Source organism: Neopsephotus bourkii, unplaced genomic scaffold (assembly GCF_033783945.1).
Source record: "Neopsephotus bourkii isolate Nb327-2 ecotype Australia unplaced genomic scaffold, CSIRO-AGI_Nbou_v1 NB_1154, whole genome shotgun sequence".
Classification (NCBI taxonomy): domain Eukaryota; kingdom Metazoa; phylum Chordata; class Aves; order Psittaciformes; family Psittacidae; genus Neopsephotus; species Neopsephotus bourkii.
In genome coordinates this window covers 3,259,635-3,510,433 of record NW_026901640.1, presented here as the reverse complement: position 1 = coordinate 3,510,433, position 250,799 = coordinate 3,259,635, and the positions used below count along the sequence as shown (strand labels likewise).

Genomic DNA, 250,799 nt, shown 5'->3' with positions numbered 1-250,799 from the left:
CAGAAAGAAGGCTTTTTTTCAGAGGAAACCACAGAAGCAGCTTTCAGAAGCTTTTATATTCAACACTGGTAATGTCTCACCCCCAGTGTCAGCAATCACAGCCAGGACACCTTAGACATTTCACTTGCCTCCATCACTGCTTCAAAAGAGTGGGAAGGTATGTGTGTGCAGGGAAGGAAGATTCATTTAAAATAGAGGCTTTTACACCAGAAATAACTAGAATCAGTCCTGAGTTACTTCTCCTGAGCTGTCCCAACCCAATGGGCTTTTTGTTTGACTCCGTCCAGACAAGGGGCTGTTCACACTCCAGGGTCTCTGGCCCAAGACACTCAGGCTGTGGCTACAAATCGGGAATTCTCTCTCAAACCCCAGAGAAGGATCCTTTCCCAGCAGTGTGAACCTCATATATAAGCAGTGTTAATGCTACAATAATAACCTCATAATAGAGAGAGAGGGAAGATCCACAATATCAGCCTAAAGAGTTGCTGCATCTGAACAGTTCAACCTTACCACACCCCCTGGAACTCCTTACTCCAAGGTGCCAAAGGGTCTTAGAGGAAACTCATGTTATGCCAAGAGTAAATTTACATTTCAGTTCAGTGTTGGCATCACTACGGTTATTAAGACACAGGCTGAGTCCAAGCTGAATCCCTTCTAAAGGTTTTATATTTGGGATCCAGCTTCCTCGGGATGTTCTTCAGAGTGAGGAACTCCTGCCTTCAGATCTTAACACATCAGAACGAGAAAAAGACCACATGACTGTTATGTGGTAATGGTCTAAGCTTGGCGAGTCTCAAGTGTACATTAGCCATTCTGTGATTTTAAACAACTCGCATTTGGAGGGTTTGAGATTATTCACAGCTCAGAGAAGGTGGAATTACTTTGTCATTCATACTAACAAAGTTCTTGTAGATGCTGTGATCTACAGGCACTGTGTTTTTCCTGCCTGAGGAAGTGACACTACATTCAGTGCTGCATGCACAGGCAGTGAGGTCACTTGGGTACCCAGCAGAGGGACTGCAAGTCACTCCCTCTGCTTTGATTATGGACCATCTTCAAAGCCTGAAAAATACGGACCTGGAAGCAAATCACTGCAGGTCCCTGGACCCTGAACTCAAATGAGAGGGACCATCAGTTGCAAGGCACCTTGCTGAAAAGTTTCTTTGCCCAAAGAAAACACACACACACTTTCTGGACTGAACGACCCTGTCCCTTTGCCATTGCTGGTGGGGCTCAGTGGGAGAACAGCATTGTCAGCTCAATAGTTTTTCTTTCCCTCAGCCAAAAGAAAGAATGAACTGAAATGGAGTAGGGAGGGAAGATGAGCTACTACATTTCATTCACAAAGATATTTTAGCTTTGATAAATATAACTTGTCCAAAACCTAAAAATGAAAATGCTTGGACATAAGGAGACAGTCACAGCATTTACATGCTTCAGCTTTGGTAAACAGGCTGGAATAGTGGCATTCAATTTCCCCAAACCCAGCAAGACCAGACAGTACATTTGTTTATTTAGAGGTTTTCTGGGAGCACTTATTACTATAATTATATGATCTCTTTACTTAGACCAAAGAATTAATCAGCACAAAACCTTCTGAATTGAAAAATTGTCTGTTTAATGAACAAAGAGCCCAGAAACAGAGAGCTAAAAATGAGTTGGCCAGGCTCAAAGCAAGCCTGTGGCCTGTCCAGGGCTTTAACCATAACTACTTTCACACAGCCAGGATGAGAAAACAATTTCAAGTAGAGATATAAACTTATCTAAAGAATGTGCCAGGTTCTCACCCAGCTGGTAAGTTCGGTTGACAGACAGAATAACAGTGAGCATATTGCTTGCATGCTGCTCAATCCACCAGCTCCCACAGCTCTGCAACAAGGTATAAGAGAAAGAGAGCAAACCCCACTAATCAATACACCTTTAAAATACAGCATTTGAGGGATTTAAAGGCTTTATGTTGCAACCTACATTGCTCCTGCAATTTTACAAGAACAAATACAGATGAGACGCAACATAATGGCACAGGCAAAGAGCAGAATTTCCAGCTGCATAGCTCATTTGAGAGGCAAATGCACAGAGAGTGGGGAAAAAGGCTCACACAAGGAACAAGGTTTGAAATATCTTTGCATTTACAGATATTTATGCTATATTTAACTGCTTTTGTGCATGCAACAACCTTAATTACAGAGGAGAGAAATTCCATAAACAAGACTATTATGTCAATAACAACGTCTTCTTAAAGCAAGTCTCTAATTCAGTTACAAGGCTCAGAACATTACTGTCTGGAGTTATAAAACCAAAAGTAATTACAAAGGAAAGCCTGCCTCAGACAGTGGGTATTAGTGGAGTCAGGCCATGGCTTTGGGACATCGTTTACTCTGTGCTTTCTTCCTTTTTATACATAACTGCTACAAACTTCTTTACTTTCTCAGTCCCACTACAGATGTCAGGAAGTTGAAGCAGTGAGCGGACATTTGCAGAATGAATCATGGGGCACCACTTTCCATCTTGACAAAAACAACTGCTGTTCAGTTCACAAGATGATGCTGACCGAATGGGTGGATATAAAGAGTGAACTCAAACTATTGCCAAAAAGGCTCCACCAGGGAGACTTGGAGAACTCAGGTCTTTTCTCTCCTGTTCTTAAGGGGCTATTACACAGTATCCTGTTCCCACCCATATATACCTGAGGAGCTCAGTCTGTAGCTGCCAGCTTTGACCTTCAACTAGAGAAAATATTTGTTGCTAAAGAGACTAGAAGAATTCCATTTAGAAAGAGACAAATATGTTTTATGGAACATGGAGTGCTATAAGAGACCAGAAAAACAGCTTCCTCTGGTGCCTATTGCCAAATTTTCAGAAGACCAGACAACAACTTGAAAATTTCCAAGGGAACAGCCACTAAGTCAAAAATAGAATTAGGAAACTGCATGTTTCAAAAGTAAAAATCTGGAAGAGGTGCCAGCATTTCTCAGGATTTCTGTTATTCCCGAGTAGAACACTGAAGAGTTAAGAGATATCTAGCTACCAAAACAAAATACAACAACCAAACAGCCCACAGAAACAGGCAAAATGAGGAAGGAAATCTGTGGTGAAGGAATAGTCATTGTATTTCATGCAGTTAGAATAAAAGTCTCTGATCACTTTTGCACACTTTTATCCAAAGTTTATTTTCCTCTGCTGTTTTTGAATGTCTGCACTTTGGCATCAGAAACAGCAACAAAGCAAGGGCAGCTTTGTTGTAGTCACCCTTCAATTAAAAAATGCAGAGATCTGAATATGTAGAAAAGGCAATACTCAGTGCTCTTCTCTAAAAGGAAGAGATAAGACTTGCAGTGTTCTTAACTGAAAGCTTTTATTTCAATGACTAAATGAAAGACTTAAGCAAAAGGGAGTATCTTCATTCTTTATTATCCCCCCCTGTTATTTTTGGTTATATAGGTTATAATGTGGCACCATTAACAATTCATAGAGAATTACCATATTGAAGCAGAACAGCAAATTTTTACTACCTACACAGGCAAAATACTGGACAACCCTACTCAATCCTTTTGCTCATTGTCCAGGGGGATTGCATGCTGGAAAAGCCTGCATTTTATCCCCTAACGGGAAAGAAATTGCACCAGGCATCCATCACACACTAAGGAGCCCTGAACAGAAAGCCATTTCATTAAATTTTTGCTGATCACTGACAATGGAATGCTGTGCTGGAAAATTAAGGACTGGAGAAGATAAGTGGTGAAGGCTGCCTTAGAATCAAGAAGTCCCAGTAGGATGGTGGTGGAATGCCCCACTGCTTTGAACTTTCTGGTATGTTTCAGGGTGATGCAAATGAAAGACCTGAGTTGTCGGCTTTGTTTCAGAGGGACGTGCACTGGAACTGCTGACAGCCCCTGAATGGAAGCAGAACTGCAGGGTATGCCTAGATGCACACAGAGCAACATGGGGAGCCCAGCAGCAACAAGAACTAGAACAAATTAACAGAGACAGCTGATAGCACAAGGAGTTCACGTCCCAGGAGATGAACTAGCCCTCTAATGTAGATCAGGTTTTCAGAATAGGCTTGCTTCCTCACATAGAAATATCTCAGAGTTGTTAACCCCTGCATCTTTTACAGGTTTCTTGAACAGTATCACCTAATCATCGCAGTAACTTAACAGTTCATATAGTTTACAGGTAGGGAAACTAAGGCACCTAAATTACTGACAAAGTAGCTCAAGCTAGTACGGATCTACAATGTCCATCAGGTTTAGCTCCCATTTAGTAAGTCAGCAGTTTCGCAAGAGACATAGGCACCCAGAATCAGAGCATAAAAGTTTGCCTTTGGTAACATAAACCCAGAAAAAAGGGAGAATCTAAATTAAAGTTCAGCAATCCCTTGCTTCCAGACAGCTCGTATGAACAAACATGTTTGCTGCTGCTTAAACTTCTGAATCAATATAGCATACTTAAGAAATTTAACCATGCAGCTGGAATCTGAAGTACCCAGATCTTCCCAGTATTAACCACAGCGTTACAGAAACTACTAAGTTTCTGTAGTTACTATTAAGAAACATGCAGTGGTATAATGCAAGCAAATTCTAGTCTGAGATCTAGGTTCTGCTTTCAAGATTTCTTATGAGAATTATTTCCTTGGATTTCTTGGTTAGTAATTATAATTACTTCAGACTTTAAACCCTAGTCCAGATTTGGCACATAATAAAGATTACAACTAAAAATCAATTATGAGCCTTTTCAAGCTTAGTAAAGAGATCTTAGTATGTAAATCATGTTGCCTGTGAGGCAGGTGAGGACAAATATCAGCATTCATCAGCATGAACTCGTCCTCCAGACAGGCAGAACTCTTTCCATCACAGAGGAACACAGCACTTCTGGCTCTGTCCTGTTTGCTGTCCTCACACACAAAGCAAATGCAAATTGTATGCCTCCTCAAGGTCCATAAGCTCAGCCTCCCATTTTCTTGTACTAAACAGATACACTGAACAGCTGTTTACATGAACAGAAGCCTCCTTTGTGGAAACGTAGAAAGTCTAAATGCCACAAGCAGCAGGAGCAACTAATGAAATGGGAAAGAAAAAAAAAATAGGTGCTCAGCTTTCCAAGTTTCTGTAAAGGCAAGTGACAACTTAAAATCTCCAGCAGATATTAAAATGGGAGGGTAATGAAGCAAAAGAACAGATTGCATGAAAAGGAAATATCCTATGGAGTCTGTGACCTGTTTACCATAAATAAAGAAATGAAAGCAAAACAACACCCTGAGTTAGCACAAGGGACATTGATGAATGTGTCTTGCAGAGAAGCCTATAGATACACTGGTCATTACAGGCAAAAGAGGATGGATTGGCCAAGCAACAGTAACCTGGGAAAGAAAGCACATGTCACAGAAAGGGAAGATTAGGAAATCCAGGACAGCAGGAAAAGTCACTCTGGATATTGCCCTGCTAACACAGCGGCTGAAGGCCGAAAGCAAGAAAACTAGCAGTTTGGAAATACAGAGGAATGAGGAGAGAATACACAGGCCAGCTCAATGCTTTCTAGCCCGCAGTGAATCACCAGCAGCTCTGCCAGCTCATGTGGCAAGTGGAACATCACTATTTTTCATCCTTCATTAGAATTAATAAGTTCATTTGCTGACAGTATCAAAAGAAAGGCCAACTGTTGGCTCTGTCACAGAGAACAACATCCTTCTATTCCTGCAGGAACTTGCAGGTGAAAGCATAATCTCCAGGGAAAGCTTGGGGTGTCCCTGCTCATGTACCTGCCCTCTGCTCCAAGGACAGACTCCAGAACAAGCTATACTCCTTTCATTGTTATTAAAGATGAGAAATATGCTATTTTTTCCTCTTTGATTGCATGTGATCTCATTCAAACCTCATTGAATCTCATTGAGAACAACAACTTAAGCATTTTGCCCTGTTGTATCTTGGGGAGCTGGAAACCTTCTACCAGCAGGAAACTCTTACAGCAGTTACCATGGTAACACCGGTAATAGATATTTAAAGGCAGCTCACTCATAATCACATCTATCAGGTATCAGGAAGCTTTAGTAAGAAAAACACAAAGAGCTTGAAACCAGGGAACCAACCAGGCTTAGTGATGGTCTAAGTGGACAAGAAATGCATGGAGAGGGATCTGCTTATACAGCCATTTAGCTGGACACAAAGGACTCCTGTTCATATCTGAATGGCACTGAAGCCTGCAGAATAAACTATTTTTAGTCATTTTAAAATGAGTTCCAGAAGCCTTATTTCAGTAGCAGGAGGTCTATAAATCCTTTTAGAGCTGCCATTCGTATGGCTCATCCCACACTAGAAGCAGGCTGCTGGAAAATCCCCAGCCTACCGATGTCACCTGGAAGGGATTCCTTCCAACAGGTAAACAATGGTGGTAGCTGTAGAAAGCACTGCTCTCAGCACCCACCCCAATGGCCTGACATCAGGAAACTGATGTGGCTGCATTGCAGGAATGGGACTCCAACTCAGCTCCAAAGGGACTTTACCTCCCCATGTGGAGGGCTGGGTAGCCTAAAGAATAGTGTCATGCTACTGTTTAGAAGTTATTATGAAGTGAGGAAACCTGAATATGAATAAACATGAAGCTCACAGAGTTGAAGAAGTACCTTTGGTTATGTAAGTGTTGAATAATTTATCTCTTTAGGTTTTAGCCTGTAGCATTCCAGCCCATTGGAATCTAATGAAGAGAATCTGCAGAATTAGAGCCCTTAGATAAAAAGCTACATCACCAAGATGGCTAAGCCTATGTAAGAGTCATCACATTGAGATTTCCTTTCTCTTTTTGCTGCATATTTCCATGACAACTTTCCTCCAGTATCAACTTCTTTATATTGGAAAGGTCTCCCAAAAGAGAATTTAGGCTTCTATAGCAACAGCTAAAATCCCTGGGAGATGATGATGTCTGAACACTTCTACAGACTTCTTTTTTTTTTTTTTTTTAGCCCATGACTTACAAGTGCATTTCAAATTTCACAGGTGAAAACAGAAGTGTGTGTAATATTAAGGAAATTGTGAATAGCATAAGGAGCATGCTGAAGTGGCACAAGTACAAAGAAACCACCCTACATTCAAAACAGAATCGCACTTCGAGATATCAAACGTTAAAGAGAGCAGACAGGATCAAACACTCATCTTGAAAACCCCCATCCTGCTCCTTCTGAGGCACAAGGAATACGTCTGCTGATCCTAAAAGGAGACCTTATTGAAATGTCTCTCTGCAGTCTACCTTATATTGACTTAAAGAAAAAACATCTTGACAGTTAAGTCAGGATGCCTTTTCAATTTTAACTCCTACGTACCTGCCAGGTAGCTATAATCTGACCTTTTTTCAGTACTTCAGCTCTTTGCCATGACAGTGCCAGTATTCTCCAAAATGGAAAGCCTCACAACCTCAGCAAAAACACAGCTGCATTCTCAAACATATATTGGTTAAATTCATATAAGCTAAGGGAACTATAGAAGCAAGGTTTCTTCACTGAATTTAGGTGTATTTCACGAAGAACTTCTCCAATGCCCTAAAATATTTTAAATAAGAACAAACAAAACTAACATTACATTCACAATCTGGATGAGAAGTCAGAAGGCATCAAACATTATATAGATGAGAAGGCTACAGAATGGAAATACTAAGTGCTGCTGCCAGAATTGGAGTCCAGCAGGCCCCAGCACACTTCCTTTCCTACGCAAGAGAAAAGGCAACTGCGTAGCAGCCAGACTTTCTTCTGCTTGTGGTACAACTGAAAGCTTTCCCTTTGTTCATTAAAATACCTGTTGCTTTATGCTCTCTTCCTCTCATTCCCCAAGATCATCACAGTTCTGATAAGGGGGAAAAGGTGCAGATAGGTAGACATGAATGAAAAAAAAAAATGGATTGAATCTAATTACTGTTGACTTCCACCTTCACACACTTAAGAGCCTCTGGAACTGGCAGTTCTACAAAATAAAGTTAAGGACTATGAAAACTTTTTAATAGCAATGCCAAAAAATGACAGCCAAAGCCTATGCAAATCCTGGGAACTCTACAAGTAAGACATATGCAAAAACAGGATTTCAGACAAAACCCCCATTATTTCCAAGGTTTATCCTGTCTGCAGAATATTGAAGTGTGGGAGGAAGACTGAGTCACTGTAAAGTTCAAGTGAAACACAGTTATTTCACATCCCCATGTGCTGCCCTCTGCTGAAACAGACACAGCACACTGGAACATTGTGTATTGCAGGCAGAAGAAAAACTGATGATTATGTGCACTTAATGCTGTCATCACACAGGGAAGAGGCACATTCAAATGAAACAAAAATGTTTCATCTGGGACTAGGCAAAGTTAAAAATAACCTAAAGCTCTTACACTGGACTTAAACAGCTCCAAGAACAAAGCGGGATTTCAGGGACAGAGTTCAGACAGCAGGAGCCTGGTGAAGGAAGAGAATCAAATGTGTTGGCTACGCACATGCACAACAATGAAGGTTCACAGGTTTGTAAAGAAACAGCTGAAAGTTTCATTTGAATAACTTATTTATCAAATGATGTGTTGAACACTCCGATCCTCTCTCCAAGTCTTAATCCTCTGATTTCACTCACATGAAAAGTCTGCTTAGGTATGAGGTTATTCAAATACTCAAGCACATGTATTTATTCGTATGTAGAACACAGAACAGCAGAAATAAGAAAAGGATATAAAATACTTGAGGGGAGGAATATAACATATACATGTGTTTATAGATACGGATATTTATAAGTATTTTATGTAATTGTAGCTACACAATATTTCTTTATATCATCTTTACAAATTAATAGTAACCCAGCGTTTCCTCCAAAACCCAGGAATGCAGAAAAGAAAGTAAAAACAATATTCCAGCTATACTTGTAAACTCTTAGTGCTCAGACTCCAAATCCAACATATTTTTGTTTCCCTTTATGCCTTTGGAAAATAGGTTTTGCAGTGTGACTTCAAAATCAGCCCAACGAGGTTATTTTGGATCAAGGAGAAGATTGAAATCTGAAGTTCAGGGCTCCTTAGGGAGATCATCCTGCCAGCAACCCTCTGTGCTTTGTATAGAGACCGTTTCAGTAGATTTTAACTGAATGCTTTTCAATGGTTTCGACCTTAAAAAAATAGAAACCGAACGAACAAACAAAAATAGGAGTTAAAAGCAAGTGGAAAGGGAAGCGCAGTGGGCAGGTGGAGTCTGCTGGTCCTGCCAGTAGAGGGCAGTGGAATTCAAGAGGAAAGTTACTGGCAATGAACTTTGTGTAATGAAATTATTGGAAGTGGTAAAATCCATGGTTTTAAATTGTTGTTTGAACCTACCTGTCCAGTCCTGAACTAAGATACAAACAAGACAAAGCACGAAGGATAAAAACAAAGAAAAAGGATAACTTAGGGACCTCTAAAGGGTTGCGTTTCAGGAAGGTTTCAGGGTGTCTGGAAGAATTCATGGTTAAGGCATGGTTCGAAATATAATTATTAAATCTTTTAAGCAACTTTTAATTATTAAAACACTCTACTCCAAAGCATCCCATTGAAACCATCACAGCTGTTTCTCAGGAGTTTAAAAACCTACGGTAACTTTTAAGATTTAAATAGAAAAATAGCCAAAAAAGAAGTCAAGAAAGCAGGTTTTGAGTCATATCTATCTTAACTTGTGCCGAGCCAAACAGAAAATTGGTTTTAGTCTACAAGAACAAGAAAGTAAAACAGGCTGAGCAAAATGCTGCCCAAGCAAAGCACACCAAAGGTACTTTAATGCTCATGGCACCTGGTTTACCGAGGGTGAAAAAGCAACATTCCCCATCTCATTACCAAACAGAACCAACTTCCAAGAGCCAAGCTTTCCATATGATTTGACACAAGTTAAGTTTGCATTTGTGACAGAGAGACAGATGCTGGTTTTCTCTAAGCCCTTTTGAGATACACAAGTCCTAAAGTAAAATTGCGGCTTTACATCGGAGGCAGCTAGGGTTTCCTTAGAAAGGCACCGGCGGTGGCCTGATGCTCCAGCGTTTTCACCAAGCCTGGGTGAAACATATCCGAGCCCGGGCTATGGGCTGAGGTACCATGAGGCTCTTCAGCTCTCACCTCAGACGACGCCCGAAGGCTGTCCGGGCAAACCACGGGCTCCAGCCGCCCCACACCTACAGCCAGCAGCGCCTCAGGTGCCCTCATCCCGTCTGCTCAACGGACGTGGCTACAACCGACCTTCCCACCACGGACCTGTTGCCCCCCCAGACACCAGCGCAGCCGAAGTCTGTCAGGGGAGGACGGTGGGAGGACAGCACCGACACCGCGACAAACCACAGCTTCCCATCCCTCCCGGCACCTCAGCAGGGCAGAGGGACTCAGCCCAGCACTGAGGCAACTCAGCGTCCCCCAGCATAGGGCTGCCCTGGGAGAGGCCGCCGGCCTACCCCAGCGGGAACCGGAGCCCGAGCCGCGCTCACCTGCCGCTGCCGCCGCAGCTCTCGAAGATGCTCCGACAACCGGAGCCCTCACCTCACCTGCAGCGGCTGCATCGGCCGCCAGGGGGATGGCGCACGGCACGCCGGGTAATGTAGTCCTCCCAGCACCAAGGGACCAATCCCGTGAGAAGCCGCGCGACACGCCCATACCCGCCCGGTGCGTCGCGGCGCCTTTCGGGAGTTGTAGTTCTCCAGATGCTGTGCTGCCGGGGCCTCCCCGTAGAGGAACTACAACTCCCGTGAGCCTCCGCGCGCCGCCGCGGCTGCCGGGAACCGCGTTACCGGCGCCTGGAGTGGGCCGGGACACGGTGCCCAGCCGGTGGCGGGCGTCTGAGGTCGGTCATGGCCGCAGCGCCGCCGCCCTCCGCTCCGGGCGGCCCGGAGCCTCCCGCCGGGCCGCCGCTGCAGTACAGCATGCTGCTGCAGCACCTGGTGGGCGAGCAGCGGCGGCCCCGCGCCTGGGACCCCGCCACGTTCGGCGGAATCCCCAGCCCGCCCAAGAGCGAGGAGCAGAAGATGGTGGAGCGCGCCATGGAGAGCTGCGCCTTCAAGGCGGCGCTGGCCTGTGTGGGAGGTGCGGTGCGGCGGCTGAGGGAGGCAAGGATAGAATGGAGGGACGGGGAGGCCGACTGCGGAGCGCTTGGGGGGTCCCCCTCCATATGGTCGGGAAAGGGGGGGTAGAGATGAAATCGCAGCACAGGGACCCCCATGTTTTAATTCTCCTTCATCTAAGCCTCCAGTGTATGTGACAGGCTCCAGGGAGGGATCTTTGTCTGCTTTCCTTGTAAAGGAAGAGTTGCTCACAGCCTTTCCTCGGCACAGGCTGTCAGCAACTGCTTCCAGAGTATGAAGAGACAGGACATTTGTGCTCTTAAACTTCCCCTTTCACAATGCAGCATTGACAGCAGGAGCAGAGGTTCTCTGGTGCCTGCAGAGAATGTGCTGCTTGAATCCAGCCCAGGTTCGTTTCATACTGGTTGTCTTTTACAGGGTTTGTTCTGGGAGGCGCCTTTGGTGTCTTCACAGCCGGCATCGACACCAATGTTGGGTTTGATCCCAAGGATCCGTATCGCACGCCAACAGCAAAAGAGGTCCTCAAAGATATGGGGCAGCGGGGCATATCCTATGCAAAGAACTTTGCCATTGTGGGTGCCATGTTCTCCTGCACTGAATGTATCGTTGAATCTGTGAGTAAGAACTTCTTAAGCAGTAAGAAACATTTTATCGTACACTAATAATCTCTTCTACTACATCCAAGTCAGTATGTATATCTCCTTTGTAACAGGGCAAGGGAGTAGGCTAGCGTATTCTGTTTCTCGACCGTAAGAGCTTTTCAGGTTTGAGACCTGTCTTCAGAACTGCTGTTCTCTGATAGAACAAGCAGAACAGCATACCTGAGCAAAGTACTTTTCAGTTCAAGTCCTGAACGTGTTGGCAAGTATAGGTGTTATTTTGAAAAGTAATTTAAAGTTTTAAATTCCTAGCTACGAGTGCTTGTTGTTTTTGTAAAATATCAAACTATGAGTTGCCACGTGGTAATTTGGGCTTCTGAAAACATATGGAGAAAAGGATCCTCTGATCAAAGCTCTTAAGTAATAGGCCTATTTTCATCTTGCCCCTACAGCAAGAAGTGACCTTGTGCAGCTCAGTGGTGAATCTATAATTCATTTTCTTAAACAGGAAAACAGGCCTGTTATGAATTTGAGTCCTGCCTTTTAATTGAAAGACACAATGATTTCATAAGTCATGTAGAAGAAAAGTCTGTCTGCTTGCACAGTGGAGCAGAACAAAGAGATCTTCACTCTGGCTGTGGAAATAGTCCATCTTTGTCGACAAAGCAGGGTACTGTGGCTGTCACCTGTGCTGAGAACCAGGCTGCGTGGCCAGGCTCAGTGTTGCACTCATGTAGTTATAGTGCTGTTATAGTTTCTGAGCTGGTTGTAGTGCACAGTGTTGTACCCCGGGGGCTGGATCAGCTCACCTGAGAGTCTTTGCTGTAGCACTGCATTGCACCATATGGATTTGTCTTACCTCTCCGGGTGTCCTGTTCTTTCTTTTCCTGGCCCTGCTAGTCTTCTGTTTGAGAGTGCAGGGGGCCATCTGCTGAGAATAGAGGGAAAAACATCCTCAGCTGAAAAGGGGCTGGAAGGTCATTCCATCTTTCTTGGTGCTAGTTGACACCGAGTGTTCAGTCCATATTTACTTGTTGACTCTCATTTTTAATTCCACAGTATCGTGGGAAGTCAGACTGGAAGAACAGTGTTATCAGTGGCTGCATCACCGGAGGAGCAATCGGCTTCAGAGGTTGGTAGTGCCTGTTTCTGTGATAGAACTAATTTGGTTATGCAGCAGGTGATATTTTTAAACACGACATAGACTGAAAATCTCTTTGCATTGGGTTATGGTGATGTCAATATGAGAGTGTACTCCAGACTGGCAGAACTGCTCTATCACTTTCCTGTCAGCTTGAAAGATGTGTGGGTAGGGGAGGTTTGGTCATACAGGACAGTGAGATTGGAGGAAAATCAACGGAATTTACTTGAAAGAAAAAGCAGGAAGTAGTGTTAGCTATCTACACTCTTCTGTGTGGATGGGAAGGAGGGGAGGGAGCCAAAAATACACACTGAGCAACTCTCTGAAGCTACAGCTCTTGTGTTAACAAAGTTCTGCTTGTATATATATTTCACTGACATTAACTGTGTTAATTTGCAGAGAGGAAAATGCTTTCCTCCTTTCTCATGCATCAATTCAAACAGACAACTCTGCTTAGCTATGGAAGAGCAGGAGCACTGGGAATTTAGTCTGGCAGGCACTAATGGGGACTTTGGGAACCTCTGAGTGCTAACGACATCTGTAAAAAGCTCCACGTAGGAAGAGAGCTGCTCTGCTCATCGGAAAGATCAAACTTCTCTCACCTCTCCTTAAGAAAAAACTGTCCAGAGAGCAGAAATGAAAGTGCTCTTGAAAGTGCTTCTAATTGATCTTGTTAAGTTGTGTCTGTCCTGGATCTAATCCTTTCAAAGCAATACTGACTCTTCTTATCCCTCCCTAGTCCAACAGCAAACCACTCACAGTGCTCACATCAGAGTGCATTGAAATCAGCAACGGCCACTGATGTTTTCTGTCCCTTGAGGGCAAACATAGCAACAAAGGGCTCAGCCATTGTGCTGTGCTAGTTTTAGGTCCAGTGTGTGCCAGGTTCCTCCCATCCCTTTGGGCAGTGGGAGTGCCATTGTTCCATGGTAGCAGACTGCTGGGTTCCTGCAGGTGTAAGCTCTTCAAGCCAGCACAGTGTAAGCTAGTTACTGACGGAGAAGAAAAAGATCTTTCCTATTTTGCCTCATTCTTTCCCACCCTTTTTGCATTGCAGCTGGTTTGAAGGCGGGAGTCATTGGCTGTGGTGGATTTGCTGCTTTCTCTGCTGCAATTGATTACTATCTACGGTAACAGTGGGATCTCTTGGGAGGAAGTTTCCACTTTTGTTCCAGTGCTGCTGCTAAGAGCCTGCATCACGGCACAAGAACCATCAGGCTTACCTTTCCACTGCCTTCAGAGTCCTGATCAGTGCAAGCTGGATGGTGCTGGCCACTTTTCCTGAATGACTAACAATAATCTGGCTCTGAGCCCTGGCGTGCTGCTTCAGGCAGACTTGCAGGAGTATGTGAGGATGGAGCCAGGCGCAGCGAGCAGTATCTCCAGGATGGATCAGCTGACTGTCAGTTTCCAGGAAACAAGCCTGGACTCTGAGCTTTTCCAGTCCTTTGGGTCTGATTTTGATTAAGTTTGTTGCTAGCATCAAAAGAGGCAGGAGGACAAGCATCAAAAAGAATTGCAGTAATTTAGCTTACTGTGTATTTGAACGTGCTGCAAGTGTTGAATGATTATCAGTTTGCAGCTTGCTACTCTGTTGGGGAGAGGTAAGATCCTTTGGAGGTATAAGTTGTTTCAGGCTTTTCTTAAAATACCAGCTGAAGACAAACTACCATCTGTACAACTTGCCTTATTTCATGTATAGAGATGAGAGCCAGATTTCTTTACCATGTCTTAAAGGGAAAAGCAATATCCTTAGCCTTAGAACTGTGTGGTTACTGGCAGATGAACAAAACAGTTTAAGAGGGGGAAAAAAAAGGTTGTTGCAGAAGTATAATTCTCTGTAGCCACTTGGCTAGCCTGATTTAACCTCGCTGTGGGAGTAAAATCATCTTGCTACTGCTTTAACTGCCACGGGCTCACACTATTAGTTCCAGCAGTTTGATAGCAAGACTGGAACACAGAGTTGTGAGAATAAACCACTGTTAGAGAGATAACTGGGCATTCACTTAGCACACAGTCTGTTTCCCATCACGTCCCTGTACCACCTCTGAGTATTACACTGGTGGAAGTGAAGTGGTATTTCTGCAGAACATTGGTACTGAAGTCAAAACGTGTTCATTAGCTCAAGGAGCAGCTCCCTTTTTGATTTGCATTCGTGTTAGCACTCTTGTTTTTCTAACCAAGCTCTGTTCTCAGACCTCAGGGGGTAATTTATATACTCAAGGTAATTTAGGCTGATTTTAAACTTCAGTAGAGCCATTCTGCAAGGGCAAACACCCACCCTCATCTTTCTGAGGCAGTGGGATTTCAGATTCAGTGCACACACTTCACAGGTTCTCCCACCCACTTCCCCTCCTTTGCATCCACAGTTTGAGATCCCAGAATGGTGACAGCACTTGCTTACCTGGAAGAGCAATACTGGCAAGGTGGTTTGGTTGATACGATGGTCGGTGGTCAGTTTGAAGGCATATTGTCTCCCATTCCCACATGGAATGAAGTGGGGAGGCAGCACCATGTGATCTATCAGATGAGGTTTCCAGATCGCCTGATGTCCCTTGCTGTGCCTGTTCAGTATCCTCAGGCCAGAAGCTGTGCAAGTCAGCTGAATTTTAAGCTTGAGTAATTCTGGGCTGATTAAACAAGCTGGCTCCAGACAGTCCAGGATTTTTTTCCTCCAGAATGTACTGAAATGCAAGGATCTAGCCCAAACCATAAGATTTCTCTTAAAAGATTGCCTGGCACGATGCCTGTGCATATACCACTGGCTTGAAGTGCAACTAGCAGGATTTCCACGACAGAGAAGAAGCTGTGATGCCAAGGTGATCAGTTAGCACAAACAGCAACACCACAAGGCTCCCTTTGTGCAAATGTTGGGGCTTTGCATTTTTATTAACCTTTTTTTGTTCTCCTCACATGGTTTACAGCCATTTAAAGTTTATAATCTACAGAAATTGAAACAAAACACAAACAAAAATATATCCTTAACAACTTTTGAAAGTCAAATATTAATTAACAGTTCTATTCTACCTGTAGCTGCAAGAGTCCACCCCCCTCTCTTCTTTCCTGCAGGGACAAGCAAAAAGCCAGTCATAGGGATGGCCGCAGCCTGTTGTGCCGGGGCTGTGTGGACCGGGCCTCCAGCCACTGTCGCGCAGGGGGGATTTGGCTGTACAGAGTCTCCATCTGGAATGACAGTATCGTGGACAGAGACTTGGACACATGTAACAAATCAGACACACACAGGGATCCGTTGTGCAGTCAGATTTAAAACTCGGCCTCCTTACTGGGTCCAGGGCCAAGACAGACGCCTGGTTATTTTCTGCAATGCTGTTTCCCTTCTGTTTAGCTGGTAGTCAAGAGGAACAGGGTCTGGAGTGTGAGCCCTTTGGAGGGGGACTGAAAAACCTCCCCTCCTTTCGTTGCTTTGCTGGTGCAGAGCAGGCAGGTGCTGCCTTCCCTGGGAAGGTGGGCTTAGGACATACCTGGTGCATCGGTGGCAGGCGGCCGGGCTCTACCTGGAACAGTCTGTTAGTCAGGAGGGTAAAAATGCCACTGTTAGCAGGGATACGCTTGGTCACTTCTCATCCATCTCCATTTGGCACAGGAGAGCACAGGGCCAACGCAATCGGGGAAGGGGGGGCTTTTCCCATGAGAACACGGACTCAGCTCACAGAGCGAAAGGTTTCGTGTCCCAACAGGTCCCAGCACCTACCTGGGAATGTGGGAGGGTGGGGGACATACTGGGAGCCAGGCACTGGGGCAGCCAGAGCACAGCCTGGCAGTGAGCACAGGCATGTGGCCATCCTGCCTTGGGACATGGCGTGACAACTCCAGCCATCAGCCTGGGGGTGAAGAACTGGAGCCACTAACTAAAACAGACCTGAGTTGGCCGGGCACAGCTAACCCAGCAGCAACTGCTTTGTGAGAAAGAGAACAAAGCACTTCTGCCTTCAGTAGTGAGGGCTATGAAGGCTTTCCTCCTCCCACCCCTCTGCGCTAGATTCCAGGCTGGGTGACTGTCCAGCTGCTGCAGAGCACAAACATCTGGCAGTGGGGCTGGCACCGAGGCAGGGCCATGTGCTGCCACTTGCCCTGGGCAGCAGGGAAAGCCAAGGAGGGAAACAAAAAGCCTCTCCTTTCTCATGGCCATGGCAGGAATGCTTGGTGCCCAGCGGGCTCTGCCACAAGGTGCAGCCAATGTTGGCAATGCTGGGCTGCAGAGGTGCATATGCTTTACTACAGCAGAAATATGGGCGTATGGATACGGCAGGGACCCCATTCCCCACCCCAGCAGGGTTTCTTGGGGAAACTGGGATCCACATGCCCTTATGGGGCCTATTGGTGCCAGAGCGTAGACCTGGGGTCAGCCCATGTTGGAGGAAGCAGACCTGCCTGGCTGGCTGTCTCTCAAGCCTACTGTGGATGGAGACCAGCACAACCCCTCTCACTCCAGCCTTGTGTGATGGGTTACCCCAAAATGCTACTTGGAGGCGAGGTACAGCGAAGGAAGTAGCTGCCATGCTACACCCGCACAGGCAAAGCACAGGGTAAGGGCTGTAGAGGGGACTGGCCTGGAAGCACCCAGAAGAGACGTGGTGAGGAGGAAGCAGCACCCTGCTCCTCTGCTCTCGTGGTCGCAGGTTTGCTTGGGCCAGAGCAGGATCCAGGCACAGGGTCCAACGTTTGCGCAGGCAGCAAGCCAAAGCAGAGCTGGTCACTGTCACGGTGGAGGGAAGCCTATGAGCTCCCAGCCTCTGAAGTCGATGCTGCACATGCAGGCGTGGGGCAGGGGAGCTGGGCAGTGAAACAGGCACTCGTGGGATGCTGCAGGCTTCGAGCTGGGCGAGACGAAGGGTGCCTGGTAGGAACGAGCGGCAGAGAGGAGTCCAGGAGAAAACTAGCGAAGGGGGAAGCCTGCGTCCACAGCCCTTGTCAGTCACTACCTCTTCCGTTGAACAAATATACATAAAACCAATTCCTGAACACAAGGAGGAACATAAGACACAACTACTTTACAGAGGGGCACGGCGCCTGGGGTGGGACCGGGCCTCTGGTACGCGATTGTACAGGAGCTGCAGGCGGCACTGTCCCGGGTCCGGGTCAGTCTCCCTGGGGGGCTGCGATCCAGTCCGTGTCCCCCAGCAGGGAGCTGGGAGTGTTTGCAGCTGGTGCCTTCTCCCTGCAGGCTACACGTCCGTGGAGAAGTAAAGTGTGTTGCGTTTTAGCTCAGTGAAGGAGATGGGAGGATGCTGCAGGTAGTAGAGAAGGACCTGGACCTGTAGCAGGCAAACAGGGGGTATTAGGGCAAACAAGGGCAGAGCTGCCACCTCCCAGCTTGTCCTTGTGCAGACACATCCAGCAAAGTGACAACTGAACCCAGACAAAGCAATCCCCTCTGCTACCCACACATGGGTGCTGGCGCAGGCTGCAGCCCCATGCCACCAGCACGGCTCTTACCTGGGCCATCACATCATGGGACCAGATGTCAGAGGCCAGGGTGAGGTGTCCCTTGCTCTCCCCCTCTGAGGGTCTCAGCAGTGTTGGCCCAAAGACCGTGGCCAGATTGTGGAGAGACATTTTGTTGATGGGCTCCTTTTCAGCTACCCTGCAGTGCATGGGGAAGACAGCGAACATGAGCTCCTAATGCTGTTCTCCTGCAATGGGGCAACCACAGGGCGATGCGGGGGGCGAGTGGGGCACCTCCAGCTTGCCACTGCCCTTCACAGCCCCCCCAAACCCAGGTGCAGGGCAGGGAGCTCTGCCCCCTTCACGGCCTCCTCCAGAGCCGCTGGGGCTGGCCGGGAGCCCCGGCTGTGATGTGGCAGCGACCAAGCCCTCGCTGGCTGCTGTGCTGCGAAGCCTCCACCCTTCCCAAGCCCCGGCAGGGTACGGGGAGCCCCGCACCAGCCCGCACCTCCCTGCATGGCTCCCTGCCCCTGCGACCCCCTGGGGCCCCGGCCAGCCTGCAGCGAGGGAACCAGGGCCACAACATTGCCATGTTAGGAGGCAGCTGTGCTCCCCGGCACAGGCTGCTCGGTTGAGCCCCGGCCAGGAGAGCAGATGTGGGAACTGGCTGTGCCCAGTTCTCAGGATGGAAATGGATTTTTCCTTCCCCAGCCCCCAGCTCAATCACTTTTTCTGTTTGGCTTTAGCCAAACCAGAAGGGGGAAAAAAACCCTTCATGCTGCAAGTAACACGAGCTGCGAGCACCGGTCCCAAACTCATGGCAGCTCTGGGCAGGCTCTGCATGTGCATTGCTGTCCTGTGCTCTCTATGGGTTTTGGGGCCCCAGTGAGCCCCAGAATTGTCCATCTCCAAATTTGGATGGGCTTCATCTGGGCCGAGATAGAGCCCATCAAACCACACAGTGCTGCACTTGCCCTGGGATGAGTGATACCTGCAGCTCTGGGACATGCCTGCAGTTTGACCATCCTGGGGTCCTGGCCACCCGCTGCACACAAGTTGCAGGGATTACTGCACCTCATTTTGCAGGGGCTGTTGCTGGACTGGTGGGAGAGGACACAGCACTCAGTTTTCCTAAAGCCAACACTGACAGCAACCACAGGGGTTCATGGTGTGCTGGGGCAGGTGGGACAGGCCTAGGGCTGCACCCTCTTGGAGGGGCTGGGAGATGGAAGAACCACTGCTGCCTGCCCAATACTGAGAAACTGCTGCTGGCCCTGCTCCACAGCACCATCCTCCTCCACTTCAGGATCAGCCCACGGCCAAACAGGCACCGCAGGAATTAGTGGCTCTAACTCCATTCACATCCAATCCCTACGGCAAAGCAGTGAGGCAAACCCATCCTGCACCTCCCGCCTGCACCGGGCATCCCTGTGGGAACCACAAGGCAATCCATTACCTTTTCAAGTGCTCCAGCAGGAAGAGGAAGGTGATGAGGTTGGGGTCGGGCAGTGAGCGGAGAAGGTGCATCATGCAGTTCTCCTTGGCAGCAGGATCTGAGAGGGCTGGAAACAAGGAGGGAGAGGGCTCAGGAGAGGATTTGGGAACACACTGTGCAGCAGTGGCACCCACCATGGCCGGATCCTTCCCGGCATCCAGTGGTGCCTGCTCCCTGGGGAGCAGCGCCATGATCCCTGAGCTGACCTGGAGCCAGCAAAGGCAGCCAGAACTGAGTGGGCCAAGCTGGGAAGGACCCTCAGGAGTCTCCCATCCCACAGCAGGCAATGCCAAACAGGGCCACGCTTGGGCACCAAGCCCTTCCCCATCCCCTTACCAATCCCCTCCATGAAGGCAGGGTAGAGTCTGTCAGTGAGGAGGGGCTCGGGCAGCTCACGGAAGTACAGCTTCAGCGTGCCGGCAATGGCATTGATGTCCATGTCACTCAGCATGACCAGGATGTCCTTGTTATCTGTCCAGAGAGCACCCACGCGTTACACCTCCTTCCCCTCTGGGTCTCAACCCCCTCTGTCACCCCAGCTACCCAGGCAGGCTGCTGGCTGGAGGGCAGGGACAGCATCACCGGGTCCGCAGCTCCACTGAGCCAGGCTGGGGCTGGGAAAGCCGAGCACTTCCCGCCCGGCTGGGCAAGGGATGCGGAATAATCTGCAAATCCATTTGCAATGCTGCCCTGAGTCAGTGTCCCTCCGGAGCCAGCCAGGCGCAGCGGCGGCTCAGACACCAAGGCACAAACAAGGCTGGGGCCTCCGGGCTTTTGCTCTATGCTCCTTTCTCCTCCTCCTCCTCCTCCCCCCCAGCCCCTTCCTGGGCGCACCAGCACATTTTCCACACATGCAGTGCAATAATCAGACCCTGGACTTGCAAAGCAGGGGGGCTTGGTGCCTGCAAACCCTCCCAAGGGAACATGACATGGAGGGAAACCATCTCCCAGGGCACTCACTTGCATCAAAGACAGCTTTTAATGCCTGGATGTCAGTGGCTACGCCAGAGATCCTGTAGATGCCAACCTCTTCGATGCCCCTCTTCTCCACCTCCTCGATGCACTGGCGCACGATGTAAGGCACCTTGGAGCGCTCACGCCTGGTTCACAAAGCAGAGCCATAAGCAAACATTCCCAGGGAATCCCATGGTGGCCAACCCTGGGACAGGGGCAGGATGGGTGGGAAGGATGGGGCTGGTGATGGAATGGGCAAGTCCCCAGCAGAGAGCAAAAGCCACGCTCTCTGATGTGGATGGGGGCAAGGGGACGTGGTGCAACCCCACACCCACAGGGAATGGAGCAAATCAGCCCCCCAGCCCCACATGTACTTTGTCACGACGCTGATTTTGACGCCGAAGACACCGGTCTGCTTTTTGGAAGGGGTCCTCTTCAGGCTCATATCTCTGCTTGTGAACTTCATGGAGAACTCCACCTTGATCTGTGGGAGACAGGGGTGAGTCCCTGCAGCCTGGCCCTGGCCCATCACCTTCACTGCCACATGAAGCAGCCCTGCAGACGGAGCTGCAATTGAAGTGAGGGGCTTACCCCATTCATCTCGATCACATCCATGTGCCAGTTCTTTGTCTGCACGGCCTGTGGGTCCAGCTGTGGAGAGAGATGCTGTGTCAGCGTTGTGGGGACACAGCCCCCAAACCACACACAATGTGGGGTGTGGGACATTCTCTCCCCTGGCAACCTGCTGCCCACGGCAGGAGGATGGAGAGGGGAAGGTCTGGGTTCCTCTGGCTGTGCCCTGAAGCCAGGTGGGCTCAGCCTTCCCTGCCCTGCCCTACCCCGAGCCCCTCAAGGCATTTTTAACCCACACCCAAGAGGCAAGAAACTTCCAAGAAAATAGGACTATTTCTGGCTGCAGATTGATGGATCAGAACTAGGGCAGCGTTTTCCATGCAGAAAAACAACATCTCCCCATAGCCAAGGCTATTTATAACCCCTGGGAATGACAGGCCCCGCTATTTCTGGCTTTGGGGCTAGCAGGGGACTCGGTGATGCTGCCCCAGTGCCTGGCCACCGCGGCGAGGTGCTGGTGTTCCCAAGGCCTTGGCACGTGCCGCGGTGGGTGCCAGGCCCCAGGGCTGAGCAGAGATGGGTGCAGATGCCTTTTGGTTCCCAGCTGGTGGTATCGATCCAGCTCCATCGATCCCTGTAATGCACAGGGCAGGCAGTGGGGCAGAGCCCGGCACTAATGCTCCCTCCGGGAAGGGGATGGGATGTGGGAGCTGGCAGGAGTGGGAAGGGGATGGCGCAGGCTCTCAGGACTGTGTGCATGCAGCTGCCCAGTGAGGCTTGTGCCAAGCACATGGGTCACTCATCAAGGACACAAGGGAGTTTCCTACAGCTGCTGGGTTCAGAGATGCTCTGGGCGAGCACAAACATGTCCAGAGCTGCTGTTCTGGCCACGAAGCCGCTGTTCCCCTGCCTCTGGCTGCCCGTGAAGCCACCACATGCCATGACAGGGGTGGACCCTGCGGTCCCTCATGTCCCTTCTTGCATACCAAGAGCTCACACTCCTGAGGAGAGGCTTGAGCTGCCCTGGCTCTCAGCACAGACCCAGTCCTGTGGCGTTTCCCTATGCCGAAGCGTGCCACATCGAACCCAAGCAGCTCTTCAGTGAGCACGGTGCCACGAGGAGCGCTGCGGTCTCCAGCGTGACCTGGGAATGGCTCCTGACGTGGAGCCCTCTCGCTGGCTCCAGCCCAGCAAGCACCACACCACGTCCTCCCGCCAGCCCTGCGGCTGCTGGGAACGGCAGCGGGGGGAGCAGGAGGAGGAGGAGGAGGAGGAGGAGGAAGGCTGCAGCTGCCCTGTGCTCCCATGGGGCCCTGCAGCAGGTTTGGACACCAGGATCATGAGACTGCAGCCGGACCACAGTCAACCCAAGCCTGATGCTCCAGCAACCCTCACCAGCACCACATCCCCATACACACACAAAGCCAACACCAACCCAACGCTTGTCCTTTGGGGCTTCCATCCCTTTTCCCCACACAGCCCAGTGCTTCTTGTAGCAGCATCCGACCCTGTGAGCCCCAGGCAGCAGCAGCAAAGCTCTTCACCCCCAGCCAGGTCGGGAGCTGTGTGCCTCCTGCAGCACAAGTTTAACTGCAACCATCACACACGCCTTCCCCATCCCCATCCCCATCCCCTGGGTCTTCCCGGCTCCTGGCGGCTCACATCTGGAAGGGCTTTAGCAAGGCTTTGAAGCAAGCTTTAATAAAAGCCAGGTTGGCTGCCGCCAGCGCCACACATCTTACCCCAAGCACAGCACCTCCCTGCAGCCACTTGTCCCTGGCCAATGAATGGAACCCATCCAGCTCCTCGCAGCAGCCCTGAATGTAGGCTAGTTCAGTCAGTGCCACCAGCCCGAGCTTACAGGTCCCTGTGCACCCACAAGGCACCAGCTGTGGCCTGGCCCTCCAGCCCTGCCCGCTGTCACCACACGCAGCAGGCAGCACTGCCACACTGCCCACTCCCTGCAGGAAGCAGAGCTGCCCATGCTCCGTCTCCAGGGGTGGGAGGATGGAGAGGAGCATCCACCCACAGAGCCACAGGCAGCTCCTGCCCACACAGCGCTGGCAAACGCCCCATCTCCGCTACCAACACCACCTCCTTCTCCTCCAAAGGGAGCTGCCTTGCTCCAGTGCAATGCAGGGACATCCTCTGGCAGCCCCGGAGGCCAGCGCTGTGCAGGATGGCACAAGTGACATGCTGCTGTCCCACATGGCAGCTCCTCTTCAGCACACCAGCCGGCTTCAGACAGCCTGTGTCTGGGAAACTGCTCAGCCACGTCACCAGCATCTCTCCCGGCTGCTCCCTCCTGCATCTCAGGGGTCTCTTGGTAGCGATGACATCCATGCCCAGGCCAGCATTTGCAGCAGTGCTCCTCTTATCCACAGGGAGCTGAAACACCTCCTGCTCTCAACCAAAGGGCTGTGCCATCATCCTGTTTGCCCAGATTGTGCAAAGGTGTTTGCTTGTAGGTCAAAGCCCCTCATTGCTGCAGCATGGCAGGTGATGAGCATCCCAGCAGGGCTTTGTGTGTCCTGGGGAGGTTCCAGTGCCAGAAAGACTCGCAATCCTGCTGGAATTTATCCCAGAGCCCCTGCCTGCTGCTTGTCTCGTGCATGGGGTGACTCTGGACTCAAGGGAACGAGGTCACATCCCAGGATTTTGTCCTCAAGACACCTGCAGGTTGTGCACCATGGATGCAGCTCCTGCGCCAGCAGCAGCAGCCAAGACAGATCCAGGCAGCACTGGGTCCCTGGGGCTCCCAGGTGAGGAGCTGGGACAGCTCCAAACCCTCAGAGCAGCTCTCCAGGACCCTGAGCACTGGGATGCTGCAGCAGGGCAGGGGCTGCCAGGCTGGGCATGTCCCTCCCTCACACCTCACACCCATGAGGTCACCCATCAGCCTGGGGTGAAGCCATCGGGAGCAAGCTGGTGACCCAGCCAGCGAGCATCCCCACCATGGCTATCGGGAGCGGGATCCTGGGGGATCTACTACATCCAGAGTTGCTTCAGATCAGTACAGCACTCACAAACACCCCAGCCTGGCCTCCGGGAAGCAGATGCCCCCATCAGAACTCCATGGCAGCAGCTCCCTCTCCAGGGAATAGGCGCTTCCCGTGTCCCTGCGCTGCTCCATGCCGTGGGAAGCAGAGCAGCCCCCACAACAGGAGATGCTGCCGGAGGCAAAGCACAGCCCCAAAAAAAGCAACCATTCACAGCCCTGTCTGCGAGCGACCCGAGAAGCAGCAGGTACCCGCAGCACCACGGGGCCACATCCTGCCCTGCAGCCCCCGGCTGGCAGCAGCAGGGGAGCGGGGAGGACCCGTGCGGCTGGGACACAAACCCCATCTTTTGACCCAGCAACAGCCCCTGGCGAGCGGCCCCACGCAGCCCTCGCTGCTCCTTAATCCCCTCGGCGGGAGCGGCGGCAGCGGCGGCTCGGAATCGAGGTTAATGCCGCTGCGTCACGGGCGGCCCCGCGGCCGCCGAACCCAGCCCCCGCGGGGCTCCTGCCCGCAGCCACCGCTGCGCAGGGGGACCCCATGGAGGGAAGCCCCTGGAGCCCCCCACGGGATCGCAGGGGCTCTGGGACAGCCCCTGATGGTGCCGTGCCCTGCTCAACACCGCTGCTGCCCACCCCTGCCCTCCATCATGATGCAGCCCCCCAGCTAGGAGGAGCCTGGAGGGACCCGCGATTGAGGGGTTGCAAAGCAAGCAAGAGGGGGGTTACACAGGCACCAGCACCCCAAGAGCATGGCCCCAGTCATCCCCCCAAGCATTTCTGCCTCCTGGGTGCACCCCGGGGCAGGGCAGGGGGGCTCCACACCCTCCCTCTGCCAGACCCCACAGTGCACATGGCTCAGCCCCCCCCAGTCCTCCCAGCACGCAGAGAGAGACAGAAGGAGGGCAACGAGGACCCCACAAGCTGCTGACTGCTTCTAAGAGCTCCCAAAGCACCCACCAGCCTCCCTGCTCCATGCATGGACCCCACTATATCAGAACCCTCCATATATCAGAACCCTCCATATCAGAGCCCCCCTTACCCCACAAAGCCACCAGCCAAAAAGCCACGACCACCACGCACGGCAAAGCCATCCCAAAGCCCCTTTGGTGCCCACCCCAACCACCCCCAAAACGTCCCCCCCCCCTGCACCCCGAGAGGCACCTTCTGCCGGAGCAGTTTGCTGCGCACCCTGCCCCAGAGGCGGGCGCCCGTGTTGGGGGGACGCTTCCCCTCGGGCTCCTCCACGCCGTGCTCCGGCTGCTCGCCCATGGGGCCAGGGCTGCCCTCCGGCTGCACCAGCACCTCCGTCATCCCGATGTCCGCTTCGGCGCAGGGAGGTGAGATGAGGGTGGCCGGGGCTGGGTTAGGGCAGCACCCGCATCCCTCCTGCGCTGGGGTCAGCAAGGGGAGCCCGGCCGGGGCGGCGGGGAGGCGAGCGGCCAGGGCTCATCCTCAGGGTGTGAGCCAGGCTGTGGAGCGGCAGCTCGGCAGCCCCAAAACCTCCCTCCCCCTGCGAGGAAGTGACTCAAAGGCAGCCCCCCCCCCCGGCGGCCCCCACGCGTTTAACTCTCGCCCTGCCACCAGCAGCCGCTTGGGAGGGCTGGAGGGGTACCCGGCCCCTCCACCACCGTTACCCACCCTCATCCACCGCTATCCACCCTCATCCACCGTTATCCATTATCTGCTTTTCAGCGCCAGCAGCGGCCGCAGCCCCGGAAGCCATCGGCGCTGTTGGCTGCAGCATTCCCGGCTCCATGAAGAGCCAGGCTGGCTCTCCCGGTCTCAGCACAGGGATAGGACTTTAGGGGTCTCCTGTCAGCCCTAGGGATAAGCAGGGACCCGCTCACCGTGCCCTGGCCCCTGTCAGCCCCACTGCCAAGAGGTGATGTGCTGGGGCGGCAGGGCAGGGATGGGGTGCAGGCAGGGCTCTGCCCTGTGCCCCAGCCTTGGAAGGGTCCCTGCCTGCTGCTTCTCCTGACAAGCATGGATGTGGTGCGGTCCAGGGTTGGGAGGGACTTGCACTGCCCCCAGTCCAGAGCTCAGCAGCCCCCTGAGTGCACATGGGTCACCCTGGGGATCCCTGCAGGTCTGGGGAGCCCTGACACCAAAATCACCCCTCCAGGGCCTCCCCCAGCCCATCGAGGGGGCAGCTATCCCCTGCGGGTATGGCAGGCACCGTGCCCATGACAACACAAACTCTACTCAGTGCATCAAACAGGGACTGAGGATGGGGCTGCTCCATTCTGCCCCACCATCATGAGACCTTTGTGCACCCACTGCCTGTCTCCTTGCCCGTCCTAGGCCATAGCAAACAGATCCAGCCTTTCCCCTCTGCAGTATGGACACAAGTGCTTGCAGCCTGCTCTGCATCCATCTGCCAACCCAACATAGCACCGGGCACCCCTGCCAGCACCCACTGGGCACAGCCAGGCCGCTGGGAGTGACTGGGACAGCTTAGAGCAGGGCCAAGCCCTCCAGTGCCAGGGACACAAGCCTTCCTCCATGGCACCTCTACCCTGACCACGCCACGTCCCAGCCTTGGAAACCACATGCAAAACAGGGTTAACAACAACAAACCAGCATTAATGCCAACCAGGAGTCACAGCAGAGCCATTCCATTCCCAGTCCCAACTCAGACACACCTTCCCATAGAGCAACCAGTGGCTGCACCCACATGGCACAGGGTGCTCACCCTCTGCCAGCCACAGGGATGGAGCTCAGGGTGGGATCGGACACTCACCACACAGCAGACCCCTTAGGGCTCACTGCCAGGATGCTCTAGAGGCTGGTGCCAGCCTTAGCCCCTCCATGGACCCATCCACATCCCCTGTGCCAGCAGGATGTGACTCCCACCCATGGCACCGCTGCAGCCTCAGGAGGCTCCCGCTGCCCCCCGCAGAGGGGCTGCACCATTCCCTTGATCCCACCAGCCCCTGATGCCTCTAAGCTGCTTTCCTGGCTGACCCACGTGCCTGGGCCATCAGATTAGAGCTGGGCACTAAGCACAGCACTGGTGGGGAGGGGGGGGTGGGTGTCAGCCATCCTGGCAGCCCCAAATACACCATGGGCCTTTGCTGAGCTGCCGATGCTAGTGCTCCATGTCTCCCACTCCTGCTGCTAACTGGAACCAGCAGCAGGTCACAATGAGCCCAGGGACCAGCCAGGGCAGCATCTCTGCCTGAACAGCTCAGGGTAAAGGGGTTTGGTCACAGCCCACAGCCCCACGTGCAGCACTGCTCATCCTGCCCATAGCCATGCTGCCCATCCCAGCCCTGCTACCTCCCAGGCAGGGGCCAAGCTGTGGTGACAGAAGGACAGCCCCAACCTGACCCTGCTCCAACCAGCCCCAGGAAAAACAGCCCCAGCGCCTCCTCTCTCTTCCTTTCTTCCCCACGACTTGTACACAGCGGGGACGAGCTGTGCTGTCCCTGTCCCAACCCCTGTGTCTCTCAGCATGACTCATGTTTGTTGACCCAGGCTATTTCCGAGCGTGCAGCTGGACTGATCCCCAGGGGCATCAAGCCCCATCCCTGCTCTAACCCTCCCCTTGGCCCAATGCCACCCTCACACCACTGCTTCCCTGTGGAGCGGGCAATAGACAAGTGATTTTGGGTATGAACAACCCACTGGTGAAGCCAAGCCCCCACCTCCCATCCCAGTGCAGAGCCATCCCCCTGTAGTATCCCCTTCCCCATGGCATTTCCATGCTGCTCCCTGCTCCCCCAGGACCTGCCCTCAGCTGCTTTCCCATGGAGCCAGTAGCTGCACTGGGCCCTTTGAAGTGGCCTTGGCTGGAGTTCCTGTGTTCCAGGCGTGACGCTGTCCCCCAGGGAATGCAGCTGGACCTTGTGTCCCCCCCAGGAGCACACAGAGGTGCCCCCATCCCAAACCATCCCCACTGCCCTTGGCCTCCCTGCAGCCTGGCCAAGGTGAGTCTGGGAGCTGCCACCTTCCCGGTCCAGCTCACCTGGAGCATCCCGGGGCAGCCCAGGCCTCCATCCTCCTGCCTGGCAACCGCCAGTCAGAGGCAGATCAGCCGTTGTCCTGGAAACCCCTGTTGCCATAACAGCAGCTGATGGAGAGGCAGGGGAGGCAGATGGTGGCAGAGGGGACAGCCACAGTTGGTGGGGAGGGATGGGGGACTGCACACCCAGAGACCCCCCGGAGGCAGGGGCCAGACCCCTCCCTGCAGACCCACAGGCTGCAGCAGAACAGAAACATCACTGGCTTTGTCACCTCCACAGGACCCCCTCTTGCTTTGTCCCACATTCTCCTGCAGCCACTGTGCACTGGGACCACCACTCATACCCCTGATGCCTACCCACCTCACTGCCTTCAACCCCAAGCCACAGTCCCTGTCCTCCATTTCTCATGCTGCCAGGCATCTCCCATTCCAGGCATCACACCTAAACAACCCTCCCAGCCCAGGCACCCTGAGGGTCCATCGCTGGGTGAGAAGATGCTCAAAAACCCCAGTGCATACCTGGATCTGCCCCTTGCCCATGATCTTGTCCACAATTTCGTTGTTGTCCTTGTTGAGCTTGGTCTTGTCATAGCACTTCTCATAGCAGAGGATGCGCAGGGACTGGGAGCCCTCCAGCTCAATCTCAAACTCCTGGGATGCAGAGGGAGAATGGCTCAGCCCCAGCATCCCAAAACACCTTCAAAACTGGGGCTGGAAGGGAAAGGGGGGATACAGTCCCCTCCTTGCATCCCACCCTCCTCTCACCTCGTTCCACTGTGGCTCAGTGGTGTCCCGGAAAACCCTGGTCTTGGCTTTGCTGACGAAGTAGCCAAAGGAGTCCACCTCCAGCGTGCAGTAAAGGTCTGGGGGAGCAGACACCACTCAGCACGCCAGGAACATCCCCATCAGCTCCCAGGGGACCACTGTGGGCAGAGCGGGGCCACATGCTGGACCCCAGCTCTTCTGACCACACCAGCCCCCCCAAGCTAAAGGGTGGGCACCCTCACTTACTAGCAGACTGCTTGAAGCCCTTGGCGGAGTGGACGATGACGTGCAGGAACCCATAGAGCCCAGGGGACTCATCATCTGTGGTGGGCAGAGCAGAGGCCGTGTCAGGACTCAGCAGCCACCTCCCATGCCCAATGGCCCAATGGTGTGTGGGCTGGCTATCCCCCACGCAGCTTTTGCCATAGCAAGCACTGGGTATCTGTGGTGACACCCCACTGTCCATCCCTAAGGCCTGGAAGAGGATGTGCATCCCCCCCTGCTGACAGACACCCCAAGGTCTCCTGCTGTTGGACAGCCTTGAAGGAGGTTCCCAGTGGGTCTCACCTCGGGAACACCCTGGTCCTGCACAGCCCATGGGGATGCTGGGACGCATCCCAAAGCATTCCCACGTTCCAGCGCTGCCTGGGAGCCAGACCCTGCTCCAGCAGTGCCATCTGGTGGGTGGCTGTCCCCTGCACAGGCACGGTCCCCAAGCAGGGACCCAGCTCCAGACAAGGGACCCCACAGCTCCTCCCCAGCATCATCTGGAGGCAAAGAAGGAGCCACCAGCACAGCAACACTCACCATCCTTGTTACTGGTGACCGGGATGTTGTGGACAGTGCGTAGCTTGAAGCAGGATCCCGTGAGCACCTGCAGCTCCACCGAGCTCAGGACAAAGGCCTGGAGGTCTGGGAGAGGACAAGAGATGAGCTTCAGAGGGATGCAGCCAGTGCTGGCCATGGGCACCAGAGACTGTGATCCTATGGGGCCTCCTTGTGAGGTCCAAGAGGACCTCAACAGCCCCAAACTTACCCTTTTTCTGCAGTCTCTGAATGGCCTCCCTCCACTCAGACCTCTCGTAGTCGGATGACAGCAGGAAGAGGTAGCTCTGCAAGACAGAGGACGATGCAGCAGGCTGTGCACAGGCAACACCGAGCCCGGCCCGCAGCCCACCCTCCTCACCTTCCCGTTGCGGTTGTGGATGCGGAAGGGGATGGCGGGTGAGTTGAGGAGCAGCCAGAATTCATTCTCAAACATCTTCTTCTTGAGGCGCTCAATGGCCCGGCTCTGCCCCTTGTTGGCTTTCTATAGGCAAGGGAGCAAAGAGGAGCTTTCACAGGCACCCCCATGTCCTGTCCCTGTTCCAGAGCAAGGCACCCACACTTCCCCAGGGACCCCATCCTCCTCTCACCTCCTTCTGCACCTCGCTCTTGATGGCCGAGATCTTCATCTTCATGTCCTCCAGCTCGTGGTCGGGGATGACGTGGACCTGCGGGCAGTGCTCCGACTCCTCCGGCGAAGGGAACACCAGGTCAGCCAGGGGCACGTACCACTTGCAGTCATACTGCTGGTGTTTCCTGCAGCCGGGAAGGGGGTGCTCAGTGATGCCTGACACCCTCCCGGCCCGTCCCTCTGCCCACTGGAGGACAGGGGGCTGGAGCATCCCCCCCGGTGCCCAGTGCCCTCCTTACCCCACCGCTGTCTTCTTCAGCTTGGCGCAGAGCAGCACGTCGGTGAAGAGGAAGACGTGCCGCAGCTTCCTCGAGCCCTCCGACAGCTCCACCAAGAAGCCATCCTTGACAAGCTGCCGGGTCTGTGGGGCGGCAGGGCTGGGGTGAGAGCGGGCAGGGAGCAAAGGCCAACAAGCTGCAGGGGACGGATGCCTCTGTCCCCCTCCATTGGGAGCATGGGAAGGTCTCTGTCCTCTGGCTGCTATTTTAAGTCCCACATGCTCAGCAGGGTGCCAGCAAGCAGCAAGGACCAGGTAGAACCCTAACCTTGCACCCTAACTGCATCTAGAGGAAACCCTCCATCTCCTGGCCAAGCACCGTGGAGCTCCCCAGGGTGGAGACACCAGCCATGGGCTGGCAGAGGGCTCAGCCCTCACCCTGTGCCCATCACTGCCCACCCCACTGGCTTACCTCCCCCTTGGGGGTGGTGACCGCTGTCCTCCGGGGATCTATGTCCTCATTGATGCTGGAGAGGAAGTTCTGTGAGATGCGGAGAGCATCCTGGAGCAGCGGGTAGTCGGGGTGGTCGGCTGGGGTGTGCTTGAGGAGGTCCTGGAAGGGCACAGGCACAGGTGAGTGGCCAAGAGCACTGCCCTGCCTGCAGCACCCACCCCGGAGACCCCTCAGCAGCACTCCCCGTGGCTGTGGGTCCCCAGGAGCAATGGGGCAGAGTCCCCCGCCCCAGGACTGGTGTCACACTCACATGCAGGACAAGGGTGCTCCGTGTCACCCGGTCAATGGGTTTGTACAGCAACGCTGAAGGGAGAGAGAAGGTGTCAGCAGCCACCCACCAACAGGGCCCCAGCCCCTCTCCCACCCATAAGAGCCAGGACCACATCCTGCAGGGGCAAGGATGCACATGATGCACAAAGCCCGGGATGAATGTCTGGGGTCCATTCTGCACCATGTGTGGACCAGCAGTGCAGGTGTCTGTTGGGTCCCCACTGGGGTGCCTGCAGCACGGTGCTTGCCAAATAGTGCTACACACAGGTTGCTCTGCTCCAGCCATGGCCCTGCATCGGTAAGGTCTGTCCCAGCCCTGGGACAGGGCACAGTGGGGACACCATGGCCTCCTCCCCTCTGCTGCCACACATCACGGGTGTCAAAGCCAGAGGAGCTGTGTGAACACACAGCTTTCTGCAGGGCATCCCCCCCATGACTGTGCCAGCACAGCCTCCCTGCGGGGCGAGGGCCTCCCTCTCCCTCCCCGCTGTGGTGTGCACACCGGCACCGCCAGCTTTGCCTGCGGTGGCTGTGGGGCGGAAGCTGCTCATCACCACCAGCAGCCTTTTCAGTTTCCCTTTTGGCTCAGCAGCAGGTCTCATCCCTGACCTGCCCCTGCTGGGCTGGGACACCCCATATCCCCCCACGCCGGTCAGTCCTGGGCACAAGGGGAACCCAGGCTGCTCCAGCAGCAGCAGAACCCCCACCTACAGAGAACACAGGAGGATCAGGCACCCTCCCAATGCCAAGTTCCCTCCCTGCAGCCCCCCATGACTACATGAGGCTCCATCCATGGCAGGGGCTCAGAGCTGCCCCGCACACAGGGCACAGACACCCCTCCTCCTGCCATGCACATTCCCAGCAGGAAACCAGCCCCGGGGGCTCTTCAGAGGCACGTTTCACCCCAAGCAGCCAGACCCTCCTCCTCCTGCCCAGCTCTTTGGGCAGGCGAAGGCACAGGGCACACTGACAGTGCTGCTCCCCATACCCAACCACTCACATGTCCCCCTGACTGCTTACAGCCAGGCCGATGCCTCTGGGTTTTCCCTTTGCTTCTGAGCACTTCCCCAAACTGCCAGGGCCAAGCAGGGCCTGGCTTTGGGCTGGGGAAGAGGGAAAGGTGCTGCCTGCATCCACCCTGTCCTGTGAGCTGCAGGGGGTTCCCATCCACTTTCCCCACAGCATGCTGCCTCATGATGCCCAGTCCCAAGAGTGGAACCCCTGTCCTGGTACAGGGAGGTGAGGATGAAGGGCTGGACCATGAACTGAAGGCTGCATCCCCCACAACTGCGCCAGCAGGCAAAAACTGGAGCCCAGCTTCTTGCAGCAGCCATCCTCTGGGATGGAGGGGGGCAGGCAGGGTATCCCCTCCTCATTCCCCCACCCTAGATCCAGAGGGAGGATGCTGCCATCGCTACAGGCACATGCAAAACACCATGGAGCCAGGGAGGGACTGTCCCAGTACAAGATGAGCACCAGGCTCTCACCAGCACAGTTCCACCAGCCTGGGACCCACACGCAGGCAGCAGGGGCCCAGCCTCAGCAGGCAGGGATGCTCAGTGCCTCTCCTGCCCAGCCATGCAGAGATGAGCATTCCGGTCCCACCATGCTCGCCGCCTCCAGCAAGCAAGCAGGGAATCCTCCCCATCACCATGCCCCCAGACCAGCACAGTCAGAGGGATCCCCAGCTCCTCGCTGTCCCACCACTGGCACAGCCCCTGTCCGCAGGGAAGGCGAACGCGTGGCCGCGTGTGCCAGAGCCAAGATGATTCCATAGAGCCTGGAACAAAGCCGTTCCCAACTTCAGGCTGCAGAACACGGCACAGCCTCCACCCCCCCCCCCCCCCCCAGCAAGGACAAGCGAGCCCCAGGGCCAGTGACCCCACAGCACCTGAACGCGGAGCCCTCCCCCTCGCCTCACCGTAGGTGCAGTTACAGCAGAGCCGGACCACGACGAGGATTTCCATGGCAGCCCCGTCTGCACGCAGCCATCTCTGCCGCCCCGCAGCAGCTCAGCCCGGCTGCGGCACGGCATCGGCCCCTCAGCACGGCGCTGGGCGCAGCGGGATGGGGTGGGCAGCGGGTGGGGGGCTCCCGTGCGCCCCCAGCATCCTCCGGAGCCGTGGCCCCCCGCTCCCTGCCGGCTCCGCGCTCGGGAACACAAAGGGCTCCGCTCGCGGGAGCTGCTGTCATTCACCCGCGCACACACAAAGGCTGCGTCCCCCTCCCCGCGCCCGCCGTACCCTCCATGGTGACGGACGTGTGGCTCTCCTTCGAGTCCTTGGGGCCCTTCACCTTCAGCTCCTAGGGAGGGAAAGGGGCATCAGAGCAGCCCTCGGGGGCAAGGTCACTGCTCAAGGTCATGGCATCCCCCCCTCACCCTTCCTGCACCCTGATACCTCCTCCCAGCCCCAGCCAGGCCATTCTGGAGGGGGCTCCGGTGGAGGTGTGCGCTGTATGGGATGCCAGGAGCAGCTCTGGCTGTGCCCAGCAGAAGGGACACGATGGACCCATGTAGCACCCTGGAGCAGCACTCTCAGACCCACAGCAGCACGGGGAGGCTGCGGGTCCCACTGAGCTGCTGTGGATGGGGCTGGAGGGAACAGGGAACAAGCCTGCAGCCACAGAGGGTCCCGTTGCTATAGGGGAGCCAGGCATGGAGATGCAGCCAGCAGGAGATGAGCCACAGGTGCCCAGTACCCAGCATCCACGCTCAGTGGATGGGGCGAGCAGGAGAAGACTACCCTGGCACCCCAGAAATCACAGCAACGAGGGCTGAGCCCAACCTGAGCTTGCACAGGGTGAGGGGAATCCCACAATATACAAAGACCACAACCCTCCCTCACAGCCACTGATGCTCCTGCTCTAGGACAGTCCCTGAGGGTCCCCAGGGCAGGGACAGCATCCCCATGGGGCAGATGCGGTTATCTCAACCACGGGACAGCACTCTCTACCCTGTGCCAGGACAGCCTGGTCACAGCAGCCCTGTCCCCCTGGCCCAGCTTACCTCTGAGATCTTCTGGAACTGGTTGTTGCTCTGGCTGCACTTCTCTGCTGTCTCCAGTGCGATTTTGTAGTTATCCACAAAGGCTTTGTAGACCCCCAGCTGGCTGGCCTGCGGGGAGCAGGGATTAGCCAGGCATCCAGGGGGATGCTGAAGCCACCCACAGTGCGAGGGGCCAGGCAGCCAGCGAGGGGACACTGCTCAGAGCTGTTCACTCCAGGCAGGACACGGCCGGGCCATACCCAGCTGGGCCACACACTTGGATCCACAGGGAGAGTCCTCTCCCACAGCAGGATGCTGGGGCTCCTGCCCAGCCCCGTGCCCCCACAAACCCCCAAAGTCCAACAGAGAGGTAATGAGAGCCTGGACACTGGAGGCTGAAGCTACAGCCACTTCCTGGCACCCTTCAACCTGCCCTCTCCTCTTCCCCTCCCCAGCATGGCCGCAGCACCATGGGCACAACCTCTGCTCCCACTGCAAGTCTGAAGCAGCGGCAGGACTCAGAGCATGGCCCTGGAGAGCAAAGAGGCAGCAGCCTGGGCGCCTGCCAGCCCCATGGGAAAGCCACAGCGTCCACCTCCAGCCAAAACCCTGCCATGGCTGCTCCTGGAACCCACTAACTGTGAGCAGCAGTGCAGGCAGGCAGCAGGGACTGCTGCAAGGAGGGATGCAACAAGTCCCATGGCCAGCGGTGAACAGATGGCAGGGCATGAGCTGAGCCCCACAGCTTGGTGCTCTATCTCCCTGGCCCTCCTCCTCTTCCAAGTGGAGCAAGACCTGGGGAAGGCCATACCAGCTTCTGGAAGAGGTGGCCCATGGTGACGTTGCTGTCCCACTGCTGCACCTTCGGGCACAGGCTGTCATAGAACTCCTTATGGATCTCGTAGATGTCCTGGATCTTGTAGAAAATGGTCTCAATCTGCTGGAGGGTGAGGACAGGCTGCGATGTTGTGGCTGTGGCCTTCAGTGGCTTCATAGGCTGCCAAGGGAGGAGAAGGGAGAGTGCTTGAGACTGGAACTGAGAGGGGAACATTGAGGTGAGGGGGCTGTGAGCTGGCAGCAAGGATGGGTCTGGGCCAGCAGCTGGACCAAGGGGCTGCTCCCAGTCATGCATCCCCCCAGAGTTCCCCGTGGCAGCGGTGAGCCCACGTTGTGCAACAGCATCCCCGCCACGAGGGCCAGTGAGCCCGCAAGAGGAAGCGGGGCTATAAATACTTCCCCCCCAGGCACACAAGCAGGAGGGGAGGGAGGCGAGACGGGGCGGCTGGGCCAGAGCAAGGCTGGATCCAGCATCACTCCTGCAGCTTTGCTCCTGCACAGGTAGCATCTGGGCCAGGCCTGCTTGGGGGAGGCTGTCCAGGAAGAGATGATTCACTCCCATCCATCCATCCATCCATCCATCCATCCATCCATCCCTTAGGGAACATCCCTGGAGGGGCTGTGCTCACCAACAAGAGGGCCTCCAACTGGTTGATGTAGATCTCCTCGCTGGCCAGGAAACCAGAGAGCACCAGCTTCCGCATCTCCAGGCCTTTTCCAGCATCTCGCTCGCCCTGTGCAATGCAGCAAGGAGCCTGGCTGAGCCAGCAGGCAGCACAAGAGGACACCCCTCATCCCACCCTGCCTGGGTATCCCCATCAGCGACAGGGAAGCTCCACAGCAAGGGCTGGGCACGTGCCTGCCGGGCAGCACAGCCAGGCTGGAGCCAGCTGGGAAACCAAGGGCTGCACCAGCTTCGCTCCCCTCCCTGCTCCGGGCTGGCCGGGAGCCCAGCGCTGCAGGCAGCATTCCAGGGTGGTGCACAGCACTGCAGGACAATCCCAGGGCAGAGTCCAGAAGCGCCCAGTGAAATCATGCCCGGCGGTGGAGAGGAAATGGCCTCGAGTTGCGCATGGGGAGGTTTAGGTTGGATATTAGGAAAAAAATCCTCACCGAAAGGGCTGTCAAGCACGGGAACAGGCTGCCCAGGGAAGGGGCTGAGTCACCAGCCCTGGAGGTGTATAAAAACCGTGTAGATGTGGCACTGGTTTAGTGTTGGAGTTGGCAGCGCTGGGTTAAAGCGGGACTCAGTGCTCTTCAAGCTCTTGTCTAACCTAAACAATCCTGTGATTCTGTGGGGCTCCCACGTGAGCCAGCACCACCCTTTCCCCAGCTGAGGCACTGGGGCAGGTCCTGGGCTGTATGGGGACCCGCTGCTGGCAGCTTAGTGACCAGGTCTGCTGCAGCACTGACGCTCCATGACCCTCACGGAGCAGGGAGATGGGCGATGCATGGATGGGCTGGGGGGGGCTCTGGGATCCTCAGCCAGGCTCCCAAGCATCCCAGTCCCTGGACCGCCTTGAATGCCCAGCATGCCTTGGATCTCCACTTAAAAACCACATTCAGGAGCCAGGCTTTGCCACCCAAAGAGCCATGGGTGGGCATGCCCATAGATCAGCATCTCACTGGGAGCTGCAGTGCCAACCAGGGTGCCCACCCTGCAGCTCCCTGCCAGCCTGCACTGTTAATGCCAGGACACAGTGACTGGTGCAGCACAGGGGTGCACGGGGGGAGCAGGTTTATGCACTGGGAGCTTGTGGGCTCTTTGCCACCAATTAGTCACAGGCTCTTCCTGCTTCCCTCAGCCTGGGCCCTGCGCAGGAGGTGGGGAGATAAGGGGCCCATCCACACCCCGGCCCTTCGGCACCCCATAGGGATGATGCCAGCTGGACCCCCGCAACCCAGAGGAACAACCATAAGGTGGGGCACAGCAGCCACAAGCAGGAGACCCCAGGGAGAACCCCAGCCCTGTGCCAGCACCCTGAGGGCACACAGGCAGGGCGGGCAAGAGAAGGGTGCCGGGCTCCACATGTGCCAGCACATGGGGCCCCCCGGGGCCACCTCCCAGCACTGGGGTTTGGGGTGGTTTAGGGGTTTCTGGTGGCCATGCAGTGGGGCAGTGACAGAGTGCGGGGTCCAGCCCCTTCCTGAGCATCCGGCACCACCTCTGCCGACCCACACAGCCCCCCGTGAGCAGCACGCATAGCCCCACTCCCCATGGGAACAAGGCTGGGGGCTCACCCCACTCTGCAAGCACCCGCTGAACCCTTTGTACCCGCTACCCTGTGCAGCCCCGGCCCGTGCCCTGCCTGCAGGCAGTCCCGGAGGAACAGCAGTGATGCTCCTTCTCCCCCCAGCACCCACCACATGGACCCAGGAGCTGCCCCAAGTCCTGGCCATCACCAGCACCAGCAAGATGCCCTTGTCCCCCAACCCCACCACCAGCACAGGAGTGGGGAGCCCCCGCTGCCCACCTTCTCGCCGGCCGAGAACGGAGACACGGGGCTGGTGGGGGTTCCCGGCTCAGAGTCATCTTCATCCTCCAGCACTTTATCCAAGTACCCTATGGCCTCCTCTTCCTCCTCCATGGCCGGCTGGGCAGCGGGGACCCCGCGAGGCTCCGAGCGAGGGGCTCACACGGCTGAGCCAGCTTGGCCTGACTCAGCCCTGGCCACCGGCCACCGCCGCGGGATGAAAGGAGCCATTATGGGATCCCCGGTGCTCCCGCCTGCCACAGCTCCGGCCTTCAGCCCGGGAACCCCGGGGCGGGGGCAGCACCACCGGCCCCAAGAGGAGGTGGCAGCGGCCGCCCTGGGGTCAGCAGCGGTGGCACAGGAGGGCCGGGCTCGCCCTGCGCTCACCCCCGGAGGGGCTGCGGGTGCCGGAGGGCCGCTGCCCCAGCCAGCCCTGCCGCTCCGCCCTGCACGCTCGCTACAGGAAATGCATCTCTTGGCGCTGGAGGTGGAGCTGCCTCGCCGGCCGCGTGTGGTCAAGGCTGGGGCGCGCAGCAGCCGCCTGCCCCGAGCCGGTTCTCCCAGCGCTCGGCGTGCGCAGTGGGAAACCACGGGGAGGGTCCCCTGCATCCTCACCCTGCAGAGCGGGCAGCGGCAGGACAGTGCCCATCCCGGCCGACAGGGACCCTTGGTCCCACCGTGTCCCGTGGGGGGGGCAGGCAGACAGACCACCGGCAAAAGTGACCTTAGAGGGCACCAGCGTCACCGGGTACCATAAGGAGACCTGGCTCCACCATCCCAGAAGGGACCTCTCTGCACCCCAGTGGGGACTAAGGGCAGGATAACGCAGCGGAGACACGTGCCTCCCCACAGCATCCCACACGGATCAGCGCTAGCGCTTCATTGCTGCCCCAGCCTGACCACAACAGAGGGGCAGCCAGGGAACAGAGACATGAGCAGAGTTGTGGCACCTGCGAAGGACAACATGGGCCCTGGAAACGGGGCAAGAACAGGCTGGAGGAGGGGACACTAACGCAAGAGCTGTTTCAGCAGTTTCCCCCTGCTCCTCAACAGCAAAAAGGGAAGCAGCAACCACATCTGTTCTGCCTCCTGCGCCTGTCCAAGCCTGGAACCAACTCCTGCTATGAGAAGTGGGCAGAGACAGAGACACGGGGACTTCCAGAGTCTGCGTCCAGCCCTGTGTCCACACCGCAGCTCAGGGGGTAAGAGGGGTCTATGCCAGGGCACTGGGCCCTGTCTCCAGAGGGCACAACAGTCCCTGCCCAGGGGAAAGCATCCACAGTGCCAAACCCAGAAACCCCTCTCCAAGCAGGGGCTGGGCCATCACCTCACACCAGGTGGGAGGAGAGACAGGCTGTGTCTGCACCCAGCATCTGGTTGCCCCAGATGTGGTCACAGCTGCCCCAGGGGCTTGCAAGAAAAGATGCCCCACCAGAAACCTCCTCCAGCACTCCAAAAGGCAGTGACACCAGTCCCACCCCACCAGAGGAGAGTGATGGGGTGAGCCTGGCACCCATGACACAGCAGAACCCACACACAAGCTTGTGCCCATCGCAGGGCTGGACACACCGATTAAACATGCCCTAAACAGACGGTGCCCCACTAAGCCCTGACACAAGCAGCTCTAGATAAAGAGATGGAGGCAAAGCCAGCGCTGAGCTCCGACACTTCCCAATCCTGTTAGAGCCAACCAAGCCAGCACTGCCTGCATCCAGCTCCACCAGCCTCCAACAGCACCGCTTTGCCAGTGACCCCTAGGGTCTTCGCCAACCCTGCTTTCCCAGGGATACTCTCCCCTATCCCAACCGGCTCCAGGGATGGAGCCCACCGCCAAATCCCGGCGTCAATGCTCGCAGGGCTGTGCCCAGCATCCTGGTGGGGTGGGACAAGGGGTGCTGAGCCCGGGTGGTCTGAGCCGGCCCCGAGGCAGGGTCCTTCCCGCAGCAGGGTGGCTGCGGTCCCCAGGGAGCGCGGTGGGGGTGCGCTGGGTGCCGGGAGGAGGATGCTGCGCAGCGGCGGGCCCCGGGGAGGAAGCCACACCTCTCGCCTCTTCTGCCTCAGCATCCGGGTCAAGGCTTAACTCTTTCCACGACAGGAACCTGCACGTTTCCCAGCCTGGCTTCCTGCCCCGGCCGAGCCCCAGCCCTCTGCGGGACCCCAGCGGCACCCAGTCCACGAGCCTTGTGCCGAGGGGCCAGGGGCATCCGATGCCCTGCCAAGAGCCCACCGGTCCGGGCACACAGCCCCGATGTCCCCGGGATTTACATGATCTTTTATCCTGGAAAAATACAGCTTTCCCTTCTGTTTCCCGCCCCGCAGACCTCCGAGCATCCCTCCTGTGAAACCCCGAGGATGCTCTCGGGAGAGCAGAGGGAGAGGAGGGGTTAAATCCGAGTTCCCCAGAAGGGGGGACACATCCAAGGGGTCCCTCCCCAGCCGGCGGTTCACCTCCAAGTGCCGCTAGATGGAGCCGGCAGCGCGGCGCAGCGGCTGCCTGCGGGCTTGCTGCGAACCCCACACTTCTCACCCAGCCGGGCTGCGCTACGGCACCCGGTCCCCTCTCCCCGACCAGCCCGTGCCGTCCTGGCTCTGCCGCCGGGGCAGGGACACGCAGTGTCCCACCGACATGGCACCACCAGCAGCAGAACAGGGTGCTGGCTGTACCCCGGCGTTTGGGACGCCAGAGGACAGTCCCGCAGGTCACAGCAGCATCAGACCATCAACGACACCACTGCTGACACAACCGAGCGGGTACCCACAGCCCCGCCTTCAACCGCACCCGGCATAGAGCTCTGCACCCCGAACACCTACCCCTGTGCTGAGGCTGTCGGTGGGTGTAGGGGAGACACCGTCCCCGCTGTCCTGGCCGCGGGCGCTGAGCTGGGGGGACATGGTGGGCGATTCATCGATGTAGGGCATGGTTTCCGAGCCCTCTGGCAGCGCCTTGGGCTCCTCGTTGCCCTCGGCGTCGTACTCGTCCGCACCATAGTTGAAGTCTGCCAGGGGAAGAGGATGGTGGTGAGCATCCATGCAACGGCATAGCCGGGGGTCACCACACAGCACACCACAAACACCTAGTTGTGGGTCACCTGCAGGCAACAGACCCTGTGTCCAACACCCGGGACCATGCACAGACACACATTCCGGCACCTGCAGCCCACCCTGGCCCCACCAGCCTCGGCTGCCTGCTTTCTGCCTGCTCCAGCAGGCAGAGCATCACACAGAGAGCATCCTCAGCCCCACAGGGCATCCTCTGCTTGACACACTTCCCTATATTTGCATAATTAACGGCACAGAGAGGCCTCGGGCCTCCTCTGTGCAGGGACAGCTGCTCTGCCAGACGCCCTGGCCCCACACTAGTGGCTCTGCCCTGCCTGCCCATCATCCGCCATCCCCGTGCCATCCCTGGGGAGGGAAGGAGCTGGGCTGGCATCCATAGCCACCATCCTCCCTGCTTTCCCATGCCCATCCTCCTTGGAGAGTGGGAATGGGTGCCAGGGCGGATGCCTGGGTCTGCAGCATGGAGGACATTGCCACTCCCCTGGTAGAAGGCGGATGGTTGACAGCTCCATGGCGGGTGGGCAGCTTGGTGGAGCAGAAAGAGTCTGCTTTCCACCAATGCCGGATGAAGCCACCACCACGCCAGGCCAGCACCCATTTCTGGATGCCCCACACTGTCCCTGTTGCCCATGTGTTGCCCTGTTGGCCATGGGAAACCATTTTGGGGAGCTGGAGCCCTAAGTAGGAGCTAGGGGGTCCCGGGGTCTGTGGCAGGTCCCAGGGGCGCAGAGGGGGACCAGGGTACATCCTAACCCGTTACCATGGAAACGGCATCAGCTCGGTGGCGGCGGGAAGAGGTGACTGCAGCAGCCCCGAGATGCTGACAAAGGGGAGGGGGAAGGGAGCACGGCTGCGGCAGGGGTGGCCACGGGGTGCAGCCAGCACCCCCCACCCAGGGACCTGTGGCTACGACCCCCCTGGCAGCTCCCAAAGAGGCGGTGGGCACGGCCTGCCCAACTCCATGGAGCCCCTCACTCCCCTTCACGCAGCAGCTCCATGGCTGTCCCCATAGACTCCCTATGTGCAGACAGCAGGGAGACCCAGACAAGACCCTGGCTGATACCCTGGCCAAAAAGGGGGGCACAGGGGCTGGATCAGTCATTCCAGACCAAACGCTGCACCACTGACACTGTCCCCCCACAGCTCTGCCATCCTGGCCCTGACTGCCACTGGCACTGCTCAGCACATGAATATTGCATTTGGCTTCCTACTGGAAGTGGATAAATCTTTAAATCAGAGTATTGCAAAGCCCGCTCAGGCTGAGAGCCCTGCTGGTGACACTGGGGAGGGGTGGCAGTCCCATCCTGGATCTGTGGGTGGGATGGAGGAGAGCACTGACATGGGCCAGATGCACCCAAGCTCTTGCCAGGATACCCCAGGACACAGTTGCTTAGGTGTGAGCAATTAGTAGCTAATAACCACACTGCAGAGGCTGGGGAGCCACCTTCACTTGGCCACTGCAGCCCAGTTCAAACCAGGAACTGACTGGGAATGAACAAACTGGATGGGCATCAATATGGGAGCTCCCCCTTGGTCCTCAGCTTCCAGGGAAAGGGGATCCCTGGTTTTAACCTCCTCGTGGTGGGATGTCCCTCGTCCCTCCTGCTTTTGAGGGGTCCCAGCTCGAATACCTCCAGGAAGAAGACAGCATGAGGAGCATTATCACTGGTGTCCCTCCATGATGGACACCCCCCAGAACACCCACCCCACACAGCACCTCTGAGCTCAACCAGGCACTGTCCCTGAGCTGGGGGTGGCCCAGAGAGACCCAAACCTCTCAAAGCTCCTTTCGCCATCAGGTGGGGTCTAAGGAGAGCCAAGCTACAGAAGGGACATCAACTTGGAGGCTCCACTGCCTCCCTCCACCAAGGCCAAGAGCTGCAGCTCCAGACTTAACAGCAGGGTGGGAAATAGGGCACCCGGAGTGGCACCAGCATTGTGGGAGACCTGGTAACCAGGCTGGGTTGACTTGGCAGCAAGATAATGAGGAGCACAGTGCTAATGAGGCGGCTGGGGACCCTGGGAGGTGACACCCGCACCACTGCAGGGAAGAAGGTGGCATCAATGGCATAGACAGGGAAGGGACTGGCCTGTGGGATGCAGGAACGACCTGGCTCTCAGGCAGCCATTGCTCCCAGCTGGAGCAGATCTACATCCCAGTCCCAGCATGGAGCTGGGGATGAGATGCACAGGCAGTGCCCCAACAGGCACCCAAGGAGAAGGCGCCTGCAATGCTCCCAGGAGCGAGGATGGAGCTCTGTCCCTACAGCTCCAGCTGTGCCACCAGGGCTGTATGGTGTTTATGGGGAAGGCCAGGATTCCTCCAGCACCCACTGCAGGGAGGGAACCAAGCACCATCGAGCAATCAGGAGAGGCAAGGCGAGCACTGCTGGGCGAGGGGACATGGAGGGTCCGGCCTCTGCATCTCCCTGCCTGTGGGGTGCTCCTGCCACCCAGCCAGCCCAAGCCAAGCGCCTGCCTCCTCCTCCCGCAGCTGCACTGCCCCTGCAGCCTGTTCCTGTGCCCGTGCCAAAACCCAGTGCTATTTTTGCTCCCATTTTTTAGCAGCAGTGGAAATGCTCCTGCTCCACCCCAAGGAGTGGGGACCGATGGGAGGGAGGTGGCCTGGACCAGGGGAGCCACTCCAGGAGGGTGAGGACACCCTGATCTGAAACAGGCTTGTAACCCCAGCTCCAGCACAGCCCCTTGACCCTGAGCTGGATCCAGCCCCACAACGCAGCAAGGGTTGGTGCCCATGAGATGCTGACACTGTCAGGACAGGGGTCCTGTGAGCTGGCATGTGGACCAAGGAAAGTGACAGGGCCAGAAACACATCCCCACAGGGGATTGCTTTCCCCAGGAAAAGGATGTTTCTGCTCTGCCACGTCTTCCCAGCTAATGCTAGCACTATGGTCCCCAAAAGGAAGCACATCCAAGGGCAGTGGTTGGCTCCTGCCCAGTCCAGGCAGAGGCAGCACAGTCACAGCAGCTCAGGATGGCATTTCCTTCCCTTTCCACACAGATATGTGCTGTTCCCCAGCACCGCAGCAGTGCATCAGCACACCCTAACGCTTGCCCATCCTATCCCAGTGCCAGGAAAAGCTCAACATCCGCATGGAGCCTGCGAGGTTTTGGGGAAACGCCACAATTTCCCTGTGCCTGGGTGAAAATTCACCATGACAACAGGGATGCGTGAGCTGGCCTCGGACCTGCCTCCGCGGGCCTCCTCCAAAGGGTGGCTCAACACAAACAGCATCTCCTCCACACCATCACCACCTTCCCCGCTGTGACGAAGGCCAGACCCTGTCCCACATCCCCCAAAACACGGACATGCCAAACAGCTTCCTCCGCACCTTGGCAAGAGTGGCTGGAGCAGGATTCAGGATGGCAGAGCCACTGCTCTGCAGAGATGCCTGCGGCTGGGAAGGAGGGTGCGGATGGGCTGGATGCGGCCTCCAGGCTCCATCCCAAACGCCTGCACAAGCTGCACCAGACCCTGGGACTGCTGCTGCTGGATGTGGCCCTCTGGCTGCGGGTGTTTGGGCTGGAAAACTTGGGGTAGCTCAGCCCTATGCAACGTGCCCCCCCAGCAGCCCCTGTCTCCCTCCAGGGAACAGCAGATGCCAGATCCATGAAGGAGGCATCATTTCCCCTTCTCTGGATCATCCCACCTTCCCACACTGCCATGCCAAGCCTCACTGCCCCACAGACACCAGGCTCTGAGCTCAACACTGCACTCCACAACCCAACTCCAGGGTTGAGCCCACGCAGCTCAATGCTTCCCCAGAATGAACAACAGGGACCCTGTGACCGAGTCCCCACATCCCCTAGCCATGTCCCTGGCTCCCTCGGCTGCTGCTGAGAGAGCTGCCATGGGATCAGGACCAGTGCAGCTCCAGAGTTCGTTCCTCCCTGCTGCCCGTCTGTGGGATGGAGGGATTCGCACCCCTGGGATGCTGCAGGACGCCCCCAGCCCCTGGGTACCGACACTGTATTGCCACAGCATCCTCTGCTCGCTGCCTTGGAGCTCACTGCAAAAATCACTGCTGGGGGAGAGCTACCTTCTCACCGCCACAGAGGGATAGGGATGGGGATGGGACACGGAGCATTAAACATCCACATCCCCAAGGACCCCCACGGGCTGTCAGGCTGCTCCAGCCCCAGCGAGACCCACCACACCGAGTCCACCATCACCCATCTTGCCCATGCAGAACACGGTGAGGATGCTGGACCAACTCCAGTCAGGACTGCCCTGCCACCGGGATGCTCAGGGAGGGGAGCACAGCATCAGCTCAGCCGGGGAGCCCCCCGCACAGCATCCCCAGCACGCACAGCATCCCTCCCCGGCGCGACGCAGCATTACACAACAGGTAGTGGGGACCCAGCACCCCGGCCCCCCCCCTTCCCCAGCACCCCTCCAGCCCAGGCCACGTACTGCTGTAGAGGGTGTCGATCCAGGAGAGCCGCGGCAGGCCGCGGTGGCTCAGCGGCTCCATGCTCAGTGGGCTGTGCCGGCTCAGCCCCGCCAGCCGGCTCTCATCGCACAACAAAGGCAGCGGGCGAGGGCGGGAGGCGGGGGGCTGCGGGCCCCGGCGGGGTTGGACGGGAGAACCGGGCACACGGCGGCTCTGCTGCCAGGGGTGCCCAGGGAAGGAGGTGCTGCCTGGCAATGGCAGCGCGTCCCGCCTCCCGCCCCTGACTGCCGCGGGGAGCCGAGCTCAGCGGCACCCCCCCCGCATGCAGCCACGCAGCCCCTCCGCAGGGGTCTGGGGAGCAGGAGGAGGAGGGGATGGTGGTGGTTAAGGGGCATAGGGCCGGCCCCCAGGCGACCCCAAGGAGAGTGAGGAGGAAAGGGGAGTCCAGCATCATCACCCCTCCACCATGGGTTTATCTCCTTCCTATCACCCTGTGCCCCCTCCCCATCAAAACCTCACCAGCCCCTCGAACCGGGATGGCTGAAGGATACAGGCTCCTCTTGGCTCTGGTAGCCACGGGAGGAACCAGGACCTCCAGGAGCCGGCTTGCCCCACACAGCCAGGGTCGGCAGAGCAGGGCACAGACAAGCAAGGGTTAAACCACCCTCCCCAGCTCGATGTAGCCAAAGGAAATATAAAGTGCCAGAGTCATCAACCCCAATATGTCAGGGTGCCAGCCAAGCGTTCAAGTGCAGAGACTGCCCTGGTTCAGCCTGTGCTGGCACCGCTGCCCCTGTCCCGGCATTGTGGGCAGTATTCCCTGCCAGTGCCCTCGGCTGCATCTTGCCTGGATGGGCCTGGACCAGATGGGAACAGGGCAGGAGGGATAATGCTCCACCAGGCACAAGGGGAAGGTAGAGCCACTGGAGCATGAAGTGCCAGGACACGGGTGGCACCGGCAATTGCTCTGTCTGGGAAACCTGAGAGGATGCTCAGGCACTGCCACCATCCGATCCCTGCTCCCAGGAATGCCCACGCTGCCTGGACATGCAGCCAATACATTTTGGGGAGCGCAGGAATGCCAAGGCTGTGGTACATGGAGCCACCGGCATCCAGGGTGAGGAGCCACTGCTGCCCCTGGCACATTCCTGCCTGCCGGGGGCTGTATCCAGCCCAAGCACGGCAAGGACCCATGCCACAGCCACCACCCTACGCTCTGTGAGTCACTGGGTGCTGAGTCAGAGGGTGCAGCCACATGGCTGCCATTTCCCACCCCTTGCCTGCCCCAATCCCAGGTATTTCGGGGAGCCCAGGGCGCCGCACAGCCACCCCAAGGGGTGCTGGGCACCATCACCCCTGCACTGCCTGGTGCCAACACTTCCCTTGTCCCCAGGCCATCAGCACAGTGCTGTGCCCAAGGGTGGCCACGATGTGACAGTGTCTGCTGCTCTCCATCTCTTACCAACTTGCCCATTTGCTCCTGCCTAGACTCCAGGTACCACGGCCTGTCCTTGCTCTATCCATTAAGGATTCCAACAGGGAGTCCCCTCCATCTTTCACAGCCAAACCCTGCAGCCCCCGCAGTCCCTCTCAGCACAAGGCCCTGCCACCCAGCACAGCAACGGTGACAGTGGTTTGGCTGAGCACATTAACCCTGTTCACAGCAGGAAACCACGCTCTGGGGACACCACAGTAGCGCCAGTGGTAGCAGCATCAGCAATAGCAGCATCAGCACCAGCAGCACAAGATGCAGCTGCTCCCCCTCCATCCCAGTGGCTGCAGTGTGGGGTGGTTGGTTTTCCATGCACAGCTCATTGCATGCACTACAGAGGTTTTTCCACATTCTTTCCCCCGCCAGGTACACTTCCTGGCCACTCCTGCCCATTCACTGGCTGGTCACCCCCAGTGTAACACCATGCAGCCCAGGAGGACCCAGCTGGCATGTGCCCCATAGCCTGCTCGGGTGGGTGTCCCAGGAAGCCTCCCCGTGCACTGGGATGCCCAAATCGTGCTGCAGCCGATGGGCCTTACCTGGCTGCACACACCAATGCTTGCACAAAACAGCCCCACCAAACCACTGAGCTTTGTTTCTCACTTTGGTTTCCGTGCTATTTTCATGTTTGCCAACACAACAACAACAGCCAACCCCCCAGACTAGCAAAATAGCTTCACCTCCTTCCTCCCCGCAGGGCTGGGGGCAGCACCCACAGCCCTGCACTGACACAGCACAGCCCTGGCTGGTTGGAGATGCTGCCACCCATGTTCTCCGCCTCCAGCTCCAACCACAGCACAGCTCCAGCTGGGAGCATCGCTGCAGCAAGAGCCAAATCCCGAGGCCCACAGCTCCTCCCTGCGATGGGCCAGCCCCATGCTGCCCGCCTGGCGCCTGTCTAGCCCCTGCCCACCAGCCCACACGTTGCTATTTAGGGACTCTTGTGCAAGAAGCTCTTCCAGCCACGGCCACATGAACCTTGGTGCTTGTCTAGGGCCAGGCTGGGGCTGGTGGTGGAAGATCATAGAAACACAGAATGGTTTGTGTTGGACCTTAAGATCATCAGCTCCAACCCCTGCCACAGGCAGGGACACCTTCCACTAGAGCAGCTTGCTCCAAGTCCCATCCAACCTGGCCTTGAGCACTGCCAGGGATGGGGCATTCACAACTTGCTTGGGCAGCCTGTTCCCATGTGTCACCACTCTCACAGGGAAGAATGTATTGCTTATCTCCAACCTAAATCTCCTCTGTTTAAGTTAGAATCCAAGCCAGACAGCAGCCAAGAGTCCACGTTTCCGAGCTCCTTCAGCACCCGCTCTGCTGGGCTCTTTGGGAGGTCTGGGCTGTCCCCACTGGAGCACAGCCACAGTTCTCCCTTTGCCAGAGACTGCAGAGAGGGAAAAGAGGAATGAACTTAGGTGTTTCCACCTTCTCCACCAAGGAGGGCAGCAGATCCTTCCTGCTGGGTGTCCTGAATGTGCTGCTCCTCAGTTGAACTCAGCATTAAACTGCTCCCCCAGCATCACTTCTCTGCCAGATGGAAACCCTGAGGTCTGTGCTGCATCAGCTCTAAACTCCACTCACAGCCCCAGGGCATGGTCCTGCAGCTCCCCACTCCGCAGGGAGCCAAGCAGGAGGCCTAAACGGAGCAGGTTCCCCTCCCCAGCACACATGGGGAAGAGGGCAGAGACCCAGCGCAGCAGCAGTGCCCTTGGCTTCTCAAGATACCAGACGAAGAAGAAAGGTGGTGGCTGCTTGCAGGAAAATGCCTCTAAGATTGATGAAGATGAAGGTCTGAGCTGGCTATCACATCACATCTCTCTTCTGAGAGGGAGGAGATTGTGGCCATGTCTGCCAGTGCTACAGCCCCAGGCTGCTCCTCTCCCACCCAGCCCCAGTGCCAGCACTGCCAAGACAGCTGGGCCAGGTTTGCTTCCCAACACAGGACCTGCAAAGGATCAGGAAGAGGTGTTGGTTCAGTGTCAGAACAAAACCCACCCGTGGCAGAAAGCCCTGGTCCAAGCACAAAGCTCTCCCTGTGTGCCAGAGCTTCAAACAATCCCTGAACTGGGATTTATCTCGGGGCAGATCTGCAGGACATCCTCTGTGATTCTGCTCAGGCTACAGCCAAGAAGTGCTGCTGCTGATCTACTGATCTACATATGCAAATTATCTCGCTTAGCAAACACTGATAAAGTAACAAGGGCTGGGAAAGCCAAGTCAATCTGAAGATGTCTCTCGAGGATGCAGCAAGATCTGCGTGCTCCCTCCTGCTGCTCAGCCCTGGCCAACCTCCCAGTGCCTGCTCAGTGGGACAAACACAGCCGTGCCATGAACCAGGACACAGGCACCGCTTTCCTGGGATGGATGCACACTTCAGTGAGCTGCCTTGGCTAAAGCAGGCTTCCTTCTCTCTAACCCAAGGGAAGCACAGGGAAAGCATCTCCCACTGTTCACTGTTGCAGGGCTGGCCACAGCAGACCAGCATCCAGCATCAGAGAGCAGAGCCATCCACTGGGATCCCAACTGCCAGCATCACTGGCCATGCAGGGCAGGAGGGGAGGAGGAATCAGCCAAACAAAGAGCCCCACTGCACAGAAGTGTCTTTCCAGGGGAAGAGAAAAACCAAACCAGATTTCAATAGACTTATAATGCAAATGTATTCAGGCCCCGCAGGGCACTTCTGGCTGGAGCCAGCCACCTAATGAGGGCTTCTTCTGTTCCCTCCTGCTGCTGCTGCTCCTACCTGGGGACTGCCAATTGCCCCACAAGTGACCACCACTGCACCGAGCCTGGGGGGCCGCGGCCACCTCCAAGCCAAAGAGCTTGCCCCATGGCACTGCTGGAACCCAAAGATGAACTGTGTCCCCTCCTTCCCTTCTGCAGAGCACCAGGGCTGACAGAGTCCAGCACTGCTGCCCACCACCTGAATGCTGCTGAGCTGGGGGAGCTCAGCGTCGTCTCTGCCCCAGTTGCTGGGGGCCAAATACCCAGCCAGTGAGACCGTGCAAAGCCAGTGGCACACAGGGATGCACAGGGATGCTGGAGCTAGATCTATCTGAGAGATGTCAGCATGTCTGGGCTGATGAGAGCAAGTACCACAGCCAGGCGAGGGAGAAGAGGAAGCCACCCTGGGATTGCTCACACTGATGTTGAGGATCTGGTTTAGAGGAGATGCAGGCTCATGATGCTGGGCAGCAGCCAGATTCCCACTGCAACCACGTTCAGCTGATGCAAGGGCTATGGCAGAGGGGAGCAGCACAGGGGAAAGCCTGACCCAGCCATAGGGACAGGAGCACCAGGGCCTACTCACCCACTATCCCGCTGACAGGGATCCCGGTCCCACCACGCATCCATCCTGCTCAGCATTCCCAGGGTGCTGGCTCCTGGAAGCACTGTTCCTCCACCCAGCAGATGCTGCGTCCGCTGCCCTAGACCTTCCCCTTTGCTCTTCCAGCTCCTTCACAAGCCCTCCACTATTTGCCCATCACAAGGAAGTTACTCCAGCAACCAGCACTTACTGCTCTCATTTAAAAGCGCTGCTTTTAAACTGTTCTACTCAAAAGCTTTTTAGCCCCATGAACTTCTGCATTCATTTATGATTTTCTTCAGCAGTGCCAACCTGCCCCAGCGTTAACCCTGCAGACCCCATCTCAGGCACCAGTGCTCTCTGGGGAGGCAGCCCCCCATCACACAGGGGTTCTTGTCAATGCTGCCATCATTTTCCGTGGAGAAAAGGCACCTCCTGAAACGCTGCCGGGCCCCAGAGCAGATGGAGATGATTCAAAGGTCCCCAGCAGGCAAACACACACACACACACTGCGGTTTTGTCCTCGCCTAAGCAGTTAAACACTGAGGCTCGGCCTGGCCTTCCCCAGCCAGAAGAGGAACTTTCCACATCTTCAGAGCCTAAAAAGCACTTCCCAGCAGTGGGGAAATACAATGAAGCATAAAACAATCACTATAAGGACACAGAGGAGGTAGATGGGCTCCTGGGGAGGGACAACCCCCATGCATGCACCTCCCTGCTCCAGCACAGACCCCCGGGTCCCCTTCTGGTGCTGAAATAAATGGACAGACAATGCAATGCAGCACCTTCCCAGGCAATGAGGGATCACTGCTCCTTCACCTCTTGGACACAGCAACCGGCTCCAGACGTACAAGATGCACTGGGGTAAGCTCTGGACTTTGCTCGCTATTTTCTGTTCTCCTTTTCCTGGGGTTTTAGTGGGTTTTCCAAGAAAGAGACAAGGAACTAGCAAGGCTCAAGAGTGCTCAGTCCAGCAGGACACAGCCCTACCTGCAGTGCTGCCCCATCGTCCCCGCTGCAGAGGAGTTTCTCCAGGCCAGAGATGCCACTTTTGCAGTATCATGTATTTGCCAGCAGCAGCATGAGCTTAAAGCAGGGATGGAGCAGCAAGAACAAGCCCTGCCTCCACCAAAACCATCCCAGGAGCCCCCTGCATGACACCCATGGCAATCCAGCCCCAGCCAGGTGCGCAGGGATGAGGTATGGGGGGGGGGGGGGAATCCCTGGGGACTCAGATGCCCCAGGTCCCCTTCCCCATCTCAGCCCTTTGGTTCACACCGATGCTGCCACACTTCTGTGCTCACTGTTGTTTGAGGCAGGGACCCGCAGCCTCCCTTCCCATTTCCCAAGGGAAGTCAGTATGGCAGGGTGAACGGAACAGCCCATGTGACTCCAGGATCTTTCCATGGCAGAAAGTGTAATTCCAGCTAAAGAGAGGGCTGGGGATGTCATTTACAGCACAGCTCGCAGGCGCAGCTGTAACCAGATCCACTAGCCAGCCCCACCGTGGACTATTCCAGCTATGTCAGCGCTTCCCACCCCAGAGCTCGCGTTTCTGGGGTGCGGGGTGCTGCAAAGGGCAGTCTGGGGAGCTCCCAAACCCAGCAACCTACAGAGGAGCTTTAGGAGCTCCCACAGCATCCCAGCTCCATGGCAAAGCCAGCCTCTTCCTCCACTTCCCAAGGGCAAAGCAGGGACACCCGTCACTTGGGCTTATTCCACCTCTGTGCACGCTACCCAGCTGCTGGACACAAAGCACCTCCTGATGAGCATCACTATGTCCCTCCTCTTGGTCACCACCAAGTCACCTCCTGCCCACCCATCTCACCCTTTCCTTGTGGGTACCAACCCACAGCACCAGACCCTTCACCCCAGACTCATGCTGTGGCAAAAGGGAGGGGATGTGATGGAGGCAGCATCCAGCACACCCTGACCACCACCGGCATGGCCACGCAAAGTGCTGTGCATGCTCAGCTGTGAGGCCAGCTGCGTGTTTGACCACAGAGAGGTGATGCCTGAGATAAAGGGAATTTTAGTCCTTTCCACACTTTGTTTTTAGCCATCTGGTCGCTGATGCTCAGATTTTGTTGGTCCCGGGTGAGCTGGCACAGGCGTTATCTCAGACGCCAGGATCGTGTATCTGGCTGTCACACGCGCTGCTCTCATGCAATACCCGCGAACAGGCATCTTGCAGATTTCCTCACTTTAAATCAGATTAATCACAAGCTACTTAAAGGAAACCACTGTCTTTCCCCAGTAATCCCCATGAAGACAATATTCAATACTCCTTTGCTTGCTGTCCAGACAGTGCTGCTATAGGTTACAGTGAAACAACCACGTTCAGACACAGCCATGGCACCATTAAGCTCCCAAATTCACACTGAAACACTGAGGGACCCAGGCAGAGCAACGCTAACCAAGTTACACACCACCTGGAGAAGCAAACAGCACTGCCATCACGAGGTTGTACTTATGTCTGAAAACTAAAGAGAAGTGAGAAGAAAACAAGCAGAGCACAAAGTGAACCAAGTGTCCAGAGAAAGGAGGATCTGAGCAATGACCACATGGTCTAACAGGACTCTCCAATTCTGCTTTTAAATGTCAGCGCCATCAGCACACACAAGCGCCCTTATTCACGTACAACAAAGGAAAGTGCTGATTCTTGGGAAAGGCCTGGGACAAGGCTGGGGAAAGCTCATCGTAGCAGCCACGAGCCAACAGAGCCTGGCTGTGCTATGGAGCAAGGAGCGGGGTGCTTGGTGCAGGGGATGAGACTGTGATGGAGACCCATTTTGGGGAAGAAGATGAGGAAGAGGCCACTTTTAACCACAGCAGATGCAAACTTGGATTTCAAGGTCTTGCCCAAAAGACTCGCCCCAACCAGCTGCAAAGGTCTTGGTCCAGCCATGGCGTGGGGCTGGAGGACACCTCTGGCTCATGAAGCCAGGACCCTCAGAGGCTTACACTGTACTCCAAGGAAGCCCCTTTAACAAGGGTCCCTTGCACAGTCCTGGGTGTTTGGAGCATTCAGGAGCATTGCCCTGAATACACAAAATACAAGATCTGAGCGTAAATCAGAAGGATTTGTGCTTGGTCGCTCCGATGCCCTTGATTCCCCTTGGCTGCTGAGCAGCTCTCCAGAAACTACAACCAGTGCCCATTGATGGGGTGATGGAGAGGGACTTGGGTGGCCATTTAAGATCAGCACATCAAGTGTCTTTTGTCTTCACCATGGGTCTGGGAGCAGGATGCCACGGCTGGTCCCCACCAATTGGGGAGAGGCACAAATACACGTGTGAGTGAGCCTGGAGCAGCACAGAGACACACCAAGAGCAGCCACGTACTTTGGACACTCAGCTCAGGAAGGTAAAATGGAAACTGAGCTCTTCTCCAGCCCTGCAGTCTAATGCAATAAATACAAATTACACTAAATATTAAGCTCGGTTTGAGATCACAGCACTTGCTACCCAGGCAATCTTAACCAAGCACGTATAGCCTTGAGGAAAAACCAGTACCCTAAACCACTGAGCAAGAGCAAAAGTAACCCCAGTGAACTGCAGAATTAGCAATGTAAGAAGTGACATTCTCTAGCTGTCAGCACAGCACCTGAACCTGGTTTAAAGCTGATGCAATAACAACTTGCAGGCCGCTGGAAGTAGGACAGTGTGATGGGTGACAGCGCTCACCGGCTGCGCCTTCAGTGCCACAAAACAGCCAGTCACTTGCCAAACAACATCGTCCTCAATCCGCCCAGTGGAACGCCCCGGGACACCTCATCACCCCGGCATGCTGCTGCTTCAGCTGCTCCAGGACTTCCCCATGGGAGGTCACAGGGTGACACCTGAGCAGAGCTGTCCCCATGAGCCAGGTCACACCTTAAGAAAGTGACTCTCCCAGTGTCCCAGCCCCAGAGATGGCTCCTGGGCCAGTAGCACATCATCAAAAGCCTGCTACAGAGGACAGACACGCTCCGTCCTCGCATGCCCAAGGATGAGGCCTTGGCACAGGATGTCCTTGGAAGTGGGACAGGGATGACACAGGAGCTTTGGGGGTGACCTTAGTGGTGGGATGGGGACAGCACAAGGGCTGCAGGCGGCATTAGATGTTTGATGGGGATGGCACAAGGGGTTGGGGTGACCTCAACCATGCAATGACAAGGGATCCCCCTGGCTGTGTAATGGACACAGCCTGGAGAGACCGTCAGATCCTCTGCCATGCCGCAGCATGGGGTGCAGTGGTTGTGTGACAGGGACAACACAGGGCCTTGGGATGACCTCAGCAGCTGCGTGGCATGGTATGGGGAAATGGGGATGGAGCGGCACGCTGTGCCCTTGTCTGCGCCTTGGGCACGGCACGGGAGCTCCGGGTGGGCAGCAGCAGGGCTGGGGATGCCCCTGCCCATGAGCTGGGGCTGGCACCGGGGCCGGGGACACCCCAGTCCGCGTCGGGGGATGCCCCGGACGCAGGGCGGGCACGGCCCCCGCGGCACCCACCTGCCGAGGAGGCGTCCTCCGCGTCCGAGCTGCCGCCGCTGCCTCCCTCCGGGGAGCTGCCCGCGGCCGCGCCGCCGGGGCCGGGCGTTGTGCGGGGGGCGTCGGGCAGGGGCGGCGGCGGCGGTGGCGGTGGGGGGGGAGCCCGGGCCAGCGCCGCCTCCAGGTACCCCACCTTGAACCGCTCCTCGGCCAGCGCCCGCTGCAGGCGGCGCAGGTGGCGGCGGCACCGCTCCAGCTCCCGCTCCATGGCCCGCACCGAGCCCAGCTCCATGCGGGGCGCGGGCTCCCCGGGGAACTCCGCCTGCCAGTGCCGAGCGAAGTCCGCCCGGGCCGCCTCGCCCGCCGCCATCCCCGCCCCGGACCGAAGTTTCCCCCCCCCCCACCGCCTACCCCGCACCGCTGCCGCCGCCTTCCGCCCCCCGCCGCCGCCGCGGGGCCTGACGTCGGGGCCCGCCCCCGGCCCGCCCCGCCTCGGCCCGGCCCTGCCGGGGCGGGGAGCAGCGCGGACACCGCCCCCGGCTCGGCTCCGGCCGCCGGCGGTGGAGGGAGCGGGCGGTCACCGGTCAGCGGTCACCGGTTACCGGTTACCTGCGCCGCTCTGTCCCTGGAGCATCCCAAGCCGGCTTCATACGGGACGGAGCTGGGGAGCCCGAGCCGGGGCAGTGCTGCATTCCCGGCTGTTCGGATGGTCGGTTCCTCCATCCGCACCTCCCGCAGGAGCCGGGAGGATGCTGCGCGCTGTGCGGCAGCGGCAGAGCAGCCAACAGAGCGACAGCGAATGGCACAAATAATCCCACACGCTGCGAGAAAACCGCTCCCCGAGCCAGCAGCAACTGAGCCTTGAAGGCACGGGGTAGCTGCTGAGCCACTGAGCTGCCCTTCCCCAGCCACCGTGTGCGCATCTGCTGGCCATCCTTATCCTATGACCAGTGATGCACTACCTGCCCTGTTGGCCTCAGGATGGACACAAACTCCTGTGGCGAGTGATGAAGGCCCACGTGAGGCTTTTTGCCCACTCTCTGTCACGCTGTGTGTGCCTGCTGCATTTCAGCTGCCAGGACAACACGTGTGTCCGGCTCAATGCCACCCCACAGGATGAAGCTTTCCAACCCATGGTGGTTTCCTCCTGCCATGCAACTGGGGCACAGACCTCGAAGGGTGCCAGGGGCAGAGGCAGGAGCCTTCAGGCAGTGCAGCCTTTCTCTGCCTCCTCCCATGCACTGCACGATGTCTGGCTGTGGCTGACTCACAAGTCTGTGTCCTTTGTGCCACCTAGCCCGCCCCAGCACGAACAAAGCACCCTATTTATTCACCCACAGGGTGCAGGCAGTGTCACAACTGCCTCTTCCTTCTTCTCCATCACCACCCAGGAGTAGCGGCCAGCACAAAGGGTGGGCATCTCCCTGCAACACAATTCCTGTCTCTCATGCCTCAGCACTACCAGCTCCCTCTCCATGTTGCCCTCCAGCACAGCTGTGTCTCCCTTCCCGAGGTGCAGCCTTCCCGAGGAGGATGGATGGTGTTGGGACACTGCCAGGAGCCAGGCAGTCCCCAGTCCATATTGGCTGCCTTCTCACCACCCCATCAGGGTTTCACCTCCAGTGAGCGCTGTTCATCTCCCAATGGTCCCATAAGCTGTCATTGGGAAGCCGTAGCAATTTGGGGGTGCTGGATGGATGTGGGTCGGAAGCAGCCAGTCCAGGGCTCTTTGCAGGGGCTGCAGCCCCCCCTCCCTCAGCAGTAGTGTTGGGGGGGTGAAGACACCCAAAACAGGCCTTTGGTCTGTGGGACCCATGAGCATGTGAAGATGCTGCCCAGGATGGGCAGGTGCCCATCAGTCAGCAGTGCCCCAGTGACACGTGCTGGGGAGGTGGGGTATCCCCGGGGGTGAAACCCCAATGTGGAGGCTGGGGAGGAGGCAGGGGGGGTGCCGTTAGTGGCCTGATTTATGTATGGCGACGGATAATTACAGCTCTTTCATCATCTGTCAGGCAGAAGGGCCCGGCAGAGCCTTTACAGCACATTTCTGGCTCCCCATCTCAGCCCATAAATCTCTCCAGTGCATGGCAATAAATCAGTGGGGGCCGACGGAGCAGGGCCTGGATGGGCGTTCCTGCTGGCCTCCCACCCTCTAATGGGCACCTGGGTAGGAAGCATCCAGGATGAGGTGGGGACGCCCCAGCGGGATGCACTAATTACAGGCAGCGGGTGGCATCCCATGGCCCATGATTTATGGTCTGCCCTTGCCCACTTCCGAGAGCTGGGGCTGAATCCCAAAAGCCAAGATGCTGGGAATCCCCAGCAATGTTTCATAAGGGCTTTGGGCAGGATGGGGCAATCCCAGCACCGTTGCCAGCACTCTATGCCTGCCTCTGCCCAAGCACAGACTGGATTTGTGCCCAGCTCAATCTCCTCCATGTCTGCTCTGTACCACATCTCCTGACTTCATCAAAACCACCCCCATGGCAGGGATACATCTTGCTTAGCTGGGTTTTGGACAGGTATGTCCCTAAGTGGGACTGGCATGCACATCCTACCCGCATTCAAGCATCCCAAAGAGCTCCTTGCTCCTGACCTGAGCTCAGTGGGTAAGTCAGTGGCTGGAGGAGCATCCACTCCTGGGCAGAGCAAGACTGGGCAGCCAGAGGGCTGCTGGGGAGAACAAGGGAGCCATAGTGAGCACAGGTGAGTGCTCAGAAATATGTGCAAGCTTCACTTCCCTTTGAAGTCCTGCTGCCTGGTCCTCCCCTATCCCCGAGGCCCTGGCTCCTGATTTATTGGGTTCCTGGAGCAGAGGCACCTAAATTAACTCCAACTTCAAAGAGCCAAGAGAGGAGAAGGGCAATAGACAAATAGCCCCCCGCTAATTGTGGCTATTGATCAAATGTGAACAGGGACAATAGGATAGGAAGGGATGAATCAAGGGGGGCACGTTCTCCCAGGGCTCTGGTTTGGCACCAGTCACTCCAACAATTTGTCAGACCCACTCCTGGGCCATTTTTCATAGCATTACCCCTTGCACAGGAAAGCATTTAGCAACTGCTTGCTAATGAAATGATGGGCACACACACATGATGGTCAGGGCGACAGGGACCCGGCCCTCCCCATGGCCTCCAGACCTGTTGCACCTGGCAAGTCCTTGTGTCCCACTGGCCTGGAGATGGATGCAGGGAACAAGGAGCTGCTTTCAGCATCCTCTTCCCCAAAGTGCGGGGCAGGCGCAGCAGCACCAGCCCAGACAGCTCTGCCCCCAGGCTCCTTCTCTCTGCTGGGAAAGGACAGGAAGGCTCTGGAGGCAGGTAGCACTTTAGCTCTTTTATCACCTGCCCCAATCCCCCCTGCCACATTCCTGCTTCCTGCTCTGAGGGCAGAGGCGTGCCAAGTCCTCCACATTCCTCACAGAGGCTGCTCCTACCCAGGCACCCACCTACCTCTGTGCCTGCCCACCATGGATGCTCCCTGGGGTGCAGCTGCATGGAACAGCTCAAAGGCACTGTCTCAAAAGCAGCTCAGTGCTCCAGCCCTGCTCCTGGAGCAGGAGTTATTTTGTCTTCTCCTCAGCAACTTCATCACTTTGTGCCTCGGTTTTCCCTAGCTGGGAAATAAGAGATGCTGAAGCAGCAGTGAGTGTGGGGGAGCACAGCCCAAACCCCAGGCTGGTTCTGTCCTACAGCACCGTATAAACCCCAGGAATTACCTGTCCCAGGCTCACCCAGCAGAGGAGAGGCCAGAGAGGCAAAGGAACCCCTGCATTGCCCAGACTCTTAGCAGGGATTAAGCAACCACTGCAATGTGTGCTTGGTAGAGTGCTTCCCCCTGTGAGCATCCCACTGCAGCCTCTGGGCACCCCAGAACTGGTGCCCCATGCTCCATCCCAGCACCGTGCTCAGGAGCATCCCTGCAGGCAGAGGCCAGGCCGGACTCGCCCTGTGCCCCTGGGCCAGGGAGCACACCTGCAGGCAGGTGAGGTGAGGAGGGTCGGGATACAGCCACGTGATGAGCCCATGGTGGGGTTTTTAGAGGCTGCTGTGTGTCACTGGGAGTGCCTCCCACATCCCACAGGAGGCAGGACCACAGCAGCACCTCTCCTGCTCCCCCTCCCCACAGCCATGTCCGGAGCAGCCATGGGGAAAGGCACAGAGCCAAAGCCTGACAGCTCGGAAGAGGAGCTGGAAGCAGGGAGCACACCCCAGGCATCCTACAGGCAGGGCCTGTGGGTCTCCCAAGGCAGGGAAGTAGCCACCTGCCTGGGCGATGCCGAAGGGATGAAGGTGAGGAAGAGGAGCAGGCCAGTGCGCTCCAAAGCCAGGAGGATGGCTGCCAACGTCAGAGAGCGCAAGAGGATCCTGGACTACAACCAAGCCTTCAACGCCCTGCGGCTGGCTCTCAAACACGACCTCGGGGGCAAAAGGCTTTCTAAAATCGCTACCCTGCGGCGAGCCATCAACAGGATCACGGCTCTGTCCCTGTCCCTGCATGGTGCCGGGTGCTGCTGGAGCTCTGAGCGCCGCAGTCGGGCAGGGGTCCCTGTGCAGGAGCCAGGGGTGAAGCCCGGCTGTCCCCAGCTCCCATGGGAGCCTGGTTCCACAGCCGCTTTGCAGCATTGCCCTCCATCCCCTCTCTACACTGCGTTTTCCCCTGAGAGGCAGCTCCATCACTACGAGAGCCTGAAGGAGGATTGCTCCATGCCCATCCCTGCCTATTGCTCCAGCGGGACCCACCACCCTGGGCTGCGAGGTGCCTGCCAGCAGAGATACACGGGCAGCCTGCAAGACCCCCTGTCCGCGGCCATCCCCTGGCAGCTGGGCTATGGCCAGAGCTGGGGACACCAGCAGTGCCTCCCCATCCACTGACCCGCGGGGCTGGGGTGGAGAGATGGTGCCAGGAAGGTAATGGATCCACGGGACACATTTGGGTGGAGCGGGAAGGGGCTGTTGTGTGCGAGGAAAGCACTGCAGGATGCAGAGCTCAGCTGTGCTGCTCCTAAGAGCTGTGAGCCCCCCACATCCCATATGGGACCCTGCTGTGGGTCTCTGCTCTGTGATAACGCTGGAGAATGTGTAAAGTCCTCTGGAAGCGCCAGCTCCGTGTTTCCTGTTGCGAGGTCTCACCATTGCTGGTTGTCACTGTTATTTATTCTCTCTTGCTTGCTCTGTGAGAAAACATGGCTTATAAACCCAGCACTGCAGCACTGATGTCAATGTGTGTGGGGTGGACAGATGGGCTGCGGGGATCACACTAAAGCCTCTGGCTGGCGGGTTGCTCTGGCTCCCGCCGGGGAAGGAGGGGAGCAGAACCAGGGGAAGGTTGGTGCCCTGGGACTTTGGCTGTTAAGCTCATTGGTGCCGATGTGCCCGGCAGATTTGTGAGGCTGGGAGGGGAGACAGATGCTGGCTTCCATAAAACCCACCCATCTGTCTGCAGTTTCTCTCTGATTGTGGTGATGTGGCTCTGGTGGGACAGGCTGATAGAGAGCGGAATTTCACTAAAAAGGCCCCTTCCTTTTGGCTTAGGAAGCTCGGAGTGGCCGGGGTGCTGAGGAGGCTCCCTTCATCCTGAGGCTCAGCAAACTGGAACTGCTGCAGGAATCAGGCTGGGTTTTACAGCCACACACATCACAGCCGGCAGATTCTTGGGCAGGGCAAATCACGCTGCTTGCGTTCCCGCAGTGCTGAGCCCCCACAGAGCTCCTCCAGCCCTGCTGCTCCCTTCCCAGTGCTCCCAGCCGAGCTCCAGCGCTGCCTGCCAACACACTGAGGGCAGTCTGCGCTCTTTCCCTGTGGGGGGCCATTTCGGCCATGGAATATGAGAGAGAACAACCACCTCAACCCTCCGCTCCCCTGTGCCAGGCCCTCTCCAGGGTCTCCTCCTCCTCCCTTAATCCCCAGGCGGGACAAGGGAGCTGGGCACTGAGCAGAGGAAAGCTTGCAGCAGCCAGGAGAGAGAGCTCTTTGCTCAGCAAAGGAGCCTCTTTAAAGTGCTGACGGTGTCAGGCATCTTGGCTTTAGTATCCAACAGATGTTCCCGTTGCCAAGAGAAGGCCTGCTGCGATGTCCTCTGAAGGAATCCTGCTTCTCCCAACAGCATCCCTGCATCCCAGGTGGCTTTCCCTGCTCTGGCTCCCCCCCGGAGTAGCGCATACCCCTGCTCTGTCAGCCCCCATCACGTGGGGAGGGAGAGCACAGCAGTACCATCATTCAAAGAAGGTTTAAATGAAACCCAGCAGTAACCGACACAATGAACCACGCTCCCCACCCAAACTCGCATCTGAGTGTTTTACCCCCATCTCTGGTGGTTACCCCACTGCTCTTGAGGCACCTTTTGCAGAGGCAGAAGGTGCTGGGTGTGCCCCGTAGATGGCATTTACTGCCAGGGAAATTCCTGACAAATCTGGGACTGACGCATAATACACAAAGGGTGGATGGAAAACATCCATCTTTGCCAGCCATCCACCCATGTGGGGTATTTATACCTCCATCCTGCCCCTCACAGCACCCCCTGCTCCCAAGGATGCTATTATTTGCTTTACAGGATGTAACCCACCCCTGCACCAGCACCCTTTCTCCTTTGCAGGTCAGGACCACACAGATTTGGTGTCAGTGTCTGCAGCCGCTGTGTCTCTCGCTTTCTCACCCACACAAAGCGAGGGCAGGGTGAGCTCCTCACAGAGTGTCCAGGACCTCCTCTCGCCCTGAGATGCTTTCTTTCCCAGAGCGAATGGAACCAGGGGTACCACCGGGCACCCACCGACTGCCCTGACACCGTCACACCCGGGGCAGCTCCTGCCTGCAAAGGGCACAGGGCAGCTCCAGGCGCTCTCCGCAGCGATGACGGGTGTGTGGCTCTGGTCTTTGCCGCATGTCCCCCACCCACCTCAGGAAAGGCTTGCGGCAGGTAGAGCCCCAGGGGCCGCAGGGATGTGTGCACCGGCACCCGGCACGGAGCTGCCCTCGGCATCCCCCTGCGCCCCGCTTAGGGCTGGGCTCTCACGTTCCGCTGCAGAGGAGCCGAGCCCGTGGGAGCCCCCGATCAGAGCGGGGGATCGGTGGGGCGGGGCAGAGCCTCGGTTGGAGGCGACAGGGGACACCCCGGCTTCCCCACCCACCGCATCCCCGGGGGCAGCGAGGCGGGCGGAGGCTGAGCGCAGCCCAGGGGCGGGGGGGATCGGGGACACCCCGGGGGCGGTCCGCGGCCCCAATCCTGCCCCGGGGGCTGAACCGGGCTGGCCCCTCCTCCGGCACGGCCTCCCGCGGGGCGGCGGGCCCCGGGCGCAGAGCGGCGGCTGCGGGGCGCTCCCGGAGCCCGCTCCGCCGGGCCATGGCGAGCAGCGGCTCCGCGCCCGGCGGCTCGGGCTCGGGCTCCGGCTCGGGCTCGGGCACGGCGCTGCCCACCCGCTTCCAGGAGACCGAGAAGCTCCTGGCGGCGACTGAGGGTCGGGAGGAAAAGGGCCTCCGCGGCTCCAAATCCTTCACGGCCGCGCTGCCCGGCGAGCAGGAGCGCAACGGGCACGGGCTCTCCTACAAGTCGGTGTCGGTCGGGCACCTGGAAGCGCCTCCGCTCTCGCCGTCCCGGCTCAGCCTGGGCAGAGCCTCCTCCATCGCCACCAGCACGGCGGCACCGGAGCAGAGCCGCCCGCGGGACTACCTGGTGCTCGCCATCTTCTCCTGCTTCTGCCCCGTCTGGCCCATCAACATCGTGGGCCTCGTCTTCTCCATCATGGTGAGTGCGGGACCCGCCCGGAGCCTCTCCCGCTGCCGCCTCCTCGACGGGGCCGGGGCCGGGGCCGGGGCCGGGGCTGGGGCTGCGCCGGAGCTGTCCGCGGTGCTGCACCGGCGGGGACCGGGACGCGGCGGGGACCGGGGCGAGAGGAGCCCGCGCACCTCCCGCAGCCCAACCGGGACCGCGGGGGGCTCTGCCGCGCAGTGCCGCTGCTCGGCGCTTCCATTGCTCTGGCCAAGGGAGGCGGGCGGGGACCGGCTTCCGAACCGGGGACAGCTCCCGGGGAGGTGACGGGATGGAGATGGATGGCGGGGATTTGAGGATGGGATCCGGGCGCACCCAGGAAAGCGCGGTCCCTGCCGCCCGGCAGCGGTCCAGAGCGGCTCGCTGGGCTTCCCCGGGCAGGAGCTGCGAGGCGAAGCGAGGACAAGGGATCTCCCTCCCTCCCTCCCTCCCTCCGCACCACCCAGCAGCCGAGCCCAGCCCTGCAGCACTGGGGAGACCCTGGCTGGAGGCTGGCTCCTCGGACACCTCAAAGCGACAGGCTGCACCTGCAGCTCTGGTAGGTGCCCTGAAGAAGCTATTTTCTCCATTCAATACCCCCCACACCTCAGCAAATACACCAACATCAAAGCAGGCGAGAATAAAGCCAGCCAGCCTCTCGCCCATCTCAAGTAGAGGGTGGCTCAGTCAGCACAGCCCTGCAAGTATAGTCACCCCCTTACACTGCTGTTCAGCCTCTGGGCACCTTTTATACCTCTGATTTACAATGGAGACGAATCTATTTGAAAATCGTGTCAGGGAAAGTAATTACCTGCTTACCACCCAAATACACTGAAGGGTACCTACAGCCAGCGTTTCCCCCAAACCCACCAACAACAACTTGAAGACAGACACTGGCAATCGCCACAGAAAGCCCTCTAGAGAGACCAGTTTCCATTTTGAGGAGGAATCATCATTTCTGCCAATGCCAGCTGTCATCTGCGTAGTACAGTTGTGTGGTGGAGCCTGTTTAGGCAGCATACGGGGAAGCCAGCCAGCCTTGTTTGGCTTTGCACTGCAACGAGAGGGAAAGCAGCTGGGTATTGCATATCCATGGTAATAAACAAGGTCTCTCACGGGGATTTTCCAACCACATTAGCCTTCATGCAAAATAGATTCTCACACTCTCTCTTGCAGGCGTTACAGCCTCCAGCGCGGTGGGGATGTGCTGTGGGCCACATAAACCCCATGGAGTAGAATAATAAACAGTGATGAAAGAGCAGAAGTTAGTTAATACAGCTAGACAGAGAGGTACTGGTGTGTATTTACTGTGTTAAACCCAAAGGCAGGCAGGACCAACAAGGCAGTTAAGACCACTTGGCAGCCTTCTGCTTCCAAAGCAAGTAACAGCATTGACCAGAGGCAACAGGAATAGGTCTTGGGGCATCAGCTGATGCTTACACGGGGGAGAAATGTAGTTCCCAGTGACTCCCAAGGCTCCCACAGGCTTAGGTCTCCCAACAGAATAAAACCAACCCCCAGATCTGAGCAGGAGCAGTTTCATGATTCCCAGTGCCTGGTGCAGCAGGGGGAACTTTCCACAATGTGCTGATGTTCCTTTAGCTTTGCCATTGTGTTTTTCTTTCCCAAGTCAATGCTTTTTGCACATGAAAGCTGATTTTTCCTGAGTAATGAGCAGTAACAAGAGAGGAAAGCAAATGAGTGCTTTTGGGTTGTCTCATAAATCAGTTTTCAAAAGCTGCTCTCAGATCCCAGCAGGGCCTATGGCCAGAGGTGGAAAAAGAAAATCAGCTCTGGCCCTCAGCCTGCTCCTGATAATGCTGGTCTGGTGTAAATGAGTTACCTGGAGGCTCCTCCACTGATACTTGGATGTGTTTTCTTGACCAAGCAAGGACCTGGCTGCACTGAGGGGTTTGGGTCCTTCCCCAAGCCAGAGAGTGGGGCTGATGGACACAAGGGCAGTGCAGCTTGGGACCTTGTCTTGGAGGAGTGCAGGGCAGGGCTGGGTACCACACATGCTGTAGGGCTGTTATCAGATCCCTTCCCCTTCCAACCAAAGTGCAGCCACATCAGGGAAGAAGAGACCGGTCACTTATCAGTGTACAAAAGTCCAAACAAATTAAATGAACTGAAAAAATTAATGTAAATCCACCCAGAACCAGCACACAGCAACACCAAGGGCAATTCTGCACTGTGCTTCATATCCAAAATCAGTACTGTCATGCCCCAGAGATGTGGGAGAAGTCAAATTATCATTAATTCATGTTAAATGGCACAGGCCTCTAGGTCTGATGTTGATTTATATCTCTCTCAGAATGTTTCTTTCAATGCAATGTTGAGGGTTATTATTCTGAGTAACTGGTGGAAGGCAGCAGAGTGCAACTGAAGCCAGTTCATAAATTGGAAACAATTGCGAGGAAGAGGAGGTGACGATCCATCTTCTCCATCCCTGTAACTAGCATGGAAAAGTAATTGCATTCTTTTGCAACAAGGCAAGTTAGGCAATCTATCAGGCAAAATAACCTCCTGAGCAGTAGCATGAACAGGGAACAGTCTGAACACACTTAAGGTTAATAGCTCTTTTGAGTCGCCCAGCCTTACCCGGCCCCATGGGTGCTGTGGTGCAGCCTGTCCTTCTAGCCCCACTTCTAGTGCCCTAGTGATTTTCTGCTGCTGCACTGCCACAGGGAGTCCCTTGGCACACACACAGCGCCTCACTCCCCCATAGCCCTCAAGCCTTTCTGGGATATTCCGCCTTGGCAAGTCTCGATTAATAAACAAGATGTTAATGTTTTTATGTGGAAAGCAAAACACAGGATTAGTGATACTAGAGAGCTAAAATCCAACTGTTCCACCCCAATGAATAATATATGGACAGTAACAATAGCTTGCTAAACAGCCCGTGCCAGGGCTGATCTATGTTTCAGAATCGTTCAGGATAAATGAACAATAACCACTTCCAGAGGCTTTAGTGATAAATACATCCAATTCCTTAGCTTATGTGTTTCCCCTAGAAGACAGCTGAAGCTGCGTATTTCATGGCAATCTAGCCCACACCCTGTAAAAATATTACACATCTTACAAAAAACCGAAGCCCAAAAAAGCATCCCAACCATTGGAAGCTGTCAGGGAGCAGGGCAGGGATCCTGTCAATCCCTGGGTACCGCGTCCTCCCCGGCTCTCACCACCAGCCCATGATGCTTCATTTTGTCACCTCCTGTTCTGTAATGAGAATTGGCTCTTGGCTGCATCCCGCTGGTTTTGGGTATGGTCTGTCAAACGGGTTGCTGAGACCAGAAGGAACAAAGTCTTGAGCTATCTTGGTGCCAGCAGTGGGGATGGTGTTAGAGAGGGTGTCAAGAGAGCGGAGCAGGATGGCTGCAGGGATGCAGTGGAAGCAGCTGCCTCTTCGAGGCTCTGCTATGTTATTTACATGGTGATACAAACTAAAACGAGAACATGGAGACCTTTAAAGCTGCACTTCACCTATGGAGCACTGCGGAGCAGCAGCCAGCACACAGCCTGGGCTGGAGACCATTTGGTCACGGTGCTGCCAAAAGGGAGCAAGATGAAGAGGAAATGGTGCAATAGCGTCAAGTATTTGCTCATTTGAATCCTCAGTGATGTTTCACAGTCAGTGCTGGAGCTGTGCTGGGCCTCCTATTTCATTTCAAAACATTTGAGAAGGGACCATTTCCAGTGCAGTTGTTACTTCTGAGACAGACTTCTTTAGAAAGGAAAGTGGGATTGTTCTAATAGAATCATAGAACAGTTAGGGTTGGAAAGGACCTCAAGATCATCCAGTCCCACCCCCCCTGCCATGGGCAAGGACAATACACTTCCATCTTTAACTCTTTTTAGGTAGCATATTTCTTTTCTTAGCTGTTTCCCCAGTTGTAGCAGCCGCACTCCAAAGAGAGGAGCTGGTACATGGGGGACATGCAGGCAGCCCTGCAGCCTGCTCCTGATCTCCCTCTTTTCCTAATCCCTGGCCCAGCCAAGGCAGCATGGTTGGAGGCGGATGGAGCAGGGGAAGATGTAACCCTGTTAAATACTTAAAACCAGCTCTAAAGAACGAGTAACTGCTCCGAGGCAGTTAAAGTATCCACAAAAGCCTGTCCCCAGTGAAGTCGAGGGGAGTTTAGCCCAACTCCTCCACTGGATCAAGATGGAAAACGTTGCCTGTATAGACCTTAAACCCCCTTATCGGATTCCCCTCCCTCCAAAACCCTTTCCCAATGGATTTCATGGGAGGCAGAAGGGCACTCTGTGACTTCGGGAAGGCTTCTCTGCCTGGAGAGCCGCGCTGCTCAGAGTCCGCCTGCCTCTTCCCGAGCAGGGAGCTCCGGTTCTGCTGATGGAGGGGCTCCAGCCTCGCTACCACACACAGCAAATGCTGACGCACGGTGAGTAATTTCACCACAATAACCTCGCCGTGGTGCTGCTCAGAGCCCTTCTGCTAAGTGCTAGGGCCTCCCTTAGCCAAGTGCAGGAAGCCCCAGCATGCTCGCTCCAAGCAACACAAGGAGCACTGCGGGCTCCTCTCTCAGCAGTGATGCTGTTTCCTCACAAGGAATTCTTACTTCCAGTATTTTTCACTTACGAACCAAGTGATTGCCAATTACAAGTGCAAGAAGCAAGATCAGTCCTTATTTAATCACTTACCCTGAAAGTTTACCATGCAGCTGTGTATTGTGCTTCATCTGGTGAGCTCTGCTCTGTCTTCAGGCTGCTGTGTGTGGTTGGCATAGGTGGAGGCTTCTCCAGGTCAGCAGCACTGCTGAACACAGGGCAATAAAGAGCTGGCATCAAAGCATGAAGGAGTCAGGCCACAGCATCACCCTCTCTGCATCATCAGGCACCAGGCAAGGTTTGGGTGAGGCCATGCTCAATCCAATCTAAGTCTTTTCCCTTTGGGTATGAGCCCAGATCTGCTCAACCCATCCATTCCCTAGGGCAGTACTGCTTCACTAACCTCTCTGGAGCTGCCCCCAGAGTCTAGATCTCTGCCAAGCCCATGGGTGGCCAGCCCTGATGGAGCAGTGAAAAGCAGTTTCCAAGCTGTGTGTTCCATCCACCCTGGGTTGCCACTGCTGCAATTTATCCCACTGAGGGCTGGCTACAACACCAGTGCCCACCAACATCAGCACCAGGCAAGTCCTGTTTTAGCTCCAACTGTTGGGGATCTCTCTTAATCCTTTAATGAATCTACACACAATAATTTCCAGGCACCCTCCAGTGCTTTCCCCATCCAATTCCTCATTTCTGCCACAGCCAGGGAGCCATTTATTTTAGTTAGGAAAGCTTTTACTGAGCTGCCTGAAGAAATCAGGCAGGGAAATCACAATGGAACTGAAGAGCAGCAGGGGAAATCACAATGGAACTAGAAGCAGAATAGAGAAGCTTCATGGCCTATTCCTTCCCTCCCTACAGCACACATAAGAGCAGGAGCTCACTGTAGGAGGACTGCATTTAGTAACAGAGCTGGTGAACACAACCCATCTATGCTGATGCAGGAATCCGGGGTAACCAGAGGCACCAAAACACATCCCATCACAAGATGAAAGCCAGCAGTTAGTGTCCACTTTATGAAAGCCCCTTCCTCTCACACACACCTTCAGTTCAGTGGCCAGCAAAGAGGCCACATGCTGCTTAGGAAATGTCACTGCTTTTGCTTTTGCAGCTTGTCAAGTGGTTGTTAAACTTGGAATATACATTGCTTCTCAATTATGGATTTGCAGATGATGGTGGCAGGATGCTTTCCCTGCACAGAAAGGCAGTGGTGCCCCTGGGGGATGCAGTCCCATAGAGTTGAGCTGCTCTGGGAACGGAACTCAATAATTCCAGGGTTTTCTATGGAAGAGAAAGGGGCTGGGGCGGTGCTGTTCCTCCTGTCCCATGCTGGGGTTCGCTCTTAGTCACCCTACCAAAAGACAGACTCAAGCCAGCCCAGCTCCTATCCAGGACAAGCAGAACAGCATCTCAAGGTGGGGCTTCTCCAAGCCATGTAAGTTCAGCAAGACCATGGGCTGTCAAAGCCATGGGCTCGCAGGGGGAATCACGTCACCTCACACTGTGGGGACTACAGCCAAGGCTACCCTTAAGAGCCTTTCTTTGTGTTTCCGCAGTCGAGGAACAGCGGGCAGCAAGGGGACCTGGATGGAGCACGGCGACTCGGGCGCATGGCCAGGCTGCTCAGCATCGTCTCCATCGTCCTGGGGACCGTCATCATCGTGCTCTACATTTCACTCAGCGTCAGAGGTAACAGCTCCTTCTCTTTTCCCCACCCCAGCTAGAGCAGGACCCTCACTAGTCTATAACCCACACCAGTGCCCACCATCACCAACCACCAGCCCAAGGCAGGTGGTGCTCAATTCTCAGCCCAACTGCGGTGGTAGCGCACTAATCATGACCATCATGAACTGCACACACACATGCAGAACACCTTGGAGAACAGGGCTCTTGCAGTAGCAACACACCCTATTCACAGGACCAGAACAGAAAGTCTTCCCATTGCACGATGGTGACCATACAAGGTCCCCCTGGTGACACATCTTGCCCTGGGAAAGCCTGTCATGGGTTTACAAGGGTATAGTGGGGTAAAAACTGAAGGGTTTCAGCACACAAATCAACCCACCCAGCAACCCAACCCTCAAATGTTTGAGGAGCCTCCCAGACGCAAATCCATTTGCCAAACCATCATGACCAGCATGCAGCACAGGCAAACAGGAACCTCAGAACAAAGCCCAACCCAAGTGCGTAAGGGAAGCGCCAGTGACTACTGGAAGGTGCCCTAAGACTCTCTTTATTTTGCAGTTTCCTAGAAGATGTCTAAAGCATGCAAATGCCTCGAAGAGGAGGAAGACAACTTTCCTTTTGGGGGTTTTACTTTCAGCCTTGCAACAAAAAATTGTCACAGTGTAGGTGGGCAGCCCTGGACAGCCTGCTCTGGAGCGCCGTCGGAAGGAACGCATGCTTCTACTTCATCGCCCCTTGGACATGAGTTTGTACAAGTGATGGGATAACAAACATCGCCGGAAGGAATGGGAAAGGACATGGGATGCCACGCAGAGAGGAGAAGGGGGAAATCCACTACCTCATTCCCCTCCAGCAAAACTCACGGAGTGGGGAGACAACTAAAGCACGAGAGAAAGGAGTTCCAAGAAGGAAGCTTCATTTAAAAGGCGAGAACAGGACATTCTGAGGAATCCTCCTGAGGATTTTGGCACAAGTCACTGAATCCATGGGGAGCTGTTGGTTTTTAAATCATCAGATTCTGTCTCTACAATAAAAAAGAACAAACCCAAAGCTCAAACTGCCATTGGGAGCTGAGAGCTGCTCCATGGAGGAGGAGGGAAGAGCAGAGCTGCAGCAGGACCACGGCTCTGCTCCGCACGGAACTGCAGCAAAAGCTGGAGGATGTGGTGGGTGCTTTTGTATTTTTGATGAAAAAAACAAACCAAACAAAAAAGAGACAATGACCATTTGCATGCCTTTGGGAATGTTCTCCATGTCTGTTCCTACGAGCTCTTTTATCGCTTAGGGCCGATCTCAGAGCTGGCAGAGCAGGATGTTGCTGCATGAGAACCCCAGGCTCCTCCTCACCCTGACCCAGCGGTGGGGTTTTTAATGGAATGAAAAATAATGCTTTCTCTGTGAACCCACCCATTTCCCTCTCTGTGCACCCAAAGTGAGGTTAATACTCATGGCGCTGAGAAAAGAGCCTGGTTTATCTGTAGCAGCAGTGTCATGGCACGGAGAGCCCGTTCTACCCACTTACATATTTATGTCACATCATGTCCATCACACAGAAGCTTCAGCATGATCCAGCCCTCACTTTCCAACCCTTTTGGGCTTCAGTTTAGGGCTTTCCAGGAGATTTTCAGAGGCAAAGAGGAGTTTTAAAGCCCTGCTCCTGTCCTTCCATCTCTAATATGCTCTTCTGCACCTCTGGAAGTCTCCAGCATCCCCGGAGCTGGCTGGGGTCAGTTCCACAAGTAGTGTTATTTTTTAATGTTTTATATTTAACATAACAAGAAAACAGACTTTGCTCCTCCTAATCTGCCTGTAGGTACTGTGCACTCTGCCATGTCTTCCACACCATGCTTTTTCCAATGGGATCCGATCCCAACATGCTCCCTCGAGCCTCCATTCAGCCCCATCCCTTCTTCTTCCCCCTCGCCCTGTCTGTGCTGTGGGTTGTTACTGAGGTTGGTCTCTACCTGACCACCTGGACTATGCAAAGTTTTATTGCCTGTGATTTATTCAGGCTTTGTAGGTGATTTCTGACCATATCCATGGGCTCTGCATTAGCTGAGCTTCTCTTCTATCTGAACTTTGCGGGCACAAGAGCTGCACTCCCTGGCCCTTCTGTTGGCTCTAGCTGGCAACCCGGCACCAAGAAATATGGACTGCACCAAGGTATAAGGTGCTTCAAGGCACTTCTGCTCCCAACCATCAGTGTCCTGGGGAGAAAAAACCCAAACAACCCAAACCTTAGACCAAATTGAAGGTTTCCGAGGGCTTGTCTACATGGAGAATCTACTGCACACCATAAGGAACTCCACACATGGTAACTACTTGGCACTAGCTTCTCTGGACTATGCGAGTGCACGTGTGGGGTGCACTGTAAATCCATGCTGTAGTTACCCCTGAGCTCAAGTAAAGCCCAGGGAAAGGAAACACTTTAAAGAGGAGCAACCAAACAGGTGACAAGAACGCCCATGGCTCTGCATGGTAGTTACTGCAGAAAGCCACGTCCCCTAGACACGCTGTTACCATTCTTCCCGGTGTTAAATGGGATTCACAGCAATAGCACATCCCTACAGCACTTTTCCTGGGGCTCCATACCCATCTGCCCCTTTGCCAGTGCTCTATTACAAACCATCAGCTTCTAAAATGGGCCAAATTCTCAACCTTTCTTTTGCAGCTCATTTTTTGTGATCTTCAGCAACCAGGGGCCCTGAGCACTGCTGGGTGCGAGCTTCCACTCACAGCCCTGCCAGGGTGCCCCTTGGCACCAGACCTCTTCAGAAACCCTCCTTAGAGACTCAGCATCTCCCCTTATGGTTGATGAAATCCCATCAAACCCCCCAAACATTCCCTTCTTTAACACTCGAATCCAAAAGCTGCTTGCTGGGAAGCACACATTATTTCCCCCTAGATCTATAAGGGCAGCGCTGCCTGTCTGTGCATCTTCTACCCTTTGGGCTGCCAAAATTCAGCTTATGGTAAGAGCTGAGCAAGCTCCTCCTTGGGCAGGAAGAGCTGACATTCAGGGGAAGCTGCCACAATGAGTTATAGTACTTGAGAGCACCCAACATTTATTAAGGAAGAATTTAAATGCTCTTTTATCATTATATAAAGCCTTTCATCTAAAGAGCTTTCCCCCATTTAAAGGATTAAACCCTGCCACCCCCCACGAGGTGGGTTAGCATTGCACTGCTCTAATTGCACCGATGGAGAAGTTGCTCAGTCACACGAGCTCCATAAAGAAACGTGTGTTTCTGTTTCCTCCTCATTAAAACCACGTGTGAATACAGATTTCCTTCACACTGGGGTTTTCCACGAGGATCTCTGCAAACACACAGCAAACTTCAGAACGCATTGGGGTACCTCCAGGTGTAAGATACAAGGGGCTTTGCGAGGCAGCTGCAATGGTACTTGCCAGAAGTCCCAGGCTGGGGAAGCACAGAGTTCATCTGAATGCAGGAGAAGGCAGAAGCTTTCCCAAAAGACCCCATGGTGATGATCCCAATTGGTGATTGTACCCAATGTGGTTTGTGCCTCCTGTCTTCACCTGGATCATGGGGCTGCTGAGCTGACTGCTTCTCACCTCGCTATTAGCTATAATAAAATAGGAATAAAAAGAGACATTTAAATGCCTTTCACTTTAAAAGCTTCTTTCTGATTAGATACAGTGATCCTGCCCTCTTGGGTGCAGCTTTGTGTTCCTGCCCTGCATTCAAATCCAGGGCAAAGCCTCTACGCTACTCCTGACACAACACATCCTGGCTTTCCAGAGCTGGAGAAACAACTTCCCCAGGATTATCTGGGAAGTCTCCTCTCCCTGTTCTCCCCCATACATTTTGCAGCCTGGTATTTTGCCACTAGATCCTTGCTCTCCACATCCCACTGTTTTATCCTAACCCAGCTGCCTCTTTGGCTCTTTTTTTAGGTGCATCAGCTTGCATTCATGAAGAAAAAGTTGCTGAGCCCCCAACCCTTGACACCCAGCTCACTTACTATTGTGTAATGAGAGGTAAATCACAGCACTTCAAACTGGGGACAGCAGCAGGCAGGGGTCCTCTTTTGGTCTATGGGGAGCAACAGCATCCCTCGTGATTCTGCCACATCCAGGCACAACCACTCCACTCCTTAACTGTGCTTTTAGTATGCAGGAGGGCGATCACAGCTATGTCTTGGAGAGACTTTCCCTCTCCATCCCCACAAACAAGCCCTGGTACTTGTGACAGCTCTTTGCTGCCTGCTGCAGCCTCCTCTCTGCACACACACACACACACGTCAGAATGGAGGTTTCCAGGGCTGCGACTAAACCAGTCATGAAATCCTCCGGGTCTGGCCAATCTCTATCCCCTAGTGACAGAGAGGTGAGAGATGCAAGCGATGCAATGGCATTCCAGCCTTACCTGCGGTGGAGCTGGTAGGAGGATAGCTCCATGAAGAGCTGGAGAAGGTGGGAAACGTCTCTAAATGTAAGCTGAAGTAGGAGTTACGATCGACAAGTGTGAGGTCCCGGTGGGATATAAATACACAGTTTGCATGGCTTGGGAAGGAGTCTCTGAGCAGAGCACGTGGCTGGTGGCACCTCTCTATCGCTGGTGTCCTCTGCCAAGGGTTTGGGAGAGCTGGGCTCTGCAGGGTGACACAGTACAGCAGTGCTAGGTGGCAGACAGACAAGGTAGCTTGGTTTCATACCAGCTTCTTATGGATGCAGTGACCGATGGTCAGGAAAGGTCTAGCAGGAATCAGTCGGTCACAGCAACACGGTGATGGGTGCTGACAGAGGAGGCAAAAGGGAGGAGAGAAAGCAATGAAAGATTTGATTTCAGACTTTGCTTGCTAATGAGGGTTTGATATTTCTGGTGGGTTTTTCACTCCATTCCCATTTACCACCTATTTATACTTAACGTACTTCCCCCCTAGGGCAATGCATGAGCCTCGCAGGCTCTTCTCTCCCATCCTCTGCCTTTTCCTCACTCCAGGATGGGTCTGGTTGGCAATGAGGTGTCACTGCTGGGCTTCACTGACAGGGGTTATCCAGGAGGAGGGAAACTGCTCCTGCAAGGCTCTGCCCCGCACTCCAGCACATTCCGCTGCAGTAGCTGCCCTTCCAAGCACAGACTTCTCCATGTAGACAAGGGGAGCAGATCCTGCCTTTTATATAAAATTAAACCCCTGTTTCCTTTCAGACCCCAGGGGGAGGCTGCAGCAATGCACCCGCTGGGCTGCTCCCATGGCTTATTCCTTTTGTATCCCCAGTGCGCCCAGCCTCACCCCATCACTTTGTCCCTTGTCACAGGACCACGGCCAGGGCTGCGCAGTGAAGCTGAAACAGTCACAGATTTAAGGTCGTTCTTCTTTTGATATAAACCCTTTAATTTAGGCAAAGACTGCTCGGTTTGAACTGAAAACTCCCGAGCTTGGGCACAAGCCAAGGGGGTGCTGGGGAAAAGCAGCCTCTTCAGAGGGGGGATGTTTGTAAAGCATTCGCTGACACCAGTAGGTAGCAAAATTCAAACCTATAAATACCCATCTGGGATAAGAAACATCAGAAAGGGAACGTGTGCAGGATTCACCAAGGCAACCCCGATGCCACTTGTTAGATGGTGCCCAGGACACGATCCTTTGCATGGAAGCGCAGGGTCTATCCCTCCACTGCCACAACCACCGTCCATGCACCAGCTCCTCCTGTTTCGAAGCCAAACTGGAAGAGCCCAGTTCCACACACAGCATGAACACACCAGGAACCGCAGCTGGGTGCTTCTCTTTGCTGATGGGTGTTTCTTTCCCTGCAGGATGATGTGGTATATCCTATACTCTTTCTTTGTATTTCTTGGCATGAGATAAATTAAAATGTAACATGCATGGTCAAAGCTGAACTTGTTTCTTCTGTCTAAATGAGAGAGAACATCCAAACATTTATCTGTTGCTTCACACTCCCAGAGCAAGTGTAGGGTGAAGCTGGTATTTTGGGTGCAGTGGGTGGAAGATCACACAGATAAGCAAAAGGCAGAAGAAAACAGCACAGGGCAGAGCAGAGAAAGGTCCAGACAGGTCAGCTGGAGTCAAGCAGCACTGAGCTCCTTGGATCTGCTCTAGTGGAAGATGTCCCTGCTCATTGCAGGAGCTTGGAACTGGATGAGCTTTGAAGGTCCTCCCAGCCTGAACTATTCCATGGTCCTATTGCGGGATGCCTGCTGCCAGACCAGGGAGGGAGGAGGAATCCTCCCTGCTTGCAGCACGCAGAGATGGGATGGGGAATAGCCACTAGGAACCGCTGCTCATTGCTGGCCATGCTGCTGCAGTTCAACAGTGTGGTGCCCAATCGGGTGCAGGAGAACACATTCCAAATCTGCCCAAACCCCCAAATTATTGATCCAACCATAGATTTCAAGGGTGACAGCAATGTCTGCCTCCATTCAAAAAGCCTAAATGCAAGGAGCTTCAGGAACCAAGTCCCTTTATCAATCCCTTAGACCAAGGCTTGAAACCCCAGCCATTACCAAACCCAGTGGCTCCAGGCTGGAAGGCTGTTGGCTGTGGATGATGCGCTCCTTGGGTCACTACCAGGGTTTGTTTCTGTGTAACAGCACCCTGCTCAGCCAAGGCCACTGATCCCTATTGAAGCTGAAGTGCACAGCTGAATCCTGCCACCCTCCTCTCGCTACACAGCATCCTCTGGGAATGAATGGTGCTGCTGCTTCCAACCCAGCTCAGCTTGGAGACACCAATGGCCAAGTGTGAGACGAACTGCTTGTCCTCCACAGCTCTGTGTCTGTACAGCTCACTCGAGCAGCCCAGGGCAGGACCTGCTGGGGGAACAGCCTCGAAGATGCCTCCTTCCGTCTCCCAACAAAGCAGCGTGCACATGGGAGGCAGCAGGGATCACAAATGAGCCCTTACGGCCCCAGAGCTGGTACCAGGCACAGCACTTCCATTCCCATCCGTGTCTATGATGGAAAAAGACAAGAGGCAAACTGCAATGCTGGCAGCCCGCAGCGTGATTCAGCAGCAAACCCACTTAATGGCCCTGCCTGGAGCCAAGAGGTTCCTCAGGGCAGAGGCAGGTGAAACTGGGGGCACTGAGGAGCACTGAGCCACCAGCACTGCCCAGGGCTCTGCTCCCTCGATGGAGCCCATGGGTTATAACTCAGCAAACACTGCAGTGAAACAGATTGAGCTCTTTGACTTGCTGTGGTTGCCTTCGGAGATGGTTATACCCATGCTGGTGAGGCAGCAGGGTGAACAGACCATCCAAGGCAATCCCTGCAGTCCAAAGTGAAATCCCTCTGATGTGACACAGCAAAACTTTGGAGTACTTGTGATTTTCAATCAGTAGTGTTACGATAAACTCCTTTTTCCTTTCATAAGGCTACAAACTGGAGGGGGTTTTGGGTGGCAAAAGACAAATCAATAGGAAAAAACCCCAGGAGCTCAAGGCCAGAGAGGATGGAGATCAAATGCTTGTGAACTCATGAAAACCAGACCTGTTCTCATGTGCATCTCAGACAGCAGCCAAAGGGACAGGAGTTAGTTCTAGCTCTGCCTCTGCCCACAACACAAAGCCCAGCCCCTGTAAGCCAGCGTTTGTTGCAGTGTTGGACTGTCCCTGAGGTTCCCTATGGTTCAGGCAGCACAGCCCTGGTGCAGCACTGCCCCAACACCTCCCAGTGAGGCAGAGCTGCTCCACAGCCTCCAGCACACTGGCGATGAGCTCAGCTTGCTTTATCCCATTGCCCTTCCCTTACACTGCGTACCCACCCCGACCTGGCTGCGTGCATTTTCAGCACATCAAGTGTATTCCTTTGGCGCATCCATTCCCCACTGCTTTGAAAGCTGCAGGGCTGGGTGGATCTGCTGGTTCTCCCCTTAGTAACGCTACCTAAATCAGCACCCTTGGTGTTCCATTTCACATACCAGAGCTTGCTGCTCAGACCTTTAACAGCCACCAGCCACAAATCCTCGCAGCCACACAGGTCCAAGCTTACACCACGCTACAGCTGCTCCTGGACCTTGCCTGTGTTATCCAGCATCATCCGCCTGCTGCCTCTGCTCACCTTGAAGTGCGGGAGGCACAAAGGCTCTGGGCAATGAGTGCGGGTACAGGGGATGTCCAAAGAGCCCCTTTATCTGCCCTGAAGGAGAAACAAGCCAGAGGGAGTGAGGAAATTCAGCATAACTCACACCCCCCTAGGCAGCAAAGCAAAGGGACTTGTGGTTGTGGTTGGTGGTACCCGTGCATAGCAAAACACGGGTGGTGGGGAGAGCTTTCGAGGAACAGATGTGATTTGCATCAGCATGTGATGCCGGAGGCTGCTTTAAGCCATCTCTGGCCTTTTGTGTGCATTGCTTAAAGAATCCAGCAGGCGAGAAGGCTGAGAGGAGGGAACAATGGCGCTGTCCTGGACCTCCCTCACATCAAACCCCAGCCCTATGGAGATCCCCCTTCGGTGGCGAGATTCCCCTCGGAGCATCCTGACCATGTCACCGAAGCAGGCGGGCAGATGCAGGCTCCAGGCTTCAAAGCAGGAAGCTGACAGCCTCGCCTCTGATGTCTCACTGAGGAGAGGGGAGTGCCGAGCGCTTTAGCCTCCTGTTTTATTAATACACTGCTCTGATGGGCTCATGTATAATAGATTGGCAAAGGAACAGCGAGAGGTTTACATCCCATTTCCATGTTGCGTGTTTCCTACTAAACACCACAGGCTCACCTCCTACTTGCCTTTGCTAATGAATTGGCATGAGCTTTGGGGTTCAAGCAAAGGACAGAAAGTTGGTCCCCAGCTCCTCAACTGGTTTCTGTGACTGTGGAGGTTCCAGATGACATCAGGGTGCTTCAAGGTTTGCAGTTCAATGAAACACACTCCTGGTGGGCTCCATAGCAGAGAAAAGCTGAGCTTGGCTTTGTAAGGGTGCCTCCATCTTCCCATTTCCCCACCAGAACCAGCCTCCCCCTTTAGGGATCCAGACTTCCTCGCAGCGTGACTCTGCTATCTCCAGTGCAAAGCTGTCACCACTCCCCTGCCCACGCAGAGCCACAGCTCCCACATCTACCCAGCGGCTCATCAGGACCCAGCTGATCCCACATGGCACAAGGCAGATGTTTCTATCACATCTCAAACCAGGTCTGGTGTCAGACAAGACATAACTGGTAAACTCCATAGGACCAGTGGTTAGGACTGCACAATGGGAAGGAGGGGAGCGCGGCTCACCCAGCTAAGTGGGAATTGCTCCAGTGGATCAAGGCACTGCTCTAAATGAGGATCTTTCCTTTATGGTGGTTACTGCTGCATCCTTCAGAAGATGAAAACTCCCATCCAGTACCTCCAACAGAGCAATGGGGATTTCTCCATGAGCTCAGCTAACACTTTATGTGCTAAGGAAAAAGACAACTGATGGCGCCCATTGTTTTCCAGCTTAGCTGTAATGTCAGCTGCTATTCTTGGTCAGGAGCTACTGAACGCTTCTGAGGCTTGTGGGGTTGTTTGCTTTAATAGCACACAGCATGGAACAAAGCAAAGCTGGAAGTTTTCCTGGTGAAAGGCTCCTTCTGCTGAGCTCGCTGCCTCTTGGAAACATTTCGTTATCAGCTGCAGGTTCTGAAGCAGTTATTTGGTCTCGGGTCCAGTGGAATCAAACCTGGTTTATACTCCTTGATGCAACCAGATCGCTTCTCCAACTCCAGTTGGGCAGGAAAACGAACCAGCACGTCACCCACTGCACTGTAATTCATTACTGCTCTGAAACAGATGGCCCAGGTACACAGCAGAATGTAATACAATTAAAGGAATGGTGATAAGACCTACAGCTCTGAAGTGATGCTCTATTGTTACCTTGATTTTTGACTGCAAAACATACAGTGGGGATAAGCTGAAGTGTCCCCAAAACCAGGTCAACAGCACCCACCTCTGAAGGGCATCAGTGGTACCATGCTTGCAGAAGGAACTGGGCTGTTAAGGAACAGCTTTCCCTGAGGAAGCAGAGGTTCACTCCCCATGGATATGCCTGTGCTTAGAGAGGTTGGTGGTGGTGCAGGATGGCCACCACGTCCCCATCCGACACAGTGAAGCACACAGGGATGCTCTGTTAGCAAAGACACAGCTGCCTCCAGGAGCCTTTTCAAAGGCCAAACACATGGACCGGAGTGAATGGAAGAGATCTGGATACTGGAATCCCATGGCAGCACCCCTGGCATCCCTTTTCTCCCCTCCCAGAGGCACCATGGCACAGCTGGAGCTGAACTGTCCCTGAAGCATGACCAGAACTGATCATCCCCACATGTTTCGGGTTCTTCCTCATTCCCAAGGTTATTTACACAGGAATCATTTACATTTCCTGAAGCATATGGGAGCACAGGAAGAGCTGGCCAGCAGAGCCCTGAAGGCACAGCTGCTACCTGAGCACAAGGACCTATTTCTGTGGAGAGGGCAGAACCATGCCAGGAATGGTCCCTGCTGCAGGCTGAGCCTCTTCCCAAGCTGTATTCCTTTACATAAGCAGCGCAGGCTTTTATAGACCTGACTCACAAACCTCCCCACCTCAGTAATATTTTAGGGTAAATTTAGCACTGGTGATACACGCCTGACCCAGAGGGAACTCCATTTATAGCACAGCAGGGAAATATCCACATCTACCCCTTCTGCACCCGGCCTTGCTACTTGGGTGTCTCAGTTCCCCTATGCTGGAAGGGGGGGGAGCACACACGGGTGTTCCCACCTGGACACAGGCACCCAAACATCTTTGGTCCCAGATGAAAGGTGAGGAATACTGGCCTCACTTCCAAGAACCTTGCATCAGGCAGATGGGAATGGGTAAGGAAGAGAAGACCCAAACCAACATTGGAAGGGATGACAGCCTTCCTGCTCCCAGTGCTTGGGGAGAAGCACATTGTGCTCCCACATCAGAGGCTATCAGTGGATTTCCAGCCCTTGGTGTAGCTTTGGTTGCTGAGCTTCGAGCCACCCTGGGACACCCTTTGTGGACTTCAAAGCCAGGAGAGGCATTTTCTGTTAAAGAAACCAAAATGAGACCAAAAGGAAATGCCTGGGTTTGGAAAGTCCACCTGGAGCCAAACACGGGTGAAGGGAGAGGAGAATCTGATGGGGAGACAAAGGTAAAGCAGCACAGGACGCAAGGCCTAAATGGGCACGATCGCAGAAGACCTCAACCACAGCACAGGCTGACCGTGTTACCTGCTGGCCAGAGATGCTAACCTATTCACGGGGTGCAAAGTGAAGACAATGAGAAAATAACCCACAATGAGAACGGCAAATGCTGCTTCAAAGGCTTTAAAGAGGGACTTTAATCATGGCCAGACTTCTGCTTTACCCGCAGCGCTCTCAAAACTGGGTTAGCAAAGCCTCAGGGTCCCATTAGCACAGAGAGCAGAGGAGGGCTGCCACGGCACAGAGACGAAGCGAGGGATGAGCAGCAGCACACGTGGTGGTAACGGGCTGAGCCGGCTTGCAGGGGAACATGCAGGCAAGAGGAGGCTCTGAGTGTTTAATGAGATGCTGAAGCACGAGTCCTGGCAGCACTTGGGTACCTGCAGACCCCCGTTCTGGCATGCAGCAGATGTAAACACCTCCTGCAAACACTGGGGCTTCTCTTCAAAGAGTCAGGACTCAAGTCCCCGCAGCAGCACATCTCCCACGTTCAGGCAAGGGGAAAACAAAGGCACTCCTGTCTCTGCCTGTGAATTTCTAATGGAGCGCTCGGCTCCCTTTCAGCAGGAAATCTGCTCATGGAATTGCACCAGTACTAAAGGAGCAGAGCGTGGCTCATCCATAATGCAGGAACACCCACTGCGCCCGAGCTTGTCAGGAAGGACAGCGGATTTCAATATGAACAACAGTATTCTGGGAGGCGGATGGTTAAAAATATGTCTCTTACGCCTGTGCCACTATAAATTATTGACTGCACAAGGAGCTGGAAGAAGGGATTCAGCTCCATTAACAATTTAGTTTCTAATCCAAACGAAGATGGAATTTTATGCACCACTTATTGCCAGCGCTGCAACTGGAAAGACCCAACTGCACTTCCCACCAGCTGAAACCAGCACGGCCTTTCCATTTCCACAAGGTTTTGGAGTTTCTCTCTCTAGCTTGAAGCATTCAAAGCTTTCCCTTGAGAAAGCATATGGTCATTCCTGAATATTTAGTAGGCACATTAAGGATATGGAAAACTACCTTGCTTAAAGCAGCGCTGCAGGTACAGCACAACAGCCGAGAGCTCCCTCCCTCCATCCCAGCCTCATGCAGATGGACAGGAATGATGCTGCCAGGCAGATTCTGTTATTTGAGAATCCCAGACTGGTTTGGGTTGAAGGGACCTTAAAGCTCATCCAGCTCCAACCCCTGCCACGGGCAGGGACCCCTTCCACTGGAGCAGCTTGCTCCAAGCCCCTGTGTCCAACCTGGCCTTGAACACTGCCAGGGATGGGGCAGCCACAGCTTCTCTGGGCACCCTGTGCCAGCGCCTCAGCACCCTCACAGGGAAGAGCTTCTGCCTAAGAGCTCAGCTCAGTCTCCCCTTGGGCAGGTTCAAGCCATTCCCCTTGGCCTGTCCCTACAGGCCCTTGTCCCAAGCCCCTCTCCAGCTTCCTTCCCTTTACCCACTGGGAGCTGCCCTAAGGCTTCCCAGGAGCATCTCTTCTCCAGGCTGAACCAGCCCAGCTCTCTCAGCCTGGCTCCATAGGAGTAAGAGTGAGCACCAACAGCAACCCCACCAGGTACAGATGGGTCCTTCAGGCATGATGCTGCCTGAACACCCAGGGATGGAGGGGGTGCAGACTGCAGAGGTGCTACAAAACTACAGGACACAACAGAACATGGGGAGTTTTTACAATTGCCCCTACCATGCTGCTCAAAGAACCTACTTACTTTTGGTGTTTGTGTTGTGAATGGAGGAGCAGGGGAAAAATAAGCTATTAAACTACCAAATCTCTTCAAACCAACAACAGTCACTGCAGCAGTTTTGGGGTGCAGTTGGGAACTGGATGTTTCTGCTAAGGATACATAGAAAATTTGGTAAAGCTTACCTCTACAGAGCACCATCCTTGTTCCATCTGAAAGTCTTGACTACATTCAGGCCTTTCCAATGCAGATGCTTGAAACGGAAGCAGAGGTGTCCAGGTCTGCACATACAGGCAGGAGGAAACGCATCCCATCACAGCAAGGACTTGGGGCCAGGAAATGCTCCATCACATCTGATATTTGGTACCCAAACAGAGAAACACACTATTTCATATGTCCAGTGTCAACCCTAAGCTGGAGAGATGAATATTGTCTGCATCTTCCCTGAGGTTTAGGTAAGCAAAGATTGTCAGGGGGAAAGAACCAAACACCTTGCTTAGAATTCTAATTTATTATTAAATTACATATCAAAGCCTTTTGTTTAATACATACAGAGAATGCACAATAGGTGAGAACAAAAATAATTACAGTTACAATAAAATAAGTTTCAAGAAGCTGTATGGAAAGCAAAATATCAGAAAGTGCAATCAGTTACAGGGGTCTGGACTGGGATACTTTGTGAGAAAGGGTTTTGGTTTCTGTCTTGGGTGTTGACTCAAGCTGCTGCCTCCACTCAGTAGGAGAGAGACCAACAGCCACTTCGGTATTCGCAACTGGGAGCATCACCACTGGTGTCACATATCCAGCTGACAGAAGAGACACAGGGCACCAACAGGACTTGTAACCTAGGATATGGCTCAGTTTTGGCTCGGAATGTCTTTCACTGGAGCCTCCTGTGCTCACGGTGATCCACAGGTCCAGTGCTCTGAAGGATTTCATAATCCAGCACTGCTCTAAGGGGATTTGGAATTACTTCTTTCAGAGCAATACAGCTTTTACCTCTCCTCCTGTGTCAAGTGAAAGCTTTTGGGGAGAAAAAAATGTAAAAGTAGGAAAAGGCTCTGCATTAAGTGACCTTGGGACACAAACTGCTATGCTCAGGTGGCTACAAGAGCTGTGACTACACACATTACACAGTCAGAAGTGGTGGCCCAGGTTCCAGTCCCTGTGCAGCAGCTTTGGGGGGAGCTTCAGGAATGCAGCTCCGCAGGGGCCAAGCTCTTGCCAAGCTATCTGAAGCTTTCACATCACCCAGAACTCTACTGCTGCTCTTTTGTTTGCAACATCAGGGTGGAACTGACTCTCTCTTCTCACAACAACCTTAAGAATGCTGAAAGGAAGGACTTCTAAAACTACACATGAGAAATTCTAGCTGATTATTCCATGTAATGAATCCAGCAGGGATTTACACACAGGCAAAAGCTCCTGGAATCAGTATCATGCCTTCCCAGGAAGGACATGCTCTTGTATTACCAGAAGCTCCCACTGCTTGGTCCCAAAGCCTCCCCCCTTGCTCAGGCTTGCTCCCACGCAGGGCTGGGGGTAAGTCATGGCTGAGATTGAAAGAGGGTGTGTGGGAAATGAGCCCTGTAGAAATACTCTGGATTTCCTCACTTCATTTCAATGCCTTAGCAATAATTTTCTTAGCACAATTCTATTTGGTTGAGATACAGAACTGCAACTTTGCCAGGAATTGCAGAAATGAGACTCGAACCACGTTTTTTCCCCTTAGAGCAAGAGGAACCACACAGAAGGAAAAGCTCAGAGAACATATTTAGTAACAGGAGACATACAAACCTATATTTTGAGATTTGAGATGAAAAACTACAATCCACTGTTTTCATTTTACAGCCCATTGCTCCAACTACAGCCTCATGTATTAGAGATGTCCAGGAGAATTAGTGAGTCTTTCCGCTCTGCTCTATGTGAGCACAGCAGAGAGCAAACCCGCCTGCTCACACTGCTAGGGCACTACCAGGAGATGATAAAGGGGGAACTACAAGGTTAATTAAATGTATTATTCAACACAAACCTTGTCTCAAAACCAACACAAATAAAAACCATGGAGGGGCTGCCAACACTGAAACCATTTCCAGTAAATCTTTATCAGAGGGAGTTCAGTACATTTTGGTTATTTTATACTAAAATATATCAGTTCCTCCATTACATTTTCATAACATGAAAAATCAGTTGTTTACATATTATAATCTACATTTTCTCCATAGCAGCTTTTTCACACAGTAAGATTAAATATATGCACCAAATCATCAATGAAGTCCAGCAAAAAGGTTGTTATAAGATTAAATAAATGAATTTATTTACGGTACTGCAGATCTCGTATTGCCAACTATAGAGCACCCACGTCCTACACATCCTAAACAGAAGCATGACTGCTGATGAGGGTCCCTCAGGGTGGTGAAGAAATCAAAGAGAAAGCACTGGGAGAAGAGGTTTGATCTCCCAATGCAGAGATTCATTAATAAACCTCCTTTATCCATGCAGGTTTTTCATAAACCCCTTTCATGAACACTTCAAACGAGGAGCATTCCCAACTCAACCAGATAATCACCCTTTATTTAAAATACAGCCCCACAGGTTTACATGGATCAGTCCAAATGCTTTCCAACCCCAATGAGGATCGATTAGAAAGTCTTTGTGGACTTTTTAGCACAAGGTATTAGGCTGCAAATAATCCTTCCAATGCACACAAACAGTTTAGGTGCAACAGTGTAGGTTTTTCACACTACATAGGCAGAAGCCTTTACTCCCTCCAAAAGAAACTGCACAGACACTATAAAAAGCAGTAGAAAACTGTGTCTGTCCCACCAGACTCTGTTCCAGAAGAGAACTCAGAGACTATTTGACATTTGTGTGCAATGTTATACATGAAATCTGTTAGGAGCACTGTAAATTGATTGTGAAAAGAGTTAAAAGTTCTTGGAAAGCTATTTCAGTGCCTCGGTTTGAATTTATTGAGTTATGGTATGACAGATGGAAAAGAGCTGTTGAAAGAACAGGAAAATCTGTAATTCGTGAATGTGCAATATCAAAGCCATTCCTGACGTCAGCTCTGTTCAGGGATGGAAACACAACAGGATTCATGGTGCATGTCTGGATGAAAAAAGACTTTTTTTCTCCCCAGATACTGGTAAATAATACTTGTTTCACTGTTCATACATTCAAATTTTTACTATGAGGTGTTATGTCCCTAAGTTTCACACACAGATCCATCTGCCTCAGGTAGAACCATCATAGTTCTCATTTCCAATTGGCATTTAGGTTATATCCTACTTACAGTGTAAAAATAATAATGCTATTAGAATAACTTTATCTAAATTACAATATAGACTTTTCAAACTGCTTAGCATGTCTTCATAAAGACCTTTACAATGCCAGCCAAAATCGAAGTATTTACCCCCAAAAGACTACTTTTAGGTGGAACTCATGTTTGGTCACTTCTCAGATGACTGAACACTACAGTAAACAGCTGCTAGGACACTGTGCTCCCTTTTTACAAAGGGGGACTTGTTAGTCCCTTTAAAGCCACAAGAAACCTTACAACTCTTCCTCAGAGGGTAATTTATTCATATCCTGTGCAAAAAGTGAACTCAAGAACCCTTTCTGTTTGTTTTACTTTGAGGAATTTGTGTGAAGCACAGTGTTCACAGCACAAATGATGCAGACATAACTATCTCAACCATGAGTTTAAAAAAGGATTACGGAACATGTATTTAGTAGTAAAGCAACCTGATGGCTTAAAGCTGCAATATTCTTCTCACAGGGCAAAAGCGTTCAGTATTGTGCTTGGCCTATGGGGGAAAACAGGTTTCTTGCTGAGTTTCCACCCAAGGCAAGCATAATGATGATCTTTTACTTACAAGCCAACAACAGACCTCCCCAGCACTGCTGAGCACAGTTTTTCCACCTGTTCTGGGAAGCATCCCATATTTACTTACCTTGCAGTGAAAAGGGGAATTAAAGACAAACAAATCCCACCAAATTTAAACCAAAGGAAGATGTATGGCAGGGAAGGAGGAACACCGCAGCTTCAACCCAAACCCAGTGTCGCAGTCTACCATCATAAGCTCTAGACATCATGCTGATGCTCCCAGCAGTGATGAGCAGGCTGTTGGAAGTCTGTCGCTTCCCCCACTCACTTTTCATTGACTGAGGGGGGAAAAGGGTTGGTGGTGATGAGTTTAGCAAAGTCCATCGAGGAACATCCATCAATGGAAAGCGTACAGCAGCAGTAGGATGGTACAGATGCCAATAACGCCACCCAAGATGAGGGAATCCCGTCGTTTCCGAAGGTTGATCCTTTGAATCAGGCTGTTCACTGCTGGAAATCGATCTTTAAGGAGTCTGAGTCAAGGTCATATCGGCAAACACTTGACTTCTTAACTAAGAAGCCCCAAAGTCTGTACGTAGAAACCCCAACACTACACTACACAGAAATGCAGAACTACTCCCCAGCTGGAAAAGGCAGACACAGTAATAAATCTCCACTAATAATCAAAGAAATGGGAGAACAGAACAGCTTAGAGCTCACATGAACACAGAATTCATCACCTAAATTTGATGTAATTTAATCTCCAGTAGGTGAGGCTTAGTTACTTTCAATAACTGTGTTTAAGTAAGTATGAAAAAAATATGGGGCAGTTACATAAAACATCTGTGGAATGTATTTAATGGAATTCTGTTACTGGCAAAGGGAACAACCAAAGGCATTTGACTGAGAAAATCATGCACGTTGCATGACTATGCACTGCTCAAGTATAGCACATAAGGAAGAACTCCTACTGTAAAATCATAAAGATGTAAATCTGTCTTTTAATGTACAAAATACAACCACCAACAAGATAATAGATTTGAGAGCTTCAAGTCTTTGGAACCAAGAACCTTTAAGGCCAAAGATCACTGAATCTTTTTTGTCCTTGCCAGTTGCTAAAAACTGTAATGAAATTTACAGGTTACCAAGATCCATCTCTTCAGGATGTAATCTGTCTAATCAAATGATGCTAATGCTGTTCTTTGGGCCCTTATGACAAGAAGGAATAAGTGGGAAAAGGACAAACATGTATGACTTGACAATCTGGCAGATTCTTTAGCCATAAGCACAGAATATGAAGAGAAACCAAGGAGCCAAAATTGTAACATCTCCAAGACTGTGACAAGGCAAGAGGTCATGAATACTCAGCTGTAAACCATAACAAGAAGCAATGTATGCCAAGCTTCAGCTCTGGACAGTCTTAAAAGCAAAAAGCAAGAAGTGAAATTACACTTTTACAAAACCACACAGCAGGGAAGGCCATAAAATGCTGCTGCACATCTCCACCTGAAAATTAAGCTACATTGATTTATATGCAGTATTCAAATTTGAGTAAAACCAACTTACTCACCACATCCCTCTTTAAGACGCTTCAGTCATCATCCAGCCACTGACATCGCAAAGCATTTTGATTCCCAAATGACAAGAGTGAAAAATTGTACTATACCTCTTCTGCACTGGCAGCACAGCATTTTAGGGAAGGATACTAGCCAAGGTATTCATCTTGCTTTGTATTGACTTCAACATCCCTCTCTGCGAAGTCATATTTTCTTTAGTTGCCATGGCAATGCTGGAGAAAGAAGAAGAGTGGATCAAGTTGTTGGTGCTAAGAATAATCCAGAGCTAAAACAAGAGGAAAGCAAGAAGGCAACACTTCTTTAGAGAACAATGAATGAGGCGAAGCCATATGAATGAAAGCACATTTTTTCCATTAAACTCTGTCTTTTACACTTATACAATTTCTCTTTTTAGATAACCTATTAACAACTGAAAACAGTAAGATTTCTTGAAATAGGCTGGGGTTTGACATATCTCTGCCAGCTCAAAAAAACAGCACTACATTACAACCAAACCTAAAGGTACTCTTCTGGCATAAGCTTTACACTTAGAAGTTTGTTTAATCACAGAAGCCCCATACTTACTCTGTCATATGAAAGTTCTTGTCTGCCTTCAGATATGATGGCTACAGAAGTATTAAGCAAATAAGAGCTGACTCACAGTTACAAATCAATTTGCAAAGTGAACGTGCTGGTTGAGAGGAGACATTAAGTGCAGTTTGAGACCTGACACAGCTCATACAGCTTCACACAGAAGGTTTCTGGACAACCAAGCTGGGCCATACAGTCACCAGGTCTTTGGAGACATTTAAGCAAACAGAATGTTGGGATCTACTTGCTTCGACTCAAGAATAATACTGTCCCCTGACTCCAGGAAGGTGGTGAAGGTTGGATACTCCTGTGTTAGCATCTCTTCACGGCAAGCCCAACCTGTTTTCATTAAGCTGGAGATGAGGGAGCTGGTGTATAATGAAATCATATCAAATGATGCTTCCAGCAAAGCATAGATGAGAGAAATTTCTGGTCCTAATTAAAAAAGTTATCCATGCATATGTAAGTTTTATACTCTATTTCTTTACTAATACATGGTCTAGCTGCATGTACTGGTAGGAAAAGTCACACAGACAAATTGTACTTGTACACTAAGCACAGAACGGGTGTTCCCAATGCTTTTATAGCAAAGACTGATTGCTAAAACTTATTTCAAGTTTCTCTGCGGGCAGAACACTTGCAATGAGCAGCTCTGGATCTGGTGTTCCATTGCCTTTTCTACTAGGACACTGCAGCCAGTTTTACAGGAACAGCAGGCAAAATCCAGCAGAGCCAAGCCTAACAACTGCCCTTCAGGTCTTACAGCAAAAGGTCACGATCACAGTTCACAAACATCTTAATGAAGAAAACAGCCTGGATCAATGATCCCTAAAGTGTTTCTGGAGCAATGAGTTCCTTTGGGCTCTCTTCCATTATATCTGCCTACTCCATCTCAAGTAGCCCTTGATAAAGGATCTTTAGCCTTCCCATAACGTGCCAGGCAAACTTTCAGGGGGGGGAAAAAAGAAAGACGATGAAAAGGGCCACCACCTCTTCAGGTGGAAGCTGCCTTTTCCAATTGGTTTTGTCCATAAAAACTAACAGATCACCAAGCCAAAGACTGAGTGTTATAATAGGTATGATTTTGGTTTCAGCAGTAGAAAAATACCTTGGCAAGGAAGACAAGTTCATCACACAACCCTATGTAAGAGCGAGGGGCCAGCTGATGTCTCTGGTAGCTTTCAGGTCACAGAAAATACTCTTCCAAGAGCTCTATATAGGGAATTCTTTTAAATAGAACAACATGCATTGACAGGGCAGGTCAATACACTATTTTAAGCTTATTTTAGCATTCTGGTAAATTTGGATATACATTTAGGAAACTGAAGATTCATCAGTCATAGAGAGACTACGAACAGTTTGACAACATGTAGGCAAAGCCCTGGCATTTTCTATAAGATTTAACTTTTTAATACAATTTTGATGTATTAGCTTTAAAAAAATAAATATAAAAGGGAAGTTTTAGGGCAGAAGTAGGAAAAACTTTCAAGCTTTTCTTATTTACAGCTGGCTACTTAGTATTTTCTTCTTCTATGTTTTTGAAGTGCCACGTAAGCAGAAAGTGAAAATGAAACTGATGGTTAACTGGAAGTGACAGGACTTGCAGTCACCTCCTTGATGTTTATAAAGGGGTTGCCAGTATCTGCAAAAACAACAGAAGAAAGTCTGTAAAGCTTCTTCTCTTAGACTGTGTGTGCTTGTTCCTGTGGATACAGTAACTCATCTACTGTAACTGATTTTCACTACATGGGACAGCCTTTTCAGGACTAAAAGTAGTAGAAATGAAAGTGAAAATTAGATTAGAGAAGAAAAGAAGGATCAAAACATTGCCTACCTATGAGTATACAAAGAAAAGCAGCTAAGAGAAGGTGCTAACAGATATCATGAACAGAGAATAAACAGCTGTATATCAGTATAGAAAAAGCAGTTAGCATCAAAGGCTGAAAAGGGCTACAAGATTAGCAAGTACATCAAATCATATCACCTGTGAGAAGATACAGCATTTGACAGATTATATACATTTACAACTCAGCATACAGGTATTTTAGTCCTCTAAAAAGCATCAAACTCACAAAACCATTACATTTGCTATTGAGCACTTGGGATACTTCAGTAGGAACCAAGCTGGAAAACAAAACACTTTCCTAGCTGCACACAGGAAACCTTACTCAGTAACTCAGAACTTACCTTATAGCACCACACTGACTTGATACTTGTCCAGATGAAGTTTTAATACAGCATTGCCCAAAGCACTCCTGAATTAAGCCACATGTTTTCCTAAGATGCATCCAATGACTCATTAAGGTATCCATTAATTTACAGAAGTGAAAATACAAGATGAGTGCCAGGATATAAAGTGTTCCTGAGACACCTCCAAAATGCCCTTAGAAATTGTTATTACAGATTATCACAGAACACAAGGTTCCTGCTTTAACATCAGAGGAGTGAGGCTGCTCACTTCATATAAAGAGGCAGGAACTGTTTAAGTTTACATATTACAAGATTGGAACCTTCACTTCTTTTATCCATCACTTAGAAAAATGGGCTAAGTTTTACTGAAGGGCTCAGAGGAAAAAAAGCCTGCAGTGATTATAATTTTTAATATGATACGGTCTAGTAATGAAATGTAATTGTGATCTCCATGAACAAGAGCTTAACTGGATTCTAGCTACCATGAACAAGTCAAAATTGAAGCAAAAAGCACTGTTCTTCACGTGTAATTTGATGATTTAAAACACGAGCTGGTTTGCCTAAGCCTTTATATCTGTAAATGAAACTATTAAGCTTAACAGCTATCAGAAAACACACAGCTTCTAGGGAGCAGTGCTCTGACTGGTTTTGTACAGCCTTAAGTACTGCAGCTTCCTCATATCCTTCATTAGCCAGTTTTGGGTTCATTCCCATCCCTAACATATGCTCATTGACTTACTGTTGCCGTTTGTTCACTGACAAATGCATTTTAAAGAAAATTAATCATATTCTTTCCATTCACAACATTGGCCCCACTTACTTTACTCAACACCACGATCTCCCCACATTAAGAATACGTTCTTCTCACTCTATGAAACTTCTACACCACGTTTAGGATAAAAGATTAAATGATTTTTACTGGAATCGAGATGACCCCGATTTAACGTTTCAGTTGGAAACCAGCAGGAACTCTTCTCAGTGCTGCACTGGCCTCAACTACTAGAGTTGGGTGTAAACCAAGTTTCTAAAACCAGATGGTATCCTGCTCTCTATATTTAACACTAAACCACGGCTGAAGTACAATATTAAAGATTGCTGCATTACTGGAGAGATCTCTTCTAGGTAAGCCCCAGGTCACAGCCACAAAGAGCTCACTCATCTCTACCGCACATCAGCAGGAGCATCTCAAATTCCTGTGCTTGCAGCTGTGTTTCCTCAGAATTTCACTTACATTTCAAGTTTATCCTGGAATGTTCAGTAGCGCTGGGGGTATGTGAGCAACTTCAAAAGTAAAACAACTGCTATTTGTGTGTAGTTTGCAGTTTTCACTGGCATGGAAAAGTACAGAGTGCTAAATACTTCCAGCCATCACCACAGTCAAATTAGTCTAACAGGCAGAGATACACCTTTAATGCTCCTTGACTTGGAAGCAAAGTGTTTTTACCTAGACAAATGTCCGAGCTGTTAGGTATTTACACCCCATGTAGCAGCCACACACATACAGGACATTACACCAAGTGAAACATATCTAAAAGTCAGCTCTTTGCTGCATCCATTGAGTAAGCTCAGCCAAATCCACATTGATGAGGAACTAGAAGAAAGCTCCAAAGGAACAAGGCCTGTTTTTTAAAATCAAATAATTCATGTATTACTGGAACTTGGGCTTCAGTTTGTACTCCATGAATCATACTTGCTCATTTAAATTCATGACAACATTTATGATTAAGGGAATGGACTCTGTGACTCTGCATAGAAATGGAAGCTCTGGTTTTAAATTGCTACAAATTCTGATTCTATCACTTCTTTGTGTATACATACTTGTATCTATAAATACCAGTGTATACAGGCATATATAAACACACCATCTTTCAAATTACATTAAAGACTGTTGTGTCTTTTGATGAAGCTCAAGATGAAAACAAAGGGAATATTTCCTCAGACACTGTGGCAAGGCTCTAGTGAAAAGAGCCGGCACTCAAAATCTAACTCTTGCCTCTCCATTCTGTAAAGTCAAGGATCAGTGCAAGTGATTTTCCTCCTTTTATTAAATCCTAGTTGTAACCTAAAGAAATATCCCAAATGCATAAGGAGGTTTTTTAATCAAGTCTATGGGATTAGTCTGGGAGCTGTGCAATCTGTTAATATCCAAATACTGACACATCAGCCTGAATTAGGCCTCAGAAACAGTATGACAATAAAACCTTCACAACTTGCCACACTGTGCCTGCAAAATGATACAAAAACCTCAAACTGGGCCAGCCTAAAAATGTGAATTGTTGGAAAAGAAGAAATAAATTGTTTTTTATTTTGGAAAAGTGATAATGTTTGAAAATGAAACCCCAAAACCACAAAACGTATTAAGCAAAATCTATGCTTCTATCTATATCTGGCCAAGAGAAGTGAGCACTGTTCCAGAAGAACTGCAGTACAAAGTATCACATCCCACTCGTTTCTGGAAAGAAATCTGCTGCAGTAAGAACCCAAATAACATAATCCATTTAAAAATGGATTAAAAGTTCAGCACTATCAAAACATCTGGAAGGACAGCCCTACTCATCACTTGAGTTACTGAATCATCTCAGCTTAGGTACCCGTATATTATCTCACACATATGTTTGTTCCCATGGTGGAACCAGACAGAGGAAGAGTCAATTTTGGCATCTCTTCAGTCCTGTACAGAGAGTCAGAGGAAGGGTTTCACCATCAGTGCTAACTGCAGTGGCTGGCAGTGGGGTCACTGGTATGCAGCTTGGCAAAAGAAGCCTCTGCCCACAGGAAAATGCTTTCCAGTGTTTGGAATCGCTGCTTAATAACAACCCCTAAAAAAATACAAAGTGATTTCTTGACTTCCTGAATTGCACCCAAATAATGAGTAATGAAGCAGATGTAAGCCTTGAAGACAGAGCAGTATTAGTAGCCAGAACAAGCTAATTACATCTCACTTCACCCGAGGAATCCGCATTCAAACAGCTTCCCCCGCATAATTCCCTCTTTTATTTGGTTTACAATAGATAAACCAATTGATGGTCCCAAGTTGGGTAAATGTCTATCTGAAAATTCACTTCGAATGCAGCAGGGTTTACCCCCAGTTAATATCATACCTGAATACTTGCAATCATTGGGATGACAAGAAAAAGAGTAAAACAAAAGAATTCACCTGGTTTCAATAGTTGGAATTGGATTAAGATGTTATAAATGAAATTACTTCTCCTGCTCAATGTAGTCACTAAATGACATCTTTGCCTACAAAAAGACATGTAGAATTTTTGGCAACTACAGCAAGTATTTAATTTACTCTAGATAATAAACAGTGCAACAAGGAGGGCTGAAATCCAGCCTCTTAAACATTAGGGTTCCTTTATTACCAGAAGGAATGCTTTCAGTAAACAGCACCAAGGAGCTCTGACCCAAGCGACGTGAGTTGGGATTACTACTTGAGAAGCAGCCACTTGAAGTCAACCACAGGACTGCAGCTCATACAAATGAAACTCAAAGCAGTTTGAAACCAGCCTGGATACCTGATGACACCACAGAGCTTCTGAGTAGACTCAAAACTGATGGAGGAACCAAGGCGAGCATTCAGGCAAGTGCCCTGCTTTGCGCTCCCGTCTGCCACAGCTACATTCCCTTGCACAGGTAAATCAACACAGAGCTTCACTCATCACACATAGTCTCAGCTTCTCTGATGACATTTAATCAGCAAGCTAAGTGCTCAAATTATAAAATGCAAGTAATTTTGCAGGATATTAAGCTTAATAAATCACCATATGCTGTTTAATGCTCTAGTTAGTAGAGTGGTAGCACGTAAGAGATTCAACAAATGTTGAGCATTTTTACAAGAAGGAGATGCAGGACTACAAATATGACAAAAAGGGAGAGGAACTTTGATCAGGGAAGGCCTAGAACCCAAAGTAAAACAAATAGTGACAATAACTGTGCTTAATTTGGCAAATACCTTTATGATGCTGAGGTGAGATTATACCCACATTTCAGACACTATTGGTCTCACCACTTCTGGTTCATCACATAAATGTAGCTTAACACATTCTTCCATCCATGCTAATTAGACTGAGCCTACTGTGTGTACTTAAGCTAGCCAGCCCTTAATGGACACAGAGCCTTGCTGCATTTCTAATTACCCTCCTTGATCACTTATGCCAGTACATGCATTATCTGAAAGCTTCTCTTGTTTTCTTTCTTCCTTTTTTTTTTTTTTGGAAAAGCAATAATCTAGAATTTAGAACCATTAACTTGGGCACTCTGAAATACTGGTCTGCAAAATCCCAGAGTTCAGCGGAAGCTTGGGAAGGGCACAGATGAGACAACTCATTTGTGATACTATGGTTTAAACTTCTTAGAGCAGGTAGAGAAGGTATCACTTAAGTATTCAAACCATGTAAAAAAAGCACCCAAAGATAAATAACTATACAACAGAAAAAACCTCTTAAGCCCTTGTGGTAAGAGCCCTTATCTGTATCAGCTGCACAGCAGCACGCTGAATACATTGATGGATTACAGAAAATCCCATTGTTGAAGAGTGCCAATGAGAAGAAACATCTTGACAACAGCAACAGCCCTGAACAGCTCAACCTGACATTCATTCTGCTCAGTCACTCTCTTTGTTTTTGTAGGGGGTATTCACCCTTGAATAGAAATGTAGATTTTCTAAACTAAGATGAATAAAATTATTTGAGCAACATCATTATTTCAACATTGAACAATACTGAAAACCCCAAACAAAAATAATCCCACCACGTCACTGTAGTATTACCCAGGAGCTGCGAACAATACAGGTATTGTACAAATGAAATGACTGATAGCTTTAGACACAATTCAGTGCAAATGCCAATTGTGCATAAAATAATGAAAATTACTACGTTCATTCCTACCTTATTGTTTCTTCTATCAGTCGATCTGAGCTGAAAGCCAAAAGAAAAAAGAAGTAAGGTTAAAAAACGGAACAAACATTAAGTATTATTTTAGATTATTAAATCAAGGGTCACCGTAACACAAACCTTAACAGATTCACCCTTAGAATGGCTTATTTCACTTTCTGCTACTACACAGATTTCATATAGTTAATAGGAGCCTTTAGGGAAGACAGGCAGTGTTCCTCAGGAGCAGCATTTCCTACCTGTATGCAAGAGCAGATGCTCCATGATTCATGGCTAATGAACGTTAACTTAGCCTGATGTGTACCAAATGCCCACGAGAGTTTGGAAATGAGTACTGGGAAAGAAAGAATCTGATTTTATTGCTTTTTAATCCTGGCCATACCTGCTTACCCCTTCAAAAACCCTAATTACCAACAGAAGCTGAGACTTGGTTCCAGGTAATAGCATCTCAGAACACTGCTGCAGAGCTGGTTTACCAAACACTGTTTTATGGTGGTTAGAGGCAAGTTCTTTCTATAGTAATAGCAGTTGGATGAGAATAAAGCGATGCTTATGGGAAACAGAATACACACCATCTGTAAGAACAAGACCCTGATAACACGCATCCCCCTTCCCTCTCATTGCCTCACATCAATTGAGTTCTATGAGCATTGCTGGGAAAAGGACAGCCTAAAATACAGCACTAGAGAGAACATGTCACTTAAACACGGATGTGTGAGATTGGAATGGCAAACAAGATCCTCAGAAGACTGGAGCAACTCCTCTTTTTCTCTACTCAAGTTCTTATAGACAGGTTTTTAATCACAGTTTAAAATATATCTTGTTACAGCAATCAGTATCGCAAATGTAACACTGACACAGAATAGGTGAGTGCATCCCTGCTTCCCATGCTGTGGAAACAATGATACATCCCTACAATTGCTCAGTTTACCACAGACTTAGGCAAACCTGCATAGAATAACTGAAAAAAATATGAGTTTGCAGTTTTAAGAAGGCAATCAATTTGACAAAAAGGAGTTCTATGTTGCACTGCATTTTGCTTCCAGTATGAAAGCAGAATTTACTGCTGCCAAACTAAAAGGATTAAAAGACACTGAAAGAGTATGACAGTCTTCATCGTCCATCCTCCCTGTTCCAAGTGTTCTGCCACCTCAGGAAGGGAAGGTACCAACAGCCTCTGACTCAGCTGGAGCTGCCTAATTTGGAACTTTTCTTCTACCCACAGAAATTCTGGAGATCCCTCCACACCTCCAGCTGGAGGCACAGTGAAGGAGCACGTTGTGCGGTTGTGTGCATGCGTGTGTAAGCTGCATGGTGGGGGGGAGATGCTACCAGCGTGTCCTTATTTGTCTGTGAAAAGCAGTGAAAACAAAGGTTGCTATTTCAGTCTAGTCCAGGGCTTGAAATATGGAGACAGCACACAGAGCACTAAAAATATTTTGCCTGATTTTAAGTTGAGAGGAGCTCAACTGGGGCAGCAAATGCTGAACACACTGGAACACTCTGAGCTCCCAAAACAAAGCCACACTCCAAAGATTCACAGCAGTCGCAAGCACATCAGTTGAATCAAATAAAAGCATTTTCATTCACTGTGTGGTATTTACGACTGGCAGAGAGAAGTAAAACACCATGGTTCTGTACACAAAATAGTAGAAGGAGATTCAAGTCTCACAGCATCCGATGATGTCCCAAGGCAGCAGCAAAGTGATGCATTAAAATTGCCATAATCACTGCTTCTCAAAGATACAAAATTCAACTGAGCATGTGCCTTTCAAACATAGGCAGCCTCTAACAGACAAGTGTATCATGTGGGAAGTGCATAAAAATAAACTGCAAAAGCATCAGAAAACAGCCTGAAAAGCAAGAACAGCACACAAGAAGGCACCCTTTTTAAAATGAATAACAAAAAAGGTATCAAGAGCCTTGTTGGAAATGAGTTACTAATATTCTGTGGAACAGAACATTGTTAGAACAGTCCTACCCTGCCACCACCAGCATCACCAGCTCCTTGTCCATTTAACTGATGAAATCATAGTATGTTCATGTTGATGAGCTGAAGATGACAGGGATGTTGAACACATTCGGAGACCTCAAGTGAACTAGGATGTTCTCCAAGGTTTTCAGAGCACAAAACTTAGGCTTACCAGTTTGCAGCAGACACTCACTGCTTTTTATGTTAGAGAAAGCTGTAGTTAGGCAGTTTTATTAGAGACATAACCACAAAAAGTAGTTAAAAGCTTCATATTTAACTATACTATACCACGTTATTTTTTATATACGTATGGATGGATGTAAATATATAAAAATAAATCTTGGAAATGTGGCTACCTGTAAAATGATGACAGGTAGAATACAAATGCAGTAATAAACAGTTCTCAACAGCAACAAATGCAGACAGATGCAAATGCCAATACAAGGCATTAAAAGGGAACCTGAAGTCACAAGATCAATGCTTCCCGAGTGACGTGGCGGTCACACCAACTGTTTCAAAGGATGAGATGCATATGAATTCTCTTCAGAATGACTGATGTGCAGTAAGGGCAGACTGAACTAAGTTCTGAAGTTGAATACTTCCTGTCCAAGGTTCAGTTTGAGCAGATGCTTGAGGCTTTTCTAAAGGCAATAACATGCACTCACGCAGCATCTCAAAGTCCTTCCAACTTCCTGGCAAATACAGACTGTAGCTTTCACTTAGAGCAACACCCAGACAGAAGCAGTTTGTTTCATCATTGTGTATTTCATAACCATAGAAATTAACAGTCAGATTGAAGGGAGATGAGGAACACAAAGTACAACAGAGAGCCAAGGGAAGTTTGCAGATCGCTGACTAATAATAACCTGTTTTACACAAATAGAAGATGCTCTCACAGCTATGAATAATGAACATTTCAAACTGTTTGACAGAATAAAAAATATCATTGAAAGAGGCAATTTTTCTTAACTCACATTCAAAACACTACAAAAAGAGGCTCTTTAAAAAGAAAAACAAACCAAATCTCTTGACTGTGTTGTTCTGCTTTCCAAGCAAAGACAACCAATCCAGTGGACATCACCTTATGCACACCCAAGTAAGCAAGCAATGGCTCTGGGCAGTATTAATCTGATCTGCCATCTGTTTCAATACGTTATGCACTTTCACCTGTCGAGACAGATGGCACGTTGACAAAGCCATTGCAAAATACTATCTGAAAAGAATGCTGAAGGATGCTGAGGCAATCACCTCTTGTAATAAATGACACAAGTCCACAGCCGCAGTCATGCATGTTATCATCAGGCCTCTGTGCAACTGCTCTTTTCAGAAGATTGTGTAGTTTGCCATTGAAATATGCAGACAGGTTAATTAATCCAAAGGAGAAACGCAGTGAAATAGGCCTCTAGGACAGAAAATGAGCCTGTCCATCACATCGAGCTTTTACAACTAAAGGAGGCATTTTCTGATTTGTTTTTCTTAAGCCATTTTCTATGCCAGTAATTAGAATTTAGTCATACATATGATTACTCAGGTAAGCACTGTGCTTCTCCCACATCCATAGATTTTGCTGCTGACTTAACTAGTTAAGATACCCAGTACAAGCACCTGTCAGAGAAATAAAGTAGAGCAGTAACACTCATCCGCACACAACTCATTTCTCAATGCATTTTAAACCCTTCAGATGAAATAAGGAGCAACATTATCATAAAGAATAATTTTAAAGGATTAGGGAAAACCCCTGTAGAATAAACTCATCTTAGCACTTGATAACTCTTTTCTTACTTTTATTAGGAATAATTACAGAAATAATAATTTTACTTTGTTCTACCTGCAAAAATCAATCACTAGCACCAGGGAACATGGGGCTTCCAGCAGTGCAAATACTGAAACACATACTTGATACTCTAATGCAAATAAAGAGATTATGATGAAGCAAATCAGACTTCTACAGTCAGTTATTTCCACCATAGTAGTAATTCCTAACCCACAAGTGAAAGAAACACTGTGCAGACACACCAAAAACCCACACACCAACTCATTTTTTCTGCTTGCCATTGACGTATCTCATCATCTAAAAAATCTGAAGATTTAAAAACTGAAGCAGAATGTAAAGCATTCTGTGATGGCAGACAAGATATTCCAGATTTTGCTAGACTTGTCTTAAGCTTGATTCAATTTAGTGTCAAAGAGTGAATTCTACTGGAGCTCCTCAGCTACTCTGAACAGTCTTCTACAGCTGCTAATGAGGACAAGAATTGGTATAGAAGCCTATTACTGACTGGGAATCAGCACAAGAATGTGGTGAGCCAAACATGCCATGGGACTACAACACTCAAAACCAAAGACATGAGGCAAGATGGGTATTTTCAGGGATGAACAGTTTGCCTACAGAAATCATTCTGAAAGCAGAGAAAGATTCAAATACTGACAAAAACTGATGTCTTTTGTGGGTTCCCTTTGTATGTCAATTAAAGCATAAACCTAAATGCTAAGGAGGTGTAATGTTGGTTGCAGTACGTGAGGTGAAATGAGAGCTTACAACAAACACACATACCAATCCAGCACAAACATAAGCCTTAAGTCAATGTATAGATTTGCCCCAAAGGAACAATACATTATTAACAACATCACACCTACAAACTCTCAACACATAAATAAACTTATTTCAGCACATCACTGTACTGGGGAGTCTGACACTAAGGAATCACTTTTAATAAGAATGAGGAATAGCTGCAAAATTGGAAAAGAAACAAAAAAAGCACAATGGCACAACATCCCATGGCTTTTAATCAATGCAAGTAATTTGTTACATCTAGAATGAAAGGCACTGGAACACAACCCATTGCTCTAGGCAGGAGTTAACTAACATTATTTGGTGTTGAATTTCTTTCCAGATGGTTCATGTGTACCTTGTATATGAGGAAAGAACACATCCAAGAGACATGCTTTTCACTGTAGGGAACAATCTGCCAAAAGATTTCCAGTAAAATGAACTGGTGAAACCTACTTCCTCCAACATACAATCCTATGACACAAAATTCACTAAGAATTGGACTCTTAGCTCCAGCACTAAGTAAATGCCTTGACAGCTTCTCAATTCCAACAATCTGGGTTTAAGATAAACTAACGTAAGTACTTTCCTTACAGCTGTCTAACCTCTGTAAACATGTCTACAGATGCCCCATAACCACTGAAAAGATGAGTTGTTCTAACTCAGTTTAAAGACCAACTTAACGGATGTGAGCAAGCACCAAGCAATGCTCTCCCTTTGCAGGGGGATCCCTAAACACAGGGATCCTCCCTCACAGCTCCAGGAACACCAACATGTTGTTCCTCCTGGATTTCCAAAGGGTACATTCTGCACCTCCACTGAACTCCATTGACTTGTCTGGGAATTATTAACAAGAGTGAAAGAAATGTTTCTGTAAAAACAGGAGGTAGCCAAGAAAGCTCTTTGGCACATTTAAAGACTACTGGGGAGAGTGCCTGATGCCTGAGAGTCCCAAGAGGGTGAGCAACAGCAATACTTCTTCCTTTCAAGCAAATCTATAAGGAAATAAGAGCCTTCTCCATAATCTGCAGCATACAGTTTACCCAAAGAATGCAGTTAAGAACTTAAAATGAAAACAGTTCCTATCATCTAAATGAAGTGCAGGAGCTGGTTGCCTATTAGTAAGCACACGACCAAGGCCAGGATGGCACCAACTGCCACATAATGAGGTTTCTAGAGGCTCTCTATTCATGGTTGTGAAAGTTCCTGGAGAGATTGACCCTCCCATATAATTGCTCCATATTACCCATAGGAACAAAGTTAAATGAACTGAGAAGGGCAGGCCTTACTGTAAGTCATTATCAGTAACCACAACTGTCAGAATAATTCCAGTAACTTACTAATGGACTATATCGGCATTTCCTCAAATTTTACATGCTGCATGGAGAACCAGCCTTCAGTGGGAGCGCTGTTTTCATTATTCCCTCCCGTTTAAAACACAGAATTTAGACTATACCTTTTACTAAAAGGAAAACCCCTCAACACAAAGCAACACAGCTTTCAATACCCAACACCGGTCTGTTGAAAAATGAGCTTTACCAAGACAATCAGCCATTACTCATTTGTTGAGCACACACAGACAAGTTAGATGCACAACTTGCAAGAAACACAAGCTGTTTATCATCTGCACGGTAACAAAAAGGTTGTGTTGCTTTTTCAGTTTATGCTTTTTTATCAAAGCTAGGCAAAGCTAAAAAGCCTTACACACTAAGTAACCAAGAGAAAAGAACACGAGGGGGAAATGTCTTCTAGAAGAGCCCCGTCATATAAACAGCTTTGTAATGAATCTCATCTTAATTTCCAGTGAAGCTAACACAGAAATGAGTTATCCCTAGGATGACAACCCCGAAATACCCACTGATAGAAATTTATTCCACTTCCTGACTGCATCTTCACCTGCTGTGGTTTTGAGGGTTTCTTTGGTACGTGTAGGAAGCTATATGGCTTTCATCCAGGACTTGGCTGAAGTATCTCATGTTACAACTATCTACCTGCCCATTTACGAGTTTCAGAAACTGATGCTTCAAACTGCAAATTTAACTGTACAACATAACAAACACCAGTGGTTCAGAATTTAAAGTGCACACTACTTTTAAACCATCCTCAATCCAAATTAAGGATGCAATTCATTAACGGGTAAAGTTCTCCACATTCTTCTTCTGACCCAATTTTGTTCCAAGGCTTGCCTTCTTACCTAAGTCTGATGCCAAGATGCATTCTTCCAGAAGTGTGACTCTATGCAATACAAACCAGTCTCTCAAGTGAGAGGAAAGCACTCTGCATCTTTCACTTGACAACAAAACTAAGGTCCTTGAAAGGTTTTAAGCAAAATTTCATTACCAGGCTAAACCAGGCGTGCTTTAGTGGGAATTTGGCCCTACTCCTGCTTACCACCATGGATTATGTACCTCAGCAGATGGGAGTCAATGTTTTCTATCAAACCACTGGTAAAGCAACACACTATGTGCAGAGCCTACCATTCAGCAGCCAAGGATGATGAGGATCTCCTCCTGATGCATTAGCACAGAGATGCAAAATAAACAGACTCAAGCATGACATTTATACAGCAATGTGGTAACTTTCCAGCTGTACACTCTGTATTTGAGAAAAATGGAAATAATCACTATTTAACATACCCATACACATCAAACAAAATTCAACAGCTTGTTTTCACTGGCGTTCCAATAGCAAATAATAAGCAAGCACTTCAGTCCTGACAGAATAAAGAAGTACACAGCCACACTGGCAGAAAAATGACATGCTGCATTGGAATCAGAAGTGATTCTCAGATTCCACCAAAGAAGTTCTGAAAACTCCACAATCATTGATTCTGTTCAAAAGGTACAGCTACTTTTCAGAACCAACCCATGTAAGAAGGACTTCAGTTCTTGTCAAAGTCCTAATTTCAATACAGACCTTGGGAGGGGGAAGCTGTCCTAGTTAAGAAACAGTGTTGAAAGGAAAGCTAAAAACAAATAAAACACGCATCACTGATCTGTTTATTTCTGAAACCAGCAGGAAACTTCAGAAGCAGACACAGAGCTCTGAAGTTTGAAGTGTGGTTTTGTATGTCTCCCTCTCCCCCCATCAAGGGTATAGTGTTGTTTCCAAGGCAAAGCTCAGAACTGAGAACCAGAGCCAAGTTTTAGTCCCAACCACCCTTCTTTCCATGGTATATTCAGGTAATCCTTTCACACTGTGTTGTGAGGGTTTGTTCTGTAGTTTCTGTAGGGACCAGGCAGAGTTTCCTAGGGGTACATTTAGACATAGTGAGGTATAAAAATATCACAACAGTCATAAATGGCAGGGAAATTCCTGATTACAGCATTTTTTAAAGCAATCCAACTCTAAAGGAAAGCATGCAAATAAACCTTGTGAGACGAATTGACTCTTTGGTCTAGTGTTTTGGGGTAGGTTTGTTTCTTAAAGCCCTAAACACAGCACAGAAAGATGAAAAGCACTCCTTGATTTTACCCTAATGAAGCTTCACCTATTTTTAGAAAGTTATGAAGTGCTTGGCTGATTTTCACATTCTTATATTAAGTTATTTATAAATAATAACAACACTCAGGAGAGCATCTTCCTTCAGTGCCTTCAGGCTTTGAACCTCCTCAAATTCTCATTAAACTACTTCAATAACTTGCTCACAGAGTTGTCTAATTACAGCCACATAACAAGCAGTGAAGCTCCTGGGTTTTTCTTCCAGAAGATGGGAACTGTCTCCCTCACTGAGCATTATTTACTATTAGAATAAGAAAACAGACAAGGTGTTCTCAGTCTGGTGTTGTGGTTAAATATATGATATGCCCAAATCTCGCATTCAGCATGGGATTGTACCAGGGAAGCCAATCCTGCTATTTAGGGAAGTGGCTTTGTGTCATTCTGCCATGAATCTTCAAGAGACAGAGGTTCTGCCAGCAGGTTTGGAGATAAAACCCATTCAATCCCATTCAGAGATAAGGCAAAAGCAAGGAATCACTGATGCACAACTGCAATACAGAGAACTGCTCAGCAATAGGAGACGGAGCAGAATGAGAAAATAGAATTGTATTTCCAAACAGGATTACAGGACAAGTTGTGCATCTTAAGTGAGCTTTTCCAATACCAAAAATCCTCCTTGTTCAAATCCCTTCCTTGAAAACCACTTTATTTGTGCTGCTGCCTGGACAGAGTGTACAGTCCTTCCTAAAAAGCCCATGTTATGGATAACAGTCCTGGCTTTCCTGGGGTGCTGAGAGACAGATTAAACATGAGGGGTCAAGAAAATCTGCGCCCCTTTCATGTGATACTCCCCCTGCAATTGGAAGTGAAGATGGGGATGGAAGGGGAGGCAACAGCAGTTCTCTGGCTCTAATTCAATACTGAAGGTCCACTGAAATCCACAGGAACCTGAGCAGCAACAGCATGGTGAATGGAAATCAAGAGTGTGAAAAGCAGGGATAACAAAAGGAAATTAAGGTAGAAAACTGGTTGCTTTTCCCCAGAACATCAACACACCTCTAATCAAAACTCCTGTAAAGTGTCTCCATACCTCATTAAGCTAACTTCTCTGCACAAAGCAGTACTGTAGTGAGGATCTGTAAGCAACATCAGTATTTAGAGGAAAAATGGTCAACAAGTCACCCCCTCTATTAAGATCTAGACTGTATTACAAAGTTGAAAAGCAGTTTCCCGGTGATTATTCTCTACTGATGGTGACAGTTTCTGCCCAAACAACAACAGGAAATCTGAAACAGTTCTGCTGAAACATGAAATGCAATAATAATAATAGTGATGATAATATTTAGCACTCCAGAGTACTTCACATATATGAAGTACTGCAAAAACATCAGTTTATCCTAATCATCTCCATGAATCAGGTATATATTATTAATAGCACCATTACACGAGTGCTGCAGATTCCCGTTATTTCTTTTGCTCACTTCTCTTATTCCTCTTTCCCATACAGAACACATTCCTCTGTTTGCTCTCCTCCTTTTCTCCTTCAAAGTTTCTCATCCTTCTCTTCTGGTCTCCCTACCCTCTGATCCAGTGCTATAAATTTTAAGCCACACAGGGGTGTTTTATGTCCTTAGCTAAGGAGCACTTGAGCAGGTTCATCTCATCTACCTGCATCACACCCCAATTCTAAGCTGAAATCTTTTTTACCAGGTAGACTGATATCCTGCACAGGGACACCCACCAGAAACAAGTAGTCATCTGTCAGCAATTAGAACCACAGCTCATGATCCAGTCACCTCTTCTTTTGGAGGAGGACAGATGTCTAGTTTTTGAGTGTGGACCTGAGTAATAAAGCAATAGTTGTACAGTGGCCCTACAATGATAGAACAAACGTACTCCAGCAAATGCTGCTGACCACTAAAGTGGTCTCATTTTCATCTAGTTTTGCAATGAATTCATCACAGGGAATAAAATCTGTAATTTCTATCTAAACCTTTGAAGCCCTCATCAATTTTTACAAATTCATCACTATCACCTCATAGGGTATCATTCACCTACAGTAAAAGTACCAACACAAGGGCAATTTTCCTTTGCATACACACAATAATGCTGATTTAATCAAACACATCAGTCCTTTTTCTACTGTCACTCATCGACAACTGCAGACTTCCTCAGGGCAACACTAAGCTGACTCTCTCCTTTGAGGCAGCACTTATCAGGGCAGTTTTTCAAGTGCTAAGCTAGATCCCTTAATCAAAATTGTTTTCTTTAGGTAGAAAACAGTATTACAAGAAAATGGATGACTTGTTTATCTCCCTGGCCAAAAGCATGCAAACAGAAAAGATGAGACAAACACCTTCACTGAATGGCACAGACCCAAGAAAACAAGCATTCAAACAGCAACTGCAAACATGACCATGCTAGACTTGGTATTTATTACCTGACACAACAAAAGGTTGGAGGTATTAGGTAAAAATATTATCAGGGCATCAATATTTGGTGAAATCTGTATTCCAGCCTCATTTCAATTTAGTTTATTACAAAATGTGAGCATTACTGGTTTTATCTCCAGAGACAGCTAAAACTATTCTTGAGCTCTCTGTATAGAAGTGGGAAACTGAGCAACTCAGAAACTACTCATCCACAGCCAACTATATCTCTAGATAAATCTCCTTTTCCAACAAAACTCACACTCAGCTGATTTATAAAGTGAACTGAGGCATCAGCAAAGCTTTCCACTGAAGAGAGAACACCACACCACGTTTTCCTTAGCACTTCCAGAACTGGGAGCCCTGCATGCCCCCAGCCCAAGGGCTATCCCAGCAGCACCATGATCCTAACCTGAAAGTGCACACCAGACTTGTGCCAGCAGCACTGACACAGCAGCCAGCCCCACCCAGAAGAGTGCATCCAAATGGATGCACCATCCTCACAGCTTAATGGAGAGCAGGTTTATGTATTACAGGCATAGCAAGGGTTTGTGAAGTGCTTCCACTGCTATGATTCTATTGGTGCTTAATATATGCTGGATCCTTTTATTCACAAGAATTTTGTACTCTCAGATTTATATCTCCTCCTTTTTCACTATTACCTACATAGGGAAAATTAAAACCCATAGATTCTCCTTCATTCTTCTTCCAGAAGAGATTACATTCAGAATGGAACAGAAAAACAAGGAGATGGATTTAGGCAAAAAGCAGAGGTTCAGGCCAGGCTGGATGGGGCTTGGAGCAATCTGCTCTACTGGAAGGTGTCCCTGCCCATGGCAGAGGGGTGGAACTGGAGGAGCTTTAAGGTCCCTTCCAACCCAAACTATTCCATGATTATGCCCTAAGAGAGAAGAGCTTTATGGATCTCCTCATCCTATTCCCAAGTGAGATATCACCACAAAGAACATGCTCCTGGGCTGCCAGCAGGCTTTTTAGAGAGCAGTCATAGAAAAGCTGCCAAGAGTGAAGTCAAGTTTCTGCTTACCCTGTCTCACATGGTAGTGCATAAAGCACAAGGCTGACGGATGAGCCTGGTTCTCTGCAGTGGGTAATAGCCCATACATCCTCCATTATCAGATCATGGAAAAGTATGTAATAAAGGACTTCATATAATAAATTAAGCAGTGCCAAGACCACGTGAATGCTCCAATATCTGATACAAATATATCATTCCTGCAGTGTTATTTCATTCCTTTGAGCATATAACAATACACTTGCAAAGTTCCCATCCCCATTCTTCAAACTCTTTTCACAGGTTTCAGAAGTCTTGACATTTGCAAGTTATCACTTAGAAGACGGTTTCACTGTTTCCAAAACTGCCTTATTTAATTCTATTTTTCAGGCAGTTTTACCCCAAAATCATAGTGGAGAGCTCAGCATGTTTAAAGAGATCAAAGCAATCAATGCTCAGTGAATGCTGGGCTCCAGTTCTGAAGACATCTGCAGATAACATTTACAAAATGAAGTTTTCCTCTCCATTGTTTCAACCTTTTCAAAACAGTGCCTTCAGGGAAATGTCACTTTCTTAGAAGTGGGTTTTACGACTTCAGGAACACCTTATTTGTAGCCTTCTTTAACAAAATGACAAATGTATGAATGCATTTATCACCCCTCCAAAAACAGAGAAAACCAAAACACAACATCTAGAAAGAATCAGGTTTACTCAGGTTAACTGGCATTAATTCTTCAAAGTACAACATCTCAGGTAACACTCACCTACAAAGTATTAAGAGTGTGGGGTTTTTTTCCTGGCAACTTTACATTTCCTCATCACATAGCTTTAACAACAAATACAACCTAACAGAAGTCATAATTTGAGCTTTAAATCAACTAACTTCTAAGATTTAAAGATACTAAAGAAACTTGAGGATGAAATGGTGCTAAGCCACAATCAGATTTTGGGTTTAATCTCCTGTAAAAGCTTTTCGTGCAGTTCTGGCTGGAAGTCGGAGCTCTGTTTAAGACGGCACATTGGAGAAAGCCACAGGTCACTTTATAGTTAGTTATTTCAAGTGAAAGGCTGCCCTCTTGTGCAAGCCTGAGGTTTAGCGCAAGGACAATCAAGAACAGGCATGAAGATCAGTGCTACTTCTTGACTACCTAGAAAACGTGAACCACCCCGTGCTGCTCTATCAAAACATGCTGCTTTTGCTGAATGGCGATCACACAAAGCAGCTACTCATAATCTAATGCCCTCGTTGCAACAAGAATGAAAAGAAAGTCCTGTTTTGTTTGTTATCTTGGCCAATAAACTAGAGTCAATTTGCAGGTATTTAAGTGCATGGGTAACACTGGAATTAGTCTCTTTCATCGCCATTTGTACACATTCAGTGGAGACAAAAGGAAAAAGGTTCTTTGTCTGACTGACAAATGAAGAAGAAAGGGAAAACCAGCTAAATCATTGGGACTTTGGTTTAATTTTTTAACCTTTATCCCAGTGATCATGCCATAAAGGCAAAGGCCAAGGGCAAGGTCTGACTCAGAAGTGATTTCTAAAAGCCTGCTGAAGACAACATGGTATCACTTAGTGCTGACAAGATCCTAAAAGTCAGAAATCACTGGGAACAGTCATGACCACTACCTACTATACACATTTCAGTCAGCACAAGCAATAAAAGTTTATCCAGCTACACAAGTAGCAGCACTGTCACACAATTCCAAGTGCAAGGTTTTCATTGTGGACATACGTATTGACAAATGGACAAAGCTTTCACACATGCTTGAAAGTGAGAATGATTCATCCCTCCAAAGAGTAAATCACAAATTACACCTACTTTCGAAGGTGCTCGTGTTCCTTAAGGAATAGTTCTGTTCTTCTGTTATTCACGCCAGACCCGCTTTTATATGATCTAAAATCCAACAACAAAACAAATCAGAATCTTAACATGACCTTAATAAGAGCTGTGAATTCAAGTAACTATTTTTGCTATATTCAGATTACAGAGGAATAAATGACGCCACAGATTCTCCTACAAGAGAGTTTCCAGCTTTCCCCCCCCCCCCCCCACGAACAGTCCCATACCATTGCTATAGCAAACAACTTACTCGATATCTTTCCTTACTGATCCCAACAGATTCTCCCTTTCTCGTATTGCCAAGAAGTTTGCTTTGGTTTTGTGGAATTCGTGTGTATAATCCTGTAATAAAACAAAACGAGGAACCTGAGCCCAGTTTAACAACACAATACACTCAATCAGGATCCAACCATCCTTTAAAATGTGAACTGTTCTTTAACACAAAGTGCAAGACCAACTTCTGAAACTAACATCAAAAATGCTAGGTGTCTTTGAAACTCACTGCTCTGACTGTAGTTGCTAACTTTTAAGGTTATAGAGGGAAATCCATGGTCATTCCTTCTCCCAGTTTCATTGCACTTCACCTTTCTGATGAATTACCTTTGTATTAGAATTCCCCCTTACTGGTTGAATTACTAAGGTCTACTCGGTGTGGTGAAGGTGCTCATGGGTTTATTTTGTTAAGTTACATCAGATGAAAAAAAGAGCCTTTTCTGAACAGGGAAGGCAACTCTTTTTTAATGTTCAAGCTGCAATTCAACATCTGAAAACACTTCAGGCAGCTACTGCTGCTGGAAAACCAATTAAACTGGCAACTGGTGTCCTCCAAACCCACTGTACGTATTCAGCACTGCTTTCCACGTAAATGTCACGGTTTTTACTAATAAAATGCTTTTTACATTGTGTATTAGAGATACGAAACAGAAACCAAACTGTACGTGACCAGCCACATAAAACATGCCTTATTAACACTACCATGCCATGAAAACATCACCAGTTTGAAACATGGTTGATTTCTAACATAAATTAGTAGCTTTAGCCATCACATTTCCTTCGACCTTTTTTAGCAGTTTAGATGGTTTTACCATCGTACTTTAAGTTCACACATAGCTGTGTGACAGGCCACACAGACAAGATAATCCATCACCTTTCCCCTTTTGCTATATAAGACACCTACACAAGATGGCATGTTCTACTGTTCTTAGTTAGGTACCACCAATATAACATAGAAAATGCAATTTTCAACTCAAGTTCATTGACTGGGGTGTCTGAACAGTGAGCTGGGACTGTTGCCATTTAAATCTTCTGATCAGACACTGAAGCATGCTGCGATACCAGCACTGTTAACTATGATTCCAAACAAAGGAACAAAACACAAGCAAGAAGGCCACGGGTCTGTTACCTGCAATATGTCTCTGTGACGCTGTAACGTGTGCATCAGGGCAGCATTCAGGGAGGGGACTCCTGCACTATTTGTGTATTCTGCCATTTTGTCATTTATTCCAGTAAGCTGGAGAAAGAAAAACAAAACCAACCCATGAAATGGCTTGTTCCTGGAAGAAACTCACAGTGCATATGTTGAAGGAGCCAGCTCTAACAACAGACGTGTACCTCCAGAAACACTTGTCTAACACCCACATTAGTATCTCCCAATATGCATCACAGGAACCTGCACTGCAATGTTTCCTAGAAGCTGAAGTAAACCCACAGTTACCTTTCCCAGAAGTTGCTCAATCTCCACAGCCATGGTCTCAAACATTCTGTCCTGGCTGGATCCATTTAAGAGGGGAGTTGTGTCAGAGCTAAGGGAAAAGAGGAGCAGTTACTGCAAAGGACATCATATTTTTATGGATCTCAGGAATCTTTTCATGAAGTTCAACAAGGCCAAGTGCAAGGCACCTTAATTAAACACGGTGTAAGGACAACCCACTAACCTATGAAGCAATCAGTGCTCTACAGAGCAACACAAGCCACACAATTTATCACAGTTACAGTTTCACACCTTCCCTAGAAGCTTTCTAAGATAAATTAAAGCCACAACAAAGTCACATCTAAGCAACAGAACAGAAGCACAACACAGGGTATGCTAATGTATAAACATGACAACTAATACCTTGCAAAGACTACTCATTGCTTTGGTAATCCACCATAACTACTGTAAGAGAAGTACAGCAAAGATAACTAAAACAATTAGATTACACAGCAAGTAACAGAGCCAGAAACAAGAGAGACCAAGACTCTGATTCAAGAGTAACATGATCATTGTTGAGGATCTCTCAGGTTTCCAGAACCAGAAGTTCATGGAAAGGTTGAAAATGGATTCAATTATCAACTTCAATAAACAAAAACATCATTCTACATCTGCAGAGCTGTCACACAACTGATACACAGCCAGGACCCAAAGTTAATAAGGAAGCAATGGCAGTTTTTAATGGTTGCATACAGGGCCATAGAAGTTGACAGTTAACATTGTAGAAGACCTCAACTCTGGCCCATAAGCAAGAAAGACCTGAAAAGTTTTATCAAAGTAATTCTTCAGTCAAACATAAGTCTGACTAAAGTAAACAGAAACTACTCATGTAAATACACCCATGCCTATTTACCTGGTTCATATATATATGAATGAACCATATATATATGGTTCAAATATATATGAACAAACCATATATATATGAACCATATATATGTATAAAAAAGCAAATATATAGCTCTCATTATTACTACTCACCTTAGGAGAAAGCCAGAAAGCAGCAGCTACCCTTCCTAAATGGAGTACTAGTCCCTTGATTAACCTTGGACTAACCACAGCTGCTCAGTGCTCCCATTCCCTTATCATTAAAGCAAAGATTACAAGTACCACCCCAGCCCACCTGGAAGTGGGAATTCCCCTCGTACTCACTTCTCTGAAGCCCTCCTGCTACTTTAATACAAGAAAAACTGGAGAATAAGCCAACGTAAGCATTAAAAAACCCTGTCATCAGTTCAACATGCAAACCCCACCGTTACCAGTACAGTTTCCTCAGTGACATGACTCTCACAAGGCACCTCTGCAACCCACACGCCTTTCTGACTCATCCCCCAATATCACTCAATATTGCATCAAGCCCAACACCAGCAATGAGAAGTGCTGAAACGAGCTGCTTAAGAAGCTGAGCACAACAGCCACAGGTGGAACTAACATGAAGCAGAGTATAAGAATGAAGCAAGTAGCACAAGCAGCGTTTAAAACGTAAAGAAACGGGCTAGTACCTATACCTGTCGCGCCTTCCATCTCGGGAGCTGCTGTAGCTGGTGCAGAGCTTGCTGAAGGAGACCAGCTTCAGGTCCAGCTCGTTCTCCAGCTGCCTCGCCTGCTTCCGGAGATCTGCACAGGGCGCCCGAGAGCGGGGACAAGTTACAAACGCGCCCGGGGACCGCACGCGTTCAGGGGGACGAGGCGGAGCTGGCGGATGGCGGGGAAAGCCCGCAGAGAAAGGGGGACCCTCGCAGGAGGGGGCACGGCTGAACACTGCCGGGCCCTGTCCCACAGGACAGCGAGGGTCGGGCTCAGGGTGCGCCCCCTCCCCACGGGCCCTCAGCCGGGCACAGCCGCCTCATGGCTGAGGGGACGACGGGGCCACCCCTTCCTCCAGCCGCGCCGGCCCCCCACCCGGGGGCAAGCAGAGAGGACCCGTCCGCGGCTCCGGCCTGCCCGGGCGGGATCCCGCTGCCCCGTCCCCGCCGCGCCCAGGCCCCACTCGCCTTCCCAGTAGTTGCTGCTCGCCGCCGCCATCTTTGTTGTCCAACGTCAGCCGCGGCCCGGCGAGACCGCGCCAGGGAGAAGGGCGAGCTAGAGCGTCGCTCTGGAGGCGCGGCCGGCGGCGGGATGGGCGGCCCTCCCGCTGCAGCGCCACCTAGCGGCTGGGAGGCGATTTCATCGAGTAAACCACGCTGGAAAAGAGCTCCAAGATCTGATCCAACCTTTTCCGCCAAGGCCAGCACCCACCCGTGAGGACTCGGCTGTGACCTCAGCCCTGCCCTCGGCAGCCTTTCCAATGCCTGAATTGTTCCCCAGCTCCATCTAAACCTCCCCTGGTGCAGCTTGAGGCCGTTTCCTCTTGTCCTGGCACTTGGAGAAGACACCAATGACCCTGCACACCTCACCCCATCCTCCTGTCAGGGAGCGACAAGGTCACCCCTGAGCCTCCTCTGCTCCAGCCTAAACCCTCCCCTCTGCTATCCCCCATCACACTTGTGCTCCTGCCCCTGCCCCAGCACTTCAGTATCCTTTAGCAAGGGGCACAGAACTGAACCCCTCAAAGAGGAGCTGCAATACAACTGCACCGGCTTTGCCGCAGCATCCTCCCTGCAGCCCCAAGCCCACGCTGAAGGAAGAAGGAGACAACCCAAGCGGACATCAAAATAGTTTTATACGGATTATTGGATCTCGGTATACAGGTAAAAAACAGAGGCTGAGGGCAGAGCCAGGCCTCGCTCCCGCTGCCAGGAAAAGGCGAGTCAAGTCCCTTAAAAAACGGACATCTGAAGGCACAGTGCATGGACACGCTGCAGGGACAAGCGCCTGCGGGGGACCGGCTCGGGCGGCTGGATGGATGGATGGATGGATGGATGGACAGTGAGGGGAGGCTGCTCCTGCCTTCCCCAACCGGTGACAAACAGCCCCAGGCGTTCCTGCTGCAGCCCCGAGCACAGAGCGAGAGCCAGGTCCTGCTGTGTAGAAAAGTCTCACGGGTTGGCAAAACATCTCAAACCCACTCAAACCCACACACCTACTGCAAGCTACTGCCAAACACCACTCACGGAGGGAAAGGGCCAGCTCTAAAGAGGGTTATTGCTAGTGGGACAAAGCAAGGCCAGCTCAGCCCCCAGCACCTGCGGCCAGAGCAAATGAAACCCAAACAGAGCCCTAAGGACCATTTGCAAACTTAACTTTAACACAAACCCCAGCTGTCTCTTGTTAAAGCCCTCAGAAGCAGGGGAGGTTCAGAGGTTAGGCAGGGTTAGCACTACTGAGTGCTGGTGTGCTGCAGCTCACCATCCATGGGAAAGAGTCATGGCCCGCATCCACAGCATGATGAGCTGGGAGCAGGCACAGAGATGCTCATGGCTCAAGAGCAGCTTTCACACCACAGCAATGCAGGACAGGAGCAGAAGCAATGCTCAGCCTCATCTCCCTGCACCCAAGCCTGATCTTAACACACATTTCTTGCAATAGAATTCCCTGTGGAACAGAGAAGGTGTATGGTGGATAAGGGTTATCTTTGTTCCTCCAGCTGGCTGCACAGTATCAGTTGGGACTATGAGTACAGCAACACGGGCATGTGGTTCTGGATGGGCACCTACCACATGCTGGGGTGAGAAACTGCTCCCTCCCCAGGTGACAGGGGCCCAGCAGCCTTCAAGAGGGAACCCATTGCACTGTTTCCACAGAGAGGACCAAGTAAGAACCCTGCACAACAGACCTCATCATGCATTTGGGTGCAAACACCCCCCAACAGACACCATGTGTAGGATTCACTAGTGAACCTCCCCAGGTTGCTGGAGAACAGATCAGCTCAGGGCAAAGTCTATGCCTGTGCCAGGCTCCTGCACCCTGGAGTTCAAGTCAGTAGGGCAAGGATTAAAAAAAAGAACATGAGCAGCAAGAAAATAAGTGCCTATTCTAAGCCCAAGCTTCCACCCAGAAAGCACAGGAACATCAGAGATGCATCAAGGCTTTGGAAATCAACCGTTTCAGCCATTCTTCCCTTCTGGCCATCACTTCTATCCCTCCCAAATCCCACATGCCTTGGGGATGCACACTGCAGCTCCCCTTTCCTGCCAAGTGCTACGAAACAGGATGTGGCTGCTTTTTCCTTCTCCTTAAGCACGGCCATTGAGCCCTTCCTGACACCTTGCACCCAAGCCCCGCAGCAGCAGACATACAAGCAGGTGGAGCTCTTGCTACATACTTAGGGCAGAACAGAGCCAAGCCAGCAGCTAAGGTGATGCCCATCATCACCAGAGCCTGATGAGGGTGTTTCCAAAGTGCTCTGATCACTAAATGGTATTAGGTACAGCTTTGCTTCAAAATTTAAGACCGAAGTTGGGCCATGGATACTCCCATGACCTCTCCCTGCTGCTCCAATAGGAGTGCAATACAAAGCAGTGGTCACATTTCACTCTTTTCTCCTGAACAGTGGCACACTTGAGCAAGACTGATCAGGTGAAGTCAGTAACTGATTGCTTTTCTAGCAGTATCCAACACCATCAGTTTATCCATTTGCTCAGAACAACCTCCAGTTGCTCTTTCAGGCACTGTGCCGTTGCAACGCCAACATGAAACCCCAAAGGCCAAGTCTACTACACAAATGAAAAGCAATCAGGGGTGATGGGTATAAAGCTTCTTTCTTCCCCAGAAGTCAGGCACAGCAGTACCACAGAGCTGGCAAGCAACCGAACTTCGTCAGCGTCCACTGAAGCTCTGACATCTGCTCCTTCCTCCAGCTCACATCAAGAGTGGATGTCATCTCCCCCAGCTCTCACTGCTGATCATAGCAGGCCACAGCATCTCCTGGTGGGAAGAAGCTCCAAGGAAGTAGCTGAGAACCAAGGGATGGGGTTTTTTGGGGGGGGGTTGTCTTTTTCCAAGGGCTGCGCTGCAGAACATGGAGTCAAGTGAAGGATGTGGCTTCCCCCCAAGTACAGAGTGGAAAACATGAAATCAAAACAGGAAGAGAAACTGCTCTGGAGTGTTGGAACTATGACTCCCTGCAGGTCTTGGGGCACTTCCCCACCATCTGCTTGCTGTGTTGAGGTGCTGGGGAAGTGCTAGGAACTCTGCTGGCCACCCTGTTAAGTTGCCTTTCAAACAACCTCACGTGAACCTCCAGGTCTTGATCCAAAACCATAACAACCAGTGTCTGTCCTTAGCCTGAAACCAGCCCCCAACACCCACTAATTTGCATGTACATAGGAACTGAGCAAATAGAGGGGAGCTGGGAGCAGCCACCCGCACCTCTGGAGGACACATCCTGCAAGCTAATGTTTCAAAACTGAACCACAGGGATTGGCCCCCACCACTGGGTCTGGTCCATGGGAACCTCCCTTCCTGCCCGAGAAGTGTCAGTGTTTGCTGGAGTACAGTGTTTCTTCTTCAGTGTCTGTTTCATCCTGGAATTCATGGCTCAGGAGTGATTTCTTTGAACCTGTGGACATCATGCGGATTTCATCCTCGTAGTCATCGTGGTGCTGCCGGAGGCGGTGGAAGCCATCCTTGTGTCTGTTGGACTTGATGGAGCAGACACACCAGATGATACAGGCAGTGAGGACCAGAGCAGACATACTTGCAGCTGCCAGAGACAAGACATCAAAGTTTATGGGAGGCTCCTGAGCTTGCCACCATCTCTCTTCCCTTCCTCAATCACAGCTATTTGCCTAGCTTCACTATGACCCTGCTCCTTCCTCCTAGGCCAGGGCAGAGACGCCACGCATGACAGCTGCTTCCAGAGCAGGACTGCACTAGCTTTATTTTCTGTGCTCACTATCTGGAACAGCACCACCGAGCTCCTCTGCAGACTGGGTACAAGCTCTTGCCTTCCAGCAGCTGCCACCTTGACAAAATAAGTACTAATGCTTACTTGGTGCCACAGTACCCTGAAGAAGAAGCAAGATCTAGCTCCCAGCTCCATGCACAACAAGCCTTCCCCCATTCCAGGCATGTCAAAGTTCATTCTAAACCCTTCAGACCTCTGCAACATCCTCTACTTCCTCTTCCCTCCCCTCTGCTAGTCCAGCATCACCAGATCCAAAGGTTGTTGGACCAGTTTGCAAGGACAAGCACACATTCAGAAGGGAAAGCAGGAGACAGCTTATGTCTTCAGGCTACTTTTCCAGTTCAGTGAAGGGTCATTGCCAGCATGAACTAGTACAGAAAGTGAAGCTCAAAGCTTTGATCAATTGTGTCACTTTACCTGCAACAGTCACAACCAGCTCCCTTGGCAGTCCAAATATCCTGTTTTCTGTGTCAAATACAATGAACACGGAGCTGGGTGCATCATGACGGACAAAGACCTGCAGAAAGATACAAGAGCTCAGAGTGTCCCTAAGCTTTCAACTCTCTCAGGTGTCAAGATGAAAGAGATACTTGGCATCCACCCAGTCCTGCCCTGGTCAGCAAAGACAAGTGCAATGGAAAGAAAAGCCACTGCCTGAAACAACCCTGCTCTGCTAGGACATTCTTCTTCATTCATTATATTGAGGCAGAAAACAGCTACCTGGGCAGATAACCAGCAGCTAAACACAGCCAAGGCAGAGACCGGACAGGGATGCCTTCATAAGACAGGGAGCAGAGGGAAAATCTCCAATAGACGTTCACCTACCTTGACATGTTTCTGCTGGTACCCTTCAGCTACTGCAGTGATGGTGTGTAAACCTGGAGCCAACAGCACATGGAAATAGCCACCTTCTTTAGTAAAGACACTCAAACCTTCATTAAGAACAATGATAGCTTTAGAAATTGCCTTGCCACTCTTGTCTTGGACAAAGCCATGGACTCCCTTTTGGACCTGGAAGAAAGCATTTCAAACACATCACATTCAGATCCACATGTGTGGCACATTCGTAACTAAAATATATAACTGATCTTCCCCTCAAAACACAGCCCATTCTCCATCCCTGACCCCCAGAACAAATAAAAGTGCACAGCACTTCAAGGACTACTCAGCCCACTGTGAGACAACACAGCACAGACCATTAACTCTCAGGTCAACACATACTGTGGCCACTTGCTGCCCCTGTTCAGTTCATTCCTCACACAGTCTAAGTTATGACTGTCTGTAATTACGCAGCACCAACAAAGCCACAAGGAGCCTCCATACTGTTCTCTTCCTCTTCTTCCTTCCCATCCAGCCCACTGCCTTCCCCCCTTGCTCCCCAGCTGTGGCTCACCTCCACCAGCATGCTAAGGAGAGATTTCCTGTGCTCTGCCCACAGGCCAGGAAGCTGTCCTGCACTCGGGAAGTAACAGCAGCCGGTATAAACTGTGATCTCGGGACAGTGACCAAACGTGACACTGAAATCCTGCAAAAGCCAACAGCACAGTTACAAGAGGTGGTATTCAAAAGGCTTTGCAGAGTGGGGGGGGGTTTGCTCAGACATCAGAGCAAATACATTTTCAATGCTTGTTTAACAGAGATAAGAAGCCTTGCGCTGTGCTGAAGTACCTTCATACTCCCCACGTGACTGTGCCATTCAGAGCCACGGATCACACCGCCAGGGATGTTCTCATCTGTGAGAGCAAGAGCACAGGTATCAGATAGAGTCTAGCACATGCTGAGGGGGGTTAAAGGATTCAGCCAAACATACCTGACTTATTGGGACAGCCTGGCTGGCCCAAATGCATCAGTGGATGGTTGTTTGCATACACAGATGCCAAATGCTTCAGTGTTTCTTTGTTCTCCACTACAGAGAGAAAAATCAGACTTTGAGAGTGCAGCTCCTGTTCCCTGGAGAGGCAGATTCCCATTCTAACCCCAAGACCCTGTATTAGAAACACGTCGTTTCAAGGCCATTCCAGATTTTCCCCTGACACTGAAGGTGGTATCAAAAGCAGACTTCATAGTGGCTTTAGCAGAAGAAAGGTTGAACTACAACATAAATAGTAAGTGTTCTGCCCCCCTGCTGAATCCTGTGAGGTTTTACAGCTTCACTTAACACACTGTCAATGCCACATACAAAGGGCTGGACACGTAAGGAGACTACAGAACACCATCAGCACAAAAAAACTCCTAAACCATGCAGTCACATGGACTTCTGCCCAAGAGAGAAGTCCAAGAAGAGAGAGAGCTCAGGGGTAACTGCATGCAAGGCCCTGGAGATGTTCATCATACCCGTCTGTGATGGGTTATCATATGGGTAAGTGACAAGCAGAGATCCTCCATCTAGTGCAACAGAGAGGCTGAAATCCTGCTTCAATATCAAGTTCTCCATGATGGCTTTGGTCTCAGGCTCCAGTGTGTCCAAGTACCGGGAATAATTGCCTATAAACCAGAACAACAAATACACAAGGGAACTGACATCAGTTTCCTCTGCTGTTTGAGAGGCCAGAAGTACACTCTTGGTCTATGCCTGAAATAGAGTTTGTTTTATGTATTATGCAGCAGATGCACCTGACAGGTCAAGTAAAGCATCTAGACCACTCTACCCATAGGGGGAATTCATCTGCAAAGCTAAACAGATGTGACACATGACTATTTCATATGTGTTTGCTTTCAGTATCCCCAGTGACCTGCCAATGGCAGGCAGTTACTGAAACCAGAAAAGCATGGAAAATAAAAGGAGACTTTCTGGGGAGCACGAGCAGATGGCATTTTTCAGACATCAGGGGCTGAAAGAAGTAAGTTAACAGGAAAATACATTATGTGCTGTCCAACCTCTGGACCATCCCTCAAGAGCTCTGCTCTGCCTTTTCCTTGCAAATAAGAAGCTGCAAATTACCATCTGTAGGGCAGATCCAAGCACTGTAAGCTTCCCAGCAACTCTGCTCCCTGGGCTCCAGGGCAGGAGTGCTGCTCTGTGTACAGACAGACTCTCTAACCAAATCACTATACCCAAACCTAGAGCAGTCAGAAGGAGCCTTCACTATTACAGGGACACTACACATCACTGTGCTTCAGTTTGCTTTACTTGTGAAGTCTGTGTCCAGATCTTTGCCACGAGCATTAGTCTGGCCTATCTTCGATGTGCAGCCTCTCTCCTGGGCTATCTCATGTCCATCTGGATTCAGGGAAGGCACAATCACAATCCGTGTTCGGTCAATCAGCTGCACAAAAAGGAGAAACAGTACACAAAGTGCAATCAGAAGGGTTCACTTGCCTGGATCTCATCCTAGGAATTGCACTCAGAGGTTCCCACTTGCCCTGAGGATCCCACAACACGTCCCCCACTACACACAGGATCACTGCAAGTCAGTGTTGACACAGCAAGCCTCTCCCAGTGAGCACTGTTTTCTCAGTGGAAGACTCCAAGATGATCCCTTGCATTGGCTCCTCACCTTCGTAACAGCAGCATTCTTCTTGTAATTCATGCAAAGGAATTCTGCCAGCGACAGGAGCAGTTCGGTACCAACAGGAGCGTTTCCATGAATACCAGCAACAAAGCGGATCTTCGGCTCCTCAGGCTCCGACTGGTTGGGCTTGTTGGAGATTTCAAGGGACCAGATCTGACGGAACTCAATGCTCTGACCCAAACTGCCAAGAGATGAAAAGCAGAGCGTGAGCTTGGGAACAGAGCTGCACCCCTGGTACAAGAGGGAACTGCTGCCAACCTCCGAGAGGCTGCAAAGGCAGACAAAACACAACCACATGCCAAGAGCAGATCTGCAGCAGCACTGAACAGAATTCACTAGGAACACCAGTTTGAAAACAAGCATCTGTGGAAATATGTCCAGATGTACAAGACACCCAATGCTCAGTGTATCTCTATATAGGTTATGATGCTAAATGTGGAACTGCTAAATGCCTCTGTGCTTCCATTGTTGGCTTTGTTCGTGGCTTTTTTCTTCCTTCAAAGCAAGATACATCTGGACATTAAACTAATTTATGCAGCAGAGGACAAAAGCAGCCCTACTTCCAGTAATGCAGAACTTGGTGCCATAGTCATGCCATTAAGTTAGTGAACGGAATGCAAGCAAAGCAGGGAACGCAATCAGGGCTGATGCAACTGGAAGGACAATAGGGGCTACAGATGAGACAAGCAGCTTTGGCATCAGCTGGGACAGCACATGAGCACACTGTGCCTGGTAACAACAAGCGAATGAGGTCCTGGGACAAAGAGATTTGTGCTTTGTAAAGCTGACAGAGGGCAAGCGCTACAGGTCACAAAGAACAGCAAAGGACTGCGGCAGCTGGTCTGCCACAGGAGGGCAGAGACCTTGGCTCAGGGCAAGCTAACCCAAACACATCTCACACTGCTGAATCAAAAACTGAAGGCAGACAATGAAAAAGCCATCTGTGACTTGTACATCAAACTGATCGCTTATTCTGGGGACTCTTAGCATGGTGGATGTTAAAAGGGATTTGGAAAACAGAGGAAGTAAAGAGCATGGAACAGAGAGATGTTGCAGACACTTGGGATTTCAATGCTGGAATATCACCAGTCCCAGGCATCCCTGGGGAACTGACAGCACCCAGGTTTAAATCAGTAAAATACATCTCTAGAAAAAGGACCCAGATGCATCTGTAAGGCCCTGCAGCCAGTGCTCCATCACCAAGTCCTTGCATGTGGGGCTCCCTCAAACGCAGGGACCACAGGGAAAAGGCAGGATAAGCTCCCCATCTCTGCACTGTGCTCATGGCTCGTCGTTTCACTACTTCCCTACCCCAGGCTGCTGCTCGGGGAGGAGCTGAGCGGTGCTGCTGTGAGTTTTCACCTGGTGAGATTTGTAATGTGCGGGTAGTTCAGATAGAGGCCTCGGAGGAACTCGGACAGGTCCTTGTAAAAGCGGTATCGGTAGGGAGCGACATTCCCCGAGGAGGTGAGCAGGAGGCGCTCCAGGCCGTTCTCAGCAGAAAGATCTTTGATCAGGGTCTCAAACTCCTTCTCGTTGGGGTCACTGGTGTCCGGAGTGTTCAAGACTGGCACCTTCCCCTCCTCCACTTTGATGTCTGTCTGTGAAAGGGTGAAGTTGACCTGCACCCCACCTCTGCTGCCCACTTCCACCGTCTTAGTGACCGGATCGTACCTGCCCAGGGAAGAGAAGGCACAAGGAAGCATCAAGCATTTGAGACCTCGCACAACAAACCATCCTGCTTCCTGACCAGACACTCACACGGGACTGCTGCTGCTCCCAGCCAAAAGGGAGCTGTAAGAATGAAGAGCAAGAACAGTTCCAAAGGACATGGGAACGGCAGAAGGAGAGGGAGCAGCTCAGGGCTCAACATGGCACTGGGCTGCTTTTGGCTCAGGTGTGGCAGGGTTACGTGGCAGACTGGCCACACAAGAAGTCAGGCTGCTTCAAAACAGAGGTTTTGGCAGCAGTTGAAGTGATTAAGTCATTTCTGTGGGCAGCTGCCAGCAAGAGAGCTTCCCCTAAAGACATTAAGTTATCAGCTCCTTCCCCACATCACCTCCTAACAAGGGAAGGTTTGGACTGCACGCTGATGCCAGGTGAGCGGTCTTTGACATCAGGGTAGCATTTCTCAGCATTTAGGCTGAGAAAGTTGGGGCTGTTCAGCCTGGAGAAGAGAAGGCTGCGTGGAGACCTCATAGCAGCCTTCCAGTATCTGAAGGGGGCCTATAGGGATGCTGGGGATGGACTCCTCATCAGGGACTGTAGTGACAGGACAAGGGGTAATGGGTTAAAACTTAAACAGGGGAGGTTTAGATTGGATATAAGGAGGAAATTCTTTCCTGTTAGGGTGGTGAGGCACTGGAATGGGTTGCCCAGGGAGGTTGTGAATGCTCCATCCCTGGCAGTGTTCAAGGCCAGGTTGGACAAGGCCTTGGGTGATATGGTTTAGAGCGAGGTGTCCCTGCCCAGGGCACGGGGGTTGGAACTGGATGATCTTAAGGTCCTTTCCAACCCTAACTATTCTATGATTGCATTGCTAAGTCTGCACAGGGCAGAGGGCAAGAAAAACACCCATGTCTACATCTGCTGTAGGGCAGAGGTGATGGAACTACTGACTAGGAAGACAGTTGTGCTGCTGTTTGCTCACCCTCGGGCAGATGCTGTGATTTTGTACGTCCCCTGGACCAAGAGGCGCCAGTAGTCTCCATCCTTGTAGGTGGTCACTGGGTGATTGATGTCAGCAACGCTGATGGTGGCATTCAGGATGCCCCTTCCATCCATAGCATCCAGCACAAACCCCCAGACACCACGGTGAACCTGCACACAGACCCAGAGCCCTGCTGAGTGCCAGCTCCTCCTCTGCCTCCCACTCCACACATCCCTGTGAGAGCACTGGCACCCAGATCCCACCACCTCCAAGCCCAGGAGGTTCAGCATTCCCAAAGGGCTCAGGTTCAACTCGCCAGCAGCTGGCATGGACAACTATCACCTGACGAGCACAATGAGCAAGTGTTTGGCTCAGGGTGCCACCAGAGCACTCTCTGCTCCACACCTCTGTTTGCATACCCTGGGTGTGCAGCACTACCACCACCCCCAGCTCAGATGGGAGCAGCATGTAAGGGCTACTCCAGCCTAGGGAAAACCAAGGCAGTGCTAGATAAAAAGCCCACACTGGCATCACCTGGTTGCTATTTCTGTACAGATTTTTTGCATGTTGAGAAAAGGGAAAAGGAGGAATTGAGACATGTTTGATGGGGATGATTTCTGTGGAGCAGGTAGCCAGTGTGGCCAGGAAGCAGCACTCACTTCAGCCCACAGAGCAGTGCATTCATCCTGGCACGTCCAATACAAAGCCAAGAGGCAGCTCCTACAAGTGCTTGAGGTCAAAGTGTGTCTCACCTGCTTCATGAACTGGAGGAGGGATCGGCGGTTCTGCTCCCAGTACTTGGGCAGCTCCTCAGCTTTTGGGTATTTCACACAGCCCAACTCAATGGTCACTTCAAAGCAGTTTGTATGTAAGTAATTCCAGTCCTGCATCCCACCTACAACAGGAATGTGAAAAAGGTTTTGACAAGGTCTTCTGAAGGCAACTGTACCACAGCTCTAGAAAAAAGGTGTATTAGATAGTAGAGAAAGACGACATACAAACTACAGCACACGTTTTACAGATGAACAGAGAAGGCTTTTACACAGGGTAAGATTTAAGCTTCAAAGGGAAGCCAGACTAGCAGGCAAATAACCACCCGCCTTGTAAATAACTTTCATGCTAATATAAGGCTGTAAAACTTTATGAAACCATCTTGCTAATAACCAGAAAAACGACACTATAAATTCCTTCCCCCAGGAATAACTTTATCTGGGTACATTATTTAAGAGGTTATAAAAGAAACCTGAGTCCCAGTAATCTGGGCTGACCAATGCAGAGTTTGTGACTGAGCAGACTAAATTCTTTAAGTTGTACATGCATTAACTTGGGGGACAAACAGCACAAGAGATTGAAGGTCTACTTTACCTGGAACATTGTACCATTGAGCCCCATTAGTGATGCCATGTGGGAAGTACTCAGTGGGGTACATATCCTTACAAGGGCTTCCCTGGTACATCTTTGTATTTTCCTATAAAACAAGATACAACATGTGAAGCTAAGTCTGCACTCCATAGGCACTGGCACTTTTGTCCTAACATGAGTCACACACTCAGGGTCACCAAGCACAGAGGTCCCTGTAGATGTGTGTTTGTATGGCTGCAGCACAAATAGACTGCACCCACACCCAACCCCAACCCCAACCCCTCCTTGCTCTCCTCACAGCCCATACAGAGCATTTTCTACCACTCTTCAGTGCGCCAGCTCCTGTGCTCCAGGGGTTATCCCAGCAGGATGTGCCTGTCTTCCCGTTAGAGCTTTACCTTAGAATAGGAAAGTGCCAACTGCTGAAACACAGCATCATCTGGGGATTTACTGTATATGGCTACTCCTTGCTCATCATCATCAAAGGGGTAATTAACCACCAGAGAACCTGCAAGGGAAACAAGCTTTGACTCATACTTGCACACTTTCCAAGTGATCCTTCAGCCTAATAGGAGGTATTTTTCCCTTCCTCCAACCAGTACCAATGTTCTGCTTCTCACGACTTGGCATTAAACAAAGCATTAAGCCCAGAGGGTAGGAGAGATAAGAAAAGCACAGGAAGACAGAAGATCACACCCAGGTGGGAAGGTGAACCCGCGCCACAACACATCAAAGGTTTGGCTCTCACAAACAGGAGTGATGAGCATAACCTCATAATAATCGCTTTCAGAGGAGGGAAAGCAAGGGGAGGGATTTCCTAGAACATGTACCACGCTCTTGGCCCAGCTGCTGGAGTTTTTCAGCCTTTTGGAGCCAATTGCAAGCACTGACAGATTATAACCCCTTTGGCTTTCTGAAGCCTTCCCCAAGCAAGCTGCACTAATAGCACTGTGGAAGCCCAGCCACCACCACTGCTGGAGAACTGCCATCTCTCTCATACCCACACATGGCACTGCTGCACTATGGAATCCAACATGCTAGCACAAAGCAGCCACCTGCACGTTACCACAGCTACAAGGCAGCAGACACAAACTGTCTAGGGAATAAGCTATAATACAGAGATTTAATTTACATCACTCCAAAAAGATAATTAAATTACAGCAAATGTCATAGTTCTGCCATGCGACTCAAGGCAGGGAACCCTCAGGATTACATCTTGTTCTCTTCGCTCTGTAATTGTTATGAAGCCTTTAACAGCTGCAGCACTGTATCACATTCCCAGATCCAGCTGCTGAGCAACCGCTGAGGAGAGCATCCATCCCCATCTCCCAGTGGGCAGCATGCTTGCTATCCCCCAAAGCATGTGCTGCCTCCAGAGAAGTGGTTGGAATCCTCCCAGCTGCATCTCCAACTCTCTACAAATGTGCTGGGAAACATGGTTTTCACCCTCTATTTCCAGCTTCTGAGCCACCTTCCAGCAGCACAAAAGGGTTCATTTACTCTCTGTGTAAGGCTTTTGCAAACAGCCTTACTCCTGTTGCAGGAACCTGATTGCCTTCACTAGAACACTGTGGAGATATCCCTGCAAACCCCCGTCCCGTGCACCTCAGCAGAGGAAGGAGTTGGGTTTGGCTGCTGTTACCTCCGTGCAGGTTTGCAGAGAGCACAAACGGGTGAGTCTTTAACCAGGTCATGACAGCGAGAGTTTCTGGCTGCAGAGGGTCTGTCACATGGACAAACTGGTCTGGGAAGTTCCGGTTCAGGTCGTAGTTGTTGCTGTTGTTTCTGCCAACGGTGCCTCCTCTGTCTCCTGCAAACGAAGCCCAAGTTCAAGCTTGTGCCCTGTGCGAGTTCTCACTTCAGTGCAGAGGCTTCACCCTCTTACTACAGAGCTTACAATAATCAGTGAATGGATGACAGCAGAGAACACAACAATGCTGGCTTCTTGCACCCCAAACTGAGGGGGCACCCATGTTCTCCTCCAGCAAGAGGCCTGTTCTGCACACAGAGGTGTCTGGGGGCCCTCTCTGCGGGTGCCTGCACAGGCTCTCAGTGCCACTCAGTTTACCATGACCAATGCCAGAGCCGGATGTGGTGCCCACAGCAACCTCAGAGCTCACCTCCTCGAACCAGCTGGACAAGTTCTTTGCTAAACCAGAGCAGAACTCTGCTTCCACAGAAATCACTCTGGACACACAGGCTTTGTTCTGCCAATCTGCAAGAGCCACAGGGTTTTAAGGCCTTCCCTACAGGATGTTTTTGCCAATTTCAACATCACGATAGAAGTCTATATTATCCTTGGAGGAGTGCTCTGCAGACAGCCTGGCTCCCACATCACATGTTACTAAGAGCATGGACCAAAACACAGCAAGCAAGAGCTGTGTCAAAGGAATGTCTTTTTATATTAAACAAAGCTTGGGATAGCCACAAACCATAAGGGGACCCAAAGAGGGGCAGCATATAGCAGTGCTGAAGCGTAAGAACTCTCTCCAACAGCCTCAAGCATCAGTTGACTGCCCATATCCTGCAATGTTGGATTCACCCTCTCATCCCACACACGCACCATGACCCTTCCCAGCCTCCCTGTGCAGAGACCGCTTCTCCTCCAACAAGACTTCCAGGTTTCTCAGAGGTAACAAGAGCCCAAAAGCTTGTTTTCACAGTCAGAAACCCCACAGATGTTTCAGCACAGGCAGCAATACCTTCCTGGGACTTCTCATAGCCATCAGGGTTCATAGATGGCATGATGTGGATCCGCGTGTTCTGGACCAAATCTGTCACTTCAGGATCTGTGCCAAAGTTCTTGCAGAGGTACTCGATGAGGTTCAGGAGAAGCTCTCGCCCCACAACTTCATTCCCATGCATGTTCCCAATGTACTTGAACTCTGGTTCACCTGCAGACACACGGCCACACCAAAGAGACAATTATAACCACTTCATTAAAGCTTGGAGACCTCTCACCACCCTTCCTGCAGGTCAATTTCCCATTTACCCTTCTGCTCCCCCACCACCAAAAGGGTCTGTCACCTGCATTTGTGCCTCATTAGAAAGGATTTTCCATGCTTTACCTGCTTCGTGCACACCAGGATTGTCAGAGATCTCCATTACATAGAGCTCCCGCAGCTCCACCGACTTGCCCACGGAGTAGAGGTGGGTTATTTTGGGGTACTCGTTGGCGTAGCGCCGCAGGAAGATCTCCATGTCTGAGAAGTGATGGTGGCGGAAGTCCATGGGTTGGATGGGTTGATGGAGAGGGGTTGTGCTCGGGACCTCTGCCTGTGCAGGGGTGCTGGTGATGGTAGAGGCAGGAGCAGACGTTGCTGGGAACTGTGTGACGTTAAATGATGCCAGCATTACAGTTGGCTGCAAGGAGAAATCCACTTCTGTTGCTGCTCCCTCCTTCACCTCGATGTTCTCTCTGGTCACTGGTGTGTAGCTGTGAAACAGACAGCTGGCTTCAGCAAAGAGGCTCTCCAGAACCTCCTTCCTCAATGCCAAAGCCACCTGCAGCTTCTCCACCACTCCAGTCTACTCTTCCCACCTGAACCCACTGGGATGGACAATGGACAAGAGATTCACCAGAGAACAACCCTACAGGACACATCCCACTGCTACCAGAGCCAGCCACGCTGCTGTCCTTGCTGTGTCACAGAGGCAGAAGCTCCTGTTTACAGACTCACCAGCAAAGAAGCCACAGCCTATCACAGAGGTAGCCTAGGGACAAGCTACACCTTCACACCCAGACAACACAACCCCTACTGGGGTGACCCTACTCCACTTTCTCCTTTTGCCCATGAATTTAGATGCAGATCAATACAAGCAATGAAATGAAGGTGACAAATACTGGGCATTCAATAGCACTCTGCTGCGGTGGGGCATGGGGTGAACAAACACAGCTGGAGTCGTTCACTGGTGAACAAACACTCTAAGTTGGAGGCATTCACTGGGCCTTCCAGCCAAGCCCCTTAAATACACAAGATGCTTTTGGACAAGAAATACATGAAGGAACACAAGTAGCCAGCAGTGTGGCTGCAAGCTGCCACAGAGCCATTACCCCATTACAACCGCAGTCACGTTGTAGGTCCCAGGCACCAGCAGCCGATGGTAATCACCAAATCTGCCCGCAGTGATGTTGTGAGCGATACCAGCAACAACGATGGTCGCGTTCTCCAGGCCAGCTCCACTGACTGCATCCCTGACAAAGCCTTTCACACCAATGTGGACCTGAAGGAAAACAATGCAAGAGCCTGCCTGAAGACAAGCAACAACAGGGGAACCACATCCCCAGCCAGCAATACCCCCCTGCCCTTCCCCAAGCACAGCAGAGGACACCAAAGGGAAGATCTCAGAACTGATCCTCCCCAGCAAATCCTCTAATTCATCAACACAGCACTGTGAACATAGCAAGGGTTACATGCTGTAAGAAGGGACAAAATGCAGATCCTTTCCCAGCCTAAACTGTCACCTACTCAACTCATCCATGGGCATCTGGAGACAGATGCAAGACAAGGTTTCAGTGGTGTTGGTGCTTTTGAACATCACTGGAGATTGATGGCAATGAGGCCATACAGGTACTCAGTGAGTACCTTACTCAGCAGTAACTGCACTGACTTAACAGTGCACCCCACGAGGCCCCTCTCAGGGGAGCTCTGCTGTCTTGGAGGATGTGGGAACTGTGGCAGAGCCGCAGAGGCACACAGCAGCTTTCTAGCCACCAACCTCTGCACAGCACCTGCAGTTGTGTTACCACACACAGCAAACCAAGCCACAAGAACAAGTGAACACGGTGCTCTCAGCCCACTGTGGACACCCGGGTTTCCCCGCTGCTGCCGACACTACCTGCTCAATGAAGGCAAGGAGAGAGTCCCGGTTGTTCTCCCACTCCTGCTGGAGCTCAGAGGTCGGCGGATATTTGCAGCAGGACAGCTCCAACGTGATCTCAAAGCAGTTGGCCCACACGTAGTTGTAATCCTGCATCCCACCTGAGAAAAGGAGGAAGAGATGTCCCAAAAGCAATGCACAGACATCCCACCACAGGAGGCACGCTCTTCCTTGTCCTTCACATCATCTCACCATGATGCTACCCTCACTTCATAGCAAACAACCCCGATCAGAGCATCCTGACAGCCTGTGCTAGGGAAGATCGAGCTCAGTTTCACTCAGTAACTGGCACACTGGGTCAGCCAGGCACAGACAGCTCAAAGATGACAGCCCCTTTAGTCTCACTGCTGTCAGCTGAACGCAGCAGCACAGCACTCGGGGATTCATATGGGTTCGTGTTCCTGTGAAGACATTTTCCAGACACTACCAATGCAGGGTGCCAGGTCAGGCACACCGCAGTTGGAACACTACTGCCACTGAGTCCTTCCCTATGCATTCCAAGCCACCTTTAGACTTATGGGGTCTTCCTGCAAGAGAAATTACTCCACCCAAAATGCACTTCAGGCCTCTGATACCAAAGAACCCACCAGGCTATCGACGTGGGAGGTGGCTGCTCCAATCTGCAGGCCCAAGTCAGCTTCAAGGACCATACAGCTGCTCTCCCAAGAAACCTCTTAGCAAAACTCTAGACAAGAGGAAGCAATGCCTTCCCTTCTGTACTTCCTCAGCTGCTCTCTTCCTCCAACTCCAAGTAAATGCTCTCCATCTACATGGTATTTAGGGCAGCTTCAGCAGAAAGCCTGTCAAGGTGACATGGTGTCAGTGTGGAGTGAACTGCAGCAAGTCACCCTCAGGAACCTCCCCTCTTGATTTGAGAGGGCAGCGATGACCCCACACTCCTGAGGACTCCTGCAACCCCCCAGGAGCCAGGACAGGACCTAGACTTGTCCTCCTGAGAAACTCCAACTGGGAAACGTGCTCTTCCCTGAGACCCGCAGCCAAGTGACCAGCCTCCTTCCACGTTTCCTCTCTAAGGCAGCAGTTTCCATCAGTCTAAGGATGCTGCAGCACCAGGGGACAGTTTGCTAACTCAGTATTACACCAGCCAAACCTCCATGAGCACCAGAAACCAAGAGCACACAGAGCTGCTTCCCTGGTATTAAGCTCATCTTGCTATTCTTGCCCTTCAGAGAAACCACAGGCACTGCTATGAACCAAAAAGGTCACCGTGTTCCAGAAGCATCCTGACCCTACCTGGAGTTTACATCCAGCCCTCAGCAAGCAAACCTGTTTGTCAAGCAAGGATGAATCATGCACCAGCAGGACACGAGGCCCGCAGGTACCACCACTCATGACCTGGAGCTCAGACTCCAGCGTGCTGCTGCACACTGCTGACGTTCAGCCCTCTGAACATCCGTGGGAGCTTGCAATAGTGAAAAGGACATTCCAAAACCACCACAAGCCTGTGAGACCGGTTTCAGAGGCACCCTGATGAATCCTACCACATGACTGTCGCCAGATGTCATGGCCACAGGAGAAGAGCATTCCCAGCACCAAATCAGGCAGTTGTGCAGCACGGAAAACACACCACACTAAGTTCTACCCATGCTGATGCTCTCTTGTGGGTTACACAACCTTCTTCATGGCACGACTGGCGTGCCATGGCCTTGATCACCACCTCCTGGATGGCTCCATCCCAACCTGCACAGCAGGGCCTGTGACTGCTCAGCCCAGAGACCTCCATGCACCAACTGAACAACTCCCACCACTGTCAGATGGATGCAAGGACCGAGGCAATGGATCCCTTCAGGATGAGCTGAGGATGTCAAACTGGCTCTCAGAAGCCCATCTCTCATACAATAGCTATACATTTGCTCTACAGAGGCAACACAGACTTTAGGAGGACAAAAAGCAGCAGCCAGCATGCAGCTCATGTCATGGCACCAGCCTGCAAGACCCCAGCAGGCAAGTGATAAATGAGTACTTTGTGCTCCCATCCTTTGCTATGCTCAAAGTGCTACATCAGTGCTATGGTAACAAACCTCACTCGCTTTGCCTGAGCAGTTTCCTCATCATTCACAAGTGAGGGACCCTCCGTAGTGTGGCCAATTAACTGGACAGAACGGATCAATACCAGGATGCAAATGCACTACCTGGCATCTGCAGAGCCTGTGTTAATGCACGGCCAGGAAAAGCCATCAGCAGCACCTTACCAGGAAGGGGAGGCTTTTAATAAATGTGGTGGCTGTGGGCACTCACTCTCCCAAGAGGTCAGGGACCACTGTTCCAGATTCAATAGCCCCACTGCACTCGGGTGAAGCAGAGGTGGACTGACAGCATGAGCTAGGATTTAGAGCAGACCCCTGGAAGATGTGTGGGATGGCACCACAACAAGGATGCCCCAGCGCCTCTCAGTTCTTCTGGGAGCCTGCTGCTAAGTGAACAGGAAGCTTTTACTGTAACAAATCCACCGCCACATGCAGCCAAGAGAGCATTGTTCAGGCCAAGATCAAACCAGGAGAGAGGCGTTTCTGTCCAGCACAAGGGGCCCAAGAGTGTCTGAGGACTTTAAAACTCTCAGACTCAGCTCAACAAGACCTTCAAATCTGATGCTTGGTTCAGCTACTGTTCCCAGGTTCAGGGAAGTAACCCAGTATGGGCTGCCCTCACCAGTGAACACCATGCCGAGTGAAACAACTTGCCAGCCCATAACCATCTGTTCCTAACAGGATGCTAATGAATTTGAAAACATCCATACGGGAACCAGAGCCATTATGAAGCATATTTAGGGCTTCATCTGCCATTCAAGCAAATTTAGGACAGATGCTCACCCATAATAGAGCAGCAACGGACTGAATTAGAGCTTGCTCCATCAGTCTTGTTCAAAAGTAGTCCATTGCATGCTTGAAACTTTGGACTGTATCCACTGCACATATTTGGCCTTCAAACGGCCCTGTTGCAGAGCAGGCCAGTTATTTTTACAGCATACGGAATGACATGGTTTTCCATATACCATCTGTCCTGGATATATAGAAGATCTGGAGGTGTGAAGAGATCTGTACACAGCCTACCATTAGCAGAGCACTGCATTCAAGAGGCAGCACAGAAAAAGTACAGCCAAGGCAGGGGACTGTCAGAGTGCTTCTACTTTACCTACCTGCTTGGGGAATCTCAAGAGTGTCTTTTAGCCCGCAATGCCTAAAGCTTCAGCCTCCCATTGAAGCATCATACCTATTCTGCAAGGAAAGCAAAGCAAAGCAAAGCAGAAGTGAGCAGCTTCCAGTCATAGCAAGTGGTCCTGGCTGGCAGGAGGTCACAGAACGTTCAGAGCAGACCTCTCTCCTGCTCTGATCCGCTCCTTGAGCATCAGGACTGCACTTTGGGCAAGGATCCCAGACCTCCTGCAGCACAAGTGCTGCAGAGCTCACACTGACAGGCATGCCTCTGCTCCCTGCCAAGCTCAAGCAGGCAGGGGAGCAGGAGAATGCAGCTCTCTAGAGTCAAGCCTGGGGAGCCAGATACCATAAATACACCACATGCCAGGAGAAGCCTTCCAGGCCAGCCAGGAAGGGCTCTATTTTCAAACTGCACTTTGCAGAAACCTCTCCAATTCCAGCTCTGCTGGAGCAGACATTAGGAGATAAGAGACCTGCAGCTAAGTTAAAGCAGAGAAATTGTCCTCTGTGCTCTGCAGAGAGAGCAGATGGCACAACGGAAGCCAGAGATGTGATTAAATATATGGCACAAGTCGCTTAGCCTGTGGACTGAAGTGATTGTCTCACAGCATGAGACCAGGGGAGCAGCAGTGGCAGCACCACACAAGCAGAGGAATGTGCTGGTCCATTAGTCTGCAACCATTAAAGCTCAGAGGAGGTGAGGATGAGCCTCCAGCTCCAGCAGCTGCATCACACAGCGCTGAGCAGCACTGCCCTGCAGCCTTGTGGGGCTCTCCAAGGGGAGGGCAGAGTCTTCCCAAGAGCTGCAGTTCATGTTAGATGTGAAAAGAGACCTTCAAACCACGAAGCCAATACTCCTCCCAAGAATAAAGAAACTGCTGCAGTAAGGATTTTATGGAAACCCTTACAAACACATAAGGGCAGCCAATTGTGCACATTCCAGACAGACACGGCTGAAAACCTCCACCAGAGCTCACAGTGTGCAACTGCCTTCTGCCATGCTCAGGAAACAGCCCCAACAGCGGTACCATGAGCACCCACTGCTCTCAGCACTCATTTTAATTACTCTGATGCCACTAAGAGCTGTGTGGAAGCTCACTGTGGCTTGCTACCACAGCTGAAGCCACCTCTAAGCACACATGTAACCTAAATCCACTTTCAACTTCAGAAGCACCGTCCAGTACAGACCAGAACTTGGCCATCAGGGTCGAACTAGCAAGGAAAAGAACTTATAGGAAGGGACTGCAAACAACACCAACCCCTTCCAAGGCTGCCCACAAAACAGCCTATTGAATGGTAAGCTGAATTCAGCTGCTGAACTGGGCTCTTTACAAAGCAAAGGCAGGCACATCCTTCCACAATAAGACTTCAGCAGTTTCTTAACAGCTTTCCAAGCATCATCTGGACCAACACTTGCATGTGTTTTCTTGATTCAAACCAGGCATTTAGTAGTTAAAAGCCCCAGAGGTTAGAAAGGAAGGAAGAGTAAGAGCATGTACAGCAGAGATAGCCTCTCAAACCATCTCGGTGGCAGACGTGCTTATCTATAGCAGCTGGAATGCAGAAGGCAAATTCAGCTGTCTGGCAGAGAGCCACCTTTTCTGTGCACATTTGACCTTACCAATTACTCCTATGGTTTGTACTTGCCACCTCGGCTTGACACACACAAGAGGTTGTTTGCAAGCTCAAATGAAAGTTAATGGGGTCTGGCACCAGCGTAAACCTGCACCGGTTAACTCCAGCACAATGAATCCCATGGCAGTTTGCTTTCCAGCTTGTTTGATTTCACATGAGAAAACGTGGCAGGAAAATCTCCACCTGTGGAAACATTCTGTTCCCATTCCTTTGTTTTTCCTGGCTTTCCTTGGAGCCTGCATTCTCTCCTGGCACAACCTGATCTGGAGGCCACGAGTGCGTGCCCTGTGATGCTCGCACCACCACGCGTTCCGGTTATCTCCGAGCTCAGCTCAGGGAGCTCCTGCAGGATACTGGGATTTCCCCAGCCTCATTCCACCACACATTTAAATACTGTGATCGCTGGGAAAAGCCTCCTGGTCCCTGTGTGAGCCTCAGCAGTCCCTGGCACGGAGCTGAGCGAGTCAGATGACTCAGTGCAGCCACCGTGGTGGGTTTGCTGCTCCTGTTACACTGCATACACCTGACCCCCCTTCACCTGCTCTTCATCCACTACTGGAAATAAAGGTTAAAGCCCAAAGGGACACAATCACACATGTACCAGCCTCTGGTATTGGGTGGCTCAGCTGCAGGTTAACCCCTCAGCCTGGAAGGTGCTCCAAGGGCTACCACCATCCTACACAGCTGCATTTTCAACAGCAATAAGAGGTTAATTAGAACCACACAATCAACGAGGTTGGAAAAGACATTTAAGTTCAGCAAGGCCAACCTTACTGCTTCAGGAAGAGACCACACAGGCTCCTGTCTGCCACTTCAGCAATGCTCCATTCTGACAGTTGGTGTCATTGCATCTTCTATAATCTCTGCCCGTGAACCACCTGCAGCCATCAGCGCTTGTCACAGCAGAAGGGGTTATTTCTGCAAAGGCTGGATGCTGGAGGCTTTTGGACAGAATAGAAAGCACAGAGATGGCAGCACAGAGCAAACTGGTTTTCAGGTCACACTTTGCCACTTCCTGTGAAAGGAAAGTAGGGGAAACCCCTGCTCTGCTGGCTGGCAAGGCAGAGGCAGCCTGAAAGGCTCACACATCAGTGCCACAGCTATCAGCCAGGCACCTCACATCCTAGCAGGACAATGAAGGAGTTAACCCTGCAGCAAAAAATGCTGCTCCTGAGGGGGCCTGGAAACACTGGCTCAAAGCTCTGGAACCACTCGCCCCACTCCACTGCAAGGGCAGAAAACCTTAGAGCTGCAGCTAACAAACCTCCTGACTGAGGTGTTGGCTGATAACAACCGCCACCAGAACAAGGCAGCGCTGATCATCCAGGATATCCTGTTCCTTCATAAACAAACTCCCCAGATTACACAAACCTTCCTCCTGCTGGACCTTTCACAGCAGCAGAGTGAACGTTGAGCTGGCAAACACCACGGCCAGTGTACTCGAGAGGGTGGAAGGAAGGAGAAAGCTGATAAAGAAAGATAAAACTGCATCTCATTTGACCACTGAAATCCTGGGGAATGATTCCACCACCACTGAAATCAAGACTTGCTCTTCCAGCACAGAGGTGATGTGTTCGGGCCAAATAACAGATCCCTCTCCCTCCTTCCCAAGCAAGGTGGATGCAGCGTTAGCACAGGACTCGGCTCTGAAGCCTTGTTTTGGGCAGGCACCGTCTTACTGGTTTGTTAAGCTGTAAGCTCTGAAGGACAAACAAAATCCCATGTCACTGCTGGCTCAGTGCTGCTGCCATCGCCCCTCAACCCGAGCAGGAGGGAAAGCAAAGCAGGTTGGGCACAGCTTCCTCACATCATTTCTGCAAGGTTTCTGTGGTGGCCTCACCACAGGAGTTTCTGCAGCAGCGGCGAGGCCGTGGTTGTACAACATCCACCGAGGAGCACGGCAGTGGTGTCACTTCTAATGACACAGCCAAGATTTCTCTCCCCACCAGCCCACGAAGCCTTCTCCACCAGAGCCTCTCATCACATGAATGATCATTTAAACCCCGTTTCCAGCAAAACCAGCACACACACAGCAGCCACTGCGCGGCTGAGCCAGGCCAGTCACCTCCACATGCACAGGGTGGTGGCACCTGGGGGTAAATAAGCTCATATCAAGAGCTCTCCTAGAAGCCCCAGAGACTGAACTTCAGATCCCTTCTAGATCCCACCTCTCCTCTATCACAGGTCTAACAGCAGAGCAGCCCATAGGAAACTTTTCTCCCCAGTTTCAGAACAGCAAGGTGAGCTCAGGCCATACATTTACATTTTATATAGCTTTACAGCAGGCTATTCTATAATAATTTACAAAACTACAAGTTTGAAGGCTAAAAGAAAACCCCTCAAGGAACACTGGCATTGGTTCAATGCCTTGAACAATAGTTTCCCCTTTCCTGTATCAAAATCCAGTAACCATCTAGAGACCTATTGACAGTTCACTTGGCAAATGAAGCCTCCTGCATGCAGGATGACTCTCCAGCATCCAACAAGGTCAGGAAGAATCTTCCAGTTTGCTGTGATCTCTTCCCTACGAACATCTCGCAGGCTGTGATTCATCAAGCCCTTACTGGTGTGCCTGTGATGCTAGCTCCCTTCATTTCAAGCTGCTAGAACACATTCAAAGCTAAAAATATCACACTTCCCCCACCATCCTTTCCTCTGTGATCATCACCACTGGTTTGGATGGCAGATCCCAGCGGGAGCAAGGAGCTATTTCTATGAGACACTGGTAGGCGACTTAGAGCCAGAGTGACTTGTCAGCACACCTTACCTTCTACATCATACCACTGAGCACCATTTGTGATACCATCTTGGAAGGTCTCTCTCTCCTCGCCAGGGCAATTGGGTCTGCCAGTTCTCATTATGGGGTGATGCGACGCATAAGCTTTTGCCAAGTATCTGAAGACTTCATCATCGGCTGATTTACTGTAGACTCCTGTGGGCTTGTGTGTGGGAGAGTCATCATAGGGGTAGCTTGCGACCACTGAGCCACCATGCAGATTGCCAGAGAGCAGAAACCTGGGGTTGGGAAGGATAAAAGGAAAAAGAGAGTCATATTGGAACAACTTCAACAGGATGCTGGCTACAGCTGCCCAACCAGTTATTCTGCTGCCTTCCCACCCGAACCACGCTCTTGGGAGCCTCCAAACTCTATTTGGGATCAATGGAGCAGAACGTGCCCACTGGATGACACTTTGGAAGAGATCAGACCCTGCTCCATCAGCCCTGAGCAAGGAGAACACCCACGGGGCTGCAGCTACACCAAGGTTATGTTAACAGACACGCACACGCTCTTCATCTTTCCACCACATAGAGCACTGAGGGAAAAGAGCTCTCCTCTTCATTTGGTCAAATGGGATTTAGTTTGTGAGCAGAGGTAACGTGACCAATGCCTTTACTTGCTTAAAATAGCTCACATGAACTGCATTACACCCACAATCTCTTTTTTAATCAAACACTTGTGTTTACCCACTCATTTTTCTAACGCTGGTTGTGTTAGTCTGATACAATCATACCAGCATTAACTGGTGCTGCCAGGTAGAGGCAAACACAAAGCCCCACGGTCTTCCTGCTTCACCCTGGCTTGGAGGCCAATCCCACCTTCAACACAATACCTAACAGCCTGAGGTACTTTCAAACTGGTATTAATAACATGCATGAGTTTCCCTAGTAACTAATCCTGAGTTGAACCAAGTCTGGAGGGATTTCGGTGCAAAACTGCAGCATCTGAGCGGTCCTAAAGGATCCCTGGGACAAGCCATTACTGGCATCGCTCATGAAATCCCTCCAGAGCAGTAACCCTCACGGGCACTGCATCCACCAAGCTTTAACAGTTTGGCCAAGCAAATTTTGTCTCTAAAACCAAGCCAACACTATCGAACACCAAATGTCATGTGCTTTGGTTTGATCCAACCAACAAGGTAGATCAGAGGTGGGAGGCATCCCCTCCCCACTTCTCCCTCCATCTCAGCGTTAGGAAGAGAGCCACGGTTTGTTTCAGTGCGCTGCATTCTGGTTTCCTCCGCACAGCTTCACACACTTGACCTCAGTGGTTTGAACCTTCCATAGTTCTCTAAGGAATCCTCGAATGGTTTACGTTGGAAGAAACCTTAAAGCTCATCCAGTTCCAGTCCCCTGCCATGCGCAGGGACACCTTCCACTAGAGCAGGTTGCTGGGTTTCAAAGGCACCATCTCTCCTGCCCTGCTCTGGGCACAGCGGCTTCCCACCATTCACCCCCTTGGAGAGTGGGAGCCTGAGGGTCAGCACAGGGCTCAAGGCTCACTCCTGCATCCACAGGAGAAGAGATGTCAAAGAGGGCTGCAGGAGTAGCACCTGGATGAGGAAACGCTGCTGCACAGTGTTATTGCTAAATCCAGGGAATTTTCCATGAAGCACAGCGATGGGGGAAAGCCCTGCTCAGCACAGCTTTCTCGACATGCTTGTACACAGACCAGCTGTATACTTAACCCCCCAACACTTTAAGCACCCTACAGCTCATGGTGAAAACACTGTTAACTCCAAGAGCAAGACACACACACACACAACCTGATGATGAAGTGGGTAAGGAGAAGTTTCCAGCTGTGGGCTCCTGGAAAAGCAGGACACAGAGCTGGCCACAGAGGCCGGGAATGCCTGTGCCCAGCGGGGCTAGCGGAGGTCCTTGCAGGTGCATAGCAAACCCCAGCCCTGCACAGGCTGGCACAGGACGGTCAGCCCGGGCTGCCATGAGCACTGGGGAGAAATTCCATCCCCCGAGCCCTGCTCAGAAGCGCAGGGAAAGGCTGAACGCAGCCCGAAGCCCCCCGGGGAGCGGAGCCAAGGCTCTCCCTCGGAGCGGGAGAGAGGCACCGGGCCGGGTCGCACTCACTTGTTACGGCTCATCCAGTTGATGAGGGCTCGCACCTCGGGCACGGGCTCCAGGTCGGGCTTGGCTGCCCCGAACTGGTCGGGGAAGCTGCGGTTGAGGTCGCGGCCGCGGCTGTTCTCCCGGCCGCTCTCCGCGCCGCCGCCGCGGCAGTCGCCCTCCCGGGCGCGCTCGAAGCCGTCGGGGTTGAGGCTGGGCAGCAGGTACAGGTCGGTGGTGTTGAGCAGGCGGCCGATGCGCGCGTCGCCGCCGGCCCAGCCCCGCACCAGCTCCTGGGCCAGGCGCAGCAGCAGCGGCCGCGCCAGCGGCTCGTCCCCGTGCATGTTCCCCACCAGCTTCACCTGCGGCCGGCCGGGCAGGGCCGCCCCGCCGGGCTCTTCACCGTCCCTCTCCGGCGGCAGCCCCGCCGTCAGGCGCAGCACCCACAGCGGCCGCCCCTCCACCGAGTCGCCGATGCTGAAAAGCCGCGCCAGGCCTGGGGGGGCCGCGGCCGCCAGCGCCCGCAGCGCCTCGCCCAGCTCGGCCGAGTGCAGGTACCGCAGCGCCTCACCGGGCGCCGCCGCCTCCGCCTTCTTAATGTGGACAGCGCGGGCCGGGCCCAGCAGCACCGCGCACAGCAGGAGCACCGGCGGCGCCCGGCCGAACCCCCGCACTACGCTCGCCATGGCCCCGCCGCTCGCCCGGCCTCGCCGCTCCGGGAGCCGCCGGCCAGCCGAAGGAGGCGGGGGCGGTGCTGGCCCCGCCTATGGGCGGGCACTCTTTCCGCCGCCCGCCAATGAGCGGTGGCCGCGGAGGAGGAGCCGCTAGAGCGGGGTGGTGAGTCACCAATGAGAGGCGGCAGTGAGCGCGCATCACGACGGGGTGGGGCGTCGAGGAGCACTGTGGCGCCCCCTGCGGGCGGCGCCGCTGCTGTGGCCCGTGCTGGCCCCGGCCCCGGCCCCGGTCCCGGTCGCGGCGGGGAGGGAAGCGCACGGCGCTGGGGCCGAGCGGAGGCGAAAGGAAGAGGCTTGATTTGCCGGAGAGGGGAATTTCCTCCTTTCCCCGGAAAAGAGCTCAGCATTTCCCCGTCCGAAAGCTCCCCAGAGCCGGGGCCCACGGAGCCTGTGCTCTGGTGCAGCAGATACCAATAATAATCCAAGACCAAGTGACTGTGTACAGGGGAACAAGTTCCAGCACTCCTGGTGCCTGCCCTCCTGTGCCACCAGCTCAGAAGGGACCTCCAGGGGATTAGAAACGTTTTCACAACATTTGATGTTCTGTGCTGCACGTTGCTGTACTGCAAGCTACTGCAGGACTGTGCGCCTGAGGAGATGTAGAAACAGTACTTGGGGTTTCCTCCGTTCAGATCTTTGCCAATTCCTTTCTGGGGCAGGTGGGACGATAAGGAATAACAAGCAGAACAGCTTACTCTGTGAAAATTGTGTTGCAGTCCATAAAACAGCGAAGTGCCCATCTCCTACAGCAAATTCCCATCGACTCCTGTTTAACTTCTCAGTGGTGTCTCATGCTCACATCTGCTTCCCAGCTCTGGCATTTCCTGTGGAGACACAAGGTCTTAGTCTAACACATAAAACTGATTTTGAGGGGAACCCTCAGTGGTATGAGCCTTTCACCTCCTTGCATTTCAGGATTCTTTGCGTGAGACATCAGATGATGCAAACCCTGGTGTAAGGCAAGCGTGGTCCAGCTCAAACGGGCGCTGAAGAAAAGGAGAGTAAATTGCCTTGTCTTTCTTCGGGCTCATCTGTGCTGCAGAGTCATTAAGGGGGGGAGAAGCAAGGAACAGGGATTATCCATCTAATTAAACTGGAAAAGCCAAAAGACCTCAGCCATCAGGATGTTCTTAATCCAAAAGGGAAGAAGAAACGACAAGAGGGAATTTGGCTGTCGCAAAAGTGATCACCGTTACATAGCTTTAAGTCCCCAGTCTACAGATAAATTGCTCTGGATTTACAGAGTAACTGAGCTTATTTCCCTTTTTAGCTGATAAAAGCCCAATTGTCTGGAAATTCAACAAACCAATTGTAAAAGCAGCATGGGGCTGAAGGCTGGTGAGTCACCCACTCATTTTCTCTGCAGCCAGTAACAACAAAGCCTTCCCATTTCCTTGGGCCAACCTAAGACAGCTCTGCCTTCCAGGTCCCTGGGTGAGCAGCTCTGCAGCATAGGGCCCCACCTGCAGGAAACTGCCTCCTCCTTCTTCTTTTTCTCCTCCTCCTCCTTCTCTTCCTCAGCTCAATCCTGTGCTCGTGCTTGCCAAGATCTGCAACCCTGGCACCCGAGAAGGTGGTTATTCAGGGGCTGCGGCTTTTGCCTTGAGACGCTCTGAAGTAGTTCCAGCCATGGAGGAAGAGTGTGGTTTCCTCCTAAAGATTAGCAGCAAATGGTTCCCCATGAACTGGAAAGATGGAGCAGCTCTGTCTCCGCAGATTCCTTGCAGAGGGAATGAGGGATGACGCCACAGCAGGGAGGTTAAAGCTGCTAATATTGTTTGGCAGCACTTCACAAGATCAAATCAGCACTTGGTTTTCCAGCAGAGCATTTCCAAGAAATCCCACTGGTGATGAAAGTTCCTAGGTAGACAAAAATATCTGAGGTCCAGGCCACAGCAGAACAGAGCCTTGAAAAAGAAGCACATCTTGGAATGCTGCTAGGGAATGTCCTGTGCTGGCCATCAGAGAGCACCTAAACTGGGCAAGGAACAGGCACCCAGTTTAGCATCATCCTCACCCATTTTTGTTTCCCAGAGGAAACAAAACCCCCTTGAAATCCAACCCATCAGCAGTAGAGACATGTTTTCTGTCCAGGAAAAGAATCAAGTCATGGGAACCTGGCACGTTATCACTGCTATGATGCAGTTTAACCCCACAGCTCAGGCAGGACACTAGTTGGTTCAATCAGGTAGAAAATGGAGTTTCAGCAATGGATGATGCAAAGACTGATGGTATTCATTTCCCTGAGCCCTGCTAGGTGTGAAAGCTGGCAGCTACGAACCAGGCCTTCTGAGATGGGAAACTACAAGTGCCAACATTTAATTGGAGTTTAATACACATGAGTCACTTTTATCTCCTGTAGGAGACCTCTATTGCTAATTTAATGCCAGGTTCCTTTCACATTTCCTTTATTTGACACCATATTTCTCGGAGTAGGACAGCAACAGCCACATTAGGGTATTACCTTCAGTCTTCTAAGGCAAGATTGGTGATTGTAGCGCTGGAGGTAACCCAGAGCAGCCAGGGAACAGTGCTCCCTGCTGGCACCAGGCAGCTGCGCCTTCTGCTCCCCAGCAGTTTGCTGGGCCTTTCATTCACTGCCCTGAGCCTTGCTACAGTCCCTTGGCTGCTTTCTTCACAGCCCAGGGAACACTGGCAAGTGCCTCAGTGCTCCTCATTAAAGGTCAGACTTGTCCTCCTGGAACATGGTTCCATTTTTGCACTCACTTCCAAAAGGGGGGTTTAAAAGATCCAGGAGCAATTGTTGAAAGTGATGACTGAGGTCCTCTAAACCCAATTTACTCACAGTTCTGGAAAAGAAATATGAGCAGAGCAGTAAAAGGCCAGGATAGGGTTTCCTCTTGCATCACCAGGAGCACAGACTCTGCAGGGGACTTCCCACAGCACCTACAAAACTCACACAAAGGGAATTCCCACCTCAGAAACACCCTCCCCTGAACACACAGGTCTGGGCAACGCTGTCCATGAGTGTGGCATTGCTTTAGGCTTCTGCAGGGTTTGCTGCTTCTGAGCTTCTGCCGTGGTGGTCACAGGGATCTCACCCAGGAGGTGATTTTCCTCCCTGTCAGACACTGGTCTCCGGGTGCCAGCTCTTGTGGGTGTCTCTCCAGTAGATGGCAACAGTGCCCAGCACTTCACCTTCCTGAAGGCTGCTCTTCCTCTTGATTGATCTCGGGAGCCGTTTCTTCATCAATGCCCACTTTTCATTGGAATCTTCAGTGTCCTCGAAGCGATTTCAAAGCATTCACTGCTTTGGTGCTGCTTTTGCTAATCTTACACATAATAAATAGACTAAAGATCACGTATCATTCCTCTGCATTCAGTGACAGAGAGTGGGACCGTTTACACAATGACTATCAGAAAATAGAATTAACAAAATGTGTCCACCTCAACAGTGGAAAATACGTGGGGTATAGGCTGGGAACAGAGAAATCAGGACACATCACAACTCCACCATCCTAACTCTTGGGAAAAATAGGTTTCGTGGGAGGGAACAGGAGTGCTGAGTAAGATGCAGGAGCATCCCCTGATAGCCTGGCTTTCCATCCCAGCTATCCGGCAAGCAGAGGCAGCAGCTTTGGGTATTACAGTCATTCTCCAACAATGGAAGCGTTGCAAAATATGCAGCAGCACATATTAAAAAGGGATTAGGAGCATGGAACCGCACTGAGTAGGCAGATAGGAGCAGTCTTTGAGCAGAGCCTCGGGCACTGTTGAAGAAACGTGTTTTCCGGAGTGGGGGTACAGCCATGGTACAGGCATTGCCTGCTTGACAAATGAACCCCAGCTTCCACACATCTGCACAGATCCTGCACAGATCCTGCTATGCTCCCAACTCCAGGAGCAACCTTCAGCCCTCACAACCCTGCTGGGTATAAATCGAGTGCTCATCTGCCAGTGGAAATGGAGAGGTCTATGAGTTGTTACCCCCATTCTGCAGGCACTGAGAACAACCAAGAGGAACCCAAACCAGTGTGAAGTTTGGAGTTGGAGGTTAAGAGACCCAGTGGAAAAAAACACTTATGCCCAATCTCTATCATGTTCTAAATCTTCTCTTCTCAGGTTTCCAAGGCTTGGATTACACCCAGGAATAGACTGGTGTTTATTAATTAATTCCCTTTGGGGCTGCTTAGAGTCATATTTAACAGTATTCTTCTGGGTTTGTTAGGCTGGTGTTGCCATAAGGATGATGAGCAGTGGATTACTCTGGCTCTAGTCTGTCTAATCCTGCCTTGATAGTGCCTGATCCAAATACCTCAAATGAGAAGGCTGGATCCTTTGCATGGAGGGTTATGGAGGATGTGCCTCCCTGAAGAGGTTCCTCCCACTCTGAGTCACTAACGGCTGCTTCACATTCTGGAGCATGAGGTTTACATCCTTCCTAAACGTAATGGAAAGGTGGATAATGCACGCCACAGAACTCCTGGCCTCAGTAATTAACACCCACAAGGTAATTACACCCCGTATAAAAAGAGAAGTGTAAAAAGCCATTGTGAAAGCAATTGTTACCAGTTAAAAACGCTGCCTTTGAGTGCCTCTGGCCAAGTAACACGTTCCTGTTCTAGTCCCTCTTCCTTCAGCACGTCTCAGAGCCCGTTGCAAAACAGAACACTGCAATGCCTTCATTTAGGGGAACATAAACCTGATGAACCTGAGCTCACCCACCACAGACCTGCTGCAAGAGGCACAGGGCTTTCCCCAGGTCCTGCTTGATGCTGTGCCATCCATCATGACAAACCCACCACAGAACAGCTCTTCCCCAACAACCTGTTCCTTCACTCTCATTTCTAGACTAAAAAAATACCCCAAAACTCCATTCTTTCTTCCTTTAAATTCTCACTTTAAACACGTCCTTCTTCACCTGGTCCTGCTGTGACCACTTTGGCATCCCTCTCTATTTCAACTCGGCTTAACACCAAACCACAAATGTCACTTTACTCCTAGGAAAAGCGTTTTGATTGAAGTTCATACTGAACCATAAACCAACACTCAATCCAGTGCTGTAAGGAGAGGACATACAACTTCCAAAAAGTGATGAACTAAGCTAAAAGTGTCTTAATTTGAGTTTGAAGGTAAAAAGCAAGTTAAAGGCTGCACACTGAGCTCTGAAACAGCAGTTTTCAGGCTGAACACTGTCTCTTTAAGGGACTTTCGGTCACATATATTTTTAACCTGAAAATGATTCCCTCTTAAAGAATAAACCAATGAACACAGACAAAAGCTGTATTAAGAAACACTCAAAGGTGCCCTATGTTTGCAACAGCCCCACAGCTAAACAGTGGTGAGTGCTCCTGTGCTCTGCATACAATAGCCACGGAGCTCAGCCACTGAAGTCTGCACACAGAGAAAATGCTGAGGATGTGTTCCAGGCTCCTGCTGCTTGTGAAATGCTCTTCATGGCCCTGCTGAGCCGGTTCCTGAGGAGGGACATGCCCTGTGCCTGTGGGGACACTGCCAACGGTGAGAACACGTTCTGGAGGCTGCAAGAACCCCATCCTTTGCAACCACATCACTGTCATCCTGCTGAAGGTCACTGATGTGAGCAGGCACACATCAGTGAGCAGGACAGTGGCTCTTCTCTCTCCTCTGCCAACATGCTACAGGGCAGTAGCTTCAGTTCAAAGTCTGAATCAGTGCATTTTCTCATTTTTAGGTAAAGCGGGACACAGCAACAAAGCTTCAGGGCAAATCAGAGAGGAGGAAATCAGAGTCTGCTTCTGCTCTAGGGGAATCCAGGATAAACTTCCTATGCCTTGAAACATGTCATGAAAGCCCAGAAAGCTGAGGGGAAAAGTATTCTTTTTGGCTGAAGGTCTTTACAGCCAATGCAGAAACTCATTAGTTACTCATTGCCTTGGCAAGTCTCATAAAACACCCAGCAGAGCCCAGCGAATACTTTTCTTCATTGTTCTGAGAGCTCAGAAACCCACGGACTGAACAAGGCCTTGAACCCATTTTATGGACTCACTTCTTACTAAGCTACCATAAAATACTAAAATTGAAACCTTATAAATAAGGAGGGAAAGGAGCTGTGCATTTCTTGGCAGAAGCAGCTTCTCCAGAGACTCTGCCCTAGGTAAGTCCAGTGCTGCACGACTGGAGATGGGCTCCTCTTGGTAGACAGGTGATCGGAGGCAATGAACTCACACAATAGAGATTAGAGATGGAAAACCCCCTTGATTCTGCTCTGAGCTGGAGAAATCCCTGCAACAAATCAACTTAGTTTATTCCCTTGTGATCCTGTACCCATCTGGGAGGGCTCTCCCCAGGGTAGCCCATGGCAGCAAGGAACTAACCTCTCTTCACAGACACCCCTCCGAGATGGCGCAGAGGAGCAGCCTCGCAGTCCCCTATGAGGTTCCTCTCCTTGCTCTTTGCCTTTTGGTGTGTGTAGCCACAGGTAAGCAATGGAAAAAATCCCTCCTAGCTTTGTCCAAGCCCCACCATGGGAAGCTGCCCTGGGCTGGGCAGTGCCCATGGTGGTGTGCCACACCAGCAGCCCAGAATGCAGATGTTCTGGAGGTCATCCCCAGGGGACTGGCTGGAAACCAGTCTCTGATTTTGAGAGTAGCAGAGAAGGGAATGGGGAAGCCTCAGCGTTTCCCATTGCAGCAGATGCACAGCGATGAGGAGGACACCATTCCATAACCTGCTCTAAGCAGGGAGAAGTGTGGTAGCTCTGGTCAGCTGGGAACACCATGGAAGGGACAGGGAGCTCCAGACTGTTTTACATTCACAGGACTATAGCGCCTTTATATCCTGAGCTGTATTTTTAGTTCCTTCATCTATGACCCAGGCTACAGTAGTAAGATTCAGCCCATTAGAAACATTTCTTCCCCGTACTGGTTCGTTATTTAGCATGTCCTGAGGTTTGTCCTTTAGACAAACTGCAACTCTTCAATTTCCAGACTCAGACTGGCCAGGATATGGCCAAGGGGCTGATTAACTCATTTATATTCTCAAGCCCATTCAGCTCCAATCAAAAACCAGCAGTTTATCAAACCATGAGCACAAAACCTGAGGACACAGGTATCCTGCAATGGTGACTGGCAGCAAGAGGGTGAGCATGACTGGTGGAATGATCTTTTGCTGTGTCTTACATGGTCACTGCTGGGTTTGAGATGTTTTGTTACTACAGGTCAGGCTTTGGTGTTCTCACAGTCAGTTGCAAAAGCCTGACTTCGAGTGTGAAGGGAGCTTTGTGATGAGACTTGTCTCCAAAACTGAAGTCCCACCTGAAAAGAGCTGTTAGATTGAGGCTGAAACTCTCAGTCACTCCTAAAGGTCAAGGCCTGAAGAAGGTAGCAGGGCAGCTTCTGTGGGAAGGGAACAGCTTAGGGTACTCAGTGTCCTCATTCTCCTTTTGCAGGTCTGGAGCTGTCAGTAAATAACCACAACGCTGACTTCTCCCTGCTTACATCACCTGGCCCTGCCGTCTCCCTCTCCTGCCTGGTGCAGAACAGCAGCAAGGCTGAGGAGCTGCTCTGGTACCGAGGAGATGGGCGAGTGGATCTGAAAGATGGGAATAAAGTGAACATCAGTAACATCTGCATATCCCCAGTCACTGAGTCCGACAATGGAGTCACCTTCACGTGCAAGCTGGCACGGGACACGTCTGTGCAGGTGTCTGTGATCCTGGATGTCCAGTGTGAGTCGTAGTGGTGGATATGTGTGCAGAATGGCAGGGGTGGGATGAAATCAAGGGCCAAACCCCTCAGTGTCTGGGCAGTAGGTGAAGGTGGGTGTTTTGCATCTTTGTATGCTGTCTTCACCAAGAAAAAATGCATCTAGGAGGAGATAGCTCATGTGATATGACACTCCCTTTCCACCTTGGTGTTCATGACCTGATCTAATGCCTCTTTTATAGGGAGTGGGTGGGCCCTTAAGTAAGATGTCCTGGATATGTCCCTGCCTCCACCTATGTCCCTGCCTCCACCTAGATTATTTCCCAAGGATACAAGTCAGGGCAGAGGAGTTATGGGAGTGACCTGCTGATTCCCGGGAATCAGGAAAGGCTGCTCAACTGTGCTGTGTTTTACCACTGAGCGAGGTGTACAAAGGATGTGTAAAGGCCCTTCTGTTGTGTTACATGATGAGCAGCTTTATTAATGACCTGCATTACTGTGAGCAGTTCCTCCCCACCTGTCTGGAGAGGAGTTCGTCCACACTGAAGAAGACAAAGACGTTACTCTGTCCTGCAACTCCAAATCCAACCCTCAGGCCCGTGCGGCTTGGTACAAGAACAACACCACCCTGACCCTGCAAAAGGACCGTTACCAGCTCTACCAGACCAGTGAGGTCTTTCAGCTCTCCATTAAACAAGTGCAGATCTCTGACAATGGGACCTACACCTGCGTGATGAGCTATCCTTTCAGCGAGTGGAAAAAGGATTTCCACCTGATAGTTGAAGGTAACATGGCTGCTGCCAAACAATAAGCTTTACAAGTAACTCTCCCTTCTATTCTACAATGGTATCAACACATTTATATGATGAAATCTAAGTGAAATGGAGTAAGCAGGAGACTTCTGAGGGCACAGCAATAGCAAGGAGCTCTCCTTGCACCTGCACCTGAGAACACAGCACCAGGAAGGGCCTTTCCTGCCCTACCTGTTATTCCAAGGCGTGTGGCAAGTGTGACCTGAGGCAGAGTCATCCCACTCTCACTTCCCACACTGACAGGGCACGTTCAGCTGTGGCTTAAAGCACCTTAGGTCTTACTTGAAGCATCTTACCCTGACCATCGTGTTCTGTCCTGCCAAAAGAGCTGCTTAGGGCGAGAGAAGCTGTCCTCCATAAGCAACTGTAGCTCTGTAAACAGCTGGGTGGTGGAAGCCTTGCTGGGGCTGGATGCTCTGGTCTCAGGCCTCCATTGTCCACCAACTGTCCAGGCCCCCCTCACTTCTGCACTCTCAGACCAGGGAGGAAAGCGACGCCAGTTGTGTCAGGGACACTTCTGGACACTCTTATTACCATGTGTAAGAGCGCTTTGGGGACCTCCTTCTTCTTCAGAGACCAACATTTCCATTCTTCCTTCAGTTCCTAAAACAGGCTTGGCTCCCTTCTTTGCAGAGGATTAATGCACACATTCAGACTGCAGACAGCAACACTTCAAATCAGCAGTGACAGCCACAGGAGGGGAAATAAGCCTGCCTGCAGTTCTGTGACATGTCCTGGTTTATGTGACTCTACCAATCGATCACATATTCAACCTCCTCTCTCCTGACAGACAAACAGCCTGTTTTCCCCACGGAGGCCATTATTGCTGCTGCTGTGGTGGTTTCACTCACGATACTTTTTGGAATTGTGGCTCAAAAAGATAACATTTGCAAGGTATGGAAAGCTCCAATTTATTAGGGAAAAAAAACAGTATTTTGTGGCAATGCCCTGTCTTCTTCTGCCTTTTCTGTTCTACTTTGTTGTGCGGCTTTCCACGGTTAAAGAACTCTACATATGACCTCCTGCTTTAGAACTAGCAGTAGGTAATCAAATAGTAGGTATTTTAAGGTGGAGAGCATCATGCACTTGTAATATATTAATCTAAATATCCCTATGGTCAGGAAACACAAAAGATAATGAGTCTGCTTCTTTATTTCCAGTGCTTCAAGACATCAAATGAAACAGCTCTGTAAGTATTTGCTTATTCAAGCAGCTTCCAAACAAACCCTCTTCTTTAAGCCTTGTCTTAAAGCTTAAACCAGAAGAGCACTCAGTGTGCTTCCTGGAGCTGAATGCAGCCCAGGTAAATGCAACTCACGTGGGGTTTTTTTCCCCTGTAGGTGATTTTTCCTTTGTTCTTTCCATTTTGCTGCAGGTGAAGACCGCAGGGATCCTGTGCATACCCAGAAACCGTAAATTTCTACTGCTGGAATTAAGCCCTTGAGTGAGATGTTGAGATAAAGCACTGAAACAAGCTTTTTGGGGTCAAGTTTATACGATCTTTTCAAACTATAATTGGTTCTTTGCAATTGTTCAGTCTAACCTACTGCTCAGAGCAGTGCTATGGGGGCTGGACTGCTGGAGCTGCTGCCAGGTCTTGCCTTCCATACTTATTCCTACAAAGTACACACATGCAGTTAGGCATGCAGCTTGTGCATTGGTCTAATGAGGAATCCATGGTGTGCTGCCACAGACGATGCACACAGATAATGCAAGGTGTTGACCTGGCAGCTGCTTTCTTGTCGCTGTCCTACAGCACCATAATGTGTTAAAGAGGTGGCAGCCACCCAACTCGCTGCCCCTTCCTGGGAATCCTATGGGTAGCTCAGCTCCTTCTGGCCCAGGGGAAAGCCTGCAGGTACTTAGCACTGCTGTCACACCTTGCGTCTCCCTGGGTGCTGCATGGTTGGGCACCCAGCCACACAGTGGGAATTCCAGTGTGAATGCTCTCCATCCCTCTCCTCTGCAGTAACGCCACTGCAGAGCGTTCCTCAAGGTCCTGGCAAGCTTTCCGGGCCCCACCACATGTCGGAATGGTGCCTTACTGTAAATAAACTCCGTGTGCTGTACATGAACCCCGGGTTCTGATGTGCAAACGCGCTTCTCGGAGGAGCAGGGCTGTTACTCAACAGGAAGCGTGACCTGGAGCCCGTCCTTGACTAACGTTCACAAGCACCGTGCAACACCAGCGCTCCAGGTGCCGGGCCTCCACTGGGCCGGCTGCGGAGCCGCGTTCAGCCCAGACCAGGGGCTGAGACCGCGGGGCAGCGGGGTGGGGAGCCCCGGCTGAGCCTCCCACACCCGGGGCCCTGTGGAGCTGCAGGGCCAGGCCTCGCCCACAGGGAGGCCCTCAGGGCAGACAAGCCCGCAGACAACGGGCTGGCCCAGCGCTGCCTCAGGAAGATTCGAGCGCCGAGGGCAAAGCGAGGGGCGTGCGGAGACCCGACGCGCGCAACCGCCTTAAGCTTGTCCCTTGCTGCGCGCCGTCCGCCCCCACGCCGAGCTGCCCCCTCCCACCCGCGGCCGGGGCTGTGCGGCCCCCCTCTTCCGGCTTCCGGTGCCGGGGCTATAAGAACCGCTTCCGCCTCGGCGCGCGCGACGTGCGGTGGGCCCGGACGTGGAGCGGCCGTTTCCGTGCGGGAGCTCGCGCCGCCTGTGCCATGAACGCCCGCGGTGAAGGGGGGCACGGCTTTGGGGGTGAGTGTCCTGTTACCATGGCAACGGGCGGGGGGGTGCTACCCGTGAGGGGGCCCTGTTGCCATGGCAGCGGGGGGGGGGGATGTACCCCCCCCCCCCGTTACCTGAGCAATGGGGTGGCTTGGGGGGGGTACCAGTGGTGACGGTTGTCCCCTCCTCGTCCCGCAGGGCTGAGCACGGAGAAGGCCGCCGCCTTCACCCGGCGGCTGCGGGCCGAGCCGCAGTTCCTGCTGGCCCAGAATGTGGCGACCTGCAGCGACCCGCTGGAGGTGTGCCTGCAGCGGCAGGTGGTGCAGGACACGGTGCAGGTCTTCCAGCACGCCGTGCCCGCCGAGGGCAAGCCCGTCACCAACCAGAAGAACTCCGGTAAGGGGCTCCGGGGTGAGGTTTGGTGTCCTCGGGGAGCGGGGTGCCCTCTCTCAGCGGCTGTGGTGGTCGGGGGGCGACTGATGGCTTCCTCTGACATCACTTCATTGGCTTTGAGGCAAAGCTGTATCCCTGCAGCATCCTCTTGGGTTAGTAGCAGTCCTCAGACTCAGTGCTTGCCTCTGTTCCCTTCTGCACAGTGCAAGTTAAAATCAGTTGATTTTTACTGCATTTGCAGTAAAAGGGCTCTGAACTTCTTACAAGCTTTGGTATTTTGTCATCCTGGCCAAAGCCTTGCGGCAAAGCTGCGTCATGAATCTTGTGTTTAAAACGAAAACGTTCCAGAGCACTGGAGTGCAGGCATTCCAGTTTAACCCTTGTTCCTTTGATCTCTCAGGGAGATGTTGGATTTTCTCGTGTCTCAATGCAATGCGCCTTCCTTTCATGAAGAAATACAACATCGAAGAGTTTGAATTCAGCCAGTCCTATCTCTTTTTCTGGGATAAGGTATGGTAGCACAGGTTGCAGGTTATGCTAGGACAGCTTGTGCAATTGGGTGTTAGTATTGGGACACGTTTTCTTTTAGGCTTGACTATTTTAACATTACAGGTGGAAATCATGAGAAGAACTGTCAAAAGTTATTTAAATCAGTATTTTAAGCACAAGTCAAGCAAAGTGGGATTTCCAGCCTGAGAAGAAAGTTATCAAGATGCTAATCATAGAATCCTAGAATGGTTTGGGTTGGAACGGACCTTAAAGCTCATCCAGTTCCAGCCCCTGCCACAGGCAGGGACACCTTCCACTAGAGCAGCTTGCTCCAAGCTCCTGTGCTCAACCTGGCCTTGAACACTGCCAGGGATGGGGCAGCCACAGCTTCTCTGGGCACCCTGTGCCCTGCTCTGAGCTGTGTCTGCTTGTTTCCCCTAAAGGAAATAGAGAAATTCTAGGACTAGTTTAGGCCATGCTTCATGGAAAAACTTGTGTTTTGCATTTTCTGTTCCCCTACCCTCAAGCTCTGTGCTAACTCCTTGGTCTGTAACAGGAAGAAGTTTATACTGTAAGCCCTGGAATGTTAGATGGAAAATAAAGTGGATGATCTAGGTAGGACTTCTGAAGAACTGAAAGGAATGAATGCATAATGTGACAGGCTTAAGAGTATTTTTTCCCATTTTTTCAGGTGGAACGTTGTTACTACTTTTTGAATGCCTTTGTGGAAACAGCTCAGCAGAATGAGCCTGTGGGAGGCAGACTGGTGCAGTTCCTGCTCACCAACCCCACAAATGATGGTGGACAGTGGGATATGTTGGTTAATATTATTGGTAAGAGCATTGGTCCCTTCTTGAAATGGCATGCTAGTTTGAGAAATGAGAGTGAAATAGAAGAAATAATTGTTTGAGACTTGGGGGTTTGCTAAGGAGCACGGTGCTGTTAACCACTACCTTTTTTAATCAAAGGCGTTTTCATGCCAGTTCATAAATACTAGGCTTAAATCTTGTGTGAGATCTTAACTCTTGCATATTGCTGTGGGTAACAGAAGCTCAGAAGATCAACAGAAGTAATGAGATATCCTGGACTTTGTGTTCAGTAAAAAGGTTCAATCCCCTTTACCTCAGTCATCAACTCAACATTGGTTATTTATATCCATGTATTCGATTCTTAGTGCATGTGGTAAGGGAAAAACCCATTCCTAGGCTAAGGTGTGTGTACAAGGCAGAAGCAAAACTACTTAGGGCTGAAGCCTGAAGATAGGTGGTGTAAAGATCAGTGAGGGAAATGATGTGGAATGTGGCAGTGCTAGTCTTGCAAAGATCCAGCCGAAGTGAGATCTTTTATACACAGATTAAGGAGATACATCTGTGTCTAAATCACACTAGGGTTTGCTTTTGTGTTATGAAACAATGCGACACTTTGTAAATCAACAAGCCAATAATGTAGGTTTAGAATCACAAAAGGAATTTGTTTCTTTGAAGCCTGGAGGTTACTTCTTTTCCCCATCCAGTTGTTACAAATATTTAATCAGGGCAGAGGAAGTTTTGGATGCTGCTGTTACACCCAGAGCCTTATTAGCCAGTGTGATATTTGACTGGTGCCGTAATATGGGAAGTAGCTGAGCTGCTGCTGGTGTCTTACAAATGTTGAGAAAAAGAGTCTGGGAAGTCAGTCACTTACCCTTAAATAAAATACATGGAATAATTCATAAGAGACCCAGTTCTCAAAGGTAATTCAGGAGCTTAATTTTCAATTAATTTCTTTTTCTGGTGAGAAGAGCTTCTTAAAGAGCACAACTTAATTCAACACCTAAAAGTTATAAATTACATGATACTGAACAGTTCAGGGATTCCACTTGTGGGGACCCTGTGGAGTACAGAGCAGAGGTCAACATTCAGTCACAAATTAAGACGTAAACTTTGAATACTCATAACCTTTAAATAAGAGACTTCCCCTTGTAATCTCTGCACAAAACCCAAGTATATGTAGCTTTTACATGGGTATAGGCAGAAGCATTAACGTCTACTGTGTAAATAATTATTAGAAGATAATATAATATGTAGATAGGAATTAGATAATGGTTAATCTGTAGTATTATTATTTTCCTTTAGAAAAGTATGGTGTTGTCCCCAAGAAAAACTTCCCGGAGTCTCATACTACAGAGGCTACTAGAAGGATGAATGAGATCTTGAATCATAAGGTAAAATTGATATAATTAAGGGGAAAGGATGAGGCAGAGCCTGATTCCAGTGTTCTAGCCACCTTCATTTCTCTTTATTGACTGAAGCATTAAGTGCATGTCAGCAGTTTCACTTGCTTTTATTCAAAAAAGAGCCTGAAGTCTCAGCAGTTTGTTAATCTTGGAGCATGGAGCAGGAAAGTGTTTGTGGACAATGTCCACTGTGGGGCTTCAGTAACGTGAAAGTACCCTGCATGGGTTTAGGAGCAATTGTTCCTAATCCTCAAATTTCTAAGAAGTTAATTCCTGATGTGTGGCTGACGAAGTCTGTTAATGCAAAACTAGCACTTGGCATCTGACTTTTTTACTGACAAACTTGATGGAAAAAGTATTTTCAAAACACTGAATTTTTAAAATCAGCATTCAGTACAGAAAGAGCAGATTTGCCTGAGGGAAGATATAAGCTCGTTCCTTGAACTGCAGATTGAATCAATCTGGGAAGATGCTAGAGTAGGTATGTAGATAAAAAGGCAATTAAAACTTTCTTCCAGTGAGCTGTGGTTAGGTTTTCTCCAGTTCATTTCTTACAGGCTCAGGGAAAAGTGCCTGCAGAAATCCACATAAAAAAAGTAAAATATGTGCTGAAAAGCTGAGACATAATGAATGGTGTTAATGTTATTCTAGTCTTGAACATGGCAAGCCAGCTGGTCTTGAGGGAGCCCTGCTCACTGTTCCTGGCTTTATGGATTGTGACAGTAATGGGAAGTGTGTGCTGCTCTTGCTGCAGTTCTGCAGGCAGTGGGGAAATGCTCCACTCCTTTTATCAACCAAGAGATCAATTATGCATTAGAATTGCACCATAAATTTTACAGTATAAAGACAGTCTGTTCTGAGTCAGAGGTGATATGAGTGGATGTTGCAGCATCAGTTATGGAGCTGAGAAATCCAGCCTTAAGAAGAGCTAATGGCTGCAAGCTTCAAATTAATGGTTGGAAAATAGTAATTGAGTTGCAACTATTTGTTAATTTCAGATTATTTTTTTTGTGATATCTTACTTCTAAATCATTCAAATACCTTTAAAAAAGAATCAGTATCTAACAAAGCTTCTGCAAGGGTTTTTCTTTTGATTTTGAAACCATGGAGAGTAAAACAGTGCTTGAAACAACCAGATAGGAAGTCCCAAAAACATAATACGTGATCCTTTCATATCCTCATAATAAAATTACTCTCTTTAAACAGATGAGAGAATATTGTTTGAGGCTAAGAAATATGGTGGAAAGTGGAACAATGAGAGGAGAACTTTGTGCTGCGATGGACACGATGATAGAGGAGGTAAATACACGTGTATGACCTGAATCTTGTTGAAAGCAAGGCTAGGATGGATGAGATTTCTTACTCTTGTTCTACAGCTAATGGCTCGTCCAAACCAACTGCCTTTTGTTCACCTAAGTAGCAGTGTTTTGCATGGCAGAGTGCTTGGAGGTATTCATTGTGGGTTTTTGCAGTGGCTTTTTTATCTTATTCTGAGTTTTTATAATACTTTCAAATACCTTGAATTTATAGAAGTCCAAACTATAGAAGCCCTAAACATTTTAGACACATCTGCCCTTACCTGTGGGAGAGCATTATTTTGTATCTTTAGAGAGCAAAATAGTGGGCTGTCAAGCTTTTATAAGTAGTAGGAAAGAGGTTGAATATTGCTTTCTGCTGGCTTTGAATGTAGAATCTTACTGCACAAGTGTTGTTGCATAAATCCCCCACAAGAGAGCAGAAGAGAACAACAAAAGGCGGTTCTCTGTGAGCTGAACGCAAGGCTGAATCCAGCTGTGGTCTGATACTGAAGGGCAGCAAAGGAAGGAATTGCAGCATCTGTTCCTGGCTCTGTGAGTTAACTCAAAATCAGATCAATTGGCAAGTCTGTAGTACACACTATGGGTAGTGGCTGCCCTCCATCTGGTCACACTGAATGAGTGACACACATCATAGTCCTCATACTTGATTCTTAAATAGCCAAAAGTCATGTTAAAAGCTCAGACTGTTTTAGGTTGACCATGTGCATTTTAAAAGGAAGGATCTAGTTCACCTGTTCAATGCAAAGTACTTTTAACATCTGTCATTAGAGGACTCAGGAAATCAAATGGTTTGGTTATGTATGTTAGTTTTTCTGCACCCCAACAAGCATCAGTGTTAGGCAGGGTTACATGATTGAAACAAACTTTTATGATATGACTTCAGATGAACTCGGTGGTTTGAGCTATCAGAGTCTGTTGCCAACCAGTACTTAGTTCACAAGTGAATTAACATGATTTACATCCAATGTGTGTTCAGAAGCCCTTGGAGGATTTTACAGCAGACATCAAAAGCTTCCTAGAGATGTTAATTTTCAGGGCAGTGACATGCAGTTCAATTTTCAGGGCAGTGACATGCAGTGAACTGCAGAATGGCTCTTCGCTTCACATCTTGCCCTCCAATGAGGGATCCTGGACCTGGCATTAAAGGCTTATTAAGTGATTGCAGTTTGTTCTGTAGAGAGGCTGTGTTTAGTTTGCTGATGTTAACACAGTGTTTTCTCCTGCAAGTGGTTTGCAACTTCTGTTGACTGAAAGTAAATCCACTTTGTAGTTAAAATATGCAGTTGCACCTCTCTTGTATACTTTGAAAACACTTCATTTGAGAGGTTTGTGATCACTCTTGCTTCATGTGTTTATATGTATACAAGTGATATTGCATCTATTTTTGTATGTGGCAAAACAGAGCTTGGGTTTGTTCTGTGCAGTTTTATTTGCATAGCAAATCTTGGTTTGCTCCTGCAGGGAGGCAGTGCTGTAGCTAAAATGGGGCAGTCATTGGCACACAAGATTAAATATTCACTCCAGAAGTGTATAAACATTCTTCTTATCAAGCCAGTGCACAGCAGGTCAGCAGCTGAAATCAGTGCACTGCATGTGATTGACGCTTTCTTCCTTCACTGTTTTCCTCTGTAGACTCTTCATTATCCAGAGTACCTTCCTTTTCCCCTCCTTGTTCATTTGGGATTTTAGCACAAGCCGCTGTATCTCTGCCTTATCTTGGTTCTAGTTGTCACTGGGGTGATGTAAGTCACCTTTTAGTTAAATGTCTGCTTATTGATTGATCGATAGAGGAAGCTTGTGAGATCCTGAGATGGGCTGTGCTGGGTGTGGTGGCAAAAGGACTGAGGGAGGCCATTCCTGGGCTCCACTGCCCCTGAGACTTCTGTCTCCATCACTTCCCTTCCTCTGCCTGGAGCCTGCTTGTGTGTTGCTCTCCTTTCAGGCATATTTTTTCTTGCTTATTTTGTTGTCATAACCTCGTCCCTCACCACTTGCGGTTATTTGAGGTAATGTGGGTGTATCCACAGCAAATGCTACTTTTTGTGCAGTCTGTGCAAAGTTAAATATTTATAGTAGTATAGGGATGGGATTTACATTTGCTCTTTAACATATTTATTGAGAGATAAATGTGTGAGTTCCTCCAGTGAAAACACTAAACCCACACCCTTGATTCAACCCATAATTAATCTCTTGGCTTGTTTTCTTAAACTGCTTGGAGCAAGAACACCTTTACTTACATTTTGTGCACAGCCAAATAGTGTTATTTAGTATGGGTGCTGCACTCCTTTTGCCATCAGCACAAAGCTCATTCTTAGGGAGCCTTAGGATCCCTATAAAACAGCTCAACTTGCTCCAGAACGGGTATGTCAGCTCTGGGAAAGGTATTCTATCTCCTCCCCTGTGAAAAGTCAGCGAGAGGAAGGTGTGAAGACTGACAGCCTCAGAAAGCTGCCACAAACCAGTGACTGGATCCTAGTGCAGAAGGTGCATTGGGATCTGACTCCCCCTTTCTCCTGTTTTAAATAACCTCTTGGTTTCTTGCAAGGAGAGGACTCAGGACATGGACAGCACTGAAGCAGACCAGTGTCAGCTGAAGTAAAACAGGTTCAAACCTGTTTTAATATGATTGAATTGTTTTGTCCCCAGGGTACCTGTGGCGGGTCCTGCTAAATATCCTCAGAGACAGTCATCTGGTTACACTGCCTACGAGTTAGCACATTTTGTGATAAGCCCTGTAAGAAAGTACAGTAGTGGTTAAGTGCAGCTTCATATTCTGATTTATAGGGATGCTGATGACTTGAAATCTGGTCAACTTTTTGTGCTAAGAAGCAACAGAAAGCTGCCATCTGTGAAGGATGTCACAGTCAGCAGGCAGGGATCTTGGGTGAAATTAAACAGCCTGCCAGCTCAACCCGAAACAGATATTGTCAAACATATTAAAAGGGATGGGAAGATTACTACTGAAAAGAAGCAAAAGTCCATGTTTGAAATCTAAATGAATATTACATGAAAAAGAGAGATTAATACATGGGAAACACTAGCATAGAATGCTTTGTTATATGCATAGCAGAAAGATTGGTTTGTCTTTGTGATTGCATAGGGCAAACCACCCGGTGGAGTCTATGATGCTGAATGCTTAGGCCCTTCTACAGTCAGTTTGATGAAGTTTCTCTTGCACTGGGAAAGCATCTTGTCGGAGGAGCTTCAGAATTCCTAATGAAATGTTGGCATGAGCCTGGGCAGTGTGTTGGCCTTTGCTCTGGCCACGGCATTCCTAGGAAACCTGGAATTTGTGTTCAACCTTGGGCTTCTGTTTTGCCTGGTGATAACATGGAGTGTGAAAACGGAGAGAGATTCTGCATTTTTCCTGTGGCCTTTCAGTGTTCCTTTTGGACTGCTGAAACACATAGAATTCCAGAGCTGAATCAGAGTAATTCACGTGTGTGTGTTTGCTCATATTCTTCAGAGGTGGTGTTAAGATCCCATTTCTCCAGCTGGTTCCCACGTGGAGAAATCCATTCCTCAGTGGCATTGCTGTGGTAGGAGAGGCACTGCTGCATGTTCCAGCAAGTTCACAGCTGTTTGCTTCTCTGGACAGGTATTCAGAATAGTGAGCACTTGCCTGGGCAACCCTCCGGAGACTTTCTGCTGGGAATTCCGGGATAAGGAGAAGAACTACCACAAATATGGCCCCATGACACCGGTGCAGTTCTACAATGAGCATGTGAAGCCTTACTTCAACATGGAGGACAAGGTGGGGATGCTAAAAGGCTTTCCAAGCTTCCCAAGACCTTTCTTTGCTGCCAAGCCACTTACTTCCATTGTTGCAAGTGTCCTGTCCACCCCTGTAACCCTTATGTTATGGGTACTACACCCACAAGTCAAAGATGTTTATTCTTCCCATTCTCCTATTTGTGCTCTACCCTACAATTAGCTGTGTTCCCATATTGCATTTCCATCCTGATTTTGTAATGATGAGATATGTAATGATCTAATCAGCCATAAACTGCCATGAAACAGCTATTAGAGAGCAGGAATAACATGCAAAGCTGCTATGCCAGTTAGGAGGTGAACTACTAAAACAAAACCTTAAAAACTTTGGTATTTCAGCCAAGTGGTTTGTTTGCTGATGGGGGGGGCAGCTGGGACCAAAGTAATCCTCTGAAATCCAGCTGGATTCACTTCTCAAAGGTTTCAGTTCAGTGGCACCCTAACTTGTGACATCTTGGGTTTGGGCAGATTTGTCTCGTGAATGATCCTCGGCCACAGAATCCATACAACAGGCTGTACACAGTGGAGTACCTGGGCAACATGGCAGGAGGGAGGAAAACACTCTACAACAACCAGCCTGTGGATGTCCTGAAAAAACTAGCTGCAGCATCCATTAAGGATGGCGAGGTTGGTTTGGTTTCTCTTTGTGGATGGCACAGGGGCAGCCCTTGTAATGTAAAACTGGCTGGGATATGGCCCAGATGTGACTCTGCTTTCTATTTGTAGGCTGTGTGGTTTGGCTGTGATGTTGCAAAGCACTTCTATAGCAAGCTGGGAATCAATGACTTGAATATGTAAGTAGACAGTTGAAGCGGGGTAGCATTTGGGATACTTGGCTAGGACATAAACAGTCCTTAAGCTGCTTAAGAAACTAATTTGTACATAGTTTGGATTATATATCCCCCCCAAGAGTATATTTAAGTAATTCAGCAGCAACATAATGTTTTTTCACTTGTTAGCTAAGCTCTGAGTCCTTTAAAGATGCACAAGTGGTTGTTAAACATTCTTACTCATTTGAATTGTTTAGTACTTGGTGAGAGCAGCTCCTAAAGAGATCAGCTTTTACATTTATTCTGATACTAAAAAGAGTTGAACTCTATGCCTGTGCACTGGCTCCTGATTTAGCTTACTGGTTCCCTGGTTTACTACTAGTGAAAATTTCTCCCTGCATCCCTTTTGATATTGCTCATGTGCCTTCCCAATAGATACAATCATGAGCTGGTGTTTGGTGTCTCTGTCAAGAACTTGAACAAAGCAGAACGGTTAATCTTTGGAGAATCCATGATGACCCATGCCATGGTGCTGACAGCTGTCACTGAGAAGGTGAGCCTCCCTCCTCAAGTTCTGATGCTTGCATGGATGTGTGTGACTGTTCTGGCAGCTTGTTTGTGTTCTGGGCTCATTCACAGTGTTCAGGTGTGCCACAGCACCTTGGGTTGTCTGTTGTCCCTGTGGTGTTTGATTGCTCATCATATTTAACAAGGAGGGAAGAATTTGTGACAAGTCCAGGATTTCTTGCCTTCTGCCCACAAACATTTACTGAAGAAAGGGAAAAGGAAGTAAGCTTCTATTTTTAACAAACCAGAAAACCTGTGTTAACTGATTTTTAAATACAGATTCCTGATGTACCTTGCTGAGTGAGCAATCAGGTATCACATCAAATGCTTCCTACCATGTCCCACTGCATGGGATAGCTGTTTTACAGCATGAAGCTCTTACTGCTAAAATGCCAGTAGGAGGCACTTTGCAATGGTCTAAACCTCCTGCAGCTCTGGCATGTGACCTCCCTGACCTACTCATAATTAGGGAAGGAAGATGGTGTCCAAAATAGCTCTGTGGCAAGACAGTAGGCTGAGATGAATCCACAACTAAATCAGCTCCTGGCAGTATAACAAAGCACATGTGGAGTAAAAAGAACCATGTGAAAGCTTACGACTCGGGGTTATCTGCAGTGTTGTTTTCCATGTTTTTCCAGAAGCTGTCAGTATTAAAGTTTCTTTGAAGTGATCTCTTCCTGTCCAACATGACCTTGGCTTGAGAAACAGCAGCTTGCACAGAACTGAAAGTTTGTTTGAGCTTTGGGGTTGGAGGACTCGAGATGGGGATGCTGAGTCAGAACTTTTGAGTTATTTTTTACAACTCAGTGTATCATTTCTCCTGTTCTGCATTCTGAGCTTTTAACACTTCCAGTCCCTGTAGAAACGTGTTGCATGAACACATCCCTAAAGCCATTGTTTTTCAGCTATTTACTTTTCTAGTATTTAACACCTATTACCTACTCGTCACTGAAGCCTGTCTGTTTGTACTTATTGTAGTTGGTTTGTGGCTGCATTTTATTGCAGCTATAGTCTATGGTCTGTGTTTTTTAATTCATTCTTTTACATGCCTAAATGTATTGTTGCATAAAATGTGACCTGATCTCTGATTTTCAAGGAAAGGATGTGTAGAAGATCAGTAAGGATGGTAGCTCTAAACCCAAAGATAGTTTAAAAGAAATAATCCTAAAACAAGCTCAGCATTTAGAGGCTTTTCCACATTCAAAATGGACTAAGTTGTTGCTACTTTTTATTTGAGCATGTTGTCTTATATTAAACCTTAACTTAATCTAAAGGGACTTTGATAAACTGAGTTATAAAATGTAATACCTTGGGTTTACCTACTTTATAAAAAAGCTTTGAGGATTTAAAAAATCCTATTAGAATTTTACAACATAAAATTGAGGTGGATTAAATGCACCTTTTGGTTCAACTTAATGTACATAAACGTGCTTATCCCAGTGCATCTGATGGCAGCAAGAGCTGACTTACCCCTAGTCTGGTAACTCGAGTGTCCTCTATTTTTTAAAGGGAGAATAGAAGCAATACAGCAATATTCCACTGAATAATAAAAATCATAGAATCATAGAATAGTTAGGGTTGGAAAGGACCTTAACATCATCAAGTTCCATCCCCCCTGCCATGGCCAGGGACACCTCACACTAAACCATCTCACCCAAGGCCTTGTCCAGCCTGGTCTTGAACACTGCCAGGGATGGAGCATTCACAACCTCCCTGAGCAACCCATTCCAGTGCCTCACCACCCTAACAGGAAAGAATTTCCTCCTTATATCCAATCTAAACTTCCCCTGTTCAAGTTTGAACCCATTACCCCTTGTCCTGTCAGTACAGTCCCTAATGTAGAGCCCCTCCCCAGCATCCCTGTAGGATTTATGGGGTGCTTTGCAGGTTAGTTTTTTGTATTAGAAAACTACTTTAGGAGCAAATGAGTGTACCTAATGCAGGCTGGAATACTGCACACTCCTAAACATGAACTCATGCACTCCATGCTCATTAGAAGCCTCGTCTTTTCTTTCAGAGCAGCAGACTTGGAGCTGTGTCCTTCAGCCAGATCCTGAAGTGTTTGTATTTGCTCTTACTGTTATAAATTCTTAGAGTTGCTTCATTGTCCTTGCTCCTTTCCTCTGACTCCTACTTCAAGCAAGTTGTGTTCTGTGTTTCAGAAGACCCCATGACAGGTCCTAGGGAAGGCTGCTTAAATTCTGTCAGTTAAGTCCAAGCTCAAATTTGGTTAAATTTAAATCACCTGGTGAAAATAAATGCTTCTTGCAAGGCCTCTTCTCGACCACACTTCCTCTTGTCAGCAGGTAGACAAGTATTTTAGGAGATTACATTTCTCCAACTGTTCTGACCATTGTCTGAAGGCTGCTGATGCCTTTTAGGAGTGGAACTCTGTGCGTTGCTGGTGCTGGATTTAGACTAGGAAGGGCTGGCTGCTACGAACTCATGTGGTCCTTCACTACTGAATAGCCATCACCTTGTTTTGTCACAGGATGGGCAAGAAGATGCATTTGAAAAATGGAGAGTGGAAAACTCCTGGGGTGAAGACCGTGGTAACAAAGGTAATCTACAGTCATGGGAATGGAGAGCTGAACTTAGTGTTTAGAAGTATGGAGGTGGGAGGGGGAAAGGGGATGTGCTGTGTGCCCTTCACCAGGACATGTATGAAACAAGCCTGCACATGCATGCAGATCACAGAGTTATGGCACTGTATTCCTGGAAGACAAACATTCCTCACTTAGATGTGATTTACAGCTAAGTAAATTGAATATGAACATTGGAGAAGCAGGAAGGGTCACTGGATAAAGCTGACACTGGGGCTGCAAGTTCAGCTGTAGAGGTGATTGTAGTTGTGAGAGGTGGCCATAAGTGATTGATCCTGACACTTCTTGACAGACAGAGCATTTAGTCCCAAAGGCAGGAGGATGCAGTTAACAGAGGATCCTATGCTGGGCGCCAGAACTGGAACTCTTGAGTGTAGATAGCTTAATGATACAGGGCATGTATTGTCTTTACGGTGTTTGACAATGCAGTAACCAAACTTTTCATGTATGGGAAGATACTGGTAGACTTTAAAGTTCATATCAAAGTTTAAATACTTCATTATAACTGCAGTGAGGCCTTGGCAGAGCATTTGGTAAAGTGGAGTGGAGGGAAACTCCATGATTTTAGTCATCCCCTATCTGAGGCAGGCCGGATGTGGACTCAGGCCTGGCACAGGCTCACTGATGAGCATGCTGTGACAGACTCCAGTGTGTGTCCACAATAGTCATTGCTGACCACATTTTTCTGCTGCACATTAATCCCAAAAGTTGTGCTCGCAAGATTTGGTATGGCTGAAATTTCTCAGGATGTCTGGGTTTTCTTCTGGGAATAGGCTATTTTAGGAAACATCTGGTTTAGGATGTGGTCTGGTTCATAAGCTTTTGGTATCTTACAGCTAGCTGCAGTGTAGGGTATTCTCCTAACAGTGTCTTAATTGATGTTCTGGCCCCTTGGTGCTGCAGTCGTGTCTGTTCTGAGTTAGCTGTGTATGTTCACAGCAAAGGATTCCAATAACAATCTTCAGTCTTGAGCAAACAATGAAGCTGTGTCAATGTTCAGCCTTCCAGGCTCATCAGTGTGACAGTAGTAAAATGTACTTTGGAATGGTGGATTAAGTAAAGAAGCCAAATAGTAAGAAGTAACATCAAAACTTTTCATGTGTCCAAAGCTAATTAAGGACCTTTATGTATAATAGAGACTATAAAACATAAAAATGGCTGGTTAGTTGTGCTCTTATTATCAAACACTTTGTTTTGAGCCACTCCAGATACTCAGTTTGTGACGTTTGATGCTACTAGTGTTAGTGGGATGCTTCCAGGAAGGAAGTGCCTTGCTCAGCTTGCTTTACAACCACTCTGTGGACTTAAGTTTGTACTCCAAATGTGCTGGAGCTCCCAGGTGTGTGTCAGAGCTTTGGCTGTGCTCCTTGGCCAAGGTTGAGTTGTGCTTCACTAGACCTGGAGAAAAATTGGCTCCATTTCAGGATATTGGCTAATATTCCCAAACAGGACAGTGGGCTGAAGCCTGGTGCTGCTCGCAGGAGTTGTACCTGTGGAGCTGTGACTGAACAGCAGCAGTTTTGTGCTGGTGTTACTGGACTGGAGCACCAGGGAATGCTGTGATGGAGATGCAGAGGCTGTGACTGATATGTGAAGAGCCACATTTGTGTTTTTTGGCTTTTTTCACTTCAAACATAAAGTCCAAAAGGAAAAAAGAAAAGCTACAGCAACAGGGAATGAGTAGTGCAGTGCTTCAGGCTTCAAGGTAGAAATAACACTAAGCTAACCCAGTTCCCTAGTCGTCTTGAAGATTACTTTGAGCTCGTTTGCCAGCTTTGTAAGCTTCACTTGCTGCTGGGTTTGCACTAACAGTTTATCCTCCTTAGACATTCTCTTTTCCAAATACAGGTTCACTTTTTAAACAGCTCTAAAAGAACTCGTTCTTAAGAGGAGCTGGTGGTTCCTTTGAGGTCCTTGTACCTTGTATGCACATCTTCTGTGCATGGCATCTGTATGCTTTCTGGGTTAGTCACTGTCACTTGTCTGTTCTGTGCTGGTAGAGACCGTGGTCTCTGGGAAGTCTTGCTCACTGTGTATGTTTTGCTTTGGTTAGGGAGTTGCCTGGAAAAGTGCCTTGAGAGAAAATCCCATCAGAATTAGGAAGCTTGTCTCTATTTCAGAGTTATTTTTGGTCAGGGAGGTGATTCCCTGAGTGACTTTCTTGGGCATGACCAAGCAAACCCCTATTGAGCTAAAGGCAGTTGCACTGTCCTTCAGAGCTCATTCTTGGGTGTTAGAAGAGGTAACTCAGCAGAATCTCCTCCCTTTCTCTTGCTTTTTGACTCTTCAGTGTCCAGCACTAGCTGGTGTAGGAGGGTGAGGATCTGTGGTCTGTCCTAGCTCTCTTCCTATGCCATGGAATCTCTCTAGCAGTGGTTTTTTAATCTTATCTGCCTTGTTAAGGAATTGGGCAGCTGTGTTTGGACAAGTCCAGTGCAGAGAACCAGAATCCACATCGGTAAAGAGGCCAAGAATGATGTTGAACTTGGCACATCCCAGCTGAGGCCCAGTTGGGTGTGGGGGATACGAGTAAGCCCCAACTCCATTATTTCTTGGACAGGATGACAAAGGGCAAAGCCCACAACAAACCACCAGGGACCAGGCTTTGAGTCATTAAAAACCAAGCAAACAAATGACTTGGTGCTGGTAGGAAATGGAACTGTGTTTTCACATGGGGTTCCTGTTGCTTTGCTCCCAGTACAGCGCGAGGTGCCGGATACCACCTGCTTCCCCAGGCTTGCATGGTGCAGGACTGGAAAGCCTGTGATTCCTGGTTTGGGTATTGTGGGGTGAAGTTGGTTACATGCTCCCACTGCACTGAGTGCACAGAACTGAGTTCTTGTGGTAGCGCTTGTCCCAGAGACAGGGAAGCCCTGGGAATAGCCAAGCATTGGTTGCCTTTCATAAATAGCTATAACTGCACTCAGATCTGTTGGAAAAGTGTTTCTTGGAATCCTGTCTGGTTTTATTCAAGGAACAAACACAGCTGCTGACAAACACTGCTTGTTTTTTGAGGTAAAAAAGTCTCTTCCCAGTCAAATGTTTCCTTTCTGTGTTTCACTGGCACTCTGTCAGCCATGCAATTATCCTGTGTGCTCTTTTGTCCCGAGCCAGGACATTATTACCTAGGTTTGAACCCGGCTTATCCCATCGGGTATCTCTTTTTGAAACCAAGCACAAGAGGAAGCATAAGTCACCTTATCACATCCAGCTGATAGGGGTCCATCTGCTTGTTTTGGCATGAAAAGACCTTCTTGTGATACATCTCCAGCTAGAAGTCAGCTCCCTTTTGCCTTTTCTAATCTCTTGTACTGGTTGTTGCACACATACCTAACAGATTTACTGTAGACATTTAATGTTTGTATTTGTATATATGTGTGTGTGTGTACCATCCTAAGTATGCTATGACAGAAGGACACACTTAATTTCTCCTCCAACAGAGGAATCGCAGCACAAGCACAAAGTGGCTTTTAGTAGTCCTTTGGGAATTCTCCAGGGCTTTACTTTCAGGTGCCCACCTCCTAGGTTATGGAATCATTTTGCAGGCCATTGATGCTCAACTGACCTCTCCCTGGCCAGCAGCTGGGCAGTGTAAAATGCTTTTCCTTTGGCTAAGTTAGAGAAGCGTGGGCCAGCCTGGTACACAGAGGAGTACTCTGTAGTCAGGTGCTGTGCTGTGTTACAAGGTGATGTCGTTCCAAGTTCGTTTCAGTATTCTGGCCCTAACATAGGACTGGTTTGAGTAGAAGCAATAGATCAGCTTCCTAAGGTGAAAGTCCATTGTGTACCCTGCCTAGAAGTGCAGGAAACTTTCCTGTTTCTTTTTCACTTCTGCCCATCACCTGGCTGCAGTGCAGGGCTCAGGGTTGCCTTAGGTAGGATCTTAGGTGTATATATACTGCTGCATGCAATGTATCTGCTTTTAATGAAGAAATTGATAATGGCTTTCATTGTGCCACTGGCACAGGCCTTCTCAAACAGTGTCCTTAATTATTTGCATGTTCTGAAGTTCTGCTTGACACTTCCTCCTTGTTCAGACACTGTGATCCTAATCAGCCCTGTCAAGCTCTGAGATACAGGATGTCAGCAGCAGAGTTCATTATCCTCTCAGGGTGCAATTACTTGGTGGCTCTTGGGAGTGAGAGGTTTTTGTGTGTCCCAAGAACTCATATCCTGAAGAGAGAATAATCAGGGCAGCTCCCTTTGGCAGTGTTTCCAAAATGGCTTCTAGCTTGGGTTACAGTTGATAGGGTTTTTAATTTATGGGAATTATCTGATCTCTTGCTTTAGAAACAAGATGCTGTAGATAGATGCATTTATTGTCCATATTCTTTAGACATTTTCTTGTTTCATTTGATTGTGGGATGATACTGTATAAGGACATGAGGAACTTTATTACATAAAGCCTGCTCATCTGTCTTCTAAATGCTTGCTTTCTCCCAGCCTCTCTTTATTTTCAGTTCACCTTGAACAGTTTCTTTCCAATGGCAGCTTTCTGTTAAAGCCTCTGATGCTCTCAAAGTGACTGTTTCCCCCCCCAGTTCAAAGGCTGTTCACTGAAATTCTCAGTAAGAACTATATTAAGGAGGAAAAAATGAAGATTTAGTTCAGCTAGAGTGTGATTTAATGATTTATGTTTGAGGGGAGCAGATGGCCTCCTCTCACTGCAAGAACTAAACCAGCAAAGTTTCCTTAAGCCACAGATGGTTGGATATTCACCCAGAAAATTTCCCTTTTCTTAACCAAACCCTGAAAATATCTAAAGCCAGGGACTTAACTGCCTTAAATGCCTTTTTTAAGGCATTGTAATTCACTTGAATTCTCAATGCCTGTTTTAGCAGTGGGAGCATAAATAATGAATATTCTGGGTCTTGTTTTTCCTAGCAGGCTTCTTGCCTGGTCTTTCAGTGCCCATGAAGTACATCTGGTCAGCCCGAAGGTTAATTTCTTTGTCTTGAGAGATACCATATCTGACTAACCCTGTTTAACACATCATACACAAGTGAAACTTCATCTGCTTTGCTGTATTGGTGGTGGTTCTCTTGTAATGAGCTGTTTTCATCTCCAGGTTACCTGATCATGACTGATGACTGGTTTTCTGAGTACGTGTATGAAGTGGTGGTGGACAAGAAGCATGTACCAGAAGACATCCTGGCAGTGATGGAGCAGGAACCAATTGTTTTGCCAGCGTGGGACCCTATGGGGGCTTTAGCCAAGTGAATATTTGCCTCTTAATGGTCAACCAGAATTAGATGCAATAGAGAATTCCAGTGGTTGGAAGCCATAGCCAAATGATAATGTGACCAAGCCCTCAGCATGGTCCATACTCTTGAAAAGTAAGTTAAGGATCATTGGGAAATAGCGCTTTACTGACTCGCCTGAATGAAGCCATCAGAGAGGCTCCTCCAGAAGCTAAAAAGGGGAAAGGCAAAACCTCATCATGGAAAAGTATTACAAGTGCTGTCAATGGCACTTTGATTTCACTTGAAATTTTGAGTAAAAGTCACCATAGTAGCTTAGTACAATTACTTTGACCAGTGTTTTCCCTAGAAAAGATGGCCATAAAAGGCCCTTTAGAATTACCAGCTGACTGTTAGAACAAATACATTGAGATCCTTATAAATTAACCGTCCATGGTTTGACTGGTACTGTAAAAGAATGCCCCAAAAATTTTATGTATTTCTGCATTTGCTGAAGTTTCAAAGAGGACAAAAGAATTGAAACTGCTAAAATTACCTTTCTGAAAATACTATTTTCTAGCAGGAATCTGGTGTGTGTGGAATCAGTGTGGGGTTTCCTGTTTCACTTCTTTTTATTCTTCCATTATTGAGCTAGGACTGGATAATCCACGTCGAGGCCCAGTGCCATGTCTGTGTGCACAGGAGCGCTATTTTCCAGTTACATTAGCAAGAACAACCATAAGTACGTTCCCAGGTGGAGTTAGTGTCATGCTCAACAGAAAAAAAACCCAATGTTTTAATTGCTGCATTTTATTTGGATGTTTTAAAAAACAAGATGGTGCTATGAAGCTTTTGAATAAACACTTTCTAAAGTGACTGCTACAGTTCTGTTTTCTTCTGTCTTCAAATGAGCCTCATGGAACGAATGCAATGGGAAGATGTTAGTGACCTATGAACAAACCTAAGTGAGGCAGATGTGAATGTATGAGGAGAACATGCTGCTTGTTCTCTGTAGTTAAAGATGCTTCTTTCACTGGACAAAGATAAATATAGTATCTCCTGTGCTACAGGCACTCAAGTAGCTTGAGCACAGAACTAATCCTTAGATTTAAATAATGCCAGAATGGTGGGCTGGTTTTGTGTCCACCCTGACAGTTTTCCTGTTCTGTACTAGGTTTAGTCACAGGCAAGTAAGAGGGTAAGTAAGGATAAAGAACCACACAGCAACACAAGTGCCAGCTACTGTGGGTAGCAGATAGATGGTGCTTAAGTGCAGGCAAAAAAAGGATGTTTACTGCTGTGGTACTCCACAGTTTGGTTTGACTTTTGTTCCATTTGGACAGCAGAGGTTAAAGTTCCTAAATGATTATGAAAGTGTATCCTATGGTAGTTACACGAATACATGTGTGTTCATACACTAAAAATGCCAAGGTGAATCATGTCTGTGTTGCCTGCTGAATTAAATCCAGATTTGGGTTTGTCTGGGAGAGCCATCCAAGATGATTCAACCTGCTGTGATTAACTTCTCCTCGAGTGGGCAGGAGTGCTGGTTAGGGCAAGACAATTTGGTGTGAAACAGCATTAGGAGGATGTTGCTGTCCTGGAATGGTGTAAGAGACTGTGCCCTTTGCAGTAGTTTCTGCAGAGGTGTTCCAGAGGTGTACATTGAATGTACTCTGAATGTGTCCTGGCAGTATAGAGATCCTGTAATTTGATTCCTCTCTAGCAAAGTTCAGCTTGCGTTATCCTGGGCTTATGTCACCTGCAGTGCTGACTGCAGGAGCATGCATCACATGCAGTGATCAATGCAACTGGGCATACCTTTCAGTTACCTGGTTACTGTTGAATAGCTGATCTGTACAGTTATTTAATTATCAGGTTATTGTCAAAATATTTTGCTGCTTTCTGATAGATGCTCTATGCTTGTCAATGTGATCTGTCAAACTATGCAAGTGTGTATTATGTGAGAAACAGTGCCCAGGCAGGAGTAACTGGGTACACAGAGTATGCAGAGCAAGTGTGGACTGAGTTTGGAGTGGAAAGAAATGTAAAAGCATCATGGTTGATTGCATATTCCTATGGAATAAAGTAATACTGGGGTGTATGAACAGAAATAGCTGCAAGGTATGTAAAGTTCCCCAGCTCTGCCTAAGGTTGCTGGGGAGTGAGCCAGAGTGGAGTTATGTACTTTAGGATACTGCACCTCAGGGAAGGTGCAGCTCAAAATGAATGTAAAGAAGAGTGGTAAGAAGAATTGGGGACTGGAAAGTGCTTAGTAAAAGGCTGAAAAGACGGTGTTTAGACAAAAGGGGAGATGTCCTTTTAATTGGCAAATAGATGCTTTAAAGAAGGGAAGTTTGGTTCAACTGTTTATGATAAATTGATCAAAAAGTTGTGGGCTTTAACTGCAGCAAAACTTGGTGAGATTGGGAAAAGCTTTCTGGTGATGCAAATAGTGAAGAGCTGGAATAGATTGCCTGAGGATGTGTGATGCCTGCTTTGTTCGAGCTCCTTAAGGACAGGTAATGGAAGAATGTGTCAGAACTGGCAGAGTTGATCCTTTTGGCAGAGGGATGGACCTCAGCTCCTGAGGTCCCCTCTGGCGTCATGTGTCTGATACAGAGCCTCTACTCCATGCTGTTACTTGCATCAAGGCAAGTAAACAGCCTTGTACTTGATGCTGAACCCTGGTGGCTCTGAAACAAAGCCAGGTCCCTTGGGAAGCACTATTATGCACAATATTTTCATTGTGAGTAATGCATGTGTTGTTCTGGGGGTGCTTTTCCCTTCCAAAAGGTCAGTATTTTAGTCTTTTAAAACCTTTCTGCTTATGACATTAACACCAATACTTTTCTTTCCTTTATGCTATCTCTGAGAGGGGCAGAGCAGCCGAAGAGAGTCACTTTTTCTCTGGAGTTTATCATTTGTGTTGCCCATGGCAGCAGTGATGAGGATTGAGTCTGACAAACTAAAAACAGTTTCCAAGCCAGTTTTTGTTAATTTAAGTATTTAAAGTATTGTCCAACATGTGCTTATCTCCACAGCTCCTGCCCAGCTATTTCCCTGTACAGCTTATACAATAGTATGGGTTGTTTTTCCTTTCCTTCAAATAAGCCCAGAAAATCCACATGGCTGAGACACATTATAGGAAATGAAGGTAATCTGGCAGAAAGAGTTTTGCCTTTATGCTCAGCAGTTTTCTAAGTTCTTTGTAAGAAGGAGTAGGGAAGAGGAAGGGAAATAGCTCTATTTCTTCCACTTTAAGGACTCTAAAGGCACTTCAACTAACTTTTTCTCAGTGGTTAACAGCCCATGAAAACCTGTACCTTGGTAAGTACCAATAGCTGTGTGCTCTTGCTAAGTGGCTTTGTTATCCACCAGTTGTATCTCACAGGCAGTGGGCTTGTTTTTAAGGAGTAGTTTAAAATGTGAATCCAATCAGCAGGTGATTTCCAACTAACAGCTCCTGTGGCTGTGATGTTAACTGGGTTGCTCTGCTCTTGTGTCCTAAAGGAAATACCACTAATGAAATCAGCAGCCTTCAACTGGGGGAGTAAGAATAGAGTGAGTTGAGCAGAGGATTGAGAAGCCACATGCTCCATATGGAGGCTGAGGAAGTTTGTCCTGTGTAGCACAAGGGATGGCTGGATCCAGAAGAACCTCAGGCTCTTCTCAGGTGCATGGAAGTAAGAGGACACTACAGAGGTGATGGAATGAAGCGGTCCAGCACCACGCAGCAGTGTAGTATAGCAGCATGTAATTGAGGAACAGACCACTTAACTCCTGTCAGTTTGCAGGAAATCGTTCGAAGAGGATCAAAACCTAAACTCTTTCCAACTGATGGAGTGGAAATAATGTGGGAACAATCCTAACTTGCTCCAGTCCAGCAAAGGAGGCTCTATGCCTTATCAACTGTAAGATCACAACAAAACCAACATCCAACTGATAAAAAGATGCCTGGGTTAGACTGAACAACCAAAACCAATTCATGCCCGCTGCGTTTCAGTGCTGCTGCTTTCTTTAGTTTATATCCTTTGCAAATCCTTATAAAGACCTTTGGATTGTTGAGGAACCAACCAACCGTTTCCTTTTCCTGTTTGTCAGTGGTGTAGTTCTCGTGTGATAAATCAAAGAGTTCCTCTGACAGGTGGGAAATACTGATGGATGATGTTGTGAAAGTCGGATATCAGAGATTCCATCAAAAGTCAGAAAATAGTAATTCCTCTTAAGAAAAGGAAGAGGCAGGGGAGCTTATGTGTAGTAGCAGTTTGTAGGTTCTCAGAATCAGATTTCTCCACCCAAATGCTCTCTCAAAACAGGTGAAATGACAAAACCTCTCCAAACCCCATCTAATGCCCAGATGTGTTTCCCAGCTCAGTCAGCTTAGAAAATAACAGGGAAGGACAATCAGAATTTCTTTTATCCTAAAGCCAATCCTAATAGCTTCTAGACGCAGTCTGATTCCTAACTAAGCAAAAAAAAAAAAATGGGAACAAATAAATACTTTAGGATTTGTTTTGTGTTAGTTGGAAGGTTGTTCCTATCCTCTTACTGGCAGTGAATCAGACACACTTGCAGAATTACTATTAAGCTCTTAGTACAGCTGGTACTACTGTTATTAGGGAATTTGATGCTTCCCATCTTTGTGCTGGCATTGGGAACTGGACCTACAGTTGCTTTACCTGTACAGAACTGCAGAAGTGTTTGAGGCTACATCTTGTGGAAAATCAGTTTTCTTCCTCTTTTTTCATCCTTTCCAGAAATCATTAGTATTTTACCTGCCAATGCACAGGATACTTCATGGAATTCTGGAACTGACTCAGTACAGCGCTTGGAAGTCTTTCATACACAAGATCAAGTGGAGGGCTCTGCCTGAAATCCCAAGTCTGTCATTTATATTATGCACCAAAGGCTCCAGACTGGTAAGAAACTGCAAACCAACCCCCATGCTGCTGCGAAAGCCATTAATGAGAAAAAACTCATCAACTGACCAAGCAGTGCAGGGTAAGTCATGAAAGGTGGTTTTGTGTTCTCAGTGTGCCTCTTGTCATGTTACAGCTTTGTGTTGCCCTACAGAAGTAACCAGATGGCGATGCTGGGTGCCACTGATGTGAGCTTATGAAAGTAATTTAACTGCAAGTGTTGGCCAAAGTGAATGGTGTGCAGCAGTGTTTGAGGTCTTGCTAGAAGAGCCTACTCTAAGCAGAGACCAAGATGGAGAAAAAGCCTCAAAGGTTATGATGCCCTAAAACTTTTAACCCATCCCCCTACAATCATGTAAAGAGGGGCCCAAAGTAAAAAGAATTTTTCTTGTAAAAGGGTAGAAAAAGTGAGTTTGGGAAATCCATTCCCACCTCCCAGCAGTAGTGAGCTGGCAATCTGCATGAAAGCAAGGCACAGATTCCTCCCGTATCCCAAGAAAGCAAAAACCTGCTATGCAAAGCACAGGGGCTAACCCACAGCTGGGAACCTGTGCATTCAGATGCTGTACTTCGACATTCAGAAAGGCTGAGGCACCAAGTCTTTGTCCTTGCAAACCCTACAGAGCAGGACAACCAGGGGACACTGTGACTGATTACAGGCTGCAAGGACACTGACTTTGGGGCAGCTAAGCAGAGATTAACACAACCACAGCTGCTTAGTTTGGAAAGGAGAGTACAGGAGGGGAGTTCATCACAGCAGAGAGCGGATGATTTAGTGCTATTTCCACTTAAAGATCAATGGATCTCTGATACAACTGAAGGCCACAAACTTAATTTGACACAGTGGTTTTAACACCTTGCCAACAAGAATTAACGGGAAAGCCAAAACTTGGGTGTTTATGATTGCAATCCCTGAGCTATCCTTGAGATGGTGCAAGTGCCACGCCGCTGCCTGGCTGCTGCTATCATTAAGGGACCAGGAGACAGAGAAAGGAAAGCGCTAATTATATCCCAGCGCTTTCCAGTGCTCAGAGCTTGTTTTCTTTTCAATTGTTTGGAGCAAGTCTCTGAAAACTGGCACCAACTCACAGCAGCACTGCTGCTGCTCCAACCATCCGCTAGGCTCAGTTGTCCCCATTCTGCTTTTCCACTTGTTTTCTCCCAAATCTGTCACCTAACCCATGGCACTGTGTCACTGACTTGTGGTTTATGACTCTTTATAAACACATGGTAAAGTCTAGGAATGAAGAAATCCTGGATGAAAAAAGCTGGAGACCCGGCATGTGTCAGAGGCTGAGAGATATGAAGGAGTAGTAGGAAGCAAGGAAATCACTTGTTGAGCTTACCAAGGTACCAAAACACTTTTAAGAATCAGCACTTAAGGCTTTAAACCACAACTAAACCTTATTTCTTCGTTAAATAATGTAAATATTCAGCAACAGAAGTTATTCTTTCCAAGCCCTTTTATTGTGATCAGATCCCAGTTTTTTTTCCCCTACCTCAATTCCCAGACCCACCTGCAAACTCGTCATTTACTGATTCCCTCAAAACTTCCACCCTGTTTGCTGTCTCCATTATCATCATCATCCCCATCCTGTTATTTATAGCTGGAACAAGAGCCAGCAAACCTGTCCCTTACCAGGAAAGCTTCCCTCCTTCTCCCTCTGCCTTCATTGGATCCTGCTCTTTTGAACCGATCGGAGCAGACAAATGTAGCCACCCACCTCTAGGAGGAAAACTGAGCTGCAGCCCTGGTGAAACATGAAGTTTATTTGACTAAAGTGACGCAAAAATTCTCCAAGAGCTCTTTGGCAGCAGATTATCTGGAAATCAGACCATGTGAGGGGGACTGGGGTACAAAAACCTCCCCAAGATGCTGAGTTGCCCACAGGCTGAGCTCCCGACACTGAAGTAAATGTGGGTGAAGGTTACTCGAGCTGGGATAACTCCAAGGGAAGTGCTTCAAGCCGACCCCAAAGACAGGTACTTTATGAGTTTGTTTTTATCACTGATTTCTGAGCACTTTATGAATTTAGACAGACTTCGAGATGCTGTCTTCAGGGCTTACCTTCTGAAGCAAGCAGATAGCAGAGCTTCATTAACTTCTACTCCTTATTGCCTCTTTCAGCTCCACTTATAAAGTCTGAACTACTACTAACAGTCTAGAATGCATACACTGTTTTGCTTCTTTTTAAATGAGCTTTTAAGGTCTTAGAGTATTTCTATAGCTTTGGGAAAACGTACATCTAACAAAGGTTTTGGGGGTAAAACCCCATTTTTTTTGGTGAAAGTTTGTTTTGATTTTGTCTTAAAACTTTAATGCTTTTTCTTGCTTTTCTGCTGTTCTGATGCTCTACTCCCTATTGCTCAGGCACTTGTCCAGCAGTTACGAATGTTGGGAGTCAAATGCCTGTAGCAGAACATGTTATGACAATCTGAAATTACAGCTTTCACAGTCCCCATAACTGCATTATGAGCATGAAGTTTATTTAAAGTTTACAAAAAGGCATTAAACTATAAGGAAAAATAAGCAGAATCTGAAGGGAAGAAATCAATGCAAACTATTATTTATTTTATATGAAGTAAGTTTTAATAACCATATAAAGTTCTATTTTAAAAGGTAAACTGTTCCAGCACAGTAAATTATCTAACTCAATGGGACAGATTTATTATAAGTAATAAATCTGAAGAGTGTGTCATATATAGATTTATAGTCAATCATGTTTAGTGCTGAAACAACTTGCTTGCTGGTTAGCTTGCCAAGTTATATGGAGGTTTAAGTGAGGAATGCGATGTAACTGGATATATAAATAGTCATGGAAAACATGTTTTGGTGTGGTAAGAAACTCTGGGGGGAAAGGATCGTGCATTTACTGGATCTGGATTCTTGGAAGCGTTGTGGGAGTTTCTTCATGTGGGTTTTTAGCTGTCAGGCACTTACCAGGGAAGGTCCAGGCACTGGGACCTCATCTGCTGGTGCTATCCATGACTGAATTGATGGTAATTTTCTCGGAGAGCACTTGGCATAAAGCAAGTGTCTGTTGTGGTCTGTTTTCTAATCGGACAGGGTGTGCTGAGCTGCAAATGGTTACATAAATTAAGAAAAAACTGTCCTAAAACTGGAATTTAATAAACCCCCTAAGTTATTCTCCCACAAGGAAATGGATGGGGTGTATTTAAGCTCTTTCCTGCTTTCCCCCATGGAAATAAAACCCACCCAGTTTTCATTAGGAATTAAGAGCCTAAAGAAATGTTCATTCTGCATCCCGCTGTCCTTTCTGATGCTGGTGTTTTAACTCTGTTCCGAAACAGCTCTGTTGATGTGGCAATCTCTATCATAGATTTTACACAACATAACGAAGCCCGTCTGTGGTATAAGTGTTTCATAAAGAACTTGGAGCCTGTATAAAGGGGCTGTAATTTAGAGATAGCTGTTAACAAATCTCCTTCAAAGGAACATCATCTGGAAACAATGGTGACTGTTTCTTTACTTCCTTTAGGTCAAAACATTACAAACAAGTACATGCATGCAGCCAGGCTTTGACTTGCGTCTGCAAACAGGTCTCTCACTTCAAACACCATGCCTGTTAATTTGCCTGTGCAGAGTTCCATTAAGGAACTCTGCTCTATTTGGTGATATTTGCTCTGTGATGACTTTTCCTTCGAGTTTATATAAATAATTTGAGGAAGAATACAAAGGGACTGTCATTCCCTCTGCGCTTATCTGTTTCCTTGCACTACATGTAGACACTCTCGAGCCACAAAACGCGTTTTCTCCCCCTCCTCCCTGTTTGTTAAATGTCATCCATCTGGCAGCGTTCCCACTACAACACAGCATCTGTCTTCTCAACACATGCTTAAAGGTAAATTCTCTCTTTCTTGCCAACTTGTTAATTTCAGACTGAAAGATGGACAAGATGGGGACATAAAAACTCACAGCACAGGTTTACATTCCCCCAGTACTATTCCTTTCAGAGGCATTACTTTCACATCTTACTTGTATTTAGCCTTATCTGGGAATACACAAGTTAACTGGAGACAGCTCACTACTTATGCCATTCTTACCTTGGTAAGTAGCCTTTTACTCTCCCACTACCTCAGTGTGATTACTTGTTGAGTACAGTTCTATTCTGTTTTAGTAAGAAGCAAGCCCTTGGAGAATTGCAAATATGCAGATATAGGATCTATTTGGTCATCTACAAGTTGCAGGTTTCTTATAGAATACACATTAGTGGTGTGCAGAAGTACCCAATCCAGTTACATTTAAAATGACTGTCACCAGGATCAGACCTGCTCACTGGACCCATTAATTTCAGTGAGTTTTGATCACTCTTCATCAAAAGTCAGTTCTGATTCTATTCAACTAGACTGCAGAAGCATAGCTAAAACCCGAAACCCTGAAGAAATGAATTTTCTGTTGTTGAGGGCAGTTTAGACATCAGCTTGCATCTGCTTTGCACCTAATACTGCTGGTTACAGGCAACCCTCCCAAAGCTGGAACTCTGTATCTTCTACTATGTATTTATGAATATCAGGTTTTGAAACCTGAAATGGAATGTGTTGCATTTGCTATCAGCTCACAATGGAAACAAGCTGATAGAAAAGGATATTCTAGGTGCTCATTTTTTAGTGACATCAGTATATACAAACACAGCCAAAAAGCAAAGGGCATTTATTTCCTGCATTATGAACTCTAAGCATGGCTTGTGTACGGCGCACAGCAGGTAAAATGAATCCTAATCTAGTTTCAAGATTTAATTGGCCGAAACTTATCTTCTAACAACTCCTCACAGCTTGGGCACATCAGAGCTATCCCAGAATAACTTTGATTAAAGGCTTAGTCCTGGCCTTCAAAACCATGAAGGCTCTATGCTCCTTCACACCATGCTTGCAGTAAACCAGGGATGCGCCTGTTAGAAGGAGCAGTCTTTACAAGGTTCTCACTGTCACCCAGGTCACCTCCCTCCTGTGCAAAGACAGAGCAGGGCTGTGTGAGGAGAGCGGGTGAAGACCAGAAATGGTCCAGTACCTGGAAACACCCCAGTCTGTGGTTGTGCAGGGGTCATGGCTGATAACTGTGGCTCAGAAGTGGGAACAGCACCCACAGAGAAACAATTCAGCCTTTCCCTGTGTGGGATATGGGATTTCTGTCTTGTCATACAAACTCCTTGCCCGATTCTCTAGATAAAAGCAGTTTCCTTGGACTCTTTGTATTTACATACAGCTGCCTGCGTGAACAGCATCTTTATTCCAACGTGTCATACGCAGTCAAGCAGGTACATAATTTTAACCATCTTAAATACTTTGTGCTAAAACCAAGATTTAGGTCAAGGTAACAGGTATGTGTTATAATGTTTGGTTCTGTTTGCCAGCAGGGTGAGTTAACTTTTTGTCTCAGAGTTCAAAGCACTTGAATTCTTTGCAAGTGCTAGCATGTGAATGGGCAGAAGTGGGGCAGATGGAGGAGCTGCGTGAGTGATAGACATGGGTTTTGATGCAGGAACACAGCTGTAACCCAGCGAGTAGCTGGCATTCCAACAAGCACTGGCTCATAAAAGTAGCAAGTGAAAACAGAATGTAATTTGTATGATGCAAAATGCATGCAAATACCCACATTTTGCAAGTTAGAATGCATTGGATGGTTTGGAGACAAGCAATGAATATGCAGTCACGCAGAATGAGGCTGAACAAACCCTTGTGCTGAGGAATTCAGGCAGTCAGTGCTGCCCCACCTCAAATAAAGTATCCTCCAGGTGACTCAAGGCATTGAGATTTGCTTTCCTTGAAGCATCTGGTATTTGCTGTACCTCAGCGTAATTGCTTTAATCTCCTGGGTACATCAATCTGCTCCTTTAAAAAACACAGAGAACAGGAGAACCGTTTTGTCTTGGAGTGCTGGAAGGATTTTGGTTTACTACATGGCAGAACATTAAAAGAGAGGGATTCCCACACTGCCACGAGAGGTCACTGCGTGCCTCAAGGAATAAACAAAGCGATGCTCCATCAGTTGTGCGGCTCAGGAAGGAGCCAGGCCCCAGGACAGGGATGTTCCTTGAGGACTGCTTTGATAGAGGCAAAGGAGTTGGGTTTGTGCACCAAGGGGCATAGAGGGCTTTGACATCCACAGTGCTGGTTCGAGTTCAGCTCTGTGTGGGAGTAACCAAAAATGATAATTTAATTAATATTTGGCTGATGTGAACTGCGTTGGTGGCTCCAGTCAAGCTTGTAGGAACATATGGCTTCAATTAGCCAGCCTAGTGTTTTCAGCAAGCAAGCAAAGCAGGGAATCGCTGTGGAGGATGTGCTGTGTGTTAGAGGATGCTTCCCTGGAGCAGGGCTGAGGGTTGCTCTTCTTCTGTCACTCTTTGGCTAGGGAGGAGTGCAGTTCACAGGGCTGGCACCTCTCCTGCGCTCCTGGACAGCACAGCATTAGGAAAAGAAAACTGGCCTTTAGAGTAATCATAGAATCCCAGCCTGGTTTGTGTTGGAAGGGACCTTAAAGCTCATCCAGTTCCAGCCCCTGACACAGGCAGGGACCCCTTCCACTAGAGCAGCTTGCTCCAAGCCCCTGTGTCCAACCTGGCCTTGAGCACTGCCAGGGATGGGGCAGCCACAGCTTCTCTGGGCACCCTGTGCCAGCGCCTCAGCACCCTCACAGGGAAGAGCTTCTGCCTAAGAGCTCAGCTCAGTCTCCCCTCGGGCAGGTTCAAGCCATTCCCCTTGTCCCAAGCCCCTCTCCAGGTTTCTTGTAGCCCCTTTAGGCACTGGAGCTGCTCTAAGGTCTCCCCTTCAGGAGCCTTCTCTTCTCCAGGCTGCCCCAGCCCAGCTCTCCCAGCCTGGCTCCAGAGCAGGGCTGCTCCAGCCCTCGCAGCACCTCCATGGCCTCCTCTGGGCTCACTCCAGAGTCTCTGTTCAGAGCTACTGGAGGGACAAAAGGCACAGACACTTAGTGCTGCTCAGAGGAGCAAAGTCACATCACATCACAACTAAATGAAGACACAGTGAGCTTGCTTTTCCTTGTTCTGTAGCAGATTATGCTGGTGATAAGAAGCCAATGTGAATTTACGTAAGAGCAAGCTTTACAACAGCTCAGATGGAAAATAAGTAATAAACTGCCCTTTCTTACATCATTCACTATCATCATTCTAGCACCTGTAACTACTGAAAGATGGGTGCATGGAGATGGAAGTGGAGGGCAAAATCCTTCACTATTGGTGTAATTTTCTCCTGGGTATCTTCTCTAGTGATCCTAGCACACTTCTCAGCCCCAAGAGCTTTAATTCTGCAGCTGTTTGTGCCCTTTGTAGCAGTTACAGATATTTTTTTGTGTGAGTTGTAACAAGAGGGAGAAAAAGCCCATTCTCCCACAGTTTTTACAGTGTAATGAAATCCGACTCTGTAAATGCTGTGTTTTCATGTGCCAACTATACCCCTGTGAACACCACTGTTGAGTCTGTCACTCCCGAGATTTCCCAGGGAATAGTTCAAATTCCAGCTGAAGCTCCTGAAAGTTCACACATAATTTTGCATATTTTAGGCTGAAACTACTGAAAGTTCTACATCAATATTTCAAATAATGGGTTATTTCTTCCCTGTGGTCTGCAGAAGACCAGAAGGAGCTCAGATCTGGATAAGACAACGGTCTTCATTGTCACAGATCCAGCAGATCGTCAATGAATTCCATGACCTCTCCTCTGTAACGAAAGCACCAAGAAGTATTTATGTGCAGAAATGAAGTGTTTCACAAATACAGTAAGGGTTTAAGTCTCAGGTATGGAAAACTCAGCCTCATGAGATAATACAGCTAAATCAACATCCTTTACTGCTTTCCCACTTATGAGTAAGAGGTGTAAAGTCCGTAAGGGCTCAGGTTACTTTTCCATGTTCCTACCTTATTTAACATGCTCTATAGGAGGGCAGGATTGGCAGTGACCTTTCCTAGGATTCTTATGTTACCTCCAGTGGTGGTAGGACTGTCTCATCTCCATAGGCTTTTCTGGGATGGTTTCAGACTCCAAAGCCATTCAGGTTTTACAGCCTCACAGGTAAAACAGAAACCTGTTCTTTGCAATAGTATTTTTCTCTGGAACTCTGAAGATGTTTCAGTCTTTGTGGATGATTAACTAATGGTAGCAAAGTACTGCTCTGAGAATTCAGCATTAATGATGCGCTGCTTGCTATATGATGAAAGTAAGAACTGAAGAACTAGGTATTTCTGAACGTTATAAACACCTTCAAGTGACTTTCACCTCAAGAGCATCCTCCTATTTGCAGCTCAATAGCTTCCCTTCTCTTTCTGCTCACACTGGTAAATATCTAGGAAGAGGTTTAACAAACTGTCTTTGCACAAGGAGGAAAGCAATGAGCAAATTCTACAAATGAGCAAATAATATCCCCTCTCTGCTTTAGTTTCCCAAGTTATAAGGGAAATAAAGTAATGCTTATTCTTCTGCTAGCACGTGACAATGCTATTGACGGTGGTAAAAGGATTTGAAAGGAAAAATCAGATGTGATTATAATAATCTGTGTAGCTTGTGTAATGCTTTGCTCGCTATAAAGCAAGGTTACTGCCCCAGGGAATTTGGAGCACAGAGAATCAGCTCCCATTTCAAGAGTACAGGCAGCTTTTAATGCTGTTTTTACGGGCATTTGACTTCCCTGACAAAGGACCAGAGAACAAAACCTGACCTACTGACCCACAGTTCTTTTTGTGTTCTGAAGGAAAATCTGTGCTGTGCACTTTCTTTGTTTGGGGATGCTTCGTTTCCCTTGTGTTATGCTCCCAGCCCACATGAAGAGGGCAGGGATAGCCAGGGGTTCTCCCAGTCTGCTCTTTGCAGTTGTACCCACTGCCCTTCCTGGGGCTGGAACCGCAGTGCTAGCAGATCCAAATGGAAAGCTGCCTTTATTTCCCCAAGGATTTAAATAAAACTGGGGACAATGCTTGTCCTTTAGACCCACACGTTAGCTCTTACTCAAACCAATCAAATTGAAGTTTTCTGATCTTTTTTCCTTGCTATTATTAGTGCTGACTGAGCCTCAAAAGTCCGTTTGATGCAAAACAACTGAGGTTTAAACACTTACTTCAACTTCCATTTAAACCTTCTAGGTCTGCTGCTAAACAGAGCAGAACCTGTGGAATTTCTGAAGAGAGGTGGTCCTGAAATGTAATTTGTATATCCATTGTTATGTCATATTTGTTTCATTCATTCTTTTCCCTTCATACTGGGTGAACCTCGAAATGGTCACAGGATGAGTGGGTAAGACACAGGATGAACTTATGAAACTGAAAACACGAGCCACACTAAACTCTGCCCTCAGTATTGCAACCTGGGAGTCCCACAGCCTCCCTGGGCGTGAAAGCAGGGTTCAGAGGGGAATGTGGTACCAGAAGACAGTGGGACTGTGACTGCCAACAGTGCACAAAGTCCAGCAAACCTGCCCAGGGGTTATAAACCAGGTACAGCAGCTTCTGCTGCAGGAGAGGATCACTGCTTCCTTCCTTTCTCTGTACTGAATCCCGGATTATCTGCTAAATGATTCACACTGCATGCTGTGATGGTTCATTACTTCCAAAAGCATTTTAATTACAGAATCTGTCAGTTGTAACTTAAAAGTTACAGCATCAATAAGCCCTGTAATGGATTTTTAACTATTTTCATTTCTTAGATGGTGTTTGTGCCTTCAGTGTGATGGATTTAAATATGGAAGAGGAGTTCTAAAAGTGCTGGGAATACGCTGGGAATAAAAGTGTGGGAAGATAAGCCACAAGGGGACTCTGCTGCTGTCTGTGTGCAAGTGATTGGAACAAATCCTGGTGAAAATGGAAAAAAAAGCAACAGGGAAAGAGACTGAGCCACTGACTTGCAAGAAAGATGCTTCAGACTGTAACAAAGGAGAAGACTGTAAAGAGAATGGACTTCTGGTCAGGAACACTAAATCTGCCCTGCGCCTGGTGGAGGATAGCAACAAAGTCCATCCCAACCAGGGCGATAAAGGGCAGGCAGCTCAGGTCTCAAATGGGTATTCAGGGGGGCAGAGCTCTGCTCCCTGCAACGGCATGGGAGAGGTGGAGGATGCCCAGTGCACTGCCCCAGCAGCCACCACCACCACTACAACCACCACTTCCACCACCTGCGGAGCAGAAGGCCAGCAGCAGCTGATGGAGCTGGAAGATAGAGAGACCTGGAGTAAAAAAATTGACTTTCTACTCTCTGTCATTGGCTATGCAGTGGATCTGGGGAATGTGTGGAGATTTCCTTATATATGCTATCAGAACGGAGGAGGTCAGTGACTAGTTTTGTGTGCTGTTCCTTAATGCTGAACTTCCTGCTTGTAAATGGATGGGTTAGTGGCTTATTTTAGCATCATACATAACAAACAACAAAGGGAAAACTACTTTGCAAGCGTATTGGAAAACCTAAATACTGGAGTAGAATAGCTAGATATTAACATGGAAGAAAACTAGTTAGCAAGATCTAAATTGTCAGTACAAATAGAAGCCAAGAGCCAGTTGGTACAGAACCATGTTCCAAGAGAACAGACTCAATCCCTGTCCCAAGGAGTACTTTAGAATCAGATAAACCAACATGTCAAAACCAGCTCATGAGGAATGCAAAGCCTTCGACTCACTGATATATCAGCCAAATTATAAATCTAATCAAGGAGCTCTTGGAAGGGACTTTTCTCTCCCTGATGTAACAAAGGCGTTTTACTGAAGAAATTATTTCACCTGTAGCCCATCCCTCTCACAGCTGTAACCCACTGTAGCCAGTGCAGTTTTGGTGAATCCTATGTATACTTGCTATAGAAATGTGAGACATTTGGCCTGAATGTTGCTTGTTACTCACTTTACTAAGTAGTTACTCTTATGAGAAATCCCATGGTAATTCAGTGTGGCACAGTGGCTAGGAAGGGGATATGCAGTTTTCCTGTGGGATAAAAGGAATTCTTGTGTATGGAGTGCTGGTACTGTTGGAAGAGAAGCCCTACGAAGAGTTAGAATAACCCGCTTTCTTTCTTGCAGGGGCATTCCTCATTCCTTACACAATTATGGCCATCTTTGGAGGGATTCCTCTCTTCTATATGGAACTAGCACTAGGACAGTACCACAGGAATGGGTGTATTTCCATTTGGAGAAAAATATGTCCTATATTCAAAGGTAAAGAAGGGGAAGGGGAAAATACTGGGGACTTCCAGAATAACTGGAAGAGTTTCCTATAAAGGTGCAATTTCTTAAATAAATATTAAGATCTTCTAAAGCAAAGTAAGGCTTGAAGCCATAAAACAAAGAAAGCTTTCATAAAGCTTTATGTACACTTGAAGACATGCGTGTGCTCTCATATATATGTATGACATGCAACTGTCTAACTGATTAGATAACCATTGGGTCCATGTTCTCTGACCCAAGCCTGGAAATATTCAATAATAAACAGAAAATGTAATTCATACAGTGCAACATTCCCAAATCCAAGGCCAGGAAAGCATACAGATCTACTATTTCTGTTACAAATAAATGATTCCCTATCTTCAGCCTGGTATGTCTATTGCTGTCCTACCATAGAGTCTCTTTGAGTAAATGGGCCTGTCCCATATGCTCATTTACTCTTGCTCCCAGGCTTGAAGCTCTGGTCCTGTCTCTTACTTACTGAAAGTGCAAGATGCTTATTTCTGAATTCCAGGAATTTGGGAACAGATGGGAAAAAACCCTATATAAGCATGTTCTGTCTTGCTTAAGGATCCTTTTTTGGAATCAGAGCCTGAATGTTCCTGAAGCCCCAAGAAATTCCACTGGTGTAGATACTTGAGATTGTAGCCTACCTCCTGAGAGCTGCCTTAGTTACTAATTGTAGTTGATGTGGTAACAAATCCCTTTGGTTTTGGCCTAAAACTTACACTTACTTCATGTAATTATTTCCTGCCTTACTAGGAATTGGCTTTGCCATCTGTATAATAGATCTTTACGTAGCCTCCTATTACAACACCATTATGGCTTGGGCCTTTTACTACCTCATCTCCTCCTTCACGACGGAGCTGCCATGGACCAGCTGCACAAATGCCTGGAACACAGGCAACTGCACAAACTACTTCAGCAAGGACAATGTCAGCTGGTCCCCACACTCCATCTCTCCTGCAGAAGAATTTTATACGTAAGTGCATGTAAGTGAGGATGGTGATATCAGACAGACTGGTGGAATATGTAGCAAGCTTTGCTTTGGAGGGGGAGAAGGGCTCCTTATTAATGGGACCCTCTTCTGAAGTATTCAGATCACTGAGTACTTACTTGTAGGTGTGTGTAAGCTTAGGGTGTATGGGAGGGTACTCTGTATTTTCAATAAAGGGTTCCAAACCACTGTCATCACTTATCATTTAGAATCATAGAATAGTTAGGGTTGGAAAGGACCTTAAGATCATCAAGTTCCAACCCCCTGCCATGGGCAGGAACACCTCACTCTAAACCATATCACCCGTATCATCACTGTTGCCCCATTAACTAGTTAAAAGATAAAAAGACATGACTGAAGGCTACTTTTCAAGGCCTCAGGACTACCTGTAAAGCTCAGACAACAGTACAGGACTTAACATCAGCTTCTGTTAAAAAATATCTATACTTGTGTTTTTCTTTCCTCTTTCAGACGCCAAGTTCTACAGGTGCACAGGTCTGATGGGCTGGATGACCTGGGAGGCATTAGCTGGCAATTGACCCTCTGTTTATTGCTAATCTTCACCATCGTATACTTCAGCATCTGGAAAGGGGTCAAAACATCTGGCAAGGTGAATGCGAAAGCAGGATGAATCAACGTGGTACAGTATAGTCTAGCAGCAGTTCTAAAAGAGCCAAGTAACTTGACAGAATGATCTCAGATTGTCTTCATGACAGGGATTATGGATTTGGAAAGCACTTAGTGTGGCGTGACTGCTACTGTTATTCAAGTAATATGTAACAACAGTAAATCACACCACTGTTCTCTGGACCAGAACAACCCTGCTGAGGGAAAGCATGGGTATAGATGTGCAAGCTGCTTGTCCACAGATCCTCTGAAGACACTCACATTGAGGATGTTACAAATGCTAAGAGCTATAATAACTATAATAACTCATTATCACTGTTAACTTTCTACCCCTGGCAAACACTGTGCTCCTGTTTCCCCTCACAGGTGGTGTGGGTAACTGCCACATTCCCTTACATCATACTCTTTATCCTGCTTGTGAGAGGTGCAACACTGCCCGGGGCTTGGAGAGGTGTCCTCTACTACTTGAAACCTGACTGGCAGAAACTCCTGGCCACTGAGGTAAAAAACCATTACAAAAGGGTAGAGATTTGCTGTTTGCCATCAGCATGTATACACTTCAATGTCTCTTTTCAGCACAGAGTGTAATTAAACAGATGTATTGGTGTGGATTTACAAGCCTGGCTTTATACTCTTGTTTAAAGTCAAGCTATTCTTTCTCTAATTATAAAGATGTTTAAAGATTAGTATTCACCCTCAGTTCAGCTTGAACTAAGAGCAGAGCTCCCAGGCAGGGGCTGAACACAGTTAGTGATGTGGTTAGATGGAAAACAAGCCACCAAACAATTTCTCACTGGGAAAATGGTGCCACTGAACAAGAAGCTGTGATTGCTGCTACCCTCAATAAATCCCTTGACAGCCACACTGAGCAAAGTAAGTTTCCTAAGCCCTAACAACAGCTCTAGCTGCAGGATTTTTGGCTGTGATGGGATCATTACACAGTTGGGCAGGCTTTTCTGCAGCCCAAGTGTCTACAGTTGCCTGTGTTTATAGAGTAAATAGTGCTGGTTACCAGAGTGGTAACTTCCAACCTCCAAGACAAGATCTGGCAGATAAGCCCAAGGAGGCTCTCTGTAGCCACCAACTAAAATATGACCATAATGCATTTAAGTGCCTGTAGAGGAGGAATAAATCAGTTAGGCCTGCGTTGACCACCAGGATTCAAAAACAAAGGAATGAGGACAAGACTGTGGTAACCAACAAACCCCAGGCATTCCAATATCTGATTCAGCTTTGAACTCTGTGGGTGACAAGTGGTCCATCAGGCTCTAGGCTACACTTACTTCACTGCCTATGAAAGTGTCTAGTGAGGAGGGTGATGGAAAAAAAACAAAGCAATAAATACTACAAATATAAAGATTAAAAATTCTAATGTTTGCAAGTCTGCTGCTGCCCAGCTGATAGGGAGAGTTGCGAATGAAAAGGAAATGAAAAGACACCAGTCTCTGATAAAGCAGCATCTCCAATAAGGGCCCACATCTTCAGAAAAAGCAATAAAGGGCATTGATATTGTATTGGCTGTATCTGAAGTGAGGACAGCAGATCACAATCTGTTTGCTGGATGGTGATAGAGCTCTGTCTGTGGGTGATACAGGATGGCCTCATACTATGGAAGAGAATATTAGAAATGAGATGTAATGAACTCCATGGTTCAATCAAAAGAGGATAAATGAATGAGGACTTTCACCTTTGGAAACAGGACTGATACTGTACTTTAGGAACAATACTCATTAAGGCTGTGGCCACTTTTCAAGTACAACAGGCATTTCATAAAGAGATCATCACACTTGCATCTGTCATGGCTACAACAAAGCTGCACTGAATCCCGAGGATCAGTGCACCCACACTGTCAAATGCATTTCCATATAGTAGGAAAAGTCTGGGCAGTGATGATCTACTAGTCAGCCTGGAGGACACACAGAGAGCACAGAGAGTTTGGAGGAAGATGGGCCAAGCCTACTGCAAAATCATGGATAGGAAGTTCTCACCTTAAACTGGTTGCAGGCAAATCACTGCGAACTCATCTCAGATGCTGTCAGGAGTGAAACTACCAGTGAGTACTCGAGACAGTGTAGAGGCACAATAAGCACAGAATAGGCACTAAAATGACAGTGGATATTTACAACTCTCACAGATCTATGATAAATGTTTGTAATCCAACATGCTTTCTTAACAAAATATGTGTTACATCAGGAGTAGGAATACAGGCAGACTACTGAGACATGGTTTTGTAGGGCTAAGTGATATTCTCAATATGCCAAACTCATTCACTCTGGTTTATGTCATTTTTTCCCTTGATCTTCACTATTTTTCAGGTTTGGGTGGATGCAGCAGCTCAGATTTTTTTCTCCCTTGGCCCAGGTTTTGGGGTCCTATTGGCTTACGCCAGCTACAACAAGTTCCATAACAACTGCTACCAGTGAGTTCTACCTGATTCTATAAGTCAAATTGAATTTAAAAATGTAACTGTGGCTATTTAAAGAAAAGAAACCCGGTGCTGGTGAAAGGCACTATTTATAACTTGGATAGAATAACATTGGATAACTTGTATAAAATAAAGTTTTCAATTCTTTAATATTCTTACAGTAAATCCTATTTTTCTAAAACACCAGTGTACATCCAGCATTCAATCCAGTGTCAGGCTGATGTTACAGCAACCGTTTGGAGTTTGGGGTTGGGGTTTATGTTTCTTTCTTTCAAATCTACTGCTTGATTTTTCCCCTGTATTCCCCTAGTTTTTCTAGGACTACATCCAGAACACTAACTCACCCCATCTGTAGTAAACCACTCCTTCTAATGCTCCATCCCTGGCTGTGTTCAAGCTCAGGTTGGATGAGGCCTTGGGTGATATGGTTTAGTGCAAGGTGTCCCTGCCCTTGGCAGGGGGGTTGGAACTTGATGATCTTAAGGTCCTTTCCAACCCTAACTATTCTATGATTCTATGCTGATTCCCTGACACGAGTTAGGTCTTCTGTTGCAGAGATGCTCTGGTTACCAGCACCGTGAACTGTGTGACTAGTTTTGTGTCTGGATTTGTCATTTTCACCGTGCTGGGATACATGGCTGAGATGAGGAATGAAGATGTATCAGAGGTTGCTAAAGATACCGGTAGGTTATGTTTACAGGCACATCTCTCAAAGTGCTTCTAAGATAGAGTATAATCTTCTAGGTTGCGAATAGCCTCCTCTCAGCAGTAGCATGCTAACAGTTATCACTGTTCTAATACCAGGACCCAGCCTCCTCTTCATCACATACGCTGAGGCCATTGCAAACATGCCTGCTTCCACCTTCTTTGCCATCATCTTCTTCCTGATGTTGCTCACGCTGGGGTTGGACAGCACGGTGAGTACACAGCAGTGCAAGGCAGTGAACCTCTCGGGTAGCTGGTGTATGGCATCACCCCCGCCAGCATCAGAAGACACCGAATTACAAATACTGCACTGCCACTAAAGGGTTTAAGGCAGGATTGGCATCTCCATGTAAGACAGCAGCCATTACCTAAATAGGCTTAAATAAAATTAAATGCCCTGTCAGTGTCACACTGTGGAAATCAGTAACTCCTTCCAGCAAGGCTGAACTCAGCTGATTTCACAACCTTGATTCTCCTGAGCCACCTACGACTTACTGGCACCCTATTCCTTGTAATACAGTATTTCCTCTGGATGGTAGGCATACCCTACAGATCCATGAAGACTAAATCCCCACCTTGAAGAGTTTAAAAGTGCTGAAGCCTGTCTAAACAGCAGTCACACAGCTCCACAGGCAGAATAAAACACCACTGTTCCAATGCTTTAAAGCTCCTTTAAGCACTGAAACATAACTTCAAGGCAGGTAACACTACCCTCTATTTTCCAGTGACTTTTCCATGCTTTTCAGTTTGCAGGACTAGAGGGAGTGATTACTGGAGTCCTGGATGAATTCCCCCATGTCTGGAGCAAGCGCAGGGAACTGTTTGTCCTTGGTCTGATCATCATTTGCTTCCTGGGGTCATTAGCAACCTTGACATTTGTAAGTATTTCACCCACTCCCCAGTTTTCCTCACTGGCAGGTTCCTGCTAATGACATCTTTGAAGAGTTTCAAGGATTCAGATTAAATCTCCAGCCTGTTTTCTTCATGCATTAGAAATCTGTATGTGGAGTGAAATGGGAACAGTAAATCTCACTAGGAAATGTGCTGCAAAGTGATCCTTTTGCAATTCAGCACAACTCTGATGTGCTCCACATCAGAACTGATGCAGCTGCTGCTCCAGCTGCTCCAGGAACAGGCAACCTTCCACATTCTCTATGTGGCTTACTTCTTGTTGTCCAAAGCCCCATGTTCAAAAATCATATTAATTGTTATTTTAATTTTTGCAATGTTTAAAATAATTTTTTAATAAATTTTTTTACTGAACATACATCTGCTAGAAAATGCTGTGATTGCCTGCTGCTGCTCTCCAAAAAATTTCTAGCAACGGATTTCCTGCACCTTCCTCATAAAATCAGGCCACAAATCAGGATCAGTCACACCAAATAGTCCCTGTGGAGCTATTTTCACAAGAAGCACAATTCTGAGTAATGAGTTTAATGATCATATGGAAGAAGTAAAAATACTTGGCTTTTGTGTCACATTTCACTCCACTTGCTCTTTTATGTGCAACTTCCTTCTTATTTAAGGCATTTGCTGCAAATAGACTTAGCTCCTCTCCAAGACACAATGCTCTTCTCATTCATGATTCTAGACCCCAAAGAAAGCAAAGTAACACCATATTTATTTCCTGTTTGGTTAACTGTGACTCACGGTGGTGAAAGATGCCATCAGAGGAGGCATGCAAAAAGCCATCCCATCAACCCCCATCAAATCCCAATTGCTCCTTAAAATCCAGCTAGAACTGCCAGTGGGTTCAGCTTTAACTCGTCTGCTTGGCAGCCCCACTGGTTCACAGGGAGGGAGCAGACCAGCAGCATGCTCAGGGATTTCACTGCCAGGAACAGCCACTCAGTGACAGAACTGAGTGACCCATCTGGGAATGCTCTGCTCCAGATGAAAGCAGTAATAAAGAGCAGTATGAGCAGATTCCCATCACTGGATCTTGGGTTCACTGATGGTGTGGTCTCCTTTGCAGGGAGGTGCATATGTGGTAAAGCTGTTTGAGGAATACGCCACAGGTCCGGCTGTCCTAACCGTCGTGTTTCTGGAAGCGGTTGCTGTGTCCTGGTTCTATGGTATGCCTATTGCCATGCTGACACACAGTGCTGAGCTGCTGCAGCCTGGTATTTCCTCTGTTCAGCAGACAAGATCACTGGTGTCTCCAGAAAAAGTTTACAAACTCACTGATTACTAAATCCATGAGAATTAACTGTTCTCTGCAGACATCTAAATGCAACAAGAGTGGTAACGCAGAATTAAGGATTTAATATAATTAAGACTTGCAGAAACAAAACAGTCTTCCATTATGGAGTCTAGATTTACTTGTGTATACAACATGCTGTGCATCTACTTGCCAAAGGCTTACATCTGTTGTTACTACTCTCCTCCCACTTGTCTCCACAGGCATCACCCAGTTTTGCAACGATGTGAAAGAAATGCTAGGCTCTGCCCCAGGCTGGTACTGGCGAGTTTGCTGGGTAGCGATTAGTCCCATCTTCCTTTTGGTGAGTTTCCTTTATAGCTTTTTCTTTCCAGCACCAGAAAATTACCACGGAGCAATGCTGCTCCTTCGACTTCTAAAAGCTTCATTACAGAATCTCCTGGTGAAGGTCTTTAGTAACACTTTTTGTTAACTCAAAAAGGCTCAATCCAATGCAAGGTCTTGTTACTAAATCACTGTTTTAAGGATTTTTGTTAGTAAGGCTGGGTTCTCCACCTCTCTGCTGAATAAAGTTACACTGGTTTGTTGCTTTATGTTTACCTCAGCAAAATGAGGCAATAAAAGATGATGATAAAATATACTGCCTGGGGAGGAAAGCCAAGGTAAGTAAATATACTGCCTCAGCACCCGCTGACTGACAACACTGGAATATTCCACTTAGAATTTAGAGCAGTTAATTACAACCTTTATAAATCTGTAATTCCGAGTTGGAAGCACTGTCCCAGTGTTTGACTTGGCAGGATTATTGATAACATTTGAACATAAAGTGTTCATTTCCTGATCCAAAATTAGTTCACGCTCTCTTTTATTGCCACTAGCCTTAGCAGGAGCAGAGCAGGTCAAGTTGGAGTTTATAAAGCACAGAACGTAGGTGTAAGACCTACAGAGTGAATTCCAAACACTTGTGATGGTCAATGCATCATTAACAGATTATCATTTTATTACCCCTAGAAAAAGAAGGGAAGAAAAGGCTATAAATTGGGGTGACACCACAAAGAATTTTTATATTCCTGGCCTCTTTGTGATCCTAAGGCAGTAAAATAAACAGGGAGGAACATGGCTCTGGGGATGGGGTTACCAGGCAGAGCCATTTGGACTCTCCGTGGAAACAAAACTAAACTAAGAGAAGCCCAGAAGATAGCAGGTTATTTCTGTATGGGAATTTTGCTGTTAATCCTGATATTCTAATGATAGAATCAGATGTCCTTCCAATGCTAGTCACAAATATTATTCCTGTGATATTCAACTAAAAGTATTTGTTGATTCACTGGGCAATTTTCATTCACGAAGGCTATGCACTGGAAAGTGATCTAACAGCATCAATCGAGCTGATAACAGAATGCTGTATCCAAACTAGCATTAACATTTGTAAAAGCTACTGAAGAACTGAAATGCTCTGGAAAAATACCACAGAAAAGCCAAACTGTGTAGAAATAAGTAACAGTGGAAAAAAAAAATAGAATCTGTATAGCTTATCACAGAAAAAGCTGACAGCCAATGTTATTACCACAGGTAAGTACTCTTAATAGTATTTCAAAGAGTATTCAAAGGGGCTTCAACCCAATAAAGAACAGCATAAAGCACCACCACAGTGGCTGTGAGTTAAATTCAGACTAAACAGAATTGACACTGATCATAATTAAATGTAGGACAAGTGGCAATGGGAAACTCTACACGTCCCATTTCTGGTGGCTTAAAATGAAGATGAGACCTTTCTGGAAGGGATCCTTTGCTGGAATCAAGTTATAGGGCTCGACAGAAGGGTAACTGGATGAAATTTTGCGCACTGGTATCAATCAATCTGATTCTGCCCATCTAACATCTTTTTTTTTCCTTTAAATGTACAAGTGTGGTCCTGAATCGTGTCTCTAATGCTTCTCAGGCAACAAACACATCCATGTGTATTTACAGAATAAGTAACTCATGTGAGCCTTTTTACCTGGCTCTTTCAGTGCCTGGCTGGGCTATACCCTGAAGCACTCAAGCTCCTTTAAACATCCTGAAGGAAAGTCTGCGTATCCAGAAGTGGTTTGGAGGGTTCTTTAGTTTTGGGTTTCTGGTTGTTTGATTGGGTTTTTTTAATTCCATACTAATGTCATTTAGGATTTTTTTCAGTGACAACCTTTTAATCCTACTTGTGGTTTTTAGTTCAATGCTATGCTGGGATATGGAATTGCTAAAGTGTCTGCCATCAAAATACCAGATGGAACAATCACACTTTCCTCTTTTTCCTTTCCCAGTTTGTCACTTGCAGCTTCCTGTCCAACCCTCCTGAGCTACGGCTTTTTGATTATAACTATCCCTACTGGACCACAGTAGTGGGTTATTGCATAGGAACCTCTTCTGTCATCTTCATTCCAATCTACATGGTGTATCGGTTGGTCATCACACCAGGAACATTTAAGGAGGTAACGATGATGCTGTCATAAGTCTGTGACAGCATTTTTGGGATTTACAATTACATATTTATGTAATTACCAGTTCAGAAATAGTATGTTCAGTTGGCTCAGGGTATCCAAGTGAACTGCAAAGTCCTAAAGCATTAATACAACAGCTGTCAAACACTGGTTCAAATGATATGTTACAAACAAAAATAATACTATGTACTTCTGTAGCACCTTATATCTTCATGGTGCTGAGATGAAAGAAGCCTGAAACATCTTTGCGTTGTAGTTCCTGAGGCGTAACTCAAACTAAATTCGTATCTTATTATAAACCTCTTTCCAAATGGCTGTCACATTATGTATAACCTCTAAAATCAGTTGATTTCTAATACTGCTTTCTCTCCAACAGCGTATTCTGAAAAGCATTACTCCCGAAACAGCTACAGAAATTCCTTTTGGAGACATCCGCATGAATGCAGTATAAGCTAACCGGGGGGGAGCACAAAATGTGACTTTCCCCATCCTCTTCCCCAAAAAAAGAATTTAGTTTCCAGATAAGACAAGAAATGGAGTTTTCCACGGAGATGGCATCACTGACAACGGGCATCTGGAAACACGGTGCCTCCAGCACACATATCCAAGCAATTCAAGGAAATCTCCAGTGCACTTCTAACCAGCCTGAACTGACAGAGAGCCAACGCATACTGGGAACACACGGCTGTCTGTGTGCATGAGAATACCACTACTCCATGCTCTGGGGCTGTCAGAAAGTGTGCATGGCTGAGTAAGCCACTAAAGGACAAGTATCAGCGGGTAGGATTAGGTGTAGAATCCCAAGTCTGTGGCAGTGCTCCTGTATCTTCCTCAGTGTGATCGTTTGTACTGGGCAATGTCGTATTCGCTTTTAAGGTTCTAATTGCTTAAACTACATTGAAAAATACAAAGATATTTCTGATAGCCATAAATGTATGACTCAAGTAACACAGGGTTTTATAAACTAGCCAAAAAAAGTAGTATACCCATAGGTTTGTAATGGAGTAGAGAGAGGAAGAGGAAACTGAGGATTCTGAGCAGCACCATATACAGCTCTGCATACATCAGCACACACGGTTGGTGGCATTATCCTCCTTTTCATTACCAGTGTCTGCTCTTCCTTGTGTAGTAAGTACTACAAAAGCAAAGCATTCTTTGTAATGTGGTAGGCTTCACTTTCCTTTAGACCCAATAAAGCCACAAAAACTCATCATGGGTTACTTCACCCAACATAACCAAAGAAACTACAGACCAATAGCGACAGTCTTTTGAGTTCCGATGCCAAAAAGTGTAATCTTAAAGATCTGCCTCCTTGCTTTGCTTTGTTTTGTGTTTTGTTCTGCATTTTTAGTTTAATTTCACACCTACAATTTGCTGGAGCCTGTGGCTCTTTCTATTCCTTCCTCATACAGAACTAAAGTTTAGAATACTCCTGTTGGCTAGCTGACTATAGTACATTTAACAAACAACACAAACCTACTTTGAAGATTTATTAGCTCATATTCTAATGTGAACACATTCGGGTTTCACCCTCAAGAAGAAAAGGAGGGGAATTTCTTTTTAACAAGAAGCTGGGTGGAGTTCAGCAGGACTGATTCTCATCAGAACTATTTCTATTACATTTTGAGACAGTAATACACAAATTAACTTCCATGCACATACAAACCTCTCTATATCAGATGCACACACTCGAGATGTAACTGTTCTTCAGGCTGACTGCAGCTGCCAAGTCAGCTGGAGGACAATACTTCTGCTGCAGGTACATGAGAGTTTAGGTAAACCCAAGTAAGCATCATTTATCTAAAAACTTGCATTCTATTTTCACTCTACCACTGAGATGTAACAAGTAAAGTAAAATAGAGGATAAAAGTCTCTTTTGTATCTCATGGCCTACTTAGGTAAGAACTAAGGTTATATATACATTCATAGCCACAGATGAACTTGTTGAAGAGTTACACCAGTACGAAGAACCCACCACGTTAGAAGAAAGCAGTGATGGAGTCTTTGTCTTCTGAAACATTTTCATCTCTTCCACCAAGGTTTGTCTCCTCAGGTGTGCAGACACCTCCTGGAGGAAGCTCTTACACTTCAGCTGCTGACTTGAGCTCACTTAACTTTAGGTCTCAAGCCCAACTTCCAATGAGGGCTTAATGAGGGAATAACTAACTTCAGGGGACAAGGATTGTTCTTTTGGAGCTATAAACAAAAGGCACCTGAACTGTTTTTAAGGGAGCATGTTCTTTTACTGCCAACAGAAAAACAATAGATGGGTCTTACTGTACAGTCACAGGAAATAGTTTTGTAGCTTATCCCTCAAATGTATTTGAAAGCCATTTCCAAATCTGACTCCATTTTAAGGACAACAGGAACAATTTGGGAATTATTTTAATATTAGAATGCCATTTAGTTATTAAGTTACCAATCAGGAAAATTACTCTTTTTTTTTTTTTTTTTTGCTTGTTTCTAAATTATTTTTCCATTATGATTAAAAAAAAAAAAAGTAACAAATGTAAATGTAAGATGTCTGAGGTACATGCTGAGGTATGTATCCAGCATCCAAGTGTGGGAAGGAGAAAACCCTACCCAGCTCCTTCACTCTTCAGACTGGTGGTGAGCTACTGATAAGTGAGTTTTCTCCTAAATAGGTAAGTATTTAAATAGGTAAATCTTACAGATGGAATATGTTTTGTCAGATTTGATGCTGTTTCATGCTAGGCTCCTTTAACACCCCCCCACACACACACTTTCTCAAACCAGCTCCAAACTTTCAACTTCCAATGTTTGGTCATTTTCGTATACCCATGTGCAAATGTCTCTTCAGACAGGCATTTTGCAGCCTTCTATTAGCAAGGGTGAAGGTTGGGTCAGAAATGGTTGAGTTAAATAGGAGCATTATCTGTTTTGAAGCCAAAGTCTCTCTTTCAACCCTTGCAAACAAACTGAAACTGGGAACATTATTTCTAGTGGAATAATTTGCAAAGTAACAATTGCAGAAATCCCTATTTCATGGGCAACACTATTGATGTTATTCCTTTATAGCAGCATTTGACAGGGCAAAAGATGCATCTTTAATTTGTACTCTAAGACACTAATACACAACAGACATTGACTCTCTGGGTGGTTTTAGCACCTCCTAAGAAATACCACTGTTTTCTAGTGGCCTAGAAGTCAGCCAAGAAGCCCTGATGTTAATACAGTCCCGGAACAGTCAGTGCAAAACAGGGCACGGTCTCTCAGTTGACAAATTAGACTAAAGCACTCTGAGTACAGGTGTACTGAGAGAGGGTGAAAGAGTTTTAATCATTTGGAGATAAAAAGAGCAATATAGACATGTAAAGACACAGGAGAAATATCTTTAGGAAAAGACAGTCCAGAAGATCACTGGTGATGTTAGATCTTTGCTCTCTTTTCACTAGAACAGTCCAGTCTGAGGTGTTTATGGGAATGGAGAAAGGAAGCCCTCCACGTTCCTGAATAACACAAAGATTAAATGCATGCATGTTTTCATTCTATAAAAGCTGAACTTGGAAAGCAGGTTAGCCCCCTTTATTTTTTGTTACATGGCACACTGGTGTGAAGTTTTCTGTATCTTCTGCTGACAAGTTCATTTGTCAGTATCTGTTTAGCTCAGTGGCTGATATATTGAGAAATAGATTTCATTTATTTTTACAATTGATTTTACCTTCCTTTTTACATATCCAGCTGAACACATTTAGAGGAACCAGTATTTATCAGGTAGCTCAACAGGTAGCCATATGTTAAACATTGGTTTTGTACAAAAACTAGTGGGCAGGTTGATACCAAGTGGGCTGCACTTAGAAGTCTTTTGAGGCAAACCACCCAATTCCTTCTCTTCAGTTCCCCTTCACTTACCTATCACAAGAGAACATCCTACCCCTTATTCTGAGAAGTGAGAAGGAAGATATGAAACCATTAAATTAGGACCATATTTGCCTTTTAAGCAAAGAGTATTAAACTGGAGTTTTAGTTGTACAGAACTAAGTATTCCCTCCAACTTGTACATGATGCACCTGTATTAATTTATGCGGCTGTTTAGTTACAAGTGTTGCAAGCTGATTGTTAAGTCATCAGTATGTGCCTTGTACTGTAAACTGTTATTGTAATAAATTTAATATTCATAATCCATCTGTAGTCTTCTCTTGTGCCTCTCTTATGGGAAAAAAGAACAAAGATACAACTCAATTCCAAACAGCAGCAGAACATCCAGCCCAGTTTACTACCCCAACAAGAACTCTTTGCCAAACAGCAGAGGATTTCCTTCAGTTCTTTCACTCTATTCCAACAGAAGAAACAAAAGCAAATTACATTTGTTTAGACAGAACAGCAAAACCGAACTGATCCACACTTGGAGTAAGTGCTTAGCTACTTGATGAGCTTATATGTAAAACTCATTTCAAGGCTTTGTAAGTAAACTGGCAGGCTTGGCATTTAACTTCACTCACATTTTGTCTCATTACTAAGGCTGAACCAAGACTTCACAGAAACACCAATCTTAAAACCTTTTTTAATGTTAGTTCACTTTACTGTAGCATAAAAGCAATAAAGTAAAAGAAACTACTGTCAAAAGTGTTAAAAATGCATTCTAAAACCTACAGCCACTGTCAGATATCCCACTTACCAAGCTAGAGATTAGAGATAACTTTACTCTTCATTATGAACCTTTGAACAGGTTGACAAATGTAAAACATTACTTCCAGTAGAAACAAGCAGATACAACTGTAATACATAAACTCATATACAAGCACAAGGCTCATAGACCTTATTTCACACACAGATGCAGTAAAATAACACAAGCATTAAGAAGACCCACACATTAGATCCAGTATGTATCTTACACTTTATTTGTTTCTGTACATTAGGTCCCCAAGACCAAAGCCCAAACATAAATACAAAATTCATATATCAATATGCCTCTGGCTTACAAAACACCATAGTACATACAGAAATTTCCTAGATTATTATTCAGGCTGGTTTTCTTGCCTTTTTCTTCACTTTTACAGGTCTGTTGCTCACTTTTGAAAGCATCAGTTGGCAACAATGCCTCCTGCCAAGGGCTGAGAACCCCTTTCTCTCAGCAGAGCTCACTGCTTCAGCTCGGAGCTGCCGTGTTTTTTAACACTCCTAGGTCTGTTCCAGAATCTTCAAATGCCCAGAATCTTATGGGTTGGGTGCTGAAAGCCAGGATGGATGGAATCAGCCCAATTTAATATTTCAACTGTATAAAGACACTAAGGCTGTTTTTCAAGTGATCCATGAACCCATTTCAAGTTGCTCCTCTACTACAGCACACAGTTTCTTAGATGAAAGCCAGGAATAAATAACTAGGACACACTTTTACCTCTGTACAGGAGTCCATGCAGCAGTGACTTTTCCTTCTGGTTGACAGACCGGGTGTTTTTGTCCACCACAGGGTTGTTAATCTTCTTCCTTCTCGATGTAAGATTTGGCACCGACACGTGCCATCTGCCTTGCCAAGTACCGGTCCCTTGCTGACATGACTGTCTCCTCATTGCTCCGTTTGGCAAATTTGCTCATGCTCTCAGCTGGTTTCTGTGCTTGTTCTTTCTCCTCTTTATCCCCTTCTCCAGATTTACGTTTCTGCCCAGATGACATTTCAGAGCCGGATCTTCCCTTCTCATCTACCTCCCTCTCTCTTCCCTTTCTCTCTTTTTCCTGATCAGTCTCTCCATCTTTTTCTAAAGGTGTAGAACTCCTTCCCCTCCTCTCTCTGTATTTCTTTTCATCGTTACCATATTTCTCTCTCCTGTCCTTCACATGATCTTCCTTTTCTCTATGTTTCTCTCCTCTCTCCTTCTCTCTGTCATTATATCTATCTTTACCATTTCTTATTCTTTCTTTTTCTCGTTCCTTTTCTGAGCCCTTCTCATCTCTCTCCTTTGTTATTCTTTCTTTCTCTCGTTCCTTTTCTGAGCCCTTCTCATCTCTCTCCTTTCCTTTCCTCCATTCTCTGCTGTGTCCCTCCCTCTCTCTTCTTTCCTTCCCTCTTTGTTTATCGTCCTGCTCTTCCCTCCTCCTGTAGTTATCTTTATTAGTATGATCCCCGTATCTATGTCGCTCTTCCTTATCCCTTTGGTGATCCTTTTCATAGGTCCTACTTCTCTCATGATCTTTTTCCCTGTATTGTTCATCACTTCCCCTTCTACTTGGTCTGCTCTCTCCCCTCCTTGTAAGATGATTTCTTTGGGCTTTTGAGGGTGGCTCTTCCTCCACACTGGATGCACTCCGTGACCTGGAATGTCTCTGGCTCTTGTGATGTTTAACCTCCTCTTCACTGCTCACAGAACTCTCCCTCTTTTTCTTCTTTTTCAAATTCACTTTACTATTTTTATGTCTCTTATCATCATCACTACTATCAGTTTCTAAGTCAGTATCAGCATCTGGATTATTCTCTCTCTTAACAGAGAGCTTTGGTCTTTGTTTTTCATATGAGCCTTTGTTCCTTTGGTTGGATTCATCATAACTGTCAGGTTTTTCTTCCTTTATCCTACATTTTTTATGTTAAAAAAGAAAAAAAAACACAACATTACACAGCCTGAAATCTCAGCCTCTTCCACAAGCTGACTTCTGGCCAGGGCTTAAGCAAAAGATGCTGCTGAAGTCTAGGAAAGCAAACCTATCTGTGGCTCAGGTTCCAGGAATCCAGCACAAAGGATTTCTGCTACACATCTGTATCTGGTTCACTGGTGAATGTGAGCTGATTAATTTATCTACAAGAATGACTATGGTTAAGTATCTGTAGCCTCCATCTAAGCAAAAAGACAGATTTGTATTCATACGTGAGTTGTGTGGCAAGCTACACACTTTTTCCTATGTGCTTATTCCTTTTCACTTCAAATAATTATGCAGAGAAGCAGCAGGCTGTTATGTTGTGTTGCATGTTTTGTTGTTGCATGTTCTGTTGACAGAGGTGAGAAGCAGCTTCCATTAGTAGTAGATCTTTTATAATCCAGTATTTCTGAAGATCTTGCCCTTGAGGCTAGATGGAAATGACTACCTTTTCAGAGCTCATAGATTCTTGAGCACAAAAAGCCCATCCATGAAGGACCAGTCTGGGCAGTAGGCAGAAAGGTTGTGCTTTGTCATTCTTTGCTGACTGATAAGGAAATACATGCTCACTCACACGAGCCATGAGTCTCTTCTCTTTAATCATACAGCTCCAGTTACAGTCCATGGTAAATTCTTGTGAATCAGCACACCATCTAGTTTGAGTATCTGATGTGTGCTGCATTTTCTTTGAGATGGCAAGCATTTAGCTTGTGATATCCAGGTTTAAGGCCTATCTTAAGAGAGGTTTAACCTGAACTGTTTCAAATGATCAGTTGTTGCACATAAGAAACATATCCCCTTCACCATTCCACAGGGAAGAATTTCACCATCTCAGCTATGTAAGTAATTCAGCCTCATCTCATTACTTTTGTTTTGGAATGTACATATATTAAGATCTTAAAGCACTCCCACTGGATTTCCTACACATTTGGTTAATTTTCTTTTACCACAGCATGTCTTTATGAGCCCATAAATGTGGAGTAAATATGAAGTCAGAGACTCACATTCTTTTCAGGCAATTTATACCACAACATCATTTCCTGTGATTTACCTCTTGTGCTTGTTGTTTTATCTTTTGTCTCCCTCGTAATTCAAAATATGGAACCTACTGCATATTGCTAAATATTATGTAAACCAAAGTAAATAAAGGTCGGAATATATAGGCTGGAATAATACCAAGTGGTATTGCATGTATGACTGTCCTCTTGATACTTTTTAAATGGCATTCCTGTCCTGCCTGGTTTTGTCTTACAGTCTATTACACTTATGATTATTAGACATTTTCCACACAATTAATCAGCTGTGTAAAGGAATCACTTCACCCTACAATGTTTAGTACTCTCTAATTCTTACAGTGGTCCAGTGAGTCTGGAATCACAAACAGCCAGAAGCTGGTCTATATTGGAAAGCCTTCCAGAATGGCATCCTACCTGGCTTCACGGAAGCTGCATTTAGGCATCTCTTCTTCCCCCACTCTCTGGTTTAAAAGATGTCTGTAAAATCCACTGAGATCCTTCTGTTTGGTCACATCCAGGTACGCTGTGAGAAAGAAAGTGAGGTTGGATTTACCATGCCACAAATACTTATCAGACACAACTCACAGTTGGTAGATACCACCAAGTCTGCAGTCTCCAGCCTGGAGGCTTTCAAGTCCAGAGCGGAAAAAGCTCAGAGTAACCTTACAGCAGACCAAGCTTTGAGCAAGAGGCTGTAACAGATGAACTTCTGAGAGGCACTCCAGCCTGATTTATCTCATGACCCTATATCCTATTCTTTACACCTATTCATGGGACACTATAAAATGTCTGAAGTAAGGAGTGTAAGCCTCACTGTACCCCAGGCTTAGAGACTCCCTTCAACAAGTGACTCTACCTCAAAAATAAAAAGCAGCAGCACAAATAACACTGACACAGAGAGGAGTTTCCTCTGTTCCTTTAGTAACATATAAAGAAAAATAACAAAGAAGGATCTGATTTAGTGCCTGCCACCTCGACCTTTTTGATTTTGATTATCTCAAGCCTCACAGAGAGCCCGGATGACAATGTTGTAAATCATGTACAAGGCCGTACTTCCACACTTATCTTAAAGGGGAATTATTTCAGTGTGAATCTCACCCTCGAGAGCTGCTTCTCTTCTTTCTCTTTCCTCCTCTTCAGCCCTTTCTTGCAGCTTCTTCTTATAGGCTGAGGTCACGAAAGCCTCTTTGTGATCAAACTCTCCCCCTTCCATTTCACGCTCTTTCTGTATTTTTCTTTCCATTCTTTTTTCTTGCTCCTTCTTTCTAATCTCAGCTGCTTTGAGGATATTTTGGATGTATCTGGGCTAAAATAGAAGAGAAAAAAGGGATCATGCTGAGAGGTAATTAAGGTGGCTGAGAAGATACACATTGGGATTGATGGAGAGAAGCTGAAAGGTGGTAAGAGAATAAAAACTAACATATTCTCCACTGTTTGACAGCTATCTGAAATAAAACTGTCATTCTCTTTCAGATCACTAATACCCATGCTTCCATGCTGTATTCAATCAAAACATTCAGCCCATCTTTGACTAAGATCATTTTTGCTCTTGACTATGAGTGGTTTTTGATTTCTCACCCCTGTCTTCTGTCTTGTAATAGTTTTGCCTTTCTATTGCTGTAAAGGAGTGAAGCTTCCTTTTCTACCCACAAAACCTGACAAGAGCTTTCAAATTAAACAGAGTAAGTAACAATGAAAGTATCACTTGTCAGGGTAATTCAACAATGCTTTCAAACAAGCCATGGGGCTGTGGAAACTGGCTCACATCTCACCAATGGAAGTTAATTACTTTTGTCTCCTGATAGTTCTCCGGGAAGCCCAGCACTGTGTGAGGAAGGACACTTTATGTTCATTGGCTTCATAACAAGAGTCTCTATTATCATAAGCAGTATTGTTACAGGGCCCACTGCCTCTAATCCCATTATCCCACTGTAACATTCTCTTCAGAAATACACTGTATGTACATCATAAACTGCATGGGAAACTTGCAGTGAGCCACCCTCTGGAATACCACTGAATGAGGACTCCAAAGTACTCAATGAACTAACAGTGTCACCAAAATTCTTGCAAATTACTACCTTATTTAATGGGATTTGAGCACAAAACTTTTATGCCCCATGGGAAAATGCATCTGGCAAAGCTTAGAAGTTAATCAATTTTAGCCACTTCAAGCACACAGGGCTCAGACAGACATCACACACTTTCAGGTATCAACCTTTTTGTCATCTCTTCCAGATAATATTCTGGCATTACTTTCTTTCTTCTGCTGCTGCATTTCATCATAAATACTGTCATATTCGTACACTGTAGCATCTTCCTCCAAAGCCTTCTGAATCTCCAATTTAGTCTAAAAGAAAGGAAGGAGGACGAAAAAATACCCCAAAATTAAGCATGACATTTCTACTGTTTTCAAAGGTTTTGAGAAATTCTAAAATAACCAATGCACTCTATACCATAAAACAAACTTCAACACCTTGTGTATTTAACTGCTTGCACTGAGGAAACAGAAATTTCATTGTGTTTTACATTATGGCCAGCTCTGTAAGCCTCACTCACGCAGCTTTCATTGGGCTCTTCTTCAGCTGCTCTCATCACAGCCAGAAGAGTTTCAAAATGAACAACCTTGCCCAGAAACCTGATAGACTTCCATGCCAGAGGAAAGGCCCTGAGAATTTCAGATCAAGACTTGTGCTGCAAAGAGCAATGCACAAAATCATAAATGTATATGGAATTGTTTTAAAGGGTAACTATAACACTGCAATGACACAAATCTGTTTCTGCAACCGTTTAATTAAAGGAAATAGATGCTGTAATTTCTTAATCTGCCACCACATCTTACCTGTTTCATTGCTTGTTTTTTCAGTGCTTCTTTCTGAAGGCTTTCACCCACAGATGGCTATAAGGAAACATTGCAAAAATGAAATCAATTACACTGACACAGCTCCTAACAAACAACTGTATAACAATCCCATTCCATAAGTCAGTCTCTCATTTCAGTGGAATTTTTCTGTTAGAAGAAAAGCTAAAAGTTTGTTCCCAAGTATACAATGAATCAGCTTTTTCCACGAGCAAAGAATCGCAGTACCTCAGCATATATATGAAAATGATGATGACTTTAAGAACACTATTTCAATGTACCTCAAAAGCTGCATAAAAAGGCATGTCATTTCACAAAGCAGCTGATCACCCAAGAACTGCTCCGAGACATAGGCCTGTGAAAACTCTTCAGCTGCAATGCCCTCCTCCAACCATTGCCAAAAGAACAGCGGAGAAGATATGCCCCTCCACTACAGTAAGGGTCAGCCTGATGGGGCAAGAAGCTGGCACATCAGCAGGTAAAACATGTGGCAAAGGACAGCTAAAGCCAGTACTGAAACATATTCCTAAGAGAAGGATGCTTATAATACACCTACTCATGCCCAAACACAACAATTATTTCAGGTTTTGCCATTAAAAAAAGAAAATGAGAGGAAAACACAGAAAACAGCCCCCCCCCCCCAAGTCAATAAGAATTGGACTTTCACCCTCCTATCAATTTATGTATCAGAAATTTTGATGTTCTTGGGGATTACATGGTTTTGAACAAACAAGAGATGTTCTCAATGATTTTTGTCATTATCTTTCCAATAGCCTGTGAAATACATAGGTGCTGCTCAGAATATACATACTTTTCTTCCAGTGTGTGCATGTGCTCAGAGACGTAGCAGTGAAGAGCAGACATTCATACAATCACATGAAAAAGCTGTGCTCATAGTAAAAAACAACTGAAAGATTTGGCACTTACTACAGGTTTGATCTGTATCATTAGTTCTGTATTTTTAGCAATAAGAATGCTGCTGCTATGAACAGCGTGTACTTCAAATGTTCATGTTTCATTTTTCAAGATGAATATGCTAGCAAACAGCAGTACCGATCTTCCCTAAGAAAAACCATGTCCACTACTGAAAACATGTTTTCTAACCATACCGTTGCTTAAAGGCAGCTCTGCATTTTATTTGGTTTTGTCTTTTAGTGTTGAACTAAGCTGTGTATTTATCTTTCCTCGACCAATAGATGCTACTGTTTATTTAACAGATTCGCTACAACTGACAGGACCTGTAACCTTGTTTATGTAATTAAGTATCTCAAACTTACAAAGCTGCTACATGCAGACTTGGATAAACTCCATCTCCTCTTTCCAAATGTTAAACCTTGTGCTTAAACTACAGTAATAAAGGGAAAGAGTGATGTGCACTTTCATGGAAGAAAAGCCCTCCGTGGTTCAGTTACGCTCCCACCAAAAGCGGCCTCCCTCTCTCACCCACCTGCAGGTAACCAGGTTAAGGGAGCAGAAAGGCTCCAGGCTTTTGGAACCTGAGCTTGTAAGACATTAGCAACACCCTCAAGAGTCTGCTGTGGGATCAGAGGCTACACCCTGCACACTGCAGCTTGCTGCTTATTTGGATTAGATTTGGATATAGTCTCTTATTTATTTATGTAGCTGATTGGTTGGTTGACTGGGGGAAGTAGATAGCAGATTATTTAGTTTAAAACAACGTAAAAGGATCTTGGCTTCATTCATCTGTTCACCTCTGGCTTTCAAGACTGAAAAGCTGATGTTGTAGAACATTGAAAATACTGTACTTAATTTTTAGGTCATCTGCTTTCTTTTCAAAATGCTATAAATGAGTCTATATGAACTTCTTAATATAAACAGCTGCTTTAAACTGGCAGTGGAACATATACCAGCACCACAGAGAAGACTTAAACTTCCTCCTGGCCCTTGGGAAAGGCACTGATCCTCTACTTGACATATTAAGGGTCAGCACTGAAGATTTCCTTTATCAGACTCTTAGGCTGGTTTTACAGAAAGGTGCCTGAACATTAAGGAATCTTCCCTGCATTAGCCCAGAAAGCAGTGACTCGGTAGAAGATGGAACAGATTCAGGAGCTGTATATACAGAATCAGCTTTATCCCACCAAAATGTTTGAAATGCCGCTTAGAATGTTTTCCTCCTCAGCCTACATGAAATGAACTTGTTGATCTCCAAAGATTACATGACCACAAAAGTAATACATAATCCTCTTGATAGTACACATCATTGTAAAGAACTCCACCTGCCATTTGTTTGTCTAGAGTGGCAGTAAGCTTACAGAAAACAAACACCTTCCCTCATGGTTTATGGTGAACAATTTCCTGCTGTGCCACAAGCTCTGACAGATGAGAACTTCCCGTTCTTTTGTATTGTTTTTACTTATCAACTGCCCATTTATTAAAGGCCCTATAAGCTCAGCAATCTGTCTCATACCCTTTCCCTGCAGTCAAGCTATTCTTCTGAAGCACAAAGCTTAGAGTTTAATATTTTCTGGAAGGAGAAAATGTTTTAACCCCATCCTGTGAAATGACACAGAATCCATGCAAATCAAGAAACTCTTAGGTATGAGATTCTCTGGTCTACCCCTCCTATGAGACCATGGAGCTGAGCTTGTGCACAACTGAAAAGGTTAAAAAGAATTAATAGAAGAAATAAGAAATTACCCCTATCTACTAAATAGCTCATTGTTTGCTCCCATTTCTCTATTTTAATAGATGCTCTCAAAGTACATGTGAGATGCCCAACTTCTTCTTCCACACTGTCACAAGAAGTACAAGACCAACAAACTGTGACACGGTAGCTATTAATAATAGAGCATCCTGTATTAGCTGCATATCCTGCCTCCAAGGGAAAAGCATTTGCGGCTGTTACCAAAACTCCAGGCATGTTACTTACTGATAGACAATACAGGACATCATTCAAATCCTTTTCTAAAACCAGAAGACAATTCTGCTCTAATATAACCTGTTATGAAAGACCCATGAGGGGGTTTTGCCCTTTAGAACTCTCTACATGCTGCTTTGCAGTAGACACACAAAATAAATTACCATTGTTTAAACTGAAATACATTTGAAAGGGAAATTACATGCTTCAGTGACGTCAGGCAGATTAGATGTAGTTTGATTTTAATCTCTCACTACAACCATCTAGTTTAAGCTGGACAGAAAAATACTTGACCAAAGAGCAGCAGCAGGATAATTTGGAGCTCTGCTTGAACACCAAGTGAAGGGACAGTCAACCAGGTCACTAACAGCAAAGCACTTTCAGAGCAAAATTCATCTCCCTAATTTTAGGTGTCCACTTCAGCATGAAGTGAGTTGTGCCTCAGCAGTACCGGCATCTCTCATGACTATACAGAGCACTCAGGAGCTCAAGCACAGATTTCTATGGATCTCGCCCCAAGTCTGGGGCCCTGCGTGGCTGTATATTGGAAAGGCTGAGATCTGACTCTGCTCAATTCATGCTTCTCAAATCAGATAAGAAATCTCAGGCTATGATCTTTGGATTCATGACTCTTTGGTATCCAAACATTTCAAAATGAGCCACTTACACTCCCATGTCTATGTATTTAGCATTGAATCATCAAGGTTGCCCTCAGAGAAAGCTGGATTACCCAACTACAGACCGCACTGATGATCCCTGAACATACACAAGACTCAGAGCTTCACTGAGGAAAAAATACTATCAAGTCAGGCAACAGATCCCTCTCAATTCAGACACCATATGAGTCATGGCTACCAGCAGAAGATTAAGAGAAAGAACATAAACAACTCACATACAGAATTAGCTTTCCTCGACGTTCCCTCCTAGCTTCCAGAAACCAGGAGGTGAGGGACTTCCTGCACTGAAGGATGCACCTGGACCATTGTTTGCCACCAAGAGCATCCCTTACTTCAGCTAATCCATACCTGAATCCATTTATCTTTTTGGCCATGCCGCAATATCCTGTGGCAGTGAGTTCTACAACTTAATTATACATTGTGTGGAGAAATCCCCAACTTCCTTTTGTGTAGATCAAACCAGTTACTTGGTGATTCCATAATACACTGTATTGCTCGTATTATGAGAAATACTACGTTACTTTCTCTGAACTTTCTTGATTTTACCTACATCCTCTTCAGTTCCTTCTCTTCACTTCCTCTCAGTAACCTAAGAGCCCCTTTAGTCTACTTACTTAGCATGAAAACTGTTGCATAAACTCTGATCACCATCAGCACTCATCACTTTGCCAATTTTACTTTTAGTCATTCTGTATCTTTTGCAAAGTGAATGGAAGAGTCTCTAAGCAAAACTGAAAACCTGAGTCTACAACAGAATATAGTCTTCTGCTTGTCCTCAGTTTCTTCCTTGGTGCCTGCTTTTAAAGAGTCCTTTTATGTCTGAATAAGAACTATCCATACTGACTCCACTATCTCTCTCTTGAACATACCACCTACTGTGGTCTAAATACAGTTATTTTTACAGCTACACTCTACATCCTGAGCAACACACCAGTTCTGTAAGGCTGGTGAGGTGCAGGGATGTATGTTGGGTGATTCTGGTACAACCAAGAAACAGAACCTTTATCCACTGTACCACGGAGATATTTTCAGCTGAATTCCAAGGATAAACCAGAACATGGAACAGCGCACTGGGAATACTCACAAGCCATCTCTGAAAACACAATGCATGAACAAGGGAATAGCATCTTTGGAGCAAACAGATGTATCACAAATAATACTAAGCCAGAAAGGAAACCTATTTCTAATGCATCCTAGACTGCTGCTGTAATACCTGCTCTCTACAAGAGGCTTTCCCAGGGGTAAAAAACTTCCCCCCAGGTTTTAAAGATAGCAAACTCCTCATTATGAAGGCAAATAATTCACAACTCCAATGACTAAAAGCACCTGTAATCTCCTGGGTTGCTTTTTCCCAGTCAACACTGTACCCGGAGAAAACTTCCACCCCAGCTGCTCTGCTCCTTATGAACTAACCCAAAGATCATCTTCATCAGCAACTAACATCCATTAATGTACTTAGCCACAGAAAAAAACCCACCTTTCAAATTCCTTCAGCAAGAGCACAGGCAAAATCTCACTGAAATATGCATAGTAACATTTAAAAACAGAGAGCAAAAGTTTGGTATCTCCTGTATGATCACAGACCAAGTGAGGTGTGCAGATTTCCCAGCACAAACTTTATTAGAGTTCAGTTAAAAATACATAATCTCCAGACGTTTGAGATGTAGTTCTGGCTGATAAGGCAGCAGACAGGAAATGAAACCCCTCCCAAATGCTGCTCCTTATCTTGGAAAGCTCTGAAATGATTACTGAACTAATAAAGTAATTTAGCTTTAAAAAAAAAATATAAATGATCTTATGTGATAAAGGCAGTTATGAGATTATTACTTTTTGCTGGGTATGTACCATAGTGATGAGCATGGCAACTTTTAAGAGTCTTTGTAACAGACTCTTAGTGAATCTGTCAGCCTTGCTGAGAGGATACTTGATCTGTTAAGCTAAAAGTAGACAGCATCATGCACTATTATTATTAGAAATCTATGCATTAGTTTGCTTTAATGTTTAGATATTAAGAGGAAATGGAGAAGTTAAAAAAATGCTCCATACTCAAGAAGGTTCCAAGTCCTACTGTGTAATGCTGACAGCAGATTAACTGAAGCTCATTCTTGGGATATGGGAAATGTGGGGTCAGTTAATGTAGAGAAAGACACCAACTCCCAAACTGACAGGGACTAAACTGACCACGAAAGTGCTTCTGCCATGGGGACAGTGAATCCACTGCCATCTCCATCTGAAAGGAAAGCCTCTCTTCAGCACCATGGAGCCAGCTAGGAGATCAAGGGAGGGACACACCTTCACAGAGTGCAAAGGACAGCAGCAGCATGAGATGGGATTAAGACATGTTCCTGTCCTCTCTGCCTCCTGTAGGTCCTACAAGCTGCACTGAGTCAGTTCCATGTTGAGCAGGTACCACTAGGAAGGCCCTCAACCCTTTCATGCCTGTCCAAAGGGAGCTCAGACACCTTCAACAGCAGCATTCTCATTTCTGTAAGTGAACCAGGTACACAGAGGCTGGGAAGTGAAAGATTCAGGCTTTCTGTGACACATGAAGAACAACTGAGAGTTCATAAGAAAAAATAAAACAAAAAATCCCAAACTTATTAAAAAAAAAAGTTTTGATAATGAATAAGAAACTGACCAGGATTATTTGATGCTCTATTAGCACTCGGTTTTCAACCACACTAAAGAGCATTGAGTGAAGCTCTACAGCAGCAAGAGTATTTCTGTAACACAGATTCCATTTCCAAACTTCCACTGATTCTAAATTTCAACTTCTTAAACGTTAACATTCTAGACTATGGGTGCAGGTGAAGTTTATTCTCTGGGTTTTGTAAGAAAAAAGCTAAATATACACACAATGACATTCTGACTAAATTATCACAAGTAATTCCAGGTCAATAAAACCCAGTATATTGCAACATTATGTCCAGAAAGCTCCATCCGTGTCTATCTCCATGATTTTGAGTTGCTGTTCTTTACTTGTAAACTATGAAGCTACTGGCTCTAACTCCTTAGGAAAGTCTGGTTTAGGAGCTGGGTTTCTGTAAGGTATACCAAGCAGCCTATCTACCATGCCAGTTCTTGATGCTCCCCATATTCATAGCAGTATATCCAGGGGTGTAACTTTTATAGTGTACAGCAACTGCTACCGGGGCAGGTTGAAAGCTAAGATTTTGACGGTGATACTTAAAAAATACAAAACCATTGAAGGAGACTATAGCAAAGAACACTATCAACTTCATGTGATATACTCACAGACACCATGAGTCTGAACATCATAAATCACTTATATGAAATCTGCGTGGAATGAGCAGATATGCTTTACTGCAGTTTAAATTTAATACCCAAGAGAGGGATGTTGATTGCTACTGGTCTTTATTTGCAAGCAGGTCTACAAGTGATGGCCAACAAGTTTCTTTACAAGCTACTGTTAACTCTTATAAACAGGATGCTACACGGGATGAGCTTTTGGAAGAGCTGACAGAAAGTAACCAACCACCAAGTCATGGCTTCATGTAACTCACACTAAAGAACACACAGATCCTATTTCACACACAAACGACGACACAGATCCCAGTGACACCAGGACAAGCTGATGCAGTCATTAATGGTTGTAATTAAGTGAACAATATGGGAAAAAATTCATCATAAAACTGTTGAACTCACCTCATCATCAGAGTCATCTGCAAACACTGAGAGTTTCTTTGAAACGAGATTTTTCTGTGCCGTTTTTTTGGGCATAATGAGCCCATATCTAGAGAAAAATAATAAAAGTCACCCTTTCACATTACTGGTAAGAAAATACAGCACATTCCAAACCAAAAATCCACCATTTCCAACTTTAGAAACAAAAGATCAGCATCAGTTTAATGTATGAGGTATGGAGCAGCAGCACCAGCAGCAGCGTGCTCGGCCTTGCCATGTCCCTGCAGCTTCTCCCATAGGTATTGCTGACTTTTTCCATGCAAAGATTACGGGATGCGATGGAACTCCCTAAATGAGGCCAGAAATCTCTCATGTCCAGAGTCTTCCAAGTGATTTTGGAATTAAGAAATAACTGTTTAACCTGCAGAGGTTCAGTCTTAGTCTACATTAGACACCATTCTGTGCACAGTAAGCTCACCTATTTTGCATGAGGATGTAAAGCACCAACCCACATATACCACTATGGGAAAAGCCACGCTTTACTGCCAGATGAGGTCATGCAGAGCTTAACGACACACAGAACTCTTCTGCTGATAGAGCCAACCTCTGTGAGACGTTCTGTCAGAGACACTGTGTTTTTGGCAATAAGCAATCTCTAAGGGAGGGATTTCCTTTCATCTGCCTTCCCCCAGTCCATCACTGGGTAACTTGTTTGTCACAATGCGTAGCATGGAGCTGGGGAACTGCACGATGCCGCAGGTATCACATCATCACCGTGACAAACTGTTTACTTCCGTGTGCTCCCGGCCCCAGCAGCTCCCTCTGACCGGCTGCGGGGAGCCGAGGAGCAACCGGGGCCGCTGCCCCTCAACCGCCAGTACTGGGGGGCTGGCGGCGGCAGCCACACAGCGGGTTGGCGGGGGGGGGGGGGAATCCTGAGGAGATTTTACTTCCCAAGAGTGAAAACTCCCCCCGAAAACACGGCAGCACCTCCGCCGCTTCCCCCCGATGTGGGGTTCGTTTGTTTTTCATAAACACAGGTTTAAACTCAGGCCAACGCAGCGAGCCCCACTGCTGCGGCCCGGGCTGGGGGTTAAGAGCTCTCCCAGGCCCGAGGCAGGGCCCTGCTTGCGCCCGCTCTCACGGCGGCCCCGGGGACCTTCCCTCCCACCCACTGCCCCCCCGGAGCAGAGCCCGGACGGTCCATCCGCCCCGAAGGCCCCAGCGGGGCCCCGCAGCCCCGGCGCCACCGCCACTCACTGCTTGCTTAGCGCCGCCATTTTGTCCCGGCCGTCGCCATGCAAAGCCGCCGGTCGTTCCGCGGCCGCAGATTCCTCGCGACAAAATCCCACCCCGGAGGATCCCTCCGTCTCGAGTCTCGGTCCCGGTCCCGGTCCCGGTTCCGCTCCAGCAGGGGAGCGGAGAACGGGCAGAGGGGGCTGGTGGGGGGGAGCGAGTTTTTTAACGGCTCGTTGGCTGGTGGCGAAAGTGCCGGTAGCGGAAGGACTTGTGGGGGTGGCTCGCACCGCCCTGAGGGGAGCCGAGACGGGCCGAAACAAGCCGAGGTCGGCCGAACCCAGCCGAGCCGAGCCGAGCCGGACTGAAACGAAAGGAACCGATCCGAACCCGGCCGAGCCGAGCTTAGCCGAACCCAGCGGGAAGAGGAGCGAGCGTGCCCCTGTCAGACATCACCTGGCGGGACACGTCGCTTGTTGCCGGGTGAATTAAAAAAAGAGCAGTTTAATTTCCCAAATTGGATTAAAAAAGAAGTGATTCGGCCAAAATAAGCGATATTGGAAAGATGAAATCTTGCTGCTGACAGTGCAGTTGGTGTAATGTCCGGCTTTATCCCAGTGAGAAAGCGTTGGGTTTTTTTCTGTATTGAAAGTGTAGCACGTTCAGAGTAACTTCACAAAATGCTGATTAACAACCTCTACTTAAAATTGTTCATAAAAAGCAATTTAAGGAGACTGAATGTTGACTTTTGTTTTGCTGTATCATCTCTTAGCATTGCATCCTTTTCCCATCAGGATTAATTCAAACAAACAAACACAAATTCAATAAAAACTCTTTAATCTAGGTTTTAAAGTAAGTAGCTATACCAGCAAAACTGTTTCCTTCAATGTGTTTATAGCTTTTTCTAATCCCTAACAGATGTCCCAACATCTTAACAACAAAGACTTGGTGGCTATGGTAACAAACAATGTAAGAACCCTAACGTTTAATAAAGGATGTCAAATACCAGAATTACTAAGGTGAGGTGAGGAATTAAACAGGTTTACTTGGTGGTGCACTGGAACTCGACGCCAGAAGGGGCTAAAAATGTTTTCTTTTTGCTGTATAAACTCCTTGGGCTCCCCGCCAGGGCCAGGCAGGTTTGTACCCAGTGATACAGGTACTCTATGGGAGCTGAGCCATGCTCCCACACTGCTGCTCGAGATACACCTGAAACAAAGAGGAGCTGTAAATCCAACAGGAAAAGTCAAAACCATGAGCACTGTCACCACACGACTGAGTAGAGATCATCCCATCAGTGTTGCTCTTGCCAAGCCCAGTAAATTCCAGGCTGGAAAATGGTGGTGCTTTGAAAAGCACACACAGCATTATTGTGGTCCCTGTCTTTTTGTTAGAATGCATCTTACACAAACTGCTCTGCTGTATTTTAATGCAAAACATTCGATAATTAAACATGTAATGAGAAAAGTGAGGGTTTTTCCAAGCTCAGATTTGATTTAAGAGTAACACACTTCAAAGCTCTTTTATTAAATGCTATTAAAGGTCACTACAAAATCATACCATTAAAGGCTGCTCTGTTGATAGACTGTAGCTCCTTATGTGCTGTCTTCTCTATTACAGCACGTGTATACAGAACATATGGGCATTATCTGGTGTTCATTTTAAAGCAATTCTTATAATTTCGAGTTATAGCTGTGTTCACACCACTGATCTGAGTAAATTCCACCCTAGGAAACCAACCCTTTGTAGCATAGCAGCGGCCTGTCAAAGCTATAGTCTTTCTAGTTACAGCTGTGTCCCTAATTGGACCAAGACTGGATGTTCTAGGCCTGCTTTGTTCTTTCCAGTAAATTAGTTTACTATTTATAAGGAGAACACATGAAAAAGAACTGCTTTTTGTGCTCACCAGTGGGCAGGGTACTCTTGATACATATCCTCAGCTAAATTAACACATCTTGACCGCATGTGATTTTTAACAGGCCTCTCAGACAGGCATTAGATCATCAAGGGAGAGATCTCAATGAGAACAAGAGTCATTTCTCTTGCAGAGATATTGCAAATAATAATAGCCTCTTGACTACTTTGGCACCAAAAAAAGCTCATATTCATTAAAGGAGAGAAAAACAGGCTGAAAATAAGCTCCTGTATATGGCCAGTGAGTATTTTAAGTACCTGGCAGATGGTGTTTACAAAGAGGAGGGCTCACAGTGTCCTCCCACACTCACATTGCTGTTTGGAGCTGGGTCAGTCCCTAGGGCAGGACATGGAGGCCTGAAGTAGATTTACTTGCCAAAAGAGCCATCATTCTTAGTACATCTTTACATATTACTTGCCAAAAGCATCATCATTCTTCATATGTTTATCTGGAGATTTACAATGAGATCACTTGTTCTGGTACATTTCAAAACTGATCTGTTCCCCTTTCCTTAAGACAGTGAATTTTGATTCTAAATTTAACAGGTTGACTTTTATTGACTGAAAAAGTCTGCAGATATTTAGGACCCTTTATCTGTTGCTTCATCTATTGTGAAATCAGAGTTAATTTCTGAAGTAAGGACCTTAAAAGCACTCAGCTGAAGGTTGCCACTGACACTGTTTCATTGCTGAGCCAGGTCTGGTAATCTACAATTAGTTTATTGTATTTACCAGTGATGCAGTCCAGCAGCAGCTCTGCTTGAATTTGCACAGATGCAGCAGTTGGATCAAAGCAATAAATCTCCTGAATCAAATTGTCATCAAGTTTCTGCAATTCAGAGAACAAAAAGAGTCAGATGTCAGTGAAAACTTAAGAGAGGGCTGCAGAACTAAAGGTGGCTAAGACAAACATATAGGAAATCTGTAGGTAGTTCCACTCTATCTTCTTGGTGGGGGGAAAAAGAGAAATCAAAGACTCAACATTTTGAAGTCTCACCAGTTTACATTGGCTCCAGTTCTCAGTCTCCTCTGAGCCCTTCCAGTCTGGATGGAAAAGCAAGAGCACAGCCTTAACTATGCTATGGACCAGAGCTGGTGGTTCTACGTAGCTCTTTATGTCAGCAAAGCTCTCCGCACTGAGTTTCCAGACACACTCACGTAGGTCCTGCAGCATGCACCAGTGGAACAGAATCCCCGCATGCCTCAAATTTGCCTCGTGTTCTGGCTCTGGAATCAAAAGCAAACCTTTGAAGAAGTTGCTCAGAAACATCTGCCACTCAAGACTTACATTACTGATTGAAAGCTCTGCCCTGTTTATGAGTAACTCTTTGTCTCCTTGACTGATTTGTACACAGCCCAAGTATCCTATGAAACTTCTAAAAATGGGTGTGTGCTTGAGAAGGAGACAAAACTTGCCTCAGGGGCAAGCAGAGGTCCTGAGACCATGCAGGGTTCAGGCATGCAGGTAACTCTGTGACATTCGAATTCTTCTGATCTTAGTTGGGGCAGTTCTGAGGATGACGTAGAACCATAGGATAGTTAGGGTTGGAAAGGACCTTAAGATCATTAAGTTCCACTCTGCCCACCATGGGCAGGACACCTCACACTAAACCATATCACTCAAGGCTTCGTCCAACCTGGCCTTGAACACTGCCAGGGATGGAGCATTCACAACCTCCCTGGGCAACACCATTCCAGTGCCTCCGCACCCTAACAGGAAAGAATTTCCTCCTTATATCCAATCTAAACTTCCCCTGTTTAAGTTTTAACCCGTTACCCCTTGTCCTGTCAGTACAGTCCCTAATGAAGAGCCCATGCTAGATCTCTGAAGGCAACAAAGCTTCATACCTTTGATTTCAGTGGGACTTGGGCACAAAATGCACTCTGAACCAGAGTCAAAACTAAACATTGTGTTTAACTGTATCTGCTAAGCACTTAGGATTGCTCAGGAGTAGTTAAGTTACCAAAGGTTTGTATTTGTTGTTCCAAACTTGTAGGAATGATTCTTTAGTTGTGGCTTTACTGAGATTCCTAATTTCATCCCTAAAACCCCCATATTGTCTCTGTATGCACAATACCCAGTACATAGGTTGGTTCTGTTTCCTCCAAAGCCGTCTTCAGTATCTCAGAAAAGGCAGCTTGGGATATCTTTAGCATTTTCTGCAGGTCTTTGTGTTCATGAGGTGGTAATTTCTGGTTGTGTCCAATGTTGATGTCGAACAGGCCAAGAGCTTGTCCCGATAGATCACGGAGAGGTACTGCAATGTGGTATTCTCTGTAGACAGAAGTGTGAATGACTCCTGAACTGTCTATGCACTTATACAGGTAATCTCTGAAATGAGAGCAAAGAGAGGAAAACCATTCCAGTTACTTTTGGTAATATATTAAGCATATTTTAGTAAGATGCAGATCATCTCTAGTTAAAACAAAGGTATTACATTATTAAATCATTGCTTATTTCCCTGAAATGAAATGCAAAGCTTTAAGTATCATTCAAGCCATGTACAAAAAGGAGAAAATAGCATTGTGGAACACAGTATTGCTCAGCCGAAACAATTGCTGAAAATCATAAGAATTTAACAAACCTTGCTCTAAAAAGTTTCCTAAGTGCATTGACATTTGTTCTATAGAGTTTTATGAAAAGGAAAACATCTGCTGGAACAGCAATGGCTGTTCACCCAACTTTGACAGCAAGGATGATATGCTTAAAAGACAAGCCTGTGAGGATGTTTGCCGTGGAAGGAAACAGCTGAAGGAAATGAGACTAATATGGCCAGGAAAAAAAAAGACAGATTATTCTAAAGAGTAAAATGGCTCAATGTAGACTCTAACCCTGCAAACCTTTCACAGCAGATGTAGGGCTTGCTTGGCAATTCAGCTGGAAAGCATTAAGTTGGAAGTTCTGCTTTTGCAGGCCTAAACTCAAAGAGAAAATACTCCTCACCCTTCCTAATTCAGTGTCACACGGATCCACACCAGAAGCATTGATAGTGGGAGAGCTGCAGCCAGACACTCTTGCAGGGTTGTGCTACCATGGGCTTTATGTACTGTGGATCATGCCTGGTGCAGGCTGGAGTCTAGGACCAGAGGTGACAGGTTTTATTGCAGGTGCTGAGCTTACCTTAAGAGGTTTTCTGTTCTGAGGAGAGCAGGAGAGCTATGAATTTCCTTTTGTCCTGTGTTATCTATAGAAATCATCTTGCGCAAAGTGTAGTTCTGTGCCTGCCAGAGAGGAAAGGGAGGTTTAGCTGCATCCAAGAAAGGAACAGACAATGTTGAAGCTTAGAGAGGGAGGAAATTGTTTCTTAAGCTCCTATGTACATTAAAGTGCAATGGGATGGTTTAAAGACATCTCCCAACAATGCTTGGTTTTATTCCCAGAGTGTATGGCTCAGGCTGCATGTGAATGTGCCCTGGACCTCACTTCACCAGACTATTTAATCCACCCCCAGGCTCCACACTGAGGAACACCCACAGGCCAAGAAGAGGTTTTCCTTCTTTTTCCAATCCTCTTGCAGTCCTCTTTCTCATGTCATGTTTGTGTCAGTGTGCCTTGACACGTGAAAAGCACAGAGGGCAGCAAGTGACCTGGCTATCAGGCAGCTAACAAGGGAATGGAGTGCAGAGCCTGGAAAGACAACAGAAAGCTGCCAACATAAACCATGCTTATCAGAGGAAGCAGCTGAATTATGGCTACAGCAGATGTCATACAGACTTTGTGATGACACAGGATCAGTCCTAAATATTGCATACACTTTTCATCTTCTTAACTCGCTTGTACATGAAATGACAAGCTTCCCAGGGCCCGAGAGCCTGCTCAACAACTGGAAGATGATCTGCAGGGAAGGGGGCTGCCTCTTCAAGCTAGATAATTAGGAAGCAGCCACTTCCTGAGATGTATTTACATCTTGGCTGCTGACATTAGTCATTAGTTCAGAACAAAGAACTAATACATTAGCCAGGACATTTTATTTTTCTTTTAGGAAATACCATAATTTTAACATGCACAGAATCTCTTCTGTGGAGGTCCCAGACACCAAAGTTACAGATGGATGGATGAGGGGTTTTATTCTATTGGTTCCTATGCAGCTGTGAGCACTGAAGTAGGAGAATACTCTTTTTTTTTCCCCATGGAGAAGGGGTTATAGTAGCAGTGCTCTTGAACTGTTTTACATGGGAGAATGAAAAGAATGAAGAGTGGCCTCCTCTACAGGGAGAAACTTCCCTCTCTAGCTTTTAGCCCTTTGTTGCACAGGCAGGCACAAGAATCTCAGGCAGGCTTCACCTTAAAACCACTGGGAAAATCAAGATAAATTAAAGATAAACCACAGGGAAATTGGCCAGAAATGGCATCTCCTCACTAAAGCTGACTATTACAAGCTTTTCACTGCGGTGATCTGCCTACCTTGTCTTTGCCGGGCTCCACCAGGTACATAGTAACAGTGTTGATGCTGGGTGCCCTGGTATACAGCCAGTCCAGAGCAGTACCAGTCATCTGTAGAACATTTTCCAGTGTGCAGATGTGGTGGTAGGCTTTGCTGAATGCATAAGAAACTCCCTGTGAAAGCAGTAACCTCCAAATGAGCAAGACAGTTCCATCAGGTTTGGGGAAAAAAGCTGAAGAAATGCTCATGCAATATATGGTTTTAACAAGTTACTTTAATCAGAACTTGTAAAGCTGAAAAGTGACTGCACAATGTCCCTTATCGAATAATGATTTAAAGCTCCAGAGTGTCCAGGCAGCAGCCACATCCTAAACGAATCAAAGCTGTTCTTACTGGACACGGCCACATCGGCTGGTAACCTTGGCTTGCTGCGCTCCCTGCTGCCCACATCATGCATCGCAGTGAGCCTGATCCTAAAGAGCATCCCAAGGAGACCCAGACCACCGTTGCTGGTAATTCTTCCACCATGTAAAAAGTAAGGTTTCATGCCACTTTATGGCAAAAAACAGAAATGGGAAGCTCAGAGCTTCAGGAAAGAAAAGCTGCTATCTTTGGGCTTTACTAGTCAGGAGAAGCTTAAATTAGTTATTAATGAAGTGACACCTCATAATCACAGGTAAGATGCTCAGGAGTAAAATATTGATAAGGTGTTCTGCTCACACCACTTTCACCGTACACAATAGAAAGGGAGCCACAGTTTTAGTTGTATAAGTTATATTTACTCAGAACAAACATGTCAAATTCTTGTGATCCCTGCAGTTTTCTGCAGGCAGGTCTCTAACAAACCACTTTCTGATGATGCCCACCTGATAGAAACTGATCTCATGGCTCAGAAAGACGTCTGTCTCACACTGGTCCCGAAGAGTGTCAAGTCCTAGAATGCCAAAGACTCTCCAGTGAGCGTCATGCAATGGTAGTACCAGGAATGAACCTTTTTTCTCCTCCACTGGGCGGTCGTGGTTCCAGAAGTGGATATTTGCATGGAGCTGAACTCTTGGAACATGGATTGGCTTTCCCTCTTCAACAGCTGCAAAGCTGGAAAAGAAACTTTTATGTTTAAAAGTAGCAGAAAACCTTTAGTGAAACAATAAATATTACAGCTTTGATCTCTCCCTGCTTTATGGCATCAGAGAAGGAAGGTGTTTGTGCCTTGCTCTGAGCACACCCAGAAATACCACATTCACCACTTGCATCCCAAAGACAGTGGTAATAAATAAGGCACTTTTCATCCTTAGGACATTTAAAAAACATCGGCTAATGAATGTAATGAAAAGAAATACAGAAGCAAGCAGCAGTTACATTTAATAGATTAGAAGAACATTTAACACGTTTAAAGAAGTAGCCAAATATGTTTGGCTTTTGGAAATGAGAAGTGAAGAGGCATGAAAGCTGTTTATGGTGTAAACACTGGGAAGGAAAGGCATTGCTCTCAGAGAATATCCTGTGGATGTAAACTGCTGTAAGGGAATTAATATTTAAAGAAGAAAATGTAGGCCCAATGCAAGAGTCATTTGCTGAAGGATGAGATTATTAGACTGTGAGCTAATCTCCCCAAGGAAAGGAGTGAAATCCCAAACAGCACTTCTAAGTAGACCATGCAGCGTATAAGGCGTGTATATGATAATGAATCATTACACAACAGTCCCTGGGGGGATTTCCTCTGTGTTCTGTGTGCACCCCAAATCCTGGTTGTTACACCCCATTCCCAGTATTTTTGACAAAAGGAACAGTATTTGCAGCTTTTCTTACCTTACTCCTTTCATGTCTCTGTGAAGTGTTTGGTTTAGAACATATGGAGCATCATCAGGAGTACAAGCCACATAGTGTAGGAGAATCTGGCCCTGCTCTGGTGTGAGCTGGTTCTCTTCCAAGAGGGCAATATATGCACTGATCTTCTTGTTATCCCCATGGGCTTCTGCATCCTAGCAACCAAACATTTCCCATTACGTTATGTACATTAGCCACTGGCCATTACACTTATTTCATGGACTTTGCACTTGTCTCATTTTTTTTGAGGTGGTGGTCTGGGTCACTGATTTTGTATTTCAGGCACCAATTGCACGACATGAATGTGTCTGTGCTATGACCATGTCTGACCAGGACACACTGTTACAAGCAAAACAACTTGATGTTTTCATTGGCAATGGAAATGGATTTCTTTATTCCTGCTGCTAATGGAGAAAAGTTCATGTAAAAATAATCCCTTTATAATCTGTGCCTAGGACCAAACCATGGACAAGAAGTATTGCAGATCTGACCTGTGATTCTCTGTGCACAACCATAGGCTCTCCTGAACAGCAGCTAAGTGCAGAAATGGACAAGGAAGCCAAGACTCAAAGCAGCTTCCCACCTTGCACTCATATGTACCAGGGTCTGAAGTCAGTGTCACAATCCTAATACAAACAACTCCTGTGCTTCCTGGGATGCCTACCTGGGAGAGGGCCTTAAACACTGCTTTGTAAACCGGCTCTATGCTTCCTCCACTGGTCTCTGCTGCATCCTGGATATTGTGCAGCCACTTCCTCCTGGCTGAGCTTTGCAAGAACTCCGTGTGACTTTGTTCCACACTTGTGTTCAGAAATTCCACCAAGTTATCAAGAGCTTCATCCTCATTGCCACTGAGCTCGGAAGCAAGTAACTCAAGGAAAGTCTGGAATGCCTTTGGGGATAGCTTCCCCACTCTGCTGAGCTGTGGGTAACGGGAGCAAAGGTGTTTCTTTGCTGGTAGAAGAAACAGAAAATAAGACAAGGACAATCTATTTGAATAATAAGGTTTGCCTTTCCTGTGCAAAATATGAATCAAGCCCTCAACTGGCTTTGGGTGGAGTGCTCCAGTCTGTCATTCTTCCACCTTCCATCTATCTCCTAAATGGAAGCTGTCATCATGACAGATAAACTCCAGCTTCCAGACTGGATGCACCTTTTCCTCTAGATCCCTCACCTGCTGTGAAGGAAACTTAAGCAGCATTGCTCTTGTGTTCCTTCTGTACCCCTGTAACATACCTAAACAGTAAAGGTCAATGGAAAATATGAAAGGTGCCATGGAAAGAAAGGTGTGGCTTCCTTTTGCTTGGAGAAGGGGGAATGAGGAATGCCACAAGGGTCAAATCATGATTCTCAGAATCACTTCCCCAAATCTACTTATTCTAGTTCACAAACTTCCAGTTTGCCCAAAGATCCTGAAGATAAACAGAACCCATCTCAGACTGAGCCTGAAAATGTACACTTACCCTGTGGCTTCTCTGCAGATGTTACTTAAATCAGTAGCCAGGCTAAGAGAGCTGTTGCACCCTGTACCCATCCTTCCGGGCCAGTGATGCTGCTCCCCACAGCCCAGATCTGGGCTCACGGGGGTGCTCTTGCACAGGCATTGGGAGTTGCAGGCAGCTTCCCGGCTTTGGAAAACTGGGATTTTCCAAAGCCGGGCTGGGCTTGCCTGCTCCTGCTTCTGGCAATGCCTCTACTAAGCACTGCAGTGACTAAAACCATCATTTTTTCTGCATCCTGATTTCAAATCCTGTTGGACTCGAAGAAGAAAAGGAAGGAGAGTGATTTGTCAAGCTGCTTCCAACTAGCAAACTAGGCAAGCAAAGATATATATGTCGAAGTGTGACTTTGCTGCTAAACAAGAGAGTATTTTCTGATCAATACAGTGGGCTATAAGGAGCAGTGTAATAGAAAATGCTTTGATTCATGATGCACAGGAACAGGCAGGGAGCTGCTCTGGTTGCCTCCCAGTGCATTAAGACACAGATGTTTATGGTAGCTGAGAGCCTCCTCCTTCCCCCCTAGAAGTCAGGAGGTATTTGATCACTGACTTTAGCTGTAGAATTAGCAAGTGCTAACCAGCCCCAGCCACGGTGGAGCTGACTGTTAATGCTGCCTTATCCTGCCCATCAGCTACAGAACATTCAGCGTTTTTCATTTCATTTCTGGCTTTCTGACAGAACTAGGATGGAGAATTGTTTGATGGCATAAACACGGATTTACACCTCCACTTTCTCCTCTCTTTGAAGAAAGAGATGAAGAAAGAAACGCACATGAAGTTGAACGTGGCATGATCAGTTCTTTTATTACTGAGCCATAGCATAATGAATTATTCTCTACATCCTATCTGCAGTGTTCACTTTTCACTTACAAGGAAAATCAAATCATTCCACCCACTTGTCACTCTGTGTTTTCATCCAGGAGGTGTTCAATGTCTGGCCCATTCCCCCAAACCTGCTTGTTCCACAGTGGCTTTAGAAGATTAGGTTGAAGCTGCTAGGAGTATTTTATGTTGCTTGTAGGTAGTATTGATTTTGCTATGCTATCTTGCTATTTATTTGTCCTTTAGTTTATGAGCCCTTCATGGAAGGGACTGTGTCCTTCCATATTTCAGTACATTCTGGCATGCTTTGAATACAAGAGAGCTGTGACCTGCAGTTTCTTCTGTGGCTGTGCAGCCTGGAGACTATGAACTGGAGCACACTGGTGTGCTCCCACCCCACCAGCTGCCTCAAGTGAGCTAAAGGATAAAGAGGGTTTGGTGGTTGCCAAAATGAGCCATTTTTACTACCATGAAGATGAGCATGGAGATGAATAAACCAGTCCTCTCCAGCCAAGCAAGCATGCAGACCTGTTCCTAATTGCTAATACAGTATTTCAGAGCATCTAATGCCCACATATTAATATGTATGAGGCTGCCAGACAGGTCCAGGTGAACCTGCAGCACTTCTGTCTGACCCAGCTCTATTCTGTCAATGACCAAATTTGCTAAGTTTAGTCAGAGAAAGGAACCAACAGAGAAGTGAGACTCAAAGCTGCTATCTAATTCATGAGCACTGTGCAAGTGTGGATTACTAAAGGCTATTTGAGACTCATAAGGAAAGCTGTTGTTCTTTCCTATGAGATACATTGCTGCAGATAGCACAGTAAAATCTATCTATAAAAATAGCTGGATAGCTCAGATGAGCTGGATGAGAAGTGCAAACATGTCTCAGGTTTTACCTGTATTTTTCACTGCCACAACACAAGTGTACATTGCATGTTAAGGCTGAAATGATTTTTCAACACATCACTATGTCAGGGAAGCATTGGGCTGCCTCTCTGAGTGGGAATCTGTTGCAGAGGAGTCTTGCCCAGGAGGAGGGGATGGAGCTATGCATTAACAAGTCGCTCTGGATAACTGTTCCATTTCATTTTACACATCATACCGTGTATGCTTATGACTGCTTGCAAAAACAAAAAGTGACTGGTGCTTGCCAACAACTTCATTAGCACTGTTGTTGAATGGTTTAAGCCTACTGTGTTGACAGTGCTTTCTCAGAGCACAGCTGTCTCTTTACCTTTCCTCAAGTTCTCTTTTTCCATCCCTTCTTTGAAGGTGCTCAGAACAGCCTCCACCTCCTCCAGGTCCAGAAACCCAGATGCAGTGCTGTTCCACTTTTCAAATAGTGCCTCCAAAAGCAGGGTCCGCTGGGCCAGGCGAGAGCTGTGGTGAACCTACAAGAGAGAGGAGCAGCTTGATCTGTAGTGACTCCTGGACACTGATGCTCAGTGTTTACCCAAGAATGGAAAATGCAGTGGTATGACAATCACATCATTCCTATCTGTACATACACAGCTCAGACCCGGAGATGAGCCTTTAACCTGAGAGATGCTTGGGAACACAAAACACAGCCAACAGTTCAGTTCTACCAGGCAGAATCATCACTGCAGAGTGTTATTTCACAGTGAACAAATGAAGCCTGTGCTGGATCTAAAGTGAGATCAACTCAGGTAAGTGCAGGTTTCCCAGAATACAAATGTCTTCTCAGGAAGAACTAACCACAGCCTTGTTACTAACACCCAAAGATGTGACAGTTTGTGTATCTGTACATTGTTATTTTGCTGGTGCTGCCCTGAAGTGTGTGGGCTCCAAGCAAATGAATGTACAATTTGTCCTTTAAACTATCTTTGCACAGCATACAGTGATAAATGGCTGGGATGGAATTCTCTCAAAGGCCAAAATACTGGCAGTGTGTGTTGTGCTCAGCGTGAGGACAGTAGAGCCGTCAGATCCAATATCTCATCCAAATTAGGTCAGCAGCACAGAGGAAAACTAGAAACAGGTCTGAGGTCTGAGCCTCTCTGAGCTAGAGAGACTACTATGGACAGACCCACCATGAAGTATATCTATACTCTGAAGCGATATGGGGCACCCAAATGCTGCGCATGAGGATATTGGTGAAAGGGAATGTATTTTTCAACACATGGCAAGAGCACCCTGAAACTTAAACACAAAGAAGCATGTGCACATTCACATACAGCCATGCACATAGCAAAACCAAACACACTTGTTTTACAGTCTTCACCAAACCTCATATGCACATGCCAGTGCAGTAGGTCAGAGATCAGGTTCTTGGCTATTACAAAGGTGAATAAGCAAAATGGAATGTTTTGAGCTCTTTCACAATTAACTATCAACCTGCTGTGTCACTGAGGCTCTAGAACAGACAGACAACCTCTTACAGGATGAGTCTGTCATCACTTCTAGAGCTATGGGCTAGAGAGGGAGGATCCATATGAAAACAAAGGAGTAAAAGGTCTCTTGAAATAGAGAATGCAAGGCTGCAAGCGAATAGCTCTGCCAGCATGAGATTAAAAGTTGACTTTGTAAGTGTCTGTAGGCATTTACTTGATTTTTGTTTGGACACGGGCTCAGCAAAACATAGCAATATTTACTTTTTCTAGTTGTTTCCTTTTTTCTTCTTCTGTCTGTTTGTATTCTCTTTTGATGAAGCCAATAAGCCTCTTCACAGCAGGCAGAGAAACCTCTTTACCAACAAATATCTCCATGAGCTGTACAAACTGTGGCAGGTTGAGGCTGCTTTCATCAAAGGCACTCCTAGTACGAGAAGCCCAATGGTTCTGAATCTCTGCCATGATGGGATGTAAGTCTGAAAGGCAGAAAGCACAGTGTGTCACAGGCAGCCAAATGTTGCCCTAAAGCTGGCCACGTGGCAGATAGCAACTCAGTCCTAAATCCTGCATTTCCTATCCGGTGAAATTATAGCTGAGTACAGACTGACTCCACGCTGACTAAAGGCCTTAATCTGCTTATATTTTCCTAATAGTATCTCTTTAGTCTATGGATGCTATCATAGAACAAGGTCAAATCCTGAATACAGCTGAGCTGAAATTACTGTTACGCAGCAAGTGGCTCTCTGAGACAAAGCCTACACTGCTCTTACCTTGAAGTCAGCTTCAGTGCTTGTATTCTTGCCAGACTTTGAGCTCACAGCAGTACTGGCATGTCTGCCAACACTGCCAGCCACTATGTGCCCAAGTGAACACACAGCTTTGTGACCAAATACCTGCAAATCTAGTGTCCTCACACTTCCAGTCCTCTGGAATTCTCTCTCCACAGCTGCTAAACCTAGAGCTTAGGTCACGAGTCAGAAAGTCACCTGATGAAAGACAAAATATACACAAGCTTTTAAAAAAGACACAAGACACAGCTTTTGTAAAAGCCTTTACATACACATATCCAAGCTATAGCTTCTAAAGTGGATGAAAAGGGCTGACATGAGCAGTTACCTGACCATGGCACTTCAACATCCTGGCTGTCTTCAGCTAGAGAATCCTGTCTGTCTGTGGGTGCTGGACCTGCAATTTTAAAGAGAAATCTTCTAGGTTTAACATGCTCAGGCTCCTGTCTTACTATACTTATATTACATACATTCTTATATTACAGAGTGAAACAGAACATGAAGTTTCTCCTTATTATAAAAATGTTTCTGCTTCAGAAAGTCCATACTTGAATTAAGTGGCTGCTCAGTGCCTTGAATACAGATCACCAGCAGTGACTCACCTGCCACTAGGATAGTTTTGAAAAGGATTAAAAACACACCTATAGTTAAACCAGTCGATGTGTACGCTGAAAAAGATCAAGGTCTGCCAGAACAAAAGAGAATGCTTTACCTTCACCCTGGTCTTGGAGAAGGTTCCCATCCTGCAGCCTTGCCTGTTGGCCAGTCTGGCTGCCATGCTGCTCAGAAACACTCTCTTTTCTTGCAGGGATTTCTTTCACAACCTCTGCAACTGGAGCATCCTCTTTTGAATCAATGACATCTGTGTCTGCCAGAGCTCTGTCTTCTGAGGTCATGGCTGTAGCTTCAGGTGTTGGTTCTGAAGTTGTGTTGGTTGTCTCTGCAGTCCAGTTCTCCTCTTCCTGACTGACTTGCCCTTCTGAGCCAGGTTCTCTGTCTGAGACAGGATAACCTCCTTCCCCATTTTTTTCTGTATCACGCTCTCTTCCCAGGCTAAATTCCTCTTCCTCCACTTGATTTTCAGATCCAGGTTCTCCATCTCTACTGAGACTGTATTCAGTGGAGGCTGATTCAGGGAGAACTTCCTCCTGACTGAATGCACTTACAGACTCAGTTTGCTCCTCAGTTTGTATGTCTTCATGGAAACTGGATTTCCCACTAACTATGGTATCTCCATCCAAGTCTCTAACTTCCAAATCAGTGCTTTCCAGCTCTGACACAGCATCCCCACCTTCCTCTCTCACTTCAGCATCATTTGATTCTGCTGCTTGGTTTTCTCCCTTAGGAATTCCTCCAGTCTCAGCTTCACTCGTGCCCTTTTGTTCAGAAAGACCTTCTGTGACACTAGTTCTCACTACATTGCTGCCCTGTCTATTGTCAGCTACAGGTCCAGCTAAAATCTCTCTCTCAGTTTGAGACAAGACTAACTTTTCACTGAGTTCCTCACAAACCTCCTGGTCATCAAAGCCTCCCCATAAATGTGCAGGCTTAATCTCTTGCAGCTCTAGTACTGGCCCTAGAATAGAAAATACATTGGTAAGCTGATAGTTCACATTGGGATTATGTTCTCTAGTACTGTGTAAGGCAAACTGAAGAAAAAGGTATTCCCAAGGGAAAAGAAACTATCAGAAAGTACCTTCTGCAAACATATGTCTCAGAAACACAGAGCTTCTGAATGTCTTTGCCTACAGAGATCTGCACTTGTAACTGTGTATTACACCATATTGCTTTTGAAAGAAATATTTCCTAATTCTCCATGCTAAGAAGGAAAGCTGTAATTTGCCTTGTACTTGATCTTAGCAGTTAATTAATGTCCAATAGCTTAAAACCATTCTATTTTCATGTAGATTATTCTCTGTGGTTATCTTTCCATGTTCCTGGAACAATTTTAGAGTAAGCACAAAATTCACTGCCCAGTAAGAAAGAAGAACTGTTTCAGGAAAAGAACTCCTTCCTTACTCCTAGTCCTAAAAAGTACTCCAGAATTTGGTAAGGAAAAGTTCTGGATGCTGAAGTATTTCTGAACACACATTTACATCACAGTTTGCAAAACACGGTTGTAAATTATGGTGTATAGGTCACAGCAGTCATTTGGATCCTTTTTTAGGCTCTGTTCACTTCTGGTAACACTTATGAAACATACATTAACTCTGCAATCTCATGTGACCTCCTCATGTTTTAACCAGAGTTGGAAGATCCCATGTACTTACACTGTCTTGGGTTAGAGAATCCCCCCTGAGCACTCAGTGGGCTTCTTTTGTAGAAGTCTGTCAACAGGGCAAGTATTTTTGGTCTGTTCAAGAGACCAACCTAGACAGAAAGATTACAATTATTGAGTTTTTCCTGTGGTTCTTGGGACTTACATCAATATTTGCAGCACTACAAAGACACCATTAGCTAAGAATTACGTGTGACTGAAAATTATCCATTACCAGAACATCAATGCACATTTCAAAGAAGTCAATTTATTTCACAGAGGCAAAATTCCTCCTCTGGGCTTAGCTGGAATGCCCCAAACACATCATTTTGCAGGCACATCCTCTTGCATATTCTTCACCAATTACAGCTAGATCATTGTAACCACTTTGCCAAAGGAGCTCTTCATGTAAAGATCAAAGCTTCAATATTTCATGCTTTCTGGACAGATATTGATTTCCTGACAGTAGTGTGGAAGAATTTTCACGTATCATGAGCTGTGCTGTATTATGTCAGTGAGTGCACGCTGCAGTTTGCTTTTGTGCCCCATCATTTCCTTTGAGGTGTTATGTATTGGCAACTGCCTGGGAAAATGATTAGTCCAAAAACCAGAGCAATTATGACAACTCCCCTAATTTCCTTTAAAAATTCATACATATTTGACCACTGAGGTGAGAGCAGTATCAGTAATTCCAGTGCAGAGTTTATTAAGTCTTTGTTGCTGAGGGTGAGTGTTATACAGACAATAACACCAGGAAAAGACAATGAAATGGGTCCTTTCCAATCAGGAAATTGTGAGTTGCAAAAGTAAAGCAAATCTAAATGATTGCAAGTTCTCCATTTTATGATGAATTCCTGTTGTCGTTATTTAAGTCCATCCACCTTTGTAATCTCCCTGCCATTAGTGAAATATGTTGGTTAATTAGAGAACAGATTTACTTAAGTTCATTATTTATAGCAAGTAGCTTTCTATCTGAATTATTGATTTCCTTTTCACATTTTGCTCTTGGATTAAAAACTGCAAAACATAAAAGTTTACCAAGCTTTTATTTCCTGCTGAACTTTGCCTGCCCTGAGGCTGAAGAAATAAAGGAAGAAGTTTGCTGCTCTTTTCTAGAACTGAGCTGAAGATGACCCCTTGTTTATCATTTTAAACCATAACTAATGGCATCAGTGTTTAGGAACAGAGGATTTGAAAACAACTGAGAGAAGTGCCTACTTGATGAAGTGCCTCCCAAGGAGGCTGATACTGAAAACAGGGATCCATCACATCTTCTGTTACTGCAACACCTTTCCTCTACTGGGAATTGAGGAAAGGATCAGAACTGAACTGTAAGCATCTGGTGCAGTTTCAGTGTTTCAGACTCTGGTAACTTAATTTCTCTTGGTAAAAAAATGCTGGAAATTACAGTTGAATATCAGCTCTCTGGGGGTTTGGAACAACAAATGTCATCACATAATTCTGTCCCTAAACGTACAAGATGTAGGCCATGATTCCCAGAGTCTTCATCTTCTTGCCATTAATATACAAATACCTTGCACACTTCCATGCAAACACTTCTTTATGCTGTTTGTTTTTCAGTTGAATACATTAGATTGCATTCTGCATATATTTAATAGATACACAAGCATGGTTTTGAAGATGTTATTGGATCACTGTGTAATCCTGATTCTCCATCCAGTATTTCCATTACACACACTTAATTTTCTCTTTACATTTCCTCAGCTGTTACTTCTCACAATCAGCTGCTGGTTCCCTTGAAGTTGGCAGCACTAATGCAAAACTTCATTAAAAAGGTAAGTCAATTAATGAAGTATTATTAAAAAGAAAATAAAAAGGATGGTTTGGGATTCTTTTGTCATGTTAAGATAATACACTTGGAGGATTCAGATAACTCAGATTCTAGAAGAGTTTGGGACTTGGATGAAATAATTTTATGTATTGTTAAAAACAGTAAATTCCTTTTCAGAAATTACCACTTATGAATGAGGGGTACATTTTCCACCTTAACACATACAATTTATACAGATCTGCCATTCTACTAGAGGTGCCTGCTATTTTAGGATACTTTTCCTTACAACTTACCTTGGGAGGAACTTGTTCTGTCTTTCTGAGTTCCTAAATTTACTAACAGAGCTCAGGTTTCTTTGTGCCATGCGAGTGACTGAGGAGGCTGCTGAAAGATTCCTGCCCTTCAGCCCTCCATATACAGTCTTTTCAGCAGGACAGGTACAGCATCCACTATAAATAACAGCAGACCATCTGTGTTTGCACAGCCACCCAAAACTTGTCTCCACTTTTAACGAGTGCCAGTTTTACTGGCTAGGGTTGAGATGTGTTGACCTAATTTTCTTGACACCTAGATATTGGCAGGTGATGATTCTCATTTGTTTTCAGCAATGTGCTGTGATCTGTGAGTAATTCCTTTAAGCAACACACTAAACCAGACTTGCCATTTCAACAGTGACAGGTCAGTGTTTAACTGATTGATTGTTTTCCTGGAAATGGGACGTGTATATCTTGAGCACAACAAGACACTTGTTAGGGAGCAAGATGGGAAGAACAGACAGAAAAGGTCATGAGAAAGCAGGCTCTGTCACTGCTGTACTGCAAGAAAGGCAATCTGAGTGTCTCAAACTTCATTAGTTTGAAAACTAATCTGACTAAATTCAGTTACATTTAAAGGCTTTGGGCTGAAAATGTCCTTGGAAATTAATGCAGATTCTTTTCATTTAAAAGATGTATTTAAAAAACTATACTTGATACACATGAGCAGAGAGGGACAATAAGCTTAGAATTCCCAGAGCTATCGCCTTTTGGGGCATCAGGGCAGTGATTCAGCTGTGTTCTGGTACTGTCTTGGAAAGTTTCTGCTTCACTGTATAGTCCAGCCTGCTCTTGCTGACCTGCCATCCTTCTGGATGCATGCATTTGAAATCATAATAATGATCATGTGCATACCTTCTAATTTGACTGTAATTTAAACACTGCTTTCTCAGCTCCCTGGCTCTAATTGCAGTTCATTGAGGCAGCCAGCCACAGTCACCATGCAGACTGGAATAACTGCCTGCCACCAAACAAATGGAAATTAGGAACTGAAACAACTGCTTTGCTCTGCTTTGCAGAATGAGTATTACAGGTAATGGATCACAATCAAGTAGAAGAAGTCCTAGGGTTAGTTTGCATCTTTTATCTTCCCTGTGGGTACAGTAGGGCAGGACTTATTAAGAACTATACAAAAGAAACCAGGTCAGGTTTAAAAGAACTGTGTGGTCCACACTAGTTTGGTGAACTCAATTCGCAGAGCAAGGCTACCTCAGAGACTGAAAACAGCAACCACATTTGTGCTCTGTTCATTCTTCTCTGGGCAGCAATGGAGCTGATAGCTGCTCACTCTTATGTTTTCCTAGTGTTTTTGGCTCTTTGCCTCTGAGATTCCACTGGGATTAGTAGCATGGAGATGGTGATTACTGCCATGGAAATAATAGCAAGAAAGTCACATTAAAACATGAAAGGGAAAGAAGGGATCCTTTCAAAATGCATGACAAAGACAGGACTCAGCTTTAGGTATTGCTCTACCTGGGAGCATCCACCATAGGAGCAATAGGAAAATGAAATGTCTCCTAGCTGAGAAATAGACACAGTTCTTTCCTCATCTCTGAAACAGAAACTTGCCAGCTATTCTCCAAAACACACCATTGGTGTTGAAATGTTCTCTGTAATTCCATTCTCTTAGAGGTAATGACATTATTAGCATGACATTGTACAGCAGAGTTCATTCTGGGTAGGCATGCTGTAAACATCATTAGAGGAGTGCTGCATGGAATACATAATTCCTGTAGAAAACTGCAAGATTATGGCAACTGTTTGCTGTGGAGTAGGCAGCAACTGGCTAACTAAGGCTACTTGTAACAAATACCATACTTTTTGGATGAAGCCCAAGATTTTAGCAATAGCTCATGCCATTGATTCTTCAGCTCTGTTTGTTTTCTAATACATCTAGCTTATTTGTTTATTTATTTTAATGGCAATGCAAATGTATGCAGAGGATGGTAGAGTTTAGAGCATCTGAAAACCAGATTATGGCTTCTGAGTTCCATTTCCAGCTTAATAACTGACTTACTCTATTTTACTTCCCTGCCCATAAACTGTGGCAGAAGTTCAGAAGGTTGTAAAGACAGATTATTTTGCATTTTAAATTTAAACTATGAGATTTATTGATAGAAGCCCTCAGGGTGTATAAATTAATGCAGCATAATTGACACAATATATGTTACTATTGTAGTAATATGCACATTTGTTAAGGTCAGTCTCTATCAGTTTATCTTTGCTGCAATACAGCTGAACAGAAAAATTAGCACCCAAACATTCTCAGTGTTCTGTGGGAACAGGTAATGACCAGAAATAGCAAAGACTATGGTTAATTTCTTCTCCAGAATCATCAAACTTCAGCCTCAAGTCATCAGTTAGGTCATTCAGTTTCTAATCAGTCATCAGTTTATAGGCTGCTGGCTGTTTCTGTGCCTAAGAACCATGAATTTGAAGACAATGCAGCAGCTACTGTCCTCTGAAATAATGCTGAGTAAGTACAAAGAGAGTATCTAGAGTCACGAGGAGTAAAGAGAAAGCAGTGACCCAGAGAAATCCCAAACTGGAAGCATTACCATATTGAAATTAGGTTGAGAGCTGCTTTGCCTACCTTTGCATAATCACAGTCTATGAAGAGAAAAGTAAACATTTGCCTCCACATATCATGTCTTACTGCTTCTCCAAAGTCATCAGCACACCGACAGAGATGCTTCAGCATTTCTTGGAACACATCATCTGGAAAATGTTCAGTGCAGGAATGGACATACTGTGGAGAGAAAGCAGCAGTGTGATGGCTAGCTTTCTTCAAGTATTTTCATCTTTATTTAAGCTCCTTAAAATTGATTGCATGCAATAATATATGTGGGAGTTTGTAGTTTAATCTGCAGGTTTGGTACATGGATGGTACACAGCCTGCTTGGCTCTTTCCTTCAGAAACAGCAATATTCTCCAAACCAGCCTGTGACTCTGCTGCCCAGAGGTCACTTATGTTCAATGCTTCAGAGATGCTGGGTGAAAACCCTCTCTTTGAAATGCCATTGATTAAGCCATGTTATCTCAGGGAGGATGGAAGTTCTCCATGGTTTTCAGCAGCATTTCGTATTCTTGACTTTACTGCTAAGGAGGCATTTTGAGCCATTAGTTTTTGCAAAACTGACAGTCACTCAACTCTCTAATGCCACAACACGACCATTGGCCACAATTTCAATGTTTAAAGAACCAGTCTGGATACAATAAAATAAAGGAAAGAACCTTTTGAAAATGAGCCTGCTGTCACCTAAGTCCTCTCACACTGGGAGTACTACTGACTCCAGATTTATTTTAAGTTCTAGCCTTGGAGACATGTTAACACTTTGGATTTATAGCCATGTGGTTTTTATGAGCAAAAGCAATATGGTTCTAAAAATGTGGTGTGCATGACATAAATAATAATGGCCATCAGACCAAACCACAATCCCAAAGCCTGTGCTGAATTATTAGAGCAGGTTTCTGGAGCCAGCCACAGTTGACGGAGCCATACAGGGAGTTAAAATAAGGAATTTCCAAAATACGGAATGTTTCCCATTATCCCATTTTTAGAGTATGGATACCTGCCTTAAATCCTAGAACATGTTGGACTTGTTAAAATGCATTAACCAACTGAAATATTAACATATGTTATTATTATTCAAGGTCCTACACCTGGGTTGGAGCAATCCCAGGCACAGCTACAGGCTGGGCAGAGAAGAGATTCAGAGCAGCCCTGCGGTGAAGGACTTGGAGGTGCTGGTTGATGAGAAAATGAACATGAGCCGGCTTCAGTGTGTGCTTGCAGCCCAGAAAGCAACCGTATCCTGGGCTGCATCAAAAGGAGCATGACCAGCAGGTCGGAGGAGGTGATCCTGCCCCTTTATTCTGCTCTCGTGAGACCTCACTTGGAGTACTGTGTGCAGTTCTGGTGTCTTCAACATAAAAAGGACATGGATCTGTTGGAACAAGTCCAGAGGAGGGCCATGGGAATGATCAGGGGCTGGAGCACCTCCTGTATGAAGACAGGCTGAGAAAGTTGGGGCTGTTGAAGAGAAGGCTGCCTGGAGACCTCATAGCAGCCTTCCATTATCTGAAGGGAGCCTATAGGGATGCTAGGGAGGGACTCTTCATTAGGGACTGTAGTGACAGGACAAGGGGTAACGGGTTAAAACTTAAACAGGGGAAGTTTAGATTGGATATAAGGAGGAAATTCTTTCCTGTTAGGGTGGTGAGGCACTGGAATGGGTTGCCCAGGGAGGTTGTGAATGCCCCATCCCTGGCAGTGTTCAAGACCAGGTTGGATGAGGCCTTGGGTGATACGGTTTAGTGTGAGGTGTCCCTGCCCATGGCAGGGGGGTTGGAACTTGATGATCTTAAGGTCCTTTCCAACCCTAACTATTCTATGATTCTATGTCTATATTGCATAATTCCCAAGCATATGGGACAAGTGGAGAAGAGAGGAAGAGCAGAAAAGCAGCAGCCAAGGGCCTCAGGGGTGGCTAGTGGGAAAGAAGAACTCCTGATGCAATGTGTGGCTTTTCTGCATTTCAGCATAAAAAGAGAGGATGTACGTGGGCTGGAGAGAAGGTGGCAGATCTGGGAATACGTGTATCTCCCAGCTTTTCAGAGCTATTACAACCCAGAGCCCTGTGACAGATGAACCCTTAAGGATGACAGCAGTTGGGAGGAGGCAGCTTGGACAAGCAGCTTGTTATTTTGTATGTCATCTTGATGACACATCCCAGGGCTTGTGTATTAATACTTCTGTCTAACAGCTTCCCAGAACAGTTTTTAGAAGCCTGTGTTCAGCTCTGTGGGCAGGAGGAACTATCGTAGAGTCTTAAGCTTTTCTTAGCTGATGTGTATAAAGCACTCTGCTGTGTAAAACACTGTACACGTTATAAGCATACATTGATTTATTATTAACCAAGAGATTTTGACACCTATCAGAAGAAAGCTGGCACACCTCCTTCTTGCTATCCCGTGTAAGACCTCATTGAGTTTGTGAACACATTATCATCAAGAACAACAGAGCTTTGCTTTTTGTTCCTCCTGATCTCAACAGAAATGGAGTGAGTCACATGTGATCATGGAAATAATCTCACCTTTAAAGCTTGATTCTGACCCTATAAAGGCAGTGGGAGTATTTCCCTCTGTGTCAACAGCTTTGTGTCAGGCTGCTGTAGGTTCTGCATGTTAGAGTACAAAGCCTGTGAAATAAACTGGTAAGGACTGGTCTCTGGGATTTAAATGCTTTTAATATAAAGACTCCATGAGTTTGCCATGAAGATGTAAAACTACAAAAGCCACTGTTCGCATGTCCAAAAAAATACCCCCAAAACCCAACAACAACATGTGAGGTCTCTCTACTGAGTTTTTAACAGCCTTTAAGTAACCCAAAGCTGCACTGAATTCAAGGAAGGGAAAAAAAACCCACCATTTAATTTTAAGGTCCATTATAGAGCAATGCTTTCCACATGTGAAAGGGCCTAGACCAGTGTTGAGAAAGATCATATCTCTTGCTGGTCTATGGTGGATGGTGCAAACTGATGAACAAAGGTGAAGTGTAGCTGAGGATTAGAAGCAGCCCTGGCCTGAGAGTGAGGCCTGTGATTATGGAACAGCTCCCCAAGGGAAGTGATGAAAGCTTCATCATTTGCTTCAATTAAAACTGGACTGCAAAAAGCATCAGAGAATACATTCTGAGAACAAAGTTGCACTGGCTGGTGAATGAGACAGCTTGACAGTCTGTGTCTTTTGTATTCCTGATCTCTGTTGTCATGTCTTTAATTGAGTTAAAATAAAGAGTACACAAAATATATTTTAAAACATTTTTCTAATGCTAATGGAGCATGAATTCACTCAGTGCTTATACATGTGCCATAGGGATTATGGATTGATGCTTCATTTCAGTGACAAAAGCAATTCTCTGGGCTCCCATTAGCCACAATAGTTTTCTTAATTAAATGCAGTTATTCTGAGGTTAAATTTAAAAATACCTCATTTCATGCTTAAAAAAGCCTTCAACAAGTTACCATGAAAATTCATCTCTGTGCAAAATAACGAACATGGGAGTCTCTTGAGAGCAAGGAAGGCACAAAAATCACACATGGTTGCTTGAAATTAGTCTCTGCACAGCTGCTTTATACTCTGGTTTTAGTTATTGTAACAGCACCCACCAGCACCGCTGCAATTGAGGGTCTGCCATTATTTCTATTCTAAACATCCCTTTTTGCAGGTTTAAGTACCCAGGCATAAAATTCAGCTCTGTTGTAGGTAGAAATGGTTGGCAAAGGATTGGCCTGGAGAGTTTTTCAGTAAGTGTAGTTTGAACTAGTTCAGTTGTTTTCAGATTGATGAAGAGTAGAGTGATGGGGTGAACCTTCCAACTACACTTATTGATGTGGATGGGTTAAAAACACACTCCTGATGTTTCTCAGTGACACATTTTGATTTTAAAGCTCTGTATTTTCTAGCCTGGTTATGCTTGTGAACAGCTATGACTCTTGCTGCAGTTTGGTTTTGGTCCAAGTCAGTAACAGTTCTGAGCAAAAACGAGCTGCTCATCACTTGTTAGGCTTTTCTATGGTTAATAGAACTTAACCAGAAAGAAAAATACTTTGAGGACATTACTGATTATCTCAGGCTAATGGTTATACTGGGACATCAAACCTGTTTTGAGCAGCCACTGCAACATCTGCATTCACAAGTGATTCAGGGCTTTGGCGTTCTAGGAAGGGACTGAGAGGGCTGTCCTAAAAACTACTGCTTGGCACAGGCTCTGAGAAAGCAAAATACACCCTCCTTGCTGGCCAGAATGGAAGTGTTGGGACAGCAAAGGACGGATACAAACATGGAACATGAAATGTCCTGATATAACCAGTTACCTGGGATGCTGAAGAAGTGAAGCCCTTCACTTATTCATCTTAGCTGTCCCCAGAGAAATGCTACTACTTTGTGATAAACATCATATTCTGCATCAGATGCTCTTATTTCATTTCTCACCTCTGTGAATTCATCTATGTTTACTTTTCTTTCCAGGGTGTCTATGATTTCCAGCTTCCTGTCACAGACTGCCAGTAAAAAATGAAGGGATATTGGTTTAGAAAGCAAACAGTTGTAGGTTTACATACTGCACACTTTTTTTTGCTTTAATGTTAGACGAACTTTCTTCTCCTACTGGATTACATTTATTTCAGGTTATCCTACAGAGCAGCTGAAGCATCTGACTGTCTGGAGTCTACCTAATTCTAATTCCTACACATTTCTCTTGCTGAGAGTCTGCACTTACCTATTCAGAACTGCATGTCTGTATTTGTTCTTGACATATGCTGGTGCAAACTGCAATGATTTTAATAGTACTTACAACTACATATGTGAGGAGAGAAATGATTTTTGCTTTCACAAACATAAAACTGCCTTAAAATACTGGGGGCATGGGTTCTACTTTGCAAAAGTGGAATCTGAAAATCACAGTCATTTTCCCAAGATGCTCTATAGGATTTTCTTTTTTACTGATGATGATATTCAAAATTGTCTGGCCTGTTATAATGGAACTGAGAAGATAGCTCAAATGCCTGCATAGTTTTCTGAATGAGGGCTTTGAGCACAGACATGCTGTTTCTGTTGGGATTATTTGCGTGTTCTTTCTTCTACAATGTAACAGGAGAAATGAGAAAATTCACCATAGAATGCATTTGTCCCTTGTTGGTTAAGACATTTCTGAACTGTACATTATCTTTATTAAACTATAAAACAAAGCTTGATGTTCTGCTAATGCTTACTGGATGATATTAAAAGAACTAAATTAAGAAATTGAGCCACATTTTTAGTGAAATAGGACATAAACCACCTTAAGCATCTGGAGAGCAAGTGGCTGGATAGAAACTTCTTTCTCAATCTCTCATCCCAGTATCTGTTCACACAGGATCCACAAATACCACAGCAGGAGCACACAGGCTGGGTTTGGCATTTATACACCATACCACAAATAGGATGATTATTCAGAGACACAATTCTATGATACAGAAGGGGCTGAGCAAGGTCAGGCTCTAGAGCGGGGTGACTCCAACAGCAAGCAGGAATGCACATCCCATCTTCCAGCAAAGGCAGATTTGTTATTATTGATGATCATTATAGGCTCTTGATATAAAGGGCTGGCAGCAGGCTGTGGGCTGCCACTCTGATGTTCCTGGCTCTAGCTATTCAATTATCATTATTCAGGGAGGTGAAGTGTAAGCTCTTTAAAGTGGACAGGAATTATGAAAATCTTTCTGTGCTGAGTGCTCTGGTACAGAGGCCCTTGTGCTGGGTGTCACTGGCATGGCTGGGACTGGCAAAGGGAACAGCCAGACAAGCATTAGGCAAGCTTCAGCATCAACCCTGAAACCATGAAAGGCAACAACACTGTCAGACTGTAATTTTTGTGATCCTGCCTTTCTTCCATACCTCCCTGTATGCTAAGCTGTCCATGGGATTTCCAAGACCTCCCATGAGACAAACACTGATAGGGCAGGTGAAGGAGGAGATTGTTAGAGTGGTTCTTAAAAATAGTGATAAGCACATGGCAATGTCTGGCTAATGAAGGATGTGAGTGGATCTTTTCATCTCTCTGAAAGATTTTTTTCCAACTTCTTTCCATGCTTTTCAAGATCCTGTTAATAAACCACATGGTGATTCAGTCTCTTTCCAATCTGTCTCAAAATCTGTGGTTCATATCCTAACTACCCTTAGAGATCCTTTCTCTGTTATCAAATCCATTGGGTGTTTGCTCACAGTTTGCAATCAGAATTCAGACCACAGAAATAGAACTGAAGGAGACACATTGAAAACTTACTTTTTCTCACATCTGTGGCTGTAGAAGCAATAACATCTGCAAAAGTCCTCAGGGCACTCTGAACCTACAAATCAAGGGGATAGTCAAAGGCTTCTTTCATGCAGACAACAATAGGTAATTACTACAGTAAATCACCCAGAGTAACCAGTGTATGGGCCAGCCATGCTTCTTACCACATATAGGTGGGTAAATGTTAAATGTAGACCTTGTCTATGTTGTGCTGTGTGTAATCACAGGACCATTTCCTAGAGGGCTTCTGTCACTTGTAAGAAAAATGCTTGTACCAAGACATAATTACAATTACTGCACATCTCATCTCTTCTGAGCTGCAGTATCAATTTGTAGAGCCACAGGGATAGGAAGAAAACTTAATGGAGGCCACAGGAGAGCAAGAGTGGCTGCCCTGGACCTTTTTAAGGGGATTCTGAGGGATAATCAGAAGGCCATCCAGTGATGAGGTATGCATCGCCAAGCCTCAGGACTGTCTAAGTACCTCAGGAGGTATTTAGCTTCCCAGGAACTGTGTGGAGAACGCACTGCAATCCTTCCATGTGCTCATAGGGAATCAGGGCTTGGTGGGGCTAAGAGATAGACAACAACACGCACTCTGACCTTAAGGGATGTCAGAGCCATTGCCTATCCTTATGCTCCATGCTGCCATGCCAGGGCAGATGCCACTATCACAGTCTTCCTTTTTCTCCTGGAACAACCAGAGCACTATGTTAACAAGAATCTTTCCTGGTTACCAGTGCAATTGGTATTCTGCCACTGACATCCACTGTCCACTCTTCGAACTGAATTGCCAGCGCCTCCTTTCTCATCAGTTTCACCTGAGACTTCGTATTTTCTAATTCCTCCCTCTCCTTACGTTTGACCTTTGCCTCAGCCTTCATCCTGGCCAGCCTGTAGGACATGGGAATATGGTTTAGAAAGATATCATCATAATCATATTTAAGCTAGATTAAACCCACCCTGTAGAACAAAAGGAAAGGAAATAACTTCTGACTGAAATACTTGTCCTTCTAATAGAAGCAGATTTTTTGTCCAAAGACATACTTGATGTTTGAGGCACGAAACTACTAGTGTAACTACTGGACTAGATATTAGTAACCTGTGTTTTCAGAGGGAATCTCCAAGGAGGTGAGAGTATTTGTATTGACAAGCATCATCTCCTGAAATCAAGTGTACTATGAATCTGAAGAAATAACCTGCATCAGATGTGTGTGTGGAGAGAGCTTCTTGTAGAGCATATGGTAGACATTTAAAGGAAAATCACCTGTACAGCAACCCTAGTTTGTATAGTTTCAACAGTGATAATTTTTACCTTCACACTTATAATGGCATTAATCATTTATTGTGTAGGTGTCCTTCACCTTCTAATTTTAGCAGGAAGAGAGGTGCCTAATTTTGCTACGCTTGATTTACCAACAGAATTGCATCAGTCTGCATTTGTCTCAAAGCCTAAGCACAATTTCACATAAGCCCTTCACTGGCAAAGACCAATGTTCAATGAAATTTCTTAAGCAGTCTCACACAATGAAGTCCTTTCTGCTTTAGGACAGGGATAATACCCCAACCTCTCTGTCATTTTGAACATACTGTTTGCAAGCTAGGACTAAAAATGCCTCCCTTTCTTCTTCCTTCCCTTTTCTTTGCTTCCCAATCCTCCATTTTGCACAACAGAAGAACTGAATCAATTGATCCGGTAGAACTGATCTGCTTTGGTTTTGACTGTGTTAATTTATGAAATGAAACAAAAAAAGCCTTCAGGAAGGTCAATACACTTAAAGCCAAAGGATCAGTTTGTATGGGGAGAAGAGTTCCAGGTCATGGAGACTGCTGGAACCTCTCTGCATTCAGCAGCTGCACTGCTCACCTACGTGGCACTCACACCCTCTGTAATACTCAGAATAAGGGGAACTGCTCCTCTATTGTACCTGAGAACACACGAGCACAGAAACTGTATTTTAACTAATGATTTCTGCTGCCTTCTTCCCCTGTGTTTCACATACTGTGAAGATGGGCTGATCTCTTCTGTTGCTACAGGTCATCCTAGAAATGATAAACCACTGCTATATTTAGAAAGGCCTCTTTGACATTTTACACCAACACACTTGGATCACAGTTTTATCACTTCGTACTTGTTCTTTATGGCCACTTATCACAGAGATTTCTTAATGAACTGGGTTCCTTCACCAGCTGTGGGCATTGCATAAGTGCTGGATGAGGCAATGCAGCCTCTGGTACTTTGATAGCAGGGGAAGGGGAAAACAATTTCCTATCTCCTGACTCCTTCACAGACACAGCAAAGAGGAGGTATGTAGCAGGTACCATGCTAACTGCACTAACACATTTATCTCCAATGTATGCTACAAACAGAAAGAGAAAACCAGATCATTTCTGGACCATTGCAGCTCCTCCTCAGGAGTGGTCTGCAAACTGAAGGCAGAGCTAAGGCTGTGCTGGGAGCTGCCAACGTGCTTTGGTGATTAATTTGGGCAGTGCCCAGCACACATTTAATTGTGTGCTGCACCCGCACTGGGCTGCACTTCTGCCTTTACTTCTAGGGTCCTAAAACACCAACTCGGTGCCTTCTCTTCCCAGTGTCCTCGGTATGGGACAAGATGTTTCCCCCCTAGGCAATAACAGCAGGTCAATGCTGGGCACCCATTTCAATGTGAGCTCATTCCAGGATTAGACATTTCCAGAAGGATGAGATGGCAGCGAGAGTGACTTCTCCCTGCAGAATGAAACATGTTTCTTCAGGAAGACAGCCGCCTAACTCCCACACAGGGATGGTGACTCAGACTGAAGGACTACCATCCCTGGACAAATAAAGTCTCTGATTCAGGTACCAGTCCATTTGGATATGGAATTTCTCCCATCTGCTCTCCTGTCTGGTGGCAGTTAAGGAGAGATTGGAGGAAGCCTGAGAGAGCTCACTGAAATTTAGACAGGAACCTGTGGTGAGAGCCTGTCTTTCCTGAAGGTCATGTCAAGGCTCCCAGGAGCTGCACTGGGACCAGAATTTTACCCTTCATCTTCCTGCTGCTTATGTGAGAGATTCTGAGCACAGACCAGCATCTCCTGTCGGTAAAATCCCCCGTGCTGCTGGGGTTTAAGAATCTGATGCAAATCCCACAATACTGCCATCACTAATATGTAAATCCCGAGCTGCTGTGAATGCAAATCCCATGATACTACTACCAGCTGATACGCAAAACCTGCTATGGCTACATAACCCCCTGTGGCAGTGCTGTCTATGGAGAGATTTATTTCTACAAGTCTTGATAGTCACTTCCTTTGCATCAGCTTTGATAGCTACAAATTGAGAACCTGTCTCCAAGTGTAAACATGGATTTAACAGCCAAGACCAAGATAACATGTCACCAGTAGCCAACACTTTGCATTCTACAGGAAAACCTGAGCTTTCCAGAAATATGTTCTGATTCACAATGAAAGCCAAGAATATTTTAGCAGTAAAAAACCCAAACCAAACCACAAAACTAAGAACACTCCCAAAACCAAACCAAAAAGCAACCCAAAATGTCAGGAAATGTTCTGTATTTTAATTCAACTCCTTTTGCAAAATGAAAGTGACACATGATTCTGAGGTTCCTGCATCCAAGTATCCCTCTGTGAAGACACATGAATGGTGAAACATTCCCCCCGGAAAAGGTGTTGGCAAGGCTGGCATCATCAACATCCCCCAGAATAGTGTGTGGCTGAGTAAAGCTCACTGAAAAAGCAGATATTTCCCCAGATCATTTGTTTCAGTGGACCAGCATTTAAAAATAGAAAATATAATTGAAAATCTTTTCCCAGCTTTGGTTGTTCTCCTCTATGTCTGCTTAAGAAGAAAAAACCAAAAAGCTGAGCTCTTACATGCTGACCACAATCAGTCATTCACAATTATTTCTACCCATGGGGGAAAAGGAGGTGACTGTATACAATTCACTCACGACACTGCTTTGGCTGTATCCACACAAGGCATGTTCCTATGAACTGTAACAGTATGTGGACTAGATATGCAGAGAGACAGAAGCTCAGAGCAGTAGAGAGAGATTTAATATGTTCTTTTATTCATTTTAATACTGAAACTTCAGTTATCTTCATTTAGAGTTTATGTATAAGACACGTCAACATTTGACTTCCCTAATTCCTGACACTGAAAACTTGAAACCAATTTTCAAGCTGTATGTACTATTTATGCAAATAGAAGAGACAGCCATTCAAGTAGAAGTCATTATTCTACAAACCCAGATACAGAATAAAATGATCTGGTAGCGCATGAGTAATTTTGCCATCATTCACCATCACCTCTGGATCATCTGCAAACACAAATGTTCAGTTCTGCATTTGTCTGAATAAAGCACTGACAATGAAACCATTATTCTTCAGCTAATGCACTCCTATTCTAACCAGAGCATATTGTAAGATGCCATGGAACCCCCTTCCAATATTCATTACATAGCTGAGTAAAGCAGCAGATTAAATACACCCCAGGAACAAGCAACATAATAAAATACAAAAAAGAATCTGGAAGGACAGCCTAAGTAAAAATCCCAGGAGAAGGAGCTTCTACAATGTACCAGGACAATATTGTTGTTGGTTTGGTGAAGAGAAATCATCCTGAAGGAGGAAAAAAGGTTCTCTTTGTATTAAGTTTGAAAGAATATAAAAGAACTGATCTGAAAAGTCCATGGACTTTTGATATCAACACCTGCTCTAAAGAATTGCTGCCACTAACCTAGACCAGTTTGAAAGCAGTTTGCATTCCACACACATAATTAAGATAGAGTCTAAAGAGGAATTACATACTTGTGAAGGGCAGAAAATTGCTTTAAACAGGAGTAACTGGTGTCTCTTTGTGTGAAATGTTCTGGCATTTGTGCTGCTTCTCAGGTTTTTGTGAGAGACAACTGCCATTGCTGGCACTGGACTCCACAAGGTTTATTTTGTTCTACAATAACAGCCAGGCTTCAATCACACCACTGCAAGACACCAGCTCTGCTCGTGTGACTAGCCACACTTTCAGCTCTCTCACCTCTCTGATGCTGTACCGGCCATCTCAGATTTTAGCTCCTCTGTGACCACCTTCAGTCCTCTCAGGTATGGGCCTGGTTTTGCAGGAATGCCATACCGGGGGTTATGTCTCATCAGATATTCACCAAGGAAGATAAAGGGATTGAAGTGGGTTGGCTCTTCTGCTGCAAGCACGTTCTTTCTTTCCACTTCCATTAACAGTTTTTCAATTCCTGGGATTAATGTAGGTAGGAGTTTTTCAAGCAAATAGATACGAGTATCTAGTGACACCTTCTCATTATTGAACCACTCTCTGGACAGCAAGTCACAGGGTTCTCTCTTATTTACTTTTTCTTCTTTTACCTTCTGTTCATGAACCATCTTCACTTTTGTCTCCTGCAGACTCAGACACCTCTGCTGTACCTTTTTATAAAGGCACTCTTTCCACAGAGCATAAATACTAATACATGGCAGCTCATCGTTCCCCTGTTTTCATTTCTGCAGCAGTCATATTCTCACCTCCATGCTTGGGATGTTGCAGACCTGCAGTTTGGGCTGCTGCTGGCTGAACAGCCATCCTTCAATAGCTGTGACACAGAACAGAAGCACTAGGTTATACAATGCGAAAAGATGCAACAGTGTCCTAAAATATGACTCTATTGTTAGGAATTGAGTAACATTCTTTTTCTACATTCCTTTTTCATTCTGTTACTGCTGCTTTGTACTCTTAAATAAATACAGCCCCTTCACTTCAAAGATCATTAAATGATTTATAAGGATTAATTATGTATCACAACAGCCCTTGGAGACAGAGCAACCAAGTAAGTGTGTTCCTTTCTTGCAGGAGAAGAAACTGAGACACAGAAGTGATTAATTCCAGGTCACTTAAAAACTCAGAAACCCAATGGTGAACAGTGCTCAGAAATCTTGTCCCCAGTTCCAACTAGTAAATTCCTCTTACCCTTAGTGTCATTATTTCTGTTTAGGTTCCATTCCATGCCTCCAGGAAATCCAATGGATGTGAGACAAAGGAAGCAAGTAATGGAAGATACCAGATACCTGGGAGCAAGATTTTTCCACGTCTTCTGCTTCATCTTTTCTGTCGCTGTGAAAAAACAGTGAGGAAGCCTGTCCTACAGATTACTTCATTTCAACTTTGACAACTATTTTTCCCTCTGGACATTTTGTTCAGGTAATGAGGACACAGGTGTATGGGTCAGCAGAGCTCCCACAGAAAGGGAAACTCTATATCATCAACTCTGTAATTAAGCTGTTCACAAGCACTTAATCTTGTAGATTATTCTGTAAGAGACAGACCTACACAAAGTTGCAGATATCTCCCTTTACAGTGTTCCAAACTCCACTGTTTTCTTCTCAAAATGTTCATTCTGAGAAATACCAGGAAGAAATTGTGCTGCTCACGAGGCACAATTTGAAAACTATTGATGGGCCTCCACACATCACTGTCTGCATCTGTAATGGGATTTATGAATATGGAATGGAGCAGAATGTTGACCAACTACTTGAGCATGCAAAAACACCAACATGCTGCAAAAACTCCAGGTCAGTGTTGAACAACAGCAAGGCAAGGGTGATATTAACAGAGAGAGCCTAATGCCTTTCCAAATTAAAGATGAAATTCCACTCTGAACTTCTCAAGCTCTTATTTAAAAGTGCTTTTCACTAAGGCCTTTCAGTATCCATAGCAATACTGTTGCTTTTGATGTTTTGCTCTTCATGTTTAAGCATTTGTAGCTGTTCTGAAGAGAGTTCAGCCTTCCAGGAAATGCATACATGTGATCTACAACCCTCTTGATGCACAAATGTAATTACTAATATGTTGACCTTCTGGTTCATAACCACTGAGTACAAATGCTGCTTGAATAGGGAGGATGCTTCACAGCACTAAATTTCTATGTCTGCTTTCTTGATGCACTTATTGGCATCTGCTGGTAATTTGTTTTCAAAGATGATGACCTGCTAGGGAGGGAGATGGATTTATGGATCAAGCTGCCTGCATGACCCACACAGAGGGTTTTAAGATGGGAGCTGGTCTTGCCACCGGAGGACATGAGCTGTAAAGGAGTCCAGATTTACAATGGCAGAAAAGCAAACCAGTCAACCCAGGCAAATTGTTCCTTGCTTAGGTGAGTTTCCCTCAATAAGTTGTAAAATCAAGACTCTTTCTGGTTTAAAGCAGGGTGTTAACCAAATGTCCTGGTCACATTCCAAATCAGCTGGTTTTGTTGTGCCAAAATAAACCTTCTTGCAGTTTCAAATACTTACGTTATTTTTCAATATCCTTTATGAAACCGCTCTGCAGTCTCTGTGCAGTGTTAAAGTGACAACTGCACTCTGCTTTATGAGGTGCCCAATTCCAAAGGATGATGAATAGATTTTCTACATTTGTTAGGATGATTTTGAGGATTAGTAAATGTTTATAAAGTATCTCTATGTCTCTGAACAAAATAAAACAAAAAACAACTAAGGGTGACTGTTCTATCTCAATTCCATGGCATTCACCTTATGCCAAGAATGGAAGCAGAGCACAGAGAACTATGCCCACTCCTTCAATGCAGGACAGATAACAAAGGTATGGAAGAACATACAAACAGCACATACCTGTTAACAACAAAGGAGTGCTAGAATCAGGCCCTGAAACTTGGAATTTGTTGAGGATTACAGGAACACACCTCCAGTTTGTGTAAGACACCATTAGCTCATAAACTTCAGTGCTGATTGAGATTAGTTGAGAATTTGGCTTGTAATATATAAAGCTCTCATGGCCGGTGACATTCCCAAGTAGAGGCCTGATTGTCCAAGTAACAATAAGGATGGTGCACAGAGGCAAGCTTTAGAAACACCTAGGAAATTTGAAATGTGATATAAAGTTTCCTGTAAGCCTTTGCTCAAGCTGAAGGCAAGATAAGCTTTTCATTATTTAGTAGGATGCCACTTCCCTGGCTCCTTTTCTGTGAGAGAAATATTCTTGCTGGAATCCCTGCAGGTAGAAAAAGATTAGCTCTCCCTTTTCTGTACAAACCCCAAATCTGCTCATAAATAAGGTTTTTATGGTTTCATTGTTATTCTGTTAGGGGATTTTGTTGGGTGGGATAGGGCCAGGAAAGACTAAAGTTTGTCTAGGTAAATATTTTAGAGATGTTTGAGTTAGAAAAGTATTTTCAAAACCAGAGTACAATCTCTTTGATGCTCTATTACTCAGAAATAGTTTTGCCTTTCCTTAATGTGCTTCACAGAGCATGTTTATCTCACCAAACACAAAGAGCCCAATACCCTTTCATACATGATCTCCTTTTCAATACAATTACAATATAAAAAGACGTTCTCTTTTGCTTTGTGAAGCTTTGAAGAACTGTTTTTCTTACCTTTGGAGCAGGTATCAAACTAGATCTTATTCTTCCTGCTTTCAAAGTGGCTTTGCAAATGAACTGGAATTTAATATATGCCCATCTGTTCACAACCTTAAAAATCTTAAAGTGAATTAGGGATTTCTCAGACCTGCTGTGGAGCCGGGCTGTGAGTTTTACTCCTCTGTGTTTGCAGTTGCTAAGCAATAATCCCAAAGGTTGCTATGTGTCTTCCACGACTCAGAATTGCTGTAGGTTGTCTTTGGGCTTTGGCAGCCCAACAGACTCTTCTGTACTGAACTTAGATCATTGCATCACATGACTGAAAATAAAACCAGAAAAGACTATGAATAGCAACAGACAACATTAGGGCACAGACAGAGAATCCACAGGTGCCCAGTGACAGGAGGTTTACCTTCAGCTTCAAGGTTCACAAAGTCCAGAACAAGCAAGTCCATTCCAAGCTGAACTGAGGACTGCGTTAACCAGATGTGAAAATCTGAGAGATAAAAAGGAATTCATTACAAACTCAATTTAATCATTTTCAGGCTCTTTATTGGAAAGAACTGTGTCACTTTGAAGCAGCCCTGAGTAAAGGCATACACAGCACCAATAAGGGTGCCATTTTGTTAGACTGCTCTTAAACCTGAATCTAAAGGAATTTGATGAATCATCTTCCATAATTTCTCCTATATTCTTGAAGAATAATATACAATGTGGGGAAAGGAGAAGGGAAAAGACAAAAACATCTACAACAGCCATTCTGCACTCTTTTATGCTACTGTGAATCAGGCACCTGCTTAGTGATTTCCTTTGTGTTATACTCAGAACTTCCAACTGAGAAATTTATGGAACAATCTGCCAGGAAACAAGGTTTATCTAATGCTGTTTCTTTCTATTTTGCACTGGGAGAGGCATAATCTTTGGGTTGTCTACCTGCAGGAAAACTGAACTGTGACTTTAGCTACAGCATTTGTCAATGGAACAGCTTCGCCCTCTAGCAGAGTATTATTCTCCATTTTATGGGACAGCTGAACTTGTTAGAAACCATGAAATAGAGGAGGTTTAATAAAAACAACAGAATTTTCCCAAAATCTAATAGGGTTCCTGTCAGTTACGTTTGTTCTCTAGCTTAGGAACTCTGGATTTTTAATTGCAGACTCTTTCGTTCTCTGTCATCTTCATCAAGTCACTTGTTATTTATTACAGCACTCACAACACCACAGTAAATAATAAGTAATTTGTAAAACTGGAATTGGAAATAGCTAAATGTGACATGCACCAGAGTCCCTAGATAAATCCAGTTCAATATTTATTCTGCTCTTAAAAAGGTTTAGTTTTGTTCCTAAGCCCTGCCATAGAAGTTAGAAAGTGTCCATGCTGTGTGCAGGGTTATTACAAGGAGGAAAGTTGCTCAGAAATTACAATAACAATTGTACTTTGATGGCCAGTCAAAACCCTCAAATTTTGTCTCATTTTTAGACTGTTCTGGAAAGTAGGACACTCCTGCTGTTCCTACCCAGCAACATTTATTTCCCTCTATGGTCTCCTGTACATATTTCAGAAACAATTTGTATAGTTGTAGCTTCTATAGATACCTTTGGCCATTTGTGCTACATGTCTCTGAAAACTCCTCCTTTTGGACACTCTCAAATACCACTGGAATGCCAAGCTTACTAGTGCATTAACATGCCACAGACACTGCAATACCAACTTGAGTTTAGAATTCAGTATTTGCTTGCACAGAGGAAACAGCACAACCCCTCCCTCCCCAAAACACATATAAGTCAACTTTCATGTGAAAAATATGCTGTAATAAACTATCACCTCTTTGCTATTTCCTTGAAACAACACCTATCAGAAGGAAGTAAGCTCATTGCAGTGTACTTCCAAGGACTGCATCAATTATGTCAAGAAAATGAAGCAGAAAATTAGTGCACAGGACTAATTTAAATGAGGCTTTAAGCTGGATTGTGCACTTTTTCCCTCAGAGCAGCTTGCACATGATTAACTCCCGTTATCTCTTCTCCCAGGTGGGTTTGCTTTTCCCCTTTGCACTTCGGCATTCTGTTGGTATTATAATTAATTTACCAAACTTTCTCTTTTTTTTTCAGTCTGAAATATCTATTTAAAAAATACTCTCCCTTTTCTTAAAGTGATTTTTTACCCTCCAAACAAACATAACTTGGAAGAAGGAATCACAATGGCTCTATTTTTATTTCCATGGAAGTGCAATCCCATGGGCTAAGCAAACCTTCAATCACACCCTATTTAACTGGGCTGTTATCCCCTCAATATTTTTGCTAAGCAAAGTGTATCCTTTTATTATGCCATCAAATTCTTACACTGTTGACAAAATAATGGGCTGAATATGTCATCACAGATGTTTTGCTGCAATTGCCTCTTCTATCGATTTGTTGGGTTTCTGTGTAAGATACATTTTGGGAGCACACTGTTGCTGTTTGCAGCTGATGCCAAGATTATGCAATAAAAGCCCTGATATGTAGTAATCATAAGTTGTTTTAGCCAGAGAAATGTTTGCAGTGTATAAAGAAAATAGTCAGTTTGGGAAACATGTGCAAAACCAGCTCATGTAAAGCTTTAAATGACACATGGGGCTAAAGCTGCAGGTGCTGACCACAGCGCTTTCAGCACAGGAAAGAATAAGGCCACAGGCTTCAAATCTCTTCTTTGTACCAACCATGACGCTGTGACCACAGGCTGCCCTCTAATTGCTCTTTTCAATCAGAATTCATCTGCCTTTTAGTTTCCAACTCCACATTGAAATTCTGCTGCTAAAAAGCATTGCACATGCAGATTATACCTTTCTAATGGCTCAGAGAACCACTGCAATCTGTGATTACTGTAGTTAGCAAGTGAAATGTTGGACCTTTAGTGAGCTGTAGATAGCAACTCCATTATTTACTCATGGTAAATGGTTTTTAAAAGGGTTCGCTGTTCAAATACCTGGAAGACCTACAGGATATATGAAAATCACACAAAAGTCTATTTCAGAAGCTGGTTTAAATAATCATTTATTGAGAGTAATCCCTGCATGCCTGTTACTCAAAACCCAGAGTGAAACACCAGTCCCAAGTGAGGAAACTGCTGGAAATCTGGGGACCTGGGGGCTTCCACCTATCCTCTGCATCACTGCAGATGTATTCAGCAGAAGCCACACACCTTGAAGCAGCCCTGTACTTGCAGGAATCCATTTGCATGGAACAAACTAACAGCCTAGATACTGTACTTTAGAAAAAGATAAATAGCATTGAGAGTCCTGTAATATGCCAGGGAAGAAAAACCCTTCCCATCCTCAAAAGTGACTCCTGCCTTCACTGAAATTATGACATAAACTTCACAGCAGCATAGCTTCATATCTGGCTATGACCTCAAAAAGGTGGCTGGTGACCACAGAGAATCTCTCTTTCTACTAAGCTTCACCATGCTTTGCATAACCAATATGTAGCAGACACAAAGTACTTGAGTCCATGCTTCTTACATTCCCAAAACCTTCTCCAAGGGACTACTTAAGTGATGCAAGATCATTTTTAACTGAAAGAAAGAAGTGCTTTGCCAGGAGAAAAAGCACTTTTTCAGTTTCACAGAAAATAAGACACAAAAGAGGAGCTGGGAACAAACACCATATTTGAGTAAATATAGCAAAAAGCAGCTACAGTAAATATAGCAGAAAACCTAAATAATCTTTAATTGAAAATAAAAAATTTCCCATGTGCTTCATTGTACTGCTTATCCATGACATTCTTAGCTAACCTTTTACTTCTGTTCTTTCCTGAACTGGGCAGAAACTAAATAAAAAGGTGGCTGATATGGTCTGGAAAACAGACTTTATGCAGTTTAGTTATATCTGGATTAATAGCAAATATTGATAGGAAAGAAGTTCTGTTTTACCTACAGATAGAGCTTTTTTTTCCATAGCCACACCTAACAGCCTTCTGGTCCTGCTGTGTTATTTGAAAGCGTGAAAATATCTGGTATGTACAACTCACAAGCACAGAACAGTCCTTTTGCTCCCCAAACTTGCAGCTTCCTTTATGTAGAATGGCAAAAAGATGTTTTTATTGGGAATGGTCTTTGCCAATCTATATCTACTGTTCAGATACACCAAACCCACATGTGCACTGCAGATTTGCCCACAGAAAGGGTAAACCATTTAATAAAAAAGGGGGGGGGGGGGGTGGGCAAGAGGCTGCTCAGAAAAAGATACTGTTTTATTGGGAAGTAGTGGAATATTCAGAACGTGAGGGATACTAATTTAAAAGGGGTCTGGAAGACATTTTCTCAACTTCTGTGCCATAAATCAGAATGTGCTGTAGGCATACTTTCCATAAATACTGTGTTTCAAAATACCAACGTGATGGCTGTAAAAGGCAGGACAATGGCTCTCTGTTTACCTACAGGTTTTACTTATTCTCCCCACACTCTTGGATCCCACTGGTGGCTCTTTTGGACTCCTTCATGTTCAAGATCCTGGCTTGCTGTGCAGTTCTTTAAGCTCGATTTTAGAGCAGCTTAGGGAGCCTGTCCTTTATCCTCTCTTGACCACCAGGAGGCAAAATGCCTTATTAGCAACCCTGACTTCTTCCTTGCAGTGCAGCCCAGCTACAGGAGCCTCCCTGCTAATTACTTTGACTGCAGGGCTCTGGGGAATCACCTAGAGAGCTACCATAAAGCTTCTCTGGTACTTAAATTTACAGGGGCAAGAGTCCCCTACAGCCCTGAGGAATAGATGAAAGCTGCTTAAAAAGAATCTGTGGGTCAATACACACTTTTTGCAACGAAGTTTGTCCTGTTTAATATCTAGAATGGCTTCTGTTTATCATGAGTAGTTTTGTCATTATATGCCCAAGACAATTCCCGATCCCAATTACC

At 47.5% G+C, this 250,799-nt stretch overlaps 11 protein-coding genes across 18 annotated transcripts; 6 read left to right on the top strand and 5 right to left on the bottom strand.

Annotated features, from left to right (window-relative positions):
* Nucleotides 1–10,720: 10,720 nt before the first annotated feature.
* On the top strand, nt 10,721–14,586 carry TIMM22 (translocase of inner mitochondrial membrane 22). The gene is made up of 4 exons (XM_061363543.1): nt 10,721–11,043; nt 11,460–11,656; nt 12,701–12,773; nt 13,840–14,586. Exons 1-4 carry the CDS (start codon nt 10,812–10,814, stop codon nt 13,914–13,916), a joined length of 579 nt encoding a protein of 192 aa, XP_061219527.1. The 5' UTR covers nt 10,721–10,811; the 3' UTR covers nt 13,917–14,586.
* A 1,050-nt stretch (nt 14,587–15,636) lies between these two features.
* Nucleotides 15,637–54,811, bottom strand: ABR (ABR activator of RhoGEF and GTPase). Of its 5 annotated transcripts, none has more exons than XM_061363538.1 (23): nt 54,465–54,811; nt 40,506–40,690; nt 35,850–35,954; nt 35,195–35,380; nt 34,405–34,512; nt 33,641–33,701; nt 31,378–31,430; nt 31,086–31,226; nt 30,636–30,757; nt 30,356–30,521; nt 30,127–30,249; nt 29,977–30,052; nt 29,748–29,852; nt 29,187–29,261; nt 28,941–29,038; nt 28,695–28,826; nt 21,229–21,288; nt 21,012–21,121; nt 20,644–20,783; nt 20,020–20,154; nt 19,645–19,750; nt 18,240–18,387; nt 15,637–18,058 (listed from the first exon to the last, which is right to left on the bottom strand). In XM_061363538.1, the coding sequence occupies exons 1-23, from the start codon at nt 54,733–54,735 to the stop codon at nt 17,969–17,971; spliced, it is 2,796 nt and encodes a 931-aa protein (XP_061219522.1). In that variant the 5' UTR covers nt 54,736–54,811; the 3' UTR covers nt 15,637–17,968. The 5 variants fall into 5 exon arrangements, with proteins under 5 accessions (XP_061219522.1, XP_061219523.1, XP_061219524.1 ...); XM_061363539.1 differs by lacking the exon at nt 54,465–54,811 and adding an exon at nt 45,190–45,450; XM_061363540.1 differs by lacking the exons at nt 40,506–40,690; nt 54,465–54,811 and adding an exon at nt 37,695–37,991.
* Nucleotides 54,812–58,573: 3,762 nt separating this feature from the next.
* Nucleotides 58,574–59,317, top strand: BHLHA9 (basic helix-loop-helix family member a9). Its single transcript, XM_061363662.1, has one exon. It carries the CDS (start codon nt 58,574–58,576, stop codon nt 59,315–59,317), a length of 744 nt encoding a protein of 247 aa, XP_061219646.1.
* A 1,990-nt stretch (nt 59,318–61,307) lies between these two features.
* On the top strand, nt 61,308–69,672 carry TRARG1 (trafficking regulator of GLUT4 (SLC2A4) 1). The gene is made up of 3 exons (XM_061363537.1): nt 61,308–62,183; nt 68,315–68,447; nt 69,003–69,672. Exons 1-3 carry the CDS (start codon nt 61,323–61,325, stop codon nt 69,008–69,010), a joined length of 1,002 nt encoding a protein of 333 aa, XP_061219521.1. The 5' UTR covers nt 61,308–61,322; the 3' UTR covers nt 69,011–69,672.
* A 12,107-nt stretch (nt 69,673–81,779) lies between these two features.
* Nucleotides 81,780–111,450, bottom strand: GOSR1 (golgi SNAP receptor complex member 1). Of its 3 annotated transcripts, none has more exons than XM_061363532.1 (9): nt 111,334–111,450; nt 110,842–110,956; nt 109,307–109,394; nt 108,995–109,102; nt 107,843–107,934; nt 107,572–107,646; nt 94,339–94,368; nt 86,819–86,901; nt 81,780–85,634 (listed from the first exon to the last, which is right to left on the bottom strand). In XM_061363532.1, the coding sequence occupies exons 1-9, from the start codon at nt 111,362–111,364 to the stop codon at nt 85,510–85,512; spliced, it is 747 nt and encodes a 248-aa protein (XP_061219516.1). In that variant the 5' UTR covers nt 111,365–111,450; the 3' UTR covers nt 81,780–85,509. The 3 variants fall into 3 exon arrangements, with proteins under 3 accessions (XP_061219516.1, XP_061219517.1, XP_061219518.1); XM_061363533.1 differs by having other exon boundaries at nt 110,848–110,956; XM_061363534.1 differs by lacking the exon at nt 81,780–85,634 and having other exon boundaries at nt 85,641–86,901.
* A 2,754-nt stretch (nt 111,451–114,204) lies between these two features.
* CPD (carboxypeptidase D) lies at nt 114,205–137,871 on the bottom strand. Its single transcript, XM_061363535.1, has 21 exons — nt 137,210–137,871; nt 135,111–135,358; nt 127,491–127,633; nt 126,706–126,875; nt 125,720–126,087; nt 125,354–125,545; nt 124,294–124,461; nt 123,050–123,159; nt 122,655–122,757; nt 122,042–122,184; nt 121,290–121,459; nt 120,002–120,313; nt 118,625–118,820; nt 118,258–118,393; nt 117,462–117,611; nt 116,938–117,033; nt 116,796–116,860; nt 116,521–116,652; nt 115,953–116,138; nt 115,545–115,644; nt 114,205–114,923 (listed from the first exon to the last, which is right to left on the bottom strand). Exons 1-21 carry the CDS (start codon nt 137,869–137,871, stop codon nt 114,697–114,699), a joined length of 4,077 nt encoding a protein of 1,358 aa, XP_061219519.1. The 3' UTR covers nt 114,205–114,696.
* Nucleotides 137,872–143,481: 5,610 nt separating this feature from the next.
* Nucleotides 143,482–147,899, top strand: TMIGD1 (transmembrane and immunoglobulin domain containing 1). Its single transcript, XM_061363531.1, has 5 exons — nt 143,482–144,016; nt 144,249–144,340; nt 145,310–145,588; nt 146,072–146,350; nt 147,168–147,899. The coding sequence occupies exons 2-5, from the start codon at nt 144,262–144,264 to the stop codon at nt 147,293–147,295; spliced, it is 765 nt and encodes a 254-aa protein (XP_061219515.1). The 5' UTR covers nt 143,482–144,016; nt 144,249–144,261; the 3' UTR covers nt 147,296–147,899.
* A 1,043-nt stretch (nt 147,900–148,942) lies between these two features.
* Nucleotides 148,943–166,813, top strand: BLMH (bleomycin hydrolase). Its single transcript, XM_061363530.1, has 12 exons — nt 148,943–149,050; nt 149,243–149,440; nt 149,838–149,947; nt 150,618–150,759; nt 152,041–152,129; nt 153,348–153,440; nt 157,059–157,214; nt 157,700–157,858; nt 157,958–158,025; nt 158,437–158,554; nt 161,060–161,129; nt 166,240–166,813. Exons 1-12 carry the CDS (start codon nt 149,038–149,040, stop codon nt 166,389–166,391), a joined length of 1,368 nt encoding a protein of 455 aa, XP_061219514.1. The 5' UTR covers nt 148,943–149,037; the 3' UTR covers nt 166,392–166,813.
* A 5,853-nt stretch (nt 166,814–172,666) lies between these two features.
* SLC6A4 (solute carrier family 6 member 4) lies at nt 172,667–193,087 on the top strand. Of its 2 annotated transcripts, none has more exons than XM_061363527.1 (14): nt 172,667–173,256; nt 180,943–181,559; nt 182,300–182,434; nt 183,203–183,422; nt 183,909–184,047; nt 184,431–184,565; nt 186,380–186,483; nt 187,045–187,172; nt 187,294–187,406; nt 187,941–188,072; nt 189,170–189,269; nt 189,598–189,698; nt 191,656–191,823; nt 192,209–193,087. In XM_061363527.1, the coding sequence occupies exons 2-14, from the start codon at nt 181,097–181,099 to the stop codon at nt 192,281–192,283; spliced, it is 2,013 nt and encodes a 670-aa protein (XP_061219511.1). In that variant the 5' UTR covers nt 172,667–173,256; nt 180,943–181,096; the 3' UTR covers nt 192,284–193,087. The 2 variants fall into 2 exon arrangements, with proteins under 2 accessions (XP_061219511.1, XP_061219513.1); XM_061363529.1 differs by lacking the exon at nt 172,667–173,256 and adding an exon at nt 174,395–175,136.
* A 3,584-nt stretch (nt 193,088–196,671) lies between these two features.
* NSRP1 (nuclear speckle splicing regulatory protein 1) lies at nt 196,672–211,045 on the bottom strand. The gene is made up of 7 exons (XM_061363526.1): nt 210,757–211,045; nt 209,518–209,605; nt 202,276–202,332; nt 201,652–201,783; nt 200,535–200,742; nt 199,851–199,959; nt 196,672–198,358 (listed from the first exon to the last, which is right to left on the bottom strand). Exons 1-7 carry the CDS (start codon nt 210,774–210,776, stop codon nt 197,269–197,271), a joined length of 1,704 nt encoding a protein of 567 aa, XP_061219510.1. The 5' UTR covers nt 210,777–211,045; the 3' UTR covers nt 196,672–197,268.
* Nucleotides 211,046–211,697: 652 nt separating this feature from the next.
* EFCAB5 (EF-hand calcium binding domain 5) lies at nt 211,698–243,467 on the bottom strand. The gene is given in 21 exon segments (XM_061363525.1): nt 211,698–211,941; nt 213,379–213,475; nt 213,644–213,873; nt 214,725–214,978; nt 215,768–215,868; nt 217,052–217,204; nt 217,898–218,126; nt 218,841–219,013; nt 219,523–219,812; nt 222,419–222,575; nt 223,797–224,011; nt 224,429–224,521; nt 224,652–224,720; nt 225,036–225,899; nt 226,594–226,693; nt 231,280–231,435; nt 235,683–235,750; nt 237,514–237,577; nt 238,260–238,416; nt 242,561–243,028; nt 243,030–243,467. Coding segments are annotated over 21 exon segments (4,191 nt in total). The 5' UTR covers nt 243,116–243,467; the 3' UTR covers nt 211,698–211,774.
* Nucleotides 243,468–250,799: the final 7,332 nt, after the last annotated feature.

Coding starts and splice junctions, on each gene's coding strand:
- TIMM22 (XM_061363543.1), top strand. CDS start 10,812: ATGGCCGCAGCGCCGCCGCCCTCCGCTCCGGGCGGCCCGGAGCCTCCC. Junction 11,657..12,700: donor CTGAATGTATCGTTGAATCT/GTGAGTAAGAAC, acceptor TTAATTCCACAG/TATCGTGGGAAGTCAGACTG. Junction 12,774..13,839: donor AGGAGCAATCGGCTTCAGAG/GTTGGTAGTGCC, acceptor TTTGCATTGCAG/CTGGTTTGAAGGCGGGAGTC.
- ABR (XM_061363538.1), bottom strand. CDS start 54,735: ATGGAGCTGGGCTCGGTGCGGGCCATGGAGCGGGAGCTGGAGCGGTGC. Junction 29,262..29,747: donor GGTCACCAGTAACAAGGATG/GTGAGTGTTGCT, acceptor TGCCCACCACAG/ATGATGAGTCCCCTGGGCTC. Junction 20,784..21,011: donor AAAATCAGCGTCGTGACAAA/GTACATGTGGGG, acceptor TTTGTGAACCAG/GCGTGAGCGCTCCAAGGTGC.
- BHLHA9 (XM_061363662.1), top strand. CDS start 58,574: ATGTCCGGAGCAGCCATGGGGAAAGGCACAGAGCCAAAGCCTGACAGC.
- TRARG1 (XM_061363537.1), top strand. CDS start 61,323: ATGTCCCCCACCCACCTCAGGAAAGGCTTGCGGCAGGTAGAGCCCCAG. Junction 62,184..68,314: donor GCCTCGTCTTCTCCATCATG/GTGAGTGCGGGA, acceptor GTGTTTCCGCAG/TCGAGGAACAGCGGGCAGCA.
- GOSR1 (XM_061363532.1), bottom strand. CDS start 111,364: ATGGCGGCGGCGAGCAGCAACTACTGGGAAG. Junction 109,395..110,841: donor GGAAGGCGCGACAGGTATAG/GTACTAGCCCGT, acceptor CTTTTCCCTTAG/CTCTGACACAACTCCCCTCT. Junction 94,369..107,571: donor GAACACGAGCACCTTCGAAA/GTAGGTGTAATT, acceptor TTTGGCTTTCAG/CTCAGATCGACTGATAGAAG.
- CPD (XM_061363535.1), bottom strand. CDS start 137,871: ATGGCGAGCGTAGTGCGGGGGTTCGGCCGGGCGCCGCCGGTGCTCCTG. Junction 121,460..122,041: donor TCCTCCAGTTCATGAAGCAG/GTGAGACACACT, acceptor GTCTGTGTGCAG/GTTCACCGTGGTGTCTGGGG. Junction 117,612..118,257: donor TCTGGACACAGACTTCACAA/GTAAAGCAAACT, acceptor TCTGGTTTATAG/GCAATTATTCCCGGTACTTG.
- TMIGD1 (XM_061363531.1), top strand. CDS start 144,262: ATGGCGCAGAGGAGCAGCCTCGCAGTCCCCTATGAGGTTCCTCTCCTT. Junction 145,589..146,071: donor TGTGATCCTGGATGTCCAGT/GTGAGTCGTAGT, acceptor TACTGTGAGCAG/TTCCTCCCCACCTGTCTGGA. Junction 146,351..147,167: donor TTTCCACCTGATAGTTGAAG/GTAACATGGCTG, acceptor CTCTCCTGACAG/ACAAACAGCCTGTTTTCCCC.
- BLMH (XM_061363530.1), top strand. Junction 152,130..153,347: donor ATGAGATCTTGAATCATAAG/GTAAAATTGATA, acceptor CTCTTTAAACAG/ATGAGAGAATATTGTTTGAG. Junction 158,555..161,059: donor TGACAGCTGTCACTGAGAAG/GTGAGCCTCCCT, acceptor GTTTTGTCACAG/GATGGGCAAGAAGATGCATT.
- SLC6A4 (XM_061363527.1), top strand. CDS start 181,097: ATGGAAAAAAAAGCAACAGGGAAAGAGACTGAGCCACTGACTTGCAAG. Junction 182,435..183,202: donor AATATGTCCTATATTCAAAG/GTAAAGAAGGGG, acceptor CTGCCTTACTAG/GAATTGGCTTTGCCATCTGT. Junction 187,173..187,293: donor AGAGGTTGCTAAAGATACCG/GTAGGTTATGTT, acceptor TTCTAATACCAG/GACCCAGCCTCCTCTTCATC.
- NSRP1 (XM_061363526.1), bottom strand. CDS start 210,776: ATGGCGGCGCTAAGCAAGCA. Junction 202,333..209,517: donor CAGATGACTCTGATGATGAG/GTGAGTTCAACA, acceptor GTTTCCTTATAG/CCATCTGTGGGTGAAAGCCT. Junction 199,960..200,534: donor AAGAGAAGCAGCTCTCGAGG/GTGAGATTCACA, acceptor TCTTTCTCACAG/CGTACCTGGATGTGACCAAA.